Raw genomic sequence first — 288358 nt, 5'->3', positions numbered from 1 at the left:
AAAGACACATCTATTACACAAGGAGAATGAATCCTACACATCTAAGGTCTGGCCAGGGGCGTAACTAGACTTAATAGGGCCCCCTGCAAAAAGGATAGCATGGAGCCCCCTTTGTACCCGAACCCCACGGGATTGGGAACCGGTGAATGGCAGCAGAGCGTATTCTGCTGTGAAGCAGCCTCTGGAAGCAGGAAAAAATTGCACACGCTCCTGCACACGTTTTTTGTTAGTGAATGGGGGGTTTCTTTGCTAATTGGCTGCACTTGCAGTTGGGGTGAGAGGTGGAGGGCCCCCCAAACCCTCTGGGTCCACCTGCAATGGCAGGAGTCGCAGGAGTGATTGCTAAGCCCATGGGTCTGTCATAATCACTCCCATCTCAGTAACAGCACAGACCAAAGAAAGGCAGTGTTCACAATCAAACATGCAGAGCTACTGAGCAGTTATATAAGAAAGTGTTATAGTAGTCACTGGTATGCCTGTTTAATTAGATTTGTATAGATTTTGTACAATTTGAATTGTATAGATTATATAATTTTGTTAAGGTATATTATTTTTTATTTCTTTTAGGTGAGTGCACTGCAGATACTATTAGGATTTCTTGATTTTAAGATATTGTAGTCCTAAACTACACCGTTACATTTTAAATTCAGACTGTTACTGCATGTTCTGGGTAAAATAACTGACTCTCTATAGCAGAAGGTTTCCTGGGTGTGTATTCTCATTTCTTCTGGGATACTAGATATAATTATTAAAATTCATTTTAAGATGACTTTGGACAAAAGAAAGACTATCTCTGCAGGCCTGCATTGTTAATGTATCTTACTGTCTGCTGCCTGTCAGGGCACTTTTCTAGAAACAGGTTAGACTCCACTATTGTGCAGATAAAAACAATCCCTTCCAGGACAGAAATTTAGCAGCCATTGCAGGCGCTGTCAGTTGTAGCTCCTAGCAAAGTATATGATGGCTGGCCACAGTACAGCTCGACTTAGAAAGCAGAAGTGACAATAACTCTGAGAAGGTTTGCATTTTCCAGGTTATGGTATATCCAAATACTAAATAAAATACATTATATATAGCTAGTCATCTTTTTTTGGTTCTGGAAGAAGACATTTTACCACTCTTAAGGTTTCCATACACTTATCGATTTTCCAATTCGATATCTGTAAGATTCAATCTACCTGTTGGGAATCCATTCCTCCAAAATTTCTGATCTATTGATTTTTTATCGATTTTGATCAAAAATCAATTAAATGTATTGATTGGACAGCACGGAAGATTTAGATTGATTGGGGGGAAGGCAGTGGCGTAGCTAAGGAGCTGTGGGCCCCGATGCAAGTTTTACAATGGGGCCCCCCAAGCACTCTATCCATAACAATTGATACAGCGCACCAAAACCTGCCAATGGCAACTACAGTGTCAGAAGTGCAATAGGGGGATGGGGAACAGCTTGTTAATGATTACCACTATGCTAAGCATCTATAGAAGTGATTATTACCAGCACAGGACCAATCGAGAGCTAATATTTTCGCTGAGGAAGGGCCCTTCAGGGCCCCTCTGGCCCAAGGGCCCCGATGCGGTCACAACCTCTGCAACCCCTATTGCTACGCCCCTGGGGGCAGGGCAGAAGTAGCAGTAGATTGATGGCCCATAGAGTTGCACTGCATCGAACAGTGCAATGCTGCTGTTCAATTCATATTCAACAGATTACTTGCTGGAATCTATTGCAAATGAATGTGCTGTGCGTGGTAGGAATCAATTCTTCTCTGTATCAATTCCTTTCAGAAATGAATAATTTTTTCACATTGGGTGGCAATCTGTAAGTGTATGGCCAGCCATACTGTGCAATTTTCTCTATTCAAATTAAGCAAAATAAATACCTAAAACAGTTTAATATACAGGAAATCTGTTCACGCCAACAAACAGTCTAGCTAATTGATACTCATCATACAGTATATACATTAATGGTTGAAAGAACCACTATCATGAAAAACTGTACATTCTAAAATATATGTATATTTATATGTATACAGGAAAGAAGTACATTTGTCCGAGAGCAAAAGGCATTCAATGGACAATTACTTTTTTCTTTTACAGTGGCTTGCAAAAGTATTCGGCCCCCTTGAAGTTTTCCACATTTTGTCATATTACTGCTACAAACATGAATCAATTTTATTGGAATTCCACGTGAAAGACCAATACAAAGTGGTGTACACGTGAGAAGTGGAACGAAAATCATACATGATTCCAAACATTTTTTACAAATCAATAACTGCAAAGAGTGGTGTGCGTAATTATTCAGCCCCCTTTGGTCTGAGTGCAGTCAGTTGCCCATAGACATTGCCTGATGAGTGCTAATGACTAAATAGAGTGCACCTGTGTGTAATCTAATGTCAGTACAAATACAGCTGCTCTGTGACGGCCTCAGAGGTTGTCTAAGAGAATATTGGGAGCAACAACACCATGAAGTCCAAAGAACACACCAGACAGGTCAGGGATAAAGTTATTGAGAAATTTAAAGCAAGCTTAGGCTACAAAAAGATTTCCAAAGCCTTGAACATCCCACGGAGCACTGTTCAAGCGATCATTCAGAAATGGAAGGAGTATGGCACAACTGTAAACCTACCAAGACAAGCCCATCCACCTAAACTCACAGGCCGAACAAGGAGAGCGCTGATCAGAAATGCAGTCAAGAGGTCCATGGTGACTCTGGACGAGCTGCAGAGATCTACAGCTCAGGTTGGAGACTGTCCATAGGACAACTATTAGTCATGCACTGCACAAAGTTGGCCTTTATGGAAGAGTGGCAGGAAGAAAGCCATTGTTAACAGAAAAGCATAAGAAGTCCCATTTGCAGTTTGCCACAAGCCATTTGGGGACACAGCAAACATGTGGAAGAAGGTGCTCTGGTCAGATGGGACCAAAATGGAACTTTTTGGCCAAAATGCAAAACGCTATGTGTGGCGGAAAACTGACACTGCACATCACTCAGAATGCACCATCTCCACTGTCAAATATGGTGGTGGCAGCATCATGCTTGGGGGTGCTTCTCTTCAGCAGGGACAGGGAAGCTGGTCAGAGTTGATGGGAAGATGGATGGAGCCAAATACAGGGCAATCGTGGAAGAAAACCTCTTGGAGCCTGCAAAAGACTTGAGACTGGGGCGGATGTTCACCTTCCAGCAGGACAACGGCCCTAAACATAAAGCCAGGGCAACAATGGAATGGTTTAAAACAAAACATATTCATGTGTTAGAATGGCCCAGTCAAAGTCCAGATCTAAATCCAATCGAGAATTTGTGGCAAGATCTGAAAACTGCTGTTCGCAAACGCTGTCCATCTAATCTGACTGAGCTGGAGCTATTTTGCAAAGAAGAATGGGCAAGGATTTTAGTCTCTAGATGTGCAAAGCTGGTAGAGACATACCCTAAAAGACTGGCAGCTGTAATTGCAGCAAAAGGTGGTTCTACAAAGTATTGACTCAGGGGGCCGAATAATTACGCACACCCCACTTTGCAGTTATTGAGTTGTAAAAAATGTTTGGAATCATATATGATTTTCATTCCACTTCTCACGTGTACACTACTTTGTGTTGGTCTTTCACATGGAATTCCAATACAATTGATGCATGTTTGTGGCAGTAATGTGAAAAAATGTGGAAAACTTCAAGGGGGCCGAATACTTTTACAAGCCACTGTATGTAACTGGGGTGGGAAGGTGCTTACCCTGGGAGGGGGAAGCCTCTGGATCATAATGAGGCTTCCCTGGTCCTCTTCACCCTCCGGGATCCAGCGCTGGCACCCCTGAACTGTGGCCATGTAAATATTTACCTTTCGCACTCCAGTGCAGTAGCTTTCCGATGAGCAGAAATAGCTAAGCCCAATCGCGTCGGGTCTACTGCGCAGGTACAGGCAACTTGGTGCTATTTCTGCTGGAGCCCATCAGAAAGCCGCTACTGCGCCTGCGCAGGAGTGTGGTAGGTAAATATTTCAGCTGCTACTGCGCCTGCACCACAGCTGACAAGGTTGTCGGCTGATTTTTCAGGGGCTGCCACGCTGGATCCCGGAGGGTGTAGAGGATTGGGGAAGCCTCATTAGGATCCAGAGACTTACCCCTCCCGAGGTAAGTACCCCCCAAGGGCTGTTTTTTTTTTTTGCTACAGATTAACAAATTAACATTTGAAAACCACCTGGAAGCCTGAATTTGAAACAGATGTTCCTATGGATGATTGGAACAGTGCAACTCAGAGCATCGCAAGTAGTTACCGAGGTACCTTGCTTACAGAAACAGCTTTAAACTTCTATTACAGTGGCACCTTACTCCTTATAAATTGCATAAAATGTTTCCTGCAGCTTCAGGCCAATGTTTTAGGGGCTGTGGACCTGTAGAAAATTAGGCACTCTGTCTCACTTATTTTGGTCTTGCCCTAAGGCCAATGAATTTTGGAATATTAAGCAGATATTTAATATAGAAATGTGCATTAATATCCTTCAAGCTCTTTTATGCATCCCTAACCCAGATGCTCTGAGAGGCTTTAGTCAGTTGCACTATTTTATATTATTAGTTGCTAACTGGGTTATTGCATTTAATTAGAAGAGTAAAGAAATCAACTTTCAGGGCCCATTCACACTTGTGCGTTTTCAGAGCGATTTCAGCTTTGCTGAAAATTGCTAGCGATTTGAAAAACGTGTGCACAATGAAATTGTATGGAAGTGTTCTCATCTAAGCGTTTAGCGATTTGCTGAAACGCAAACGCGTTGCATGCAGCGTTTTCTGAGCGATTCTGGAGCGATAAGCGTTTCAATAAAAGTATTTGAATTGAACTAGAAATCGCAAAACGCTAATCGCTGGAAAAACGCTCTCTATACAGTGAAAAATCGCTAGGAAAAAACGCCAGAAAAACGCTCAGCGTTTTGCGTTAGCGTTTAGCGATTTCTAGTGTGAATGGGCCCTCATAGTTACATAGTTATTTTAGTTGAAAAAAGACATACGTCCATCGAGTTCAACCAGTACAAAGTACAACTCCAGCCTGCTCCCTCACATATCCCTGTTGATCCAGAGGAAGGCGAAAAAACCCTTACAAGGCATGGTCCAATTAGCCCCAAAAGGGAAAAATTCCTTCCCGACTCCAGATAGCAATCAGATAAAATCCCTGGATCAACATCATTCTGCCTTACCTAGTAATTGTAGCCATGGATGTCATTCAACTCAAGGAAAGCATCTAAGCCCCCTATAAATGCAGGTATAGAGTTTGCCATAACGACTTCCTGTGGCAATGCATTCCACATCTTAATCACTCTTACTGTAAAGAACCCTTTCCTAAATAAATGGCTAAAACGTTTTTCCTCCATGCGCAGATCATGTCCTCTAGTCCTTTGAGAAGGCCTAGGGACAAAAAGCTCATCCGCCAAGCTATTATATTGCCCTCTGATGTATTTATACATGTTAATTAGATCTCCTCTAAGGCGTCTTTTCTCTAGACTAAATAAACCCAGTTTATCTAACCTTTCTTGGTAAGTGAGACCTTCCATCCCACGTATCAATTTTGTTGCTCGTCTCTGCACCTGCTCTAAAACTGCAATATCTTTTTTGTAATGTGGTGCCCAGAACTGAATTCCATATTCCAGATGTGGCCTTACTAGAGAGTTAAACAGGGGCAATATTATGCTTGCATCTTGAGTTTTTTTTCCCTTTTAATGCATCCCAAAATTGTGTTAGTTTTAGCTGCAGCAGCTTGGCATTGAGTACGATTATTTAACTTGTCGATGAGTACTCCTAAGTCCTTCTCCAAGCTTGATGTCCCCAACTGTCTCCCATTTATTTTGTATGGAGCTAGACCATTGGTACGACCAAAATGCATGACTTTACATTTTTCAACATTGAATTTCATCTGCCATTTATGTGCCCATATAGCCATCCTATCCAGATCCTGTTGCAATATGACACTATCTTCCTGAGAGTTGATGATTCTGCACAATTTTGTATCATCTGCAAAAATGGCAACATTGCTCACTACTGCATCCACTAGGTCATTAATAAATAAATTGAAGAGCACTGGACCCAGTACAGACCCCTGTGGTACCCCACTGCTAACAGTCTCCCATTTTGAGTATGATCCATTGACCTCAACTCTTTGTTTTCTGTCCATTAGCCAGTTCCCTTTCCAAGCACACAGACTCTTCCCCAGTCCTTGCATCCCCAACTTTTGCACCAGACTTTTGTGGGGAACAGTGTCGAAGGCCTTAAAGGGGAACTTCAGCCTAAACAAACATACTGTCATCAAGTTACATTAGTTATGTGCATTAGAATAGATAGGTAATATCATCTCTTACCCACCCTGTTTTAAAAGAACAGGCAAATGTTTGTGATTCATGGGGGCTGCCATCTTTGTCATGGGGGCAGCCATCTTTTTGGTTGAAAGGAGGTGACAAGGAGCAGGAGACACAGTTCCACCTGTCTTGTGTCCTGATTACCCCTCCCAGCTGCACACGCTAGGCTTAAAATGTCAAATTCAAAAAATGTAAAAAAAAAAATTGCACCAAAACAGCAGAAAGAGAACAACAACATCAGAAATCCCATCATGCTTTGCACAGCATCAGGGGAAAAAAGCCCGGGCAGTTTTCTTCTGTGCAGCTAAAAATGAGGCTTGTATAAGAGAAACAAAGTTCTGATGTTGTGAAACTGTTAAAGAAACACCAGGCCTTTTCAGTGCTGTTGAGTCAATTTTTAGTCCGGACGTTCACTTTAAGGCCTTTCCTATACTTACAAATAGGCTTGACCATATACTGATTATTAGTTGTAATTTTTATGTGGTTATTCAAATGGGCACATTTTTTAGATACTGATTTATTTAATAAATGTCTGATGTCTTTCATGTAATATGAACGCTTCAGCCTTTACTTGTCACTAACTGCAGTTGATAAAGCTGAAAAACACAGCACAGAGTTTTTGTAGTATCTGCAGGATTCAGTTACTGTGAGCAGCTCTGTAAGAAAAGCAGTCATTATTATTATTTATTTTATCATTTTTAGTATTTATATAGCGACAACATCTTCCGCAGAGCTGTACAGAGTATATATATTGTCTTGCCATTAACTGTCCCTCAGAGGGGCTCACAATCTAATCCCTACCATAGTCTTATGTCTATGTATGTATCGTGTAGTGTATGTATCATAGTCTAGGGCCAATTTTAAGGGGAAGCCAATTAACTTATCTGTATGTTTTTGAAATGTGAGAGGAAACCGGAGTACCTACAGGAAACCCACGAAGACACGGGGAGAACATACAAATTCCTTGTAGATGTTGACCTGGCTGGGATTCAAACCGGGAACCTAGCGATGCAAGACGAGAGCGCTAACCACTACGCCACCCTGCTGTCATTACCAAAAAGATTTAAATTAATGATATGCTATATCATATCAATGTTACATAGATGACAATCCTGTGGACAAAATAGCTCTTTGAGCAATACAAAGTAGAAAAACAAGTTTTATTGTATGTAATTCTACTTTAAATGTGAGTTTTACAGGCTACTTATTTTTCTGTATCATTTTTGGAGGGTATATTGCATTTTTTAAATGGCTGAGGTAAAGGAAATTGTATGTCTGATTACCAGTTACTGTTTCTATTCAGGCATCTTGCAACCCTTTTATAAAATTATGGTTTTCTCTATCATTAGAGAGAAGATAAACAGGTGTGCTTTTTTTGAGTACCATTATAAAACAAAGAGCAGCCGCTGCTGACATCAGTCAGCCCTGAAAAACCTGCCAAAACACTAAGACTTGAATAAAAGCTGCACTGCAACTTCAAGATGCCATGACACATAAATTTGTATTGAAAAATGACATCTATAAATGTGTGCTCATCACTGCGTGCATCGTAAATTCCACTGAAATTATCCAGTCAGTTTCTACCTCCTACATTATCTGCAATGCCACATTAGCTGCTGGCAAAGGAACGCCAATGTCATAAGATCATTCCAGTGGCCCTGTCAGCAAAAGAATGGAAATTATATACACTGTACAGCCTATGTGTAAAGGACTGGTCTCTGCACACTAAGTGACTGAAAACATTTGTCAGTGAAAAGATAAAATTCTTTAGTAACTTTCAGTCACATACAGTATAAATGGTATAAATGTCTGTAAAAGGTTTTTTCCACATCAGGTAAGTCCCTTCTCTTCACTGGCATAACAAACGTCCCAGCCACCTCTGCAGTGGCGGTGGTGGGGGCAGAGCTGGAGGGGGGCTCAGGGGACAGTCCTGTACATTTTTATACAGAGCATAGCAGCACATTAGGTTATTATACATTAACTGCTCCCAGTGCACGCGTCTCCTCTACTTCCTGGTTAGTTTGCAATTGCTGTGCAGCCAGCCAGTCACCATGTGGATTAAGTCCCCATATGGCGATTGGCTGGCTGCACAGCACTTGTAAACTAACCAGGAAACAGAATCAGTTAATGTACAATGACACAATAATGCCCTGCTGCACTCTGCATAATAACGTACAGGAACGGGCCCGTCTAGCTCCAGTACCACAACACCCCCGAACCCCCCCCCCCCCCCCCCTTTCCCCGCCATAGAATTACAGGGTAAATCCTATTTCTGTGCACCACTAATTAATAGTGATGAAAATACACACACAACATTTCCACACACCACCCAAAAAAAATTTAAGGGAAGGGGGAAAACATGGGTGCTTCCTGGAGTTTTCAAATTGCTCAGAGCTAGAGACATGGAAGTTGACATTTCTATACCAAGGGAACAGCAAGCATGCTGTCCCCCTGGTGTGATAATATCAGCTCACATATCACGCATCATCGGAATGGGGAGGTTGTCTTGCAAGGGTTTCGACAGTCCACCCGTCTCCCTGAAAACCATTGGTGTCTAATGCTGAATATCATTGGGCTTTTTGGGCATTCCCTGCCCTGGCTAAGCAAGGACAATAAAGTGGTTTTCTGAGCTATCTCAGATGAGGAATGCAGGGGCAGGTTGTTTTAATACTACAAATACTGTGAATTGTGGGAGGATGATGTATGAAGGAAACCAACCTGAGGAGGGCTGTAGCCCACAACAAGGTGATATATTACCAGCAGCCAACAGGAGGAAAAGCAAACGTGAGAGTAGGTTTAAATGTAGTGGGGCTTAACCTCTTGACGACCAGCTAACGCCGATTGGCGTAAACTGGTCGTCTGCGGGTTACCATGGAAACGGCCGCTCGATCGAGCGGCCTTTCCATGTCAGTTCACGGAGGGTGTCTCCGTGAACAGCCGGAGAGCCGCCGATCGCAGCTCTCCGGCAAAATGTAAACAGGCGGGGAAGAAATCCCCGCTGTTTACATCATACGGCGCTGCTCCGCAGCAGCGCCGTAAGGCAGATCGGCGATCCCCGGCCTCTGATTGGCCGGGGATCGCCGGCATATGATAGGCTGAAGCCTATCCTTCAATGCGCAGGACGGAACTCCGTCCTGCGCATTACGGAGAGAGGGAGGCAGGGAGGTAAGGAGGAAGAGGGCGGAAATGGCTGCGGAGGGGGGCTTTGAGAAGCCCCCCCCCCCGCAAAACGCAGATGGCCGGCGGCGATCAGACCCCCCCAGCAGGACATCCCCCTAGTGGGGAAAAAAGGGGGGTAGTCTGATCGCCCTGCTGCACTCCTGATCGGTGCTGCGGGCTGTAGAGCCCCCGCAGCACCGATCAGTGAAAAATCCATTGGTCGGCAAGTGGTTAAATGTGGCTTGTGTAGACCTGGAAACTATAGACCTATAGGCTACATTCACAGAGGGACACTGCAGAGTGGCATTATAAAGTCTTATAACGCTTACCACACTGCAATGCTAATCGTATAGGATGTTTACAGTGGGACGTTAGCATTGCATTGTAACGTTTAGCGTTATGGTAATGCACTGCTTGCAGTGCGTTGCCTCTAAGCACACACGTTACCAGGTACAGGATAGAATACTTTTCATTGCCTGTATGCTTTACTGTACCTACTGTATGCGACGCTAACGCAGCATTAATGTGCGTTACTACCTTTTTTTTGCATTGCGTTGTAATGCTGAGTTGTGACTTTAATGTCGCATTACAAAACAACGTCCCACTGTGAATAAGCGTAACATCAGTTATGTGTAACTTGTTTGAAGGTATCCTAAAGGTGCCCATACATGGTACAATTTTTCTTTTTTTTTCTTTTTAATTAGTTAATTTAATTTGATTAATCCGTTAGCTCGAATATTAAGATATTTCCAACTTGTCTGATTGGATTTTTATAGAAAAGACTAGATAATCATTTGTTTTTCTTGATCGAAAAAAAAGATTCTTTTCAACTTTCATTTAATGCGTGTATGATCCGCTCAGCTGGCTGCACAGGCAGACAGCTGTTTGACCATTCCTTAAGTCTGTGGGATGCAGGTCTCTGGATAAGAGACCTGTCATTGCTTTGCAAGCTTCAGACCTGCTCTGCTGAGGAATTTGTATATACTGATTATGCAAATTGCCTAGTCGCCTCCCTTGAAGGCTTGCAGCATAAATACCATGTGATCCCACAATCCTTTGCTGGTCATCATGGTTTGTTACTGTTGAAACACTCCTGGAGTGTCAGCCTTGCTATTGTTTGCTAAAGATTATCTTAGAGTATTCCTGGGGACTGCATTAGGCATTCCTCTAGTACAGTCAGGTTGTATTATTTGTATTGCCTGTTCTGTCTTCTGTTTATCCTTGCGATTGCACTGTCACCAGCGGTGGGCGATGGTGAATCGTTTGTTCCAGAACTTGGATCACACTTGCTCTGGCGGAAAGAGCAGTGGATCCTGCTAATCTCCGTTTCTGTACTTGGATCACACTTGCTCTGGCGGAAAGAGCAGTGGATCCTGCTAGCCTGTTTCTGTACTTGGATCACACTTGCTCTGGCGGAAAAAGCAGTGGATCCTACTAGCTCTGTTTCTGTACTTGGATCACACTTGCTCTGGCGGAAAGAGCATTGGATCCTGCTAACTCTGTTCCCCTACTTGGTTCACACTCGCTCTGGCGGAAAGAGCAGTGGATCCTTCCTGTTCTGTCTCTGAACCTAGATCGTACTCGCTGTGGCGGAAGAGCGGTGGATCTTATTTGACCTATTCCTGTTTCTGTTCGTTTGTCTATCTGGATCGCACTCGCTCTAGCGGTAGCAGCGGTGGTTCCTTTTGAACTCTGTCTGGGAGTGTAGGCCAGAGCTGCGGTTGCTCCTGGCTGCTCCTTCTCTCTGTCTTTTCTGATACGAACGCTTGCTGTAGGCTCGGTGGGGTAACCGTTAAGCAAGCGTTCGCGTTCTCTGTTTCGTGTTTGTGTGGCGTTGGTTAGTTAGGGTGGCGTGCTTGTCTCTGTTGCGCTTATCGTGCGTAGACCACGCCGTACACTCGTTCACTTTCCCTCGTACAATTCCTATCTGGCATCTGTGGCTGTGCAGAGGATCTGTTCCTCGGCACTCCACGGATCCATCTGCCAGCAGGAATTCCCCTCTACAGGTGCATTGCACCTTTTGCTGGGTTCTCTCAGATTATACGCTTGTGGAGGATTTCCGCAGTGTCAGCACGCATCCTGTGCGCTGACCACAGAGAGAATTCCACAATCGTTACAGTGCGATTGTTTTAGTAGAAAAAACTGGAAAATCAAACGTTTTTATTGTACCGTGTATGGGTACCATGAGGAATGCTATACAAAATCACGGAGCACAGAATAATCTTATTTCACTTCAACAGAATTGGTTTACTAAAGGCAGGTCCTGTCTCTCCAACATGCTCAGCTTTTATGAAGTGGTGAATGAAAATTTAGATCTTGGGAAAGCTATAGCTTACTACACTTCCATGTTCCAAAGAAAGCAGCTAACTATCGAATATACTTGTAATGAACATCAGATTTACATTGCAGAGAAGTGACAGTCCCAATAAGTATGTCTGTGATAACAGTCTGTACACAAGAGTGGGTGAAATAGGGTCAGTGCCAGCTATTATTGCAGAGATAAAACTGACAGGATGAGGATATTGGAGCAATGTGATATCACTGAGACAAACCAAATGTATGCATATATAAACCTGACACTACTAAGATACGTTTATATAAACCTGGCTCAGAGATACAAATACCTTTTATGTATTAAAAGGAGAAAAAAATGTACAGGGTTCAAGTACACTTTAATTTTTCACTTCAATTTCACTGCTCCTCAACTTCAACTCACCTGGTAACTTGCAATGCTGTCCATGAGCTGATTATTGAGGACCACCAAATATCCACAAAAAAGATACTGAACATCTTGAGGGAGTGTGTTGGGTTTGTTAACACTGCTATCCTAGACATGCGCAAGCTTTCAGCGAAATGGGTGCCAAAACGTTTGATGGCTGGTGGCATGGTGTCTGACTCTCTTCACTCCCTCCTGCACATAAGCACTTTCTCCACCGGGGTTCTTTCCCTTTTTGGCACTGCTACGGCGGTTTCTCTTTATTTCTATTTGCACGTTTGTATTCACCTTTATTACCATTATTGTTCAGCCATTAGCACTTTACTTCCTGAAATCTCAGTGGTCCATATTTCTGCACCTTCTTCATTTTTCTTATATTTGTATCTTACATTATTATGAGGTTCATCTTGTCTAGTGGGGGATTTTCCGAAGGGAGTCATCTTCAATTGTCAAATTATTTTGTTATATATGGGTGCACCATCCCCTATTAACTGTCAGGTGATTTTTAATTGGTTTTATATATCTTGATCTTTTCAATAAAGACTATTTGCATTTATCATTCTATACTAGTCTAGTGCTGTCACATGGGGATTTCTTTGTTGTTTTTGTTTGTGAACAGTGATCAGTGTTTAAAGCCATTTTCCCCGATTTTGAAGCTGCATAGGAATTTTTTCTTAAGTTTGTAACTGAGGTGAGACCTGGCTCCACATCTATATGTGTGAAACCAAAAAAACAGTCAAAGGAATGGCGCTACAGTGGGTTCCTACCACCAAAGAGGTTTCACACCCAAAAATCAGTCCAAAAAATCATGGCATCTGTTTTCTGGGACAAAGACAGTATTCTGTTGGTGGACTACCTACCTCAGGGCTCTAGTATCACTGGACAGCATTATGCTAACCTTCTAGAACAGCTGAAGGAGGTAATTAAGATAAAACACTGTGGAAAGTTGACCGAAGGGATCTTTTTTTGTAGGACAATGTACCTGATCACATGGCAAATGTTGTGGCTGCCAAATTGAACACCCAGGGTTTCTAATTGATCTATCATCCCCCCTACTCACCTGACCTGGCCCCTTTAAGTCTATTATCTGTTCCCAAACTTGAAGAAACACCTGAATCGGGCAATGCTTTGAGGACATTTCTGATGTCAAACATGCTGTTTAGAGCATGCCATTGAACGTTCTAGAAAGCTGCAACTAAGCTGTACCATGTGCATCAGTCTAAGGGGATGTTGAATAAATATGTTATTTCATAACCCTGGCTCTCCTCTCTCTGGGAAAAGCCAGAAACTTATTAGCAACCCCTTACATTGATCATTTTGGCTGCCCAACTGTACTACAAGCAATGACTGCAGCAGCTGATAAACAACAGATATTTGTATTTATGTAAATTAGGAGCAGGGCCGGCGCTACCATAGGAAAAAATGGGCAATTGCCCCAGGGCCCCAGAGCCTGTAGGGGCCCCCAAGGTGTCCCTTCCCCATCTTAACTGTTGTTCCCCAGGGACTCTGCAGAGTCTGTTAAGTTGGGAGGTGATTGGGGGAGGGTCAGTAGCCAGCTCAGGGGCCTAGGAGGGAAATTTGGCTGCAACAAAGGGCCTCTAATGATGCTTTTTGGTCAGGGGGTGTCTGTTGGGGGGCCCCCAGGCTAATTTTGCCCTAGGGCCCAATTGTTACTTGAACCGGCTCTGAGTAGGAGACCAGAAAAATGTATCCTTAGTGGTGCTCCACTACACCAATTATTCACCAGTATAGATACAAGGATAAATACATAGTAAATTAATTGAAGAGACCAAAAAAGTTTTTTTTTTTAATAAAGATGAGCTTAAATATTTAATGTATCAAAAAAGTGCAAAAATTAGTTCACAAATCTTCAAAAAGGTTCATCTTTAGACATGGCATCCCATGAAAAGGTGCAACAACAAAATAGCAAGATCAATTACTTAGAAAGACGACAACATCGACTTGTTTGAATAGACCCTTCTTCAGGTCTTCACAATTGTGTACATCTAAAACATAATATACAAAATGCAACATTAAAATACAGTAACCATAGGGCAGGCTACAAGGTTCCAGCACCAAAGAAAGATAGAAGAAAAAGAGATAAATACCACCGAAATGGAGGTTGGAGCAGAAATGTGAAATAGCTATCTGCACAACAATTTGAGCTACCGTATATAAGATCCCAGAAACCCCCAAAAAGAGGCAAGACTAATCAGCAGAGTCCCTAGGGAGCCGTGATAGCCAGAAGTAGAATAACCCCCAAGTAGATACCACAAGGAAAAGATAAAGGTAAAGGTATAGATGAAAAAATATCTGCACTATATACACAACACAAGATGGAAGGACATCTGGACCAAAACTAAGCCAGGAATGTCCATCTAAAATAATATATATGATACATATCACAGAATTAGGATTACATCATATATTTTAACTGAGCCACAAGGGGAAAGAAATTACCCACAGGGATAGTTAAATACCTGGAATGTAAAGGGGGCAACAAATGGAACAGCATCTGTTCCCACCTCCATCTTGGTGGTATTTTTCTCTTTTTCTTATCTTTCTTTGCTGCTGGAACCTTGTAGCCTATGGTTACTGTATTTTAATATTGCATTTTTGTATATTATGTTTTATATGTACACAATTGTTTGTGAAGAGCTAAAGAAGGGTCTACCCGAAACAAGTTGTCATCTTTCTAAGCAATTGATCTTGCTATTTTGTTTTTGCACCTTTTCATTGGGTGTTGTGTCTAAAAATGAACCTTTTTGAAGATGTGTGAACTAATTTTTGCATTTCTTTGATAAATTAAATACTTAAGATCATCTTTATAAAAAACTTTTTGGTCTCTTCAATTGATTTACTATGTACTTATCCTTGTATCTATACTGGTAACCAAGAGATATTTGCCTGAAACTTGGTTTTGTATTGTCATATGTATATAAATATCTGCAGAAACACACCTGATGCTAAATGGAGTTTACTAGTTTTACGACACATTGCTGTTGCATAATTTACACTTTCTGCTCTGAAGCCTGCAGATGCTGCCACAGATTTGCCAGTCTCATATAAGGCAAGGGCATTTATCTAATGTTATATGATAGTGCTGCTCTGTACTACACAATGCAAGCTTTTTACCTTTTCATCTAATAAGCGTGTGTAGTCGTCAGAGGTCTGTGCATACTGGGGAATTTCCAGTATCACAAAATGTTCCTTACAAGTAGTGTGGGCTCTGTACAATTTAAATTCTCAATAATACTCATGAATATTTAAATATTACAAATGACATATAATACTGCAGATGGAAATAAAAAAGTGGTGAATAAAAAAAAGAATAAGGCTCATTTCACACTGGGGTGCACAATACATTTCTATGGGTATCTTGGAGGATGCTGTAAGTGAGCTTATAGTATAGTGAATTATCCCAGTATTGCCCTTCATCAATAATGCAGTTACATTTCCTTCTGTATCTTACTCATGTCAGACATATGAGATCCCTTGTTTGTTTACAAGTATTTGCTGCCCTTGAAAAAATATGACGCATTCTACAGCTTGAAGTAATAGGCATGCTTACAAAAGTGTGTTTCAACTTTTACTTTTTTCTTATGAGTTGTGGGGGCTGATTAACAAAGCTTTTCTGTTAAACTATCTCACCTTACTTAATAACTCACAATTTATCACTCCTTAAATGACTTAACTCACAATTTATCTCTCCTTATGTTCTACTATCCTACTTGTGATGTAAAAACGAGAGAGAACACCGAGATCCCAATATAGTGCAGTATGTACTGGATTGATGTGGGTGATGATGAGAGGCAAGTATGTAAAGTTATACTCACAAACATGGGTTACCACCAAGGCAACCACTGTAAATGCAGGTGGGGAGATTACGCCTGTCCCCACTCAGGATTATGAAGCCACTCTCTGTAGATCTGGAAACAAGGGGTTAGCACCCTTCCCCCATGGGTGGACTCGAACAATGTGGAAATGAACAGATGCACCAAAAGGATAAAAGTAGCTAAGATTTAAAAAAAAAAAAAAAAGGAAGACAGAGGCGCTAGGCTGAGACATAGACTCTTGTTGCTGTATGCTCCATCCCCTATTGCCTGATGAAGTGGGGCCACACCTGCGAAACGTGTTGCCAATGCCACGTCCCTTTGGAGTGTATATATAAATAAAGTTACTTGTTGATATAATATCAACCTGTTTTTGTGTCTGCTTGGAGGGAGTCCACCACTGCCTCCCCCATTTATTTATTTTTTTTATTTTAGCTACTTTCATCCTTTTGGTACCTCTGTTCATTTCCACATCCTTCTTGTGATGTCCGCACACTGCACAAAATCTGGCAGAATCTACTGTATTCTGTTTGCCAGTTAATTGCACAAGGGAGATAAAGTTTCATTTTTTGAGAAGATGAAATAATTGTAAACAGGAAATAGCTGTATTCCCTGAACAGGTAGTCACATGTGTAAATATATTTTTTGTCTTTTTGCAATGATAAGCTGTACATCTGTGTATTTATTCTGCTGTTTTATTTTAGAAAGTGTTATTCTTCAACCACAATGTACAGTATACGGTATATATAGAGTACACCAGTGCCGCTGTGCCTACACTGTGGTGCACTGCTCTGAATATCCATGATCCCTGCAAACTCCACAGCTCCACACATATCTGTGATCTGTAGATCAAGTCTGATTATTCATTCCTAGTTACCAGACATCCCAAAAGACCAGTGCAAAAATCTTGGAGGAAAATTGAGGAAGGCGTATACCCCAAGCAACACAAAACAAAATATTTCTATTAAAATATCATAACTTTATTCATTATATCAAAGAAGAGCTAGTAAATATTAAAACAACAGTGGTGGTTGATCAGGCCACCATTACCCCAAACTCATGCACTCCACTCACACCGCAAACTCACTGCAACTATTGTATTCAAATCCCCATATATAAAGTGCACCCTCCAGCAGTGTGCCTGTTAGTCACTAAATCTTCGACTTGGCTATTTAATGCTGAAAAAAAGGGGCGATTGCTCCCATAAGATTGTACAAGTCCATCAAATTGTGCATTCAAATAGTTCCAGATAATAGAAAGGAATCCTAACTCAGCAGTCACTAATGCCGTTCACAGTAGGGAAGCAGTATATGTAAAAACAGCAGTGTTGCCTCAAAGGTAGATCCCAGCTGATTAATATCAAGCACGTACAGGTGAGTTAGTATTAGCAGCAACATACAATGATGAGATTAGTTAAGTACTTCCTGCATGTCAAGCAAAGGAAAAGGAAGCCGACACTGTATGTAAAAAGCAATACTGGTGTAAGCAGGATCACATCCTCTCAGCAATAGTTCACAGCAAAAGACATACAGTACCGAATCCACGGCATCTGGCTTCCTTCCTTCACACTGAGTACCAAGAGAGTGTCCTTGTTGATACTAGGTCCGCCGCTGTTCGCTCATTCCCACGCTGGCCACGACATGTTTCACTGGCCACTTCCGGTTTCCTCAGGTGGGAGTGGAACGTACAGGCAACGTCACTCCCACTCAGCACAGTATAAGTGCAGTGTGTGTCCAATCACCACGCCCGGCGCCCGCCCCACCCCGACCCAACCCCAACATCCCCATCCAGCACCGAGGGAAGGACGGGCACAAAGACACGGCAAGGGGAACACTGCACTAGCTTCAAAAAGTAATTGAAAGAAAATGTCTTGGCGACCACCGGAGGCAGCGTCCGCCCCATCCCCCACCCCACCACCAATCCTGGGGCTGTGAAAGCGGTCAATCAGACTTCATCCCAGGGAGGGGCCAGGGGGGGAGGGAGGGGGTGGGCACAGCACCCGGGGGGAGCCGAATCCATAAACAAAAAATAAATAAATATATAAATGCGCAGCATTGCGCTTAATAGATTAAACAAGGCTCTAGTGTAAATCCGTATAATCTATCATGCCTCCTACCCCTCCGAGTATATCTCAGAAAGAGGGGAGGAAAACAATCCACATACTACATATTGGGTGTCATACACTTAACCCCAGCTGGATCACTACCAGAAAAGTTTGTCTATATGTTTTCATTAGAAAAACACATATCTACGGAATAATGCAAGGTGGAACGCTGCGGCAGGTATCAACCCAGGCAGAAAATCGCAGGTAAGAAGGGGGAACACAAGGTGTCCATAGACCTGCACAGAAAAATTGCAACCACCCAAAAGCAAGATCTAATATTTAACTAAATCGGTAGATACGGGCTATAACTGATGGATTCATTTAAGCCCAGTGGGTCTGTTGCTCGCAAGTCAAAGATCCATCTCTGCTCTTTCTGTAATAGGAGGCGGTCAAAATTGCCGCCTCTAATGGTTTTGTGAATGCGACCTAAACCAATAAATCACATGTTCTCATGACTGCAGCCTTTTACCAAAATTGGTAAAATCCCCCATAGGCTTTCATTGGGCCTACTATTTACCGTTCCAAAATCTCACACCATTTCAAAGGGCAATGGCTCAGCAGTGGCAAAACTCACCAGTCATGATCCCACTAAGGGTCCCTACAATGCTAGAAAATTTGGTACTGCTGAGCCATTGCCCTTTAAAAAGATGTGAGATTTTGGAAAGTGAAATAGGGAGGCAATGAAAGTCTATAGGGGGTTTTACCAATTTTGGACCCCTGTAACTCTGGTTTGCAGAGATGTAGGGACCCCATCTTTGGAATCCAAGTCTAACAATATGTCTTCTACCTGCATGAGACATTTCGTGAAATTCAGACGTTGCTAACGGCCATAGCTGAGATTTATGTACGTCACCATCACTACCATTGAAATAGCCCAAATAAACAGGTTTTTGTGACCCTAGGCTATGACCTCTTTGGCCTAGGGGCCCGAAACTCACCAGTCATGTTCCCCCTAAGGGTCCCTACAATGCTAGAAAATTTGGTACTGCTGAGCCATTGCCCTTTGAAAAGATGTGAGATTTTGGAAAGTGAAATAGGGAGGCAATGAAAGTCTATGGGGGATTTTACCAATTTTGGACCCCTGTAACTCTAGTTTGCAGAGATGTAGGGACCCCATCTTTGGAATCCAAGTCTAACAATATGTCTTCTACCTGCATGAGACATTTCGTGAAATTCAGACGTTGCTAACGGCCATAGCTGAGATTTATGTACGTCACCATCACTACCATTGAAATAGCCCAAATAAACAGGTTTTTGTGACCCTAGGCTATGACCTCTTTGGCCTAGGGGCCCGAAACTCACCAGTCATGTTCCCCCTAAGGGTCCCTACAATGCTAGAAAATTTGGTACTGCTGAGCCATTGCCCTTTGAAAAGATGTGAGATTTTGGAAAGTGAAATAGGGAGGCAATGAAAGTCTATGGGGGATTTTACCAATTTTGGACCCCTGTAACTCTGGTTTGCAGAGATGTAGGGACCCCATTTATGGAATCCAAGTCTAACAATATGTCTTCTACCTGCATGAGACATTTCGTGAAATTCAGACGTTGCTAACGGCCATAGCTGAGATTTATGTACGTCACCATCACTACCATTGAAATAGCCCAAATAAACAGGTTTTTGTGACCCTAGGCTATGACCTCTTTGGCCTAGGGGCCCGAAACTCACCAGTCATGTTCCCCCTAAGGGTCCCTACAATGCTAGAAAATTTGGTACTGCTGAGCCATTGCCCTTTGAAAAGATGTGAGATTTTGGAAAGTGAAATAGGGAGGCAATGAAAGTCTATGGGGGATTTTACCAATTTTGGACCCCTGTAACTCTAGTTTGCAGAGATGTAGGGACCCCATCTTTGGAATCCAAGTCTAACAATATGTCTTCTACCTGCATGAGACATTTCGTGAAATTCAGACGTTGCTAACGGCCATAGCTGAGATTTATGTACGTCACCATCACTACCATTGAAATCGCCCAAATAAACAGGTTTTTGTGACCCTAGGCTATGACCTCTTTGGCCTAGGGGCCCGAAACTCACCAGTCATGTTCCCCCTAAGGGTCCCTACAATGCTAGAAAATTTGGTACTGCTGAGCCATTGCCCTTTGAAAAGATGTGAGATTTTGGAAAGTGAAATAGGGAGGCAATGAAAGTCTATGGGGGATTTTACCAATTTTGGACCCCTGTAACTCTGGTTTGCAGAGATGTAGGGACCCCATCTTTGGAATCCAAGTCTAACAATATGTCTTCTACCTGCATGAGACATTTCGTGAAATTCAGACGTTGCTAACGGCCATGGCTGAGATTTATGTACGTCACCATCACTACCATTGAAATAACCCAAATAAACAGGTTTTTGTGACCCTAGGCTATGACCTCTTTGGCCTAGGGGCCCGAAACTCATCAGTCATGTTCCCCCTTAAGAGTCCCTACAATGCTAGAAAATTTGCCACTGCTGATCAATTGCCCTTTGAAAAGATGTGAGATTTTGGAACTGTAAATAGGAGGCCCAATGAAAGCCTATCAGGGATTTTACCAATTTTGGACCCCTGTAACTCTGGTTTGCAGAGATGTAGGGACCCCATCTTTGGAATCCAAGTCTAACAATATGTCTTCTACCTGCATGAGACATTTCGTGAAATTCAGACGTTGCTAGCGGCCATGGCTGAGATTTATGTACGTCACCATCACTACCATTGAAATAGCCCAAATAAACAGGTTTTTGTGACCCTAGGCTATGACCTCTTCGGCCTAGGACTGCATTGAACGCAACCCACGCATTGTGCGCATTCTGGACAACACCAATTACTGGGTTTATACCCTTCTGGATCCATGGTACAAACACAATGTTCCAAAACTGCTTGAAGAAAGAGTCCGACAGGTCAAAATGGAAGAATACCAGCAGGCCCTTGTGGAGACTTTAAAGAGGAGATTGACATCCTCCCCCTCCTCTAGCCAGTTGTTCGCCGACAGACTGACTTCCGCAAACCCAGGACGACCAGGAGGGCAGCAAACAACACAAGCCGCAGCTAGTGCCCAAAAGGGAATGGTATCGGCAGTGTCTTTGAAATGGGAAAATTTTCTGACACCCATGCAGCAGTACACAGAACAGCAAGCGTGCAGATCCACCTCCAACACCGATCGCCTGGAGAAGATGGTCAAGGACTACATGTCAGATGGCATAGCTGTGTTGAACAATCCATCTGCACCCTTCAACTATTGGGTATCGAAGCTAGACACCTGGCACAAACTGGCAATGTACGCAATAGAGGTGCTGGCTTGCCCGGCAGCCAGCTTTATGTCGGAACACTGTTTCAGTGCTGCCGGAGGCATTGTCACAGATCGGCGTATCCGCCTCTCCACAGAAAATGCAGACCGTCTGACTCAAATTAAAATGAATCAATCCTGGATTGGAAACGACTACGCAACACTCCCGGACCCCAACCAGGTAACATGAACAATGAACATCTGTGATGGGTTAGCGTTTCCGGTCCCTGTTTATTGAACCTCTCATCTGTATTACATTTATGACTGCATGGCGACAAAACGCAAATTGCTATCCGCACGCTTCTTGTCCTCATGCAAGGCCTGGGTTGTTGTGTCTCAAAGCGTGGCCTTCTCCTCCTGCGCCACCCTCCTCCTGTTCCATCACGTTTGCTGCTGCTGGGTTTGCGTTACCGGTCCCTTTTCCTGGAACCTCTTATATGTATTACATTTATGACTGCATGCCGACAAAAAGCATGTTACCTGTGCAAAGAAAACAGACATTTCCCGCATTTAAAAGACAGTTTTCCCTTTGAAACTTTAAAATCGATTTTCTCAAAAACTATAAGCTCTTTTTGCTAATTTTTTTTCCTTTTGTACCCACTCCCAAGGTGCATATAACCTGTAAATTTGGGGTATGTAGCATATAAGGAGGCTTTACAAAGCACGAAAGTTCGGGTCCCCATTGACTTCCATTATGTTCAGAGTTCGGCTCGAACACCCGAACATCGCGGCCATGTTCGGCCCGAACCCGAACATCTAGATGTTCGCCCAACACTACACGTGACCCGTTCGGCCAATCACAGCGCTAGCCGAACGTTCGGGGAACGTTCAGCCATGCGCTCTTAGTTCGGCCATATGGCCGAACAGTTTGGCCGAACACCATCAGGTGTTCGGCCGAACCCGAACATCACCCAAACAGGGTGATGTTCTGCAGAACCCGAACAGTGGCGAACACTGTTCGCCCAACACTACCATGGGCAAATATCTGTCTGGTCTCTCCCCATTGTTCTAAGGACTGCATGTGTGGATGAGGTGTTAAAAAAGTTGAAAAGTTTTTGACAGTCCCTAGACTCCAGGAGGGCTGCTTTCTGACTTGTGTGAGAGACTGGCAGCGCCTCCTGTTTCCTGCACTTCATCACAAACACCTTTGTTAGCTTAAATTAACCCCAAAGTGTTCAGTTAAATCACTGAGATATCCAGCTTTCAGTATGGGCAAAGGAATGGCAAAACGTTCAGTACAGCATGTATTCTCAGCAGTAACAGTTTTAGGTTGAACAGAAGACCTACAGCAATTCAGTTTAGCCAGAATACTAAATCATTGTGCTTAACTAGCATGGTTTTTACAGTCTTCTCTGGAGTTCTCACCATGATTGTCATTTGTCACCTGCCTGTGTGATTTTATTGCATTTTGTGGGGAAATCTTCTGCGAATCTGATTGCATTTTGTGGTCAGCCGGCCCTCCACCACCATGTGGTCTGGAAAAAAAAAACGGCCCTCCATGCCCACGAAGTTGGACAGCACACTGCTAAGGTCTTGTATATTTGGCCCCACCCATGACCATGCCCACATGCTGTTGTGATCGTCCTCTTTTTTGGAAATCAAAATATGGTCACCCTAGAATCGTTGAAACTTTTTTAGTTAAAATACTTGTAAAATGTTGGGACATACAGTACGTGTCCGTAACTCATTCTTGTCTTGCCCACATAAATTCCAAAAGACCAGGAGGTAGATTCACAAAGCTGCAGTAAGCAGAATAACTTGCATAAAGTCTTACAGCACGATGAGTAAAGCGTAATGTATTGGATGTAATATATTGCATTACGCTCTGCTCATTGTGCAGTAAGGGCCTGTTTCCACTACACTGGAATGCAGAAATTCTGATGCAGAAAACTGACTCCAATGAATGCCAATGGGAAATCTGTATCAGAAAAATCACGTTTAGTGGAAACAGGCTCATAGGCATTCATTGGAGTCCGTTTTTCTGCATCCAGAATCCGCGTGTAAGGGAAACCCTAAGATTTGACGCTCCTTATTCTGCTTACCGCAGTTTTGTAACTCTAACCCTATGCCACATAAGTACTACCAATGAGTTTTCTGTAACCTAGAATAATTCATTTCAGAGCAACGCAAGATGTTTTGAATTATAATATTATTACATACCTCCATTACATTTCAGTCTACAGCTAGCTTTAATTTTCCTACAATGGCATGTGAGATGTGACAAAAAAACATGCTTACTCGCAACTAGGACAGGAATACACTGGTGAATGACAAACACAAAACTCTACTTGCACTCAATCTTAAGGTGCCCATACATCTAGCAGTGTATGGGCAGGCTGACCAAGAGACAGCTGTCACTGATCGATCTGTTGGTTGCCCATATACAGCAGGCTGATTTCCAATCAATTTCAGCATGAAATGTCTCAGGAAACGGCTTCATCTGGTGGCGCTCGGCGGACACAGTGGAGGAGACCAGGAGTCGCTGCTGGGATGGATATTTAAATTTTTGACCTGAAATATGTGGAATCATTGATCGGGTATTCTTGTTGCAGTACCAAATTTTTATCCAATTCGATAAAATTATTGAATCAGATAGTAAATCTGGCCGCAATATCTGTAGATGTATGGCCAGCATTAGCAGTTCTTCTACAAACACCAACGTATCACTTTCTGTGCAGGTGGTTAATCAGGACACTTGCCTAACTCAGCAATTTTCTGGGACATCTACTGTATCCCAACAACAGAAAAAAATATAAAGAATATTATTATTATTATTATTATTGATTTATAAATTGCCAACATATTCTTTGGTGCTGCACAAAGTAAGAAACAAACATGGGGTACAAAGTAATACAGACAATAGTGTACACCAAATATAGACACTGATACAAAATACAGAATTGGCAATTACAATGACAAATGTAACATGATAAATAAAATGTATACCAAATTCCAAGACACAGAAGGGGGAGAGAGCCCTGCCCTTGTGAGCTTACAATCTAAAGGATTGTGCATGCAGTTAAACCTGATGTAAGGTTAATATAAGGACCTGGGAGGTGAATGGGTTTGCTGATATTACTGATTAGACATGAAGTGAAGAATACCTATCACACATAGAATGGACAGTGATGGATGCAACTTTCACAGAGGATATAGCAAAGCATCCACTTGAAAGTATAGCAGAGCTTGTGCACCTATAAAGGTTGGTAATGCTTGTAGGTACCCAGGGCTTATATCTCTTTGGGTTGGGAGCAAAATCAATAAAGCTCCATAACAGATAAGAAGCAAACTAAAGGTGGCCACACACCATACCATTTTTTAAATATCTGTTCAATTTAAGAATTGCAATACATTTTTCTGACTGATTGTAACATTTCAAAAATGTGACCAATGTACCACACGTATGTTCAATTTTTCCCCAATTATGATAAAAATGATTGGAAACTCTGACAAAATTGCTAGGGTATGTATATTAATAAATTGACAATCCAACACACACCATACAATCTTTAGAAAGATTGAAGAAAAATATTTGGCATTCCGGATCAATTAAAATCGAAGAAAACGGGAAATCTGATCTGATTTTTAAAGAGAGTCTGAAGCGAGAATAGATCTCGCTTCAGACCTCATAGCTAGCAGGGGCATGCGTGCCCCTGCTAAAACGCCGCTATAGCGCGGCTTAACGGGGGTCCCTGTCCCCCCAAACCCCCTCCGTGCAGCAGGGGAGCGCTTCCTGGTTGGGGCAGGGCTAACCGCCGCAGCCCTGCCCCATGCGCGTCTGTCAGATGCGTATCTCCGCCTCTCCCCCGCCCCTCTCAGTCTTCCTTCACTGAGAGGGGCGGGGGAGAGGCGGCGATGCGCGTCTGATAGACGCGCTGGGAGGCAGGGCTGCAGCCGTTAGCCCTGCCTCTAGGAAGACAAATCCCCACGACCAACTTGCCGACCATCTCTTGCGGGGGGGTGGGTTGGGGGTGAAGGGACCCCCGTTAAGCCGCGGGATAGCGGCGTTTTAGCAGGGGCACACGTGCCCCTGCTATATATAAGACCTGAAGCGAGATTTAGTCTCGCTTCAGTGTCTCTTTAAGTCGAATGAAAAAAAACTTTTGATTTTTGCAGGAGATGCGATCATTTTTATCGAATTAATGTAAAATCGGATCATTTTATTGTATCCTGTGTGGCCACCTTCGAGACTGATTTACTATCATTCATATTTCTACTTCATAAACTCACCTATATTTAATTTACTCCCACCGACCTTAGTTTTCATTTCATGTTATTTGTTATTTTTTTTTTTTTGGCAAATATAATTTCAGAAGTTATTTTAATCAGTACTGTAGCAATTTACATGTGGAATGTGCGGACAGCTGCACAGCACCACTTTTCTTCCTCTGTTTGCTGACTTTAATTGTTACTATCTGTTGTTGTGCGCCAAAGCTATTATTATGATTAAAGAACTAATTTAAATAATACACTCCAGTTGTCAGGCTGAAGCCAGAAGGCTGTTTTTAATGTCAAGACTGACAGTCTTCTATTAGTGTTTTACTCCACATTAAAGAACTGCTCTGCCCTGTGAGCTCCTCTCATGTTATTAGCTGGGCTGATGAATATGGAGGATCCCCCTACAATAAGTGACAGCAAAATAGGTAAAAGGTCTTTTATAGTGCATCTCAATCTGGGAGAAATGAACGTCGTAAGATGGGCACACACACCATACAATTTTTAAAATTTCAGTTCAATTCAGGAATTACAATCTACTTTTCTGATTGACTGTAACATTTGAAAAATCTGACCAATGTACCACATGCGTGTGTTAAATTTTTCCCAAATTATGAAAAAAAAAAAAAAAGATTGAAAACTCTGAAAGATTGCTTGGGTCTAAAGGTGGCCATACACTTATAAATTTGCAGCAGATTCAGATAGATTACTACCAGATGCCTGTCAAGTCGAATCTGACAGGAATCTATCTGATGTGTGCCACACACTAGGAACAGATTTTGCAAATCTAAATGCATTATTAGATCATTAAAGATTCAATGCAACTCTTTGGGCAATCGATCTGCTGCCAGCAGCAGATCAACCTAGATTTTCCATCCTGTCAGATAGATCAAATCCATCGATGGATGTCTGAAATCGACCAGTGTATGGGCCCCTTAAGAAGCTGACAATCTACCCCACACCATTCAATTTTCAGAAAATTTCATTAGAAAAATCCACCACTGCCGACTTATTATTTTTGTTTATTGGTTTCTGTATAATGGATTGAATTGCCGTGAAATTGGATAATTTTATTGTATCGTGTGTGGCCAGAGGCCACCTTAGTATGAATGTGTTTACTGAAAGTCAAAATTTTTCATCATAGTGGCCCTTTAAGTTAAGTAACCTATTACATTTAACCTCCCTGGCAGTATGATTATTTCCAGATTTTAGGGTCTTTTCTGAACGTTTCAGACCCTAGAACCAGGAAAACATCATGCTGTCAGAAAGTCAGCAGCAGCTCACTCACCTTCCTGGGCTCCAGCACTGCCATTTTCCCTCCGTCCTCGCTATAACTCTGTAGTGAGATCACTGACGGTGATTCGGTGACGAGTGATTCAGAGCCTCAGTAGAGAGGAAGTAGAATGGCTGCCTGCGTTTGGATCCCCCGGGAGGTGAGTAAAAATGCCTGCTGCGCTCTATTGCTTTGCATTGAGCTCCCAGCGGCTAGCCCGAGCTTAGCTCGGGGCTACCGCCAGGGAGGTTCACAGCAAATGTTATTTTTATTATACTAGAAATAAACCCGCCTGTTAAAAAAAAGGGTGCTAGTGCTCGGCCGCGACCCCCTCACCCCCTTCTCCCACCTTATCCATGTCACAACTGCAGCACGGCCGTGCTCCCCGACGCGCACTCCCCAACGGGCACACACGGCCGGGCTCCCCAATGCGCACGGCCACAGCCCCCGACATGCGGGCGCAGCTGCCCGCCCCCTGCACCCGTCCTCCTGCTGTCCCCAGTCCACCCGCATGCCATATATGCGCGCTGGCCCAAACGCACGGACACAGGAGAATGCAGGGACACAGGGGTTTTATTCTAAAGGATATTTATATAGTGCCGATATCTTATACAATGCTCCATAGTTGCCTTGCTGACCGTTCCTCAGATGAATCTATTCCCTATCATAATTATAGTGTATGTGTTTGTGTGGGTGGGCGGGGGTGTGAGAAAAAACATTTAACTTAGTTGCATATTTTTGGGATTTTAGAGGGAACAAGGATGCCCAGAGGAGACCCACGCAAACATGGGGAGAACATAAAGACTAATAAATGCATATTGCAATACTTGGAACGTTTAAATTACATGAAATGGTTTTCTGTGATCTCACCATTTGCATACCTAGGTATTTTAGCGTACGTACAAAAAGGGCGCCTGGACAAAAAGGGCGCGGGGTGTAAACTCTAAATAATAATTAATCATTAATAGGGTTTATAAAAATAGTGTGCTATATTTCGTTTACAAATAAAGTTTAACAAAATTATAAATCATTAAATAATGTTTATAAAATCGGAAATTGTGAAAACGTTAATCTTCCCTATTTGTAAAGTTAAACTTATAATTACGTTTATTAAAAAAACAATAATATATGTTTAATTGTTATAATTGTATATTATTGTGAATAACCTTCATTTATGATTTGTTCTTATAATAAAATCTGAAAATATTCTTTATAACGATGATATAAATATAACTACGTTCGTAATAAGTGTTGTAAAACATTAGTAATTATTACTAAAATTTTACTAAAACTATACCTAAGCCTACTCTTACACAGAACCCTCCCTGTACCTATCCCTAACCCCTAGACCCCCCTGTTGGTGCCTAAACCTAAGACCCCCCTGTTGGTGCCTAAACCTAAGACCCCCCTGTTGGTGCCTAAACCTAAGCCCCCCCCTGTTGGTGCCTAAGTAACCCTCCCTGTACCTACCCCTAACCCCTAGACCCCCCTGTTGGTGCCTAAACCTAAGACCCCCCTGTTGGTGCCTAAACCTAAGACCCCCCTGTTGGTGCCTAAACCTAAGACCCCCCTGTTGGTGCCTAAACCTAAGACCCCCCTGTTGGTGCCTAAACCTAAGACCCCCCTGTTGGTGCCTAAACCTAAGACCCCCCTGTTGGTGCCTAAACCTAAGACCCCCCTGTTGGTGCCTAAACCTAAGACCCCTCTTTATTATGTGGATAATAATGTTTTACTAATTATTGATGCAAAAAATATTGTGCAATTTACGTAACGTACTGATCGCTTTATTTTGTGAATAATAATGTTTTTTATTATGTGGATAATAATGTTTTACAAATTGTGAGTCCAAAAAATATATTCCAATTTACATTACGTACTGATCGCTTTATTTTGTGAATAATGTTTTAAAAACAGTAAGGGATAAAACTTTAAATAATGTTTTAATTATTTAAATAAGATAAATATATTTAGTATTTTCATAAACGTTATTCGGCACGGGTGCATTTTATAAACGTAAATCAACACAAGCTCAGTTATAAATCATTAAACAGCTCCGGGCGCCGTTTGTAAACTTTATTTAGCTCCGGGCGCCGTTTGTAAACTTTATTTAGCTCCGGCGCCCTTTTTTCCTGCTCGGCGCCCATTAAACGTTATTTATTATGGGAGTGAATGGCGGCGCCCTTTTTGTCCACTAGCTGCCTGCGCCCTTTTTTCCCATTGGATTTGCTACAGCTTATCAACTGGGGGGGTGATATTTGGCTCTAGAGCATCTAGACAACAAATAAGACTTCTATGAACTGAAATGTAACCTAGAAAATCAGGGATATTTCTCTGTTTAGATTTTTTTTTTTTTTGTTTTTAAGGTTTCCCTGTTGTGCAAGCATGAAATCAGGTCATTGGAATATAAAGCTTAAGTGTCACAATGGGAACTGGGTTTTAAGCCTATAATCTCAGTGTTAAATCTTATTTTGATTGCCAGACCCTCCGTTATCACAGTGAAGAGATACAGAGATACTCCCAGGCAAGAGAGTTTAATACTGATAACTACAGAAGGGGAAGCATACAATAGTTGCATACATATAAGGCCAAAGTCACATGCAGCCAGGACTTTCCGAAGCATCAGCCACTTAATCGTATCAAATCCTTTGGCTGCATCTTGAGATAGTTTAACGCTACCTCTTTTATTGTCATGGTCGGTAAGGAAGTTGTAGAACGTCTTATGTATAGTGATGGAGGTTGACATCCCAGGCGTGAAGTAAATTTGGTTGGGATGAGTAATAATTACGTTTTTGTAAGTTGAAAGCAAATGGTTTTGCCAATATTTCATAGTTGCAATCAGAGCTGAAACAAAGTCCTCCAGCACCCTAGGCTGAGACACCAAAGTGAGCCCCTCCATCCCTCCCACCCCAGCCGTCACACACTGATTGTATTAGACTAAGAGACGCCCCAGGACCCCCAACACCTTAATCTCTAGTTATCTGGCTTGCAGTCATTGCCATGTATCCCCTCTTCTTATATCCCTCTGCTTCAGACACAATAGGGGAATGATAGCTGAGTGAGTGCGCCCCCTCCTACACTGCACCTGAGGCTGGAGCCTCCCTCGCCTCTGCCTCAGCCCGGCCCTGGTTGCTATTTGCTAAGATTATTGGTCTACAGGATATAAGGCATAATCCATTGATTCCTTACCATGCATTAAGGGCCGGTTCACACTGTCACTTTCAGGAAAACAGATCCGTGAAAAAGGCTAAGATTTCCATTCAAACAGATCCATTTCCGTTCAGTTGGTTCAGTTCCATTACCCCATATCGCCCCTAGACCCCCATCACCAAAATGGATTTTTGCTGGCTAGAACAGTTCACTTTCTAGCCAGTGTGATTAAAGGATCCATTTCTCATTGTCCTCAATACAGTGTTCCAGCATCTATATCGGTTCTGCTTGGCTCTGCGGTCTGGAAAAATTGCTGCAGCACCAAACTTACAGTTCGTTCAGCGGAGGGTGCGGAACGGATCCATTTGAACGGACCAACGCAAATGGATCCATAGGTTAACATTGGATACGTTCGCATCCATTATGATCCATGACTGGACTGTTGTTTAGAGCCAGTGTGAACCAGTCTTAACACCAAGATTATAAGGGTTTCAAACAAACTCTGGGGAAGAGCAAAATACATGTTAAAAGGTTTCAAGCGGTTCTGGAAGCAGTTCATGCATATAACTCTTTATATACCTCAATAGAGATTTCATCTGTCCCAGGGGCATTGTAACTCGCCAGGGATGTCCCTGCCTCTTGGTGCTCTTCCAAAGTCACATTTCCCTCCAACATATCATGTAGTTCAGCAGATATATGAGGAAAAGTTACATTTGCTAGATTATCTGAGAAAGTAACCAAGCAACCCAAACCACTAGGAATGTATAAGGGGATAAAAGAGACAGAACAACCCTCCTACTGATAAGCAATGCTTGGTGAAAGTTTCCTTCTTACCTGCTTGGCTATTCCATTGTACTGGTCCAAGCCCTATCCCATACAGCCATATCAATCCCTGCCATGTACTGATGAGGACCAAAAGTCCGAAACAGGTTGTCTACATGTGGGGTTGATGTGGCTGTGTAATATTTAAAGCTATAGGTTTGCTATACACCAGCCGTTCTGGATGCTTGCCTGGCTTACAGGGGCGAAAAGAGATAATTTGCATATTCAGTAGTGGTGCATTGTGGGTAATCACAAATGTTCACTTATAGCTGAATTATTGCATTTTTCCTTCTGTTTTAAGAAGGCAAATTTCACCAAGCCTAGATTATCTGAGATTGCCATGTTTGATTGCTTCAGCTTGGAGTCATACAGTTTAAAGTAAATAATGAATTCATAAAACAATCACATACCCTGGTATGTATGTATGCATATTTGAGATTCCTAATTCCTTCAAGCCAGGTAAACTAACAGTTTTGTAGAGTGGTTGCCTACTTAAAAGTATGTTGTTTATGAAAAAACTGCCATTGTTTGCCTTTCCACATGAGGTTATCTTATTCCCTCTGAAATGCCAGCCATGCTTTGTCCCAAGATGAACACAGCTTTGTACGCTTGTAACAAATGCAATTATCTTCCTGCTAATTTGGAGTTCTGAGTTATGAATTACTCTTAGGTCATGTTCTCAGTGGCCATTGAGTATCAATACCTGTAACAGCAATGCAATGGATTGGGAAAGCAGCACTGCATGTTATCTGTGCGTTGCGATTCAAACAGTGAAGTACAGTGAAGTATACAGCCAATGAAGAGTATGCTTCACTGTCACTGTTAACATGTGTGTTTTGCGGTAACACACTGCATGCAGTGCGTTAACATGCCGCACACTGTTACACCAAAAGAACCCGCCGCACTGTGAATGACACAAAGATGGTGCATTTCAGTGTGGCAAGCTGCATTGCAATGCACCCCTGTGAACGTAGCCTACTGGGTCCGCCTATTTTTTTTTTATTGGCTTATTTATTTTGTCACATTAAGTATATCATTGATGACAAAATGCAGTAGTGCTTCTGCAGGTGCTGTTGACTCTGTCTCTAGTGGTTGGCATGGGCTCTCTCAGGGGGCCATATGCAATTCACTTTTCCTCTGAGTTTTCTCCTAGGAGATAATTTTTAATCTTCGATTTAAAATAACTTTCCAGCACTTTCAACTAAAAAAGTAACAAAAAGTAGGTGAAAAAGTACTGTCAAAATTATTTTGAGTATTTGTTTGCTTGCTGGGGGCTTTATTTACAAGTTGTGAATTTATCACCTAGGAGAAAACTCAGGTGAAAAAGTGAATTGCATATGGCCCAGGGTGTGGAGTTCAGGTGACTACTGGTGTTTACTACAGCAGCCCACAAGGGAAGATAGGCCGCTGCCCTAGTTGGCTAAAGGACTACTTTGCTGCTAGTAGTCATCAGGACCCAGAGATTCCCTCACCAGTGACAGGGAGATTAGGCAATGTTGCAATGAGGAAAAGGTTGCAGAGTGGCTAAAGTCAGTGCAGGCTCCCTCCCCAATAAGTTAGAAGAACTCAGCCTCCTCTGCAACAGGAGGAAGATCGGGAGCAACATCCCAGTCCTTTGCCTCATGGAGACGTGGCTGTATGAGGATATTTCAGACAACGCCCTACTCCTTCCAGGAACCCCACTCTCTTGGGGAAAAAGAGAGGTGGCAGCATCTGCTTTTTCATCAGCTCCTCATGAGGCCCCAATACGACAGTTTTAGCCAAGAAGTGCACGACTGACCAATAACTACTACTTATTCACTGTAGTTAAGCTGAGCAACATCTCCTCCAGACCAAGAGTTACCAACACTGGAGCCCTACAAGGCTGTGTCCTGTCACCGATCCTGTTCTCTCTCTACACAAATAACTGCATATCCACAGCAAACTCTAACAAAGTCATCACATTTGCTGATGATACCACCATTGTTTGCTTTCTATAATGATGATGAGCAGGCGTACCATCAAGAGGTTGATGCAAATATGGAGAGGAAAAAGCACTTGCACAAAATGCAGCAGGGGTGGATACTGCCACACTGGACTTACCTGCAGCGTGCTCCAACGGTAGTCCACGATTTCAATCAAAAGAGAAGAAGGAGATGGGCACAGCTGCTAAAATACCCTTTATTGTGGCTGGGTTGACACAAATAAGCTTACAGCAATGGGGGCCTGGGGGGAAGGACAAGTCTGACAGCTGTTTCGCAGGTACTAGCCCTGCTTAACCTGATGAAGCAGGGCTAGTCCCTGCAAAACAGCTGTCAGACTTGTCCTTCCCCCACTGTTGCAAGCTTATTTGTGTCAACCCAGCCACAATAAAGGGTATTTTAGCAGCTGTGCCCATCTCCTTCTTCTCTTCTGATTTACCATCAAGAGGTTGATAGAATCTGCCACTGGTGTAGAGAGAACAAGCTGGTCCTAAACACAAGAGATGTTGCAATGAGATGGTAATCGACTTCAGAAAGCATGTCACTAAACCATTTCCGATACATATCGATGGCACTGTAGTTGAAAGAGTATCCAGTGTCCTTCTCTTGGGCACAACCATCTCTGACACCATTTTAAACCAAACAAAGGCCCAGCAAAAGCTAGTCTTCCTTCAGCAACTGAAGAAGTTTGGCATGGCTCAGGAACTTCTTAGGTCCTTCTACTCTGCCACCATCAAATCTGTCCTCTGTTCATCCATCCTGGTCTGGTATGCCGGCTCCTACGTCAGCAACAGATACAAAATTCAAAGGGTCATCAGATAGGGGGTAATCCCTCCTTCCCCCACTTGACCTCATTCACTACACCAGACTGCACCAGAGCAGTGAGGATTGCCAACAATCCCTCACATCCAGACCATCATTTCTTATGTCAGCTACAATCACGCCATAGGTACCGGTACCGGGCCATCGCCACCAAGACATCAAGGCACAGGAACACTTTCTTTGCCACTGCTGTAAATCTCTTGAACTCCCTCCATGCCTTCCTCCCCCTGTGGCCCCCCGCGACCCTCTTCCACATTAAGGTGCATCTACTGTTGCTGCACGCCATGCTGTGGCTACTCATATATATTTTCACTATTATCCTTGTACTGCTACCCTAGCATCTTGTCATTGACAATCTGTGTTGTTTTACTTCGTCTGTGCCCTGTTGTTGCTAAAAACAGTTCCAGGCACGACCAAGTCATGCTTGGTGAATAAAAATGTATTCTGGTTCCTAGGCTGCAGACAGACGTGATCAAGGTCAGAAGCCAAGATCAGGGTAAGCAGCAGGCAAAACATAGACAAAGTTCACAAGCCTAGGTCAAAACAAGGACAACTAATCAGGGAGTAGTTGGACACGCCGAGTGCAAGCCCAAGAACAGAACTGCAACTGGAGAGCTACACAAGCACACCAAAACTGACAGGTCAATCTGCACTGGAAGCTGGTATATAAAAGCCTCTTATAAGCAGAGGTCAGTGTTTTGGTATGTAATTTGTCATGACTACCCCAGAATACAGGCATATACTCGTAAACCCTTACATCCCGATGTGCAAGCATGCACCCGATGGAAGGCATAGGAAAACTGGAGGGAGCACGCAAGTGGAGAGGGCTACAGGGACAACATGCAGGAAGAAGGAAAGTAAGGTGGAGGAGTAAGTATAACTGGAGATTTAATAGAATAATAATTTATTTGCCTACTCAAGCCTATATTTGCTATTATACTTTACCTTTTGTATATATAAAAACTGACTTATATCTACCAATGCAGTTTTAGCTATGTTTCCTTCTTTAAGGGATTTTGTTTTAAGACCATTAATATGTGCACATTAACTCTTGATATACTAATACATTGAAGTACAAATCTATTATTGTATTATGTGTATGTTAAAGGACATTTTGTCAAATGCCTTTTTATTAATATTTAAATTGTTTTTACTTTGGCACAAACTACTCATTGCTTTTTTTGTACTAATGTAACATTTTCAAGGACAGGGTTGTCCAACTACGGTTTCCTAAGTTTATGCATTACTAGTAAGATGCATTTTCTGGTATACTTCAAATAATGATGACAGTCACTTGAAAAGTACTTAAAGTGGATAGCATCTACTGCAAGCTTTCCACATACCCAGGAAGCAGTACATGCAAAAACAGACTCTGCTTCAATTGTGTCTTTGAAGGGTGTCCAACCAGACAGCTGCCTCTTTAGGTTCCTGAAAAAGTATGTTTTTGTTGTAGGGTGTCTTATGCTTTCTCATTTTCTGCTTAGCATCCATGAGTGTATCCATGTTTGTTTTGTTGCTCCCAATCATACTCCTAACAGTGCCCTCTGGTTATATTGGGGTGTATGCGTTAAGAAGAATTACAACAACAACAAAGAAATATTTGTAAAACGCTTTTCTCCTGTAGGACTCATTGTAGGACTCACTGTGTGGTAAAACTTTACGTGCATAAAGTTTTATTGCTGATGAGTAGAGCGTAATGCATCGAAGCAGGTGGTTTTGGTGCACAGCACTCAGTAACTGGGCAGCTCTATAGCACTAGTGCTATAGTACGCGCCGCGCACAAGCATAACTCAGGGACCCGGTGAATTACTTTGCCCTCCAATTTGCTACAACACAAATGGGGAATAGTATTTAAAGAGAAACTAACCAAGAATTGAAGAGGAAACCTACACCTGACTACCTATATTGGGGGCACCTATGCAGGGGTGCTCGGATACCACTTTTCACTATCTGGAACTAATTTGGATCCGGATACCCAGATACCCGATCCGGGTTGGATATGGATTGAAAACCGGAAATGATCTTTTAAAGGCCTCTTAAGCGTTTTAGAAGCTAAAAACCCACCATCTCTCTCTCTCTCTCTCTCTCTCTCTCTCTCTCTCGTCTTCCAGGGATTTGTAGAATGTCAGAAGCAAGCTCACATACATTGGCCAGGAATCGAACCCAGGTGAACTGCTTGGAGGGCAGCTATGCTCACCACTATAACACCAACCACACACACAGCAAAGGACAGCACTTTGACGTCTGGAAGATTCCAGGGCAAGGGTGGGAAGGATGAAAAGCTAGGTGGCCATGCAACCATTCCTGCTAACCTAAAGCTTACTTATAGACAGTCATACGAGACACATGCCGGGTGCAGGGCTGTGTGGTGAGTCAACACATTGGCTTAAGACTTTACCAAATCCAATGCTCCATTATGGGGAAGCTTCTCTGTTTGCTGTTTTTTTTTGTTTTTAAGTGTGGTGTCACAGTTCACTCATTTCTTTAACTACAAGAAAGGCCCAGGAGTAGTCTTAGCTACCGTTATATCTATGTTATGGCAGGGCCCTTATAACACTTTCTCTTACAGGGCTATGGAAACCATTTTGCCCATGCGATAAAGCGAGGTGCAAAAATGAAATCATACCTAGCAGAGGATGGTTTTGATCCATCAACCTCTGGGTTATGGGCCCAGCATGCTTCTGCTGCACCACTCTGCACTAGAGAGAGATGAATGTACATGATTATCTGGGGTTCTCTTCGGGCAACTGTTGAACACAAAAGGCAAGGCCATCCCTGGGTGGGCTTAAACCACCAACCTTTTGGTTAACAGCCAAATGCGCTAACCAATTGTGCCACAGAGACTAGTTGTTGCTGCTAAATGATTTTATGGGGATGTATGTGTGTCTTTTGGAGGGAGGAAGTAAGTCTGCTCCAAGAAGTTTAACGCCACTTTTTCCTACAACAAAGCATTCCCTGTGTGGCAGCAGAGTGGTGCAGTGGAAGTGTGCTGGGCCCATAACCCAGAGGTATGTGTGTCTTTTGGAGGTCCCTCCAAAAGACACAAAAGTAGGAACCACTGTCCTAGTAGAAGGTAACTCAGGAAAAAAGGTGAATTGCATATGGCCTGTGTGTGTGTGTGTGTGTGTGTACGCAGGGCCGGATTTCTGGCTAGGCCACCTAGGCCATGGCCTAGGGCGGCAGAAAAATCAACCTTGTGTAGGGCGGCTGATGGGCAGGAGGCATTTGTATACAGCAAACAAGATCACCGATCGCGCTAAATATTATGCCGATTCAGTCCTGACTCCTCCACACTGCAGATGGAAGCAGCAGCCAGCAAGAGGCAGTCAGACCTGGTCCTTCCAGAGCCGCCCTGCATAAGTTTACAGATAGCAGCGGCGGCTGCAGGAAGTGAGGCAGGCATGTGTGACTAACACGCTGACGGGGATGAAAGCACACGTGGTTGGCAGCGGCAGGGGGAAGAAGGAACTCTGCGGTGGCGAGGCAGGGAAGCTGCTAAGAGACATCGTTAGGATGCAGAGGTGCATCGGAAGCCCATGGACCAGTCCAAATGCACAGAGGCACACAACAGAGCGGGGCCTCCCTCTTCAGGATTACTTCAAGGACGCAAGCAGTCAGTAAGGATAACGCACACAGACGTGCAGAGCAGCATCCATGCATCTCCAGTTTCTGTGTTGTGGCTGGTGATTTGTAGGCTTCCCCTCCCCGCCCCCTGAAGCTTCACGTGGAGGAGAACGGAGCGTCAGGCTTATCTTCTCCACATCTCCTGCTGAGAGGGACGCTCTGCAAATGGAACTAACTGTGTGCATGTGGGTGAGTGTATGGTATTAGCAGTCTGCCTGTGCTGGAATGGTGTGGGGGGATGTGAGGGAATTGCCAGGGACTCGGGGCAGAGGTCTGTCTGTTTTTAACATGTTCCTGGCTGTTGTATTGTTTTATATCTTCCATAGATATTATGTTCAGGTATAACAAGCATGCAGACCAGGTTTTCTTACTCCCATATGCTTTCACTGGCTGCATGCTTGCTGCAGTTGTGTGACTATATACCCAGGCTAAAGCATTGCACTACTAGAAAAAAACTGATCTTTTTTAAAAGTAATGAATATGACAGATTCTACACTCCTTTCAGTTTAGGTTTCCTTTAAGGCATGTTTAATGGAGGGGGGAGGGGGGGTTCTGGCTGAAGGGGGGTCTGTGGGGAAGAAGGGTTAGGCTGCAGCGAAAGGCTCACTTTAAATGAACAATGATTTGGGCTGGTTCAGATTTACTTCCCTGGGGCTTCTTCCAGTCCCCCAGTCTATCAGGTCCCTAACTAGATGTATTTCGGACCTCCTCCAGAGTACCACTGGCCCCTCCAAAACATCTGATAGTCACCCAGTGTCGAATGCTACTGCCCATCTGGGTGCCTCCTCTATCACCCCCCATAGCCAGGAGCATTTGCAAACCGCTCCTGGCTATAAGGCGTGATCGAGTAGGTGTGCAGACAGGCCCGTACATCACATGTGCAGTAGCTGGATCTTTTGGATGTGAAAGCGGCACCATGGAGAGAATCCGAAGTAAAGCAAGGGATCTGATAGACTGCTGGGAGCTGGATCTGATCTTCCCAGGGCACTTCCCCCTCCCCAGGTATTCCTTTATAAGTAGGGCTGTGGTGGAAATAGGCCATGCAGTGGTACTGCACTAGGGCCCCATGACGCTCTGTGTGTGTGTGTAGGGAGGTGTTTGGCTGCAGCAAAGGGCAACATTTAAAGTGAGATGTCTATAGCCTCTTTCCCAGTGACATGGCTGACTCATCACATATAAATGGACCTGATCTGTGCAGCTTTCCATTGGCCTGAACATGCTCTTGTCACAGTGACTCGTCACAGACAGTCTTCAGGCCAATGGAAAACTTCAGAGACCAGATCCATTTATGTGGCTGCACTAGAAAAACTAGGTAGGAGGAGAAGGAGAAGGAGCGCTCTGCTGTAATCACACTGAGGAATCAGTCAGATAGTTATAGGATCTATGTGAAAAAACTACTCTTGAACCTGATAATGGGTACACAAGTTTTAAAAAATGAGTTCCGGTTCACTACTTCACTTCAAAGAAGGACAGGGGCAGAAATTGGCAGTGTTTGGGGGGGGGGGGGGGGGGAATTGCTGTTGGTCATGGGGCGGCTGGTGATAGTTGGCCTAGGGCGGTTAAAAGTACAAATCCGGCCCTGTGTGTACGTGCGAAGAGGATGAAAGGGGGGGGGGGGCACCAAAATCAGGTTTCGCTCAGGGCACTGTGAAACCTAGGGCTGGCCCTGCCAGGGGGTGGTCATTGCTGCACTACAAATGGAGGCAGGGGCAGGGGCCTTACATCTTGAAGCCACCAAAAGTACTCAATAAAGTTTCCATACTCTGCCCTCTCTGAGATGACTACCCCCAGTGTTTGTAACTGCCACCACTGTAAGAGCCCTTTTCCACAATGCTGCATTTTGCGATCTGATTTCGATTGCTAACAGATCACAAAATGCATGGTACAGTTTAATGGAAACAGCAGCGGCCATTTCCATTAGCGCGTAGCAATTGCGTTGCAATTGAGCGCCTACACTGAGTATTGTAGCTCAGTTGCAATCACATAAGTGGAAATTAGTGTGAAATGCAATGGCATTGCAGCGTGATTGCAATAACATTTCACAGTGGATGAATGAAAGATATAATGAAGCACTCTATAATGGGGGCATTACAATGAAGGGCACTATAATAGGGGCATTATAATGAAGGACGCTATAACATTGAATAATATATTCAATAATCGAGGGGGTGGGGGGGGGGAGGGGAGGAGATAGGCCACTGTGCTTCAAATATTTTACAGAATTCACAGATGCTATCTTCACACCTTGCCCTGGATAAATAATGGGCAGCTAGAAAGGGAGGAGCGAACATGGCCGCTCCTATAGCTATTAGAAACCAGGACAAATTGTAGAAAAAAAGTGTCAAAAAAGTTTTGCCTCTAACGGGTACCTAAAGTGAAAAAAATCTGGTCAGTTTAACTTTTCTGTAGCTTATTCAAGCCCACTTAAGTCTTCCTGGTCCCTCGCATCATTCCGTGCTGCTCTGTTCAGTCACTGTTACCATCCGAAAGAGGGTCGACTCAGCCAGTTGCAGGCCAATGCACATGTACAGCCCTGGACCTCCTCCCATCGCCAGGATTGTTCTGAGCATGTGCAGTAGCAATTTTTACTTACTATGCAAGCAAAGAATGCTCCTGGCTACGGAAGCGCATTGGAGGAGGCGTGCAGCACGTTATTATTTATTGTATTTAGAAAGCGCCAACATATTACGCAGCGCTGAACATATTACGAAGCGCTGTAATAATAGAGTGGCATGAATAAATGTTTTCAAATTGGCCTTTTGGGCAAGAAAATACAAGTTTTGTTCAGCCACATACCCTCCTGAAAACTGCCACGGAAGTTTTTCCTTTTATGCTTCGTTTTTAGCGTGCTTTTTGCAAAACAATTTTTTTTACCACTTTGCGAGTAAAGAAAACCTGTTTATAGAATTGACAACAGCACTATAAAGTAAATGTTCAAAAATCATTTTCGCTAGGTTTCAATATTCATAGGACTCTAAGACAAAATATTTAAAACTCTGTTCATTTTCCCTGGGCCTCAAATGCTATAAAATATCTGGGTGTCTGGTTAACACAGCCCACAATTAATTTCTTGGATTGGACGTATTGCGTCCTTTAAAATGATGATATTGCCTAAGCTACTGTATTTATATAGGACATTACCCATTTTAGTTCCGGAACTTTTTTTTTATAATCTCAATGACTTCTAAATCAATACATATTGGGCAACAAACGACATGGGCTCTCTTTAAAAGTTATGATCAGCCTGCAAAACAAGGGTGGACCTGGGTTACCTAATCTAAAAACGTATTATAAGTTGTGTGTACTAGAACAGATCAAATATAGGGGGTTATTATCATTTAATAAAAAAAATGGGTAGGACTTGAATCACATATAATGCAACATTATAATCCTAAAGAGCTCTTACTTCACATTCTAATGGGTAAAAAGTAAGGAACTTTCAGTTTCCAACTATACAAACAGCAGTTAAGGTGTGGAAAGACACTATTAAAACTACAAGTTTATATAGACAAAAGCATAAACTGCAGATCCCTATTTCTTTTTTGTGTACTTTCTTACAAGATATATAACTAGAAAATCGGTTTAGGGCGGGTATACATACTGTTGAGATGATATTAGAGAATGATAAGATAATGCCATTTTCACGTATCTCTGACAAATATCACCTACCTTCCTGATATAGAATGCTATACTTATTTAACCTCCCCGGCGTTCTATTGAGATCGCCAGGGAGGCTGCGGGAGGGGTTTTTTTTAATTAAAAAAAAACTATTTCATGCAGCCAACTGAAAGTTGGCTGCATGAAAGCCCACTAGAGGGCGCTCCGGAGGCGTTCTTCCGATCGCCTCCGGCGCCCATAATAAACAAGGAAGGCCGCAATGAGCGGCCTTCCTTGTTTTGCTTAGATCGTCGCCATGGCGACGAGCGGAGTGACGTCATGGACGTCAGCCGACGTCCTGACGTCAGCCGCCTCCGATCCAGCCCTTAGCGCTGGCCGGAACTTTTTGTTCCGGCTGCGCAGGGCTCAGGCGGCTAGGGGGGCCCTCTTTCGCCGCTGCTCGCGGCGAATCGCCGCAGAGCGGCGGCGATCAGGCAGCACACGCGGCTGGCAAAGTGCCGGCTGCGTGTGCTGCACTTTATTTGAAGAAAATCGACCCAGCAGGGCCTGAGCGGCAGCCTCCGGCGGTGATGGACGAGCTGAGCTCGTCCATACCGCTCAGGAGGTTAAGTACCGTATATTCCGGCGTATAAGATGACTGGGCGTATAAGACGACCCCCCAACTTTTCCAGTTAAAATATAGAGTTTGGGATATACTCGCCGTATAAGACTACCCCTCTTCCAACGCACACCAAATAAAAATAAAAAAATCATGTACTGGTGCTGTGTATGAACAGATACTGGTGCTGTACTGTATGTGTTACCCAGTATATAGCAGTATATAGTCAATTGACTTGTTGCATTGGTCAACTCTCCTTAAGTAGACTGGTCAGGTCTCCTTGTCTACCTGTTTATCAGAGCGGTATGGAAGCATAGATTGCGCTCAGCAGGGAGATCTGAGAGGGGGTAACAGGATAGGGTGTAACACCCGGCATCAATGACACCCAGCGTATAAGATGACCCCCAACTTTTCAGAAGATTTTCAAGAGCTAAAATGTAGTCTTATACGCAGGAATATACAGTATACGTAATATACTTTCTAAACACTTTACCAAACCCGATTTGCCTACCTATCGATATTTATAAAAAAAATTACAGAATATGCCAACATATAATACAGGCATCTCCAAATTTTATGAGATAATACTAGGCATTGATATAGATGTTACTACTGTTTTACTCTGGGAAAGAAATTTAAATATAAGTATTGATATGGATTCATAGGAAGATGATCTTTCCAATTTTAGGAAATTGTCTCACTGTGTTTTACACTGGGAATCTTTACAGAAAATAATTTGGGGATAGTATTTTACTCCAGAGATATGGTCACATTTTCATGACTCTCAAACAAATTTATGTTGGAGGGAATGTGAGCAAATTGGGTCTTTATAGCATATATTGTGGGCATGTCCGAAGGCACAAAAAATGTGGAATTATACCAATGTTATTCTAGCTTCTATTACCCATACTAATATGTGTGTCACACCAGAGCTTGCTTTATTACATATTGGCATTTTGGAATTTCCTCCGGTGCAAAGACTTTTAGTTACACACTGTCTAATTGCTTCTTGATATTATGTAATTGAAGGACAGAGCATATACCGTCACTTACAGAATTGACTTCATATATGACCCTTCAGTTAAGAATGGAGAGATTAAAGTCAATGGGAATTGCTCATTAAAAAAAGAAACCAGATACCTAAGGAGAGGGAAGGCTCTGGGTCCTATTGAGCCCTCCCTCTCCTCTGCCGGTGCCCTTGGTGCAGCACTGGCCCCCCGTTCAAATCCCCCACCGCGGGGGACATCAGAAGTCTTCAGGAGCCGAGTCCTCCCGAAGATAGGCGGCTCCATACTGTGCATGTGCAATTGCGCGATAGAGGGTGCCCACTTGTGCACAGTATGTAGCGGCCCATCTTTGGGAGTACTTGGGCTCCCGAAGACTTTCCGAAGTCACGGCGGATGGAGCAGTATTTAACCAATTTAGTCAAATACTGCTCCAATTTAGTCAAATACTGCTCCAGGGGACAGCGAAGCACCGCGGGCATCGGGAGAGAAAGGGGAAGTCTCATTAGGATCCAGAGCTTTCCCTCACCTTAGGTAAGTATCTGTTTTCTTTTTTTAATGAGCGGTTCCCATTGACTTTAATAGCTATTAGAGAGAATAGGAGAAATAAGTAGACAGTAGTCCAAACTCTCTAAAACCCCCAGGAAACCACCCCACCGGTGCAGGATCAGGTGAGCCAAGCCACAGGTAACATCAAACGAAGGAGGATCCGCAGTCTCAGTGAAGTGGTAAAAGCTGATATACTTTAGTGAAAAAAGCCACAAACAATGACACAGACAAGGCCACAAAAAGACTAACGCGTATCGGGCTCAAAGTCTGCCCTTAAAGTGAACCTTAAGTGAGAAAAAAAAATTGAGTTTTACTCACCTGGGGCTTACCTCAGCCCCCTGCAGCTGTCCGATGCCCACGACGAGTCGCTCTGATGCTCCGGGTCCCGCTGGCGGCCACTTCCGGTTTCGCCGTCAGGACCCGTCAGGCTGGGGCACGCGGCTGATTTTACGTGTTCCCAGCCTAAATAGCACCCCTATGCGGCCATATGTCCGCATAGGCACCCCTATGCGGACATATGGCCGCATAGGGGTGCTATTTAGGCTGGGAACACGTAGAATCAGCCGCGTGCCCCAGCCTGACGGGTCCTGACGGCGAAACCGGAAGTGGCCGCCAGCGGGACCCGGAGCATCAGAGCGACTCGTCGTGGGCATCGGACAGCTGCAGGGGGCTGAGGTAAGCCCCAGGTGAGTAAAACTCAATTTTTTTTCCTCACTTAAGTGCCTCTTTAATCATAGTCAGCTTTTACCACTTCACTGAGACTGCGGATCCTCCTTCGTTTGCATAGGAGAAATAAGTTTGATGAGGCGACATCTTTGTGGGCGCAATTTGGTTCCCTGTCTCTATTATGAGTATCTGTCTTAGTGGAACATACATAGTGTTTGATTGATGTACGTAAAACAAAAGTTTGCTTTTTTAAAACAAAGTATTTGCGATAATTCAGGTTGTAGTGAGCTCTGAGATGCCTCCCAGTGCATCACTGCTGAAATATGCAAATTATCCATTGTTGTCCCTGGAAGCTAGCCACACCTCCAAATCCACTGGAATGCAATGATGTGTCAGCTTGTTAATATTACAGAGCCACAATAATCCAACATGCATACAGACTGTTACTGATTGATTGATCCTCATCAGTGCATGGCATGGATTAATGTGGCTCTATAGGGTAGGACTTCAAACACCCAGAGGTACAGAGTACCTAGCAAGTTCATGGTGAACCAGAACTCCTAGGAGTGTGTAAGGGGCTACAATGGACCTAAAAGCCCCCTTACTAAAATGCTATGGAAAACAAAAGATTGCTTTCTTAAAACAAAGTATTTGCGATAATTCAGGTTGGAGTGAGCTCCGAGATGTCTCCCAGTGCATCACTGCTGAAATATGCAAATTATCCATTGTCGTCCCTGTGAGCTAGCCACACCTCCAGAACCACTGGAATGCAATGATGTGTCAGCTTGTTAATATTACAGAGCCACACTAATCCATCATGCATACAAACTGATTGATGTACATACTGTATATACTGATGTTAAAAACCTAATAAATAAAATTGTGATTCATAGTGACACTATTTGTTTATAAATTGACCATCCACTGTGGATTTTTTGTTTTTGTTTTGTTTTAACGTTATGTTCATATCTCTACTGGGTATTTTGTTAACAGTTAATACCTTTAATGATGTAATTAATTACCATAAGATGTTGTATTCACAAACAAAATTAACAAGTGTTCTTCAGCTGTTCAATTGTATATTTTAAATGTTAATAAACATTGATAAAAAAAATTGACAACAGCAAAAACGGTATAGAACATTTTCTCCACAATTTGCCACTACTTACTTAATTCAGGAGCTCTTTTCATCACTTTTTGGTACTTTTTAAAGAGGGATTGTCAGCCACAAAATCAAATTCCATCTACCCACTGCTCCATGTTTAATATGCAGCCTGAAACCTTACCCTACATTGCAAGCACTCAAATCTATTCAAAAATGTTTCTGCTGTAATAAATCTTATCTCAGTCAGCCTGGCTCTATTTTTGCAATTGCCAACGAGAAGGAAGCTTGTCATCATCACATTTCTTCCACATTGCTGCTCCTCACTGATTTGCTGAGGGCAGTTCAAGGCTGATGGATTGGCTGAGGGTGTAAAAGAAAAAGTAAGTGAGGAAATGACATCAGCTTTCGCTTTAGTTAGAGGGAATCAAGATGGCAAATGGCAGGAACAGAATTTTCTTTATTTACTATATAAAATCCACTGAAATCAAAACATGGACAGCAGAGCCGGGACAAGGTCCTCCAGCACCCAAGGCTGAGACAGCAAAGTGCGCCCCTCCATCCCTCCCCCCCCAGCCGCCACACACTGATTGCTACTAGACTAAGAGGCGCCACAGGGCCCCCAACCTCCCAACACCTAGTTATCCCCAATCTCTAGTTATCTGGCTTGCAGTCACTGCTATGTATGTCCTTTTCTTATTTCTTTGTGCTTCAAACACAATTGGGAATGACAGCTGAATGAATTGTGTGCCCCCTCCTACACTGCGCCCTGAGGCTGGAGCCTCTTCAGCCTCTGCCTCGGCCTGGCCCTGATGGACAGTACAATACATATGTTATGTAAGTAGAATATATATTTATCTACGTATATATGTGTTTTTTTCCTGAAATAGTATAGCTGTCCCTGCTGCTTTAAACCACATTTCCAGATACTTCTTTTTTCTTTTATAAATAATGTAAAAAAAATGGTTCAAAAAATATTGTTGGCAACACAGAGGAAAGGAAATGAAAATTCAAATGTTTCAATGTTTATAAATGGACCCATAAGATATTGTTTTTCTATTGTTGGGCTTTAATGCAGAAAAAACCCCTTTCATATGCCCTTCTCTTTCCATAGTACTACTATCTAACTTTTAGGCAGTAATACTGGCTTTGGTGAAGGCATATCTGGCATCTTGTCTATGCATATTGTAGGGATGTGTGATTGCTAACTTCCAACCTCGCTGTCTGCATCTATGTTTTGGCAGTTGTAACGATACCATCGGCTCCTCTTCTGTTTCTAACATGCGGACACAAAAGAACTGATATATGCCAATTTTCCTTCTGCCAAAAGCCATTAATCAAAACTGAATTTCACATGGGGAACCGGCTGCTGGCTCCAGAGCACCTGCGACAAAACTGTCTCGTATACAAAATTATCCAGAAGTCACCTACGAATTGTATTATCTGTACACCTCTTCTAACCCAATATGATCATCAGAGTTTCTCTCTGGGTTGGTTATTTTTGTATTTTCGACAACTTTTAATTTCTGATTTTAAGCATCTTGCTTATTTTTCTGTATGCACTACCAGCCAAAGGAAAAAGGCAAATTCAATTGGATGTTTTTTTCTTTGTGTGTGTTCTAGAGAAAACATATTTGGGATGATTAATTAAAAGTCATTGTTTTGCTAATGCCTGTTTTTTTTTCTAAAATTTTAAGGTGCTGATATGGGAGAAATGCAGCACTTAAATTAGCATATGAACAAAATTAACTCAAAGAGCTTGATTCACTAAGGCAAATAGCATGCCTTATCAAAGTTAGCACGCTTTATCAAAGTTAACACGCCTTACCAGAGTAGCATCACGAGAGCTACAAACCCGCAGCGGCTCAGGGCAGGACAAGTGGAGCTCTTGTCATTGCCAATTAGCAGGCATACGTTCACTACGCTACTCTGATAAGGCGTGTTAACTTTGATAAGGCGTGCTAACTTTGATAATGCATGCTATTTGTCTTAGTGAATCAAGCCCAAAGTGAGAAGGATATGGAGGCTGACATATTTATTAAACTTTAAACAATGTAAATAGTCTGGTGTTTCTCATGATCCTCATCCTCTAATTTATAGCCATAGACCCTGAACAAGCATGCACACTAGAGATGTTTCTGACAAAAATCTGACTAGATTTGTTGTATGCTTCTTTCGGGTGTGTGATTCAGACACTACTGATATCAGAAGGATCAGCAGCACTGCCTGGCAACTGGTATTTATTAAAAGGAAATACATATGGTAGCCTCCACATACCTTTCACTTCAGGTTCCTTTTAAAAAATATTGTGCCTGCAGTAATAGTTAATAAAATGCAAAGCATTTTTAAACTGCCAGAAGGGTGTCTATGTGGCACTCAAAGGAAACCAGAGACGATCTATAATAAAAGTTTTATACATACCTGAGGCTTCCTCCAGCCTCATGTGCATAGATCGCTCCCACGACCCTGTTCTCAGCCTTCTGTATCGCCGGTACCGGATCCCGTAACTTCAGCCAGTCGCAGCCAGTCTGCGCGCACTTCTCTTGCGCAGCCTGGCCGAAGTTACGCGACCCAGGACCGGCAATACAGAAGGCTGAGGACTACGTTTATTACATGGTGACATTTTTACTGTGGGCAGGTTATGTAGCTGCTCCTAGCTGTTTTGGCTGTTAGAGACAGCTGTAAACAGCTAATTCCTGTCTGTGAACATTGTTACATTGTGGCAGTTTGCCCAGAGTACCGCGGTACTCAGAGCTTCTTTGTTTGAGGGGTTTCAGCACAAAATCAGTCATACAGCGCCCCCTGATGGTCTGTTTGTGAAAAGCATTATATTTCTCATGTAAAAGGGGGTATCAGCTACTGATTGGGATAAAGTTCAATTCTAGGTTGGAGTTTCTCTTTTAGGTGGCCATACACTGGTCGATTTGCCATCAGATTCGACCAAAAAATAGATCCCTCTCTGATCGAATCTGATTAGAGAGGGATCGTATGGCCACCTCACTGCAAACAGATTGTGAATCGATTTCAGCCTGAAACCGATCACAATCTGTGGAGCTGCCGCTGCTGCCGCCCCCCCCCCTCCCCCTGCATACATTACCTGCTCCAGCCAGCGCGAGTCCCCCGGTCCACCGCTGTCTTCTTTTCCGCCTGGTCCCGGCATCTTCTCCGCATCGGCTCCCGGCTGGCATCTTCTCCCATCACCTTCCGCATCACACATCCGGCATCCGCGTATAACTTTCTGTCACTCCAGTGACAGCGGAAGTTCAAATAGAGCGCCCCCTATTTGTACTTCCGCTGTCACTGCAGTGACACAGGAAGTTATGCCGGATGCCAGCCGGGAGCCGGGAGGTGACAGCGGTGACAGCGGGGACTCACGCCGGCGGAGAAGATAATGTATCGACGCACTCCCGACCCGCCGGCGATCGAGAAAAATCTTCCGCACGGATGGTTCGACGGGTGTCGACGGAAACGATGGATTTCGGACGAAAAATCCATCGTTCTGTCAGCGGTGTGCGCAGCGATTTCACGGCCGTTTCGATCACTGTGATCGAAACGGCCGTATTTCGGCGGGAAAATCGTTAGGTGTATGGGCCCCTTTAGGTGTGTTTATTCCGACAGTACTGTTCTGCAGCTAAAGAGAATAGCAGGACTGCCATGCAACTGGCATTGTTTAAAAGAAAATAAATATGGCAGTCACCATATACCTCTCACTTTATGTCCACCTAAATGGAATTGCTACTTTACTTAAGAAAAAAACTATTTTTATCTAACCGGCCCTATTGAGTGTAAGTAAACAACCTGAATGATAATGATACGCCTGTGATCACTCTTATGTTTCCATTGAAACTCTTCATATTTTTATACTGCGTAAACTTGTTTCTGAAATTGGAGTGATTACTCCTAAATGAAGCAGTTGGATTCCAGTACCAACACAGATATGAGATATATATCTTCTCTGTGCAAGGAGTGCATGATTGTAGTAAGCAGCATACATAAAGTGATGTGAAGGAGCAATACATTTTTTGTATGCTTTGCAGAGTTCGCACCAAACTGAGAGAATTCTGAGTAGTTTTTACATCAAGTAAAATTTGTCTTCTTTTGTGTCATACCACTGTCTTTGATTTTTTTTTCTTAGCATCATCCAATGAAAGCTTGCCCAGATTTACCTCACAGGAGCCTAAAGGCACAGATGTCCTGGCACCTTAGACTGCGTCCTCCATGAACCTACAAGCCCCAGCAGAACCACAGCGCAAGCATGCTGGCTTTCCTAGCTGTCACTTCTCCCTTAGTTCCCTTGCCTGTCATAGGTAGGTACAGGTACCCTCAGTATTAGGTAGCCAGAAGTACCCAGAAGTATTAGGTAGCTAGAGGAACCTCAGTAGTAAGTAGCTAGAAGTGCCCTTAAGTATTGGGTAGCCAGAGGAACCTTAGTGTTAGGTAGCTAGAGGTGTCCCTTAGCATTAGGTAGCTAGAAGAATCTCAATATTAAATATCTACAGGTGCCACTAAATGAAGGGAGATCTCATCAGTGGAATGACAAGAGCAGGGTGAGTAACCTCTCATTTACACTCTCATCAGGACTCTGCATAGGGAAGAAGGCACTCGGGGAGAGGAGTGAGCCGCCTTTCCATCATCAGGCGCCTGTAGGCATATGCCTACATTGCCTTATGGTAAATTCAGCCCTTAATGAAAGGAAGTATTGCATGCAGCAAGGAGAAGGTGGAGTCAAACAGTGAAGTAGATGATCCAATGTCTGCATCTCACTACACAGACATTCCTCAGAATTTTCTGACAAGTGCCACTTTTGCATATTATGTATGCATCTGTTAGCTACAGTATGAAGTCACTTCAGTGCCATGCAGGTTTTCCAATCACAACCTTTTCCAAGTGATAAAGATTCTGTTATCGTTATGTTTATTTGCAGACTTAAACCCATATTCAATTCACTTTTTCTCCTAGGTTTTGTCTTAGTTGATATTTTGACCTCTCATCAATAAAATGCCTCTAAGTCAAAAGCAAGCAAGAAAATACTTAGAAAATGTCAACAGTACTTTTCACCTACTTTTTGGTACTTTTTCAATTGCAGAGTGCTGAAGAAAACTTCAGATTCAGACAACATTTATTACCAAATTGAAAGCCTAGTTACTTCAGGAGAAGGTTGAAATGACTGTTCACAGTAAACAAAACTCTTGCGTGATTTCAATAGTTTTCTATTGGAACTGTGGCCATGAAGAGGATGTTAATTGTCTTATCTGTTTAGCCCTCTCTATGCTGCTGTATGTTGAATGCTGGGTGAAATTATCCAAGCCAGTATGTGAAGTTTGTTAACCTCCTTGGCAGGGCCGGCCCTAGACTTTTTGCCGCCTGAGGCAAATTTTTAAAAAATTGTCACCGCCGCCCCTCCCCCCCCCCTCGGGGGGGGGGGGGGGGGGGCGCCGAGCTGGAGGGGTAGCTGGCAGGACGGGGGTATTGGGCCAGCGGCGGGGAGGGGGGTCGGACCCCCCCCTCCCTCGCCTGGGTCCCCCGTCCTCCGCTCCCCTCCAGCCTAAATAGAAGCAGCCGTATGTGTAAGAGGCACGGGCGGGGAGGACACTCACCTCTTCCCAGCGTGCGCTCCACTGACGTCACTTCCTGCAGCGTCCTGCAGGAAGTGATGTCAGTGGAACGCACGCTGGAGCGAGGAGGAGGTGAGTGTCTCCCCGCCCGTGCCTCTTACACATACGGCTGCTTCTATTTAGGCTGGAGGGGAGCGGAGGACGGGGGACCCAGGCGAGGGAGGGGGGGTCCGACCCCCCTCCCCGCCGCTGGCCCAATACCCCCATCCTGCCAGCTACCCCTCCAGCTCGGCGGGCCACTGGAAATTTGCCGCCTGAGGCAAAAGTTTCACCCCGCCTCATGAGCGGGCCGGCCCTGCTCCTTGGCGTTCGGGGTAAGCCACGCAGGAGGTGTTCTCCGGCCCTGCTGGGCCGATTTGTTTAATTTTTTTTTTGCTGCACGCAGCTAGCACTTTGCTAGCTGCGTCAGCACACCGATTGCCGCCGCCCCGCGCACGATCGCCGCTATCCGTCGCGCCGCGCCCCCCCCCCCCAGACCCCATGCGCTGCCTGGCCAATAAGTGCCAGGCAGCGCTAAGGGGGGGTTCGGGACTCCCAATGACGTCCCAACGTCGGTGACGTCGTCCCGCCCCGTCGCCATGGCGGCGGGGGAAGCCCTCCAGGAAATCCCATTCTTTGAACGGGATTTCCTGATCGGAGATCGCCGAAGGCTCGCTACATGATATAAAAAAAAAAAAAAAAACTGCTGCGCTCCCTCCTGGCGGAATTTTTTATACTGCCAGGAGGGTTAATATTGACTGGTTTTGGGCATCCAGTTATGCATCTACAAGACTTGCAGAGTACAGTGTTGATCTCCGGGCATACCGACCTCTCCATGCTAGGCAGGCATTGTCAGCTGCTAAACAGAGACTCACTAATGTTGCACATACCATGGTTGGATTAGTGCCTCATTGACTAATCGCCAAATGATACGGTATGTTGTCCTGTGTGCTGCGTTTGGCTCTTGGTTTAAAAATGTTAGTTTTGTATCAGTGATCTGTCCAGAGTAATGCCCAGGTAGCGAGATTCAGGCATGGTTTTTCTTTATTTCAGCAGATGTTAAATTATTGATCTGAGAACCAGTTTCTAAAGTGAAATAAGCTTATATGAATTTTAGCTGGATTCTTCTTTCCTCGCTTTTCTTAATGGTAGTTGTAACGATCGGTGAAGCACAGAGAGGATCTGATTACCAGTGATCTGCAGAATCACTGGGAATACAGATGTATACCAGATTATACGTGATCTGCAGTATCACTGATAATCCGATATACTAGCTAACCTCTGTTCACCTGAGTAGAGTGTAGTGTTTGGTGTAACAGTAACACTTTGAGGACTAGGCCTCAGTGCAGCAAGGAGTACGGCACAGATTCCTTCCGCAGACCTGAGCTCTCCAAGACGGGAGGAGTCAGACTGACAGTAGGAAGGACAGACTGAAAGTAACCTTCAGGAGGAAGGATCACTAACAGAGCGAGGAACCGCCTCTAACAGTAAGGTCGGTTCTCGAGGTCAGACAAGCCAGGTCGTACACACACGGACAGATAAAGTACAAGATCAGAAGCAGGGCTGGATTTACAGCTGAGGAGCCTATAGGCACAGAAGTTCTGGCGCCCTAAACTCCGCCCCTCAGTACAACAACCCCACCACCACCTAATTCTTATGAAACAAAATGCTCATGCTATAAACAACAATAATATGGTAGGACATTAGACTAGGACTATAGTAGGATTCGATTTTGAGCTCTGAGGACAGTCAGTGACATGACTCTGTACTCTGTAAAGTGCTGCAGAAGATGTCAGTGCTATATAAATGTGTAATAATAATATGGTAGGACATTAGACCATGACTATGGTAGGATTAGATAGTGAGCTCCTCTGTGGACAGTCAGTGACATGACTATGTACTCTGTAATGTGCTGCAGAAGATGTCGGTGCTATATAAATACATAATAATAATATGGTAGGACATTACACTATGACCATGGTAGGATTAGAGTGTGAGCTCCTCTGAGGACTGTCAGTGACATGACTATGTACTCTGTAATGTGCTGCAGGAGATGTCAGTGCTATATAAATACATAATAATAATATGGTAGGACATTAGACCATGACTATGGTAGGATTAGATTGTGAATTCCTCTAAGGAAAGTTAGTGACATGAATATGTACTCTGTACAGTGCTGCAGAGGATGTCAGTGCTATATAAATACATAATAATAATATGGTAGGACATAAGATTATGAATATGGTGGGTATTATAGTGTGAACTTCTCTGGGGATGGTCAGTGACATAACTATGTACTCTGTAAAGTGCTGCAGAAGGTGTCAGTAATATATACATATATTATAATATGGTAGGACATCAGACTATGACTATGTTAGACTATGGTAGGGATTTCACTGTGTGCTACCATGCGGACATTCAGTGACATGACTATGTACTCTGTAAAGTGCTGCAGAAGATGTCAGTGCTATATTAATACATAATTATATGGCAGGACTTCTATGACTACTATGGTAGGGTTAGACTGTAAGTGTCTCTGAGGCCAGTCAGTAACATGTATTCTGTAAAGTACTTGATGCCTGCTTAGTTTGTATCTTGACATGTCCTCAATAAAGGCTATCTTCAACTGATGAGTGCGGACCTTCTCCTGTGTGTTGTACAATTGGTCTTGCTCACCAGGCCGGACACTGCAGTTGGAGTGGGCGAGTGGAGCGGTGTTCACCCTGTTCCTGCATATTCTGTAAAGTGCTGTAGAAGATTTTAATGCTTCATATATAATTCTTAATAAAAATGAGCTAGGACAGTAGACTAACTACGGTAGGAACTACATGGTGGGCACACGGGCATGGGTGACACATACAAAAGGTGGGCACGGAGGGGGGATGGCATGCAGGGAAGCAGAGGGGATGGGCACTTGAGGGACACTCAGGTGTGGGAACGTGCAGGACGCACATGGGGTGGGCAATGCAGAGGACACACAGAGGGTGGACACGTGTTGAGCATGTGAGGAACGCACATGGGGTGGGCATGCAGAGGACGCACATGGGGTGGGCATGCAGAGAGGACGCACATGGGGTGGGCATGCAGAGGACGCACATGGGGTGGGCATGCAGAGGACGCACATGGGGTGGGCATGCAGAGAGGACGCACATGGGGTGGGCATGCAGAGGACGCACATGGGGTGGGCATGCAGAGAGGACGCACATGGGGTGGGCATGCAGAGAGGACGCACATGGGGTGGGCATGCAGAGGACGCACATGGGGTGGGCATGCAGAGGACGCACATGGGGTGGGCATGCAGAGGACGCACATGTGGTGGGCATGCAGAGGACGCACATGGGGTGGGCATGCAGAGGACGCACATGGGGTGGGCATGCAGAGGACGCACATGGGGTGGGCATGCAGAGGACGCACATGGGGTGGGCATGCAGAGGACGCACATGGGGTGGGCATGCAGAGGACGCACATGGGGTGGGCATGCAGAGAGGACGCACATGGGGTGGGCATGCAGAGGATGCACATGGGGTGGGCATGCAGAGGACGCACATGGGGTGGGCATGCAGAGGATGCACATGGGGTGGGCATGCAGAGGACGCACATGGGGTGGGCATGCAGAGGATGCACATGGGGTGGGAATGTAAGGGGCACAAAGATGGTGGGCAGTGGAGGACACACAGAGGGTAGGTACCAAGATTGACAGAGTGTTGGAGTATACTAGTAAAAGAGAGAGAGAGAGAGAGAGAGAGAGAGAGAGAGAAAGAAAGAAAAAGAGAGTAATGGCAAACGACAAGAGGCCATACATGATACATTACCTCCTCCCTCACTGTCATTGCTCTGGACTGGCAGCTGTCTGGCTGTCTCTGTGTGCACACTGCTGCTTCTGACTATGCTGCATCCTCTCCGTGTCTCTTTCAGGCTGGCAGGCTTCAGTTTCTGTTCACAGCGTGTGACAGGCTGCTCACTGTGCACAGCTAAGTGCCCGCCCGGGTTTCTGCTCTCCCCCTCCTTCTTGGGCTCCCTGTGCTCAGGATGTGATGCAGTGATCCTCACTCCTCTGAAGGATCAAATTCCGCGCCACAGCCGTCCATGTGGGATGCACAGCTAAGCTGTCACAGTCAGCTTCGTGTTCGTGGAGGAATGGAGAAGGCGGTGCTCTAGTACGGCTCTGCCGCTTGATTCGTCCTCCATCTCCTCTTCTCCCGATTCTCCCCCTCCTTCAGGGCTCTGGGGCTGGGCGCACCAGTGCAGGCTAATTTCGCTGTGCAACTTGCTGCCAGTGATGCTATGCCCGCCCGCCTCGCCTTGGCTGCCCACGTTGTTTCTCAAACTCCCAGCTCTCCCGGCCGCCTATGCACGCAGCTGTTTGCAGCGCTGCGTGAAGGCATGGAAACGGCGGCCGGTGGGCGGGGAGAGCGGCGTAATGAACTATTGTCATTATTACACGCCCGCTGCCCGCCCCTCACACCTCACTGTAGATGCGGCCCCGCTGTATTATCATGTAAATAAGTACATGAGCGGCTGCTATTGCATATTCACTATTTTAAATTTAAAGGGGACATCAAAGAAATGCCGCCTTTGACCAATTAGGCGCCTGTAGGCACGTGCCTAGTGTGCCTTATGGTAAATCCGGCCCTGATCAGAAGGCAAAGGCGGAGTCAAAGTACAAGCAGGGTTCAGCAACGGGGTATCAGAAATATCGGGGTACAAAATCAGGAGGCAGAAGCAGAGTCAAGGAACGAGCCGGGGTTCGGCAATAGAGTATCAGAAATATCGAGGTGCAAGATCAGAGTTCAGGAGGATAGTCAAGGCAGGCAAAAGTCATAACAGATAATCACAATCAAACTAGTACTTTAGCTATCAACAGAATCTAGCTCAGTGTAGGATTACAGCTCCAGCTGGTCCCGGCACACTTGCGGATCTGACTACGGATCTGGGTGCTCCCACATATGTGATTGCACGCCAGACAAAGAGCAAGTGAACAACCAGCAGTATATATACTCTAGGACCTTTCCAGGACCTCCCTAATTGCTGGTCCAATGAGAGCAGTGGAATTTGTCAGCTGACCCAGCTGGTCAGCCGACTCCCTTCTAACTGCTATTTAAACTCTGCCTCTGTGCTCGCCCGCGTGTAAGTCTGAATCTTGGTGGACTATCAGTCCCAGCCACACCAGTACTGTCATGCAATGTATCTAGTGCGGGGGCCGCCTCTGATGCGGATTCCGCCGTTACCAATGCGGATTCCGCCGCACTGCCTATGCGGCATGCGGCGTTTTTTCCGCGTTGTGACGCCATGCTGGACGCGGAAACGGCCGCCTCACCTCGAGAGACAGCGGCCTTTCCGCGTTTCCTTATAGTAGTCTAACAGGCTGAATGATGTTGAAGTTGTTAGGCTGGCAACCCCAAAGTCATTCTCCATGCACAAAACTCCAAACTTATGTAGTTTTGTTCAGGGAATCTATTGAAAATCAGTGCTTTGGGTCATCAATCTACCACCACTCCTGGCACATCCTAGTTGACATATATTGTTGGTCCTGTCTGATACTTACGATTGATTTTTTACAAAAATTGATTCGATCAGATCAGAGTGATCAAATTTGCCATTGTAATGATCTGGAGGTGATTTCCAGAGTCAGAGCACACCAAGTGCGCTGAAGCAGATGGAAATCCCCACAATCACAGAAACAGTACCCAGTATATATTTGTAGAGGAGAATTCCAACCAGCAGGTGGAGCTGTGGAGTACCGAGGAACAAGTCCTCTGCACATCCACAGATGCCAATTGAAATTGCACGATAAAGCAACACTGGGAAATAAACAAAGTAGCAACCCAATAGAGAGTAAGAACAGAGACAGACAATATGAATGTCCACCAATCTAGTCACCACCCGGCGACGGTAGACATATCACAACTGAACAGACCAGAGTAAGAAAGCCAACCGCAAGAGAGGCGATTGCTGTCAGAAACATAAGACTGAGCAAAGACAAAGCATGAATAAGAAATTAAAGACACAGCAAACAACCACAATCCGAACGCCAAGGAAAATAACAAATGCTCAACTAAATGCGCTCACGGCACGTTATGCGCAACAGTGACACGCGCGTTAATACCACGGTCACCGCACGTTAAGCGCAACAGTGACAAAAGCGTACCAACCCTAACTAACAAATGAACATGGAAGACAAAGACAAACAGATAGCGAGAATGCTTGCTAATCGGTTGCCTAACACCAGACAACAGCAAGTGTTTACTTTAGACAAAACAAACTAAACGATTCACTATCAGCCACCACTGGAGACAGTGTAATCGCAAGTACAGGACAAGACAAAACTAGACAGTACAAATAATATACAAATCTGACAGCACTAGTAGGAGTGCAAAGTGCAGTCCCCAATAATTAACTACACTAGAATATTCAGCAATAAGATACAAAGAGGCTGAGGCTCTAAAGTCAGTCTTCACCAAACAGAACCTATGACGAGCAAGGAATTCTGGGAGGAAGTGACATTTATACTGAAAACCTTCAAAGGAAGCAAACAAGCAGATTGCAAGATAAGTGAATGCAAATCAGTCAGCCTTGCAAACTTACAAACCAACAAACTGCCCAGGGAATAAAGGCCAGCAGAGCAGATTCTGACAGCCATGCAGTTTGGTGGGTGAACTCACGCTCAAATTGGGATTTGTGGATTTGGCAGAGGGCGGAGTCCAAGGTACCAGAACTTCTGTGTCTATAGGCTACTGAGATGTAAATCTGGCCCTGTATATATAATGGGGCTGGTCTCACTGCTCTGGTGAAGTACAGCTCAATGTAAGTGCACTGATGCACATGTCTTTTGCCATTCATAAGAAATAATGGTATGAAATCTGCACTGAAAAGGACTGTGTGCCCTGTTAAAATGCAAGGAATTCCAGGGTTTAATTTGGGGCAGAGCCGGCCTTTGGGGGGGGGCAAGTGGGGCAATAGCCCCAGGCCCCGCGCTTCAAGAGGCCCCGCGCACCGCCACTGGCTGGGCCGCCGATCGCTCACTGACCTATCACATGAAAGCCCATGGCTTCCTGTATGTGGAGGCAGTGGAGCGCACATCGGCATCCGGACGGCGCGCTGCATGACTGACTGTTCCTTCCTCTGGCTGCTGGGTGTGCGCTCTGCGAGTGACATCACGATTGACGTCATACACATGTGCCGAGAGCGCTCCCCGCGGCAGCCTGACCTGAAGAGCCGACCTGGTCCCGGAGACCCGGACTGAGAGAGTGAGAGACTCACTGACTGAGCCGCTGGACTGCCCGGCCGGACATATTGCAGAGAGAGGCAGAGCAGACAGTCAGGTAGGATCATAGCTCCCAACTTCCAAAGTCCCAACTGTCCCTCTGGGAGCCCTGTCGCTCCGTCCTCCTCATTTGTCCCTCTTTCTGCCTACATATACTGGGACATATACTCCTGCCTACATATACTGGGCACATATACCCCTGCCTACATATACTGGGACATATACCTCTGGCTACATATACTGGTACATATACCCCTGACTACATGTACTGGGCACATTTACCCCTGCCTACATATACTGGGCACATATACTGGGACATATACCGCTGACTACATATACTGGTACATATACCCCTGCCTACATATACTGGGCACATATACCCCTGACTACATATACTGGGACATATACCCCTGACTACATATACTGGGCACATATACCCCTGCCTACATATACTGGGGACATATACACCTGCCTACATATACTGGGGACATATACTCATGGCTACATATACTGGGACATATACCTCTGGCTACATATACTGGGGATATATACCCCTGGCTACATATACTGGGCACATATACCCCTGACTACATATACTGGGCACATATACCCCTGCCTACATATACTGGGCACATATACCCCTGCCTACATATACTGGGACATATACCCCTGACTACATATACTGGTACATATACCCCTGACTACATATACTGGGCACATATACCCCTGCCTACATGTACTGGGACATATACCCCTGCCTACATATACTGGGACATATACCCCTGCCTACATATACTGGGCACATATACCCCTGCCTACATATACTGGGCACATATACCCCTGCCTACAGATACTGGGCACATATATCCCTGGCTACATATACTGGGCACATATACCTGACTACATATACTTGGCACATATACCCCTGGCTACATATACTGGTCACATATACCTCTGGCTACATATACTGGGCACATATACCCCCTGCCTACATATACTGGGCACATATACCCCTGCCTACATATACTGGGCACATATACCCCCTGCCTACATATACTGGGCACATATACCCCTGCCTACATATACTGGGCACATATACCCCTGACTACATATACTGGGCACATACACCCCTGGCTACATATACTGGGACATATACCCCTGCCTACATATACTGGGCACATATACCCCTGCCTACATATACAGGGCACATATACCTCTGGCTACATATACTGGGGATATATACCTCTGGCTACATATACTGGGGATATATACCCCTGGCTACATATACTGGGCACATAAAACCCTGGCTACATATACTGGGCACATATACCCCTGGCTACATATACTGGGCACATATACCCCTGGCTACATATACTGGGCACATATACCCCTGGCTACATATACTGGGCACATATACCCCTGGCTACATATACTGGGGACATATACCCCTGACTACATATACTGGGCACATATACACCTGGCTACCTGTTCTGGGGACATCTCTACCCCTGGGTACCTGTTCTGGGGACATCTATACTGCTGGCCACCTATTCTAGGGACATCTATACCGCTGACCACCTATTCTGGGGACACCTATAGACCTGGGGCTACCTATTTTTGGGGAACCACTGCTGTCAGATTGAGTGTATTTTGGGGAACTGCTGCCAAGTGAGACGTGTCTACCATATTAAGAGGGCATTCTGCCTATTTATGTGAAATGCTATCTATTTATGTGCTTCATGACTGCTGAATTTGTCTTGTTGGGGGCCTCATGATTTGTTGGGGGCCTCAAGATCGCTGAATTTGTCTTGTTGGGGGCCTCATGATTGCTGAATTTGTCTTGTTGGGGCCTCATGATTGCTGAATTTGTCTTGTTGGGGGCCTCATGATTGCTGAGTTGGTCATTTTGGGGGCCTCATGATTGCTGAATTTGCTGAATTTTGCAAGACAAAAGTTACTACAACAATGTGAATTTTGCGAAACATGAACCTTAGAATTTCCAAATTAATTAAAGCCCCCCCCCCCCCCCCCCACTTAAACCCACCATGTAAATGTTTGTTTTTATATTGGTTGGCTTAGTGGCCTTTACCTGACACAATTGTTTTCAAACAATAATAATAAGGAATACTGCATTAAAGGCGGACAAGCCCATGAACGTGACGATACGGTATATGGCCTACACTTATGGTTCTAGGCCCCGCATGTGACACTCGCCCCAGGCCCCGCATACTCTAAGGTTGCCTCTGATTTGGGGAACATTTATTATCACTTATTATGTCTGTACATGCACAGCTTTGGTATAGATTTGCTTCAAAATTAATCAATCATGCATGTATAAAGCAGCAAAAAAAAGCCTTCATTGATACACCCAGTATTCTATCCTTTCAAATGTTCAAATGGTAATGAATCAGCACACTGTCACAAATTCAAGCAACTTCCTATTATTTTTTTTAACTGATTGGATTACTGATGTCGTCTTTTAGAATTCAAAAAGAACGTGTTCTGTGGAAACTGCCTTGTTTTCCTTTGGATATATTTTGGACAAGATAAATGAGAACCTTTAAAGGCAGCCATACACTGGTCGATGTGCCATCAGATCGACCAGCTGACAGATCCCTATCTGATCGAATCTGATCAGATAGGGATCGTATGGCTGCCTTTACTGCAAACAGATTGTGAATCGATTTCAGCCTGAAACCGATCACAATCTGTTCAGCTGCTCCTGCCGCCTGTCCTCCCCCCGCGCTGGCTCCCGGGCATCTTCTCCACGCTGCACCGCTCTGTTCTTGCTCCATCTCGGCGCTTCCTGTGTCACTCCGTGACCAGGAAGTTCAAATAGAGCGCCCTCTATTTGAACTTCCTGGGTCACTGCAGTGACCCAGGAAGCGCCGGGATGGAGCGGGTGCAGCGCTGAGAAGATGCGGAGAAGACGCCCGGGAGCCCGCATCAGGTAATGTATTTTTCATCGGATCGGCCGCCGCTAGCGACGCGCACTTTACCCGCGGGCGATCGAGGGTAATTTCCCGCACGGCGCGATCGACGGACCGATCCGATTTCGGGAGGAAATCGGATCGTCGGCGGCGTTTACCGCGAACGATTGGCAGCAGATTCGATCTCAGGATCGAATCTGCTGTCGAAACGGCCGGGTATCGGGCCAGTGTATGGCCACCTTAAGGATGGTCTGCTACTATTGTTTTCTTTTGTTAGCAAACAAGAGTTGTTACTAGAGAAGTCAGCCCTCAGGGGACTTCTTGTCTGTAAATGACATCACTCGCAGCTGACTGGATGTTGCTTTCCAGTCAATGCTACTGCCATTCTTGGAAAAGAGAAAGCACACTGAATCTCTAAGCTGGAGGGTGTTTGGAGCTATTCTGAGGGGATAGAATGTAACTGCAAATGACGGGGACTCCAGAAGCTACATGTAGCGTCCAGGAAAACTCAATTGACCATGGCGCTAGAGTAAACAACAGCAAATGATGAAAGCTTTTATTCATCTCACTTACAACATGGTGGATCCCTAGCAGTAAATGCCAGGCATAAATGATGCCAATTGTCTATCTAAACCATCCCTAAAAGTCTCCCTCAGACTTTGGGTTAGGTGCTACTAGTGTCTCTTGGCCTGCCTGCCCCTTATAATGTTCCTGTTATTCAACCTGGTTTGTCTGACCATCCTTGATCTGATCTCTTTGTTCGCCCTTAGCTTGTGACCTCCATTTTCCCAGTTATCCGCCTGTCCTGACTTTGATCTGTCTACTCAGTTCTTGTCTTTGCCAGTTTGCTACCACCCCTAACCCAGATTGTGCCTGACCAAACTACCTTGTTGCCTTTTCAGATACTGTTCCACAGTACAGTGTCCTTTCTTTCTCATCCCTGCTGAGGCAATGCCAATCTTTTGTGTCCTGTTGACTAAGAAGCAGCAAAATGTTCCTTTCTCCACTATAGGCTGTGGCCCTTGTGGAGTGTGATGGTACCACTCAGACTCTGCACTTTGGGAAAGCCATTGTCTACCACCTGTAACTAAGTCAACAGAGATTGCTCTGCATTATAAGACAGATTGCAGCTGAGTCCAACTTGAGAATAAGTTGAGCTGAACGCTTGACCATCCCAATCGCTTAATAAAGCAACTTGTCACATTAAAGAACAATTAAGGAGACTGCAAGGTCAAAGAGGAGAGACTTTCTCCTGACAGTGGAAGACTCCCTGTTTATATTCAGAGTACTTATCTGCATATCACATTTTGCCATGCAGTGTTCGTTAATAAGGTAACCTCTAATAGTGGTTTGTTCTTTTTATATTGCAACACACACAATTGCTCACTCCCAGCTAAAGCAATTTCCTACCTTTATTTGGTCAGCAGGCGCCAGTCAGCCAATCAGGTGTACTCTTATACACCCTTTCCCTGCCGTACCAAATCTAGCAGGAATTGCATAAATTAGGTAGCATTCAGGTGGGAGGCTTCCGTTGGATGTAATCATAGATTACATTGTTTGCAGGGATGCCCCGTGCAGGCAGATCTCCCACACGGTCCCCTCCCTAACCACTCACCTGTCAACCGCATCCTGGAAGCTGCAAACAAAAATTAAATCACAAACACTGGTTCGCATGACAGCCAGGGGCCTCGTGCTCTCTCACTGGCCGGGGCCCCCAAACCACTATGTGATGTCTAGAGGGAAGTGTGGGTGGGCCCTGGACCTCTCACCACCAGGAAATTCGCCCCCCCCTGCCTCTGAACTGAATGCAAACTGTAACACACACAATTGCTCACTCCCAGCTAAAGCAATTTCCTACCTTTATTTGGTCAGCAGGCACCAGTCAGCCAATCAGGTGTACTCTTATACACCCTTTCCCTGCCGTACCAAATCTAGCAGGAATTGCATAAATTAGGTAGCATTCAGGTGGGAGGCTTCGGTTGGACGTAATCGTAGATTATATCGTGTGCAGACAGATCTCCCACACGGTCCCCTCCCTAACCACTCACCTGTTAACCGCATCCTGGAAGCTGCAAAAAAGACATTTAAAATCACAAACACTGGTTCGCATGACAGCAGGGGGCCCCATGCATAATGCGAAAAGACTGTCTGTCGAAGCCCGGTGGGTGGGCAATACTAGTAAAAAAACGGAAGTGAGCCGCGTGGTGACGTCACCCGCTACACAGCACAGGAATCCGGACATCGTGGGCTCTGGCTGTGTCTGCGCGGCAGCGCGAGATGACGAAAGGAGGCAGCGATCAGCCGTGGAGTGACCAGGCTTGAGGGGAGAACTTTGAGGCGGTTGTTAGCCCTAGGGAGGTGGTGAGGGGCCTCTAGGGCACTGCACTGTTCCCACACGCTAGTCTCAAACCTTTCTATAGCTGTTGGCGCTTACCAGTACTATCAGAACTGCTTGTTGTACCTTCCCGCTGAAAGTGAATGCTTATCTATGGAGGACTTTGTTTATAACACAACTATGCAGCATATGATACACTGCTTGCTTCCATGAGGAGTCTGTGATCCAGACACAAGTGCTTACAACAACTGAGGTCCTCAACCTAAGGAGATATACTCCAGGGAGTCTATGGACAGTTGTGTGCATGCATTGTGTGTATGTGTAGTGTATATGACACAGTCGGCTGTGTATGGTACAGTCTGTAATACACCTATCGTGGCTCACCTTTTAGTGGAGGACTGGGTGTTTTTGCTGTGCAGAGGTTTAATAAAGGAATTGTGCTTTAAGCAGACCATTGTGGAATTGTGTTTTGGAGGTTGTAATTAGATACCACAATGTGGCTCCCCTTGTTCTTAATGCCCCATCTACACGATACGATTCTTTGTGCGATTCGATTACGATTCTATTTATGATCCGATTAAATCTGGCATGTCCGATCAGGATTTGATTCGATTCAATTTACTATTGCTAAACAATGGCAAATCGAATTGAATCGAATCCCGATCGGACATGTCGGATTTAATCGGATAGTAAATCGAATCGTAATCGAATCGCACAAAGAATCGTATCGTGTAGATGGGGCTTAAGGGTGTAACACTAATCAGTAATTATTACTTGGGCGCTTGATATTATTGATTTGATAATGTGAAAAGACACTAGGAAAACTGAGGAACTTTAAAGCGAATCTGTGACTTGACAAAAACTGATACTTGCCTCTGGATCCTAAAGAGGCTTCCGCCTTCCTTCTAAGCAGAACTATTCAATAGTCAGGGATAAAGTGAAAACGCAGGAAACCAAAAATTGCAAAAAGCACTTTTACTTTTAATATTCCAAAAAAGTGCGGAATTTTGTATACAAAGACTTCAATCACATAGTAAAGTGCATATAACTGGTAAAAAAAGGCAACAACATCGATTTGTTACAGGCACTTTTTTCGCTACAGGATCACTTTAAAGCGGACCCAAACCAAACATTTTTTTTTATTAAAAATATTTAGTTGCACCACTCTGACACATACAAAGATAAATAAACACGCCTTCAAACCTATGAGCATTTCAGTGCATGCTTTTCACCCTTCTCTTTTAATAACTAGGGTTATACAGGGGGCAGCCATTAGCAATTCCTCCATTGCCGGAGGCGGGGTGAGGCGGGTTCCTCAGGTAATTAAGAGGTAGTGCCTGCGCCTGGTTTTTGCCGCCTTTCCGGAGAGACTGGACTGGTCACTCACTGGAGTGTGCTACCTAACCTACCGGCTACCGCCGCCGCCCGCTTGGCCGCCCAGGGACGGCGCTTGCAGTAAGGCAAGGGGGGCACCTGCCCCCCCCCCCTAGGCCCCTGGCAGCCAAATGTCCGCGCAGGCTACCGCCCTGGCCCTGTGTCCGACTCCCACCAGGGTGAGCTGGTCTGCCTGCCTGGGTGCGGGTGTGTGGGGTGGCTGACTGTCTGTGTCTGTGTGCGGCGGCCGTGACGTCACCTGGCGGAGGGAGAGTCGGAGGGAGTGAATCGAATGATTCGAATCATATACAAGACAAGAGACAAGACAAATAACATTTATATTGCGCTTTTCTCTTTGCGGACTCAAAGCGCCAGAGCAGAGCAGCAGCCACTAGGGCGCGCTCTATTGGCAGTAGCAGTGTAAGGGAGACTTGCCAAAGGTCTCCTACTGAATTAGTGCTGGCTTACTGATCAGGCAGAGCCGAGATTCGAACCCTGGTCTCCTGCGTCAGAGACAGAGCCCTTAACCATTACACCATCAGCCACCTCCTCCTCGGCTCCTCCAAGCGCCGCGGTTCGGTTCCAGCATCTGTCTCCTCCAAGCGGTTCGGTTCCAGTGTCTAGTCTGGAACCGAATCGCTTGGAAGAGACAGATGCTGGAAGAACCGAACCACTTCGGTTCCAGCGTTGTCTGAGTCTTCTTCCAACTCCTCTCGGCTCATCTCCAGTGGTTTGGCTCCTGACTCTGCCTCCACGCAGCGTCACCGACGTAGCTGCGCAGCGCTCCCAGGATCCTTGAGGAGACTGACGTCCTCCTGGTCACATGCTGCGGCGGGCCTGGAGGTAGTAACGTGCGCCTGACCCGGAGCCTGCCTCTGCCTGACACACTGACAGCTAATGGTAAGAGAAGACATCAGTGTGACAGGCAAATAGATGGATGTCATTCTTTGGAGGGGGAGGGGGGGTCTTAGGGCGAGGTTGGGGCAGGCTGCCTTTATGTTTTTGGGGGAGATGCTGCCTGGCAGCAGCTGCCACCCATATGTCTGGGGGGAACCTAGCTGGAGAAGAGGGGGGCCACCCATATGTGTTTGGGGAGATGATGGCTGCCAGTGCCACGGTGCCACCCATGTTTGGGGGGGAAGAGGGGGCACCAATATGTTTGGGGCATGCTGGCTGCCACACATGTTTGGGGGGAAGAGGGGGGCCACCCATATGTTTGGGGGGAAGAGGGGGGCCACCCATATGTTTGGGGCATCATGCTGGCTGCCACCCATATGTTTGGAGAGAAGAGGGGGGCCACCCATATGTTTGGGGCATTTTGGCTGCCACCCATATGTTTGGGGAGAAGAGGGGGGGCACCTATATGTTTGGGGCATGCTGGCTGCCACACATATGTCTGGGGGTAAGAGGGGGGCACCCATATAATGTCAGTGTCATCTAGGCGGCCCCTTGGTTTTTTTTGCCCCAGGGCCCCATTTCACCTAGAACTGGCCCTGTGGCCACCTCAAGTGCTGCAGTGAAGTCTCCCTGCCTGGCAGTGGCAGCACGCAGCACACCGAATCGGTGAGTAACCCTGGCCTGTGTGCACAATGACCCGGCGCCAGCCCTGCCACTTGCGTGACGTGCCGCCCACGCCCACCCACCATGCCGGACTTCCGAGTCTGAGGCGAGCTCTGCCGCTTACTAGGCCTCTGTGAGGCTGTCCTGGCTGCACCGCTGCGCTGCCTCCGCTCCGCCTGCAGAATCCGGGACGGAAGTGACTGGAGGAGTCACGCTGCCTGCCGCCCGCTGCCCACCATGATATTCATGGTCACTGAGTGCTGCCGTAACCGTGACAATGATGAGCCCGCCGTTGCCCCCCGGCTTTGCCCGGCAGCGAGAGATGGAGGAGCAAGCTCGCTGCCCTCTGCCCGCCGGCACAAGATGGATGCTGGCTTGTGCCCGATGCCTGGCCTGCCCTCCGCCATCGTCGTCGCCGGACCCCACCATCCCCGGTGAGTCACTTTGCTGCGGCTGCTGCCCCAGGCTCTGGCTCTTCACGGTCGGGTCGGATTCCTTTTTTGTATTTTAATGTTATGTATGTAATGTAGTCAGACTGACTGGTGGAGGTGGTATATTTATTTGGAATGTGGTAGTGGTATGCAGGCCCAGTCCTGCATATACAGGCTGGGGTCCTGCATTGCAGGGGGGTATATATATATATATAATCCTGTTGCTGGTAGTGTGGTATTGGTATGCAGGCCCAGCCCTGCATATACAGGCTGGGGTCCTGCATTGCAGGGGGGTATATATATATATATATAATCCTGTTGCTGGTAGTGTGGTATTGGTATGCAGGCCCAGCCCTGCATATACAGGCTGGGGCCCTGCATTGCAGGGGGGTATATATAACATCCTGTTGGCGTTGCTGGTAGTGTGGTATTGGTGTGCAGGCCCAGCCCTGCATATACAGGCTGGGGCACTGCATTGCAGGGGGGTATATATCATGTTGCTGGTAGTGTGGTATTGGTATATGCAGGCCCTGCATATACAGGCTGGGGCCCTGCATTGCAGGGGGTATATATCATCCTGTTGCTGTTATTTATTTTCTCTGTCTTATTGACTCATTGATTGACTGTGTGCTATAAGGGGGTTGGGTCTGGGACATGCAGGAGGGTGGCAGCCACTTTGCAGACAAGTTTACAACAGCACCATACAACCTAGGCCTAGCTATATTGCCAGTGCAGTGACTGACTGAAGCCCTAGTGGCTTGGGCCTAAGGTAAGGCGGTAGAAAGCATGGGCTGTGTGCTGTGCTCCAAGTATTCACATCTCTCTCATGCTTGCTGAATACACACGGTGCGTTCCCGCACTTTATTTCCCGCTCGATTCCCGTCAATTCGTTTTTTTCCAACATGTCTGATTTGCATTTCGATGGATCGTTAGGTCGATTCGCATGTAAAGTATGCCAAATCGACCTAACGATCCATGGAAATGCGAATCGGACATGTTGGAAATAAACTAATCGACCGAAGCGGTCTTCTTTAATTCTTTAGGACGGCGGGCGGGGTGGTGGCCGGGGTGGGGTGGGGGGGGGGGGGGCGCCTTCACAATCTTTGCCTCAGGCAGCAGAAAGTCCAGGACCGGCCCTGATTGCCGGACACCACCTACTCCACCAGTTTGCCGGATTTTGTCCCGGCAATTTGAAAGGAAGGGAGGGGTTCCTCCAATAAGTGTAAAATATTTTATATTTGTCATCATGCAGCTGAAAAAAGGCTGCTATTTATTATTATAATTTAGAAAATAGATTTTATTTCTGAAATCTTGTATTTTTAATTTGGGTCCACTTTAAGGCAGGGGTCACGCTTACTAAAATTTGTGTGCAAATTTGCAAAAATACATTTGCAGCAGATGTAAAGTATTTCAATGGCATCACACTAGGTTCCCAATTGTGTGTGAATTTTCTGCATTTTCGGAACAGCAGGTCTGCTCTTATTCATGTGCAGTTTGTGTTTCAGGGCAAGTCAATGGGAGCACAGAAAAATCACACAAAACAAAATAGTTTTGAATGAAAAATCACATATGATTTGGAAGTTAACTTAATGTATCTTTCATGTAAATTAACTTCATTGGTACTCCTGCAGAAATCGCATTGCGATGTTTCGCATACAAATGCATTTAAATTTCACACATAAAAGCTCATACAAAACAAGACTAGAAAAATCGCTAATGCAGAATCATGCAAACGATGTCACATGACTGCACAATGCCAGTAACATGAAGGGTTCAATCCCCCCTTTTAATTCCTCCAACCCATAGGTAGATGAAGAGCATAATGCCACTACAACAAAGGGATTGAAAACCTTGTAAAAAGATATGACAAATAATGCCTAAATAAAGGAAAAGATTATGTGGAGAAATAATCAGAATATGCCGTGTCTAAAATAAAATAAATAAAATATTTTCTTAGTTTAATTGAAAATGACTGTTACTGTCCGGATGACCCCGATAATTCTGGCTTGCATGCAAACAGAATGCAGCTTGTAATTGAGCCAATGAAATACATTGTCTGCTGTTTTAGTTGAGCCCAATGCCAAGCTGCCTGAAATCTGGCATTATTTCCTCATTGGCATTTCTAGTAGCTTTCAATCCTCCACTGCTCCTTTCCCCAGCCACTTGATGAGGTTTTTCAAACACACTCTGGAGCTAATCTACTTTAGGGGACCCAGCAGGAAACCTCTTAAGGGGGCCATACACTAGGCGACCAACCAACCAATCGGCCCTCCAATTTGATTATTATAATCGAATTGGATGAAAATTAGTGCTGCCAAGTGCATGCCTGACCGACAAAGAGACCAATTTCGGGAAGAAATTGGCTGCACAGTCGATCGCGCATGTTGGAAAATTTCGGGCCGAGGTTGGTTGGTCGGGCGCGCGACGGTACGGCGGCTGAATTGCGAACGAGCAATGAGATGACGAAACCCCCGCCACAATGTATAAATGTATGCAGTGTGTAGTGCATTTATACATTACCTGTCCGGTGTCGGCCTCCATGCGGTTTCCGTCCATCTCCGGGTTCCGCATACACGCCGGCGGCACTCTGACGTCACGAAGGCGCATAGCGATTGACGTCAGTCGTTATGCGCCGCTAGCGTGTATGCGGCTTACCCGGCGAGATGGACGGATGGACCCGACGAACTGCTACAGGACAGGTAATGTATAAATGCACTACATTACATACATTTATACATTTTGGGGGCAGCGGCGGGGCGGACAGCGGCGGCTCAGCCGATTCCCTGAGGATTTCATGCTGAAATCGGACGGGAAACAACCTATAGTGTATGGGCAGATTTGATTAGAGATAAATTTATCTCTAATCAGATTCGATTAGAGATAAATTTGTCTCTTGGTCTAATCTGCCCATACTTGTTCTAATTAGTGATGGGCGAACAGTGTTCGCCACTGTTCGGGTTCGCCCGGATTTTGGCCTGTTCGGGTTTGGTTCGGCACCCCCCGAACACCTCATGGTGTTCGGGAGGGTGCTCGAGCACGCTGCCCGAACCCGATCAGGCCTTCTGTGTTCGGCCGAACACAGCCGTGTCCGGCCGAACAAAGCCCCCTATAGAGTCCCAGCATAAAGGGAGAGCATGCCCCGAGCGCGGAGGGAGGGGGGTCGGAAATGCCCCCCACCCCTCCCCGCTAAGCTCTCCCTTCTGCTGGACCCTATAAAATTAAATAGAAGTCCCCCAAAGTACCAGTAGCAGGCTGGCAGGAAGAGGACAGGAAGCGGGCAGCCGGGGATCACAGGCGCTAGTACCATCTGGTACTTCCGCCCTCTCTCTGACGCACTTCCTGTTTACATTTGTAAGTCGCGTCAAGAGAGAACAGAAGTACCGCGATGACGCGTACGAGGGTACGTGTCATCATGTAGATGACGCGTACCCTCATACACGTCATCGCGGTACTTCTGCTCTCTCTTGACGCGACTTACAAATGTAAACAGGAAGTGCATCAGAGAGAGGGCGGAAGTACCAGATGGTACTAGCGCCTATGCTCTCCGGCTGCCCGCTTGCTGTCCTCTTCCTGCCAGCCTGCTACAGGTACTTTGGGGGACTTCTATTTAATTTTATAGGGTCCAGCAGAAGGGAGAGCTTAGCGGGGAGGGGTGGGGGGCATTTCCGACCCCCCCCCGCGCTCGGGGCATGCTCTCCCTTTATGCTGGGACCCTATAGGGGCCCCAAAGGGACATGTTCGGGTTGGGTTTGGGGTTCGGGCCGAACATGCCGAATATCGGGGGCATGTTCGGCCGAACCCCCCGAACATCTGGATGTTCGCCCTTCACTAGTTCTAATGTATGGGCACCTTTAGGGAAATTCCAGTAATGTGATTAGGTGGACAGCACCCTCTCAAACTGCTAGGTTTCCAATAGGTTGTAGTAAACTATGCCCACACTATTTGGCCAGTCACAACACTTTGTGCTGTAAGAGGATAATGTGATCGAAGTACTGTGTCCTATGAGGTTTCCTCCTGGGGAATTGTGATTCCCTGCAAGCATTTTTTTAATTTTTTTTTTTTTACAGTAGCCATTGATTTCTATTGAAAGCTGCATGCATTGTGCGGGAAAGTAATTTTTTTTAAGAGCTACGCGGAATCTCAAGTTTGCTCAAGTGTGACCTCATTACATTTTAAAATATGTGGCGTTTATGGCTCTCTCAGTCTCAGCCAAAAAGGTTCCTGACCCCTGCTCTAGTGACAGATTCCCCTGGCACCAAATACCTATTTTCTTTGTAAACCTTAGGCAGCCTAAGGTATACAAAGAAAATAGGTATTTGGTGCCAGAGGAATCTGTCACTAGAGCAGGGGTCAGGAACCTTTTTGGCTGAGACTGAGAGAGCCATAAACGCCACATATTTTAAAATGTAATTCTGTGAGAGCCATACAATATGTTTCAAACTGGCACAGTGTGCACGCGCAGCAGAGGGCTCACGTCCCTGTTGCCATGGTTATGTGTATACAGTTGATCCTCCAGGCAGCGGAAGTGTCAGACACGTCTTCAGCAACATCAGCAATTTCCCCGAGAGCCAGACAGGAGGAATACAGACTAAGGCCCTGTTCACATTGTGTTCGGCTCGCGTGTCCGTCCGCATTGGGCTGTTTTTAAAGCGTCTTTTTTTTTCAGATTCTTGGCGCTTGGTCGGGCGATTCGTTTTTGTGCTTAGCGGTTTTCTAAGCGTTTTTTCCGAGCGGTTTTGTAATTCACTCCCTAACGCACGGCAGGAAGTGAACTCTTTGACCCGGAAAAGAATAAATACAATGTATTTATTCTTAAAAACGTGAACGCAGTCGCTACACAAAGCGATTTTGTGAGCGTTTTGCGTTTCTCCTATACTTTCTATTGAGGCGGAATCGCCTCAAAAATGGTACACGCACCACTTTGCTAGCCGCACAGCGCACAACCCGCGCTGATATGAACCTTCTCAGAGACATTCACTGTCCACATGGTCGGGGGGCGTTTATAAAAACCGCACACGGGACGAAAAAATGCCTGCAGTGTGAACAAGCCCTAACAGCTTGTACAATTAGCCAGCTGACTTGAGGGTTGATTCACTTTGTAAAACGAGATCCCTGCACTTTGGCCCAATAGGGTGCCAGTCAAGTGACAGGCAGCCCATTGGGCCAATCAAAGTGCAGGGATCTCGTCCTACAAAGTCACTGGACCTGACAGGATCCAGGGTGGGACAATTGGAGCGACGTTCGTTTTGGGGTAGTGTAAGTTAGTAGTGCATGCTACAGCAGTAGCAAGCTTACTTTGAAAATTTTACTTGTGCTGCCGCATTAAGCTGCGCTGCTTGAGCATTGTAGCCTTGTGAATCAACCCCTAACTGTGAGCCAGATGTAGCCATCAAAAGAGCCACATCTGGCTCCCGAGCTATAGGTTCCCTACCCCTACACTAGAAGGACAGCCGTTTCAAAATTTGATATCAAACTCCAATACTACATTCAGGGGCGTAACTAGGCCCCACCGGGCCCCCCTGCAGATTTTCTGAGCGGGCCCCCCCCCGGACGTCACTTCCGGAAGTGACGTCAGCCGCTAGAGGGAGAAGTCTCCGATGGAACGCACGGAAGCAGGTATGTATCTGCCCGCCGCCCACCACAGCCCCACAGACACTTACGAGCTGGAGGGGAGAGCCCCGAGGTGAGGGAGAGGGGGGAACTACCCCTCTCCCCGCCGACTGTGGGCAAGGCTTTCCCCTCATGCTGCCACCCCTCCAGCACCCACAAAACGGCCCCGAGCGGGCCCCAGGGGGGGGGCCTGGCCCCCCTGCGGGCGCAGGGGCTGCAGGGCCTATTCCTACGCCCCTGACTACATTGCCCCAGGAGACAAACAGGTTGGTTACAGTCACAGTAATGCTGGGAATACACCATGAGATTTTTTGGCAGATAGATGGTTCAATAGATAATTTCTGACATGTCCGATCTGATTTTCGATCGCTTTTTCTGATCGATTTCTCATAAAAGTGAGTGGAAATCGACCGGAAAATCAATTGGACAGTAAATCTGAAAAAATCTCATAGTGTATTCTCAGCATAACAGCCTTTTATCACCTTTGTTTTCTCAATTGACAACCTAGAAACAGTTCAACTGACGAGCTTGCTCAGTGCATGAATTCTATGCAGACAAGCTTCAAATGAGTGCACAGATGATGTCAGGACTAAGAACAAAGTAGAGCTACCTAATCCAGGAAATCTCAGTCAGCTACAAGCATACTGTACTGCGCTAATAGGAAAAAGACTACATAACCCAGAATGCCCTGAGGTAAGGATACATGGACCAGGGACAGGAGGAAGGCGGGGCCGGGAAAGCTCTGAGGCGGGGCCGGGAGAGCTGTGGAATGGGGGCTTGGCATTGAAGGATAGAGGAGGGACGTAGTCTGCAGAAAGATGGGTGGAGCAGCGCTAGGGGTGAGGACGAGGAGGCGTGGACTAGGAGACAGGGCGTGAACCTGCCTGTGACAGAGCCGGTGGGGATGACGTCTACTGACTGGAGGATTCTCCGGGAATGCGCGTGCCCGTGGCGGTGTGCGCGGTTCTTGCATCGGGCTGGAGTGCGCTGAGTGCAAGGCGCGTACCCCGAGCCGCCGCCATTACTGAATTGAGGAGAAGCTGTAGGAAGAGAGCTGAGGCTAGTGAAGAGACGAGGGGAGCGAGCCCCGGGTGAGGGAGGATACCGGGATTGAGTGGAGGCGGCATTTGGATGTGCGGAGAGCCGTAAAGCAGGATGTGGCCCAGAGACAGGTGAGGACTAAACGGGGCCCGGAGGGGGGTGGAGGGGTCCGGAGGAGGCAGGCCGAGATTGTCAGCACTCATCAGCAGAGGAGAGGCTTCCTTCATCCTGGAGGAGTCGCAGCGAGCTGCTCAAGTGGTCCCGAGCTGTGGCTGGCGAAGTGGCTTCCTCCTCCTCTTCTGTGACCTGCCTGGACTCATTACTAGCTGCACTCTACACTTCCAGCCACACAGCACATCTCTGCCTGGAAGGGTCATTAGTGTCCAACTAAAGCCTGGATATCCCTTCTACACAGCCTGCTCAGATAGTCACTGATCATTGTCTAGCCCCAGCCCAGAGAGCCCTACCGTACTTCTTTCTCACCCTAGAGAGAACCCTCACCTCACCAACCAGCAGTGCATAGTGCAATCCTTTCCCAAACAGTATCAGCGTAGAAAGAGATGTATCATCGTCCAGCACTAGCCCAGTAAGCCACTGCCCTTCCCAACTAGCAGTAGCTCTGGAAAAAAAACTGTTCTTCTAGAGCAGATTGGAGAACCTTCCATTTCTCTAACCAGCAGCAGCTTATCGATTCCTCCTCCTTTCCAGCCACTGGTACCCTATAGATATAGAGCCACTGTTCTTTACAGCCAGTGTCACCTAGGGAGACACTGTTCTTTGCAATTAGGGTGAACATAGTGAGCCACTGTTCTTCACAGCCAGTGTCACTCGAGGGAGCCACTGGATTTCTTACCTAGCGCCATCCTAGAGGGTCACTTTGCTTTTCAGTCTGCATAAACCTAGGGAGCCACCGTTGTTCTCTGTCATTCTTCTAGGCCGAAATCAACCTAGAGAACCGCTGTTCTTCCCATCCCATTCTTCCCACTTTTATTATTTAGCTTCATTCTAGAGAGCCACTGTTCTTCGTGGTGTTCGCCATCCCAGAGATCCACTATTTTTCTTCATCAGCCACTGTTCTTCCTGGTCTTCGCCATCCCAGAGATCCACTACTGTATTTTTCTTCATCAGAACCATGCTGGAGAGCCACTTTATTTACCAATAAGTACCAGCTCAGAAAGACACTGCCCTCCACCACCACCAACCTAGAGACTCACACTGCTTCTCAGCCAACTTTGCTGACCTGCTTAGGTTGGAGACATTGGTGCCTTTTCCATATTGTCACCGCAGACAAGAATCTTTCTTCTGACTTGATAGATGGCTCCTATATTTAGATATACTGTAGAAGATTTTCTTCACCACGTGTGAAGATTTCTGTGAAGCTTTTGTCAGACTAAAATAATAAAAATTTACAGTTAACCCATACGTTTTATTAAGTGTTTATAGTTGAGGAAATGGCCAACATATTAATTATGGTAGTATAGTGCTAGTCATTGCATCCCTTTCATTCCCATCTCAAGTGTTCTGGTAGTTCCATTTTGAAATATGCCATTGGTTCCTTTTGTTGCATTTTGTGTTTTGGGTGTATTGCCTCATTTTGGGGAACACTATTGATGGTGAAATGCTCAAATACTAAAGAATGGAGAAAGGTGGAGTTAACACATAAGCCATCCCTTGATGCTTGCAGAAAAGTGCAAAGTGAAAGAGCTCAGTGCACTGTACTAAATCTATCTATTCTTCATAGAGGAAGTGAGTGCACCCTAAGGGTACGTGGCTACTGGATATGTTTCTGGCTGCACCAAGCTTTATTCTAGCTCAAACAATAAAGTACCGTATGTGAAATATCACCCATTACATGGTCACAGATGTATATGCTGGTGTCTGGCAACTGCAAAACAATTGCTGCAGCAACGACAGAAATAACACACACCTTGGAGGGCATCAGTTTTAGGCATGAGACTAAACGGCTTGCTAATCCCCTTTGCTGCCAGATGGCTCTGCAACTCATTGTACTGCAATTCATTGCAGGTCTGTCTGACAGTAAAGGAATTAAGCAGAATTTAACCTTTGTGGGACATAAACCTTTTCTTGGTTGTGTTGTATAACTGCTTTTATAGAGACTGCAGAATATCTTTAACATGTATGCTTTATCAGCCGGAACAATACAGAAATGCCCAAGTATTGCATGATGGGCATTTTAATGGAATGCCCTAAAAGAATAAAACTGCATCTCCAGGGAAGAGAAAGTAGATTTATTTTTTTCCTATATTTTAAACGCAGAAGGATCAGGTTTTCTTTTTTGTCACATGGCTAGGTTAGTTTACCTAATACTGACTGAATGATTTTCTATTTAATGCCCAGGAGAATATAACAGTTGCTTGAACCTCTTGAATTTGCTTGAACTTCTTAAAATGTGCTTGAACTCTAGTTTGCATACCTGCTTGTTTAGAACACACACACACACACACACACACACACACACACACACACACACACACACACACACACACACACACACACACACACACACACACACACACACACACACACACACACACACACACACACGAAAATGTTTTTTTCTTTTTTTTTCTCTCTCTAAGAAATCAGTGTAACATTGCTTCATAAGTCAGGTATTTTATACATTGATAAAATGTACATTTTTGTTTTAATTTGCAGTAATTGTTTTTATCTTGTCAAGAAGGTAAAATTTCAATTGAAGTGAAACCTTGAAAACTTTACACTAACGTACAGCAGGTTATCAATTGGTCAAAGTTGTGCCAAGAGGGGATTTGTTAATTGAAGTTTCACATGAACTAAACCATGTTTCCCTATGGAAACCTTAGTAACTGCCATATGCCTATTTTGACTATAGGAGTGGGCGGAAAATGAACCTTTCTGTGCTTTTGTCAGTACAGGGCAATGTTCTGTGGGAATGTAACTGAAATTTGGCATAATTCGGAACCAGGGCTGTGGAGTCGGAGTCGGGGCAATTTTGGGTACCCGGAGTCGGAGTTGTTGATTTCATAAACGTCGGAGTCGGATGATTTTTGTACAAAATCCACAGCCCTGTTAAGTATTAGACTGAGTTGGAGTCAAGGAGTCGGGGCAATTTTGGGTACCCGGAGTCGGAGTTGTGGTTTCAGAAACTGAGTCGGAGTCAGAAGATTTTTGTACCGACTCCACAGCCCTGTTCGGAACAATAATTTCCTATTTACATTTTATGAGAACTTCTTCTTTCACTAGGTTACACGTGACTAAATATTTGTATAAATATGCATTTATGTTTCTGCTAACAGTTTATGTAGCGCTTTATGTGCTTATTGAACTTGGATATACCACATAGCCCTGTGCATGCAAGATCTAGGCTGGGAAATAAGATCATCCATGCTTTATTGGTACTTGCGTTGACTGAATTGTGTCTACCAATATAGGTTACGTTGCAGATCGGATTGTACCAAGTAGTCTTGTAATTTGCAGCCAGCAGAGGTCCTAACTGCTGATCAGATCTCTTTAGGGTACCAAATCTCGGTGATTCTTCACAAAAAAAAGTAAATCTTTGTGCAACCCAAAAAGATGGAAGGCTATGCAACATTTAAAAATTAAAAATAAAACCTAATTTGACACCTTACAGCTGCTAAGGTTTATGGGCAACAGATCAGTAAATATTTGGGTATAAGTAGGGTATACCAAACACATGCAGAGAAATCCTCTTTCAAACTTAAATTTTTTACTTTCACGTTTTTCCTGTGACGTTGAAGCGCATTAGAACTTGCAGAACTGACACGTATTGTGTTTTCGGTGGTCTTTCTGGGAGCAGCCGAGCACTATAGTCGGTGGCCTGATCGCACCTGGGGCTGACCCACCACCCCACTTTGTATTTGGACGTATTGTATTGGACACTGTTTAACGCACTGTCACTTGGTGTGTTTAATAGTCTATGAAAAATTCACACCTCATTAGTTGCGATGCAACTGATTCTGTTGTTACAATGCAGAACATGCAGTGTTGTAGAATTACACAAGTTGGCACATACAATGTTTGTCAATGAAGTGCACATTGGTCATTTGCTTTTATTTTGCCTCCTTTTATCACATGCTTATGTTATTTTTGGTTGTTAAATGCAGGATTATAACGCAATGCAAGTCAATGAACTTCCTCATATCTAATACATTTTCCTGCCAGCCCATCTGCAGGTGGGGGGTTCAGGGTGACAGACTGTGAGCAGGGCTGATGAGGGTCCAGAGTGATGGGGTGAGGGTGATAATGCACAGGGCTGATGTCAGACTGCCGGTAGGACTGATGTGGGACAGAGTGACAGACTGCTGATGGGACCAGGGCAAAAGACTGCAGACAGGGCTGAGGGAAGCCAAGGTGATAGATGGACTGGTGGGTTGGATCAGGACTGGTAGAGGACAGGTCTTACGGCAGGGCTGAACTAAGTACCGAGGAGGAAACAAATCGGAGTTATACCTTTCCAAGGTTTAAATAAACACAAACAACTGGATCCGTATGAGTGCTTTCCAGGCATGTGCCCAGCAGCACGTATAATATTGAGACCTGAGGACTCATGCACGCTATTTACATCCTTAAATGCATGCGATATGCCCAAAAATGCACACGGCCATAAGTTAAAATAGTTCAAATTAGTCCCATATAAAAAAATGAATAGGTTAGAGTATGGGCACCTTTAGACTAAAGAGTTTAAGTGCATCCCCGGGATCCCTTTAGATGTGCATACATGCTCACTAGAGGGAATAGATATGCACATCTAGAGAGATGAAGAAAAACCTTTTTAAATGTCTCTCTTTTTCCTGCTCCGTCCTTCCCAAATCCATACTGCCAGTGCATCGGATCAAATGGGGTGAGAAGCAGTACCGTATGGCTCTTCCTATTGGCTGTCTGCTACATCTTTCAACTGATCTGCATAAAGATTGCAAGTTACCAACTGATCAGATCTGTAAATATCGAAACTTTTACTTGTATTGCTGAATGCTTTAATCTCTGTGAATTGACATTGAGGCATTTACAGCCCCCCCCCCCCCCCTGTCAGTAATTTACCTTGTGCCACTTCCACAGCCAGCAGCGATCTGCACCTGCGCAATAGTGCTGCGCAGGTGTAGTACGCTCGCGGCGGCGGAGTGTGTGCATGCACACTACGCCCAACTGGCTCAAATACCTGGACCCATAGCAGAAGATCTAGGTGGCGGAGGAGGACAGCGAGGGACTGATTAGCCTGAAGGGGGCTGGAGGAAGCCCCAGGTATGTATAAAACTTTAATTTCATCTGTCTCAGGTTTACTTTAAATTACACAGTAGTACTATACTCTACATATGCTCTCCCCACAGAGCTGCAGGGAATCCACTGAGAATGTTGTGCACATTGAACACAGAGGTGTTGTCTATCACCCATAAACCTGGTTCAGATTGTACATGAAGAATGTGTAATAGAGGAAGAATCGCCTCATTCTCCTGCAGAGTACCTGCACATCACTCTTACATTGAGGCATCCAAACTATGAATTAACACACGTGAAAGTATAGTACATAACCAAAAAGTGTGAAACAACTGAAAATTTCATATTCTAGGTTCTTCAAAGTAGCCACCTTTAGCTTTGATTACTGCTTTGCACACGTTTGGCATTCTCTTGATGAGCTTCAAGAGGTAGTCACCTGAAATGGTTTTCACTTCACAGGTGTGCCCTGTCAGTTTTAATAAGTGGGATTCCTTGCCTTTTATAAATGGGGTTGGGACCATCAGTTGCGTTGTGGAGAAGTCAGGTGGATACACAGCTGATAGTCTACTGAATAGACTGTTAGAATTTTGTATTATGGCAAGAAAAAAGCAGCTAAGTAAAGAAAAACGAGTGACCATCATTACTTTAAGAAATGAAGGTCAGTCAGTCTGAAAAATTGGGAAAACTTTAAAAGTGTCCCCAAGTGCAGTCTTAAAAACCATCAAACGCTAAAAAGAAACTGGCTCACATGCAGACCGCCCCAGGAAAGGAAGACCAAGAGTCACCTCTGCTGCGGAGGATAAGTTCATCTGAGTCGCCAGCCTCAGAAATTACAGGTTAACAGCTCAGGTTAGAGACCAGGTCAATGCCACACAGAGTTCTAGCAGCAGACACCTCTCTAGAACAACTGTTAAGAGGAGACTGTGTGAATCAGGCTTTCATGGTAGAATATCTGCTAGGAAACCACTGCTAAGGACAGGCAACAAGCAGAAGAGACTTGTTTGGGCTAAAGAGCACAAGGAATGGACATTACACCAGTGGAAATCTGTGCTTTGGTCTGATGAGTCCAAATTTGAGATTTTTGGTTCCAACCACTGTCTTTGTGCGATGCAGAAAAGGTGAACTGATGGACTCTACATGCCTGGTTCCCACCATGAAGCATGGAGGAGGAGGTGGGGTGGTGCTTTGCTGGTGACACTGTTAGGGATTTATTCAAAATTGAAGGCATACTGAACCAGCATTGCTACCACAGCATCTTGCAGCGGCATGCTATTCCATCCGGTTTGCGTTTAGTTGGACCATCATTTATTTTTCAACAGAACAATGACTCTAAGCACACCTCCAGGCTGTGTCGCTTTACATTCACTTTAATATACTTTCAGTTACTGTATTTCAACATTTAATACAGAGTTAATGGTATGTATATACAGTAGAGTGATGTATAGTTCTGTATTAGCAAGGCCTGTTTTTAACATTGTCTCAAGCAACCAGAAAGCACACTTATCCAGCTATATCCCTGTCTGTGCTGGATAACAGAGACTCTACTCACTGTTTAGAGACTCTGTAACATGAAAAAGATCCCCTGGGGGGTACTCACCTCGGGTGGGGGAAGCCTCCGGATCCTAATGAGGCTTCCCACGCCGTCCTCTGTCCCACGGGGGTCTCGCTGCAGCCCTCTAAACAGCCGGAGACAGGCCCGACTGTAATTTCAATATTTACCTTTGCTGGCTCCAGCGGGGGCACTGTGGCTGCTTTCCTCTCCGAACTACACGGAAATACCCGATCTCAGTCGGGTCCGCTCTACTGCGCAGGCGCCGGAAACTTGCGCCTGCGCAGTAGAGCAGACCCGACGGCGATCGGGTATTTTCGTGTAGTTCGGAGCCGTCAGAGCGCCTGCGCAGGAGCCAGGAAGGTAAATATTACGTCACGGCTGCACGGAGGGCTGCAGCGAGACCCCCGTGGGACAGAGGACGGCGTGGGAAGCCTCATTAGGATCCGGAGGCTTCCCCCACCCGAGGTGAGTACCCCCCAGGGGATTTTTTGAGGTTACAGATCCTCTTTAAAGTAAACCTTAAGCCTAAAAAAAGAGTTTTACTCACCTGGGGCTTCCCTCAGCCCCCTGCAGCTGATCTGTGCCCACGTAGAGTCGCTCCGATCCGCCTGTCCCAGCCGGCGGCTACTTCTGGTTTCGCTGTCACCGGCCGTCAGGCTGAGAACGCGAGTGATTCTTCTGGACCCGCCGGCGGCTATTTCCGGTTTCGTCGCCGGCGGGTCGGGAGTGATTCTTCGCGTTCCCAGCCACAATATCGCCCCCTATGCTGCTATTGCGGCAAGGTGTTGCTGGATGAATTAAGAGACAACCTGCTTGAGCTGCTCTGAGTAGTTGTAAGTTCAGTAGCATAATACTGATAATTAGGCATTAAGGTTAAACCATTTGCAATTAGCAGCTATATTTTTTTTTTACACATTGTCACTTCCACTTCCTCAGCTTTGACAACATAATAAACTACTGATGTAAAATGGTGATGGATAGGAAAGTAAACAGTGCGGGGGGGGGGGGGGGGGGGGTGATTCCAGGGAGACGTGACTTTCTGCAAAGGTGCACTGAGGGAAATAAGGGCATTCATGCCTTTTCGATCTTTGTATCTGTAGGCAGAAAGCTGGTTATCTGTAACACTGTCCTAATGTTTCATTTTGGAGATCCCATGCCTGCTGGCTATCCAGTAACGAGCCTTTTTGTTTTGCGTAATGTATTGACCAGCTTAGCTTCCTATTCTTCACATTGATTACCATACTTAGAGTAATACAAATTTTATAAATTGTTTAATCAAAAACTACAGGCCCTTCTCTCCCTTGTAATAAACTGCCAGTTGCTGTTTATTGCAGATCTCTTGTGCGTTTTCTAGACATTAACCACTTTACCCCCAGCCGTACGGATTTCTTAGTCCCTTTTTCCACCGTTACCACCAAGGGACGGAGAAATCCGTACCTGACGCCGCTCCCGCCGCTGTCTGCGCGCCCGCTCGCCTGGAGATCAATGAACGGGAAAAACCTTTCCTGTTCATTGATCTAAGCACCCGGCAATGATCAGCTGCTTCTACGAGAAGCAGCGCGATCATTGTGAAAAAAAAAGTTGCCCAGCCTCCCTGAACTTCCTGCAAGCGTACTTCCTGTACGCTTGCAGGTCGCCTAAACAAAAACTCACTGTGGCCAAATAGTAAAACTACACCCTAAAGCATTTTTCGTATACAAATACATTAGCTATATATTAAAAATTAACTCATTACCTCCCACACTCCCCAATTTATTTTTTTTTGTAATTAAAAAAAAATTCAAATAGTTTACCTTAGGGACTGAACTTTTTAAATATTTGTCAAGAGGGTATATCACTGTTTATAAACTATGGGCTTGTAATTAGGGATGGACGCAAAACTGAAAAAAATGCACCTTTATTTCCAAATAAAATATTGGCGCCAAACATTGTGATAGGGACATAATTTAAACGGTTTTATAACCAGGACAAATGGGCAAATTTCATGGGTTTTAATTACAGTAGCATGCATTATTTAAAAACTATAAAGACCGAAAACTGAAAAATAATTTTTTCCCACAGTTTTTCCTATTTTCCCCATTAAAACACATTTAGAATAAAATAATTCTTGGCATAATGTCCCACCTAAAGAAAGCCTAATTGGTGGCGAAAAAAACAAGATATAGTTCATTTCATTGTGATAAGTAATGATAAAGTTATAGACGAATGAATGGAAGGAGCGCTGAAAGGTGAAAATTGCTCTGGTGCTCAAGGGTTAAAACCCCTCAGTGGTGAAGTGGAAAAATACTGTCAGTAAATAGTCTGTATACAGGTCAGAGGTTACTTCTTATGATAGGTACACACGATACAATTTTCTTGCATATTTACCTGCCAGATCAATTTTTTCCAACATGTCCACTCTGAATTTCGATCGATTTTCATAGTGAATGGAAATCATTAGGAAAATATATCTAATTCAGATCGGACATGTTGGAAAAAAAATCGATCTGGCAGGTAAATCTGCCAGAAAATTTTATCGCATGTACCTAGTATTACCCTTTCACTCTCTTTTTTACGGTAGACAAGCATGTTTTAACAACAACAACAACAACAAATAACATTTGTAAAGCGCTTTTCTCCCATGGGACTCAAAGCGCATAAGCATGGCTCCGACCATCGTGGTACAGAGGAAGAATTTTGTAAGTCTGGAAATGCCAGGCTAAACAGGTGGCTTTTCAGTCTGGATTTGAATAGCTCCAGGGATGGTGCTGTCTAACTGGGTGTGGCAGGGAGTTCCAAAGAGTAGGGGCAGCATGACAGAAGGCTCTATCTCCAGATTTTGAGGTGCACTCTGGGAGTGACCAAGTTTATAGAACTTGCTGATCTGAGGTTGTGAGGTGTGGTGCAGCTTCAGCAGGTCCTTCATGTATCCAGGGCCCAGATTGTGCAGGGATTTGAATGTCAGCAGTCCAATCTTGAAGAGTATTCTCCATTCTACTGGTAGCCAGTGCAGTGAGTGTAGGATCGGTGTAATGTGACAGTGGCGAGGCTGGTTTGTTAGCAATCTGGCAGCAGCATTCTGCACTAATTGCCGGAAACGCAGGCCCTTTTTGGGGAGGCCAGCATAAAGGGCATTGCAGTAGTCCAGCCGTGATGTGATGAAGGCATGGACTAGGGTTGGAAGATCCTCTGGGGGAATCGGATGTTTAATCTTTGCAACGTTCTTCAGATGAAAGTAGGAAGATTTAACTACAGATGAAATTTGGTTTCTGAAACTTAATTCACCATCGATTAGTACGCCAAGGCTGCGCACAAGGTTGGAGCTGTTTATGTCTGAATTCCCAATCCTGATTGGTGTTGCTTTAGGATAGAGCTGTTTTGATGGCGAGTGCTGGCTTTGGACAAACAGGACCTCAGTTTTGTCAGCATTCAGTTTCAACCAGTTATCATTCATCCATGCCTGTAGCTCAGCTAAGCAAGAGTTTATTTTTGGGGTAGGGTCTGTTCCTCCAGGTTTGAAGGACAGGTATAGCTGTGTGTCATCGGCGTAGCAATGGTAGGTCAGGCCATGACGTAGGCTCAGTGTACCGAGTGGCAACATGTAGATTGCAAACAGCAGAGGGGATAGGATTGATCCTTGTGGCACTCCAAATTGTAGAGGTGCAGGTTTGGACATTATAGGACCTAGGGATACTCTCTGTGTTCTGTCAGTCAGGAATGATCTGAACCACTGGAGTATTGATCCACTGATGCCACAGTACTCCTGCAGTCTGTTAAGCAGGATTTTGTGGTTAACTGTATCAAAAGCCGCTGAGAGATCCAACAGTATTATGATGGAGCATTCCCCTCTGTCCCTTGCCATGAGCAGATCATTGCATACTTGGATGAGGGCTGTTTCACAGCTGTGGTGTTTCTTAAAGCCAGACTGTAGAGGGTCCAGGATGTTGTTTACTGACAGCCTGGTTTCAAGTTGCAGATAGACAGCCTTTTCAATAACTTTACCCAAGAAGGGGAGGTTGGAGACAGGTCTGTAGCTACACTCTGCAATGCCAGATCGATAAATAAGACTGCAACTATGTTTTAAGGTTTTGGATATTTTTGTTTTGGCATGTGGCAAGAAAATACATAAACATTCAAAACCCCCAAGCAATGTATTTTCTGAAGTCAATGAGCCTGTAGATGTAAAATTTGGTGTAGTCAATCTTGTGTCAGAACATCACTGTGTCAAGATTTCTTGAATTATTATTACTAAAAATACACTTACAATACTATAAACTCTCCCGTCTTCCCAAAAAAATATAAAATGAGACTGTGCATAGTTAAAGAATAACAAATTTGTGCACTTTCATAATTATAAAAAGGGGGAATATGCAGAACCGTAAGCAGAAATTAACAAGAGGACATTTGCTTAAAGGGGAACTGAAGAGAGAGGTATATGGAGGCTGTCATGTTTATTTCCTTTTAATCAATACCAGTTGCCTGGCAGCCCTGCTGGTCTATTTCTCTGCAGTAGTATCTGATTAAAACCAGAAACAAGCATGCAGCTAGTCTTGTCAGATCAGACTTATAAGTCTGAACCACTGAAACACCTGATCTGCTGCATGCTTGTTCAGGGGCTATGGCTAATAGTATTAGAGGCAGAGGATGAGCAGGGCTGCCAGGCAACTGGTATTGTCTAAAAGGAAATAAACATGACAGCCTCCATATACCTCTCTCTTCAGTTCCCCTTTAAAGAATATCTGAGCCAAAGCTTGGGTACAAAATTAGATACTTAAAGAGAGAGAAAACTCGGGATCCTATTGAGGCCTCCCTCACTACTCCGTTGTCCCCTGTAAGCCAGAGCCGCAGGCCCGCCTGGCTACTGCGCAGCTACGCTAAAGGAAGAGGAGCTGCGGGGCCTCAATGTGAAGGGGAGCTGTGCTCAGCGATGAGGGACAACGGAGTAGTGAGGGAAGCTTCAGTAAATCTTGAGGTAAGGATCTGAATTTGATCCAGAGCTTCGGCTCGGGATTGCTTTAACTGGGACTTCTTCCTACCTCAAGTAGCACCACCTGTGTCGTCCAGGTCCCCTCTGTGCTGCTGTCAGCTACATGAAAGCATGGAAAGTTTATATGAACTGCGCATGTGCATACTGCTCCTAGCCATGGGAGCATTGTTGGGACCCACAATACAGTAATTGGGGTGACAGCAGCACAACAGAGGAGACCTGACAGGGCTATGCAGCTACGGACACTGGATATGTTGCTATGGCAATGCATGGCATGCACACTTGCTATTGTAGTGTCTGTGGCTGTCCGGGTACTGCCTGATTCCATCTGCAGGATTTCGTGCAGTTAACTTGCTGTAAAGGAAGCCGCTTCCCAAAAGTGACAAGTGCTCCTGCTCTTGCAGCTAATTACTTATGCATTGAGATAGGAATCTCTTGGCAGTATGTTTCCAGAGTTTTGTAACCGTGGTTGTAAGGAAGTGGCACTTTTGAGCTTCCTGTCAGTGTTTACGGTAATTGGTTACAGTTTGAGGTGCAAGAACAACTTTTAATGTCATATAAAAGATCCACTGACCTATATTCAGAGGCATTTGTGTTTTCACTTTTGTAAAAAAAAAAAAAAAAAAAAAAAAAAAAAAAAAAAATCTAATTTTATATTGTCCAGTGTTCTCCCCAGAATTTTTTTCCAGCCGGGTGGCATGAAAAAGTAGCCGGGTGGGAAATTAAAGTGAACCAGAGACATTGGGGGAAAGGTTTTATACATACCTGGGGCTTCCTCCAGCCCCATAAGCCTGGATCGCTCCCACGCCGCTGCCTGGATCTGCCGGTACCGGGTCCCGTCATTTCCGCAAGTCGGCCAGCGGACGCGGCCAATTGTCCACATCACAGGGGCTCTCCTCCATATACCTACGCGTGCAGCTGCAAACTGAGCAGCTGCATGCGTAAGGGTATGGCGGTAGCCCCTGTGCATGCAGACAATTGGTCGCGTCCGCCAGAAGTGACGGGGCCCGGTACCAGCGATACAAGAAGCGGAGGATTGCGGCGTGGGAGCGATCCAGGCTTATGGGGCTGGAGGAGGCCCCAGGTATGTATAAAACCTTTTTTCCTATTTTTCCCTATCCTTCCTCTCTGGTTCCCTTTACGGTCACCATGGGTGGGGAAGGAGGGTGATGTTGTCTGCTACTACTAGGTGAGAATGGAGAGGGAGGATCATGCTGGATGCTGCTTGCTGGGGAGAAGAGTAGGTGGAGCACGCTGGTTGTTACCTAGTGAGGTAGTCATGCTAAGCCACTGCTGACAGGGGTAGAGGATTACACTAAATGATGCTAATGGAGAAAGAGGCATCTTGCACTGAGTGGTGCTGTTTTGATGGGCAATCAGATAAAGTGCTGCCAAAAGCCGGATTAATACCAGAAAGGGGCTGTGGACAGGGTGACTAATTTAGGGCCAAAACCACACATCCCCACAGACTGTTTTATCTCCTTCAAAAAGTCTCACAATAATTTTGGCTGACATAGTAGTAGTAAACCCAGTGTAGACATGCGTGTTGCTTGTCTATGCTAAACAGCATGCACTACAAAGAAACATGAAAGTGCTTGGGGGTTTCTGCTGTGGCTTCTACCCTTAAACAAAATCAAGTACTGGTAAGCAGACATACATACTGTATACAGGAAATACAGTATATAGAGGACAGAGGGGGATTGAGTAGAAAAAGGTGAATACAAAACTGAAGGGAAGAGGAATAGGTGTGAGTCTGGGAGGGAGATAGATTGTCTTTGTGTGAAAAGAACTGGGAAAGGGGAAAGAAAAAAAGAGGGAGAAAGTGTGTGAGGGAGACAGAGGGAAATGTGTAAGAGGGAGAGGGAGAAACAGACTAAGGGCTGGTTCAGATGGACGTTTGGAGGCGTTGCGTTCGTTGGCGTCGCGTTTAGCAGCGTTCGTGTGCGTTTGGATGCGGTCGCGTTTTTTCTTCCCCTAGGGGGACATTAGCCGTCGCGGTTAACCTCCCCTGAAAGCTACATGTAGCTTCCAGGGGCTCCTTGAACGCCAGGGAAAATCGGGACCCAAACGCCGCGTTTGTGTAAACGCGCTTGAAAGCTTGGTACAAACGCTCCCATTCACTTGAATGGGAGCGTTTAACACCAAGCCCTGAACGCTGGCTGTAAACGCTCTGCAAACGTCCGTCTGAACCAGCCCTTATGCAGGAAGTCTGCAGACTGATGTTCAGGACAGCTAGCTATGTAAAGTGTCCGGCAGAGCAGTGGGGGAAGGGAAGCAGTAGTGGCTGTAAAGTTTTCTAATACCTGTCTTGAGAGACGGCAGCTGAGTCACAAGGATTCCTTTGCTGGGGACCATTACTGATTTCAGATAACCATCTGCCCTGCTGTTGCTCTCCCCGGCATGAACGAGCGCTGCTCCACGCTGGACTCTATGTGCTCTGAGCTCTGATCGGGGGAGGCTGGAGCACGTGCTGAGAAAATTCCTGCATGATGGGAAGACAGGAGAGCTCGTACTCTGCACTAGTACTCGGGCAGATCAGTGACTCAGAGGGAATACAGTAAGCCCACGTTCTCTCGGCTCTTTCTCTGTGTGCCCCGACCTCTTCAAAGCTCCCGCGGTCTGGCTTGTAATGTTAGGAGCTGAGGAGGAGGGCGGAGATTGTGTCAGAGTGACAGCGGCCAGCTCCAATGCCACAGCCACTGCGCACTTGTGCTGGATGAGTGTGGAGGACTCAGAGGACGGCAAATATGATTAGTGATCACAGCAGCCGGGCGGGGCCTGACCACCAGCCGGGCGCTCCGCCCAGTTAAAAGGCTCTGGGGAGAACACTGTTGTCAATATTTTATTTATTTTGTATGCTACATAAGAATGGATAGGTCAACATAATTAAACTTTTTCAAATAAATATTTTTGTAGTGGCCTAGAGAGAGAGTGAGCTTGGTTTAAGGTAATTCTTGTGGTAAATAACATAGCTCTCACTGTAATATATAAAAAGAAAATTACTTCATACTGTTTCATTTAGACGTCTCCAACGTTTTGCAGTTCTGTGTATTTGGTGATAAGGGGTTATGTGGTTTCTAAGCAAATTGCCCATAAGATTGCTATATTAAGCTGCAATATGTTGAGTAAATTCTATACTTCATAACTGCACAGTAGAACTGAACTGGTATCTGTAGTCATCAGGCATATAAACACACAGGCTAAGTAAGCATAGCTGCAGTAGGCTAGTATGAGATAGTATGCAGAAAACATGACTCGTTTCTGCACATGGATTTCATTCCCAAAGTATGTGTGAGGGCTTATGTGTTTGTAGGTAGTAAAAATTCATGTGCTTGGAACCCACAAATTCGTGCATTTTCAGTCATGTAAATGTGTACATTGAGAATTAAGGGTTTGTTTTTTTAACACTGATGGGTTGCAGGTGTCTAAATAAAATTGTATTATGAAAGAAAACATGAATAAACACACATCTTAGGACTGGGCCCGTTTCCACTTGTGACGCAAGCGTCTGCAAGACGCACGGCGTCACTTCCTGGTGTGCGGATACTGAGACAAATCCCATCAGCTGTGCTATGGGATTTGCGCCTTCCGCACCATTTTGGCTTAAAGGTCAGCCAAATCTTCGGCCAGCGTTGCCATTATACCCTTTGGCAGAGTTTCTCAGCGAGACTGCCTGCGGGGAAACTCTGCGGATTCAGTGGAAACGGGCTCTAAAGTGGAATGAAATTCAGCCTTTCCTTCTCACTCTAAATAAGTATTTACAGCATAAAATCTATTGCCACCTACCCCCCCCCCCCCCCCAAAAAAAAAAAAAAATAATTGTAGCAGCATTCAAATAGTTAGGCACAGCACTTTGTTCTTCCTTATGGTGCCCATACTCGATTTCAATAAAAACGTTAGATTTTCCAGTTTATTTGATCTAAATGGTCGGATCAAATGAAAATTTCTCAAGAATTTGAACGATTATACCGTTTTCAGAAGAATCTGATCGAACCTGCTGGAAAAATCTTTATATTCGATCCAACAGAATAATCGAACTAATGATCTAAACAGAAAAAAATGAAAAATTGTACCATGTATGGCCATCTTTAGTCAGATACATTTTAGTATACAGCCAGGTGAGAAATGATCACTAGATAGATATGCAAGGGCAGCTTGCAGGACAAATAAACTGTACTTTGGGAACTTGTAGTTGTAAATAGTATTACCCAGGGTTGAGGAGTCGGGGCAATTTTTGGGTACTCTGGGTCGGGAGAAAATGCTCCGACTCCTAATGAATTTAAACTGTATTAAAATAGAAAATATGATAAAATGTTCTATTTCTCATATAATGGTCATCATAAATAATTTACATATACAGTAATAGCTGTGCTTAGTCCACAAAAATGAAATAAACCAATCAAAAAATAGTTACTTGTGCTGCTTCAATAAAGCAGTCCCCGTGTTTTAAAAGCCCTGATGTATAGCTGTGTCACTAATAGTGATGGTCAATGAGATGGAAATTAATTTTGCGTTTATGCAAATGTATGCACTTCCTTTGCTTATGACATTAAATTGATATGTTAAAATTTGGTTTGGTGACAACGAATTAAAGGGTACCTGAGATGGATGAAAAGGTGTGTGTGTGTTTTTTTTTTTCTTATACCTACCTGGGGCTTCTCCAGCCCCCTTCAGGCTAATCCAGTTGCTGTCCTCCCTCTGCCACCTGGACCTTCTGCTATGAGTCCCAGTAATTCAGCCAGTCAGCGCAGTCGGGCCGCATGCTGCTCCCACAGCCAGGAACATTCTGCACCTGCGCAATAGTGTTGCGCAGGTGTAGTACGGTCTCAGCGGCGGAGTGTGTGTCTGCGCACTACGCCCGACTGGCTCAAGTACTTGGACCCATAACAGAAGATCCAGGTGACGGAGGAGGACAGCAAGGGACTGATTAGCCTAAAGGGGGCTGGAGGAAGCCTCGTATGTATACAATTTTAATTTAATTTGTGTCGGGTTTACTTTTACACAGTAATACTATACTTTACATAGGCACTCCCCACAGAGCTGCATGGAATCCACTGAGAATGTTGTGCACATAGACAACACCTCTGTGTTCAATCACTCATAAACCTGGTTCAGATTGTACAGCCAGTTCAAAATATACCTTGTCTCCCAGAATGCTTGGGGGGGGGGGGTATTCCACACAATAGCGTAGGCTAATCCTCAGTGGGAGGACAGTGCTACATACCAATATATAACTATAGGAGGTGTTTCTGATACTGAAGCCAGGATATTTAACATAAGTGGGTATCCCGAGTTCATTTTACAAAAAATGGTCTGAAAAACAGTATCTAGTGAGCTGCAGATGTGTGGATGAAAACACATTGAGGCCTCTTGCACACTGCATGCATTTCAGATTCCGATTCCGCTTTTTAATCTGTTTTTACATCCGATTCCGATTCAGATTTTTAATCTTAACTGCATGCTGCGTTTTTTGATCCGTTTTTCTGTTGAATGTATTCAAGGAAAATCGGAATCGGAAACGGAATCGGAATCGGAAAACGGATTTGCAGTGTGCAGGGAGCCTGAGAGAGTGAACAGACTGGCTCAAGAAGATTGAAAATGGCTAAAAAAAAAAAATGTTATAACCGAGGTATGCAGAATACCATGACTGAACACACATGTTGAAGCTTGAAGCAAATTGCTACAGCAACAGACCACACCAGGTACCTTTCTTGTAAGCTTACAAGAGGAAGCGGAGGTTATAATTTGCACAAGTTTACTAAAATTGGACAATACTGATAGAAAAACGTTGCCTGCTCTAGTAAGTCTCAAATTCAGATAGTAGGGTGTAAACAACATGAAAGCATGGATCTATCCTGCGTTAACAGTTTTAGGATGGTGGTGGTGTAATAATGAGTGGGACTTTTTTTATGTTTGCATTTCTATGGTACCAATTGAGCATTCTTTACATGCCACAACAATAGATAAAGAATCCTGCACTTCAACTATGGCGATGGTTATTGCTGTCAGTGCTGCTCCAAATACTGGGTGGTGTCAGTGTCCTAAGTAAAAAATTAGAAGAGCAGCACTCCAATGGTGCATTAATCAAATGAATTGCTGTTAAGTTACACTTAGTGTGTAGAACAATCGCTTGTCAGGCCTGCCAGCGGGACCTTTCTCAGCCCCTGAGCTTGACCAGAGCTGCAGGAGTGATGGTTGTGTGGAGGGGCGTTCAGTGAGCGGAGCCTAGCAACGTTGATGCAGTCTGACGTCACTACGTGTTTTGGCACTAAACCGCACCTTCGTCAGAGGACCTTTTGCGGCAAAATACACAGTGACGTTGTGTGGCTTCCACGTCACCAGGCTCCGCCCACCGAAAGTCTCTCCACGCGTCCATAACTCCTCAGGGGCTGAGCGAGGACCCGCTGGCAGGCCTGACAAGTGATTTTTCTACACACTGATTGTAATGCAACTTAACACCAATTTCTTTACAGGCCACAGCCTACCTGAGTGGTGTTGTGGACCATGTACATCCCTTTCTGGATGGTCTAGACTGTAGAGGGCTTCCTGCTCCTCTTCTAACCTCCATTGCTGCCTGGGACCCTGTTCTTCCTGTGGCTGTACTCCGTCCAAGTTTCTCTGTACTGGGCATGCACGAATAAGCTCTGCGTGTACTGAGTAGAACGTAGTGCTCATGATTTCAAAGACTATATTTACTTCACGTGCGCTTTCATTGTTCAAGATACTTCCAGTATCTTGTTTTGTGGGTGAGTGTGCAGTGTGTCTGCTGATTTGGGTTGAATGATCCTGATATTAGAAAAGCTCTGTTTCCTGAAAGCCTACATTTCAAGTAGGGGGGAGAGAGTAATACAGGTAAATGAAAACCGGGTCTCTGAGAACTGTGACTTTTAAGTGTTGCTTTTCATAATGGCTATGGCTTTGACTGTTATTGGTAAAAAAAAATGCAACTACTATTACCTGTATATCCCTCACTGACAAAATCCAGGACAGATGATTACCTCACAGACAGAATGGCAAGTCCAGCTAATCGAAATAATCATTGAGATGTGTACTTGTACCTGAAGGCAAGTAAGGATAAAATTCCCCTGTAGAGGAAGCGCTCTGGATAATGCTCCCCCCCCCCACCACCACCCGCAAGCGTTTCAGCGCTGGGACCTTATTAACCCTTTTAGACCAGGGCTTGTCAAATATGTTAACATGGCCACGATACCTTCCGTGTATGAGCGCAAGTGCAAGGCAGCTTCTTCAGTAGCATAAAATGCTCGTCCATTTTTCCTTTCAAGCAAAGGGCTTTCACAGTAGCATGAGCAGCTCTGTGCTTCTGTTCAGATGGGCCCATCAGTGCACCTGTGCTCATTCATGAATAGTAGCGTGGCCACGAATAAGAGGATCCCCAGAGGCTTACCTCCACTGTGGTATCTACCTACTTTTTTTTTTTTTTTTTTCACAGATTTGCTTAATAATCTTAACTTGCATGCAGATAGTATGCAGCTTCGAACATGGCAGAACAAACAAGATGGTCATAAAATGCATTAGATTGACTTATTTCCAAGCTGCATGTAATGAGTATTAACATTTTCATGGAAAAATTGACTCTCTCTACCAGTCATAGCCAGTGTTAATTATATGTGACTCTATGATGTATACTAGTTAAACCTATTTCAAAAACAGCTGGCACTTAAATCAGTTTAAGGCCTCTTCCACATCATGAGGTGCTGATGGCCGTGCAGCCACAACGCGTACGATCGCATGTCATCTGCACCGCTACGTGCTGCACTGCTGATCCCATTCACTACAGTGAATGGGTCCGCTGCGCTTGCTGACAGAATGCATGCAGCTGTACGATAGCGCACTGCTGCGCAGCACATATGATGTAAATGTTAGGAGGGCTGTCTATGCCCTTCTGCCGTTCTTGCGTGTCGCACGTCATACACGCTTCCAAATTCACATGGAAGCGCGTCATGATGTGAACAAGGTCTCATTCTTGGTGATCTTAGTTTGCAGCCATTTTAAGTCAATGCCTAAGTTGCACTTTTGCGTTTCTTTCAAGTAAACTAACACTGCATACACATGTCAAATTACTGTTGCCCGCTGGGTCAGGGAATTCTGTACAGATGCATCACTAGCCTAGAGGCTAGCAAAACTTTTGTTCCTATCAGGGCTGTGGAGTCGGAGTTGGGGCAATTTTGGGTACCTGGAGTCGGTGGTTTCCTAAACTGAGGCGTCTGAATTGGAGTAAGTTGATTTTTGTACCGACTGCACAGCCCTGGTTTCTATGGAGCAAGGAGGAGGGATGATTTACGATGCACACCAGAGCAGCTAGCGGCAGGCACATGAGTAGGAGAACAATGTGCTTGGAGGCCGTTAAGGAGTTGGGCATCACCAAACATCCCCCACTCCTTGCCAATAACATAGCTGAAACTTGATGCCCTAATTAGTCAGTTGGCTCCACCATAGCAAAAAAAATTACATTGTGGTCTATGATGGTGCCTGATTTACAGGGTATTTTTTTTTACTTTTTAAATTTACTGAAGCAAGTAATTTGACTTGGTCACACGTTTGTCAGATTTAGAACCAGGGCTGTGGATTCAGAATTGGATTCGGAGTCGAGGAGTGGGAGTCGGGGCAATTTTGGGCACCCGGAGTCGGAGTCATTGATTTCATAAACTGAGGAGTCGGATGATTTTTGTACAAAATCCAAAGCCCTGTTAAGTATTAGACTAAGGAGTTGGGAGTCGAGGAGTCTGAATCGGGGCCATTTTGGGTACCCGGAGTTGGAGTCGGAGTTGTGGTTTCATGAACTCAGGAGTCTGAGTTGGAGTCGGAAGATTTTTGTACCGACTCCACAGCCCTGTTTAGAACCTTGTCTCTGTCAATATGTAACCTAATTGCTGCAGCAATTTTATCACTTTTTTTTTTTTTTTTAAATACAAAGCGAGTATATTAGTCCCTTTGTGTTGCTGTGCACATACTATGTCATCCGTTGGTTGCTCTTATTTGTGCATTTTCCCCTTTTTTTTTTTTTTTTTTTGCCTTTTAATAACCGTGCTGACTTTAAGTGTACATTAAAGTGAACCTGAGGTGAAAATAAACTAAGATAAACAATTGGACCTTTCCTCCTACTTCTAAAAAGGTTTTTTTTTTCCTTTTGTAAAATATGCTATGTTATTTTTCTATTTAAACATTTACAAAGTAGATTGAGTGTTTTGTTTCTGCTCAATTGCTGTCTATTAATAGTACCAGAGTTAAAATACAAAAAAATATACTCACTGATTTTCTTTCCTGTTTTTTCTCTAGACACCATATATGTTATGCTTTGTTTGGGCTCACTGTTACTGTTTACTGCCTCCTTTGTTTTTGGTGACTTACATTTTAAAGAATTATTCATTCTTTAAATCTTCTTTTTCTTCTCCCATCCCCCGAACTCTTTCTCTCCTATCCTTGACATTGCTTCCCCGCCTCCCCCCTTATCCTTTGCTGTTACCTTTTCCTCTTCATGATCTCCTACTGCCTTCAACACCCCTTACCGTTCATTCCCCACACTCTCTCTCTGCCTCAGACCTTCATGGATCTTTTATTTGAAAAGTTATTTTCATACATTTCAACATAACACAGTTCCAAGTAATGAGCTTGGCTGTTTTGGACATTTACCAGATTGGGTGTATGTGGGCTTTAATACTGATGAACAGGAAACTAGATCATGTGACCTTGTGTTTTTTTTTTCTTGGGGGGGGGGGGGGTAATTTTAATTTTGTAAAGGAGCACGGTTTCGGCAAACTTAGTGGATTTTTCAGTGGAGTAATCTGCTTGTATACTTATTTGCAACACCTTTAGTAAATGTAATTGCTTCCAAACACTTTGCTATCAGTCTTTCACTTGCGTACAAGAGAAATCGCCGCCGGGTGACTTGGGTGCAGTATGCAGCCAAAATATGGCTTATCCTGCTCCTGCACAAGTCCCGGTGGCTTTAATTACTATTCCCCCTCCAGGTCCATGTGGATGGTGGGGAATGATGTAATTCGACTTCCAGCTATTGCTGGATTTTGCATCAACTCGTAAATATTTGCATTTCATTGATCATCCCTAGTGTGCAGTTTGCAATTTTTTTTGATGTGAAGATTCCCTGACTCCATCTTTGCCACTCTGTTGTGCTTTCTCCTCTCTCGTTTCTTCTGTTTCACCAACAGGGTCAGGCTCAAACTTGGCGGGTGACGCAAATTGTGCTTGTGCAGGCAATTTAAGGAGTTCAAGTCAGCTAAATTGAAGAAATTTTAAAACTTTGCAATCTATAGCTCTTTACTGAAAACATTGAATTGTCTCAACTAAACATGGAGTTTCTCTTTAAAGCAGTAAGCTTCACTCTGACTGAGAGACAGGTGACCATAATAATTGCCTGAGAGGAAGTGGTAGCTGGGTGTGTAAGCCCATGACACATGCCAGTGCTATGAAATGAGACTTATGGGTGTGCTGCTTACCGTATGGTTTACTGTTGTCATGGTTGCAGGGAAGCCTAGTCTGAATCATTTGGTATGTCTAGAAAATCGTAATTGGCTGCATATTGAAATGAAAACAGTTAATAAAAACTGATCACAAAATGACTTGTATTAATTATGTGTTTTTGCTAATGTTTAGTTGTCACTGCCTTGTTTAACTGCCGTAGTGTGCAGTGCTTCATTTGCTTTACACCAGACATAATAGAAGTAGTGTTGTCTGAAGGCTTCCACTTTTGACTCATCAGTCTATAAACATTATCCCAAAAGGCTTGACGTGAGGCAGGGTTTTTACAAATTCCTCAATCGTGTGATCACAGTAAATATACTACATTAGTATCCTCGAACAGCCAATCAGATTTGTTTATTTGATTTGAATGGAAAAATGTAAACTGCTTCCATTCTCACGTTGTTGATGCCAAGCTCGCAAACTTGGTCATTGAGACCAGCCAGACTCTGCAGTGACTGTAAGGGTGCATACTCTTCTCCAGGGCTGTGGAACTGAGGAGTCGGAGCAATTTTGGGTACCTGAAGTCGGATGATTTTTGTACCGACTCCACAACCCTGCACACCTCTTGACTTTAGTTGCCTTGGGCATCAGGACCTGGGCCCCTTGGGCGACATGGCTGGCCGGCTCGACGTGTGTCAGCTGTGTAGCTGACATGGTCTGTAGCAAAGGGTTGGTGGAGGGAGGGGGAGGGGGGTTATGGAGAGGAATGATTGAGCGACTCGTGCATGATGTCACACGGGGGAGCGGTGCAGACAATGCAGTTGGCTGTTTTTTTTTGGGGGGGGGGGGGGGATTATGTCCGGCGGATCGCTCATGTAATGGAAGCCCGTGGGGGGGGGGGGGTTGGCGCTGCAGTACACATGCCTTACTGTCGGCATAGACAGTAATTATTGGCCTTAAAGGTACATACACTCGTTCAGCGAAGTGCAGAACCAACACCAACTGAACGACCAACTCAATAACCTAATGTGCGCACAAGCGAACTGACTGGCAGCATGACATTGCCACATATAATATATGTTGTACACACATGGCCAACTGCACCATATGTCGATCTACCGGATTGATCGGGCAAACTGCCTGTTATCAGTCACTTGTCTAGTCGTTTGCCACGTGTACACACGCCTGATTGTCATCCAACAGACCGAAATCGCACAACAATCAGGTGGTTGAGTTGAGCGTGTGAACAGGCCTTAAGCTAATAAGATTTTGTATAGCGCCTCCTCTGTTGTGTATGAGATATTGAGGCCGTGATCTCACTGTCTGTGTTAACTTTAAAGAATACCTAACTTAACAAATTCTGCTAGCACTGCACACCCTTCACAGTAGATGTATTCATAGGTCAGGAATGTGAAGTGTCTCCTGTCACGACTTCGACCATGGCGCTTCTTTAATATTATGTACACTTTCTGATATTAAAGGTAGCCATACACTGGTCGATTTGCCGAGAGGGATCGTATGGCTACCTTTACTGCAAACAGATTGTGAACCGATTTCAGCCTGAAACCGTTCACAATCTGTTGTGGTGGTGGTGCTGCCGCCCCTCCCCCGCCCACATGCCCGCATACATTACCTGCTCCGCCGACGCGACTCCAGCCCCCAGGTCTCCGCTGTCTTCTCCGCTCTGGTCCCTGGGTCCAGCATGCTTTACTTCTTCCTGCCCGGCAGGAAGTTTAAACAGTAGAGCGCCCTCTACTGTTTAAACTTCCTGCCGGGCAGGAGGAACTGAAGCATGCCGGAGACCAGCGCGGACACGGAGCAGCGGTGACCGGGGGTAGTCGTGCCGGCGGAGCAGGTAATGTATGTGGCTCTATTGCGTCAGTCGTCGGGTACTCGAACGCCGCTAGCGACGCGCTCCCTACCTGCAGGCGATCGACGGTAATTTTCCGCACGGAGCGATCGACGGGATCGGACGAAATGGATCGAAATTCGGCGTGTAACACGAACGATTGGCAGCAGATTCGATCCCAGCGATCGAATCTGCTGTCGAAAGGGCGGCGAAGCGGGCCAGTGTATGGCCAGCTTAACAGTTATACACTTTTGGTACAGTTTTCCATGAATTATTTGGTGGCAGCCTGGGAATTTAAGGTTGCATCACATTTGTGTTCAATAGGCTATAAAAATGTTAAATTGCATATGAAGAGCAGTGCGTTCCAGACCTTATCCAAAACCTTGTTTGGTCCAGTGGTGAAGGGTTTTCAGTTTTTTTGTTTTTTTTCTCATTCTTATACAAACCAAATAGATTTTTGGTCTTTGTCCTCCATAATGTGTTACCAAATTTTTAGCGCTGAACAGTCTGTACAATGATACTGATTACGTGGTCTAACTAAGAGCTTCCTCTATAGCTGGAGGGTGTTTGAGAAGTGGATGTGCATACCAAGTGCTGAACAGTGAAATTCAGACAGAAGCAGTCTGTAGCTTTTGTTTTGTGTTAAGTTGGCTGAAGGTGACACAGCTAAGGCCTCTTTTAGCATAGGAAAGCTTAGTAAGTTGTTAAAAAGGTACGGTTAAGCAATAGACTTACCCCCTTGCAGAGCAGTGAGGTATTCATACTGAAGGAACTATAAATCATTGTAGCTTGTTGAAAAGTATACATTTTGGTAACTTTTGTAGTCAGAATCCAGGCCTGATTAGAGCGAATGTACTCATGGGCCCATATGCAATTCACTTTTCTCCTGAGTTTTTCGCCAGGCCTATAAAGCCAGCAGCAAGCAAGACAATATTGAAAATACATTTGATAGTACATTTTCAACAACTTTCGGGTACTTTTTCAATTGTAAAATGCGGAAGTTAGTTTAAAGAGAAGATGAAAAGTATCCTAGGAGATAACTCAGTTGGAAAAGTTAATTGCATATGGGCCAAGGTATCCATAAACTTTAAGTTTAGTCTACAGATACAGCTGACCTACCATATGCAGACTGTTCCTGATGTCCCTGTTTTAGATCAACTTATGGAGAAAATAGTCGCCAAAAGAGTAAAAATTGCTAAAATGGTTAAAAATTGCATCTCCTTGACCATCCCTAGCGACCATCCTATAACGCCTGGCGTTATTGTGAATTATTGCTGTTATTTGCTCATTTTGATTGCCTGATTTTGCTTGTGAAACACGTTGCACTGTTTTTGGAGTAGATCGATACATTTTCTGTGATATCGAATTTGCACAGTGATTGTGTGTCTTAAAGGAGGTAAGTCCACCACTACCTCCTCAGCAATTTTTAACCATTTTGCTATTTTTACTCTTTTGGTGCATCTATTTTGTTTATAAGTTATCAGAGTCCACCCTTGGTGGAGGGTAGTGGTGTTACCCTCTATTCTTCTCATCTATGGAGAGTGACCTCTTAATCCTGAGTGGAGACAGGTCTAATCTCCCCACCTGCATTGACAGTGGTTGCCTATTGGTAAGCCTGGTTTGTGAGTATAAATTTACTTACCTTACATTATCCATCCTTATACCAGTACATACTATAGTGGGCTCTCGGTGTCCCTCCCTTTCTGTTTCAGATCAAGAACTTTGGCTGGTAGTTGACAAAATTGTGGTTTCAAAAAAAATGCACTACTGCCCTTATGGATCATCTCTTTACCAGGTAGAGTAATTCTAATTTACGGGGTCCATAATCCCCCGGGAAATAAAGTGTGAAGCCAGCACAGACTTCATCATGAGTGAGAACATACCACCCGAAGCTGCAGAAATATTTCAACCTGCCATTAGGGATGGTCAGTTAGATGCAAATAATTCTGACCTAATGCAGGATTATGCTAGTTTTGTATGCAAATATATGCTGCTTGAAAATGGACCACTTTAACCCTTGTGGGTACTTGATTGGTATATTTTCAGGGCTCGTTTCCACTATCGCGAATCTGCATGCGTCCAACGCATGCAGATCCGCACATGTAATACAAGTGGATGGGCCTGTTTCCACTGTAGCGTTGTTGAGGTGCGGTTTTTTCAGCGTGAAAAAAACGCACAAAAGAGCCAACGATTTCGCCTGCGTCGGGAATCCGTGCGAATCGCCGCTAATGTATTTAATAGTAAAAACGCATGCGTTTGTTACATGCGTTTTTACCCGCGATTTCGCGTGCGATTTCGCACCTTTTTCAATTTTATTTAGCCCTGGCAGTGTCATGGTTAATTTCGCATGGCACCCTGCCATGCGAAATCGCAGGCGAAATCGCGGGTAAAAACGCATGTGGAAACGCATCCGCATGCGTTTTTACAAGCGTCGGAATGCGGCCGAAATCGCGTCGCAACAGTGGAAACAAGCCCTCAAGCTGCATAAATGTGAAAACATTTACATAATCCTGTATCAACTCAGAATTATTTGCATCTCATTGACTATCCCTACCTGCCATATATGATAAAGGAAGTTTTCTGCTGTTAAATGAAACTTGCAGTCCTGGCCAAAAGTTTTGAGACTATCAAAAATATTAGAAATTAGAAGCGTTGGTGCTTAAGTTTTCATAATAGCAATTTGCATATACTCCAGAATGTTATGAGGAGTGTTCAGATGAATTGCATAGTCCTTCTCTGCCATGAAAATTAACTGAATCCCAAAAAAACCTTCCCACTGTATTTCATTGCTGTCATTAAAGGACCTGCTGAGATCATTTCAGTAATTGTCTTGTTAACTCAGGTGAGAATGTTGACAAGAACAAGGCTGGAGATCATTATGGCCTGGTGCACACCAGAGGAGTTTTTCTGAGCGTTTTGAGTTTTTAAATCTGCTGCTAATGTTATCCTATGTGTCTGTGCACACTGGAGCAATGAGGTTTTGTAAAAAAAACCTCATAGCATTACATTGGGAAGAGCTTTTGAAACCTCTAAAAGCTCTTCCCAATGTAATGCTATGTTGTTTTTTTTTTACAAAACCTCATTGCTCCAGTGTGCACAGACACATAGGATAACATTAGCAGCAGATTTAAAAACTCAAAACGCTCAGAAAAACTCCTCTGGTGTGCACCAGGCCTTAGTCAGGCTGATTGGGTTAGAATGGCAGACTTGACATGTTAAAAAGAGGGTGATGCTTGAAATCTTTGATCTTCCATTGTTAACTATGGTAACCAGCAAAGAAACGCATGCAGCCATCATTGCGTTGCATAAAAATGGCTTCGCAGGCAAGGATATTGTGGCTACTAAGATTGCACGTAAATCAACAATTTATAGGATCATCAAAAACTTCAAGGAAAGAGGTTCAGTTCTTGTTGAGAAGGTTTCAGGGCGTCCAAGAAAGTCCAGCAAGCACCAGGACTGTCTCCTATAGAGGATTCGACTGCGGGATCGGAGTGCAACCAGTGCAGAGGCTGCTCAGGAATGGCAGCAGGCAGGTGTGAGCGCATCTACACACACAGTGAGGCTAAGACTTTTGGAAGCTGGCCTGGTTTCAAGAAGGGCAGCAAAGAAGCCACTTCTCTCACCCCCACCCCCCCCTCCCCCCCCAAAAAAAATCAGGGATAAATTGATCTTCTGCAGAAAGTATGGTAAATAGACTGTTGAGCACTGGGACAAAGTCAAATTCTCTGATGAAGCCCCTTTCCGATTGTTTGGGGCATCTGGAAAAAGGCTTGTCAGGAGAAGAAAAGGTGAGCGCTACCATCAGTCCTGTGTCATGCCGACAGTCCTGAGACCATTCATGTGTGGGGTTGCTTCTCATCCAAGGGAGTGGGCTCACTCACAATTTTGCCAAAAAACACAGTCCTGAATAAAGAATGGTACCAAAACACCCTCCAACAGCAACTTCTTCCAACAATCCAACAACAGTTTGGTGAATAACAATGCATTTTCCTGCACAATGGAGCACCCTGTCATAAGGCAAAAGTGATAGCTAAGTGGCTCGGGGACCAAAACGTTGAAATTTTGGGTCCATGGCCTGGAAACTCCCCAGATCTTAATCCCATTGAGAATTTGTGGTTATTCCTCAAGAGGCGGTGGACAAACAAAAACCAGCTAATTCTGAGAAATTCAAAGAAGTGATTATGAAAGAATGGGTTGCTATAAATCAGGATTTGGCCCAGAAGTTGATTGAGAGCATGCCCAGTCGAAATTGCAGAGGTCCTGAAAAGGAAGGGCCAACACTGAAAATACTGACTCTTTGTATAAATCTCATGTAATTGTCAATAAAAGCCTTTGAAACGCATGAAGTGCTTATAATTACTGAAACAAAGATCTAAAAGCAGTTTAGCAGCAAACTTTGTGAAAAATAATATTTTTGACAGTCTCAAAACTTTTGGCGAGGACTGTACATGAGTAAATGTCTAGTAGGGTACAAGTGCACTATAGAAGTGGTATGGAGATCAGACCAATTGTTGGAACCTGTTCTCCTTATAGCATACCTTCAAGAGCGGGTGCAAATAAGAGACCTTGCGTTTGACACTGATCAATTTCCATCATGCCCACTACAACTTCCTACTTCTTCCTTTAGAAGTGAAATTCAAAGCTGTCAAAATGTTGATGTCTTTGTAGATAGACACCCCCCCCCCCATCCCAAATAATGAGCTGCATAGCTCCCCAGCACTGAGTGCTGCTGAAAATTGTGAAAATAAAAGAAAGTGAACTACTTAGCTGTATACAATAAAAACTGCACGCTGTTTGCATTTGTTATACTGTGTTATATTGCCTTTATGGGTCAGGAAATTCCAAAGCAAATTCTTAGTAAACATGAAGTTCCATGGCCATGGATGCCCATGGTTATGCAACCTCCTGTGATGCTTTGGCAGAAAATATCCTTTCCTAGTACATTGTTTCATGCCACACATGGTCAGCCGAAGCATCTGATATTGGCCAGCCAACCATAACATTTTGTTTATGGATACCTTAATGTAATTTATGCTAGGAGCACTTTAAATGTGATTAACAATTGATGTTTTAACATCGATCATTTATCAGAATCTGATACTTGCCTCTCTCTGCCATTGTACACAGCTATGGAGCTACACACGCAAGAACAATGTCGCCTGGCGGGGATCAGTACCCATCCCTTGGATTGCATTGCAGGGCCTAGACCAGTGATCTGCAAACTTGGCTCTCCAGCTGTTGGGAACTACAAGTCCCACAATGCATTGCAGGAGTCTGACATCCATAGTCATGATTCATAAAGGCAAATGCATTGTGGGACTTGTAGTTCCTTAACAGCTGGAGAGCCAAGTTTGCAGATCACTGGCCTAGACTGACGGCCGGCCAGTGACGTCTGTTGCATGCTGTGTAAACATTACAATCTTTCCAACGTTCTCAACAGATGGTACACTTGCCCCTTGGGATTCTTGGGATGGGTTTAGGGGGTATTTCCACATGTCATAAGCAATTTATTCCAGTGAGTTTGGAGAGTCAACAAAATAATCATCATTATGCCTGAATAAGTATTTTTAGTTAATTAAAAGCATAAAGGAATATTTAAAAAACATTTATGGATGAATGTTGAGCAATTCTGTTAAAGACCCTTAAAGAGGAGCTGTTAGGTATAGGGTCTCAGAGAAAATAAACACATATATCAGTAGCTAAACATTGGCTGTACTTACATTACATATGCATTTCACTGTCCACGTTTGGATTTCACAGAAGTTTTATATAGTATTTGCAGAGAATGATGCTCCTGACAGCTTATGGCAGGTTCCATGTTTGTCTGTCTCCTATGAAGCCAAATGTGTGGTCATGTCCTGCCTGCTTCCTGATGATTAGACTCACACAAAAGATCGGTAATGTAAAACACTACTGTGCAGTGAATATTAATTAGCCATGTGGCTAGGAACAATAGCGGACTCCTGCAGTGTACTCTGCCAGGAGTTTTTTCAATGTTGTGAGCTGCTGCTTTTGTAACATGAGCCCTGTAACTTATCAATAGCAGCCGAGGGAAGGGCCCCAGAATGCTTTGCTGTATGGTATGGGGCTCTCGGCTTCTTAAGAGCTTGGGTCTAACAGCTTTGCTGATAAGCACACATCAAAACTAAGAGAGATTTTTATCTTCAGTATTGCCTTTTTGGCTTCCTTCTAAACTGTTTAACACAGGAGAATAGAGGTTTAAATTAGCTTTTGCAGCCTGACAGTTACTCTTTAAGTCAGAAAAAAAGTTTTACTCACCTGGGGCTTCTACCAGCCCCCCGCAGCAGTCCTGTACCCTCGCAGCCACTCACTAATCCTCTGCCCCCCCCCCCCCCCCGCTGCCAGCTAGTTTCATTTTTGCCGACAGGCCCGTAAGGACTGGCCACGCGTAGCTTTTTCCGCATTCCCGACTGTAATTAGCGCTATTGCGGGCCACAACGCGTACAAAAATATGCCTTGCCGCATATCTATGCGTTCGTAATGCGGGGAGCGTGTATTTTTGTACGCGTTGTGGCCCGCAATAGTGCTAATTACAGTCGGGAATGTGGAAAAAGCTACGCGTGGCCAGTCCTGACGGGCCTGTCGGCAAAAGCGAAACTAGCTGGCAGCGTGGGGACCAGAGAATTAGTGAGTGGCTGCGAGGGCACAGGACTGCTGCAGGGGGCTGGTAGAAGCCCCAGGTGAGTAAAACTTTTTTTTTTTTTTCCTAACTAATGCTTCATACACACTTGAGATAAAAGTCTTTGGAAAATGCAAGATCACGGACCAATTTTACCCCCCTTCCATGTAGTATGAGAGCCATACTCTACACAGTCTATTCTATGGAGCTGAACTCCCCATCAGATAAAATCTTTGCAAGATGCTGCACACAAAGATGCCCATACACACTCAAAAGATCATTATCTGCAAAAGATCTGTTCCTGCATAAAATCCATTCCTGCAAAATGCATTCATAGTCTATGAGATCTGCAGATCCTCATACACACCTGGTTTAACAGACAATCATCTGCAGATCAGATCCACCAGGATGGATTTTCAGATCTGCAGATGATTGCCAGATATGCAGATGAAGTCTGTTAAACCAGGTGTGTATGAGGATCTGCAGATCTCATAGACTATGAATGCATTTTGCAGGAACAGATCTTTTGCAGATAATGATCTTTTGAGTGTGTATGGGCATCTTTGTGTGCAGCATCTTGCAAAGATTTTATCTGATGGGGAGTGCAGCTCCATAGAATAGACTGTGTAGAGTATGGCTCTCATACTACATGGAAGGGGGTAAAATTGGTCTGTGATCTTGCATTTTCCAAAGACTTTTTTATCTCAAGTGTGTATGAAGCATTAAGGTTCACCTTAAAACGCACGCACACACACACCGACTCTCTCTCACTGACTCTCTCTCACTGTCTCACTGACTCTCTCTCACTGTCTCACTGACTCTCTCTCACTGTCTCACTGACTCTCTCTCACTGTCTCACTGACTCTCTCTCACTGTCTCACTGACTCTCTCTCACTGTCTCACTGACTCTCTCTCACTGTCTCACTGACTCTCTCTCACTGTCTCACTGACTCTCTCTCACTGTCTCACTGACTCTCTCTCACTGACTCTCTCTCACTGTCTCACTGACTCTCTCTCACTGTCTCACTGACTCTCTCTCTCTCTCCCTCACACACTCTCGCACACTGACCATTTTTTGGGATTGCAGACATGAGATGACTAAAACATTTGAACCGGTGCTCTTTAGTGGACATAGATGCCCCTACTAAGAGTGTCTCCTTATGTAGTGCCATCCCCTCTTCTCTACAGATCGGCATAGGAAGCAGTTTTATGATTTTATATTCACCTCTCTCATTTCCTGAAATGTCTTCATCTGCTGACCATGCTGTTCCCATCTCCAGTCCTTCTTGGTGCCCTCTCTACCATGTCTCAATAGGCTGGGACACAAAAAGAGGAGGTTGTGGAGGACAACTGGGGACAGGAGCACCACAATCACTACTACAATAAAGACATTGCAATGATGGGGCGAAGTAGATGTAATTCTTCAGCATTGCTTCCGGCTGCCAATACTTGCTGAGGGGGAGGGGGATTGGCCTTCAGGGAGCGCTTCCGTGACAAGTCCTATTTTGATCCCTGGAGTAATGAGCTCAGGCTCATGCTCGCACACCCCCTGTACTTATTGACAGCCACAGATTTGTATTTATGTGCTATTGCCATTTCTGATGGCGCAGCACAAAAATATCTGTGTTGCTGTCATCAACTGGTTAAATATACAGGTCCAGTTACTGAACAGATTACACTACAATAATGCAGCCTGTGAAGCTGTTTGAGCAGACTGGGAGCTGCCGAATAGGAAGAATAGTGCCTTGTGTAGTTACTGTGCAGATTTTGGCAGGCTTAGTCTTGCCAACAGCAGTAGTGCATTGTTTTTACCATAATGGGAAAGTGTAGCGAGAGCACTAAATCTAATAAGAATTTATATCTACCATTTTTAAATTATCTATATGCATGGCAATCTGAAATGCTTTAAATGTTATGTTTGTTTTTGTTTTTTTTTTGTTTTGTTTTAGAGCTCAAGTTGCTGGTTTTACTTTCAGGTTTTGCATCTATCTAGAGAACCACCTAATCTTAAGCTGTGTATGGACACTCAATTGTTTTTTAGGGGGTTTCTGTGCTAACTTGGCTGTTCAGCTCTATGCAGAGGAAAGGGGTAGCCCCTAACTTAAACATCCACTTTGTGTGCTGCCATGAATGAGGATTTCATGAGTGTGTAAGAACTTTAAAAAAGAGCAGCATTTAACCACTTAAAGGGACACTGTAGGGGGGTCGGGGGAAAATAAGTTGAACTTACCCTGGGCTTCTAATGGTCCCCCACATTCAGCGGCCTGGGATTGCCGCCATGTGACAGAGGACAGCCTGTCACAGGCTGCTCAGGACGAATAGCGTCCTGTGCAGCCCCGATCACCAGGGATGAGAGGAAGGAGAGGGATGGGGGGAGTTTCGCCGCGGAGGGGGGCTTTGAGGTGCCCCCCGCAACATGCCAGCCGCAGGAGCGATCAGACCCCCCCCCCCCCTGCACATCATCCCCATAGGGGGAAAAAAAGGGGGGCGATCTGATCGCTCTGCCAGCAACCTGATCTGTGCTGGGGGCTGCAGAGCCCACCCAGCACAGATCATAAAAAACAGACAGACCCGACTGTCAATTCAATATTTACCTTTGCTGGCTCCAGCGGAAGCGCTGTGGCTGCTTTCGGCTCCGAAGTAGGCGGAAATACCCGATCTCAGTCGGGTCCGCTGTAGTGCACAGGCGCCGGAAACTTGCGCCTGCGCAGTAGAGCAGACCCGACGGCGATCGGGTATTTCCGCCTACTTCGGAGCCGACAGCCGTCAGAGCGCCTGCGGGCTGCAGCGAGACCCCTGAGGGAAGGAGGACGGCGTGGGAAGCCTCATTAGGATCCTGAGACCCCCCCCCCCCCAACCCCACCCGAGGTGAGTACCCCCCAGGGGACGTTTTGACGTTACAGATTCTCTTTAAGGGGGGGGGGGGGGGGTAAAAGTCCTCAAGTGGTTAAAGGACACCTGAAGTGAGAGGGATATGAAGGCTGCCGTATTAATTTCCTTTTAAACCATATCAGTTGTCTGCAAGTCCTACTGATCTATGTGGTTGCAGTAGTGTCTAAATAACACCAGAAACCAGCATGAAGCTAATGCTGTCAGTTCTGACAATGTCAGAAACACCTGATCTGCTGCATGCTGCTTCAAGTCCAACAAGATGCATGCCGGTTACAGGGGGAAACTGGACCTAAAAAAACAGAAAAAAATACTTTAGGCCAAACAGTGTACTGTTTTGAGCATAAGCATTCCCTTCAAGATTTTGTTGAAACCAAGAACATTTTACCCAGTTTAGAGAGAGAGTTAAGTGCTTGGATACTGCAGCTGGTATGCAAATGAGTTGTATTTTATATTGAGGGCTAAGCCTGGCAGACAAGAACTCATCATAAAGCAAGATGTCATTCTTATACACAAATATCCAGGAGGCAGCCTTTGCGTCATACATAGAAGGAAAATTATGTGTTCTGAATTATTTTTAACTGAACTTGGTGACGGCAAAGGTCTCTTGAATTAAACACAGAAATGGATATCATCTCCATGATGACTTTCAGAGAGCTTCAAGGAATGCTTCTTGTTGACAGTCATTATGGACCATAAGAGAGAATGTATAATGAAAATTTTGATTAGGCATTTTCAAAGATTAGAACAGCCACCACCTTCTGTAGCTTTCTTGAATACAAGGTAACCACATTTATTTGTTTATGCACCTGTACTGAAAAGAGAGGGTCACTTAAGACCACTGTCCACCAGTGTTGTAACTAATATGGCTTAAAGGGAAGGTCCAAGCAAAAAAAAAAATGAGATTCACTTACCTGGGGCTTCTACCAGCCCCATGTAGCCATCCTGTGCCCTTGTAGTCACTCACTGCTGCTCCAGTCCCCCGCTGGCAGCTTTCTGACCTCGGAGGTCAGGGACACATTGCATACATTTTTACGCATTCCAGCTAGTGCAGGAACAAAACTTTACGCGTTTCACCACTAACGCGTAAAAATGTATGTGTTAATGTTCCTGCACTAGCGGGAATGTGTAAAAATGTACGCAATTCCGCCCTGACCTCCGAGGTCAGAAAGCTGCCAGCGGGGGACTGGAGCAGCAGTGAGTGACTACGAGGGCACAGGATGGCTGCATGGGGCTGGTAGAAGCCCCAGGTAAGTGAATCTCAATTTTTTTTTTTGCTTGGACCTTCCCTTTAAGTAGATTCTGCTGATCACTGACCCAGGACAAAAAACAACCTGGAACTAGAAAGTGACCTTTTTTTTTTTTTTTTATGATAAAAACAATACCACATCCTCTAATTTTCTCTCAGTATGCTTACATTTTTACCTTTATAACTACAGTGGCATTTTACATTTGTGACAAAGCAATGTTTGTTGCAGGGCTGTGGAGTCGGAGCAATTTTCTGGTACCTGGAGTCGGAGTTGGTGGATGATTTTTGGACCAAATCCATAGCTTTTGCAAGAATTAGTTTGAGTCGCAGTAATTTTGGGCACCTGAAGTCGGTGGTTTCATAAAATGAGTCGGAGTTGAAGTTGGGTTATTTTTGTACCAACCCCCACAGCCCTGGTTTGTTGGCCACCTGATTGTCCAGAAGAATTCCTGAGGAGTGATTTACCTGGCAAAGTGCAAGGAAAACTGCATATAAAGTCAAGCAAAATGAATGCTGGTTTCTCTTATAGACTGGACCCTAATTAGTCGCTTTGTGCAAGAGCACCACTTACTCCAGCATTTGAATCAGTACAGCTGCTGCATCAGTTTCCAAAATGGATAAGCAGCCCAGTGGACATGCAGCCTTAAAGGAATGGTCCAAGCAAAAAATACAATCAAAATCCACTTGCCTGGGGCTTCCTCCAGCCCCTGGCAACCATCCTGTGCCCTTGCCACAGCTCCGGTGGCTCCCGGTGTCCTTCGCTGCAGAAGACGACCTCGCCAGGTCGGCTTCCAGGTCTGCTTCTTGTGCGCTTCACAGCATGTCACGTGGCCCTGCCGACGTCATCAGGTCTGTACTACGCAGGCACAGTATTTCTGCACCTGCGCAGTAGAGACCTGACGACGTCGGTGGGTGCCACTGGAGCTGCGGCGAAGGCACAAGACGTCTGCCAGGGGCTGGAGGGAAGCTCCAGGTAAGTGGGTTTTGATTGTATTTTTTGCTTGGAAGTTTCCTTTAACCACTTAATGACCGCCTAACGCCTATAGGCGACGGCAGGTCGGAAGTGGTATTACATGGAAACTGCCGCTCGTACGAGCGGCCTTTCCATGTCAGTTCACGGAGGGTGTCTCCGTGAACAGCCTGCAAGCCTCCGGTCGCGGCTCGCAGGCTAATTGTAAACACGCGGGGAAGAAATCCCCGCTGTTTACATCATACGGCGCAGCAGCGCCGTAAAGGAGATCGGCGATCCCCGGCCTCTGATTGGCCGGGGATCGCCACAGTCTGATAGGCTGTAGCCTATTAGAGGCGGTGCAGGACGGATCTCCGTCCTGCGCCGCCCAGGGGAAGGAGGGGAGGGAGAGAAGCACAGGGAGGGCGGAAATAGATGCGGAGGGGGGCTTTGAGTCGCCCCCCGCAAAATGCAGATAGACGGCGGCGATCAGACCCCCCCAGCAGGACATCCCCCTAGTGGGGAAAAAGGGGGGGGGGGGGGGGAGTCTGGTCGCCCTGGCTGCAAAGTGATCTGTGCTGTGGGCTGGACAGCACAGATCAAAGAAAACATGCCTGGTCCTCACGTTGTTAAAGTGGATCCGAGATAAACTTTTACTCATTGCATAATTTTGTTCCTTTCATATAGTTTATAGGGCATTCCTCAAGCCAAATACTTGTTTTATTTTAATACTCTAATTTCCTATAAAGTAAACAAGCCTCACCCACAGCACCTTTTGTGCCTTGGCACTGTAGCAAGGTCTAATGGGAGCTCAGTCTGTGCAGGAGGAGGAGGTTACTAGCCATTTATTTCAGAGACGGAAGGAGGAGAGGGGACTGAATTTACACACAGGCAAGCTGATAGCATCTCCAGTCATCAGCCTGTGACAGTGTGACAAACAGAACATGGCTGCCCTCATTGTATCACAGGAATAAATAATCATAAACTTTTGAAGATTTTTGCAGCTAGATATGCTGTGTAAACTATCTAAACTTTAGATACGATATATAGACAAGTTACTTGTTATAGTTAGTTTTCCATCTTGGATCCCCTTTAAGGAGGCCACTTAGCATACAATTTGCTGAACACTTGTTTGCGAACAATTGTTCTTATGAACGATTGGAAATTATCGTTTGTAACCACTAATGGAAAAAAAATCTCCCAATCAATCTGATCAGAATAATGAAATCAATCCAATTTTCGGATTGATCCCATCGATGTGATCGTATTGGCTAGGACATTTTTGTCCATTAGTGGTCCCAAAGGATATTGCTGATTGTTCATATAAAGAATGGTTTGTAAACAATTGTTAGGCAAATTGTATCACCTTTAATCAAGTCCAACACAACAAATTAAACCAAAAAACATTTTTTGTCTTTGTCTCTGCAAGCACATTCATTCATTTTCAGCAACCCCAACTACGGTATGTTCAGGTGATGTTTGTAAGCTTCTGCAGCCTAATAGCCAATCCAAGTTTTCACTCCAAAAATAGACTTTTATCCCCTAAATATGCATGAGTGGGACAACAGCTAAAAACAACAGGCAACACGAACCACACAAATGTGTACTACTGCGCCAGTGCACCAATCAGTACAAAGCTAAACGGGACAAAGTTCCCATGAGTTTTCAAATATGTTTGCTGAAATCCAGTAGGAATTGACTGATGCATGTTAGAGGACTTGATCTAACAAAAGATTGACATTGTACACCAGAGAGGTATCTCTTTTGAGATCAAGTGTATGCCATGACACATATGTATGGGCAGCATTAGGAAGTCTGAACCTGCGCATAAGCACCCACAGCCGAACTCTGGTCCCCTACCTCTCGTGTCCCTACCTCTCCCTCTAGATTGTGAGCCTTTGGGCAGGGTCCTCCTCCTTTTGTGTCCTACCTGATCATGCACCTCTATTACTGTGCACCCATGCTATGCATTTGAGTGAACCTAACTTGCCTAACTCCATGCTCCCATCCAGTGACTGACTAAGCATTACCTTGTACTCATACTGTGCTGTGTGATCTGGTTTTCTTGTATTCCTGTGTTGTCATATTGCTGTATGTCACCCCTAAATATTGTCTGTAACCTAAATTAATGTCCAGCGCTGCGTAATATGTTGGCGCTTTATAAATACAACAAATAAATAAATAAGCAGCTACTTTTTAAACACAAGAAAAGGTGTACTCTAATTCAGGCTTGTGCAGCCAGCCAATAAAATCCACATTACAAAAGAGTACAGGGGCAGGCAGGGAGCACACCCATATAAAAAAAAAAATCTATCGATATATCCTATACAATAATTTGCAAGTGTCCCTGTGTGCTGTCTGCGGGTCAGTGCTTTTGCGCTACTGCGCATGTCAAGCACTGACAGCGGTTGGGACAGGACGCAGGACAGGGCCAGGTGTGTGTGTGTGCACGCTATGATGCTGCGGCGAGGACTGACCTAGTGCCCGTTTTCAAGCGGGCTTAAGTCGCCTAGTATATACTGTATATAATGAAAAAATGTATTTAGTGGTCATCTTTAGACGTACTAGTATGGGGGGTTATCGGCCTGAGAGCAGAAAGGAGTTTGCTGGAATTAAAGTTTTTTTTTTTTGGGGGGGGGGGTTGCTTTGTTTTTTGATTCTCATGACAGTGGCATGATTCCATTTCTCTGTGTGTTGCATGATGTCAGGTTAGGCTATGCTTATAAGTCCATAAATGACACTTCCTAATATCCTCCTCCGGTAAAGCAAGCAGCAGCCCCAGGCTATTAGTGTGGATAATGTTTAATTACACTGGACTATGTGAGCATTTGAGATGTTTCACAAGCTTTACATTGCAAGTCAGATGCTATTGGCAGACATGTAATGTGTATGGTGGACAGGCACAGCAAATAAGAGACTACAATGCAGAGGTGAAGCTAGCCCGTGCGTTCCTCTGACTCAGAGACTTTCAGCAGGCTGAGGGATCCACAGAGCCATCTGAGGATCAGCCATTCAGAATACAGTATAATCAAAACCATCTCTGTTAACAGGCTAAGGGATTTCAGTCTGGCCACATACTAAGAAATATAGCAATCCAGGTTGCTCCCTAGTGCTGCTGAAACTACACTCAGATCGTTCCCCATTCCCACCCCCATGTTAAGTTCCACGATTGGTTTATCTCAAACCACACCTACAGCACATGCTTCCTTTGCTCCAGGCATTCTTCTCAATGTTCAATGTGTGCTTTACTATCTGCTGCATGATGCACGCCCAGCAGCAGACCAAGCTTCAGATTTCTGTTTATGCCTTCTACTCAGTCGGGTCAGTTTATATGACCAAATCTTGGGTTACTCACAGTTAGGTACTAACTTATTCACTACCGTATTACAAAATTGGCAATCTTTTACTCCAGGCTCTGTATTTTAATCTCATCTGCATGTGAGAGCTTCTTCTAGTTGAAAAAAAAACATAAAACCTCTCCACCTTATTTACCCCATCCCACTGCACAACTATGCGAGTCACATGACCATGCTGCTTACTGTCAGAAATAATGTATTTTCAGACACCACTCTTTAAGTATGGTATTATTGAAGTGTTTAGGCCCATTTCCACTGGTAAGAATTTGTTTTTTGGCATACAACATTTTTATTAAGACAGTAATGGAGTACATGTAAATACAGAAATATATATTAATATATAAAGAGGTACAACAATTCCACCGTTCCACCATGCTGGTACAAAAATAAAAAAAGGTAAGGAAAAAGTCACCCAAACCCTTTATAGCGCCCCATACCTAATTGACCCCCTCTCTCCTAAAGGGCCCCCAGCATTGATGTAATACCCACTACCGACCTACTTAAGAGAAAAAAAAAAAAAGGGAAGAGAAAAAAAGGAAATGCATACCAATATTATCTTAGTTTGCTATTTAGGGCCCAGAAGACCACCTCCATCTACGTCTTGTTCCTGATATTAGTCACTCCTGAGTTTCTCCCTAAACTTCACCCATACTGCCCATTGGCTGTGGAACTTCGCCATCTGATCCTTTGCAGACAGAACCAATTCCTCCATCCTCATTTTATCATTCATGGCTTCAACAAGATCTGGAGCCCCCAGTTTGACATCTATTTTTCAATTTTTAGCTATCAGGTACCTAACGGAGCAAATTAAATGACCCAAAAGGGATCCCTTTGTGTGTTTTAATGTCCCAGGGTACATGGAGAGTAACGCAAAAGTAAGGCATACAAAAATTCACACACACAATTTCCTTTGGGCTTGTTTCTACTAAATGCGAAATTTATAACAAGAAGACACAGTGAAAAGCTCGGCACTGCTAACATTGATTTATTGCTGATACACTTGCATTCAATTCTTATCAATAAAGTTCATCTTGTGTAATACAAACAATATTCTAATTGATACTTATCGTGTGCAAAGTAGAGGGGATGTGGGACGAGCAGTGGGTGCTGTCTGGTGCACGGCCTGATGACCGTTTCGTTTGAATAGCTTCTTCTGAGGTTTGGATGTGCACATATCCAGGAAAAAACAAAACCTGACAACCATATTTGTATTTTTCGGACGTTGTATGCATAAAAATCCAATGCAATACGATGTTGCATATGCAATCAATGGTGTCCGAACTTCCTCCTTTTAATAATCACACCTGGAATTTTTGTGCCTGCAAATTTGCATGTAAAAATGGCATACTTATGCTCTTTCGCTTTTGCGTCTGGAAATTTGCATGCAATGTGCATGCTTCTAGTGAAAACCTAGCCTTCTGGGAGAGAATAAAATAAGGGTAATTTTTATTTAGAAAAGGGCTTTATCTGTAACATTCACTGTGAAAGTTAATTGTAACACTGACAATCTTATGTCTGGTACACCCCATGCACTTTCCCATGAGATTTCATGTCAAATCAATAATCTACGACAGGTCTTATCTAATTACCGATCGATTTTCTGATAGATTTTGTACAGAAGTGATCAGAAAATTGATCAAACTATCGGAGATAAGATTGGACCTGTCGGAAATTAGTGATTTGACCTAAAATCTGACGGGAAATTGCATGGAGTGTACCATGCATTAGTAATGCCTGGGAAAGCATTATGGCTTTCTCATGTACAATTTGTCGTTCCCTGTTCATACTGTTTCACTTTCTCTGTGGTCATAACGTTTGCAAATACGACTTTTTTTTTTTTTTTTTTCCCCTAAGAAACTGAAGCACTTGCTCCTTCTTGCTGATAATCATCTGTGCATTCCACAAAGTGTCAGTTTGAAAATGAATTACTGTGGAATTTTATACCTTAATTATTATTTTTTCTTCAAAAGTTATGAGAAGCAAAACTTCTTTACAGTATTGAGACTAGTCAGAAATATGATTATCTGCAGATTACTCAGAGAGATAAAGAGACCTGAGGCTTGACTAAAGTATCCAAAAAGATAACAAAATAGCATCTACTGATAAAGTGGATGCAAGATAAACTTTTACTCATTGCATAATTGGGCCCCTTACATATAGTTTATTGGGCATTCTTGGAGCTAAATACTTTTTTTTTGTTGTTTTTTTTGTTTTTGTTTTAATACCCTATAAACTAAACAAGCCTCGTCCAGAGCTCCTCCAGCGCCTAAGCATTACACCAAAAAAAAAAAAAAAAAAAAAAAAAAGGAATTATTATGAGTCCCATGTAGCAAGTGCTAGGGCTACACTAGATCGGGACGATCAGCTGATCCCAGAGTGGCAGGAGATTGGCTGAAGGGAACTGGGCGGCGCTGAGGAGCGCTTTGCTATATATACTCCTTACCTGTCAGTTGCTGGTTGTCTGACGTTGCGAATGCTTATATGTTAGCACTCAGACCTTAGTCAGATCTTTCAGTGTGGTTGAACCAGGAGGACCTTGGAATCCACACTTAGCCAGATTACTGAGTTACTATTGTGTTATACTTCAGACTAGTTCCAGGGTGTTGAGACCACGGACCTCACACCCAAGACTAGGCCTTGTTTGATATCTGTTATGACCCATTGCTTTCCTGACTCTGCTTCTGCTTTCTGATTCGGTACCTACGCATATCTGATTACCTGTTGCCAACCCTGCCTGTCCCTGGTTACCGAATCAGCCTTCTGTCTCTGTACCTTATCTGCTCGTGTGTTGCCGACCCGATCTGGCCGACCCTTCGGGCTGTCACACGCTCCCTGGGTGTTCAGTCCATCTGCAGGGACCCCTGTCTCTCAGAGGGACCTCTCTGCAAACCAGTCAGGGACTCATCCTCTAGGAGTCCTTTGACTGCAGTAGAGTCCGACTCTCTTTGGTTAGTCACCTGCTCCTCAGGTGATTCTACTCATTACTGTTGCACCAAACACTTACACGTTTTCAGGTGTCCAGAGGTTAGCTATACTTGTATTATCGGTGATTCTGCAGACCATCAATAATCAGGTATATATCTGTATTGTTGGTGATACTGCAGATCACCAATAATCAGATTCTCTCTGTGTGCTGACACCGATCGTTACAGAACGCCAGACCAAAAAACAAAATGGATGCACTTAACAGTCGTCTTGATACACTCAACACCTCGGTGGAAAATCTCATCAGAGTGATGGACGGTCAGCAGGCCCAGATCTCTGCTTTATCTGGGTCTCTACAGGTCCTTCAGACGACTGTATATTTAGTGCGATCTCCTCCAGTTACAAACCTGCGGATGTCTGTACCCGAAAGGTTTTCTGGTCATAGATCTGACTTTCAGAATTTTAAGAATCGTGTAATGTCATATTTTGAACTAAGGCCTAACTTGTCAGGAACAGTGGCACAGAGGATTACATTTATTAAGACCCTACTATCAGGAGATGCTCAAACCTGGGCATATAGCCTGCAGACAGGGCACGAAGCGCTAACATCAGTAGAGGAATTTTTTAAGTCCATGGCCATAATTTATGATGATCCGGACATTGCCTCTACTGCTGAGCGGAAGTTAAAGACCTTGCGTCAAGGCAAGGATCCAGTAGAAGTCTATGCAGCTGAATTCAGAAAGTGGTCAGTGTCAGCTAGGTGGGGGGCTTTTGCATTACTAGATTGTTTATCAGGGCTTTCAGACGCAGTTTCAGAATTGATGTTGGGACACCCTGAACCTAAAACCATTGATGAGGCAATCCCATTAGCAGTACGGGTTGATCGCTGGTTGCGGTATTAAAAACAAACCCGTGGTAGAAACGTGGTCAGATATGTCTTGTATGCCTCTCCTCCACCCGCCTCGCCTCCGCCAGAACCAATGCAAATTGGTCAGTCCAAGTTGACGTGGATAGAGAGGAATCGCAGGAAAACAGAACTGCTCTGTTTGTACTGTGCAGAGAAGGGCCATAGAGTGCAGAATTGCCCCAGGAAGTCGGGAAACGCTGCCGCCTAGGTGTAGTCAGAGGTAATACCCTAGGCGCGCAGTCTTTACCTCTAGATAACGATCGTCTGCTCCTTCCCTGTTCTGTCACATGGGAGGGTCAGACTGTTACCACTGAAGCTTTTATTGACTCTGGTTCAGCGGCTAATTTTATAGATTACGAGTTTGCTAAGAGATTGGGAATTCCCATGCTCCCATTGAATCAACCGATTTTGCAGGGCTGTGGAGTCTGAGTCGGGCAATTTTGGGTGCCTGGAGTCGGAGTCGGGGAAAAAATGCACCGACTCAGACTCCGACTCCTAATGAATTTGTAACTGTAATTAAAATAGAAAATATGATAAAATGTTCTATTTCTCAGATAATAGTCATTAAAAATAATGTATATATACAGTATATATACAGTAATAGCTGTGCTTAGTCCACAAAAATGAAATAAACCAATCAAAATTAGTTACTTGTGCTGCTTAAATAAAGCAGTCCCCGTATTTTTAAGGTCAGATATACATATCTGATTGTGACTGTACATATGATGTGTACACAGGAATCTCTTATATATACTAAATAACATCTATGCTGTAAATATAAAGCCTGATGTGTAGCTGTGTCACTAATAGAGATGGTCAACGAGATGGAAATAATTCTGCATTGATGCTGATTTATGCAAATGTATGCACTCCCTTTGCTGATGAAATAAAATAATTTGATATGTTATTAAAATTTGGTTTGGTGACTACAAATTAAAGGGTAACTGAGACGGATGAAAAGTAAAGTTTTATACATACCTGGGGCTTCCTCCAGCCCCCTTCAGGCTAATCAGTCCCTCACTGTCCTCCACCACCCGGATCTTCTGCTATGAGTCCTGGTAATTCAGCCAGTCAGCGCTGTCCGGCCGCATGCCGCTCCCACAGCCAGGAACATTCTGCACCTGCGCAATAGTGCTGCACAGGTGTAGTATGCTCCTGGCGGCGGAGTGTGTGCATGCGCACTACGCCTGACTGGCTCAAGTACCTGGACTCATAGCAGAAGATCCAGGTGGTGGAGGAGGACAACGAGGGACTGATTATCCTGAAGGCGGCTGGAGCCTTGGAGGAAGCCCCAGGTATGTATAAAACTTTAATTTCATCTGTCTCAGGTTTACTTTGTTATACAGTAGTACTATACTCTACATATGCACTCTCCACAGAGCTGCAGGGGATCCACTGAGAATGCTGTGCACATTGAACACAGAGGTGTTGTCTGTTTACAATCTCCTCATTCCCCTGCAGAGTACCTGGACATCATTCTTACATGTACCCACACTTACATTGCCTAGGGCCTGATAGATGTTCTTTGTTCCGGTTTGTACCTTTTACAAGTACTCTTACCAAGGACTAGTTTTAGTCTAAAGGGAATAAATATAGTAGTCTACATATCCTTCTCACTTCAGTTGTCTTGTAAAATTCCTAAGCGTTGGCAGTTAAGAGACGAATTTCATGTTACATACTTTTAATCAACAAAATTGTAATATGCAAATTAGAGGAGTCGGAGTCGTGGAGTCGGAGTCGGTGGAATCCTAAACTGAGGAGTCGGAGTCGGTTAATTTTTGGACCGACTCCACAGCCCTGCGATTTTGGTCACTGCTGTAGATGACTCTCCTCTGCAGAGTAGACATCCCTTGTCCCGTACTCCAAATTTGAGATTGTGTTGGGGTACTGCATGGGGAAGATCTGCAATTTCTGGTCTTGCGTATGGCAACCTCTACCATCGTTCTTGGCATGCCCTGGTTACAACTCCACTCCCTTCAGATAGACTGGGTTTCAGGTCAGCTAACGAGCTGGTCGTCCCATTGTTATCATCATTGTTTGGCGAAGGTAACCATTGGTCATACCAACATTCAGGTAGGTGTGCCAAGACAATACGGAGAATTTGCTGACGTTTTCTGTCCCAAGTCAGCAGATAAACGTCCCCCCCCCACCGTGCCTTCGATTGTCCCATCGATTTGAGATCTGGTTGTATGCCACCCAGGGGTCACCTTTATAACCTGTCTGGCCCTGAGAAACTAGCTATGCAGGAATACATCAGAGAAAACTTGGCTAAAGGGTTCATCCGTTCCTCCCGTTCACCAGCAGGGGCAGTATTCTTTTTTGTAAAGAAAAAAGACTGAGGCCTCCGTGCTTGCAGCGATTATCGAGGCCTAAATAAGATCACAGTGAAAATTCGTTACCCTTTACCCTTGATTGACGATTTGTTCACACAGGTGACTAAAGCCAAGATTTTCTCAAAGTTAGATCTAAGAGGGGCATACAACCTAGTGCGTTTTAGGGATGGCGACGAATGGAAGACGGCCTTCAACACGCACGACGGGCATTACGAGTACCTGGTGATGCCCTTCGGGTTGTGTAAGGCTCCTGCCGTCTTCCAGGAGTTAATTAACGAGGTGTTCAGGGAAGTGTTGGGGAAGTTTGTCCTGGTCTATTTGGACGATATATTGATATTTTCGTCCAATCTCACTGAACATCGCAGGCATGTCAGGTTTGTGCTAGAAAAGCTAAGACAGAATCAGCTTTATGCCAAACTGGAGAAATGCCTCTTCGAAGTAACCTCGGTTGCCTTCTTGGGGTACATCATCTCCACCTCTGGTCTTTCAATGGACCCAGGGAAGGTTTCTGCTGTCCTGGAGTGGCCTCAGCCTGTTGGACTGAAAGCACTCCAGAGATTTCTGGGGTTTGCCAACTATTACAGAAGGTTCATTCAGGGGTACTCTACCATCATCTCTCCCCTCACCAGTTTCACCAAGAAAGGGGCTGACACTCATCACTGGTCAGCAGAGGCTCATGCGGCCTTTTCCACCCTAAAGAAACTGTTCTGTTCCGCACCTATACTGAGACATGTTGATGTCACCTTTCCCTTCATTGTAGAAGTTGATGCTTCAGAGGTGGGGGTGGGAGCTGTATTGTCTCAGAGATCAGGCTTGCAGGGCAAGCTCCACCCATGTGCCTACTTTTCTCGTAGTTTTTCACCCGCAGAGAAAAACTACGACATAGGCAACCGGGAGCTCTTGGCCATTAAGTTAGCTTTTGAGGAATGGTGACACTGGCTAGAGGGTGCAGAAGACACTATCACAGTTTATACAGATCATAAGAATTTGGAGTATATAGAGGGTGCTAAGAGACTTAACCCTCGCCAGGCCCGGTGGTCCCTGTTCTTTGCGAGATTTAGATTAATAATTACATATACTCCTGGTAGTAAGAACATCAAGGCCGACGCCTTATCCAGGTGTTTCGAACCTGAGACAGTGCAGCCTGCAGCCCCTGAGACCATCATACCTCAGAAGGTAGTTCTGGCAGCCAATGAGACCTGGAAGGATTGGACAGTCACTTTGAGTCCTTACCAACAAGATATCCCAGAGGGGAAGCCTGATGGGGTCATGTTTGTGCCACTGCCTTTCCGTTTGCAACTCCTACAACTGTTTCATTCACACAAGAATGATGGTCATCCTAGGGCCACCAGAACTCAGGATCTACTGGCTAGATGTGCCTGGTGGCCTACATTTGCAACAGATTGTAAGGAGTTTGTAAGAGTGTGTGCCGTGTGTGCAAGGAGTAAACCCTCTCGTCAGGCCCCCGTTGGCACTTTACAGTCCTTGCCAGTTCCCAGTGAACCATGGACCCATATCTCCATGGATTTCTTGGGTGAGCTCCCTCGGTCTGAGGGCAAGTCGGTGGTAGTAGACAGATTCAATAAGATGGCTCATTTTGTCCCTCCCCTCGGCCCAGGAATTGGCTGATCTCTTCATCCAGCACATTTTCCGGCTGCATGGCATTCCGGAGAATGTAGTGTCAGATCGGGGAGTCCAATTTGTTTCAAAGTTTTGGAGGGCTTTCTGCCATCAATTAGACATGGATCTCGCATTTTCATCAGGCTACCACCCACAGACCAACGGCCAGACCAAGAGAGTTAACCAATCCCTGGAACAGTTCCTTATGTTGCAGATGCGCAATCCGAATGGGTAAAATTTTTGCCGTTTGCGGAATTTGCGCACAACAACCTAAAAAGCTCCTCTTCTGGGTTTTCCCCATTTCAGGTGGTGTCGAGAAGATCACCCAAGTTTGCTCCCTTGCCGGTCGCATCAACACCCTTTCCGCCTCTGGAGGATTGGCAAAGGGCCCTGAGGGAGATTTGGGGAATGGTCAAGAGGAACCTGGGGAAAGCTTTTCAAACCCAGAAAAGACAGGCAGATAAAAGACGGTCTGTAGAGTGGAAATTCTCTCCAGGAGATTTGGTGTGGGTGTCCACTCGTCATTTGGCCCTGAAGCAACTGTCACCCAAGCTGGGCCCTAGATTTATAGGACCTTTTCCAGTGGCCAAGAAAATCAATAATGTCACTTATGCGATTGATCTCCCAGCCAGTATGAGAGGTGTGAGATCATTCCATGTGTCTCTTTTAAAACCAGCAGTGCACGTGGATTCCTCCCTTCCCTGTGTTGGTGGATGACCAACCAGAGTATGAGATTGAAAAGATCCTGGATTCTCGTCTGGTGCAGAATTTTGTGCAATATCTGGTCCACTGGAAGGGATATGGCATAGAGGAGAGATCTTGGGTGCCAGATTGTCGCATGCATGCGGAGGAATTAAAGAGGGAGTTTCATGACTTACATCCTGGGAAACCTGGTGGAAAGTGTCCGGAGTCCACTCCTCGGGGGGGGGGGGGGGGGGGGGGGTACTGTAATGGATGGCGGAGACACCGCCGAGCGGTCTGACAGTGAGGCGGCTGTTTCCGCGTTCAGACCGGCGGTTTCTTCGCAGCAACATGCGCCTGGTTTGTCTGAACCTAGTAGTGCACACAGATGGAGAGCGCGCTGCAAGACAGGCTCTTTATGCCAATAGGAGAGGGGTCAGCTGATGATCAGCTGATCCCAGAGTGGCAGAAGATTGGCTGAAGGGAACTGGGCGGCGCTGAGGAGCGCTTTGCTATATATACTCCTTGCCTGTCAGTTGCTGGTTGTCTGTCGTTGCGAATGCTTATGTGTTAGCACTCAGACCTTAGTCAGATCTTTCAGTGTGGTTGAACCAGGAGGACCTGGGAATCCACACTTAGCCAGATTACTGAGTTACTATTGTGTTATACTTCAGACTAGTTCCAGGGTGTTGAGACCACGGACCTCACACCCAAGACTAGGCCTTGTTTGATATCTGTTATGACCCATTGCTTTCCTGACTCGCCTTCTGCTTTCTGATTCGGTACCTACGCATATCTGATTACCTGTTGCCAACCCTGCCTGTCCCTGGTTACCGAATCAGCCTTCTGTCTCTGTACCTTATCTGCTCGTGTGTTGCCGACCCGATCTGGCCGACCTTTCTGGCTGTTACCCGCTCCCTGGGTGTTCAGTCCATCTGCAGGGACCCAACAAGTCAGGGACTCATCCTCTAGGAGTCCTTTGACTGCAGTAGAGTCCGACTCTTTGGTTAGAGTCACCTGCTCCTCAGGTGATTCTACTTATTACTGTTGCACCAAACACTTACACGTTTTCAGGTGTCCAGAGGTTAGCTATACTTGTATTATCGGTGATTCTGCAGATCATCAATAATCAGGTATATATCTGTATTGTTGGTGATACTGCAGATCACCAATAATCAGATTCTCTCTGTGTGCTGACACCGATCTTTACACTGACATACCACTGCTATGCAGACAACACCCAACTATATCTTTCCTTCAAGCCTGGTGTGACAGACCCAACTCTAACTATAAACGCCTGCTTACGTGAACTACAGCAATGGATGAATGACAACTGGCTGAAACTAAATGCAGACAAAACTGAAGTCCTTCTGATTGGAGGGCAGAGCATGATAACAAAACAACTTAACTTGCAGTCTTAATCACTGGGAATAGGAGGCACGGATCTAAGCTCTGACCATGTGCATAGCCTGGGAGTTCTAATTGATGGGAATTTAAACTTCAGAACTCAAATCTCTGCTGTGGTGAAATAATCCTATTTTCACCTGAAAAAACATTGCAAAAATCAAGCACCTCATCCCCCCCCAGAAGATCTGCCAACCTTAGTCCATGCCTTCATCACATCCCGACTGGACTACTGTTGCTCTCTACACTGGCCTTCCAAAAAAGGTCTTGTACCGCCTACAGCTGATACAGAATACTGCTGCCAGACTGCTAACCAACCAACCCCGTCACTGCCACATACCAGTCCTGCACTCCCTTCACTGGCTACCTATAGACTGGAGGGTCCTATTCAAGATCGGCCTACTGACATTTAAATCCCTGAATAATCTGGGCCCTGGATACATGAAAGATATGTTGCAGCTGCGTAGCAATCCCCGCATTCTAAGATCCACAAGTTCTTATAATCTAGTCATACCCAGAGTCCACTTGGAAACTTTTGGTCCTAGAGCCTTCTGTCATGCTGCCCCTACGTTTTGGAACGCCTTACCTCAACAGATCAGGACAGCTCCATCCCTGGCCGTGTTTAAATCCAGACTGAAAACCCACCTGTTCAGTTTGGCATTTGCAGAATTATAACTTTTGTTGTGTGAATACTTCATCCAACTACCAAATACTGAATCTGAGAGAGCCTAAGCACTTTGAGTCCTATGGGAGAAAAGCGCTATAGAAATGTTATTGTATTATTGTATTGTTAATGGAACATAGCCCAATTCAACACAAACTAGAGATGAACAATACATTGGAGTATGTTATGAATTGATGCAAATTTGGTTGTAATTTTTATGCAGATTGAAATAGAGCTGTCAAATGCAGCCAGAGTTTATTAGTCTAGTGTAATTCTGCATACAAATAACAAATACCATCAACTTGGAAAAACTAGCATTGCCTTTATCTCTAATGCTAATATTGTATTTGCACTCCACAATTCATGCCCACAACAACCTGGTACACAGACAGTAACCAATGTTAAAGAGGAGCTGTTAGGTATAGGGTCTCAGAGAAAAAAACCACATATATCAGTAGCTAAATATTGGCTGTACTTACTTACATTACATATGCATTTCACTGTCCACGTTTGGATTTCACAGAATTTTGATATAGTGTTTGCAGAGATTGATGCTCCTGACAGCTCATGGCAGGTTCCATGTTTGACTGTCTTGTATGAAGCCAATTGTGATGTAATATCCTCCCTTACCCTGCTTCCTGATGATTCGACTCTCAAAAAAGATCTGGATCAAAGATCCTAATGGTTCATGATCCGGACAACAGTACTGTGCAGTGAATATTAATTAGTCATGTGGCTAGGAACCATAGCGGACTCGTGCAGTATACTCTAACGGAACATGTGCCTTGTAAACAGCACATTGATTTTTCAGTGCTGTGAGCTGGGCTGCAAGATACAAGCCGCTGTAACATGAGCCTGTAACTTCTCACTGTGAAAGCAGCCTTAGGGCGGGATAGGGAAATGAAGGGGAGGACCAAGGGAGTGCAGTAGGGAGAAGCAGCAGCCCCAGCATGCTTTGCAGTATCTCTTATGCGGCCTGCCGGCCTCCTTAGGAGCTTGGGAATAAAGAGGCTTGCTATTCAGCAGAAATCAAAGTAAGAGAGATTTTTAACTTCAGTATTGCCTTTTTGGCTTCCATCTAAACTGTTTAACACAGGAGAATAGAGGTTTAAATTAGCTTTTGCAGCCTGACAGTTATTCTTTAAATGGAGGAAGGAACGTTTTTACACAAGCCAGTTAATTTATTCTATTTAAGTATTTATATAGCACTGGCATATTACGCAGCACTGTACATTGTATATTGTCTTGTCACTAACTATCCCTCAGAGGGGCTCTCAATCTAGTCCCTACCATATCATATTTGTGTATGTATTTTGTAGTGTATGTATTGTAGTCTAAGTCTAGGACCAATTTAGGAGGAAGCCAATTCACTTATCTGTATGTTTTTGGCATGTGGGAGGAAACTGGAGTGCCCGGAGGAAACCCATGCAGACACAGGGACCATGCAGACACCGTGCTGCCCTAATTGTGATAAGGTGCTCTCTGCTGAAACTCTCACCATTCACAGCACAGTAAGCAAACCACGCATGCTTTAAACCAAATTGGAAGCATTTTGGGTTCATAACCACGCACAAACTTATACCGGGGTTCCCGTGTTTTGGGCCCCGTATATACCGTATATTCCGGTGTATAAGACGAACCCACAACTTTTCAAGTTAATATATAGTTTTGGGATATACTCACTGTATAAGACTACCCCTCTTCCAACGCACACCAAATAAAAAATAAACATAAATTGGTGCTATGTATGAACAGATACTGGTGCTGTACTGTATGTGGTACCCAGTATATAACCGTATATAGGTGATTGACTTGTTGGATTGGTCAACTCTTTGCCTCCCTGTTTATCAGAGCGGTATGGAAGAATAGATTGCGCTGTGCCCATAAAACACGCCTCTTTCACCCTTCTGGCCCAACCTTCTATCCTATTTACCTCCTCTGCCTCTCAGATCTCGCGCATGTGCGCCTGCGCCGCTTCACTACAGTCCTCCGCAGCGAGATCTGAGAGGCGGTAACAGGATAGGGCGTATCACCAGGCATCAATGACCCCCGACTTTTCAGAAGATTTTCAAGGGTTAAAAAGTAGTCAGAATATGCTGTAAGTCTTTTAATCTTTTTACATGTTTTATTCGCTTTTGGCATTTTAAAGTAAGCGGTTTACAAGTAAAATTGCTGTTTGCTTACATTTTCCACGCTAATACCCTGGATACCGTACTTGTTTGGATTGTGGGATTGGAGTGCATGTAGACCTCTGGCAGACTGTTGTTTGGTCCTCTTACTGATGAATGCGGTATGTACAACCTTATGTGGATTGTCTACAGCTGGTAAGCCTCTCCTATCTTTTGGTGATGGTGACCACAGGAATGTATAAAGCCAGAATACCACTACGGTGACGTTTTTAAGGATTGTGTGCTACACCATACTGACTCTTGTGACCTGCACTGATTCCTTGTGGACTTTGGACACTGTCTTTTCTCAGCAGCAGTCAACTGCCTAACCCGCTATTGGTGCCGATTGTAACGATCGGTGAAGCACAGAGGATCTGATTACCGGTGATCTGCAGTATCACTGGGAATACAGATATATACCAGATTATAAATGATCTGCAGTATCACCGATAATCCGATATACTAGCTAACCTCTGTTCACCTGAGTAGAGTGTAGTGTTTGGTGTAACAGTAACACTTCAAGGACTAGGCCTCCGTGCAGCAAGGAGTACTGCACAGCTTCCTTCCGCAGACCTGAGCTCTCCAAGACGGGAGGAGTCAGACTGACAGTAGGAAGGATTGTCTGAAAGCAACCCTCAGGACGAAGGGTCGCTAACAGAGCGAGGAACCGCCTCTAATGGTAAGGTCGGTTCTCGAGGTCAGACAAGCCAGGTCGTACACACATGGACAGATACAGTACAAGATCAGAAGACAAAGGCGGAGTCTAAGTACAGGCAGGGTTCGGCAACGGGGTATCAGATATATCGAGGTACAGAATCAGGAGGCTGAGGCGGAGTCTAGGAACGAGCCGGGGTTCGGCAACAGAGTATCAGAAATATCGAGGTGCAAGATCAGCGTTCAGGAGGATAGTCAGGCAAGCAAGAAGTCATAACAGATAATCACAATGAAACTAGTACTTTAAGCTATCAACAGAATCTAGCTAAGTGTAGGATTACAGCTCCAGCTGGTCCCGGCACACTTGCGAATCTGACTACGGATCTGGGTGCTCCCACATATGTGATCGCAACGCCAGACACCAGGGGAATGACCAGCTAGCAGTATATATGCACCTGTACCTCTCCAGCACCTCCCACGGTGCTGGACCAATGAGTGGTGGAGCCAGAGTCAGCTGACCAGCCTGGTCAGCTGACTACTTCTGGCTGTCATATAAATCCTGCCTGAGTGCGCGCGCGTCACTCTAAATCTAGAGGGACTACGTGTCCCAGCCACACCAGCCCCGCTCTGCGGTACCTCCGCAGCGGGGGCATGCGCGCTAACCGCCGCGTCTGACGCGGCGGTTTCTCCGCGCTCCGTTGAGCCCTGCACGGAGACAGCCGCCTCATACTGAGAGGAGGCGGCTGCTTCTCCGTGTGTGGCGCCATTATGCGCGGAAAGAGCCGCCTGCCGCTGGCTCATGGCGGCGGCTCTTCCGCGTTTTCTCACACCGATAAAGCCTGTTCTAAAGGGAAAACATTCACTGATCTAAACCAGTTTTCAGGGAGTAATTGGCTCATATTTTTTCATGAATGGGCTGTGAATACACTTGAATATGAGGGCAAAAGCATCTACTCAGATATCTTTTTCAAGCAAATGTTCATGCACAAATAGAACCGTGCCCATCACCCAGGGAATTTACCTTAGTCCAGCTTAAAGTTAACCTGTGATAAGTGGAAAAATTAGATTCTTACCTCAGGAGGGGGAAGCCTCTGGATTCTAAAGTGGCTTCCCCCCGTCCTCGTACATCATCACGTTCCAGCGCCTGGACTCACAAAGGGTGGCGTGGGCATTCGCACTGTCCAGCTCAGGATCCGGCAGAAACGGCCGAGCCTGGTCGAGTCTATGCTACTGCAGCTTGCACATGCTCATGTTATGTTTGGTAACACAGCAAGGTATAGAATAGAAATTACTTTTCAGAGGCAGAAAACAGCCTTTTCATTTTCAGGTGGTCTTCAAAAGCAGATTGTAATTGTGAATTGAAAATATTTCTGAAATTGAATTGCAGTAACAGACAAACTTTCAATGCTGTTTTTAATGTTTCATGGATTTCTTTAAAGTTACATCTGTTTTCTTTTTGTACATAACTATATTAGGGTCAATTCATAAAAGGCTGTTTGAGAAAAAAATCTGGTCAGGAAAATACCGCATTCGGTATTTTAGACTTTTGATATTTTAGACTATGCGAATGCATAAAAATGTTCACAGGTGCAGTAGAAGTGCGGTAAATTACTGAAACCCATTGACAAATACATTTGCGGTAACAGCAGAGCAGTGTGCCGTGTCTGTGTTGTTACATGCTGTTCCTTGCAGTGAAGGCATCCCGACATCCCTTTAGCTATACATGTTTTTGTTATACTGCATCTGCTTGCTCTGAATCTGCTTTGAATCTATCTATTAGTCTTTCTTAACACTGTATTTAATTGCCGCAGCTTAGATTAACTTCCAAGAAACTTTACACATGCCATGCTAGGTAATTTTCCCCAGTAGCTGAGGTTAAACAGGCACACAGCCTAAGGTATTCAGGGGATGCCTGTTTGGTTCCGTTCTCGCTCTGCTGCTGCCTGGGGGGGGGGGGGGGGGGGTTGTGTTTGAGAACCTTGTCCCGCCAGAGAAGGCTGCAGGTCCTATCAGATTCCAACATTAAGAATTGCAGAAGACGAGCTGTTTCTATTGGCTCCCTGCTCCTGTCATTCACAGCTGCCTCTGCTTCTGCTTGTGAGTCACGGCTCCCAGCACAGTCTCCTTGCACAGGTACCGCATTCTTTTCACCACTTCAAAGCAGACAGTATTGCTTTGTGGCTTTACTCTTATTGTAGGCTTTATAAATTGACATATACTGACGTGTTGAGGTAATTACCGCACAAGTCGGTAATTTACCTCACTGCTCTGTAATTTCAGCTTTTCATGCGGTAACAGCTTTTATGAATTGACATTTTCCTAAGTGCTCGATAAAGTCAGCTTTTTTCTGCATTACCCTAATACGGTAATGCTTTATGAATCACATCCAATGTGTAAAACAATACACTTCCATGCATTGTGACCACATTTTGGTAGTTGTGTTCTAAAACATCTATGCATTTGTCTCAGAGAGTAAGACTGCGTTAATGTTCAGAGTAGTCTTTATACTAGCAGCTCAGCTTAAATTTTAATGTAGTACAGCATTCTATGACTGAACAATTACATGGTTTTTTGCAGTGTTCTGATTTTTTTTTTTTTTTCTCTTTTCTTAGGCATGCCATCTGCAGACATGTTTGAGGACACACTATGTTGATGGAGAACAAGAGTACAGCAAGTCCTTACTACTGTCTTTGACCATATTGGAAGCTCTCATGTGAAAGTTAAGAATGAGAAGTATGCCCAGCTCTCTAATTTTACTCAGAAGGATGAGAGGGGAGTGATGATGGCAAAGAATAAGGAGCCGCGCCCCCCATCATATACTATTAGCGTTATAGGATTGTCTGGAACAGAAAAGGATAAAGGCAACTGTGGTGTTGGGAAGTCGTGCTTATGTAACAGATATGTCCGGCCAAAGGCTGATGAATATTATCATGAACATACCTCTGTCCTTAGCACAATTGACTTTGGAGGACGTGTTGTCAACAATGACCACTTTTTGTATTGGGGTGACGTAACGCAGTTAGGTGAAGATGGGATTGATTGCAAACATCACATTATTGAACAGACTGAGTTCATAGATGATCAGACTTTTCTTCCACATCGAAGTACAAACCTTCAGCCCTATATAAAGAGAGCAGCAGCTTCAAAAATTCAGTCAGCTGAGAAGCTTATGTATATTTGCACAGACCAGCTTGGCCTGGAGCAGGACTTTGAACAAAAGCAAATGCCAGAAGGAAAGCTAACCATAGATGGCTTTGTACTATGCATAGATGTTAGCCAAGGATGCAATCGAAAATTTGATGATCAGTTAAAGTTTATTAATAACCTTTATGCGCAAGTAGTAAAAGCAAAGAAACCGGTTGTTATTGCAGCAACAAAGTGTGATGAGTGTGTTGACCACTATCTGAGAGAAGTTCAGGGCTTTGCTTCTAACAAGAAAAACCTACTTGTTGTAGAAACTTCAGCTAGATATAATATCAATGTTGAAACGTGTTTCACAGCACTAGTTCAAATGTTGGACAAAACACGAGGTAAACCCAAGATAATTCCTTACCTGGAGGCATTCAAAACACACCGGCAAATTGTAGCTTCTGCGACTGATAAATTTGAGAAGCTTATTGTACAAACAGTGCGGGATTATCATGCAACTTGGAAAACTGTCAGTAATAAATTAAAAAACCACTCAGATTATGAAAATTATATTAATTTAGAGGGAACCATGAAAGCTAAAAATACATTCTCCAAGCACATAGAACAGCTCAAACAGGAGCACATCAGAAAAAGAAAAGAGGAATATTTAAGGACGCTCCCAAGAACACTCAATACATTGCTGCCAAAACTTGAAGAAATAGAAAATTTAAACTGGGCAGAAGCTCTTAGGCTTCTTGAGAAGAGGCATGACTTCGGCCTTTGGTTTGTAATGCTGGAAAAGACTCCATGGGATCAGTCTGATCACATAGATGATGTAAATGATCGAAGAGTTCCATTTGATCTTCTCTGCACTTTAGAGGCTGAAAAAATATATCAAAGCCATGTCCAAAATTTGGTTTCTGAGAAGAGAAGAATAGAAATGAAAGAAAAATTCAAGAAAACCCTTGAAAAGATACCATTTATTTCCCCTGGCCAACCATGGGAAGAGGTTATGTGTTTTGTTTTAGATGATGAAGCTTATAAGTTCATCAGTGAGACAGATCGTACAGAGGTATACCGTAAACACCAGCGGGAAATCATTGATAAAGCCAAAGAAGAATTTCAGGAGATGCTTTTTGAGCACTCTGAGCTCTTTTATGACCTAGATCTTAATGCTACGCCAAGCACTGATAAAATGACTGAAATTAATGCAGTCCTTGGGGAGGAACCAAGGTATAAAGCTTTGCAGAAGCTTGCAACTGAAAGAGAATCTCTTCTCCTGAAACACATTGGATTTGTGTATCACCCTACCAAGGAAACCTGTCTCAGTGTCCAAAGTTGCACGGACATTAAAGTGGAACAAGTTATTGCCAACAGTCTCCTGCAATCAAATCTTGGCCGTCTGAACTTGTACCAAGATGGAACAAACCTTGACAAAGTGAATCTTCTTATTCTTGGAAAAGACAGTTTGCCACAAGAGATGACCAATGAAATAAGGACCCAGTCAACAGATGATGAGTTTGCTTTAGATGGAAAAATTTATGAATTAGACTTGAGGCCCATGGATGCTAATTCTCCCAACCTTCTGAGCCAGTTATGGACTCCTCGATTTAAACCTCATGGCTGTTTCTGTGTATTCAGTTCGATTGAATCACTTAATTTCCTAGGTGATTGCATTGGCAAAATAAGATGTGAATCCCTAGCAAGAAGAGATAAGGAAATAGCAAACCTTCCCTTTACTTTAATTTTGGCTAACCAGAGAGAGAGTGGGAGCAAGAATCTGCCAATTTTGAGACATCAAGGGCAGCAGTTGGCAAACAAACTCCAGTGCCATTTTGTGGATATACCTACTGGAACCTTCCCTCGAAAATTTAATGAGGCTCAAATAAAACAAGCTCTGAGGGGAGTATTGGAATCTGTAAAGCACAATTCTGATATTGCCAGCCCCGTTCCTACTATTAAAGATCTTTCAGAAGCTGATTTACGGATTGTCATGTGTGCCATGTGTGGAGATCCTTTTAGTGTGGATCTAATTCTTTCCCCTTTCTTAGAGTCCCGTACTTGTAGTGCTGCTCAACCTGGCCAAAACAACTCCCTGATGCTCGATAAAATCATTGGTGAAAAGCGAAGACGGATACAGATAACCATACTGTCATACCATTCATCTATTGGGGTTAGAAAAGATGAGCTGGTCCATGGGTACATTCTAATTTATTCAGCAAAAAGAAAAGCCTCTATGGGAATGCTACGGGCTTTTCTGTCAGAAATTCAGGACACTATCCCTGTTCAGCTGGTTGCTGTAACTGACAGCCAAGCTGATTTCTTTGAGAATGAAGCCATTAAAGAATTGATGACTGAAGGAGAGCACATTGCCACTGAAATTTCAGCTAAATTCACAGCTCTATATTCACTCTCTCAATATCATCGTCAGACAGAGGTTTTTACACCATTCTTCAGCGATGTTTTGGAAAAGAAGACTTCCATTGAAAATTCTTATTTGGCAGAGAGCAGTAGGGAGGCAAGTCAACCTTGTGAAGATGTATTTCTTCATTCACCCCGAGGAAACTCGCCAGCGTACAGTTGCTACCCAGATTCAGAGGATGACTCAGAAGCCCCACCTCCTTATAGCCCTATTGGGGATGATGTACAGCTGCTTCCAAAGTGTAATTTGGATAATGAAGGGAATGAGTATCCCACACACAGTACTCCGTTAAATTGCCATGACCATGAGCGCAACCACAAAGTGCCTCCTCCAATAAGACCCAAACCTGCTGGACCTAAGTCAAAGGTAAACAGATTAGATCCAAACCTTGTGAGAACTATTGAAGCTGGTATTGGCAAAAACCCAAGAAAGCAGACTTCTCGCTTCCCTTTGGTACACCCAGAAGATGCAGATTCATCTGATAACTACTCAGATCCTGTGGACACAATACACAGATCCAAAGATTTCATTAATGATATTTATGACTTACCTGAAGACAGTCAAAACCATCTTCACAGAAGGCACCATTTATTCCCCAATGCAAAAGGCGAAGAAGAAAATGGCATCTCTGATAGACTTTCAAGGGGTCAAGGAGAGAGGAGGCCTTCAAAATATAAGTATAGGTCAAAGACTTTGTTCAGTAAGACGAAATCATACACTTATCGACGAACCCACTCTGATGCCAGTGATGAGGAGGCTCTTACCATCAGTGGAAGAGACAAAAGAAAGAAACCAAAGCACAGACCAAGTGAAGAAGACCCTCTTCTTTCACCAGTTGACACCTGGAAGGGAGGTATAGATAATCCAGCAATTACTTCTGACCAGGAGCAGGAAGAAAGAAAAACAAAGAAAAAAACACCTAAAACAAAAGACGACAAGAAGGTAGGTGTCATTCCAATTACGATTTAGTTTATTCATCTCATATTGTGTATTATCTTAATGTGTTATATTTAGAAGTCTATCTTGGCAGATTCTTTTGAATCTGCAACTGGATTTGTTGTGGAATGACAGTACTTAACACTCTTATTACTTGAAGCAAGCGACAAATTCTAAGTTCATGTACATATTTTACTATTCATTTCTGTAGCTCGGTGTAATGTTGATGTTTAAACACTCTGTAACTTCAAAAAGTTCACCTTGGGGGTACTTACCTCGGCAGGGGAAGCTTCTGGATCCTATTGAGGCTTCCCCAGTCATCCTCAGTCCCACGGTAGCAGTGCTGGGCCCCTGAAACCACAGCCGACAAGGAAAGTTGGCTGTGGCACAGGCGCAGTAGTACCTGCAATATTTACCTTCTCCAGTGCAGGAACAGTAGTGGCTCTCCGCTTGGGGTCAGGCAGAAATAGTGGATCGGGTCTGTTCTACTGTGCAGGCAAATTGCGCCTGCGCAGTAGAGTGCATCCAATCGGGATCAGCTGTTTCCACCTGACCGTAAGTGGAGAGCTGCTACTGTGCCTGCACTGGAGCTGAGAAAGGTTAATATTTACATGGCAGTCGTTCGAGGACCGCTAGCACTGCCACCGTGGGACGGAGGAGGACAGGGGAAGCCTCGATAGGATTCAGAGGCTTCCCCCTCCTGAGGTAAGTACCCCCAGGGGACATATTGAAAGTTACAGGTTCCGTTTAACATTAAAGCATAATAAAGACATTTTCCCTACCACAAGGAATTTCATGTCTTACTATTTCATACAGCCCCAGAAGTACAGAAAGGAAGTTTATAGGACTTTTTATTAAAAAAAAAAAATCAGTTGTGATTAGAATGAAACATTTTCTTCACCTTCTATAAATTTACACATTCAGGTAGAGATAAGTAGGAATTACTTTTAATACCAGATGCCAAGGTATCCAGTCTCTCTTCTTTGAGATTTTTTTTTCTTGTGGTCAGCACTACAGCTTTAGCAGATTCTTATTATGAGGCCATTGACCTGCACTTGAGATGTAAAAGGCAACTGAGCACTAGGAATTTAAAATACTAAAATGTACCTCCCCATAACGGAGGTTCATAATGGGGTTGGCCATTGGGGGGGAACATCAGTACTTGCCTACGGGTTGCTGCTACACTTGGTCTCACGGCCTTATGGGATACGCCATCTTCACCAGGGAAGACTGTAGCTGTGCCAGGAACTTCAAAATTTGGCACAGCTGTGTTCTCACCTAGGGAAGATGGCGGATCCCATACGGATGAGAGCATTAGTTTTATATATTTTTAGTTCCAGGTGCTCAATTGCCTGTAGATTCCTATGGTGGTCACTAATGATCCAATCTTACCATATTACTATGTAATATAAGAGAACTACCTAAATTATCCTTTAAATATATTCACTCAATTACCCTAATACTACATAGATGTGTTAAAATAGGATGAAAAATTTTGGATCAGTAGTGGCCACCTTTACTGGTTCAGGGTGGAGATTAGCTGGGCGGTGATCTCTGTGGACAGGGAAAGGCTGGTTTGTGTCAGCTCCTCCCTGATTGTTTTACGTAGCTGATGATGTGATAAGGGGAGTACTCTAAACAGCTTTGTGTCCAGTAACATAGCTGTGATGTCCCAACAGAAGGTAGGAGTATAGGAGCCAATTAATGTATGTATTGCAAAACAATTGTGCAATCTACAAAATGTTGTATATTGCCATGTTGTGCAAATTTACTGTTCTATGCATTAAGAAAGCAGTCTATGCTACAAACTATGGCTTCAATGATTTTTTTGTCTCTTGTGATGAGATATTAGAACCTCATGGCTGACTGTTGTTTACAAACCCTTCTCCACAACAGCCTCAGGTGAAATTGAATTTTGTTCTTGTTCACTCCTCCCTAGTAGCTGGTGCCCTTGGTTTGTGTCTGTTATTAGTAGTAGAGTAGATTTCCCCTGACTTGAAAATGAGCCGATTGAGCCCAGTAGTCGCTGATCATTGAATCAGCAGCTGGTTAATTAACCAATTGAACCTAGACCCAACTGGCTTAGTTTCAAATTAGTGTGGAGGTTCTCATTTAAATGTTCACACCTAAAATGCAAGTCTGTGGTGGAAATGTGGCCTTAGGGATTGAATACCAATATTCTGTCCCCAAAGAACCCTTGTTACTCCTCGCTATACCATCTCCCTAGTACTGTACCTGCAGCTGTAACTGTCACAGGTTGCCAGCCTGACTGTCAGCTGAAATGTTCATGGAAGATCATGCACTTTTGGTTCACAAACTTGTATGTATGGGTCTTAAAATGTACCTGTAGGGGAAAAATGCCCAAGTTAGATACTTGCCTCAGTAGAGGGTTGCTGGATTATTGCTGGATAATTCAGAGGCTTTCCCCATCTGCCTCACCCTCATTGATCCAGTGCTGGGATACTCTCAACTTATTAGACAAGGGCTTGTCAAATATGTTTACATGGCTACAATCACGACTGCACTGCACTGCACTGCACTAGTACAAGACGGCCCACACCTGCACAGTAGCACAGTACCACTTGTGCACACCTTTTTTCACCATACAAGAGCAGCTCCATGCCACTGTGTAGGTGCTAATCATCAGTGCATCTGTGCAATGTGGCCATCCTCGTTCAGATGGGAGCATAGTTGCAAAGATAAGAGGGTTTAGCTGTGGAGAACAGGAGGATCGGAGAAGCCTCTGGAAGCAAGCTCAGTGACTGACATAATTAAATCGAGATGTTCAGCATAATAGCTAGGATACTTATCATTTCAGGACCTTAGCAACAGCAGTTTGTGTTTTTCTTTTAAGAAGTTGGTACACAATGCTACTGCATTGTCTGAAAAGACAAATTTTCAGACGTACCACTACTGTATAAAGTGTGTTTTTCAAAGTGTTGTATGGCAGTGCATTGCATAGAAGACTTGTCAAGAGAATATCACTGCTTAAAGTGGATCCAAGGTGAACTTTTACTCATTGCATAATTGTGTTCTTTTCCTATTGTTTATAGGACATTCCTCAAGCCAAATAATTTTTTGTTTTAATACTTAATAATTTCCTATAAACTAAATAAACCACGCCCACAGGTTTTCAGAGAGCCTTGGCAGTAGCAAGGGCTCATGGGAGCTCAGTCTGGGCAGGAGGAGGGGGAGGTGTTACTAGCCATTGATTTCAGAGGGAGGAGGAGGGGGGATTAGGTTTTTTTGCTGAAGATACAGATAAGCCTACCTCTGCGTAATGTTTACAAACATGGCTGCTGTCGTAGCACAGGAAGAAATAGTAATTTTCTATTAAAGCTGTTTGATGCTAGATTTGCTGTAAACTTTAGATAAGATATATAGACAAGTTACTTGTTATAGTTAGTTTTTCATCTCGGATCCGTTTTAACTCTTCTTTTCTGAACAATGTAAATGAAATCACTAAAATAATGCATTGTGTCAGCATAACTTTCTCGAACATGTGGAGTCATGCTCCCGCATACAGTATTCTTCTTCCTCGTTTTCCAGTAGAGACAGTGCTGTGACACAGTTTTCCCACAGTAAGCTTAGAAAGTTGAAATGCCTCTTACCAGCAACAAATTCTAAAATGTATATTTAGTATCAGCCCTGACTAAATATAGAAGCAGCAACAAAATACAGAATCTGAATTTGGGAACGTGTATATTTTCACAGCTATGGCTAAGTGATTGACTGTGCTTCAAAGAACTGCATTTTTCTTATTGTACTTTCATGTGAAATAAAACTGGCTCATGTTGCACTTTCAGAGAAAGGTCCCACAGGGCACACCAGTTTCCTCTGTTAGTTCTGCTTGTTTTAAACAAGCCTAGAGGGTTTTCTTTGTCTCTCTTGTAAACTTCTTTAATGTGCCCCTGAAGCAGTTTTAAAAACTAAAAATTAGGTACTTACCTCAGTAATGGGAAGCCTCTGGTCTACCCAGAGGCTCACCACTACTGAGGTAAGTATCTCATTTTCATTTTTAAAACCACTTCAGGGGGTTGTTTATTATTGGCATAATTAAATAGTTTCATTGAAATTTTTAACTCTTGATATCTACCAGGGCTGAAGATAGCAGTATATTTTCTGCTTAGGTTTGAACAGTTACACCAAAGTCAGTCTCCTGTGTGTATTTCCAGGACGCCTTACAATGTATATTGTATATCTTGTAGGACAGTACTTTATAGATGTGTATGGTTTAACATAGTTCTAGGTAAAATGTAAAGAATGCATTCCTTCCCTTAAAGAGACACTGAAGCGAAAAAAAATATATATGATATAGTGAATTGGTTGTGTACTATGAATAATTACTAGAAGATTAGCAGCAAAGAAAATATTCTCATATTTTTATTTTTAGGTATATAGTGTTTTTTCTAACATTGCATCATTCTATAATATGTGCAGATTACACAACACTCGGCATTCAAAATGATTCTTTCAGAGCAGTCTGTGAACTAATGACCTCTCCTCTGCCAGAGGAAAAGTAAACAGTTGAGATAATAAAAGTCAGATAACAGCCCTCTCCACGACTTTGAAAGTCGTAGAGCTTAGGCCTCGTTCACATCATTTAGCGCAGATGGCTGTGCGATTGGAACGCAACGCGTCCGATCGCACGTCATCTGCCCTCCTATGCGCTGCGCTGCAGATCCCATTCATTACAATGAATGGGATCTGCGCTGCGATTCCCAAAAATGCGTGCAGTACGCGATAGCGCAATCGCGCTGCCACGCAGCGCATATGATGGGAACGGTAGAAGGGCTGTCTATGCCCTTCTACCGTTCTTGCGCGTCGCACACTATACGCGCTGCCAAAATGCGCACAGCAGCGCGTATAGTCTGAACGAGGCCTTAATGGGTTTTTTGCATAGAGATAACAACTGGAGTTTCTTAACTCTTCCTGTACTGGAAACAATTAGACTGATGTATCTGATCTTAATGTTTTATTTCTTAGCTGTACTACACATACAAATCATAATATCATAATTTTTTTTTCGCTTCAGTGTCTCTTTAAGGCAGACCTAGCATGCTAGATCTGCATGTACAGATAGCGTTTATATACAAACAGGATGCTTTAGTCAAAAAACATGTCTTCATTGTGGAGGACTGACCCAGTCAGATCAGTCAGGATCATGTAAACTAGTCCTGCAACGTCTGCCACACCACAGTTGGAAAGATCTGTCCAAGGCAAAGAAAACAACATAACTTAATAAAAGTAGGAGTCAGCTCAGTAATGATCCCTTGGAGAGAATGGTGGATTTTTCAGACCAATGGTTGAGCTGCACACTTGTTGAGCATTTCATCCTCCCATCTGCTGGCTGCAATTTAACCTAGCCGAACGGCAGTATTTGTAACCCCATGCATGTTGACAGATGTGGAAGGGCACAGGGCATATGCTGCAGATTCAGATTGTCCATGCTACTGGAGTGTCAATTCTAAACCTATACCAACAGAATTTTTATCAGAATTGATGGTGCCTACTACGGAGTATGATTTTACACCATTTCATGCAGTGCTGTTGGTCATCTATGTGACGATCTGTTTTGTCCTTGAAAAATAACTGAACATTATCCATCAGCTTCAGGCAGACTCAGGCTAAATCTGCCAGTGCTTTAAAGGGAACCTAAACTGAAAGGGATATGGATGTTTCCTTTTAAACAATACCAGTTGTCTGGCTGTCCTGCTGATCTCTTTGTATGCAGTTGTGGGTAAATCACACACCTGAAATAAGCATGCAGCTAACCCAGTCTGACTTCTGTCAGAGCATCTGATCTGCATGCTTGTTGAGGAGCTGTGGCTAAAAGTACCAGAGATGCAGGATCCGCAGGAGAGTCAGGCAACTGGTTTTATTTTAAAAGGAAACATCCATATCCTTCTCAGTTTATGTTCCCTTTAAACAATAACATTTGTAAAGCACTTTTCTCCCACAGGACATTACTGTATCCAGAGAGAGAGTGTCTCACTAAAGTACTGTCTGGTGCATCAATCTGTCTTCGGTTTTGAATGCCATAAGACTGCTATTGCTGCATTCAGCTAACTTTTGGCTGAAGTCTAATGCTGGGCATAGACGGTTCGTTTTATATTATCAGTCCGATCACCGCGGCGGGTCGATACTGCGCTCGATCCCCGCGGGCGGACAATGGCAGAAACAAAACAGTGTTAAGGAAGTGCCCATGGGGACGAGTGGGGATCGATCCGAGCGGACGAGCGGTGACGCGCCGGCATCGTGCCGCTGGCTCGAAACCGGCGCATAGACGAACCGTCTATGCCCAGAATCATGGGCAAGATCTCACTTGGTTACAGGATTACCAGTGGGAAATTGCCTAAATGAACTCTCCAAGTCTAATGCTGGGCATACACGGCGCGATAGTTCTTATCAGTCAAGCCGCTGATGGCTCGATTGATAATATCCAACCTGTCCGATCACCGTGGCGGATCGATACTGCGCTCTATCCCCGCGGGCGGACAATGAACAGAAATGAAGCGCTGATAAGGAATGCCCGCGGGGATGAGCGAGAATCGATCCACGCGCTGGGATCGAGCCAGTGGCTCGATTCCGGCGCATGCCCAGCACAAAGGTGCGTAAACACGTCTGATTTTATGCCCGATTGTCGTTCAAACGTCTGGTTTGAACGACTTGTCATTCAGACTCCTTTTACGCACAGATGACAAAATGTTTGAAATGCTAATTACAGCTAATTGAAATGTCGTTTGACTGGTAAATGGACCAGATAAAAAGGCTGATCAAACGACTTGTTTGAATGTCTATTGGTGTCAAAGTGAAAGACTTTCAAACCACTCGTTTGTACACATGTACGGACCTAACTGTCGTTTTGAACGACAGTTAGTATACGGATCCGCTGAGCGGATCAGTCAAAACTGAATTATCAGAATTGATGGCGCCTACTACGGAGTATGATTTTACACCATTTCATGCAGTGCTGTTGGTCATCTATGTGACTATCTGTTTTGTCCTTGAAAAATAACTGAACATTATCCATCAGCTTCAGGCAGACTCAGGCTAAATCTGCCAGTGCTTTAAAGTAAAAGACTTTCAAACAACTCGTTTGTACACATGTACGGACCTAACTGTCGTTTTGAACGACAGTTAGTATACGGATCCGCTGAGCGGATCAGTCAAAACTGCTGCTATCAGTCTAACGATGGAACGTACACAAGTCCAACTGTCATTCAAATGACCAGTTTGAACGACAAGTGTAGGTACCTTAACCACTTGAGGACCGCCCCCAGCCGATGGGCGGCGGCAAAGTCCGGGCCCAAACGACCGCAATACGCCCATCGGCGGGGGCGGCTGCGGGAGTGGCTATGCGGCGATCGCGTCATTCGTGACGCGATCAGCCGCCGGGGACTGGCTCCGCCCACCGCTCGTAGTAACCCGCCGGCCGTTCGGAAGCGCCGGCGGGTTACTAGCACCCGGATCGCCGCTGCACATATGTATAATAGGCTTTGTAATGTATACAAAGCCTATTATACTGGCTGCCTCCTGCCCTGGTGGTCCCAGTGTCCGAGGGACCACCAGGGCAGGCTGCAGCCACCCTAGTCTGCACCCAAGCACACTGATTTCCCCCCCCCCCCCCTGCCCCCTGATCGCCCACAGCACCCCTCAGACCCCCCCCTGCCCACCCCCCAGACCACTGTTTGCACCCAGTCACCCCCCTAATCACCCATCAATCACTATCTGTCAACGCTATTTTTTTTTTATTCCCCCCCCCCCCCCTGCCCACTGCCCCCTCCTGATCACCCCCCACCCCTCAGATTCTCCCCAGACCCCCCCCCCCCCCCCCGTGTACTATATGCATCTATCCCCCCTGATCACCTGTCAATCACCTGTCAATCACCCGTCAATCACCCGTCAATCACCCCCTGTCACTGCCACCCATCAATCAGCCCCTAACCTGCCCCTTGCGGGCAATCTGATCACCCCCCCCCACACCAATAGATCGCCCGCAGATCCGACATCAGATCACCTCCCAAATCCATTGTTTACATCTATTCTCTCCTCTAAACACCCACTAATTACCCATCAATCACCCCCTATCACCACCTGTCACTGTTACCCATCAGATTAGACCCTAATCTGCCCCTTGCGGGCACCCAATCACCCGCCCACACGCTCAGATTGCCCTCAGACCCCCCCCCCCCCCCCTTATCAATTCGCCAGTGCAATATTTACATCTGTTATTCCCTGTAATAACCCACTGATCACCTGTCAATCACCTATCAATCACCCCCTGTCACTGCCACCCATCAATCACCCCCTGTCACTGCCACCCATCAATCAGCCCCTAACCTGCCCCTTGCGGGCAATCTGATCACCCACCCACACCAATAGATCGCCCGCAGATCCGACATCAGATCACCTCCCAAGTGCAGTGTTTACCTCTCTTCTCTCCTCTAAACACCCACTAATTACCCATCAATCACCCCCTATCACCACCTGTCACTGTTACCCATCAGATTAGACCCTAATCTGCCCCTTGCGGGCACCCAATCACCCGCCCACACGCTCAGATTGCCCTCAGACCCCCCCTTATCAATTCGCCAGTGCAATATTTACATCTGTTATTCCCTGTAATAACCCACTGATCACCTGTCAATCACCTATCAATCACCCCCTGTCACTGCCACCCATCAATCACCCCCTGTCACTGCCACCCATCAATCACCCCCTGTCACTGCCACCCATCAATCAGCCCCTAACCTGCCCCTTGCGGGCAATCTGATCACCCACCCACACCAATAGATCGCCCGCAGATCCGACATCAGATCACCTCCCAAGTGCAGTGTTTACATCTCTTCTCTCCTCTAAACACCCACTAATTACCCATCAATCACCCCCTATCACCACCTGTCACGGTTACCCATCAGATTAGACCCTAATCTGCCCCTTGCGGGCACCCAATCACCCGCCCACACCTCAGAACGTCCTCAGACCCCAGCCCTGATCACCTCGCTAGTGCATTGCTTGCATCTATTTCCCCCCTCTAATCACACCTTGAGACACCCATCAATCACCTCCTGTCACCCCCTAGCACACCTACCCATCAGATCAGGCCCTAATTTGCCCTGTGTGGGCTCCTGATCACTCGGCCAAACCCTCAGATCCCCCTCAGACCCCCTTCCGATCACCTCCCCAGTGCATTGATTGCATCTATTTTACCCTCTAACCGCCCCCTGAGACACCCATCAATCACCTCCTGTCACCCCCCTAGCACTCCTATCCATCAGATCAGGCCCAAAACATCCTGTCATCTAAGAGGCCACCCTGCTTATGAAAGGTTCCACAAAATTTGCCCCCTCATAGACCACCTGTCATCAAAATTTGCAGATGCTTATACCCCTGAACAGTCATTTTGAGAAATTTGGTTTCCAGACTACTCACAGTTTTGGGCCCGTAAAATGCCAGGGCAGTATAGGAACCCCACAAGTGACCCCATTTTAGAAAGAAGACACCCCAAGGTATTCTGTTAGGTGTATGATGAGTTCATAGAAGATTTTATTTTTTGTCAAGTTAGCGGAAATTGGATTTTTATTGTTTTTTTCACAAAGTGTCATTTTTCACTAACTTGTGACAAAAAATAAAATCTTCTATGAACTCACCATACCCCTAACGGAATACCTTGGGGTGTCTTCTTTCTAAAATGGGGTCACTTGTGGGGTTCCTATACTGCCCTGGCATTTTAGGGGCCCTAAACCGTGAGGAGTAGTCTAGAAAACAAATGCCTCAAAATGACCTGTGAATAGGACGTTGGGCCCCTTAGCGCACCTAGGCTGCAAAAAAGTGTCACACATGTGGTATCGCCATACTCAGGAGAAGTAGTATAATGTGTTTTGTGGTGTATTTTTACACATACCCATGCTGGGTGGGAGAAATCTCTCTGTAAATGGACAATTGTGTGTAAAAAAAATCAAAAATGTGTCATTTACAGAGATATTTCTCCCACCCAGCATGGTTATATGTAAAAATACACCACAAAACACATTATACTACTTCTTCTGAGTACGGCGATACCACATGTGTGACACTTTTTTGCAGCCTAACTGTGCTAAGGGGCCCAAAGTCCAATGAGTACCTTTAGGATTTCACAGGTCATTTTGAGACATTTGGGTTCAAGACTACTCCTCACGGTTTAGGGCCCCTAAAATGCCAGGGCAGTATAGGAACCAAACAAGTGACCCCATTTTAGAAAGAAGACACCCAAGGTATTCTGTTAGGTGTATGATGAGTTCATAGAAGATTTTATTTTTTGTCACAAGTTAGCGGAAATTGATATGTATTGTTTTTTTTTTTTCACAAAGTGTCATTTTCCGCTAACTTGTGACAAAAAAAAAAATCTTCTATGAACTCACCATACCCCTAACGGAATACCTTGGGGTGTCTTCTTTCTAAAATGGGGTCACTTGTGGGGTTCCTATACTGCCCTGGCATTTTAGGGGCCCTAAACCGTGAGCAGTAGTCTAGAATCCAAATGCCTCAAAATGACCTGTGAATAGGACGTTAGGCCCCTTAGCGCACCTAGGTTGCAAAAAAGTGTCACACGTGGTATCGCCGTACTCAGAAGAAGTAGTATATTGTGTTTTGGGGTGTATTTTTACACATACCCATGCTGGGTGGGAGAAATCTCTCTGTAAATGGACAATTGTGTGTAAAAAAAATCAAACAATTGTCATTTACAGAGATATTTCTCCCACCCAGCATGGGTATGTGTAAAAATACACCCCAAAACACATTATACTACTTCTCCTGAGTACGGCGGTACCACATGTGTGGCACTTTTTTGCACCCTAAGTGCGCTAAGAGGCCCAAAGTCCAATGAGTACCTTTAGGATTTCACAGGTCATTTTGCGACATTTGGTTTCAAGACTACTCCTCACGGTTTAGGGCCCCTAAAATGCCAGGGCAGTATAGGAACCCCACAAATGACCCCATTTTAGAAAGAAGACACCCCAAGGTATTCCGTTAGGAGTATGGTGAGTTCATAGAAGATTTTATTTTTTTTGTCACAAGTTAGCGGAAAATGACACTTTGTGAAAAAAAACAATTAAAATCAATTTCCGCTAACTTGTGACCAAAAAAAAAAATCTTCTATGAACTCACCATCCTCCTAACGGAATACCTTGGGGTGTCTTCTTTCTAAAATGGGGTAATTTGTGGGGTTCCTATACTGTCCTGGCATTTTAGGGGCCCTAAACCGTGAGGAGTAGTCTTGAAACGAAATTTCTCAAAATGACCTGTGAAATCCTAAAGGTACTCATTGAACTTTGGGCCCCTTAGCGCAGTTAGGGTGCAAAAAAGTGCCACACATGTGGTATCGCCGTACTCAGGAGAAGTAGTATAATGTGTTTTGGGGTGTATTTTTACACATACCCATGCTGAGTGGGAGAAATATCTCTATAAATAGACAATTGTGTGTAAAAAAAATTAAACAATTGTCATTTACGGAGATATTTCTCCCACCCAGCATGGGTATGTGTAAAAATACACCCCAAAACACATTATACTACTTCTCCTGAGTACGGCAATACCACATGTGTGGCACTTTTTTGCAGCCTAACTGCGCTAAGGGGCCAAAAGTCCAATGAGCATCTTTAGGCTTTACAGGGGTGCTTACAATTAGGCACCCCCCAAAATGCCAGGACAGTGAACACACCCCACAAATGACCCCATTTTGGAAAGTAGACACTTCAAGGTATTCAGAGAGGAGCATAGTGAGTCTGTGGCAGATTTCATTTTTTTTGTCGCAAGTTAGAAGAAATGGAAACTTTTTTTTTTTCTTTTTTTTGTCAGAAAGTGTCATTTTCCGCTAACTTGTGACAAAAAATAAAATCTTCTATGAACTCACCATGCCTCTCACTGAATACTTTGGGATGTCTTCTTTCCAAAATGGGGTCATTTGGGGGGTATTTGTACTATCCTGGAATTTTAGCCCCTCATGAAACCTGACAGGTGCGCAGAAAAGTCAGAGATGCTTGAAAATGGGAAAATTAACTTTTGGCACCATAGTTTGTAAACGCTATAACTTTTACCCAATCCAATAAATATACACTGAATGGTTTTTTTTTAATCAAAGACATGTAGCAGAATAACTTTCGCGCTCAAATGTATAGGAAATTTTACTTTATTTGAAAAATGTCAGCACAGCAAGTTAAAAAAGTCATTTTTTTGCCAAAATTCATGTCTTTTTTGATGAATATAATAAAAACTAAAACTCGCAGCAGCAATCAAATAGCAGCAAAAGAAAGCTGTATTAGTGACAAGAAAAGGAGGTAAAATTCATTTAGGTGGTAGGTTGTATGACCGAGCAATAAACCGTGAAAGCTGCAGTGGTCTGAATGGAGAAAAAGGCTCTGGTCCTTAAGGGGCGAAAAGACTGTGGTCCTGAAGTGGTTAAAGTGAACCTAAAGGCAACAAAAAAAAATGAGATTAACTCACCTGGGGCTTCCCTCAGCCCGCTGCAGACGATCGGTGCCCTCGCAGCTCCGGTCTGATGCTTCTGGACCCGCCGGCGACGACTTCCGGTTTCGCTGTCACCGGCCGACAGGCATGGGAACGCGAGGGATTGTTCGCGTTCCCAGCCTGTATATCGCCCCCTATGCTGCTATTGCGGCCTCCCTGGACCCGCTGATGAACACTTCCGGTGTCACCGGCCGACAGGCATGGGAACGTGAGTGATTCTTCGCGTTCCCAGCCTGTATATCGCCCCCTATGCTGCTATTGCGGCCTCCTGGCCGCAATAGCAGCATAGGGGGCGATATACAGGCTGGGAACGCGAAGAATCACTCACGTTCCCATGCCTGTCGGCCGGTGACGGCCAAACCGGAACTGTTCGCCGGCGGGTCCTGGGCCATCGGAGTGGAGCTGCGAGGGCACTGATCGTCTGCAGGGGGCTGAGGGAAGCCCCAGGTGAGTTAATCTCTTTTTTTTTTTTTTTTTTTTTTGACTTTAGGTTATCTTTAAGGCGCTGCCTATTTATGTGCAGTGTATTATATTTAGTAGGGTGCAGTGCTTTGTACGATTCAATGCAGCAGAAATGTTGTCTGATATGATTGCATTGCCACCTGCTCTGTATTGCATGATGCAGTATAAGCTATAAGAAACTAGCTCAATTAGGACCGTTGATCCCTCCCTCCGTCACTTGGACAAAGTTGGGATGTTTTAGATTAATGCAATTCATTATTGATCAGATCTAGTTTAACCCATTCAGGTTCCGTGGTTTTCACGTGAGAAATGTTCACCTCCCATTCATTAGCCTATAACTTTATCACTACTTATCACAATGAACTGATCTATATCTTGTTTTTTCCGCCACCAATTAGGCTTTCTTTGGGGGGTACATTTTGCTAAGAGCCACTTTACTGTAAATGCATTTTAACAGGAAGAATAAGAAAAAAATGGAAAAATTCATTCTTTCTCAGTTTTCAGCCATTATAGTTTTAAAATAATACATGCCTCCATAATTAAAACTCACGTATTGTTTTTGCCCATATGTCCCGGTTATTACACCGTTAAAATTATGTCCCTATCACAATGTATGGCGACAATATTTTATTTGGAAATAAAGGTGCATTTTTTCCATTTTGCATCTATCACTATTAACAAGTTTAAAATTAAAAAAAATATAGAAATATTTCATCTTTACATTGATATTTAAAAAGTTTAGACCCTTAGGTAAATATTTACATGTTTTTTTTTTTGTTTTGTTTTGTAATTGTAATGTTTTTTGTTTTTTTTTTATAGTAAACATTTTATTTGGGTAGTTTTGGGAGGGTGGGGGGTAAACAATAGATTTATAATGTAAATGTGTGTTCATTTTAATTTATTTTTATTTTCAGGTGTAGTATTACTTTTTGGCCACAAGATGGCCATGAGTTTGTTTACATGACGTCACTCTAAGCGTAACACACGCTTAGAGTGGCGCATCAGGAAGGGAATGGCCAGAAAAGGTGCAGCTTCCGAGAGAAGCGGTCGCTTTTTCAGCGGGGGAGAGGAATCAGTGATCGGGCACCATAGCCCGATACATTGATTCCCTGGCTACCGAATCCGCGGCCGGGAGTGCGCGTGCACGGCCGCGGGGCGCACGGTAGCGCGCATGGTTCCTGGACGTAGTTTCTACGTCCAGGAACCAAAATAGGTTAAGAAAGCCTACAATAGTTCTAAATATAACATCCAGTCTTTGTACCACACATGCCTGGCTTTACTACAGCGAACAGACTAACAGAGGCTCAAACCATTTAGTTGTTTCCAAAATCAAGGAAATGTGTCTACTGGAGTTAAAGTTTAACTTTAAAAAGCTTATACGTAAATAAAAAAACGGTACAATCAAAAATCAAGCAAGTGAACCTTTTCATGACTGCCAAAAGCGTGCATTTTGACATTGTATTTATAATGACTGTTCTGCATACACCATAGTGGTATTCAGCCTGTCTAATTTTATATACTATGCTTATATGTTAATAGCATGTCGAACAAGAAAACTGTGCAGGCTAATATTCCCATTGATGCTTACATCTCGGATAAATAATGGCAAGCGTGCATGCTGTTAGAACTGATCTGATGGCTTCCTCCTGACATCAGTGATTTTCATTAGTGTAATATGCCATGTGTTTCATATTTACTCCAGGCTGCATATGCATAGCACATGAAAGTTGCCAGTCAGTTCACTGCTGGACTGTGACGGGAAGAAGCTCAGTGTAGTGTATCAAATTTCTTTTGCTATTGAGTTCTGCATCAAAGAAATTTCGGAGGTAGTTATTTAAAAACGGACTATAAACTAGGTGTACAGGTATTGAATTTTCAAGCCCAATCGTTCTCTTTAATCAAATCTAATGGACATACAGTGGGATGTGAACGTTTGGGCAACCTTGTTAATCATCATGATTTTCCTGTATAAATCGTTGATTGTTACGATAAAAAAATGTCAGTTAAATATATCATTTAGGAGACACACACAGTGATATTTGAGAACTGAAATGAAGTTTATTGGATTTACATAAATTTAGGCAGTTGCATAAATGTGGGCACTGTTGTCATGTTCTTGATTCCAAAACCTTTAGAACTAATTATTGGAACTCAATTTGGCTTGGTAAGCTCCGTGACCTCTGACCTACATACACAGGTGACTCCAATTAATAGAAAGAGTATTTAAGGGGGTAAATTGTAAGTTTCCATCCTCTTTACATTTTCTCTGAAGAGTAGCAACATGGGGGTCTCAAAACAAATCTCAAATGACCTGAAGACAAAGATTGTTCACCATCAAGGATACAGAAAGGTGTCTCAGAAATTTCAGCTGTCTGTTTCCACAGTTATGAACATATTAAGGAAATGGAAGACCACAGGCTCAGTTCAAGTTAAGGCTCAAAGTGGCAGACCAAGAAAATTCTCGAATAAACAGAAGCGACAAATGGTGAGAACAGTCAGTCAACCCACAGACCAGCAACAAAGACCTACAACATCATCTTGCTGCAGATGGAGTTACTGTGCATCGTTCAACCATTCGGCGCACTTTACACAAGGAGATGCTGTATGCGAGAGTGATGCAGAAGAAGCCTTTTCTCTGCCCACAGCTCAAACAGAGCCGCTTGAGGTAGGCTAAAGCACATTTGGACAAGCCAGCTACATTTTGGAATAAGATGCTGTGGACTGATGAAGTGTTATTTGGGCATAACAAGGGGTGTTATGCATGGAGGAAAAAGAACACAGCATTCCAAGAAAAACACCTGCTACCTACAGTAAAATATGGAGGTGGTTCCATCATGCTGTGGGACTGTGTGGCCAGTGCAGGGACTGGGAATCTTGTTAAAGTTGAGGGACGCATGGATTCCACTCAGTATCAACAGATTCTGGAGACCAGTGTCCAGGAATCGGTGACAAAGCTGAAGCTGCGCCAGGGCAAGATCTTTCAACAAGACGACAATCCTAAACACTGCTCAAAATTCACTAAGGCATTTATGCAGAGGAACAAGTACAACGTTCTGGAGTGGCCATCACAGTCCCCAGACCTGAATATAATTGAAAATCTATGGTGTAAGTGAAAGAGAGCTGTCCATGCTCGGAAGCCATCAAACCTGAATGTAAAAAGAGGAATGGTCCAAAATACCTTCAACCAGAATCCAGACTCTCATTGGAACCTACAGGAAGTGTTTAGAGACTGTAATTTCGGCAAAAGGATAATCTACTAAATATTGATTTCCAGAGCAGGGACAAGGTCCTCCAGCACCCAAGGCTGAGACACCAAAGTGCGCCCCTCCATCCCTCCCACCCCAGCTGTCACACACTTATTGCTATTAGACTAAGAGGGCCACAGGGCCCACAACCTCCCCAACACCTTAATATCTAGTTATCTGGCTTGCAGTCACTGCTATGTATCCCCTTTTCTTATTTCTTTCTGCTTCATACACAATTAGGAATGACAGCTGAATGAATTGTGCGCCCCCTCCTACACTGCGCCCTGAGGCTGGAGCCTCTCCAGCCTCTGCCTCGGCCCGGCCCTGTTGATTTCATTTCTTTTTTGTGGTGCCCAAATTTATGCGCCTGCCTAATTTTGTTTAAACAATTATTGTGCACTTTCTGTAAATCCAATAAACGTCATTTCACGTCTCAAATATCGCTGTGTGTCTCCTATATGATATATTTAACTGACATTTTTGATCGTAACAACCAATGATTTATACAGGAAAATCATGACGATTAACCAGGTTGCCCAAACTTTCGCACCCACTGTATGTTGCCCCCAACATTCCTGATATATTCACTTTCTATTGATTTTGGTTAGTTAAATAGAAATGTGATTGGATAGTTTGGAGAGTTTCTTTGTGAGCAGGTGGGTGAGGCGTAGCGGAGGACAGTGGCTGTATAGTGTTGCACGGCTTTGCGAAGGAGAATGCTTGTAGTTCAACAGATGCTTGATAGTTATATTTTGAAACCTATTAGAACATGCAGTGTGGTATACGAATCAGTGCAATCGATTTTCAGTTGTAGAGCGATTGGTTGCCTTGGCATAGTGGGCAGTAATCAACCTGCATATGCCTTTATCTATCATTATAATTTAGTATTTGCATTGTGTCTGCATCTTCCACAGCGCTTTACAGAGTATATAGTGGCTCACAATCTAATCCCTACCATAGTCATCTATCCATTGTAGTCTAGAGCCATACTTATCTGTAGGTTTTTGGGGTTGAGGGAGGAAACAGGAGTGCCCGGAGGAAATCCATGCAGACACAGGGAGAACATACAAACATCGTGCACATCGTGCAGATATGCCCAGGCTAGGATTTGAACCAGAGACCCAGGGCTGCAAGAAGAGTGCTATCCACAGTGTTGCCCAGATAGAAAGCTGGAAATTAACTGAGCACTGACCATGAAGGCCATTCCTTGATTGCTCTGCTCTGTCCCCTTTCTACAGTGTTCACCCCTAAATTACCTTGTATTATGCACTATAGTTGAATTCTGCCTCTAGTGGATGTGAGTAATGTGTGGTTTACTGTGTAGTCTGTCCCACACCACGTTCCCTTCAGATGTGGTTCTGTCTGCCTTCTAAGCTATGCACAGCTTGACAGTAACAAAACATCTCACTGAATTGGGGAAGGGTAAAACATCTGTTAGGTTTCTGTGGCTATTTGTATCCCTGCTGAGATTTTCTCGTTTCTGTTCTGTCATTCCCTCACTAAAGGGGCCCATACACCTAACTATTTTCCCGCCGATATACAGCAGATTCTATCACTGTGATCAAATCTGCTGTGAAATCGTTGCGCAAACGCTGACTGAACGATCAATTTCCAACCGAAATTGTTCCTGTCGATCCGTCCGTGCGGAAGATTTCGCTCGATCGCCGCCAGGTCGGGAGTGCGTCGAAATGTCAGACGCTAGCAGCAATACATTACCTGCGCCGCCGGTGCGTGTCCCCGCTGCTCCTTCCCCGCTGGGTTCTGGCAGGCTTCACTTCTTCCTGTCCGGACAGGAAGTTTAAACTGTAGAGCGCCCTCTACTGTTTAAACTTACCCAGACAGGAAGTACAGTGAAGCTGGAGCCCAGAGCGGAGAAGAGACAGCGGAGACCGGTGGAACTCGCGCCGGCCTGATCAGGTAATGTATTTTGCGGGGGGGGGGGGGGGGGGGGGGGGGCTTGGGGGACATTGGCAGCTCCACAGATGGTGAATCGTTTCATGCTGAGATCGATTCACAATCTGTTTGCAGTAAAGGCAGCCATACGATCCCTCTCTGATCACATTCGATCAGAGAGGGATCTATCTGTTGGCTGATCTGACGGCAAATCGACCAGTGTATGGCCACCTTAATATAGGAAGAGAGGCGAATCTAAATGGGATGCTGACCGCAATATTGCCTCACAGAACCTGTTTTACTTTTTTTTATTTTGGAAGGAGTGGTAGCTGCCTAAAATGTTTAAAGTTGGTTTATGTGAGTACTTGCATTAGTCTGTGTCTTTAGGATTTTATCATACAACATTGGCCAAACATTTTACTTTCTGTAGTTCTCCATCCACCCACGCAAACTCTGTGAGGAAAAAGTCTAAGGGCTCGTTCACATCATACGCGCTTCTGTGCGCATTTGGAAGTGCGTATGATGCGCTGAAACGCAAGAACGGCAGAAGGTCATAGACGGCCCTTCTACCGTTCACATCTATTGCACTGCGCAGCAGTACGATGTGCTAGGAAGTGCTTGCATACTGCTGTCTGCATTTTGCCCAGAAGCACAGAGCTTATCCCATCACTGTCAATGGATGGGATCAGCGGCGCAGATGGCTTGCGATCGTATGAGTTGCGTTCGGATTGCACGACCATCTGCGCTAGCTAGATGTAAATGAGGCCTAAGCACTTTAATATGAAAATAAATTTTCCCTACAAACAAAACAGCACAATGGCCTCCCCTCCATTTAGTTTAAAAATGCCAATACAGTTGAGTCCCGGTTTTCCAGAACTCAACTAACCAGCAGTACTCACAGTGGTGAAGGCCAACTTCTTAAGCCCCTTTTACACTTACCGCGTCACGGAAGTCTGCCCCGCCACAGCTCCTCATGGCATTCCTTTGTGGCCACTAAAATGTCTATGCTGCATGCCTCACTGTTTTGTGTCGAAATACGACGGAAGTACTTGGGCCGCCGTGGAAGTAATGCTCAGGCTGCAGTGCTTTACCCTGCAACTCCCAGAAGTGTACTGAAAGTCACGTTTATTTTTTTCAGTCGCACCTCGTTCTACATTGCACCACTACTGCAGCATTGTAATATAAAAGGGCCGTTAGACTGTTTGTGGGCTCTGCTGCTGTGCTTAGACTGGGTTCCATGGCTCCCCAAAGTTAATATACTTTCAAATACTGTATTTTAACATTTGGTACAGAGTTCATGGTATGCATATTGAGTGGGGGATAGTACTGTATTAGCAAGACCTGTTTTTACCATTGAGTCTCAAGCAAATAGAAAGCACACTTATCCTGCATCGGGTGCCGGATAATCGACTCTACTGTACATATACTGTATTTTGTCGTGAGGCTAGCTCTGTTACATTTGCCATGGCGATCATGTAGATTTCTGAAGGAAGGGGGTTTTCAGACATGAACTGTATTATTCCTGCTTTGGGAGGTCACTCCTCTATCTCTCGCCACTCACCGTCATAATGTCCATTTGACTATTTAAACAAGCAAAATGGGCTTTTGTGTCCCCATCTATGATGGTCATCCACTCATCTGAGATTCAGGACTATGGGAGATTTTTGGTAGCTAGAAATCTCCAGCTGCAGTTTCTGCTTATGTTGTCCAGTGGATCTGCTATTAACTATTACACCTGTAGCATTTTTGCACACACACTTATAATGGTTCTTGACTGAGGTGGCTGATAATCTAGCTTGTGTTCGATGGCCCCAGACCCCCCTAGGCTAGTGAAGTGCCTATACAGAGCTTTGCCGTGAGCTGAGGTATTGTCCTCAATTCACCAGTGGTTAGCAACCTATTTATCTCGTGGGGGGTAATTTACCTCCTGTGATATCTCCAAATAGCAATTCTCTAGAAGTATAGGGTGAAATATCGACAGAGAGAAATCCATGCGATAAATAGGCGATAGTTATTCGTTATTGTTTTCTCAAAATCACAGTTCACCAGGGAAAAAAAGGGGGTGTGGCCATTCGTTATTTTTTCATCTATTGATCTCCTGCATGTACCTGGAGATATCTGTTTTTTCTCACAGCTGCTGCAGCTCACTCTGCAGCTAGTTTACTAGCAGCACACAGTAACAGCCTCTATACTGTACATATTTCAGGCACCAGAGAGCAGCCCATTTACACTATTTAGCATATAGCATTTACAATATTAAGTGGATGGGTGAAACAAAGGAGGAATCTGGATACATTTTTCATCGGGAGGGAGTGTGAAAATGTATCCAAATACCGCCTCCATTTCACCCATCCACTTAATATTGTAAATACTTAATATTGCTTAGTGTGCTTAATATGCAAAACAGAGGGAGGGATTTGTAATGGAAGGAGAGGGTCCAAAAAACAAGGAGGAAAACCCTCTGCGGTCACATGCTGATAATATCCTCCTCCTACCCACAAATCCTTTACTTCCAGCATCCAGAGAGGCAGTATCGCATGCAAATCACTAACACCGCAAAACTATCGACCGTTTATCGCACGGTTTTCGCATCCATATTGCTCCATTATCGCCTACTACCGAACACGCTTCTCTCTATCCTCTCACAGTGGTGAATTGCAAACAAAGGCCTCAATTCACCAGAGGTTACCGACCTATTTATCTCATGGGAGCTAATTTACCTCCTGTGATATCTCCAAATAGCAATTATACAGTATAGGGTGAAATATCGACAGAGAGAAATCCATGAGATAAATGTGTGATAAATGTGTGATAAATGTGTGATAAATAGGCAATAGTTAGTCGTTATTCTTTCTCAAAATCACAATTCACTAGGGAAAAAAGGGGGTGTGGCCATTAGTTATTTTTTCATCTATTTATCACTTGAATGTACCTGAAGATATGTGGTTTTTCTCACAGCTGCTGCAGCTCACTCTACAGCTAGTTTACTAGCAGCACACAGTAACAGCCTATACTGTACATATTAAAGGCACCAGAGAGCAGCCCATTTGCACGATTACATATTAAGTAATATTAAGCATTTACAGTATTAAGTGGATGTCTGAAACAAAGGAGGAATTTGGATACATTTTTCATCGGGAGGGAGTGTGAGAATGTATCCAAATACCTCCTCCGTTTCACCCATCCACTTAATATTGTAAATGCTTAATATTGCTTTATATGCAGAACAGAGGGAGGGATTTGTAATGGAAGGAGAAGGTCAAAAAACAGGGAGGAAAACCCTCTGTGGTCACGTGCTGGTAATAACCTCCTCCTCCTACCCACAATCCTTTACTTGCAGCATCCAGAGAGGCTAAGTATCGCATGCAAACCACTAACACCGCATAACTACCGACCGTTTATCGCTCGGTTTTCGCATCCATATCGCTCCATTATCGCACCATTATCGTCTGCTACCGAACACTCCTCTCTCTATACTCGCACAGTGGTGAATTGCAAACAAAGTGTTAAAATACCGCATGAGATAAAATACCGACCTTTTATCTCTTACTATCTCTTCTCTGGTGAATTGAGGCCATTGTGTTCTGATTAGTAACTGTGTGTGCTCCCATTATGGCTAGGCAAGCAGAGGGAGTTGCGTTCCCCATAACAGAAAAGCAGGGGCGCACATTACCTGCACGTCTATTAGAGCAGAAAGGAAGTTCTGAGTTCAGGTCCGCTGTAACTTTTTTTCCGTGGTCATTTTTCTCATTTATCTTGTCTGTTATCTCCTGTTTTTAGTCAGGAGGTAATTGGCACAAGACCAGTCCAATGACCAAAAATAAGATAGCTTAAAGGGAACCTTAACTGAATGGGGGGTAAAGAGCGGCTCCGAGGGCACAGGACTGCTGCAGGGGGCTGGTAATAGCCCCAGGTAAGTGAATTACCTGGGGCGATTACCAGCCCCCTGCAGCAGTCCTGTGCGCTCTGAGCCGCTCTGGAATCCTCCGGTCCCCCGCTGTCACTTAGTTTCGTTTTTGACGACTCACCAATCGGCCGGCCGCCATGCGTATTATTGGACGCATTCCCTACTGCAATTAGCGCTGTACAAAAGTACACGTTGCCACATCCCGCACGGGTAGATATGCAGCAACGCGTATTTTTGTACGCGTTGCGGTCCGCAACAGCGCTAATTGCAGTAGGGAATGCGTCCAATAATACGCATGGCGGCCGGCCGACTGGTGAGTCGTCAAAAACGAAACTAAGTGACAGCGGGGGACCGGAGGATTCCAGAGCGGCTCTGAGGGCACAGGACTGCTGCAGGGGTAATTGAAACTCTTTACCCCCGTTCAGTTAAAGTTCCCTTTTAAACCCAACACTTTTTTTTTTTTTTTTTTTTTGTTCCTGCAGTGTTTTAATCTGTTATTTCTACTTTAGCTAGACCATGACCTGGATAAATAAGAGCTTTCACAGCTACAGTTTGTGCATGCAGCAGCACTGCAATTTGAGTGCACAACCTGGACTTTTCTTGAATTTTTTTTTTAGCTGCATCCAGAAACAGCTATTCAGTGAATGTGCTTGCTTGGAACAATGGCTTTCTGATTGAAATTGTTTCTGACATCATTGCTGTGGTTTTCCGCAGTTTAGAGAAGCTTTTGATTTGACCTAAATTTCTATTCAGTTTTTTGGACCAAAGAAGTTACTTATTTTTTCTTCTTGGAGTAGCAGCTTATATGACTCATCTTCTAGGTACACAGCAAGTGTTTACTTGTACGTTCATGCTTGTCCTCCAAGTTAATGGATGTTGTTTTACTTTAGGGGTTCTAAAAATAGGGCATTTATAGGAGCGTGGAATAATTTTGGTCACAGGATGTAAACATTTCCAGAATAATGCCAGAAACCTTCATTTCTGTAATAGACATTGAATGTTATACAATACATGATGAGTGAATATAAGAAAACAGTGTTCCAGTAACATGCTTAAAGAGGATCTGTAATGTCAAAACGTCCCCTGGGAGGTACTCACCTCGGGTGGGGGAAGGCTCCGGATCCTAATGAGGCTTCCCACGCCGTCCTCCGTCCCTCAGGGGTCTCGCTGCAGCCCTCCATGCAAGATGACGTCTATATTTACCTTCCCGGCTCCTGCGCAGGTGCTCTGACGGCTGTTGGCTTCGAAGTAGGCGGAAATACCCGATCGCCGTCGGGTCTGCTCTACTGCGCAGGTGCAAGTTTCCGTCGCCTGCGCAGTAGAGCGGACCCGACTGAGATCGGGTATTTCCGTCTACTTCGGAGCTGAAAGCAGCCACAGCGCCCCCGCTGGAGCCAGCAAAGGTAAATATTGAATTCACAGTCGGGTCTGTCGCCGGCTGTTCGGAGGGCTGCAGTGAGACCCCCGTGGGACAGATTACGGCGTGGGAAGCCTTATTAGGATCCGGAGGCTTCCCCCACCCGTGGCGAGTACCCCCCCAGGGGATGTTTTTGATGTTACAGAGTATTTAAAGCTTAACTAAATCTAAAATTAAACAACGCAAAAATCAAGCAGTGTATAAAAGCAAAATGGTGGACAGAACACTGGTTCTGGTTTCAGGTGTGATCATGTGACACCAAAAGAGAGCACTATGTAAAGCCCCATCTATGCGATACGATTCGTATTACGATTCTATTTACGATCCGATTAAATCCGACATGTCCGATCAGTATTTGATTCGGTTTGTCATTGTTTTGCAATGGCAAATCGAATTCAATAGAATCTAATCAGGATCGGACATGTCGGAATTAATCGAATCGTACAAAGAATTGTATCGTGTAGATTGGGCTTAAGACTGTTTCCTGGCACTCTTACATTCCAGTAGTCACACACATAAAGTGTAAGGTAGACAGCTGCAAGACCTCAGTCTCCTAGCTGGATATAGGCCAGACAGAGTACTGGAGTTCCTATGGATAGATGCACAGCTACGTATTAGATTGCTGAATTTAAAACCATTAGTTCCACTGGTAATACTTATATATTACATTAACATTATTATAATGAATGTTTGTCATGTCTTGTTTTAGGTTTAAAAAGGATCTTAACCACTTGACGACCGCCCACTACCGATGGGCGTCGACAAAGTGGCACCCCCAGGACCGCCTAACGCCGATCAGAGGCACCTGGGGGACTTATTAGCCGGGGATCGCACGCTTACATGCGAGCGCATCCGCCGACATTAGGCTCCGCTTACCCGCGACGTTGTTAACCCCCGATCTGTCGCGTAGTGAGCGTATAATACGCTTTGTAATGTATACAAAGCGTATTATACAGGCTGCCTCCTGCCCTGGTGGTCCCAGTGATCGAGGGACCACCAGGGCAGGAGGACGCCCCCCTAGTAAGCACAACAGAACACTGATCCTGCCCCCCCGCCCCCTGATCGCTTACAGCACCCTCCTGACCCCCCCCCCCCCCTGATCACCCCCTCAGACCTCTGTTTGCACCCAATCACCCCGTAATCACCCTCTGTCACTACCTGTCAACGCCGCTATTTTTTAGATTAGGCCTTAAACTGCCCCCTGAGGGTTCCTGATCACCCCCCCACACACCCTCAGATCCTTCCCAGACCCCCCCCCCCCCCGTGTACTGTATGCATCTATTCTCCCCTGTAATCACCCACTGATCACCTGTCAATCATCACCTGTCACTGCCAACCATCAGATCAGACCCTAATCTGCCCCTTGTGGGAACCTGATCACCTGCCCACACCCTCAGATCGCCCGCAGACCCACCCTCAGATCACCTCCCAAGTGCATTGTTTACATCTGTTTTCCCCACTGATCACCCATCAATCACCCCCTGTCACCACCTGTCATTGCTACCCATCAGATCAGACCCTAATCTGACCCTTGCAGGCACCCAAACACCCGCTTACACCCTCAGATTGCCCTCAACCCCCCCTCCCCCGATCACCTCCACAGTGCATTATTTACATCTGTTCTCTCCTCTAATCACCCAACAATCACCCCCTGTCACTGCTACCCATCAGATCAGACCCTCATCTGCCCCTTGCGGGCACCCAGTCACCCACCCACACCCTCAGATCGCCCTCAGAACAAGCTCCCCCACGCCCCCCCCCCCCCCATGATCTGCCTTGCCGAAGCATTGCTTGCATCTATCTCCACCCCCCCCCCTCCCCAATCACACCCTACCATGCCCAGCCTTTTCAGTGGAAACCACTCCCAAGTTTCCGAACTTAACATTTTTTGGGGCCTTCTCCTTAACATGGGTCTAGTAAAAAAGAATGTATTGCGGTCCTATTGGTCTACGCACCCAATACATCACATGCCCATGTTCTCTGCTGCCATGTCCAGGTCACGATTTGAGAACATACTGCGTTTCCTGCACTTCAGTGCCAATACAACCTGTCATCTAAGAGGCCACCCTGCTTATGACTGGTTCCACAAAATTCGGCCCCTCATAGACCACCTGTCATTAAAACTTGCAGATGCTTATACCCCTGAACAGTCATTTTGAGGCCTTGGTTTCCAGACTACTCCTCACGGTTTTGGGCCCCTAAAATGCCAGGGCAGTATAGGAACCCCACAAGTGACCCCATTGTAGGAAAAAAACCCATAAAAATCAATTTCCGCTAACTTGCACCATAGTTTGTAAACGCTATAACTTTTACCCAAACCAATAAATATACACTTATTGGATTTTTTTTTTATCAAAGACATGTAGCACAATAAATGTGGACAAAAATGTATATAGAAATTTTACTTTATTTGAAAAATGTCAGCACAGAATTTTTTTTTTGTTTTGTTACAAAATTCAGGTCTTTTTTGTTGAATATAGTAAAAACTAGAAATCACAGCAGCAATCAAATTGCACCAAAAGAAAGCTGTATTAGTGACAAAAAAAGGAGGTAAAATTATTTTAGGAGGTAGGTTGTATGACCGAGCAATAAACTATTAAAGCTGCAGTGGTCTGAATGGAAAACGTGTCTAGTCCTTAAGGGATTTTATGACTGCAGTCCTTAAGTGGTTAAAGCGGACCCAAACTAAACATTTTTTTAATTCAAAATATTTAGTTGCACCACTCTGACACGTACAAAGATAAATAAACACTCCTTCAAGTCTATGAGCATTTCAGTGAATACTTTTCACCCTTCTCTATTCATAAGTAGGGTTATACAGGTGGCAGCCATTAGCAATTCCTCCATTGCCGGACACCACCTACTCCACCAGTTTGCCGGATTTTGTCCCGGCAATTTGAAAGGAAGGGAGGGGTTCCTCCAATAAATGTAAAATATTTTATATTTGTCATCATGCAGCTGAAAAAAGGCTGCTATTTATTATTATAATTTAGAAAATAGATTTTATTTCTGAAATCTTGTATTTTTAATTTGGGTCCACTTTAAGGCAGGGGTCACGCTTACTAAAATTTGTGTGCAAATTTGCAAAATCGGCAGCGATCAGAGTGCACACGCAGCTAGCAAAGTGCTAGCTGCGTGTAGCAAAAAAGATAATATACAAATCGGCCCAGCAGGGCCTGAGAAATCCTCCTGCGCGGCTTACCTCGAACTACCTTCGGGGTTACCGCCAGGAAGGTTCAACTAAGAGGAATATTGAGACTGCAGTCTTTATTCCCCTGAAAAATAAATACCAATGCTGGTCTGTCAGGCTTATCTTTTGGTTTTTGCAGTCCCACATTAGGAATGTGATCTGGATACTTGTTCTGGGTCAGTGAAATCATTATAAACTGGTGTTATCCACAAGTTGCGTTACCGTATATAAGTCGACTTGAAAACTTGATCCTCTTAAAGAGGATCTGTAACGTCAAAAGATCCCCTGGGGGGTACTCACCTCGGGTGGGGGAAGCCTCCGGATCCTAATGAGGCTTCCCACGCCGTCCTCTGTCCCACGGGGGTCTCGCTGCAGCCCTCCGTACAAGATGACGTCATTATTTACCTTCCCGGCTCCTGCGCAGGCGCTCTGACTGCTGTCGGCTCCGAACTACACGGAAATACCTGATCGCCGTCGGGTCTGCTCTACGGGCAATCTGAGGGTGTAGAGCGGACCCGACTGAGATCGGGTATTTCCGTGTAGTTCGGAGCGGAAAGCAGCCACAGCGCCCCCGCTGAAGCCAGCAAAGGTAAATATTGATTTTACAGTCGGGTCTGTCGCCGGCTGTTCGGAGGGCCGCAGCGAGACCCCCGTGGGACAGAGGACGACGTGGGAAGCTTCATTAAGATCCGGAGGCTTCCCCCACCCGAGGTGAGTACCCCCCAGGGGATGTTTTTGAGGTTACAGAGTCTCTTTAAGCTGGATGTTTGTTTCTAAGACTCCATTATAAGTTGGTTCCAGAAAGTTGATGACTGCGAAGGATGAGGGTTACTACCTGCGCTTGGGAAATGGGAGGGATTAATGTCTACAATTGGGAACCAGGAGCAGTTAATGGCTGCATTTGGGGACCAGGAGGGACTAATTGCTACACTTGGGGACAAGAGTGCCTTAATATCTGCACTGAACAAAGTATTGCAGCCAGTAACCCCTCCTGATCCTTACTGTTCCCCAAGTGCAGCACTCCCCTTGGAAATCAGTGCAGCCAGCATATCCCCCCCCACCCCACAATTAATAATCAGCGAGGCTGGTATCTGTCACCCCCCCCCCCCCCCCCCCTTCCTTAGTGCTCATTGTGCCTGATGTAAACATTATAGCGATTTCCCTAAACTGTCATTTTGACTGATCGTGTCTACTTTAAAGAGTGGAACTGCAAAACATTCATAAGTATGCTGTTCACAGTAAGTAATCTAATTCTAGAATTTTACATTACATACTCCGTAATCTAAAAGACCGCTTTAAACACCATTCTCTTTCCCTGCTCCTTCACTTATGTCCTTGCTGTTGTAGAATGGTTTGTTTTCCCTACACCATATGCTCTATTTTAATGTCATCTGTTTGATTGAAATCTCCTCGGCACATCAACATCAACAATGCATTTCCCTTTTTGTATTTGTTTTTATTTAAACATGAAGCAGACAGTAACAGTCCTCTTGCTGGGGAGCACGATAATGCTGTTAAATGTTATAGTTCCATGTGCTACTTCATCACTTTATTGGGAAACAGCGGCTGTTAGTATATGCTGCTCATTTAATCCCATGTATGAAAGCTGGACATACACCAAATAACCTTTTCAATGCCTAGGATGTTACATTTGCTTAAAACATTGAATCTAGCAGAAATATGTGAAAAGTAGGCCCTCCCTCTGTCAATGTTCGTTCATTTTGTGGATGGAGCATTGATCAGAAAAGGCTGAAGATCGGATGGGCTGGAGTGCAGGAGGGGCTGTGGGCAGCACAGGGGTGATGCACGGTAGTATTTTACTGCAGTGAGGAGAGGAATATTACCAGATCTCCACTGAGACAGATAATTAGCTGTGAGTTTAATGGTGGCTATTCACCAAAACAATTGATTTGAGCAATCTGTAAACAGATTTCATTGGCACAAACCTAATAGCACCTGTTCTCTGTTACGGTTACATACATTGAAAAAAGGCATGTGTCCATAAAGTTCAACCTCTAGAGGAAAGAAAAGCTGCAAGCGCATAAACTATCTCCCTGACTGGATCCTTTTATAACCTTCGTACATCTGTCCCTCATAGTTGCAGATGCTCTTGAAAGTTCAGAAAGCATCCAAACCATTTTAATCACTTCAGGACCACAGTGCTAAACCACCCTAAAGACCAGGCTACTTTTTTTTTCAAAATAGGCCACTGCAGCTTTAAGGCCAAGCTGCAGGGCCGCACAGCACACTAGTGATCCCCCCCCTTTCTCTGTTGGTGGGGTCTGTTCGCCCCCCTAGTGTATATATATTTTTTTAAATAAATATTTGTCATTATTTTCTTATTTACTTATTTGTTACTGTTTATTTTTTTCCAAACCCCTCCCTCCCCCCAGCCAGCCAATCCTGGCGATCAGCTTTCATAGACTTCTGCCTATGAGAGCCAATCGCTCTCTAGTGTTCCAGGGGGTCAGCCGTGTCACATATGCCCTTGGCCATGACTCTGTGAACCGATTTGGCAGGTGATTCACTCGCTGTCGCACCCGACGCAGTGTGCACAAAGCTTTATGTACATGCTTGAGCCAAAAGGGGGCACTTATTTGTCTGTTTCATGGATCAGCAGATGTCGACAGGTTCTTTGTTAAATTAGCCTTTCCATAGCAACAGCATCTATACATACGTCTGCCACGAACAGTCGTCCAGGGGGTGTTGAATCCTGAGCCCTGCTGGTGACAATAATTGTACATGTGTATACATCATGATACCGTATGCTTACCATTAAACAGTTGTTTCTTTGAATACTGCCTTTCACATGCTCAGAGAAATATGATTGAATAAAAGAACCTTTGCTATTGAAAAAGGACCTTTTTTAAAACTTTTTTTTCCATGTTTAGACTGATGAGCCAAGTCTCTCGGACTTCCTTATGTGTTTTTAGATTACTGTGAAACAGATTGGTAAAAACAACCTTTCAATTATGACACTGTGTACATCTTGAAGTAACAGACATGTTTACCACTGTTGAGGTGCCCATATGCTAATTGATTTTCTCTGGCAGATTATATCACTGTGATCAAATATGCCGGAGATTTATGTCCCAACATGGCCGTCCAATTGTATTTTTGATCGATTTACAGATTTAATTGTTCAGCGCTATTGATCTTACCAGAAGATCAAGCTTGAAATTGGTGAGACACTGCATTAGGCTATAGCCCAGGGCTCTGCAGCTACTGATGGGCCCCACATGTCTCCTTCCCACTAATAAGTCTCCCCTGGAGCACCTGCAGAGTACTTGCGTCAGTTAAATGAACGCACCTGTACATCCTCCATGCTCCCTCCAGTCTGTGTCCATCTTCACCATGGCATGGTGGAATGTTGTGAAAGTATGTACATGCTGCCGGGTCACTGAAAACAGGTGCCGGGGAAAAGGGAGGTGGAATGGTGATGGAAGCAAACAGACTGGGAGGAAGCTTGCCAACCAGACAACAGAATTTGCTCCACTGCCATGTGTACTCAGCAGGGGCCTTGGGGGAGCGCTATTAGTTTCCGGGGAGAACTGAAGGGAGCCATCAGCCAGTTCTGGGGCCCCGTGGGGACAATACGATTTACAATGGTTCCATAGATTTCATGCTGAGCACTAATAAAAATATATATGTAGTTTGCAACATGAATAGATTGCTCTGTGATCTGAAAAGGATCTATCTTTTGGCCAAATCTGGTGCCCATCTATAAGTTTAGGGAGCACCTTTGTGCTGGGGTCACACTTGATATTGCACGCAACTTCACCTCATGCAGTTTTCAGCCCAGGGACTGCTATGCAGAACGAACTTTTTTCTGGGGAACAGGGGGAAGGGGGGATGGGGGTTGGGCAGCAAACCCCCCGATTTGCCCAGTATAGGGAGTAGTTACCCCAGTATAGCTAGTATAGTTTCCCCAGTATAGGTAGTATAGTTACCCTGGTATAGCTAGTATATTTGCCCCAGAATAGGTAGCTAGTATAGTTGCCCCAGTAGAGATAGTATAGTTGTCCCTGTATAGTTAGCATAGGTGCCCCCGGTATAACTAGTTAGCATAGGTGCCTCCAGTATAGCTAGCATAGCTGCCACTGTATAGTTAGCATGGTTTCCCCCAGTATAACTAGCATAGTTGCCCCCGAATAGTTAGCATAGTTGCCCCTGTATAGAAAGTATAGGTGCCCCCAGTATAGCTAGCATAGTTGCCTCTGTATAGAAAGTATAGGTGCCCCGCAGTATAGCTAGTATAGTTGCCCCTGAATAATTAGCTGGCATAGTTGTCCCAGTGCCTACTCCCCCCTCCATCCCGAGGCCGCCCACTCCTGTGACCGTATGAGCTGGCGGCCGCTTCCTCCATAGTCCGTGTGTCATAATCTAACAGCAGCGCATCTCGCGGCTGCTGTATAGAGTCAGGAAGCAGGAGAGAGGCTCCCTGTAGCGGCAATGTATATCGCCGTTACTATGGAAACCGCTGCCCTGCTTCCTGACTCCACACAGCAGCCATGGGATGCGCCCACGCTGCTGTGAGAAGAGTTCTGCGCAGCGCAAAACGTCTCGCGGCCTGGTAGTATGCCGCCGCCCGAGGGTTGGGGACCCCTGCAGTATGATTATATGCATTTGATTTGCCAGCCCATGTTAATCAATGGACCAGATTTAAATGCAGTTCTCGCATGTGGGGGAAAAATTTGTGACCTGCAGCAAAATGTTACGCACTGTGTGCTACTCCCATAGCTGACCTCAGCTGCCATAGGCTTTCCGTGGGTGACACGTGACTTAAAATGCGCACATTACTAGTGCAAAGAAAAATAGTCCTCTTCCATAATTCCATAATAACTTCCATAATTTTCTGCAGATGTGTATTTTCCCTTACTCCATTCCAAAATCCTGTTGTCTTTCCTTTTCACATTTTTTTTTTAAATTTAAACAAAAAGTTAATTAGATGCAGAAACAGAAAAAATAACAGAAAAAAAGTTGTACTCAATATCAGGTAGAAAGAACAAAAGAAAAAGGTACCCCCCAATCCCTCCCCCCCCCCCCCCCCACCCCGCCCAAAAAAAATAAATAAAAATAAAACACATGATCAAGAATCTTACCCAGGCCTACAGTCAAGACAACTCTGATGAATATGACGCAGCAGATATTTTTATTCAGGGACTAAACACTACTGGGCAGGGTGGCTAGGTTAACTCATGCATTCTTTGCATTTCCCCATAGTAATCTCACTGTATTATCTGTTGTATTCCTTGTGGTGAGCATGCTTTGGTCTTTTTATACGTACATTCAGTTATTCCCCAGTAAGCAATCAATTGCTTCACATTCCAAAATTCTTTCTCAATCAGGTTTCAATGAAAGAAATTAGTCTGATCAATTGCATGTCTGTTCAGCTAGTTTTCTTTTCTCTATGCGGCTGTGAGTCGGTTGCTGCTGCTTGGTCAGAAATTTACAGCCCCTTCCAATCAATAACCTTCATTCATAGCTACCTCTATTTACAGATAAGTGCTTTGTTAGTTCAATGTGTGCAGAAGGGGAATTGATTTTTTTTTTTTTCCTCTGAAGAGGATGAAAATCTTTTAAATATAAAACGTCTGTATATTCTTATTGTGGTCCCACTTAAATACTAGATACTTTGGTATGAAGTATTTCTTTTTATTAGCATATGTCCAAATGAAATTATTTCCACCTTACAACTTCCAATACCGAATAGACTGTACGTTATAAACAAGCTTGCCATGGCTAATGTTGGCAACAGCTTGTTTCAACTCTTTTGACTGCCATAATGAGTGTGTTGTCAGTGGCTGCTAATGACTGGCTAATTCCTGGTGAGATAAGAGATTGTAGCCCTCCGTAGTGTGAGTTGGCACAACAGTTACATGTGGAATTTAAGGATATGTGTGTACACACACACACACACCACCACATCCACCACCAATTGGGACTCTCTACCTTAGGCAACAGTTTGCGGCCTGGTGCTGTACAAACGTGTTGCTAGGCTGCAGGTTAGTGTTGTGTAGTGTTGCACCAGGGCATGGAGGAGGGGTGTGACCTGCAACGCACAACAGAGAAGAAAGGGTAAGGAGGAAAGCAATGCCAGCAGCCATGATAATCGGGCACTTCACATCTCACAGCAACGCAACCTAGATTTTCTGCAGTATAGGCTATAGGCTAAGCACATAACTGAATGGTTTAAAGGGTGTCCGAGGTAAAAAAAAAAAAAAAAAGCAAAATAAAACCGTAGGCACTTGCTTACAGGTTATCTCCTGCTGTACTGCTTAGTCCCCATATAAGACTCTGTTTGCCCGGCATTCCTCTGATACTAGGTGCTGAACTGGATACAACCTGTGCATGTGCAGTAGCTACTTTGTTTTGGTCTCTCTGTCCGCACGCCAACTGCACTCCCAGCGACTTTTATTTCTGCATGCTCGCTCACAGCACTCTCAGCAGTGCAGAGTGGCCACAAAGTAGTTACTGCACATTCGCGGGGCATATCAGTTCCGGGTCAAAGGTCCTCTAGTGCTAGTCAGGGCCTTGCCTTGTATTTTTTCCACACCTCTGAAGTCAGGCATGCATGCCTGGCCGCACGCGCATCCCAGTTGTGCTCCCTTGGCTGGGAGTGGTCTGCGCCTGCGTAGTTCTACTGCACAGGGTCTTGGTACTTCTGGCCGCTAGTTTACCAGGGCGGCCAGTAGAGGATCGGAGCGGCCTGGCAAGATGGCTTTTATTTGTCTCTGGTTTCTTTTTAAGGAGGAAAACTATGTGCTTGGCCAAGATGATCTGGTGCTCCTGATTTTTTTCGGCAGCACTGTAGGGTGGCTGTACACACATTAGATTCCTGGCAGAGGTGCCTAGTTTGGGCCACCTCAGCCAAGTTTTTAGACTACTTGAGATTACTTATTGATGACCACCATATACTGCTAGATAAGGTAAATTATTCATATCTATTGGGTGCCAATCGTTTACCTGCTTGTCTCCTTGCCCCACTCAGTGGTGGATGAGATCTCTGCAAAGATCTGATCTAATACTCGCACCGTTGCTGCCGCTGGCTTAGCATTGTCTGATGCAATACTAACCTAATAAAGCCTTTGTTGATTCTTAAAACCTTATTACAGTAGTACCTTACTGGTACAAAAATCTTATAACCACTTCTACAAACCATCTTTTACATATTTAGCTTTTTCTTTCTGTGTGCAGAAACTCAACTATACTCCACAAATAATCTGAATTATTGTAAACTAAGAATTTGGTGGCCAGTGTTTATCGTAGTAGGCAACCTTTAGCCTTGGAATGACTCGTCCTAAAATAAATGTAAATTACATTTACCATATATGGTATATACTTTCATTTAAACCAATTTGTGCTTAAACTGAGCCCCCATTTTTACCTAGACAAAAATTGTCCTTTTCTTAATCTGGATGTTTATTAAATGTTTGTGATTTTTTTTTCCTAATTAATGAAAAAAACAAGTTCTAAGGCCCAGCTCCCACTGCACGTGATTTGATCCACTTTTCCATATCACATGTCATCAAGGAATTGCTGTGACATGGGCTCTCTTATAGGCCATGTTGCTATTCCCATTCTTATGATGCACGACATGCTGCTCTTCTTCTTTTTTTTTTTTTTTTTTTTTTTGTATGGTTGCTTTTCTGTCACATGCAGTACAGGAAAATGGGACTTTGCAAGCGCATGCAAAATCCATAGCTAGTGCACAGGAAAAATGTCTCGACAGGTTAAGATTCTTCAAAGTATTCTGACTATGGTATTCATATTGTCATGCCTTGCATGTTGCATGCTTGCTTTCAAAATTGGAAATACATCATTAGTATACTACGTACTTCTTATATCAATATGCAGTTAGGGGAGTTGGAATTGTAAGTTTATGCGCTGCCTCCAGAGTCTCTGCTCGTTTCTTGGCTGAATTTCTTTTCATAAAAATAGGAAGTGCAAAGTTCCTTTCTGCTTCTTCATGGCTGTATGAAATGTGGGTAGACAGAGTTTGATTGTTACAGGGAATAGAAACCTGCAGAGAGGCAATTTGGGTACAAGAAAGAGGAAGGGAGTGGAGGAATAGTTCAGCCTTAAGGCTGTTCTCAGTGAAATCCCAAAATACCAGGCATCCTGGCCAAGGAACCAGACACTGTTTAGTTAAAAACTTTTTCTTAAAATATTAGGCTCGGTTCACATTGAGCAATTAAGCCAAATGTATCTGGTAAAACTGATCCGGTTTCCGCTTCACCGGATGTGTAAGGCTAGGTTCACACTGGCAAACGGATCCGTGAAAATGGATCTGATCACCGGTCGATCGGATCCGTTTTCACTTTGTTGCCACTCTTGTTGCAGCAGCCGGGCAGGTGAGAAAAGTTTCAGCAGCTGGGCGGATGAGGTAGGATTAAAACTTACCCAGGGTTCCGTCTTCAATTGCTGCCGGGCAGTTTCTTCCAGGCTTCAGTCTTCTTCCTCCTTCAATTGCGTCCCACCTCGCGTCATGTGACTACCACGCTTCCTCCCTCCGGGTTGAAGGAGGAAACGTACTCACGTGACGCGAGGTAGGTTAACAATGGATCTGTTTGTACGGTATCCATTCCAATCCGCGAACGGACTGTTTTTTTAACACAGGTGTGAACCGGGCCTTAGGGAGCAAGGAATTTAATATCATTGCACCTTTCAGAAGTGCTGCAAATAAACAAGAATGTAAACTTTCATGACAAGAACTGTTTGAGTCAGCCGTTATATTATGTCTAGTGGTCTAAGCTTCTATAAACTTGTGCAGGAGATCACAATTAGTACAAAATCTGTTAATACTTATTTATTTTCTCTGTGGTAGAAAAAGAAGACAAAGTCTTTTAATCCACCTACAAGACGGAACTGGGAGAGCAATTACTTCGGCAAGCCACTTCAAGAGTTGGTGACCCCAGACAGGCCTATTCCAGTCTTTGTGAAGAAGTGTGTGGAGTTCATAGAGGACGCAGGTATGGAAATGCAGCACTGCCTCTTTTCAAAGTGGACCTGTCACATACACTCCAGTCTGGCATGCGTTCACAAGTTGCTCTCATTTTACACTGTATGAAGTATTACTTTGCCAAGAAAAGTGTCTTTTATTAGTGAAAAGTGGCCCTTCATCAGGTAACTTTGCCTAGGCAGTGAATCTCAAGGTCTGCCCCACAGGAGCTATGAGAAGGGTGATGGAACCTTTATTGAGCATGTTAAGCGGTTGCGTGGGTGTAAACATGGCACATATTACCCAAAGGAAGATGTAATCTTAGTCCTGGGAGGTACAGTTGTGGGTATAGTTGTGCTCATAAGTGTGCACACCCTGGCAGGTTTTGTAAAATGTGTACCATTCTTTGGAGTGTACGCGAGATGAATGAATGCAAACGTTTTATACGTACTCGGGGCTTCCTCCAGCCACCTTCGGCCTGATCGCTCCCTCGCCATCCTCCTCAGTCATTACTTAGCTATGGTCCTGGCAACTTCAGCCAGTCGGCGCAGTGTGACCGCACACTCTCCCCATCGCGCTCCCATGAACGGGAGTGTTTGCGCCTGTGCAGTAGTACTGCGCAGGCGCAGAATGCCCCCAGCGACGGGGGTGTGGCGCACGTGGCTGCGCTGCGCATGCGCAGTAAGTCCCAACTCCCTAAGTTACTGGGAGCCATAATGGAAGATGGCAGCGAGGGACGAAGCAGACCGAAGGGGGCTGGAAGAAGCCCCAGGCATGTCTAAAACGTTTGCATCCATTCATCTCAGGTTAACTTCAATGAAAACATGAGTAATTTGCCAAAACACATCTTTTATTACTCATTGGATTTTAATTTAAAAACTGAGATGGTTCAAAAGTTTGGAGGACCTTAATTCCTAATGCTGTGTATTCCCCTTTTTAGCATAAATGAGGGCTTGTAGTCTTTTGTGATGTTTGTGGATGGGGAACTTAATTTTTTAGATGGTAAAGCTGTCCATTCATATTGTCAAAAAGCCTCCAGTTCTTGTAGATTCTTGGGCTTTCTTGCATGAACTTTACATTTCAGATCTCCCTAAATTGGCTCAATGATAGGTCAGTAGACTGTAATGGCCACTCCAGAACCTTTACGGTTTTCTGATGGATGGATTTGGCTTTGTTTGGGATTGCCATGTTGGAATGTCCAAGTGTGTCTTATGCACAGTTTCTGGGCTGATGAGTGATAATTCTCAGTAATTATAATTCCAATATTTTCTGACAACTTTCTGAATTCTTCTTGCCATTAACTCTGACCAAATTTCCTATGCAGCTGTAGCTCATGGACATCCAAAACATCAGATATTCAACTTCATTTTTCTCACTGCTCCAAAATTATCCCCCCACCCCTGTAAATCCCTGCACTGGCTCTCTATCCGGTTCAGGATAAGTTTCAAGATTCTATGCCTGGTCTATAAATCTGTGCACAAATCCTGCCCTACATACATATTGGAGCTTGTTGACAGATATACACCAGGCAATACACTCCGGTCCTCCAATGACATTCGCCTAACTGCCCTGTGCATTTCCCACTCCCATGCACACCAGCAGAATTTCTCAAGAGCTGCCCTGACCCTTTTAAGGCCAATATTTCACAAATTCTGCTAGGGTAAATAAATGTACGAGTACCACTATGAAAAGAATGGGTGTCCGTTACAATGGAGCCACAAAAACGAAGCTCACACACGCACTCTTAGTTAATGTAATTCTTGGTGATCGTTGATTGGTGGTTAGGGTGGCATTTTGGAGAACTAGTTCTGTACTGACATGTTTCATGGCTGTTGCTGAGAGCATGTATTGTTCAGTGGAAAGGAGAGAAGGGATGTTGGGCTGATGGGGATCCTGCAGTACAGGGCAACCTTCAGTAAGGGGCATCCTGCAGTATAGGTAACAAATAGACAGTGCGCTCATTCACCATTTAGCGATTCACTGTGTTTGACAGGGCTGTGGAGTCGGAGTCGAGGAGTCAGAGTACTTTTGCGTACCTGGAGTCGGAGTCGGTGGTTTCTGTAAACTGAGGAGTCTGAGTCGGAGTCTGATGATTTTTGTACCAAATCCCCATAGCCTTTGTAAAAATTAGACTGAGTCGGAGTCATTTTGGGTACCTGGAGTCTGAGTCGCTGGTTTCATAAAATGAGGAGTTGGAGTCGGATGATTTTTGTACCAACTCCACAGTCCTGGTGGTGGATCACTAAACGACAATGTGGCGTACCTTTGCTATATTCATGACCAAGATCATGCAGAACTTATCTGAATATTCTCTAGTATGTGCTTGAACTTAAAAGCTCAACTCTGGTGTACTGACATGCTAATCCTGAATAAATATAATGCCCTGGCACGTCGTCTGTATTAAGTCACTGGAATGCCAGATATCAGATATAGAAAGGCAGAGGCCCTTTTTCATCAAGGGTGTGGCGCTACCTGCTGGAATCCAGAGATACAGGGCTCCAGTGACTCTTATTACAGACAACATGCTGGGACAATATAACTTTTTAGCATTAGCATAACTCATTTTTTTATAGACCAGAGATATGCTTTAAGCTGTTTTGCATTTGTACTCTGAGGTTATACTTTGAATATTTAGGCTTCCTTCTTTGTCTTCGGCTTTTGAGTGTGATGTTTACTTGAAGTGTATTATGAGACTACATTAACAAATTAGAAGAATGCTCAGAATTTTCCAGACCAGCTTTTTAAATCTGCCAGCATGTGTGGATCACTGGCATTGCATATTTCACACCATCTGTAAAACGTTAATACTGATGGAAAACTATTTTGCAACTTTATGTACAGTTTGAGGTCTAGTTCACATGGATGATTGAACCTCATGGTTTCTGTGTGGTTCAGCCACCATTCAGCTAGGACTCCACTCAGGGCCGGCGCTACTATTAAGGCAAAGGAGGCAGCTGCCCCAGGGCCCTAGAGCTTGTAGGGGCCCCCAGTGGCTACAAGAGGAAAAAAAATTTTCAAATCGGCCTTATAGTTTTTGAGAAAATCGATTTTAAAGTTTCAAAGGAAAAAAAAACACATTTAAAAACCTGCCGACTTTAATGGTTAACAGCAAATCCACCTTAAATGCTAGAAACCCTACATTTGCAGGATATGTTAAGGAGATCATTAGGAATAAGAGGAAAAAACAATTTTTCAAAAAGACCTTATAGTTTTTGAGAAAATCGATTTTAAAGTTTAGAAGGGAAAAAGTATAGTTTTAAATGCGGTAAATGTCACTTTTAGTAGCAAACCTAACGGTAGTGTAATTTTACATGCATCAAACGAAAGCGGAATTTCCTGACGGGGTTTCCAGGGGGTCTATACGCAGCCACAGCGCTTTGGCCAGGGATCGCTATACAGCCGCAATATGGCATTTTTTCCTTTTTTCCCAATTTTTTTTTATGTTTAGAGTGTGGGAATTTTTTAAAAAAAAATTATGTGGGGTCCCCCCCCCTGAAACTTTTTAACCCCTTGTCCCCCATGCAGGCTGGGATAGCAACTTTTTTTTTTTTTCTCACTTTGGTTTAGGTACATTTTAAGTTTCACTCTAATAAAAACAATATTGGTAGCTGTGCACCATTCAGAATAACCACCACGATGGCTGTATTTGACTCATGCTTTCTGTACTGCATTAGTGCTTGCAGCATTTTGAAACATTGACCATGGTTTAGGTTAATCCTGTAGGCCTATGGCTCTCAAACTCTCACCTAGTGGGCCACAGCATTACAAATCTGGTAGTACCTCTGTAAAAAATAACTTTCCATAAATGTCAAAGCTTTTTGCTTTTGAAGAATATATGTATTTGTGTGCGTGAATTACTCTTCTGTTAATGGCTCCTTCGTGTTCAACGGATGGGATTATAGAGGTAGGAAGTATTGTAGTGTTTATGTAAGATTTGCAGTCCTATGCAGAGATTTTTTTTGTGTCGTCCTCTTTCCTGACTGCTTGACAATTGACATAAAGATTACTGCTGCTTACTGCACTTTTACTGTTGTACTAAAAAGTGTTGTTGCACAATTTTTCTGAAAGGTTTCAAAAGTGACATCTCCTACTGTGATGTTCTTCAGACATGACAGGCTAAGTATTCCAAAAGGAGGATTTGAGAATTAGGTCCTAATACTGTGTTTTGCTTTCAGCTGCGGTGCTGAATATTTACGAAGTCTGATTTTCTAACCACCTGCTGTGTAGGTCAGGTTTTCTCAACCAGGGTTCCTTGAGGACATTGCAGGGGTTCCCTGGCATTTCTCCCTCCGGTGAGACTGGCCTCAGTTGGCAGGGTGAAAAAGTACCTTCTTGGCTCCTCTAAAAAGGAGGGGCTACATTGGGGATCAGTATAGGAGCACAGTAGAAAAAAGCAGTATAGTGAGGAAGTATAGTAAAGAGCCCTAGGGCACACTATAATTGTGGGAGCTAGAATACAAACTACCACAGGTTACTGTAATAGGGAGCTAAAAAGGAACATGGAATGGGGACTAAACAGAAGGCTGCTACAGTTAATAACGTTTTTAGCCGCACCTTCTTTTAAAGACCATGCCACCTGAAAGATAAATCCACACACTCTCCACTAATGCAGGGGGTCCCGGAGATCCAAAAATTATTTGAAGGGTACCCCAGGTACAAAGGTTAAAGACTGGTGTAGGTAAACTACTAGAAAGTACAGTAAGGGCCGGTTGAGACGGACAACTGCTAACATTTATCCCCAGCGTTTACTGCTAGGGATCTACTGTGTTGTAACTGAGGTGATTGCTCATCTCACAGTTTACCAGCATTTGCCTTAGATTGCTCAAGTGCTGCATTCGATAGTTTTCCAAGAAGCTGCATGAAGCAGGTGGCGTCCACAGAGACAAAGGATGTCAAGTGCTTTTTCGTGGCGGTGACAAAACGAGCCGCTGGGAGCCGTCCATCCGGACTGGCCCAATTTCTTCAAACCTGACATTGAATTAAAAACTATTAAAATTTTAGCTGGGGCAATTTTAAAAGCCCTTTCTAGTCTGTTGGACCATGACAAGTTTTGCAGAAAGATCGTGAATAAATAGCAGTTGTGCATCTGAAAGCACGAGTAATGCAACTGCTGTGAGCATACTTTTTAACTATCACAGGATGACCTTTGCCTCTTTAGAAACAGAAAAGTTCTTGCTGCAGGTGCTTGCACAAAACTGCCACTTCCAGCCACCAACTTGCACCTTCAGGTTTGTGGAAACATTTTAAAGTGGAACTGAACTCAAAACTTGCTCTCTGCTCTACAAGATAAGCAACAGCATAATAACCTTAAAAGTAAAACATTTTTGTTACAGCTAATACAAATCCTGCAATAAATGTGCAGTTTGTCTACTTCCTGCTTTCATGGAAGCAGACATATTGTTAACATCCAGTGTTTACAAATTAGATCTCTGTCATGGCAGTCAACTGACACAGCTGAGGGATCAAATTAAAATTTGTGCTTAGGCACAGATAAGGGGGTATTAGACAGGCTAGACTCTAAATCAGAATCAGAATCATTTATTTCGCCAAGCATGACATAATCGTGCCTGGAATTGGGTTTGGCAACAGAGCTCAACATCTACAAGGACATGAAGAATAGTGCACTAAACAAGAGACATACATGATAAAGCATTTAAGGAAGAAAAAAAAAAGATACAATATACAAATGGTGGTGACAGGCTAGTGGGGGCTGGGCCCCTTAAGGGCAGCCAGTGTTATAAGTTCCAGGTACACAATGACTGTGACAGGACCACGTCTGTGAACCTAAGATGGATGGGGTGTAGGTATGACGTGGGTGGAGTTCAGGAGATTGACTGCAGAGGGGAAAAAAAGAGTTCCTTGTGGGGATGACCCGGAATCTACGGCCTGAACGCAGGCGGCTGAAGTAGCAGTGGCCAGGATGAGAGGGGTCCATGGCTATCTTCAGCGCCCTAGTGCGTAGTCTCGAATTGTAAAATAGGTCAAGTGGTGGAAGGGGTTCCCGATGATTCGCTCTGCCGATCTAATGACCCTCTGGAGTTTTTGTCGGAGGAACCAGAGTATCAGACCAGGATGGAAGAGCAGAGGATAGATTCTGTGGTGGCGGAGTAGAATCTTGTGAGGACCTGAGGGGGCATGCCAAACTTTTTCAGCTGTCGGAGGAAGAAGAGCCTTTTCTGGGCCTTTGCCAAGGTGGAGCTGGTGTTAGCCTTCCATCTCAAGTTGTTTGAGATGGTGGTGCCCAGGAGGCGGACGCAGGGAACTATCGCCACTTCAGTGTCGTCAATGTGGATTGGTGGTGGTGAGGGGGCATGCTTCCGGAAGTCTATAATCTCCACAGTTTTTGCTGCCTTAAGGACCAGCCTGTTCTCCCTGCACCAGTGGCAGATTCTGTCTACCTGCTGACGATAGGCACTCTCGTCGTTATTGGTGATAAGGCCAACGATAGTGGTATCTGCAAATTTGATCACCTTGACAGAGTCCGCTGTGGATCTGCAGTTGTTGGTGTAGAGGGAGAACAGCATTGGAGACAGGACGCAGCCTTGTGGAGCCCCCATGTTCGTGGACTGTGGTTGGGAGGAAATGTCACCCAGCTTGACAGATTGTGACCTGTGGGATAGGAAGTCCGTGATCCAAAGGCATAGGCTGGGATGGACACCAAGGGCACCTGAAGTGTGCGTGGACAGATGGTGTTAAATGCTGAACTAAAGTCCAGGAGGAGGATTCTGGCATACGAGTTTGGCCTATCCAAGTGGTTGCTGATGAGCTCCAGGCAGATATTGATGGCATCATCAGTGGACCTATTTTCCCTGTACGCAAATTACATACAGGGTGCATTTCTCAATGTCTTCCTTCCATCCTGTGCAAGAGTTCAGGTCCATGTGAAAGCCTCCAGGAGAGCCTTAGTAAATTCAGGTTCTGAAAGTCAATCACGTTGTTGTGTTGCTCTTCTGTTTTAAACCGAGGGGGAACCACAGTGTTTGCTGGACTTATGGGTGTAAAAAGGCAGCACTTAGGGCTGGTTCAAACTGTGAGCGATTGCACTCAATTTTCTGATTGCCAGTGATCGGCTAAGCGCTACAGCAGTGTCACTCTGAGGGTGTTCTCACTGCAGCGTTTCGTTCTTGAGAAAATCTAAACACGTGCTGCCTGTACCATTTTTAGAATGATTTTTCTTTAAAGGGGTTTTGTGGATCAGAAAAAAAACACAAAAACTGACACTTACCTGGGGCTTCTATCAGCCCCCTGCAGCTGTCATGTCCCGCGCCGTCCTCCTACGATCCTCCGTTCCCCGCCACCGTTCTATTATTCGCCTAACAAAACAAATAATGCTCACTCCCGCTTGTGTCTCCGGGAACTTACTGCGCAGGTGCAGCACACGCACGCAGCCGCAGTTAAACTTGATCAATTGTGCCAGGACCGGCGGTGGGGACATGGCAGCTGCAGGGGGGCCTTTTTTAGGATCCACAGAACCTTTTTAAGGAAAGTGACAAAATGCACATTACTTCAGTGTTCTCCCCAGAATTATTTTCCAGCCGGGTGGCATGAAATAGTAGCCGGATGGCATGAAAAAGCAGCTGGGTGGGGAGAGATGAAAATGCAGGGCAACTCTGCTTACAGCATAGGAGGTGGTGAGGAGGTGAGCCAATGCCAGCCGGGTGGTCACCAAATCTAGCCGGGTGGAGCACCCGGCTAAAAGAGCCTTGGGAGAACACTTTAAAAAATCACTTTGCAAAATCGCAGTCACTAAGAGCTTAAAGGGAACCTGAACTGAGTAAAATGATGTAAAATAAGCACACAAGGTAATTTCAAATGAACATTACAGTTACCTTGCCATCATTTCCTCTCAGATGCTCACCATTTTCTTCCAACAGTGTTCCTTTCCAGTTCTGACAACATTTTGTCAGAACTGAAATCTATCAGTTGCTGTCAGTTATAGCTGAGAGGACAACTGATGTACCAGGTAATGTCCATGTTGCTCTATGGCTCAAGTGGGCGATGTTACAGTTTAACAGTGTGCTGACCAGAAAGCTGTTATGGGGTAATGGTCATTTTCAAAATGGAGGACGAAGAATTCCCTTGATCACAGAGGACGAACGGGATGCAGGAGAGGAGAGAGATTGAGGAGCAGACTACACGGGAAGTAGGTATGACTTGTGTATGCTTATTTTGACTTTTTACTTTCAGTTCAGGTTCTCTTTAACGATTATGATTTACTGTGTGAACTAGGCCTTACCAATGCTACAACAAACTTCAATCTGTATAAATACACGGAGACTGAATGATCATGTGTGTCCCATTTGGATCAGACATCTCTGTAGTCACTAATGATACAATCTTTTTTTATCCAATTTTACCAAATGTATGTAGTAAAAGGGTAAATTGAGTTAATATATTGAATGGTTAATTTAGACTGTTTCCTTATTACATAGAAATGGTAAGAATGGATGAAAAAGATTGGATAATTAATGGCCACCACAAGGCTCACAATAACCGAATTTGCCAAAAACAGCAGCACAGTGCAATTTGTAAGTCTGCCTGCCTTACACAGCAATTCTATAATCATAACCAGAACTGATTAATTTCCGTGAAAGTATCTTTGAATATACGGTAGACTTTTTTTGTATCAAATAAAATAATATAGAACGCCAGGGTATTCATTGGTTGGTGTCCGCTTCTGTCATTGATTGTGCAAACTTTGCCATACGAGCCAGGAAAGCTGATGTGACACAAACTGCTCAATATACTTTTTCATATGTGCTGGTCTGCTATGAATCTATTTTCTGTAGGCATGATCTGTTTATGTAAACTGCTCAAAGTATGATGGTGGAAGCCCAAACTTGTTCTCTGGGTCGTTTTCTGCTTGAGCCATAGAACTCTGCATAGCCATATTTTGTTTATATTTTTCATGCTGTTCTGGATACCTAGATTTTAATAAGGTTTTTCTTATATTCAAGTGTTGCATGGAAGTTTTGAGAATGTCTGTGAAGGGAATTGTAGCTGCATAAAGGAAATTATAGTTATATTGGAAATGTGCCCTCCAGTGGTTAGAAGTTGAAGCATTGTTAAAGCTAGCTGTCAGGTGTGCGCATTTGTGAAATAAAGTTTTTCAACCTCTGCAAATTGCAGTGGTTTTGTGACCCAAGAGTTGGAATATTGTACTCTGTGCTGCTGTAGGGCCATGCTCTTGGGCCATCTGTTTGCAAGCTTTGTTTGTGAATAGAGTAAACAAACATGCCTGCTTTATGTAAGTGGTTTCAATGAAGTAGCTTTCCACCCCCATTCCTTTCAACTTGCTATAGCAAACTACCCACCTACTATTTAGTGCTAAAAGCAGACCATCTGTCGTCAGCACACTGGAGGTGATGTAGCAGTTGCACTGCGTTGGCGATTTCTTACAGCAGATGAGGTGTTTGATCTGATCATTTTTGAGCTTGTGGTTTGGAGTAAAACATTCCTGTCTGGGCTTATGTACCTTACACCATTTTCAGCCGAGAGGAACGTGTTAAGGAGCTGTTGGTTCTGTGCGAAGTATGGTAGGCAACACAAGCTGTGTGCTTGAAGCCCAGGCACATGCTGCTCCACACAAGCAAGAAAGGAAGCAGATGCTGTCACAAACACACAAGCTAAATAAACAGAAGGTTCAGCTATAACAAATACTCTTTTCATTTTATGCCTAGGGCTACTAATAGAAAATGCGGTTTGGTATTTTTATAACTTTCAATACAGCTTTCAGTGTTTTGTTATGAAGTGCATTAAGCAGGACATGTTTTTGTATTTGGAGTCTTTCTACAATTCTTTTTCTAGAACTGGTGAAGTCAGGATTTGCAGATGTTGAACTGTTCAAGGTATCTAAAGCTAAGAATACACAAAAAGGACCCTTCTACACTGCATGCGCTTCAATACGATTTTCGAAACACATGCGTTTTGCCAATCGCAAGGGCACCATGGTTAACAGTAATCACAGTGCCCTGTAAATAATAATACTATAATATTTAGAACATTTGTAAAGCACTCTTCTCCTGTCAGACTCAAAGCGCTTAAGAGCTGCAGCCACTGGGACACTCTCAAGAGGCCACTTTATAGAGTTAGGGAGTCTTGCCTTGAACTCTTTACTGAATAGGTACTGCCCCTAGCCAGAATTTGAACCCTGGTTTCCCATGTCAAAGGTACAGCCCTTAATCCGTACACTAGGGAGCGCATGCAAATCTCGTTGCAAGGCTGGTACTATGCAATCTGCTATTTGAAGAAAATTTCTCACAGCTTTTCTTTCACTGATCTTTGTGCATTTTTGGCTTTAGAGAGAATGTTGACACTACATAATGCTGAATAATAGGGAAAGCAGTACTTTAGGGTGATACGTTTTATTAGGTTTAATGTCAGGTGCCTCCTCATCTACAGTCACGTTGACCTGTTTATAACGTATATTGCATTGATGCTAACAAATGGCTGTGAGGACGCAATATACTAACAAGATTGTTAGATTTGTAAGCCATAACAAAATAAAAATCTTCAGGAATAAGGGGAGTAGATCTGAGCAAGTTCCATGCCAGACCACCCTGTAGGTCGGCCCGCCGATGCAGAAGCCCAGGAGGCAACCTTTTTTACACAAGCTGCCAAGTGCAGCACAGCAAGCCGAAATGCACGGAATGGACCCTTGGACTACTTTTTCAATGCAAGTCACAAACTCACTGAGATGCTTTTATTTTATTTTTCTCTATTTGTGACAAATCATTTTTTGTCCTGTATTTTGACATGATTTTCATGCAATCATTAGCTTTGATGGTGCGAATGCATTTTCGCAACAATTTGTTAGGAAAAAGTAAAAAAATAAATAAATAGAAGTCACAAGAAACCCTAGCTTTGCATCTGGCATGCAGTGTTTTTTGTGCTCCCACTGCCTTTAAAGAGACTCCGTAACAAAAATTGCATCCTGTATTTTTATCATCCTACAAGTTCCAAAAGCTATTCTAATGTGTTCTGGCTTACTGCAGCACTTTGTACTATCACAGTCTCTGTAATAAATCAACTTATCTCTCTCTTGTCAGACTTGTCAGGCTGTGTCTGGAAGGCTGCCAAGTTCTTCAGTGTTGTGGTTCTGTGATGCATCTCCCTCCTCCAGGCCCCTCTCTGCACACTGCCTGTGTATTATTTAGATTAGTGCAGCTTCTCTCTGCTCTATTATCTTTTACAAGCTGGATAAATCGTCCTCTGAGCTGGCCGGGCTTTCACATACTGAGGAATTACATACAGGCACAGCTGTCTGCACTCTGCAGGAAGAAACAGCCTGACACTTTAGTGGAAGATAGCTGCAGAGGGAAAGAAACACACAAATGATCTCTTGAGATTAAAAAGGAAGGGTGTATACAGCCTGCTTGTGTATGAATGTATTTTCTATGTGTGGACATACTGTACATCAACCTACTTCCTGTTTTGGTGGCCATTTTGTTTGTTTATAAACAAACTTTTTAAAACTGTTTTTAACCACTTTTAATGCGGCGGGGAGCGGCGAAAATGTGACAGAGGGTAATAGGAGATGTCCCCTAACGCACTGGTATGTTTACTTTTGTGCGATTTTAACAATACAGATTCTCTTTAATGCAAACGCAGGGAACGTTTTTAAAGGCCCTGTATTTGCGTTTGGGGTAAAATTAAATTGTATTACTAGAAACGTTCCCATAATTTACATTGTTGGTTGTGTCTTAGCCTTTTTCAGATTGCAAACAATTGGCGTTCCGTTCAAAGCATGTACAGTCCAAAATGTTTTTATTTATTGTATTTATAAAGCACCAGCATATTACGCAGAGCTGAAATGAGCCTTAAAGCGCACTACAAATAAACAAGATTAAAAGTTTTCGACATACCTGGGGCTTCCTCCAGCCCCATCGGCACAGATCTCTCCCACGCCGCCGTCCTCAGTCTTTTGTACCGGGTCCCATAACTTCGGCCAGTTGAAGCCAATCTGAGCAAGCGCAGTGTGCGCACTTTCCATCTCTTTGGTGGAGAATAGTACTGCGCATGCTCAGTACTATTCACCGCCGGAGAGAGTGCACTGTGCTTGTGCACACAGGCCGCGGCTGGCCAAAGTTACGGGACCCAGTACAGAAGAGGAAGAAGACTGAGGACAGTGGCATGGGAGCAATCCATGCGGATGGGGCTGGAGGAAGCCCCAGGTATGTATAAATCTTTAAATATTTGTTTATCTCTGGTTTTCTTTGAAGTGTACCAAAGGTGTCAAAAATAAGAAATACTTAAGAAGAGGGAGGCCTCTGGATTCTATAGAGAATAACTATCTCCACATGTGTACAGGGTCCACCACTACTCTCTTAGGAAAAACAGTCCGGAAGCTGGCAAGCGGCCAGCAACACAACGGGAGAAAGAGGTGCCCAGAAAAGATGAAATACAGGTGGCTTACCTACCTCAGAGATGACACGGATATAAATACTTTTATTTGCAATAGGCAATGCTTTTCTTGAGTGTGCACAACTAATTTCATCAGTGACTAGAAAACTCTGAATTGTTAAGATACAAATTTAATTATATCTTGTCAAAACTAGGATTTTGGCTTTTCGTCCTTCTCACCAGTATTTGACATCCCATTACCATTAACTTAGCACACCATTTTAGTGCTAGCCCGTGTGCAAATTCCAAAGCAACCTATTGATTTCAATAGGCTGCGATTACTTGTTCAAATTTGCATGCAGGGAAACTGACAGGAATTGCAGAAGTGGAGCCTCAGTGTTTTGATGATTGACAGTGATGCAACCCATGGTTGCTATGTCATTCTAGTTTGATATCCTTATGCGGATTCATTTCTGTGTTAGTTTTGTTTGTTAGCAGAGGAAAATGTACCCATCGTAGACCTGGGTAATGCAGACTACTCCTCTGGCTTTTTAGTATGAGTAAAATATCTATGCTGCCTGCGCAGTGCAAATTTACAGAAAGTTATTGCATCAGGCGCTTTGTGATTTACAGTGATGGTTGTCAATAGCTCTAGCTGCCCTCTGATATGTTGTGATATTGCAGTTCTGCATACAGAAATAAAGATAATTTTACCTCAGGAAATGCAGTATATCTGTGAGGTTAAATTATGTAAATAAACCCATTTCAACGTGGCCCCTGTTACTGACAGCTCACTATCATTGTGGCTTCTTTCTCAGCTGATTCTTCATTCTTCTTCTTTTTGCTGAGACTTCACTTGCTAGTGCTCTACATTTGCATGTTAAATTAATAGTGGTTAATGTGGTGTTTTATACGATGGCAGCCTACATGTTGTCAGTGAACCCTCACAGTGCGTATTTCTCCATAGTCCTAGATCACACTGTGTAATTGGTGTGTTAAAAGGGAAACCGCTGATTGTTTATGGTAAAGGATAATTAGCTGCAGTGCTCTTACTGTTTTACTGCAAACTAACACTCGAATATCTCTTGATTCTGGTTATTATGAGCAGTGTATATGGTAGTTATAGTTGATATGCCTTTTATTAAAAGTGTGGTTTTTAAAAAGTGTTTTAGAAGCAAAACAAAGTGTGCATAGGAGGGCTTCAAAAGAGCTCTCCGGGGAAAGCACAAATTAAATATCAAATATGTAACATTAAAGTGCAGTTCACCATCCAGCAACTGCTGATCTGCCGCACCCTCGATTACTGCCCATGCATTGGAGTGTGGACATCGACACCCACATTAGCGGCTTGTATATCACATGATAAATAATTCAAAACAGCCACATGTAATATTTCACAAGTTTTACCAGCGTAGATTGGTATAATTTACTACACTGTCACCTCCAGCTGCCTGCCAAGTGCTGCACATACAAGGAAGCAGCAAAAATCAGTGCTCAGCCAGTAGATTCATGTGGTTAGCCTTCCATTGGCCCATACACAGGGGGAGTAAATATTGTTCAAAACGATCGATGGACATTGGATAATGTAAAGGTTAAAAGAAACATGAGCGGAAAGGAGGGGCGTACTGCCCATTCCTGGCTGCAGTCCTGTCGCCAGGAGCACCCTGCGCACATAATCGGGAGAGAACACAGCCAGACTGTGCCTGTGCTGACTGGAGTAATTACTGGGCCACCTAGCAGAGGATCAAGGTGGCCTGGGAAGACTGCGTGGGAGCAAACAGCCTGAAGGGGGATCTAGGAAGCTGCAGGTGTATGTGAGTGTGTATATATATGTGTGTGTGTGTGTGTGTGTGTGTGTGTGTGTGTGTGTATATATATATATATATATATATATATATATATATATATATATATATATATATATGTATATATGTATGTGTATATATATATATATATATATATATATAGGACAAAAAAGAGCACCAGTCACCGCTCACTCAGACTGGGACAGTGCTGGAACCAGGAAGGCCAAATCCGAGGTCAATACAAAGAGAAGGGGGTCCGCACATGCCCTTAAATGAGTCCTTTATTTAACGTATCCAAACACCAAGTCACGCATCAGCAGCTGACATGTTTCAGACCTACTGGTCCTTAATCATAGCTAGAGTTAAAATGACACACAATATCTATATATATCTCACCACACCCTGTGTAGGGGGCGGCCCCGAGTATCAGGGATACGCCCTCAAACTTCACAGAGGGAGGGGATATTCACAAAATCCATGGATAAGAGGTTACTGAGTGTACGAGATCTGAAAGGATCAACACAATGATTGATAATACAAAACTCTCAAGTAACATCCCCAATCAGATATTGTATAAAGTAAAAAAAAAATAAACAACAAGTGTATATAGAATAAAAAGAGAGAAAAAAAAAAGAGAAAGAGGTGGGCTCATTAGCAAGATTATGTAATTAAAGTTAAATCCCATCGAGAATTCAGACCCTGAGGGAGCCTGGTCCCCAACCTAAAGATCCACAAAGCCTCTCGGCTCTTTAACCGCTTAGATGCGTCACCGCCCCTCACACTCATAGAAATCCTTTCTAGGCCATGGAAAGAAAAAGAGGACATGTCGCCCTGATGTACTAGGCGAAAATGCTTCGCCACATGCGACACATTTGAGCTCAACCACCCGGGGCCGCAATAGTGCTCTCCAATTCTGGCACGCAAAGGTCTAGTAGTGCATCCAACATATTGCAGGGCACAAGCGCTACACGTGATCAGATAGATAACGTGATGGGTGCCACAGTTAATGTACTGTTTAATAGGAAACCTGCGACCATTAGAGGCAGAAATAGCCTCCTGAGTCCGGGTATGGACATTACAATAACGGCAAGTCCCAATACCACAACGATACGAGCCTGTGGTATTAAGCCAAGTGGGAACCCTCGACCTAGAGTTATAGAGACTTGGGGATAAGGATTGGGCCAGGGTGGGTGCACGCCTACTCGCAAATCTAACCCCCTGCTGTAAAACACCACGTAGATCCTCATCCCCCTCCAAAATTGGAAGGTACTTTTTCAGGATCGAAACGATCATGTTAAATTCCACACTGTATGTTGTCACAAACGTGGGTTTGGGATTGTTTTCTATGTCGCTCTGGCTAGCACCCTCCAAAAGTTGGCCTCTATCCCTAGAACTAGCCCGCATTTTGCCCCTCCTAATCATCCATTCTGGGTACCCCCTCTCACGTAGTCTCATCTCCACCTTCTTAAACTCCTCTCCGAGCCAGGCTGCCTCCGAACAGTTACGGCGGGCCCTAATGAATTCCCCAACGGGGACCCCGCGAATGGTATGTGTTGGGTGACAGCTAGTGGCTCGGAGGGTGGTATTCCCACTGCAAGGTTTTCGATATGTTTTTGTCTGTATTATTCCTCTAATGGGGTCACCCACCAAAGTAATGTCCAAGTAATCTATGGAGGTGGCGTGCCAATTGGAGGTGAATTGTAAATTGAGAGCATTCGAGTTAAGGTAACTCAGAAAAACGGGGATATCACCAGAATCCCCTCTCCACACCAGGAGGAGGTCATCGATGTACCTCCCGTACCACGCAACACTCCCCAGAAGGCGGCCCCCACCCCCAAAGACGTAGCGCTCCTCCCACCACCCCATGTAGAGGTTGGCGAGGGACGGGGAAAACTTGGCCCCCATGGAAGCGCCACACCTCTGGAGGTAGAAGCCGCCATCGAACATGAAGTAATTGCGGGCCAGGAGGTACTCGACAGCCAAACAGATGAAGGCCCGGAGATCTTCAGAGTAGGTAGAGTATCTGTTTAGATGGTATTTAATGGCTTCCACAGCGGGACCATGAGGTATACATGAGTAAAGGGCCTTAACATCAATGGTGATCCAGATATAATTTTCCTTCCAAGTGAACCCCTCCAAACTTGAGAGGAGATGCTTGGTATCCCTAATATGACCCGGGAGACGTCTCACCAATGGCTGGAGCAAAGAGTCAACCCACTCACTCAGGCGCTCCCCCAGGGATCCAATTCCGGCCACAATGGGCCTGCCCTCTGGGGGAACGCCTGGTTTGTGGATTTTAGGGAGATGGTGAAAAATAGGGGTGACCGGATAGGCCACATTCAAGTAATCCACCATCTTCTGGTCCAGTACACCCAAACTATGACCAAAGGATAGCAAATTCGTCAGCTCCCTCTGAAATGGCACCCGGGGATCCCCACCCAGTTTCTGATACACAGTAGGGTCATCTAATTGTCTTAATGCCTCGGTCCTATAACCGTCACTATCGAGGACGACAACAGCCCCCCCCCTTATCCGCATTCCGAATAACGATATTCGAGTTATTTTTAAGTTCAGAAAGGGCCTGCCGCTCACGATGCGACAGGTTGGACCCACCAGGTAGTCGACTACTCTCCAGTGCAACTAAATCCCTCTCCACCAACTCCTGAAAGGTCTCCACATGGTGGGTTCTGCTAGTTAGAGGGTAGAAATCTGGATTGCGGGTCCGGATTGGCCTAACATCATCAAGGGAGACTATTCCAGTGTTTTCAGACGCCAGATGATCCAAAGCCCATCTAGCACTTGTCTCATCAAAGTCCCCAATATCAGTAGTGCCAATCATAGTCCCCTGTTCACCAGTTCTACCTGTGTTCTGATCTAAAAAATGTTTCCGTAGTAAAAGACTCCGCACAAACCTATTCACATCTATAATTGTGTCAAATACATCCATGTGATTGGTCGGTGCAAACGAAAGACCCCTACTCAAAACTCGCTCTTCCACCTCAGAAAGCACATGGCGGGAGAGATTGACTACACTGCACACCCCATGACCCCCCAATGTGGATCCACCAGATCTGTGTTTTAAACCTGCCCGTCTGGTCTTCCTTCTCCTCCCCTCCTGCCCTTCCTGCGACCCTTCCTCTGTCTCCTGTAATAGGTGGCCTGGCCTAAGGCGTTTTTTGTAGGCCCAGATGCAGCAGCAGCCTGTGTGGAGGAACTTTCTCCTACTGATTCAGGGGTGTCTGAATACTCAGAGGCCTCAGGTGAACTGAAACTTACTCGTCTATTCTGCTGTCTATAGGGTCTGCGTAAGATGGGTCTAGGCGATTTGGGGGACCTCGCCACAGACTCCCACCTTCCCCATTCATAGACAACATTGGACTTGTAATCACCCACATCCCTTAAATATTTAGATCCTTTTTATTTCCGTAATGATAGATTCTAATTTAGTGATGTTATCCTGCATCCTTTTGTTCAGGACATCAAACTGTTCCATGCTTCTAAATTTCACAATATTTGTTTTCAAATCCGTGATTTTAATATTTAGATCAATGAGTTTTTCTTCCTCATAGGAAATAATAAGTCTCATCAGGGCCAGGGAGCAGTCTGTTAGGATAACATTCCATTCCATGATAAATTGATCGGAATAGACTGTAGTCGGCACTTTCCTGATACGCAGTCCCCTAGGTATAATATTTTCGGCCACATACTGCTTTAAAGTAGTAAGATCCCACCAAACCTTCGTTTCTTTCTCTACAAGAGATTCCAGCTGTGAAAAGGAGGTTCTCAGGCCAATCTCTGGCTCAACCTCCCCCACATAGGGCTTTCTTGAAAAAACAGCAGCAAATTTCTGGCATCTGTTGGAATCGTAGGCTAAATCCCCCAAACCTATAAGATGTCCATCTGTGGGCCCCTCCACCGGCCGCTGGGAAGAATCTATACTGGATTGAGACACAGGGATAGAGTTAGTGGCTGTCTGTATCCTTTTCATAATTTCTGCATTAGTGGGCCACTGCCATGCGGGGTCTGATCCGAGGGACCCCTCCTTAGAATGGGATGCTTGATTACTGATAGTCTGGGGACCCAGCGGCTGGGCTTGCATGCCTTTTCCCTGCAATTCATGTTCAGAGGTATATATAGGCGGGTCAATGGCAGGTACACTAGGGGCAACAGTTTTTTCAGGTAAAGAAGAAAGATCATCAGAGGCATTGATAGATGTGGTCATTACCTGCTGGCCGCCAGCTCTCTCATGATCCCAGTCTTTCAGCAGACCCTCCATCAGACGCTTGCAGTGTGGACGGGACTGCAAGCAGGCCTGCTCTGTGACAAGGCTTCCACCCGGCTCCCCTATCGATTGCTTCGGTCCGGCTCCCAAAGATGACATCACCAGAGTAGCATCCAATGACGGCACTCCGGATCCGAGTGAGTGACGTCTGCCTCGTTCTGTGAGGCCCCGAATACGGATCCCCGCACGCTCCAAAGCAACAACATGCGGAGCGACAACGGAATCCCCAAGAAGCTGCAGGCGCACACCATCTCCAGCCAGACCAGCCCCAGGAGACCGAGAGGAGCCCAGATCCTCAGCGCCGGCGCTCCCCAAGGTAAGAGCCGGCTCAGAAGGACAATCCTTGTCAGATAGAGCCACATTGCACAGCGGGGTGTTAGATGTAGATGGTACAGCACCAGGCTGAGTGTTCATAGCAGCCGTAGGTTTATTCTTGGATGTCTGTAAAGGTTTGGAGGCTCTGAAGTAAAGGTCCAATTTCGATTTGGAGACATTGCTGGCGCTATCCTGCGCACCTGTATTGCTCCTCAGAGCCCGCTGTTCTCTCTGTGCCATAAAAACACGATGATGCGTGTGGTGTGAGGCAAAAATCGTTTGCTTCGTATGGGTGGATGCTCACGTCTGGGAGCTGGTGTAGAAAGCCAAGCAATAGGACAAAAAAGAGCACCAGTCACCGCTCACTCAGACTGGGACAGTGCTGGAACCAGGAAGGCCAAATCCGAGGTCAATACAAAGAGAAGGGGGTCCGCACATGCCCTTAAATGAGTCCTTTATTTAACGTATCCAAACAACACCAAGTCACGCATCAGCAGCTGACATGTTTCAGACCTACTGGTCCTTAATCATAGCTAGAGTTAAAATGACACACAATATCTATATATATCTAACCACACCCTGTGTAGGGGGCGGCCCCGAGTATCAGGGATACGCCCTCAAACTTCACAGAGGGAGGGGATATTCACAAAATCCATGGATAAGAGGTTACTGAGTGTACGAGATCTGAAAGGATCAACACAATGATTGATAATACAAAACTCTCAAGTAACATCCCCAATCAGATATTGTATAAAGTAAAAAAAAAATAAAAACAAGTGTATATAGAATAAAAAGAGAGAAAAAAAAAAGAAAGAGGCGGGCTCATTAGCAAGAGGTGGTGGGAGGAGCGCTACGTCTTTGGGGGTGGGGGCCGCCTTCTGGGGAGTGTTGCGTGGTACGGGAGGTACATCGATGACCTCCTCCTGGTGTGGAGAGGGGATTCTGGTGATATCCCCGTTTTTCTGAGTTACCTTAACTCGAATGCTCTCAATTTACAATTCACCTCCAATTGGCACGCCACCTCTATAGATTACTTGGACATTACTTTGGTGGGTGACCCTATTAGAGGAATAATACAGACAAAAACATATCGAAAACCTTGCAGTGGGAATACCACCCTCCGAGCCACTAGCTGTCACCCAACACATACCATTCGCGGGGTCCCCGTTGGGGAATTCATTAGGGCCCGTCGTAACTGTTCGGAGGCAGCCTGGCTCGGAGAGGAGTTTAAGAAGGTGGAGATGAGACTACGTGAGAGGGGGTACCCAGAATGGATGATTAGGAGGGGCAAAATGCGGGCTAGTTCTAGGGATAGAGGCCAACTTTTGGAGGGTGCTAGCCAGAGCGACATAGAAAACAATCCCAAACCCACGTTTGTGACAACATACAGTGTGGAATTTAACATGATCGTTTCGATCCTGAAAAAGTACCTTCCAATTTTGGAGGGGGATGAGGATCTACGTGGTGTTTTACAGCAGGGGGTTAGATTTGCGAGTAGGCGTGCACCCACCCTGGCCCAATCCTTATCCCCAAGTCTCTATAACTCTAGGTCGAGGGTTCCCACTTGGCTTAATACCACAGGCTCGTATCGTTGTGGTATTGGGACTTGCCGTTATTGTAATGTCCATACCCGGACTCAGGAGGCTATTTCTGCCTCTAATGGTCGCAGGTTTCCTATTAAACAGTACATTAACTGTGGCACCCATCACGTTATCTATCTGATCACGTGTAGCGCTTGTGCCCTGCAATATGTTGGATGCACTACTAGACCTTTGCGTGCCAGAATTGGAGAGCACTATTGCGGCCCCGGGTGGTTGAGCTCAAATGTGTCGCATGTGGCGAAGCATTTTCGCCTAGTACATCAGGGCGACATGTCCTCTTTTTCTTTCCATGGCCTAGAAAGGATTTCTATGAGTGTGAGGGGCGGTGACGCATCTAAGCGGTTAAAGAGCCGAGAGGCTTTGTGGATCTTTAGGTTGGGGACCAGGCTCCCTCAGGGTCTGAATTCTCGATGGGATTTAACTTTAATTACATAATCTTGCTAATGAGCCCGCCTCTTTCTCCTTTTTTTTTTTCTCTCTTTTTATTCTATATACACTTGTTGTTTTTTTTTTTTTTTTTACTTTATACAATATCTGATTGGGGATGTTACTTGAGAGTTTTGTATTATCAATCATTGTGTTGATCCTTTCAGATCTCGTACACTCAGTAACCTCTTATCCATGGATTTTGTGAATATCCCCTCCCTCTGTGAAGTTTGAGGGCGTATCCCTGATACTCGGGGCCGCCCCCTACACAGGGTGTGGTGAGATATATATAGATATTGTGTGTCATTTTAACTCTAGCTATGATTAAGGACCAGTAGGTCTGAAACATGTCAGCTGCTGATGCGTGACTTGGTGTTGTTTGGATACGTTAAATAAAGGACTCATTTAAGGGCATGTGCGGACCCCCTTCTCTTTGTATATGTGTGTGTGTATGTGTGTGTGTGTGTGTGTGTGTGTATATATATATATATATATATATATATATATATATATATATATTATATATATATTATATGTGTATGTGTATATATTTATGTATGTGTATATATGTGTATATATTTGTTATTTTTTTTTTTTGTCTCAGTTACCACTTTAACCCTCCTGGCGGTATGAAAAATTCCACCAGGAGGCAGCACAGCGTTTTGTTTTTTTTGTTTTTTTTTTTTGTTTTTTTTAAATCATGTAGCGAGCCCAGGCCGCTTCGATCGCCTTCAGCGTTCTCCGATCAGGAAATCCCGCCCATGGCGACGGGGCGGGATGACGTCAGCGACGTCAGCGACGTTGGGACGTCATTGGGAGTCCCAATCTACCCCTTCGGCGCTGCCTGGCACTAATTGGCCAGGCAGCGCACGGTGTCTGGGGGGGGGGGGGGGGGCGCCGCGACGGATAGCGCCGATCGGGCGCGGGTCGGCGAGATCAGTGTGCTGGCGCAGCTAGCAAAGTGCTAGCTGCGTCCAGCAAAAAAAAAAAGTAAGCAAATCGGCCTAGCAGGGCCGGAGAAAACCTCCTGCGCGGCTTACCGCCAGGAAGGTTAAAGAACAACTGAAGGGGGAGGGGTAAGGAGACTGCCATATTTATTTCCTTTTAACCACATAAGGACCACGCTATTTTGTGCTGATCTGTGCTGCGTGGGCTCTCCAGCCCACAGCACAGATCAAGTTGCAGCCAGGGCAACCAGACTTCCCCCCCCTCCTTTTTCCCCCACTAGGGGGATGTCTTGCTGGGGAGGGGGGGGGGTCTGATCGCCGCCTGCTATCTGCGTGTTGCAGGGGGGGGGGCTCCTCAAAGCCCCCTCCGCAGCGATATTGGGCCTCCCTCTCTTTCCCTCCCTCCCCTGGGCGGCTTCAGCCTATCAGACTGCGGCGATCCCCGGCCAATCAGAGGCCGGGGATCGCCGATCTCCTTTATGACGTCGTATGATGTAAACACCGGAGATTTCTTCCCCGTGTGTTTACATTTCGCCTGCGAGCCGCAATCGGAGGCTTGCAAGCTGTTCACAAAGACGCCCTCCGTGAACTGACATGGAAAGGCCGTTCGAACGAGCTGCCGTTTCCATGCAAAACCACTTACGACCTGCCGCCGCCTATTGGCATTAAGTCGTTAAACAATACCAGTTGCCTGTCAGCCCTGATGATCTATGTGGCTGCAGTAGTGTCTGAATCATACCAGAACCAGGCATGCATGCAGATCTGACAATAATGTCAGAAACACCTGATCTGCTGCATGCTTGTTCAGGGTCTATGGCTAAAAGTATTAGAGGCAGAGGATCAGCAGGACAGCCAGGCAACTGGTATTGCTTAAAAGGGAGTAAATATGACAGCCTCCATATCCCCCTCACTTCAGTTGTCCTTTAAGGGCATTGCCTCTGAACTAGGACACTTCGGTTCAAATATTGGTTCTTCCTATTCAGTAAGCCTCTTCAGTAAGGAGTTCTTGGGCACGAATCCCTATCACTGCTACTGAGTGCGCCCTAGTGACTTTGAGCTGACAGGAGAAGCGCACTATACAAATTTTGAAATAACTCTTCTTTCAGATATCGTTTAAAAATCGGAAGCACAAACGACTGCTTCAGTGACGTGCCACTATTATAAACTTGTGCTAAAGTCTATAATGCAAGTCTGTGTTACAGATCCATTTTAAGCGCACTGCAGTAAAACTTTTAACACCTTCAGTGAAGTGTACATGTCCTTATGTATTTATATTACAAATACAGAAGTGAAACGACTGACTGCTGCTACCGGTTGCTTCCTTTTTCTTGTTCCTTGTCTTTTTTTTGTTTGGTTTTGTTATATTTGAGAATATTCTGTCACGATTCTAGCAATATCCTGCCTTTCACTTCCCCCTGCTGGGAAATGGAGAGCCCTAGAGGACATGGAATCCTTTCCACAGGTTTAGTAAATGCTCTGCAGTGATGTGCTGACTGACTTGCCTGCCGTACTTCCAGCTATCCTTCTTTATATGTCTTTAATTGGAGTCTTCCTCTGCATCCCTTTCTTGCCATATAGCTTGTGGCACTGACCATTATCTGCCTTGTTTGTCCCTGCTTTGAAGAGTCTTGTCTTCTACGTTTCACAATGCATCGGAATTCATTTCCTTACTGTACATTGCAGTAGTCTATAGGACAAAATCCACTTATACCTTGTCTAGCCTTTGGACATTTTAGTTGTGTGGCTTTAGGACACTTGTAAAAGCATTTTCTTAATCTACAGTCCTTCAGCTATTTGCACATCTATGAATACATTTCTGTATTTTTTATCCAGGATAAAAGTTGTTATCCTCTCTAAATAATAATGCATTGTTGTTTATGTGCTGTTTTGAATTTGATATCAACTATTGGTAATCTGTAAGTGGATCTCCAATACGCATTTTATGCACACACAGCTTTGATGTGTGCCAAAGCCAGCAGCACTCTATAGAGAAGCATGGGGTATAGTAGTTAGACTTCCTGTTAGCGGACTGTAGGAACTCTTTGGAGACTTATTGATTTATAAAGCACCAACATAATTCGTAGTGCTTTTTAAAGTAAGGAACAAACGTGATACATTGTACAGACATATATAGTGGTATACACCAAATATAAACACTGGTACAAAATACATAATTGGTAATTACAGGGACAAATTAAATTCTGAAGAGGCAGTTCCCTGCATTGAATGGTATGGATGTTTGGCAGTTGAGACACTTATCTTGTCAATCTCTGAACAAATACTGCTAGTTGTTGAATTTTCAGGCTGGTATTGGGGTGGAGTTTTGGAATAGATTTCCAGGAGTCTTTTAGGTATACTTAAAGAGGAGCTGTTAGGTATACGGTCTCAGAGAAAAAAAACCACATAGATCAGTAGCTAAATATTGGCTGTACTTACATTACATATGCATTTCTCTGTCCACGTTTGGATTTCACAGAATTTTTATATAGTATTTGCAGAGAATGATGCTCCTGACAGCTCATGGCAGGTTCCATGTTTGTCCGTCTCCTATGAAGCCAAGTGTGTCGTCATGTCCTCCCTGCTTCCTGATGATTCAAAGATCCTAATAGACAATTAATTAGTCATGTGGCTAGGAACAATAGCGGGCTCATGCAGTATACTCTAACGGAACATATGCCATGATTTTTCAGTGCTGTGAACTGGACTGCGTTACAAGCTGCTGTAACTTGAGCCTGTAACTTCTCACTAGCAGCCGAGGGGAGGACCCAAGGTGGGAAGAAGCAGCCCCAGAATGCTTTGCAGTATGGTATGCGGCCTCTCGTACTTTTAAGAGCTTGGGAATAACAGCCTTGCTGTTCAGCACACATCAAAAGTAAGAGAGATTTTTAACTTCAGTATTGCCTTTTTGGCTTCCTTCTAAACTGTTTAACACAGGAGAATAGAGGTTTAAATTAGCTTTTGCAGCCTGACAGTTACTCTTTAATGGAAACATCGGGGAAAAGTAATAAAATGAGCTTTACTTACCCGGGGCTTCCTCCAGCCCCTGGTAGCCGATATGTCCCTTGCTGCAGCTCCAGTAGCTCCCGGTCCCTTCCATTGTGGATGCCGACCTTGCCAGATCAGCATCCACTGTGCCTGCGCGAGTGCCGCTGTCAATAACACTCACATGATCTGGAGCACTACTGCGCCTGCAGAAGTAGTAGTGACGAAAACCTTTATAAAGCACTTTACTCCCGTAGGACCCATGCAATAAATATTTGACATTGGCACAGGAAAATGGATTTGCAAACCTAGCTAGGTGGTAATATCAAAAATGATGAAAAAGTGTTTTGTGTGAAATTTGCAAATATTTGTGAATTGTTCCGCACTAAATGCATAAAAAAGAACCCAAACCTGAACTAGTTCTTTAAGGGCCACCTCACACAGTGCTAATCATGCTCCCTGTTCCAGACACTTGTCGCTAGTGCTGATTGCTATTGCTGGTATCTCAATAAACTGTTTAATTGCAGCTACCAGTTGCTGTAACTCAGTCACAGCAGCTAGTATGTTCGACTAGATATTACTGGCACATTCTGTTCGTCAATGGAGTTACCATGGCAGTAATTAGTTGCCATCACTAGTAACAGGAACTAGTTGCTATAATTGGCAACATACTGCAACCAGTTACTAACTACTTCTGTCACCCGTGTGACTTGGCCATAACAGATATAAGCATTTGTGAATAAGCTTTGATAACCCTTCTGGAGTGGTCTCTGTAGCTTGTCCAGGCAGTAATATTACCATGGCAACTAACTGGTTGGTGTAAAATCATCTAAATGCAGGGGTGTTTTTTTTTTTTTTTTTTTTTTTTTTTTTTGCTTCATCTGTTAATGGAGCATACAGCAACAGCAATTTATTAATCAGAGTAACCCTCCACAACCGGTTTAGTTAACCATCTGGGCGTTACGGACGAGCTCACAGGTTAAATTGAAGTCCTGGCTGCTAAGAAGTGAGCACTTTGCTTAAAGGGAAGGTCCAAGCAAAATAAAAAAATGAGTTTCACTTACCTGGGGCTTCTACCAGCCCCATGCAGCCATCCTGTGCCCTCGTAGTCACTCACTGCTGCTCCAGTCCCCCGCTGGCAGCTTTACGACCTCGGAGGTCGGCGGGCCGCATTGCGTACGTTTTTACGCATTCCCGCTAGTGCAGGAACATTAACACATACATTTTTACGCATTACTGATTCAATGCGTAAAAATGTACGCATTGAACCAGTAACGCGTAAAAATGTATGTGTTAATGTTCTTGCAGTAGCGGGAATGCGTTAAAACGTACGCAATGCGGCCCGCCGACCTCCGAGGTCGGCAAGCTGCCAGCGGGGGACTGGAGCAGCAGTGAGTGACTACGAGGGCACAGGATGGCTGCATGGGGCTGGTAGAAGCCCCAGGTAAGTGAAACTCATTTTTTTATTTTGCTTGAACCTTCCCTTTAAAAGGACAACTGAAGCGAAAGGGATATGGCTGCCATATTTATTTCCTTTTAGGCCTCTTTCACACCAAGACGTTACGTTTTAGGGGACGTTTAGGTCGCATAACGTGCTCCTAACACAACGCATGGTGGTGTTGAAGATGGACGTCAGATTGAGCGCGTTATGCGGCTCTTGGTGCGCTGGTTTCTTTCTATACTGGAAAGTCCAGATCTTTTCAATGATTCTGATGATTCGAATCGGATCATTGAACCAAATCTTTGAATCATTTTACTAGGGAAGCAGGATGCAGAGGTGCAGGAGAATGAAGGCACATTGAGGGTGCTAATGGGGAAGGGAGAGATGCAGCAGGAAGATTGTGCTTGTGCACAGAAGCTGCAGTTCCTGTTTCGACATCCACTGTGAACCGAATCGTTCATTGTGGTGAATATTAATTAGCCATGTGGCTAGACACAATAGCGGACTCTCCCCTCCTCCTCTCCTGACATACATTACTGAGCATGTGCAAACAGGCGAATGCAGCCACATAGGAGGATAGCGCACAGCATGCTGCACTTTCATTTAACGTGCAGCTTTATACTCTTATGCGGCGTTGGCACTGTGAACAGCCCATTGATTAATTGCTGTGAGTTGGGCTGCGTTACAGGCTGCTGTAACGTAGGACTTTAACGTCTCACTGTGAAAGCAGCCTTAAAGGACAACTGTAACTAGCGGGATATGCAGGCTGCCATATTTATTTCTTTGTAAGCAATAGCAGTTGCCTGGCTATCCTGCTTATCCTCTGCCTAATACTTTTAGCCATAGACCATGAACAAGCATATGCAGATCAGGTGTTTTCTGACATTGTCCGATCTGACAAGATTAGCTGCCTGCTTGTTCTGGTATTATTCAGACACTTCTGCAGCCAACTAAATTAGCAGGTCTGCCAGGCAACTGGTATTGTTTAAATGGAAATAAATATGGCAGCCTCCATATTCCTCTCACTACAGTTGCCCTTTACTTTGGAAGTGTAAAGTAATAATGTGCAAAGTTGTGTCAGTCTTAACATTGTGCCAACTTAAAGCTGAACTACAGCTCAATACTGAATGAGGAAGAGCTTAATACCAGTCGGAGTATAAACAGTAAAAGTGGTGAACTGAATGTTTGTGGACCAAATATGCTTTCTAAAGTCCACCACTGCCTCCTTCTGACACTACACTAGGAAGCAAAACAGATGTCAGACTAAATTTCCCATGATCCCTACGATAGTTCAAAGCATATCCGCTCTGTGGGTGATTTGTGTGTAGGTTCACAGCTACAAGCCAGAACACTTGAAGACGAAACTGGTCCGCACAATGCTCCTAAGATCCTATATTTTATTTGTGGACGTATCCAAAGGTCAACACATATCACCAGCTGGTGATATGTGTTGACCTTTGGATACGTCCACAAATAAAATATAGGATCTTAGGAGCATTGTGCGGACCATTTTCGTCTTCAAGTATTTTCTAGGATCAGCTATCCTGGTCTGGCACTGCTCTTTCTGGGGTGAGAAAATTCATCAACAAAGGGAATCCTTATCCCTGACTAACATGTTTGGTTAGGTGAAGTCCAAAAAATTAGAATATCGTGCAAAAGTTAATTTATTTCAGCAATGCAACTTAAAAAGCGAACTATATGAAAGAGACTCGTTACATGCAAAGTGAGCTATTGCAAGCCTTTATTTGTCCAAATTTTGATTATGGCTTACAACTTATGAAAATCCGAAATTGCAGAAAATTTGAATATTGTGAAAAGGTTTAATATTCTAGATTCAACGTGTCAGACTCCAGTGTTCTCCCCAGAATGTTTTTTTCAGCCGGGTGGCATGAAATAGTAGCCGGGTGGCATGAAAAAGTAGCCGGGTGGGTTGAGATGAAAACGCAGGTCAACTCTGCTTACAGCATAGGAGGAGGTAAGGAGGTGAGCCAATGACAGCTGGGTGGTCACCAAATCTAGCTGGGTGGAGTACCCGGCTAAAAGAGCCTGGGGAGAACACTGGACTCTAATTGGCTATTTAAAGGGACTTCGAGCAGTGCAGAAACTATGGAAAGATGCATATCATTTTAAAGCTCTTTCTTCTCTTTCCAATGATATATAAACCGCCGCCCTACGCCTTTTAGTTTTCGCTATGTTCTCGATTGAAATTGCTGCGGCCGCGATTTCGATCGCGAAAATAGAGAAAACTAAAAGGCGTAGGGCGACGATTTAGGTGTCGTCAGAAAGAGGAGAAAGAGAGCTTTAAAATGATATCCATCTTTCCATAGTTACATTGTATTACACAGAGCGACTTTTTCTGCTGAATGGAGCTGCTGACTTTGAGAAAAAGTCGCCCTGTGTAATACAATGTAACTATGGAAAGATGGATATCATTTTAAAGCTCTCTTTCGCCTCTTTCTGACGACACCTAAATCGTCGCCCTACGCCTTTTAGTTTTCTCTATTTTCGTGATCGAAATCGCGGCCACGACAATTTCAATAGCGAAAACTAAAAGGCGTAGGGCGGCGGTTTATATATCATTGGAAAGAGGAGAAAAAGCACTTTAAAATGATATGCATCTTCCCATAGTTTCTGCACTGCTCGGAGTCCCTTTAATCCAAAACACCTGCAAAGGGTTCCTGGGCCTTTAAATGGTATCTCAGTCTGGTTCAATCATGGGAAAGGCTGCTGACCTTACAGTTGTGCAGAAAATCCTTAAAAGACAACTGAAGCAAGAGGGATATGGAACCTGCCTTTTTTATTTCCTTATAATTAATACCAGTTGCCTGGCAGTCCTGCTTGTCATCTGCCTCTAATACTTCTAGCCATAGACCCTGAACAAGCATGCAGCATATCAGGTGTTTTCTGACATTATTGTCAGATATGACAAGATTAGCTGCATGCATGTTTCTGGTGTGATTCAGACACTACTACAACCAAATAGATCAGCAGGGCTGCCAGGCAACTGGTATTTAAAAGGAAATAAATATGGCAGCCTCCATATTCTTCTCAGTTCAGTTGTCCTTTAATTCACACCCTCCATGAGGGCTGGAACCCACTACAGTGATTTTTTTTTTTTGTTTGAGCATTTAGGGAGCAATTCAAAACGCTAGCGATTTCCCTAAATGCTCAGCTAATGTTAATGGATGGGCCAAATTCCATTGGAGCAATTGTGATTACCAAAATCGCAAATACAGGACATGCAGCATTTTTGAGCGTTAGCATTTTGCCTTAGCGTTTCTGCAATGTAAAGTATATAAACGCTGGTGTAATCGCTCATGAATCGCTATACAGTGCGATTTGCTAGTGTTTTTAAATTACTGCACACTGTAAAATTAATTGAAAGTACCAATCAGAATGAAAAACGCTAATCACAAATTACTACACAATCCCTGGCAAAACGCTTTTTAAAATCGCTACCAAAATCACCAGAAAACACTCATGAAATCGCTTACAAAACGCTCATTAAAAGCGCTAGCGATTTGCGGTTTGTAGTGGGTTCCAGGCCTAAGGAGGGAAAGCCTAAAAAGGTAATTGCAAAAGAAGTTGGACATTCCCAAAGTGCTGTATCAAAACACATTCAAGGTGCACAAGCAAGAAGGCACCCGGTAAAACGGGTGCTGAAGGTAGGCACTAGTAGAATACCAGTAAAATTATAGATATTTTACTCAGTGGCGTTTTGTCAATTGGGCGCTAGGGGGCGCCACACACCGGGTGACACGCCTAAATGGGGGTGTCAGAAAGGCCAGCCAACACCCGCACATTTACATGATATTCCTGGCACCTGCTGAGAGCAGACAGATCGTAAGTCAGACTATGATGTTGTGCTGTGTGAGATGAGATGAGATGAGGAGGCTCGCAGAACTCAGGCTTTCTCTAGCAAATATTGAGCAGGGAATGAATGAAAACGAGGCTGGACTTCTGGCTGCTCTGTGTACAGGTTGTTGTGTCACTCGGAGGGGAGGAGTTCAGGCACCTTGTGGTCTCCTTTCAGGCAGTCAGCTGCAGCCCCTGCTGGATGATAGAAGCGCTGGGCAGCCCAGCCCCCATCCAGCCCGCTGATCTGTAACCCCTGCCAGACTCCATGCAGACCCTCTTAACTGGATAACTTAACTCTTCTCTGTCAGCCCAGCCCCCCACGCCTTATGCTGCTGGTATGGGAAACTATCCCCACTCAGTGTGCTCACATCCTCACATGCACGAAATTCTGCCAGTCTCCACCCCTCTCACCATACACTAGCAGAGCTTCCATCCATCCAATCTGCTGCTGAAAGCAGCTTGTCCTGAGAGAGAGTGCCACTTATTGTTATCAGGTAAAAATCACTGTTACACAGGCACATGTGTACTGGATGCATGGCAGGTCTTACCATTTATCATTCCTCTTATCACACATGTAATTACTATAGCTTGAAAAGGCTGCACCACGTTAAAATGAAAATGTCTGTAGTTTGGCTACTGTCATAGACCAGGAAATGAGGATTCTGTGTTCTACCTGGTACACACCATTATTATGTATTTATATAGCACTGACATCTCCTGCAGCACATTACAGAGTACATAGTCCTGTCACTGACTGTCCTCAGAGGAGCTCACAATCTAATCCTACCATAGTCATAGTGTAATGTCCTACCATATTATTATTATGTATTTATATAGCACTGACATTTTCTGCAGCACATTACAGAGTACATAGTCATGTCACTGACTGTTCTCAGAGGAGCTCACAATCTAATCCTACCATAGTCATAGTGTAATGTCCTACCATATTATTATTATGTATTTATATAGCACTGACATTTTCTGCAGCACATTACAGAGTACATAGTCCTGTCACTGACTGTCCTCAGAGGAGCTCACACTCTAATCCTACCATAGTCGTATGTCTATGGATGTATCAATGTAGTGTATTTTTCATAGTCTAGGGACAATTTAGAGGGAAGCCAATTAACTTATCTGTATGTTTTTGGGATGTGGGAGGAAACCAGAGTGCCTGGAGGAAACCCACACAGACACGTGGAGATTATATAAACTACTTGCAGATAATGCTCTGGCTGGGATTTGAACCATGGACCCAGTACTACAAGGCAAGCGCTAACCACTGCGCCACCAAGCTGCAAACTAAGCAATTTTTTAGTCAGATTGACAATCGACTTGATTATTTCTTTTTTTTCATCAAACTTTATTGATCAAAAAGTCAGAAAAATATAAACATGAACTTTGTATCATAACCAACGTGGTTGTTGAATATGCAAGCATAGTGACTTGATTATTTCTGACAGGTCAGATCGTTTTTGTATAGAAGTGATTGGAAAGTTGATCAAAAAAAGATTGGAAATCAGATCAGGCCTGTCAGAAATAATTGATGCGACTGTCAATCTGACCAAAAATGTCAGCATGTGTACCAGGCATCAGCATAAAATAGTGACTTTTATTGACTAGTCAAAAAACAGGAGTCACTAGAAAAAAACAGTATATGTACATGTTTTTCCATGGGCATACAATACACTATCTGAATATACGATCAGACAGAAAGGTGTTCAAACTTAAAGGACTCCTGAACTGAGAAGTATATGGAGGCTGCCACATTTATTTCCTTTTAAACAATACCAGTTATCTGGCAGTCCTGCTGATCTTTCTGGCTGCAGTATTGTCTTTATCACGCACCTCAAACAAGCATGCTGCTAATCCAGTCTGACTTCAGACAGAAACATCTGATCTGCATGCTTGTTCAGGGTCTGTGGCTAAAAGTATTAGAGGCAGGGAATTGGCAGGACAGCCAGGCAATGTATTGTTTAAAAGGAAACACATATGTCAGCTTTCATATCCCTTTTAGTTCAGGTCTAAACTCACTTGTTACATTGGTCATCTGGCTCTCCACAATAGAATAGAGCTCGCAGCAAAACACTTTAATTAATTGGGCACCTATACCTGGCTAACTTATGCTGGGGTAAACTATTCCAGGCTACATATACCTGGAATTACCCACCGTGGCATACTTAGTATGCCGCACTTGCTTCATTACCTTTTTTGGGGGGCGGGGAGGGGGGGTGCCACTTAATACCCAGCACCGGGTGTCAAATGCCCTAGGTACGCCACTGATTTTACTACTTAATTATGATAGTAAAATATCTGTAATCTTTACCAGTATTTTACTATGACCTAACCCTACTCTTACACAGAACCCTCCCTCTACCGATGCCTGACCCGAAGACCATATAACCACACCCCACCCCGATGCTGCCTAAACTTAACAACCCTGCTACCTATACTTGGGCACCTATACCTGCTACCTATACTGAGGCACCTATACCTGGCTAGCTATACTGGCTACTCCTATATCTAGCTACCTGTATTGGCGGCACCTACATCTGGCTACCTGTAATTGGGGCATCTATTCCTGGCTACCTGTACTGGCGCACCTATTCCAGGACAGGAAAAGTGGGATGCCAATACATATCTGGTATAGTCGGATTCAGCAGAATCAGGTCTTTTACCAACAGTTAGGCCTCGTTCGCATTACAAAATGCGGTCGGCCATGCGTGCGGGACGCAACGCATGCGAACGCACGCCATCCGCGTTCGTATGCGTTGCGTGGCTGATCCCATCCCAAAAGTGAATTGGACAGCCATGCATTTTTGCAAAAAATGCATGCAGCATGCGTTCCCGGACCGCACAGGTCCGGAACGCATGCAGTGTGAACTTCAGACAGTGTACTCTATGCGTGCGTGTCTGCCTCCTGCACGCGTTTCCAAAACGCGGCTGGAAACGCGTGCAGTGTGAACGAGGCCTAACAGTTTGAATCGGGGCTTTTACCAACAGTAACTTTGTTGTCAGTAAATGTAATTCTTCTTCATTTTTTTTAAACATATTTCACTCAAATGTCATCTCCAGAAAAAGTAAAAAATGTTTGTGTTCAAGCCCAATTCATTAAGGAAAAAACAATATAGAATATGTCCTATTTCATGTAAGTTTTCTTGTAAAAAATCCTAAGTAAACCTAATGAGTGCAAAATGTCTAAAAACTGATTGGAAGTAGATGTTAGAGTTTAGGACAAATCTGCTGGCAGGGAGAGGGTCAAGCGACCCTAAGGTTGCTCCATTATTATGACCGATACATTTATATGTAAATACAGATGTGTGGTCATGTAGTTTTGTTTCTAGATCACAGAGCAGAGTTGCCATTAGGAAAGTATTGGCACAAAGCTTAACATTGCAGATATTTGCTATTGCAACTGCTTCAAGTGACAATGTAAAGTGACAGGGTGCCCTACTAATTAGTTTTTATTTACATGTCTCATTATCTCTGCATGCTCATTAGCAGCTTTTCTGCTTGGGGCAGTTGCATAGGTGATGGGTTAACAAGCATGGCTAGGGATGTCTTGCTTTTCTGTAATTTATAGTCTCTGTAAATCCGCTCTGCAGCAGAACAGGCTGCATGCATCATTTGCACAGGGAGTGACAGTGTGGATTCTGGCCTCCTTGTGAAACCGCATCATCCAGGATCAATTTCTGCACTGTCAGATTTAAGGGGAGGAGGCATTTTAGTGACAAATTTAACTAGTTGTGGCTGCATTGCCTTTTATACTATTTGAGTGATAAAATGTAGAAGCTTTACTGCGTTCTAGTATTCGTCCTGTCATATGTATCCCCAGGGTCCAATTAGTTAAGAACATTTGTCCAATAAAATGTTTCCCATTCCCAGTGCATTTACCATGGTTACCTCTGTCTGCCAGCAAAGCACCTCATTAAATTCTCACCTTCTTTTAAGGTCTTGGTATTCTCTTACTTCCAATTTGTTATAGGATAGTTAATCATAATACTTTTTGGCAAGTGAAATAACGTATGTGTTGCTGAGAGACGGATAAGCCATTGTTTTAGGCTTGGGCTTTTCTGGCTGAACTGAGCCACACGTGTCTTCTGTAAGTGGAATTAGAAGTAAGAAGTTTGAACACTCAACATATCATTAGTGGGCACCAAAGGTACAATTTTCAGTGAAGAAACGCCCAAGAGATCAGATAAATGCAATCTTGACTGTGAACAATTCTAATGGTAATCGTTTGACAATTTAGTATGTCGGAAAAAGAGTTTGTGATAGGTTGTGATTGATAGGAAGTACAGATTCGAATGGTGATTGTGAAATTGGTGTATTACAACATATTCTTTCCAATCCTATTTTTCTTATTGCTCAGGCAATACTATGCTGAAAATGGTACCATTAGTCAGACCGAATTCAACTAGCGATCTGGCCCAGTCTACATACACCCATCATTTACCACCACATCATTTTCAGATGATTGTTGCTATGTCTGTGGGTATCATCTGTTAGTGTTACCACATCTTCGCTTGTGGCTAGATAAGCCGATAGCAGCACGGCATTTCTTACCATATTCGTCACGAGGAGATCCTGTACCAGACTCCTCAGACCCTTATACCAGTTCCTCTCAGGAGGGTTTTTCGGATCAGGCCACAATTTAGGAAGGACACGGAGGGGGGGGGGGGGCATAAAGAGGAGAAGGAGGAGGGATCAGAGAACGCCTACGATACCGACGACTGAGACAGCCCAGAAGGTGACCGTTGTCAACATCTCCTCTGTTACCCTGACTCCACCACAGCTGTCAGCACTCAATTATGGCTTATCATTTTCTCCTACCAATTTCCCTGATCCATTGGAAGTTGACATAGAACTACAGCGTTTTTTTCAGACGATCAAATTGGAACATTTCTTCTCTGTCCCACGACCCTTTGGAGATGAACAAACTACAGATTCAGAGGCCCTTACACTAAGGGACACTGGGTTACGATTGAAAAGCCAGTTTCAACCAACATGTCAGATTATTGACACTTTCATCAAAAAAGTTCAAAATGAAGTGGACTCATTAATTCGTAAATCAAATCTCACAGGCTGGAGGATACGACCCAATATCAGCAGAGCCGAAAGATCTGCAATTAAGGAATTGTCATCTAATTCGAAGATCACAATTAAACCAGCCGATAAAGGCGGAGCAGCAGTTGTCATGGACACTGAGAAATACCGTAATGAGATCTTACGTCAATTATCAGATACGTCGACTTATTTACCCATTCCCTCTGACCCTGTTGGTAATATTCAGACCAAGATTGAACAGATTTTATCAGAGGCAAGATCATAATGATTTGATTGATGACAAACTTGCAGAATATCTAGTTCAACCATTTCCCATGACTCCTGTCATCTACATTTGCCCAAAGATACACAAACGTTTAAGTGACCCACCGGGCCAGCCGATCGTGGCAGGCATGGACTCTGTACTGGCCCCTATAGCCAAATACCTAGATTAGATTCTTAGACCTTATGTGATCTCCTTAGTCATACCTGAGGGATACGCAAATGTTCCTCAGCATCTTGCAAAATATGCCTCCAATTACTGATGAATGTTTACTTGTGACAATGGATGTTGAGAATTTATACACCTCCATCCCACATGATGGTGGGATGGAGGCTGTACGGTATATGCTAGAAACAGCGTCTGATATGTCTAGACAACAGGTCCAGTTTATATGTAGATTGTTGGAGGTGGTGTTGAAGAGCAATTATTTTAGATTTGAGGATTAATTTTACTTACAGATACGGAGTACAGCCATGGGGTCGAATGTGGCCCCGTCCTACGCAAATATCTATATGGGTGTTTATGAAGAAATGTTTGTTTATTCTAATTCTTTGTTCAGACAACATGCCCAACAATGGTTTTGATTTATTGATGATATATTTTGCGTGTGGGCAGGGCCACATTTGACCCTTCTTAAGTTTACTGATCAATTGATGACCAGATGCACAGATATTAAGCTTACAGTTCATGCCTCCATGGAACAGGTCAGCTTCTTGGATACACTTGTTATGTTTCGGGGTGACAGACTGGTGACTGATCTCTATGTAAAGCCCACGGATGTGAACTCCCTTTTACATTTTGGGAGTTTCCATCCGTGGGCTACTAGGAGGTCCGTGCCAGTAGGGCAATTCCAGAGGGTGCATAGGATAGTTGGGGATAGTGAGGTCAGGACACAGAGGTTAGACGAGATGCAGAATACATTTACTGACAGAGGTTACCCAGATGAAATGGTGACGGCCGCAAGAGACCGGGTTCAGCATGGTGATGGCAGGAATGTGAGACGTAGAGATATTAGTCAGAGATTGCCTTTTGTTAGCAGATTCAATACTCAAAGTGATAACATAGCTAAAATAATTGAATGACATTGGTATTTGCTTGCCAATAGTTTTCCAGAAATAGAGCAATTTAAAAATCCTCCTATTTTTTCCTATAAAAGGGCGCCTAATTTGAGAGACCGGCTGGTCCGCGCCGATAGGGAAGTTAGCTCGGTTGGTCGGTTAAGGTCTAATTGCAGAGGTACGTTCCCGTGCATGAACTGCGTACATTGCAGTTCTGTTATTAGGGGTGACTATGTTACACATCCCCATAAGGGTACTAAATTTCAGATACATGACTGCTTTACATGTGATTCAGCATATGTAGTATATGCACTAAAATGCCCCTGTGGCTTGTTATATATTGGTCAGACAACTCAGAAGATATAAAAAAAGTCTTTCTTCGCATAAACATGCGATTAGAGAATCCTTGACCGACCAAGCCGTTGCTTTTCATTTTAAAGAGGCCAATCATCAGGCTAATCAGCTTAGATATTTGAAGTAGGTACACACAGGAGAGGAGGTGATAGGGTGAAGAGATTGTTATATAGGGAGGCATATTGGATCAAAAGACTAGATACTATGGAACCTCGCGGATTGAACCGTGAATTAGATCTGATACCATTTATTTAAATAATTAATTTTGTGTCTTTTGTTCCTTCTGTGCCTCCTTCTGTGACAATCTATAAAGATATGTTATTAATTTTTTAATTTTTAGTATTTTCTTTTCATTTTTGAAGAGGTCTCTCAATATTCCTGTGGTCTCCATCGTGTTCCCTGTCTTTTGTGGCTGTTATATTATTGGTCATAATATATTGGGCATTGTTATGTATTAGGAGAATGCTTAGTATCAATATACAGCTTTGCGCTGTATAGGTCTTCCCCTCTGTGACATCTATTGGTGTCTAATGTATTGTTTACTAAGTTGCCTAGGAGACTCGAGTGCTGCCTTCTCCCATTGGCAGAGATGCGGAGGACACGCCCCCTGTATCTGCAGAGCGGCGATACGTCGCCGCTTCTGCCTGCTGTTTTCCTGGGAACGTGCATAGCGGCGCTTAGCGCCGCCCAGTGCACGTCACGTCGGCATGTTTCCCATCAGGTCCGCTGGAGGTGCGGCGGCTGACTGGGAGTTGCAGAATGACGTGCCAGGACCAAGGAGCGTTCCTCCTCACTGCGGTCATTGGTAAGTGGGGAGATTGGGAGGAGACATATTCAAATGGTCCTATTGGAAGCAACCATGTTAGTTTCCCAACAGGTCCGCTCAGACGACGGACCATATGATTGGTGATAATGTATGTATATTTTGATTGGTTGCTTTTTGATGCATGCTGAGTATATAAACCTGTTTCATGTCAGTATTCTTTGACAACAGACAGCTAAGCTTGATAAAGGGGTGGTTACCCTGAAACGTCGCGTTATGACAGCTGTCCATCTACAATAAAGAGCTTATATTTAGACAAGACAAGACAAATAACATTTATATTGCGCTTTTCTCCTTGCGGACTCAAAGCGCCAGAGCAGAGCAGCAGCCACTAGGGCGCGCTCTATTGGCAGTAGCAGTGTAAGGGAGGCTTGCCAAAGGTCTCCTACTGAATTAGTGCTGGCTTACTGATGGTGCCAGTACGTCCTTTCCATTACCATATTCGTCACAGATGAAATGTGAATCAGCCGGTGCGGACGGAGTGATGCAAAGTCTTTTCTGGTTTAAATTTTCAAGCCAGACTTTGTGTCTTTTAGTGCAGGTACTTACTGTAGGCATTGATGCCATAAGGATTTAATTTCAGCGTGTTTCTCCCAGCCTCCACAGTATTAATCCCAAGGCAATCCATATCATTTTTGCAAGAGTCTTTGAATCGAAGCACAGGTTGTCCCACTGTTCTTTTTGCATGTGCAATTTGACCCAACAGAACCTGTCGAGGTAATCTTTCTGGGTCCATTCTATATAGGTGACGCAGTTTGTCTGTTTGATGATTGCCATGATTACTGGTACAGTGTGTCTTCGAGAGAACAGCCTCATTGCTCAGTTTGTCCTCCACATGACTACCAAAATAGATCTTAGACAGCGCATGTGAAAAGCATTCAGTTGGTGTTCTTGTTTGGCATGTGTTGTCCACATCTCCAATGTGCACAAAAGAGTGCTCAGGACGCAAGTCTGATACACGAGGACTTTGGAGAAATGAAAAACTTTCCATTGCCACCAAATGCGAGCATGAAGCTTCCCATAAGTTGTTGATGCCTTGCCGATGCAAGAGTCTATTTCTTTGCTATTGGATAGTGCAGATGTTGTTGTGGAGCCAAGATAACAAAATTGATCAACAACTTCAAGAGTAGCACTGTCCAGCATGGTCTGTTCCTTGAACCATAATTGTCTTTCTGGTGTTGACAATCATAGAAAATAGTTGACAGGCACGACCAAATCTTGTAATAAGTTCCTGCAGCTTCTCCACTGAGTTTGCGACAAGGGCATTGTCATCTGCATATAAGCTTTCTCTGGTGATTATATCCTGATGTTTGGTCATTGACTTTAGGAGGCTGATATTGGAGTGCTTTACGTCTTTTCTGGAGTGCATATGGACTCCAACATAGCAATTTTTGAAGGCTACCGGTAGCAGTGCCAAGAAAAAAAATTCCAAAGAGACTGGGCGTTAGCACGCAACCTTGCCTAACACCACAATTTGCATTGGGATCAGATGTTTCGCCATCAAATATTACAGAACCTCTGATGTTGTTGTGGAAAGCTTTTGTCAAAGACAGCAGAATTGGTGAGCAACCGATTTTATCCAGCACATCATAAAGCCCTTAGATTGGGTATTCTTAATTCTCCATTTATGAGAAGTTTTTGTTCTTTAATTTTGGGGTTTTTTTTAAGGGGGGAGGGGAGGGGGGTTGATGAACAACAAAACTAGTGCCTGTCAAAGCGTTAAGGTGGCCATACACTTATAGATTTGCAGCAGATTCGACCATCAGATACATTTGCCAGATGCCTGTCAAGTCGAATCTGCCAGGAATCTATCTGATGTGTGCCACACACTAGGAACAGATTTCCAATATATTTCAGGATGAAATCTATTGGAAATCGATCTAAATGCATTATTGGACCATTAAGGGGCCCATACACTGGTCTATTTCAGCCATCGATCGATTCTATGGAATCGATCAATTGATTGGAAATCTATTCTATCAAATCTATCGATCAATTAGAGGTTGATTTCGATCGATTTGATCTATCTGACAGGATGGAAAATCTAGGTCGATCTGCTGCTGGCAGCAGATCGATGGCCCACAGAGTTGCATTGGATCTAATGGTCCAATAATGCATTTAGATCGATTTCAAAATCTGTTCCTCGTATGTGGCACACATTAGATTTCTGTTATTTTCGACTTGACAGGCATCTGACAGAAATCTGTCTGATGGTCAAATCTGCTGCAAATCTATAGGTGTATGGCCACCTTTAGATCCAATGCAATCAAATGGATCGAAAACAGCCACAAATCGATTAGGGAATCCGATAGAATCGATTTCTAATTGATTCTAAAGGATCGATCGATGGCTGAAATCGACCAGTGTATGGGCCCCTTTAACCTGTACTAGGCAAAATTAGGAATTATCTGTGGTTTATCTTGAACGAACAAACTTTGTCAGTTTGAGGTATAACTGAAAACGTGATTGCTGCCAGTCATTGGAATGTTTATGTAAAAATAATTTAGAATCTTTATTAATGAATAAAAGGCATCTATATTTCACTGGTTAAAGTGCGCCGGAGACATTATATGCTGCATAATTTATACTTACCTTCCGGCTTTCTCCAGCCCCATGTGGACTGTGGTCTCCATCTCCATCCTCCCGGCCAATCCATTCTCCCGTTCTCGGCTCTTTTTATTCGGCCAGTCGTTCTCTCCTGCACACACGGGAGAATGGAGCTGTCGGGGAGAAGGGCAATGGAGCCCATGGTCCACATGGGGCTGGAGGAAGCTCCAGGTAAGTATAAATCATGCAGCATATAATGTCTCAGGTTTCCTTTAAAGAGACACTGAAGCAAACTTATTTTCCCCATTTTACCTTATAAGTCGCTTCAGTGCTTTCAAGCCAAGTAATCCGCCGCGTCCCCGCAGCTAAACGAGCACTGCAGAGCCCACACATCCATCCGCAAATATCCACGACCAACTTGGTCGTGGATTTTGCTGCACTGAGGGGCAGAGCTTCCAGCTGTAGCTCTGCCCCTCCTGACGTCAATTGCCGCATGGATCGCCGCCTCTCCCCGCCCCTCTCTATGAAGGAAGAGTGAGAGGGACAGGGAGAGGCGGCGATGCGCTGCGATTGACGTCAGGAGGGTTAGAGCTGAAGCTGAAAGCTCTGCCCCTTCCAGGAAATGCCTGCCAGCTTGTCCCCCGGGGATTTGGGGGGTCTAAAGCGCTCGTTTTGCGGCGGGGACGCGGCTGATTACTTGTCTTGAGAGCACTGAAGCGAATTATAAGGTAAAATGGGGAAAATTAGTTCGCTTCAGTGTCTCTTTAAATGTGTTTTGTTTTCTAGGTTGGAGGATTAAGGACATTAGTCTGTAGCAAATCATTAGGAAAGTCCTCTACTCCATGGATTGCATTAATTCTTCTTAGCTTGGAAGACAATTTTTTTCTTATAGAGTATTATAAATCCATTGGGGCAAGAAGTAGCAGAGAATTTTGTTTACAAATTGAATTGGTGCATTTATTTCCTCATCGGTGATGGGGGCTTTTAAATAGTTGAGAAAATGTGTGAATGCCTGTTTGTGGAGGTCAGGAGTAGACCACTGGCAGATTCGCAGTGATGATTCTGTTAACCTATAAAAAAAGAACCTATTTTTGTCACCTATGCAAGCTTAATTTCCTTATACATACATAGAGTAGCAAATGAACAACATGAAGAGGTGTACTTTTCACAAAAATCTGCTCGTACTATTTCATAGTGTAGATAAAGCAGTGCTCAGCTCACAGCTGTCTAATCACGTCTGTTTGTGTTTGCTCCGATACTTGGCAATAAAGCGGTTACACCAAATCTGACACTTTGGCAGGTGTTAGTGATGGCTGTGTTGGCAGCATGTTGATTTGTTTGCTGGATTACCTTGAACTAGCCCAAATCTCGTTCTTTGGAGCTCTGAAATCTGTGTTCACTTAGCCGGCCATCTGCAATGAAAAGGAAGTGCTGGAAGTGATCCCCAGTGCATAGCTTCATCTAGAAGTTAAATCCTCCCTGTGACATCTGGTTAGATGCAGGAAATAACTAATATGATGATCCATACCAACCAAGAATTCAACACAAGAGTGCTGCAGACCCAAAAAGAATTGTTTATTTTGACCCATTGTACGTTATTGCTGCTGGAGATTCAAAACAAGCACTGGACTAATAAAGCATGAGTTTAGTTACTTACATTGGTGCTTGCTCAGTTTTCTGCTGATATTTCTGCACAGTGAGCGCCACCATGGGAATCAAAACAGTATTGCTTTTTCATTGCTTTGCCTGCAATAACATTGATTCTTCAGTTTGCAGTCACATCTAATTCTGGAATGCCAACCCACAGAGCTTGTGCATGCTTGTTTTGACTTGCCTGAAGAGATTTTCTAAACAAGTCTGTTACATTTTTTCCTCCACGAATAAAATCCGTAGCTATTTCAAGATGGAGCCTTTTCTAGCGATTCAAATATGTGTATAGTGCATACAAAAAATCACACAGATTTGACAGATTTTCTTTATTGCGCAGTAGAGCATGTTCTATCGTACATGGTGGAAAGGTGTAATGCCAGCCAGAACTTTCCAGCCCAATGCAAGGAAAGTTATTTAATTTTAGTTTCAGGTAGTGTGGAAAAAGGGGTTGGAGTGTCACTGAACCTCTTCATCCTTGCTATAGAGATTTATCCACGTCAGGGCTGATGAGGAAAATTCACCTAGGACATGAAGACATGGCAGATAACAGTTCTATGCTATCCAAAACATTTCTTGGTGATCACTTTTACTTGAATATAAAGTTTTGAACCTTTTTTTTTTTTTTTCCTCTTCTAACTTTAAAGGAATACTTAGTGCATGGCGTCTCTGTGCTGCTCAGTTCGGTGTTCGGAGAGAAAAATGATGGCTCTCTCTGCTGGCGCTAAACTCCTTGGTGGTGTTAAAAACAATCCCCCCTCGGAGGGAGATGTAATTTGGGGTCTGGCCACTGCCGGAGCCTCGAATTACCGCGATGCGGGGTGCGCAGCATAACATTGCTGCTATGACGGCGCTCAGCGCCGCCCGCCCAAAATAACCTGCTTCGGGAATACTGAGGTGAATATTAATTGAGAAAATAAGGCAATATATAGCTTCTGGCAGGTTTGTATAAGTCAGTTGTCCTCTGATAACCTCCTGATGTTCATAAATCATACTGTTATTTGCTGCCACTAGGAAGTGTCGCCGACCTCTGACCTGGAGGTAGTTGTAGTTGATAACAGAATGATTTACAAACAGCAGCAGAAGTCTGTACAAACATGCCAGAAGCTATTTATTGCCACATTTTCTTTTTTAACCTCCCTGGCGTTATGATGATTTCCAGGGATGCTCCTGCATATAACTCAACCGGGCACGTGATTGCTGCTCTGAGCTGTGGATTTCCATCCTGAGCTTGACTCGGGACTACCGCCAAGGAGGTTGAAGTCTACCCCCGGCGAGAGGAATGGGAAGGCTGTCATCTTTATTTCATTTTAAACAATAAGTTGCCTGGCAGTCCTGTTGATCTTCTGCCATCAGTAATGTAAGAGTTGCAGACCTGAAACAAGCATATGGCTAAGCCAGTCAGACTGGAATCAGAGCCCCTGATCTGCATATACTTGTTCAGAACATATGGCTAAAGATTTTAGAGGCACCGGACAAGGGGGACCACCAAGCAACTTGCACTGTTTTACTTTAAAAACCTCATTAACATTATTGCCCCTCTTAAATCGCCACATCCCCACGGCTGAAAACACCCTAAATCAACCCTAACTCACCCCGGCAAAATCCACGACTTTCTTGGTCATGGATTTTGCTGCCGCCTCTATGCGCATCAATCAGCGCTGATCTCCGCCACTCCCCTGCCCCTCTCAGTGAAGGAAGACTGAGAGGGGCAGGGAGAGGCGGCGATCCGAACTGATTGACGTGCAAAGCGCTCTGCCAAATGCTCTGCCTCTATGCGGAAGGAGCCTGCGATGTACCTCAGAGTTTAGGGTGATTTAGGGTGTTTTAAGAGGGGCAATAATGTTAATAGGGTTTTTAAAGTAAAATCTCATTTTTTGGAGACTTCAGAGCCTCTTTAAAAGGAAATAAATATAGCAGCCTCCAGATCACTCTAACCCAGCTATTCTCAACCGGGGTTCCTTCAGGGGTTCCGTGTTAATTTGACACTTCCGCGGGACAATATAGTCCTGCTTCTGTCTACAGCAGCAGAAGGATTCCTTCATGCTGGTGCGAGTGATGTGGCGGATGGATCTGTAAAGAAGCCGCATCACCCGAAGCCAGCTCTTTAGTTCCGGCACGCGCGGGAGTTCAAGAAGAATCCCAGCTTCAAGGAGGAGGAAAGGATGTCAGATGGTAAGTATGGGGGGAGGTTTTTCCTGCACTGACACCAATGAACTAAGCAGCACACAAACTGCAAAGCAGCCACATTAAAGGGGACAAAGCAGCACACAAACGGGGGACAAAGTAGCCACAGAGAGGGGGAACAAAACAGCCACAGAAACGGGGGAGAAAGCAGCCACAGAAACGGGGGACAAAGCAGCCACAGCAATGGGGGACACATCAGCACACAAACAGACAAAGCAGCCACAGCAATGGGGGACAAATCAGCACACAAACAGACAAAGCAGCCACAGCAATGGGGGACAAATCAGCACACAAACAGACAAAGCAGCCACAGCAATGGGGGACAAATCAGCACACAAACAGACAAAGCAGCCACAGCAATGGGAGGCAAAGCAGCCACAGCAATGGGGGACAAATCGGCACACAAACAGACAAAGCAGCCACAGCAATGGGAGGCAAAGCAGCCACAGCAATGGGGGACAAATCAGCACACAAACAGACAAAGCAGCCACAGAAAGGGGGGACAAAGCAGTCCCACAACAAGGGAGACATCGCAGCCAAACAAACAGGGGGGACCAAGCAGCTACATAAATGGGAGCCACACTTGTTAATAAGGGCACATGGGAGTTAACAAGTGGGATAAAGGGGGCCAAGCCTGTTAAGGGGGACGTAGCGTACCACACTAATAAAGAGGGCACAGGTGCCATAATATAGAGAGAACAAGGGTTTAATTTTAATATAGGGAAGTGTGTGTGTGTGACACACGCACGCACGCGTCAGGGGTTCCCCGAGATTTGAACATTTTCCGAAGGGTTCCTCGGGTCAAAAAAGGTTGAGAAAGGCTGCTCTAACCTCAGGTTCCATATTGATTTCCTTTTAAGCAGTGCCAGTTTCTTGGCTGTCCTTCTGATCATTCTGGTATCCGTAGTGTCAAGCAGAAAGCTTATCTTGTCAGATTTTTGTTAAAAATGTGATTTGGCATGCTTGTTCAGGGTCTATGGCTAAAGGTATTAGAAGCAGAGGAACAGCAAGACTGCCAGGCAACTTATATTGTTTAAAATTAAATAATAATGTCAGGCTCCATATCCCTCTCACTTCAGGTTCCCTTTAAACTAGAAAACGCTTCACAAACTTTCTCCTTCTTGTATCTCTTTACTACTCTTAATCGTTTATTCAGTGACTTAATATTGCTATATAAGGGACTCTACAGCACCATGAGCAAGGCCCTACATTTTAACAAGCTGCAATTTTTCCCCAAATCTTGTTGATCATTTGAGTTGTTTGCATGAAGTTCCTTTTTTGCAAAGTGCTTTTTTTTCGAGTTTACATAGCTTTACTGAAATATTTGGATATGTTCCATAGTTCTGCAGAGACCCTATATGGTCCAAAGTCGGGCTTTATTGCAGGTGTGGAATCTGTACATATCGCATAAGACTTCACAGCATGATGGGCAGAGTGGTGCGCTGAAAGGCTTCTGGGTGCAAGGAGAAGAAACAGACAGGCGCTGTCTCCACCCCTGTAATAAAGCCTGACTTTGGACCAGTGCCTGAACCCTGGTTTTTACTTGGTCCATTGGATTACTACATGTTGCTGTTCCATGAGTATGTCTTTTCAATTCTGAGGTAACTCAGAACCAAGGAGTGATTTATATGGTGAGATTTGCCACATCCCCTCCCTCTGAGTGCCATGTTTCTTTCTTTGCTTTTGAACCCCTACATAGTGGTAGTCTTAACCAGCCACTGAGCCACCCATGGTGCTATGAGCCAGGAAACTTCATCAATAAGGAGGATTTACTTACCTAAGACATGTCTAGGCCTGCTTTACAGCTACGATATGTTTCTTTATATGTATTATTGTCTCCTGAACCTGCAGTGCCAAATGCTTGTACTTAAAATATCAGAACTGTAACATTTTTTTTTTCCTTTTTCATGTAATTTTAGGTCTGGGTACAGAAGGACTGTATCGTGTAAGTGGCTACAAGACAGACCAAGACAATATTCAGAAACAGTTTGACCAAGGTCAGTACATTTTGCATGTTATGGGAAAAAAAACACACTTTCCTTTGTGTGTTTTTTTTTTTTTTACATGTGGGACGTGGATTTACCTGTAGTGATAATATGAAGGCTGACATCCTCACCCCCCCCCCCCCCTTAAATTAATTGCCAGTCTGTTTTTTATCTTTTGGCCCGGAATAGATATATAAGCGTGTGGTAGATAGGCAGAAAGTAGAGAAACCGGCACTGCTTCTTAGGGTCATTTATTCAAATACTTGGTGTATTTGCCTTCTTAAAACAGAAGGACATCTGCAATAATTCAGCTACAAGAGAACATTTGTGGTTACCCAGAATGCACTACTACTGAATATGCAAATTATCCCTTTTCGCCCTTGGTAAGCCAAGCAAGCATTCAGAACCGCTGGTGTATAGCAAGCCTATAGCTTTAAAGGGAACTAAGCACATTCTCTTTCACTGGAATCTCTCCTGGCATAGAAGCTGCCTTGTTCCCCCCTCCCCTTCTCACATTCCTTATTTACAGAAGACAGAGATGCTATCTTGACACATTGACACACACAATGTCTTTGAAGAAACAGTCCTAATTACTCACCCCCTTTGTTGATGAAAAGGCATTGTTTACCTCTTGGTAATCGGCTCAATAAAACAATTAGGTTCCTGAAAGCTCTGCGGATGGGGACGGTCGGGCAGGCCTGCTGAAACAGGCTAATAAAAGTACTTTGAATGTAAAATACAAGGTAAAATGAAAGTTTATTTTAATAATGAAACAGATTGTCGGCATGCATTTTTCATGTGCTATAGAAATGTCCTGAGTGATAAAAAAGGTGCTTGGTTCACTTTAAATTTTACACAGCCATATCAAACCCACATGTAGACAGCCTGTTTTGGACTTTTGGTCCTAATCAGTACATGGCAGGGATTGATAAGGCTGTACGAGATAGGGCTTGGACCAGTACAACAGAGTAACTAAGCAGCTCAGGGTGACCCAAACTACTAGGAATGTATAGGGGGATTAAAGAGACCAAAAAGCCCTCCTGCTTTTTTTAGTAGGAGTGGGATTTGTCCCTCTTTTTTCCCCCTATACATTCCTAGTAGTTTGGGTCACCCTGTGCTGCTTGGTTACTCTGTTATTCAAAAACGTAGAAAAATTAGAAAAATCTTGCAAACATGCATAAAAGCATACAAAGGCAGCCTCTGTAGAAGCGCATGATTGCGTGCACCCTACACCCACCGCTCAGCAACCACCAATCAACGTCCCCTTCCCTGAAAGGGTAGGTCTCTTAACATTTGTATGCATGTTTGCAACATTTTTCTAATTTTTCTACATATTTGAATAAATGAGGCTAAGAAGCAGTGACGGTTTCTCTACTTTCTGCCTATCTACCACGCAATTGAATACTGCCTACCAGAGCACACTTCGCATTGGCTGGAAATATTTAAGTGAAGGAACACTGACTGTACCACCATGCTACACTAGCTCAGCCTTAGGACCAACACTGTAGTGCCAGCCTGCTATCGATCCTCTTTATCTAGTTGATAGCTATATAAGCCATTTCATGGTTTTCAAATTGATATACAAGTGAATTAACCTCCCTGGCGGTATATTAAAAACCGCCAGGGGGGCAGTGCTGCCTTTTTTTTGCTTTTTTTTTTTTTTTTTTTTTTTTTTTTTTAAATCATGTAGCGAGCCTAGGGCTCGCTACATGATAGCCGCTGCTCAGCGGCATCCCCCCAGCCCCTCCGATCGCCCCCGACGATAGGCGATCAGGAATCAGGATCAGGATTTCCTGGAGGGCTTCCCCCGTCGCCATGGCGACGGGGCGGGATGACATCGTGACGTCTAAGGGAGTCCCGATGGCCAGGCCAGGCAGCACAGGGGTCTGGGGGGGGGCTCTACGGCGGCGTGGATAGCGGCGATCGAGCGCGGGGCGGCGGCGATCGGTGTGCTGGCGCAGCTAGCAAAGTGCTAGCTGCGTCCAGCAAAAAAAAAAATTACGCAAATCGGCCCAGCAGGGCCTGAGAAAACCACCTGCGTGGCTTACCCCGAACTACGTTCGGGGTTACCGCCAGGAAGGTTGAGTAGTCATGTTTATGTTAGTCAAAAGTAATTGTAGATTCTTACCTATAGAAAAACAGTAGTGTTAAAGTGACTTCAATAACACTGAATTATACAATGTCTCGGTATGAATGTATCATTTTGACACCGCGAAGTGCCTACCGTACCCAGGCTTGTCAACTTGTATTCTAATAACCATGAACTTCTTTTGTTTCATAAACCGCAATCGTAAATTATGGCCACATTCAACAAGCTTTTAATGAAACCAGATTGGCTGAACTTTCATATTTATGACAATGGATTGGTGTGACAGGAGGGCAGTTCTGTTTATGTACCGTATATACTCGCATATAAGCCGACCCGCATATAAGCCAACCCCCCAACTTTTCCCTGAAAAACCAGGGGAAAATGATTGACCCCCATATAAGCCGGGGGTAGGAAATGCTGGCCGCCTTATTCCCCGAGTGTGTCCCAGTATAGCTAGTAAAGTGTCCAGTATGGGTAGGTAGTGCCCCACTATAGCTAGTATAGTGCCCAGTATAGCTAGTATAGTGCTCAGTATAGCTAGTATAGTGCTCAGTATAGCTAGTATAGTGCTCAGTATAGCTAGTATAGTGCTCAGTATAGCTAGTATAGTGCTCAGTATAGCTAGTATAGTGCTCAGTATAGCTAGTATAGTGCCCCAGTATAGCTAGTATAGTGCTCAGTATAGCTAGTATAGTGCCCCAGTTTAGCTAGTATAGTGCTCAGTATAGCTAGTATAGTGCCCCAGTATAGCTAGTATAGTGCCCCAGTATAGCTAGTATAGTGCTCAGTATAGCTAGTATAGTGCCCACGTATAGCTAGTATAGTGCTCAGTATAGCTAGTATAGTGCCCCAGTTTAGCTAGTATAGTGCTCAGTATAGCTAGTATAGTGCCCCAGTTTAGCTAGTATAGTGCTCAGTATAGCTAGGATAGAGCCCCAGTTTAGCTAGTATAGTGCTCAGTATAGCTAGTATAGTGCCCCAGTTTAGCTAGTATAGTGCTCAGTATAGCTAGTATAGTGCCCCAGTTTAGCTAGTATAGTGCTCAGTATAGCTAGTATAGTACCCCAGTTTAGCTAGTATAGTGCTCAGTATAGCTAGTATAGTGCCCCAGTTTAGCTAGTATAGTGCTCAGTATAGCTAGTATAGTGTCCCAGTTTAGCTAGTATAGTGCTCAGTATAGCTAGTATAGTGCCCCAGTTTAGCTAGTATAGTGCTCAGTATAGCTAGTATAGTGTCCCAGTTTAGCTAGTATAGTGCTCAGTATAGCTAGTATAGTGCCCCAGTTTAGCTAGTATAGTGCTCAGTATAGCTAGTATAGTGTCCCAGTTTAGCTAGTATAGTGCTCAGTATAGCTAGTATAGTGCCCCAGTTTAGCTAGTATAGTGCCCCAGTTTAGCTAGTATAGTGCTCAGTATAGCGCTCAGTATAGCTAGTATAGCGCTCAGTAAAGCTAGTTAAGTGCCCCAGTTTAGCCAGTACAGTCCCCGCTCCCCATGGCCGCCGCCGCTATTACCTGGCTGCATCTTCTATTTCAGTCTCCGTAAACATTCAGAGCAGCGCGCCCGGCGCTGCTACTGTGACAAGCGGCGAGCCAGGAAAGAGCGGTTCCCATAGTAACAGGAAGCCGCACTCTTTCCTGCCTCCTGCCTCGTCACAGTAGCAGCGCCGGGCGCGCTGCTCTGAATGTTTACAAGCACGGAGACTGAAATAGAAGATGCGGACAGGTAATAGCAGTGGCGGCGGCCATGGGGGGAGCGGGGGACCCGCGGACCAGCGGAGGGGGGGACCCGCGGACCACCATGACTCGCATACAAGCCGAACCCCGAACTTTTGGCCCCCTTTTTGGGGGTCAAAAATTCGGCTTGTATGCGAGTATATACGGTATGTTTTCCTGGAGTAGGGTCTATTGCAAATGAAATGGGCTTTCTGACTTGTCACTTTGACTATTCCATGAGAAAGATATAAATGTTGACTTTGGGGTGGGAAGCAATCTGTGTCTTTTGCTGGGCATACACGGGTTGATCCGGTGGCCGATTAGCCGCCGGATTGACCCCCGCTCGTCCGCGCGGATCGAATACCGCTCGTCTCCAACGGCGCTCCTTATCAGCCGCTCTATTCCCCGCTATTGTCCGCCGGCGGGGATTGAGCGGGGAATCTAACCGGCAGGTCATCGGACCTGTCGGATATTATCAATCGAGCCATCAGTGGCTCGATTGATAAGGAGAAGGAGACTCCGTGTATGCCCAGCATTAAAGGGGCTCAGAGCTGAATCTATTAAGGTTTTATACATACCTGGGGCTTCCTCCAGCCCCATCCGCACAGATCGCTCCCACGCTGCCATCCTTCGTTGCCCGCAGCTTCGGTACCGGGTCCTGTCACTTCCATCAGTCGGAGCCAGTCTGACGTAAGTGAAGTGCGCTGCTGGGTAAATATGTAGAGGGCGCACTTCTCCTGCGTAGCTGGCCCCGAATGACTTAAGTCACGGGACCCGGTTCCCTAAGCTGCGGGCAGCGGAGGACAGTGGCGTGGGAGCAATCCGAGCGGATGGGGCTGGAGGAAGCCCCAGGTATGTATAAAACTTTTGTAATAGATTCAGCTCTTGTACACTTTAAGACTGATTTGAATGTGGAATGCCTCTCTGCTATTGCTTGACTTGTTAGAAGCAGCCATCATGAGTAATAAGCTGGCGAATTTTACCAGAGATGCAACCAAGCTTGGCTCAGTTTAAGATGAGCGGTTTTATTTTACTCATTTTGATTGACTATCTAATGTAGCAATCATTTCTTATTTCTATATTGCAGAGATTTATTGATGCCATTACAAAAGTAGACCATTTTTCCTCCCTTTTAATAGAAAACAGAGATTGCAGGTCAACGCAGGTCCTTTTTGGGGAGGCCAGCATAAAGGGCATTGCAGTAGTCCAGCCGTGATGTGATGAAGGCGTGAATTAGGGTTGGAAGATCCTCTGGGGGAATCAGATGTTTAATCTTTGCAATGTTCTTCAGATGAAAGTAGGAAGATTTAAAGCGGAATATAACCCTGCATTTCAACTTTGCTCTAAAACATTATTTACAGTATATTATATGCAACCAGTACATTAGAGATTAGGGGAAGGGAAATTGATTGACCATAACACACCCATTACATTATCCATCACTGAGTAATTTTTACCCAACCGCCACAATTGTAATCAGACAATTAAACGTGACAGGATTGACGTGAAAAAATGTGAGGGCTTTTATTGGTTACTTAGTGACTTAGCCAAGGCATAAAAGCTGTGTTGAAGCACAACAAGTTTAAAAAACAGCGCTGTTAAACAATAGCTGCATCGCACCACCAGCCAGACACACCACCAAGCATACCACATGCACACGGGCCCACAGAGACTGTAAAAAAGAGTCTCCAAAAGAATTCCAAAAAGCTGCAGTCCACAGATCCAAGAATTGATGAATACAGTTCTCCCTATTGGCGTAGCAAAGCAAGCGGAAGCACAGCAAAGCAGAGCAGTCCGCAGGACAAGGATACAGTCTTGAAGGGCTAGCCTATACTCACACCTCTGGCAGCTTAAAATTGAAGTTCAGGATTCCGGTACCTCTCTGCAGGGGCCCCTGCACACGCGCATATGTTCTCCACCCACCGGCAGGCCTCTTATCCGAGCCTACATGCCCTCCAGGACAGAGGCTGTGAAATTCCGCCAATGCTCCTTACACCAACACTTTTCCGTGCGCTGCGGTCACTTTCCGCCTCTGCACTACTATAAACTACTCGAGTTCCGTCTTGACTTGGTGGGGCCTTGTGGTTCCAGCCAAACTTTCCTTCCTGGTAAGGCCGTCAGCACGACACTTGAGCCCGCCAGAGCATAAAGGGTGCTCGGTGGTGCGCCAGGCCGGCGGTGCAGCCGCAGCACAAGCCGCCTACTAGTTTCGACCGGCGCTTCCGGTCTTCCTCAGGGCGTGGCTTATCGTCTGGGGGCCAATCCTTTAAACAGGGATCCCTTGGCTCCTCCTCTACTGCACTGATCATCCAGGTGCGGCCGCTAAACTCATCCTACCAAGAACATACATTTGTTCTAAAGTTCCGTCGCAATTCTTTGCACATTTTTCTGCCATTCAAAAAATATGGGTCTCACTACACAGTGATTCTCTCATAAATAGGAAAAAGCCGAGGAAGAGAGGAGGCAATAGGCAAAGGAAGGAGGGGAAGGAGAGGAGGGAAAGGGAGGAATATGGATACAGAGAGTGAAGACAAGAAAATCTTCCCCCTCCTTCCTTCAGAGAAGAATAAGAGAAGAGAACCATCCATCCCAATCCATGCCATTCAGATACCCCTCCACGATGTGTGTAAAGGATGAATATTATACCGTTATCCTCTACCATTCCCCAATAGGTCATAGTAAATAGAAAGGCAGAATAGATCACTCGACATTATTAGGTATATGACCACTCAGAACATTTTCACATACAAGGGGGATCCCCTCTGGCACCCCATAATCACCCAAGCCCACCATTCACTAGATTGTAGCCCAAAGTGATAAGAGTATCTCTCGCCACCCCGATGTCTCAGAGGAAACTTCTAAGGGAAAAATCCACATTTAGGCCCTGTGGATGCCTCGACCTTAGTCGGTACATCCACATCGCCTCCCGTCGCAACAACATTGCTTCCGTTCTCTCCGTGCGCATAGAAGCCTCCAAGGTATCGATGCACATAGCACGGATACCGACAATAGAGCCATTATGTACATCTTGGAAATGTTCTGCAATGGGGGATTTTCTTTCCCCACTAGCAATATTTCCAAGATGCTCCAATAGTCTTGTTTTAAATGCGCGTGTCGTCATGCCTACGTAGTATTTGTTGCACGGGCATATAATCAAATAAACAATCCACGTCGAGTTACAATTAAAAAACGCCTTTAGTTTATATTCCATTGAGTGATCTTGGGAGAAGAAACTGTTAGCTCTCAGGACAAAGGGGCAGGCCTTGCATGATCCACATCAAAACATACCAGACGGAGGGGGTATACGGTCAAGCCAAGTCCCTCCCTCCTTTTTGGATAGTTCCGAATGAACCAGGACATCTCGTAGATTCCTGGCACGACGGGCCGTTACCAATGGTCTAGGCCCCACTATTTCCCTAATCCGAGAGTCCAGCTGCAATACTCTCCAACAGTCCTTCAAGGCTTTATTCAGTTCATCCCAGTGTGTGTTAAATTGGGTTACTATTCTAGTGCAACCTTTGCTCATACCATCAGCTGCGGGACGAGCACGGGGGCGGAGCAATGATTCACGTTCGGTGCGAAGTGCTCGATTGAAGCTCCGGCGCAGTGCTCTGTGTGAGTAACCTCTTTCACGGAAACGCTTGTACATTTCCCTAGCCTCACGTCTGAACTGCTCAATATCAGAGCAGTTCCGACGAATTCTTAGGAACTGTCCCGTGGGGATCCTACCGATCACAGACCCCGGATGATGGCTCGCCACGTGGAGGAGTTAATTGCCCGCAGTGGGCTTCCAGAATGTCCTAGTTGTCAACTTATTGTTCACCCTCACTATCTCAAGGTCCAGAAAAGTAATCCTTTCCGGATCCACCGAGAACGTGAGGCGTATATTGCGTCTATTGCAATTTGAAGCCGATACAAATTCCTTGAATCCCTCCGCAGACCCCCTCCACACGACGAGCACATCATCAATGTACCGCAGCCACAAGGCCACGCCCCCACGAAACAGATCGTTTCGATACACGTCCTGTTCCTCCCACACTCCTAGATGGAGACACGCATACGCCGGAGCACACGCCGCCCCCATGCTTGTCCCCCTCAGCTGATGGTAGTACCTTCCTTCAAACACAAAAAAGTTGTTATGTAATACAAAGGACATAAGGTCTACAATGTAGGAGTTATGTGTATCGTGTACGGGGAAAGTCTCAAACAGCACATATTCGAGGGCTTCCAGTCCTATGGTATGGGGAATTGATGTATAGAGCCCTTCGACATCTATTGATGCCAAAATGCAATTGTCATCCATTGTGAAGCCATCCAACCTGTTCAGAACTTCCATCGAGTCCCTTACGTAAGAGGGCAACCTCCTTACCAAGGGCTGTAATTTCTGATCCAAATATCTTCCCACTGCCTCACAAGGTCCTGCTACTGCTGACGCAATCGGGCGACCCGGCGGAGGCATGGCACCCTTATGTATCTTTGGGAGAATATACATAGTTGGCCTAGTGAATTCCTCGACCTTCATGTAACTGTATTCTTCAGCATTAAGGATGCCATGCCTCAAACCCAGGAGCAACCGATAGTTCAGCTCATCAGCAACATGCCAGAAGGGGTCACATTCTATCCTAGTATATGTCGATGTGTCGCCAAGTTGCCTATAGATCTCTTTAGTATACATACATCTGTCCATCAAGACTGTGTTGCCCCCTTTATCACTAGGCTTGATTATCAGATCTTCATGATTTTTCAAGTCATCCAGTGCCCACCTCTCACCCGGAGTGAGATTGTCCCGCCCACCCGGAGCATCCCACCTAAAAGCCTGAATTTTTTGCTCGAAGAGTTCCAAGAAAATGCTCAGATGTCGGTTTGTAACCAAAGAGGGCATATATTTAGATTTTGGACGTAATTTTACGTGTTCTGGAGATTCTACCACAGACAACCAGTCATCATCTATTCCACCAACTTGACCAGGTGAGGAACTCCTCTCACACTGATCAACATTGGAACCCTCAAATTCCAGTCTGAGCTGAACCCTTCTAAGGAACATTGATACATCCTTAAAGATAGTAAATTCATCAGCTTTACCAGTGGGTGAGAAGGACAACCCCTTTTCCAATAGCGAGAGGTGGTCACTGGTGGGGACAACACTGGACAGATTAATTACTGATTTTGACTCGACAACACCTCCACACTTGCGATCTTTCCACTCCTCAACTCCATTTTGGGCTGACTCTCCGCCTGTTTTGCAACTTTCTTGACCTCCTCTCCCAACTTTGTCCCCGTCCCTCCGCCATCTACCACCCTTTGACTTGCAGGAGACCCTTGCCCTGCCTCCTTGGTCGGGGGATGCTCTTTCAACTCCACATTTTTCAGGATACCCTTTGGCTGTACCGGGGTCTCTAAAAAAGTTACTGATCTACCCAATTCCTCTCCATCTGAGAAATCGGCCTCTGATCCCGAGGTTTCTCCCGGACGATGTGGTGGATTTTTCCCTTTTCTACGTCGCTTCCGACTCAACTTGGCAGTCAGAGGGAATTTTTCTTTAGTCAACCAATCTAGTCTGTCTTGCTCAAACTTTTTCTGTTTTGTCCTTCTTAGGTATGCATTATATTTCTTAACTTCCTTTTTAACCTGATCATTAAACTTATCAAACATGGCGGCATCTTTTTTCTGGTCTAGGACCAGTCTCTTCTCCTCAATCTCTAAGCTCAACTCCTCCAACTGGATCCTCTCCTCCTCAACAATCATCTGCATAACCCCAATACCACGCCCAATGCAGCTCTCCTCCCACTTAGGCAGAAATCTATCATTATGTAGATGTGGGGCTGGGATAGTCTTCTCACGCAGACCTGGGGGTACTATTCCCGCTCCAATATAGCCCTCAAGGGAAGAGACATTCCATTTTCTCTGCAAAAATTTATTCATTACATTCCGATACCCTCTAAACGTGGATTTCAATTCTTTACTAGTTAATTCTGATTGAGCAGAGGTACCGGGGACTTGGGTCTCACTACCAACCCCTAAATCCCTAAAAGCCTCCTGTATCTCTAACTGCATCTCATCACTCAATTTGAAGGCCATAATATGCGATGTTTCTAACTGCAACAGAAATGAGGAGATAAAAGAGGTAAAACAGCCACACCAATGATGCGCTCAACACAGCCTACAAACTCATGGACAAGTCACTGGTCATATCTGAGGTAACTCAGTGTAGCAGTACATTAGGGATTAGGGGAAGGGAAATTGATTGACCATAACACACCCATTACATTATCCATCACTGAGTAATTTTTACCCAACCGCCACAATTGTAATTGTATTATATGCAACCAGCATTTTTTTTTTTTACTAGACCAGCATTGGAAGGGTTACACACAGCAGTTCCTGCAGAGAACTGCAGACGCATCCGAAGCTTACATAGATACATTTTGTTTAATTAAATGTATCTAAGTGTGGAATGTGACTCTCTCTCTGACTGTGCAGGAGCTGGAGGACAGCCAAAGAGTGTGTAACATTTCTCACTTGTTACATTCTATTTAGTTAAATGTATCTATCTGAACTTCTGCATATCTCTCCACGGAACTTTAAACCTCTGTGTGTAACCCTTCCAATGCTGGTCTAGTAAAAAAAAAAAATGCTGGTTGCATATAATATGCTGTAAATAATGTTTTAGAGCAAAGTTGAAATGCAGGGTTATATTCCGCTTTAACTACAGATGAAATTTGGTTTCTGAAACTCAATTCCCCATCAATTAGTACACCAAGGCTGCGCACAAGGTTGGAGCTGTTTGTCTGAATTCCCAATCCTGATTGGTGTTGCTTTAGGATAGAGCTGTTTTGATGGCGAGCACTGGCCGTTCTCCTGCACGCGTTTTCTGCTTGCGGCGTGTTTTCTGGTATCTGCAGTGCGACGCAATCAGCAGCGGTAGCTGGTAATTAAACCCGACGAAAATGCCGGCTCGCGGGTGCGTTGGACGAAAAACTGCGCCCGGTTGCGTCGGAACCGCAACGCATTGAAACGCAGCGTCGGATGTGAAAGGTAAAATTTAAGTCTATGGACTTTAATTTCACCTTGGTTAACGCAAACGTTAGCTGTTTGCGTTAACGCACAAAATCGCGGCAAGTGTCAAAGAGCCCTAAGCAATAGTTTATTTTTGGAGTAGGGTCTGTTCCACCAAGTTTGAAGGACAGGTATGGCTGTGTGTCATCGGCGTAGCAGTGGTACATCAGCCCATGTCGTTGGATAAGTGTACCAAGTGGCAACATGTAGATTGCAAACAGCACAGGGGATAGGATTGATCCTTGTGGCACTCCGATTTGTAGAGGTGCAGGTTTGGACATTATAGGTCCTAGGGAAACTCTCTGTGTTCTGTCAGTCAGGAATGATCTGAACCACTGGAGGACTGATCCACTGATGCCACAGTACTCCTGCAGTCTGTTAAGCAGGATTTCATGTTCAACTGTATCAAAAGCCGCTGAGAAATCCAATAGGATTAGGATGGAGCATTCCCCTCTGTCCCTTGCCATGAGCAGATCGTTGCAGACTTGGATGAGGGCTGTTTCACAGCTGTGGTGTTTCTTAAAGCCAGATTGTAGAGGGTCCAAGATGTTGTTCACTGACAGCCTGGTTTCAAGTTGCAAATAGACAGCCTTTTCAATAACTTTACCTAAGAAGGGGAGGTTGGAGACAGGTCTGTAGCTGCTCATTGCATCTGGATCCATGGAAGGTTTTTTTAAGAAGGGGCTTGATGTCCGTCTGCACCCGTACTTCCTGCGTACGCTAACGGGAGCAGATCTCGACGGGATCGCGGGGCTGGAGTGTCACATTGGTGGTTGTTGTTGCATACCTCAGCAATAAAACCTCAATATATGATTTAAAAAAAAAAAATACATAAACACAGGTTACCCTTAAAGGGACCCTGCACAGGACCCTAAAATTGGCAAATGAACTTACCCGGGGGTTCCTCCAGCGCCTCGTAGTCTGTGACGTCGCTCTGGCGTCCTCAGTGCTCCCTCCGTTCTGCCCTGACGAATCCATTAGACTTCAGCCAGAAGGCACACGCAACTGCACATGCGTGGCCCTTCCGCACGGCTGTCTGTCGTGTGCCCGTCGCCATAAGTGTTCTTCGCACATGCGGTTCATACGTTTTAAGAACACGCATGCGCAGTATGCTTACAGTGGTGGTTAAGCAGGGCATGCAGAGGGTGAAGTCACCAAGGGGCAGAACGGAGGGAACCCATAGGACGCAGAGGTACATTGCTGACTATGAGGGTCTTTCTCCAGCCCTTCATAGTCAGTGAAGTCCCTCAGCGTCCTCCAGGCTCAGGGTCCCTTTAAAGAAATCTTCATTTTTATACCTATTTAAGATATGCCAGACACGTACTTTCTGAAGTTACTGAGCCAGATTGAGTAAGGAGATCAGATGTTCTGAATAAATATGCATGTTGAGTAATAGGACTCAACTACTGAAGACAAAGTATTGGCAGAAATAAAGATTACTTATGTACTTAATCCTGTGTCTTCCACTGGAACAAAGGGCCTCAACAAATGTATGCCATCGGTTTCTGTCCTGAGCGATTTTTTTTCTATTTCAGTCCATGGGGATTGTAATCTTTATTTCTCAGAGAAATAAAGATTACAATCTCCATATTCCATCCAATCCTGGTAATTTTTTATTTTTCTGTCCGCTCCCTCCCCTAGTTCATTTACTCATCACTCACAATACACCCCTCCAGGGCACCCCTCTAAGTACCCGAAAATTGATCAAACTCCAACCCTGTATTAGTAGAAGACAGACTACATTTCTCAGCATGATCATAGAAAGCATGTCGTGACTGATGAGGGACCAGGGCAGTGAAAATTTGGAGTTTGAAAATCGATTGAAATGTTTTTCTTTTTTGCGTACTGCCCACTTCCCTCATATTCTGTTTTATGCAGAAGAGATGGAGGGACCTTGTGTTAGTCACTGTGCTGGCATGCCCAGCTTCAGACTTTTAGTTCACAGGAAGTAAGGATAATACAGATTAATGAAGATAGTACAAGGTAAAGGGAAACCAAGCTAAAAAACAGCTTTGAATATATTGTAATTTAAAAAATAGAACAAGGTAACATATTGGGGGGGGATAAAAAAAACACATGGGGGAAGGGAGAGGGGGGCTATATAATATATGTATACCTGTGATCACCCCACATTATCCACTTTCTATCTTTAAGGTCATCGCAAAGGGTTTTTTTCAGTTGTTGAGGATTTTGATTTTAGTTTCCTAGGTTTGTCAGATGTCCTCAGTGAAATGACTTTTCTGTATATACGTATAGAGCAGTATGCTTTTTTTCCCAGAACTATCACGGTGTTGGAGTTTTCTATGCTGTAATAGGGCATTTTTGTGTTTCAGATAACAATTTGAGCTTGGCATCAATGGATGTTAATGTGAATGCAGTGGCTGGTGCTCTGAAGGCATTTTTCGCTGACCTGCCAGCACCTCTTATTCCATATGCCCATCACCCAGATCTGTTGGAAGCTTCAAGTAAGTGACGACTGCATCTATTATGTGACGACTTGCAAAACTATACTTAAGTTGACACATCTGCTTATTGAATAAATCCTTCAAATGAATCAAAGTAAACTTATTAGGTTGTTTGTCTGGTCATGTAGCCTTGTTAGGCTTGCTGCCACGTGACCAGTCATGGTCTGACTATGTAAATGAGCACTTGCTTCCTAAATACTTTACAAGCGAACATATTGTTTAGACTCTTGGCTTTCCCCATCAAATTGTTGGGTCCTAATATCTGTGCTTGAAAATGATTACTGTTGCTCATTCTTGACATGCGGTTCTGTGGGCTATCCAACATATCAGAGTGCATCAGTTCACCTCCCTGGCAGTGCATTTCTGTCTGGAATTATGAGTCTAAAATCCAGGCAGAGGTCAGTGAAGGTGGCAGGCAGAAAGTAGTCTAAAATCCAGGCAGAGGTCTGTGCAGGTAGCTGGCAGAGAGTAGTCAAAATCAGGGCTGTGGAGTTGGAGTAGGAATCGGAACAATTTTGGGTGCCCCCCAGTCGGAGTTGGTGATTTCGTAAACTGAGTCGGGAGTCAGATGATTGTTGTACCAAATCCACAGCCCTGGTAAGTATTAGAATATGGAGTCTGAGTCATTTTGGGAAGTCGGAGTTGGTAGTTTCATAAACTGAGGAGTTGGAGTCAGATGATTTTTGTACCGACTCCACAGCCCTGGTCAAAATCCAGGCAGACATCGGTGCAGGCAGAGAGTAGTCAAAATCCAGGCAAAAATCGGTAACAGTAAGGCAGAAGCACTTAACTCAGAAGCAGATGGGAACCAAATGGCTATATTGTTAACATCCTGTGCTTTCAAATGAGCTTTTCTGCCATGGCAGTCAGGTGACACAGGGCAGAGATCCAATTACACATTGTGATTAGAGACAAATGAGGAGGATATATATATCCACACAGGGCGCAGTTCTCTGTTTCCCTTCTACCCTGTGCAAAAGTTTGGGTCCACTTCCCCAAGAAAACAAAGCGCGCAGCGGTTTTGGCTAGCCCGAGCTGTGCTCAGGCTTACCTGCTCTCAGCACCTTAAAGAGAACCCGAGGTGGGATTTACTTATGCTAGTGGGGCACAGAGGCTGGTTGTGCAAACTAACACCAGCCTCTGTTGCCCCATGGTGTGCCTCTAAGACCCCCCTCCGTGCCGCTATACCCCCCGCAGTGCTGGCGAGACGCAGCATGTCGCCAGCACAATGTTTACCTCTCGCCTGTCAGCGCTGCTCCCCCGCCTCCTCTGTATTGGCGCTACCCACCCGCGTCACTTCCCTCCAATCAGCGGGAGGGAAGGGACGCGGGCGGGTAGCGCCGATACGGAGGAGGCGGGGGAGCGGCGCTAACACAGGCGAGAGGTAAACATTGTGCTGGCAACACGCTGCGTGTCGCCAGCACTGCGGGTGGTATAGCGGCGCGCAGGGGGGTCTTGGAGGCACACCATGGGGCAACAGAGACTGGTGTTAGTGTGCACAACCAGCCTCTGTGCCCCACTAGCATAAGTAAATCCCACCTCGGGTTCTCTTTAATTTCAGCCCGAGCTCAGCTCGGGATTACCACCAAGGGGGTTAAATGCCAAATTCAAACACAGGCATTTAAATACACTTAATAGACATTATTTAAAATTATGCATAGAAAGAGTTTGTGAAATTTTGCAGTTTCTTGCAAAATAAAATTATTTCTCTTCCTAAGGTTTACACACTAGGTGGCTCTGAACCAAGGCAGGCAATCAGGGCTGCCTCTGATGAGAATCTAGCTTGTGTAAAGCAGCCACCATATTGCTGAGAAAACTGCCAGATCATTTTCTCCGATCACAGGCTGAGATCATTGTTCTCCCATTTACCCTTTATCCTTCAGCACCCCCCATAGCAACAGAGGGCATTGTAGCAACACATCTCTATAGCACTCAGCCCGAATAGTTGCCCAAGGGATCGAGGCCTTGTAAAAGTCATTGTACCTGTGTGTGTAAGGCTTACAAAGTTGACAAAAAATTAAAGACAAAATCCGGCAAACTGGTGAAGTAGGTGGTGTCCGGCAATGGAGGAATTGCTAATGGCTGCCCCCAGTATAATCCTAGCTATGAAAAGAGAAGGGTGAAAAGCATACACTGAAATTATCATAGGTTTGAAGGAGTGTTTATTTATCTTTGTATGTGTCAGAGTGGTGCAACTAAATATTTTTAATTAAAAAAAAAATGTTTGGTTTGGGTCCGCTTTAACAACCTGCTTCAGTTAAGGACATCTGAGGTGAGAACAAACTGATGAGAAAAACAATTGTATCTATCCTTATTCTCATAAAAAAGACTTTTTAATATGTCCCACAGTTTTATTTTATATTTTAATCTAGTTTTTAAGTTTTTACTGTTTCATTGTCTTTGCTCAAAGACGCCTTCATTCAAGTATGCCAGAGCTCAAATCTTTGAATTATTGACCCTTTTTATCTCTTTTCTGCTCTCAGAAGCCATTTACTGACAGGAAAGTGTTCTATGGCAGTAATTACTTGTTAGTGAGGGCACTGTAACATATACAGTACATGTCTATCTCATCATGTCACTTGTCACCTCGGTTGTCCTTTAATCTGATGCTATGCAAGGCAGGCAATCAATTATTGCAGCTTAGGTCTGAGTGGCTCAGTTATTGCACACATGCAAAAAAAGGCTGGTACAAATATGCAACTTGTTTCCTGGGCAACAGAATTCAGCTGTTGATTAATTAGAAACGGTAGGCCCTGTAAAACATTCGATTTTATTCAACTTGTGATCTGTTTTCACAAATCTCCCTATTTTATTTTATACAAAGCCAGCTGAGCACTCAATGACAGACCTTGTTTGTTTATATTTTTATTGATTTGTGTATAAGTTCAATGATTAGCAGATGTCAAATTACTTTGGAAGAACCTTTTTTTTTAGGACCAGCTACATAAGACATTTGTGCACTGCAGCCCTCCATTGCTTCAGGCTGCATTCTTCTCTGAAAACTCCTACCCCTCGGTTTGAACAGTATGAAAACGTTGAGCGTAACAGCCTGGCCTCTGAGTCTGATGAGCTTAATCATTTCACTTGACTAAATGTTTGAACACTCTAAGGCCCAGTGCACACCAAAACCGCTAGCAGATCGTCAAAACGCTAGTGGTTTTGGGAGCAGAGAGCCGATATTTGCCGGGTGCACACCGAGCGGATTTTGTATGAGATCCGCCAGCCGCATCAGCATCCGCGTGGCTAATGTATTTCTATGGGCCGGTGCACACCGGCGGTTTGAGGTTTTAAGCAAACCACAAACGTGCAGCAAGAGGCTTGCTAAAAACCTCAAACCGCCGGTGTGCACCAGCCCATAGAGATACATTAGCCATGCGGATTCGGCCGGCGGATCCGCCCGGTGTGCACTGGGCCTAAGGGCTGGTTCACATTCGGATCACAATCACTTTGCAGTTTTTGCAGCGTTTTTTTCAGCAAATGCACTTTGCGATTTCCGTTCTGGGAATAAGAATTGTATCACGATTGCTTCAAAAATGCTACATGCAGCGCGAATCTCAAGCACTGCAGTGAGAATGGTCCTATAATGATGCATTGTACACAGCACTTTGCTGACCGCCAGTGATCCACAAAGTGCTGTAATGCTGCAGAGAAGCGCCCCAGTATTAATGTGACCTAAAGGTGTATACACACAACAAAATCCTGTCACCCGCTGCTTTCGGAACTCCGTTGTTTGGAGCCAAATGTTGTACAGACACGACACTACCCCTGGGCTATCGACACATTATTTTGCTATGGAGGGGAACTGAATGCCCTTGGCCGAATCGATTGGCTAGGCAGATCACACACCAATGCATCGTGGGGGGATTGGGAGCCGCTGTACACGCTGGACTCTCTGCAAATGTAACCCCTTGGCTGAGAACCATCCAGAATGTGTAGACAAGCAGCTTTACCTTACAGGAAAAATTAGAATATTGTGCAAAAGTACATTTATTTCAGTAATTCAACTTACAAGGTAAAACTTAATAAATAAAATACTCATTACATGCAAAGCGAGATCTTTTAAGCCTTAGTTATAATTCTGATGATTATGGCTTACAGCTTATGAAAACACCAAAATCTCTGAAATTTGAATATTGTGAAAAGGTTCAATATTCTAGGCTCAACGTGTCAGATTCTGATCAGCTAATTGATCAAAAACGCCTGCAAAGGGTTCATGACCCTTTAAATGGTCTCTGTCTGGTTCAGTAGGAATCACAATCATAGGTAAGACTGCTGACCTGACAGTTGTGCAGAAAACCATAATTGACACCCTCCATAAGGAGGGAAAGCCTCAAAAGGTAATTACAAAATGAGTTAGATGTTCCCAAACTGCTGTATCAAAGCAAATTAATAGACAATTATGTGGAATGGAAAAGTGTGGAAATAAAAGGTGCAGGAGCTGCAAGGATGACCGCAGCCTGGAGAGGATTGTCAGGAAAGGGCCATTCAAAAGTGTTCGGGACTTTCACAAGGAGTGGACTGAGGCTGGAGTTAGTGCATCAAGTGCCACCACACACAGGCTGATCCTGGGCATGGGCTTAAAATGTTGTATTCCTCTTCTCTAGCGGCTCCTGAACAACTGACTACTGCTCAGTGAATGGGAACGTGTTCCCTAAAGCCAATCAGAATGCCTGTAGTGAATATTCATCTGGCATCAATGAGTCAGATTGATGCTGGGGATGTTGCGGGCGTGAGCTTGCGTATGTGCCACTGTGAACAGAGAGATGTGTACATCTACGCCCATGTTGCTGAAATTGCTATAGAGACATGAGCTTCCGGGTTGAGAGAGAGCTTAGGCCTCATCTTGCACAACAGTGCAATCAACTGGAAAGTCCAGACATCAGCATGTGGTTCACGATCCAATATGTGTTGCCAAGGACGCAGCTCTATCTGGTATAACCGACCTGATTGTTTGCCGGTGCCAAGTCTCAAACGTACTGCTCACATGGTTTCGGTCAACTCCAAAGAAGAAAAAGAGACTGCACACCACTGGCTGCAATAACTTGCTGTGTATTCATGGAACAAGAAAATTGTTCTTGTTCAGTGAATACACAACAAGTTATTGCTGCCAGTGGTGTGCCGTCTCTTTTCTTCATCAGCATGTAGTTATGTAGTGTGAGCAGAGATCCAGAGAGCTTACGATTTGCATGTAAGTTGCAGGAGCACAGTTCAGACCTGCAGACTGATATACTAAGCTTTTTAAGGATTGGGAATCCTGGATCTTAAATGGATACAGAGATTTTTAAATAAGTTGCAGGATTTAATGAAGACCATCTAAAAATAAGCTATTTTGTTGCAGCCTGGTTAAATTAAAAGCCATGCTGACCCAATGTTACTGGTATAGCACAGTGGCATAATGGGATAGCACTCTTGACTTACAGCGCTGGGCCACCAGTTCAAATCCCAGCCAGGGAGGGCACTATCTGCACAGAGTTTGTATGCTCTCCCACTGTTTGCATGAGTTTCCTCCGAGTACACCAGTTTCCTCCTACATCCCAAAAACATACAGATAAGCTAATTAGTGACAAGATTTTATTTATCTATCTATACATATGTACTCTCTGTAAAGTGCTGCAGAAGATGTCTACACTATATTCATACTAAATAACCGAATCCCAGGCAGAAGTTTCAAAGCAGATGGCCGGAATTATTTGTCCATACCACCCTCTCATAGTTCCTCTTACATTATCAAAGGGACACACACCTCTCTCTCTCTCTCTCTCTCTCTCTCTCTCTCTCTCTCTCATAATGAAGATAGAAAATCAGGTCTGCATGTTCATGTGGTTAAATTGGTAGAGGTCAAACTGACTGGGAGAGGGTGGGCAGATGAGTATACACCAGGTCGTCCCTTCCAGTCCTCCAACGACCTTCGCCTCACTGCCCCACGCATTTCCCACTCCCATGCATGCCTGCAGGATTTTTCAAGAGTCACCCCCACTCTCTGGAACTGCCTTCCACCACCCATCTGACTTGCTCCATCCAACACATTCAAACAAGCCTTCAAAACCCACCTCTTTAAAATGGCCTACCCACCCCTTACCACACAGTAACGCTCTACTCCGCCCCGGATTGTAAGCCTTTGGCAGGGTCCGCCCTTCCCTAGTGTAGTCTACATGATCGTGTGCTCCTTTCCTATGACAGCCTCGTGTTTGTATTACTGGGCCTACCTAACCAGCCCGAAATAGCATGATCATGTATCTTGTACCCTGTTTGCCTTGTATAACTTGTTATATGTTGTTGCAACCTTGTTATGTCGTTCATCCTTGTATCATTGTATATATTTATTGTCCAGCATGGCGTAATATGTTGGCGCGTTATAAATACGATAAATAATAATGTGTTTACGCATATAGATTCCTGAACATGGCTGCTTCAATTGGCAACTGGATTTACATGTGCCAGGTGCTGCCATTTGCTGGAATTTTTTTTTAGAGCACATTCAGAAAAATTGGTGAAATAATCACCGCTTTGACCTCTGGGGATATGAGAATCTTCATGACTAAGAAAGTAATAATTCCTCATAGGCTTTATTTTCATTTTTTTCTGCTGTTTCTTTCTGCAGAAATCCAAGACAAGATGGAGAGGCTTCATACGTTGAAGGATATTTTGCGCATGTTTCCTATTGCCAACTATGAGGTCTTAAAATACATTTTCTCTCATCTACATAGGTGAGAGTCCAATTGTCAAATGTATCTGATTCCGATACAGTATACTATGCGTATTGACGTTTGCATGTGCTTCCTGTGTTTGTGTGGGTTTCCTTTAGGCGATCCAGTTTCATCATACATCCAAAAACATACTGCTAAGTTAATTGGCTTTACTAAAAATTTGCCTTAGACTTGAGCCCTCATAAGGGACAAGTAAAGATGTGATGTGTTCAATGTATTCTGCATAGCTGTATTTTTCATTGACAGTCATCCGCTGCTGTGGATATAAGGTGTTTGTTCAAACCCGACCATGTTTAGTATCTGAAGTATTGTGCGTGTGGAAAAACGCATGCATTTTTTCCACATTGACAAGTGCGAACCCTTGCTTAACCACTTAAGGACCACGGGCTTAAACTCCTTTAAAGACCAGGCCATTTTTAACAAAATAGGCCACTTCAGCTTTAAAACCTCGCTGCAGGGCAGTAAAACTCAGCACACAAGTGATTCCCCCCCCCCCTTTTCTGCCCACCAACAGAGCTCTCTGTTGGTGGGCAGTAGTTGCTCCCAGGATGTTTATTTTTTTTATACAAATATTTATTGTATTTTTTTAAATAAATGTGTAATTTTATTTTTTTCTTCCCTCCCCCTGCCAGCCAATCAGCGCGATCGGCTTTCATAGGCTTCAGCCTTTGACAGCGGATCGCTTCCCTGCCTCTAGAGGGGACAGCTGTGTCACACGGCTGTCTCCAGTACAGCGCTGCCATCGCTGCTGAGAGACTGATAGCGGAGCTCTGTAATTCAAGCGGAGATGCGTGCGCAATCTCCTGCAAAACACGCCCCCAGGACTGCACACTGATCGGCGTTAGGCGGTCCTGGGGCTGCCACTCCATCCACACCAATTAGTGTAGAGTGGTCCTAAAGAGCTTAAAGTTGATAAATATGGAGGGAAATATGTTTGTGTATTTTTTCATAATAAATATGATGGCAAAGTTTTGAACATTGTAAAATGTCTTTTCTTATGAAAACTGTCCTCACTTAGATTTCCCCACGTTTCCTGTCCAGACTAAGATTATCTTATCTAGAAAGTGAGAGGTTACATTCACACTGGGGACCAACCAGCAAAAAAGCACCTTTTCCAATGAGCTGGGGTAGAGCTTTGTTTGGGAAATTCTATTCTGTGTTATGCATTATTTCTTGTAACATTGTAATGAGCAGTGCAGCCATTCACTAAAATTATTTTCTTCTTTTAGGGTCAGTCAGCACAACAAGACCAACCTAATGACTGCAGACAACCTTTCCATCTGCTTCTGGCCTACACTAATGCGTCCAGATTTTGAAAACAAAGAGTTCTTCTCAACCACTAAGAACCACCAATCCGTCATAGAAACATTTATTAATCAGTGCCAGTTTTTCTTTTATGACGGCGATGTAGTCGACTCTCCAAGCGTCACCAGTTCTCCTTCGGCGCAGCATGGCAGTCCTGGGCAGCTAGCACCGCCTCTTGTCCCTTTGCAGTTACCTCCTCCACTTCAGCCCCAGCTGCTACAGTCCACACTGCAGGCTGACCCTTTGGGCATCATATAACTGGCAACGACTGTACTGTTTTATTTAATATCCCCAGGTCCTTACTGACAGACCACAATACAGGAGAAAACCAGAAAACAGACTGCTCACCTGTAATAAAATCTTAATGACACAGATGGATCTAATTATTTTTAGTTCTTGTTATTTTTTGTTTGTATTTTTTTAAACCCTTTTTTTCGACCGTCTAGATAAAGATCGATCTGTGGCAGGCCTTGTTTGTGAAATGTTGCTGCTGCATGGAACTTATAAATACTATACACTTCTCCAAGTGTCATGAAGATGCTTATCAGAAGAGGATAGAACACACAGAAGAAAGAAAATGGTTCTTTTCTATAGAAAATCTAATTAAATTTACGGAAATAAATCATTTATGAAGCATTAGTGCTTTCCCAGCCCGTCTAAAGGCTGAGATTTATTTTGGTGTCAAAGCATCCGTGGTGTGCATCCGTGGGTATGTGTGGGTGCGTGTGGGAAGCCTGGCAGTGGGGTGGGTTATGGATTACTTGTTGGCGGTGCTTGGTTCGGAGCTTACCTTGTAAATGATACAAAGTAATAATTGTATGTACATATATAAATGTTTACATATTTCAGGAATAAACATCCATCCATTGAATCAATGTTTTGTTCTGCATGAGGTAATGGGTCTACACGATGGCTATGTCGAGTAACTGACTACTTCTAATCTTTTACACTCGTATAACAGGATTAATGCTAAGTGTTGGTATATGTGGAAGCCAAAATTAGGACTTCAACAACCTCAATGCAAGCAGAAGATCATGGGTCACATGATTGACTGTTGTGTGATATGATAAAGCAGTTTCTCTATTTTATGAAAATTACTGTACTTGTGCTACAATGTAAGCATTTCCTTGAAGGCAACCTGAAGTGAGAGGGATATGGTTGTTGCCATATTTATTTTCTTTAGAATAATTTGCTTCCTGGCAGTCCTGCTTCTTTTTTCGGCATCAAGTAGTCTGAATCACACACCTGAAACAGGCATAGGGCTAATCCTGTCAGACTTTAGCCAGAAACATCCGCGGAAAAAAACGTATGATACTGTATAATAAGTTGTGTAGCACAGCTAAGAAATACACAATAAATACAATAACACAGTAGTAATAAAGAAAAGTCTCATATTTTCCCGTACAGGAAGAGTTAAAAAAAACTTCAGTTGTTATCTATGCAAAGGAGGGTCTTTGAGCTCTTTGACCTAACTTGGGTGGAATACAATCTTGTTTTTTCTAAACACTTCAACAGCAAAGATACAGCGAGAGACAGCTTGGGATAAGGTTTTACTGTAGGAAAATTCAAAGGGTCCTAATTTTTTGTTTTGATTTATAGTTGAAAAGACTGTGCTTTTAAAACCGCAACTGTGACAGAATGTGTTATTTAAAAAAAAAAAAAAAAAAGCTATATCCCGGCGTATAAGACGACCCCCTAACTTTTCCAGTTCAAATCGCCGTATAATGCTGGGTACACACGTTGCGATTTCCCGCTCGACCCGTGGGATCAATCAGGATCAATTTGATTATTTCCGACATGATCGATTCGGTTACCATTGGTACAGCCGTCGATTTTTGCATACTTATCATGCAAAATAGACAGCTGTATCGAACGAAACCGAATCGAACATGCCGGAAATGATCGAGCAGGAAATTGCAACATGTGAACCCAGCATATAAGACTACCCCTCTTCCAACGCACACCAAATAAAAATGTTAAAATCATATACTGATGCTATGTATGAACAGATACTGGTGCTGTACTGTATGTGGTACCCAGTATATAACACTATATAGGTGATTTACTTGATTAGTCAACTCTCCCTAAGTGGATTGGTCTGCTCTCCTTGTCCACCTGTTTATCAGAGCGGTATGGAAGAATAGATTGCGCTGTGCCCATAAAACACTCCTCTTTCACCCTTCTGGCCCACCCTTGTATCCTGTTTATCTCCTTCTCTGCCTCTCAGATCTCGCACATGTGCGCCTGCGCTGCTTCACTACAGTCCTCAGCAGAGAGATCTGAGAGTCGGTAACAGGATAAGGAGTATCACCCGGCATCAATGAGACCCAGCGTAAAAGACTCATCTTTTCAGAAGATTTTCAAGGGTTAAGAGGTAGTCTTATACATCAGAATATACAGTAACTGAAAATAAAAATGACTTTTCTTTGCTACTAATGTTTTATTCCTTAACCGTACTACATGTACAATTCATTATAGCATAAGCTTGCTTTAAAGTGTACCTGAGGCGTTTTTTTGTAATACAAATGGGAGACACAGGCCTGATGTTTGCTTTAAGTGGAATAAAACACTGACATAACATTCAATAAAATTTTTCTTCCTACTTTTTATCACCTATACAGTTATCATATTTGCTTTTGTGCACAAGTAATATTGTCCATTTACAAATTACAAGTTCCGAAAGTACAGTTTATCTGCTCTGAAAGCTGCCATTGCATTTTTTTAAGTTGCTGTAATTCTATTTTAAAATCTTCTAGTGAGCTCTTCTGAACTGTGTGCATGCTTGAAGCAGAGAGAGAGCTCCTTTCCAGCTAACAGGAATGTAAACAAAAGTTAATGTTGTGTCCTCTTCGGATGTGGATCATAAGCTGAAGGTGCTTTCCACTGCAGAGCAAAGTGCTGTTTGAATGCTGTTCTGCTCCAATTTTGTTGTTGTCATACTAGGTTTAATGCTGTAAGCAATCTTTTAGAGCAAAGAAGAAATGCTGCGTTTCAGACCACGTTTCTTTGAGTTCTCTGTGTGCCGCTCTCTGCCCCCCTTCTGTTGACCCCTGAAAATGCTGACAATGGGATTGTCAATAAATAACTAGGGGAAAGGGGCATCCCCAGCAGGAGAGGCACTCCTGTAAAATCCCTCTTCCCCCTCTTCTGTGCGTTTCTCCCCCACCTCTATCCCTCCACTCCGAGCCTCTCCCCGCCTCTATCCCGTCCCTTTGAGCCTCTCCCCCCACCTCTCAGAGCTGTGAGGAGAAGCAGAGGGGCAAACTGCAGCTTCATGACCCTGGGGTCACTAAAAATGAAATTGACTGATTACGGGCCACAGGAGTGGCGGTAAGAGGCTCTACCTGAGCCGGCTAGCCCTCTGGATCAGGTAGTAGTTTTTTTTCTTTACCGTTATTGTGCTCTGAATTACTAAAAGTAGTAGAGGCATAGGATCAACAGGACAGCCAGGCAATTGACATTGTTTAAAAGAAAGTATGTCAGCCTTCGTATCCCTCTCACTTCAGTTGTGCTTTGTTATTATTGTTATTCAGGTTTACACATAACAGTATCATTATGGCTGGTGACTGGCGTCTGCTTTTGCCAGCCTTTAAACGTCATGTAGAAGCAACATGCAGCTTCCGGAATGAAGGGAGCTGTCTGGATCAACTGTAGTGTTTACATGAAAGCCCCTAAAAGCTGCTAAAGGCTACAACCAGCTTTTAAAAAACATTTCCATTCATTTGACTGGAGTGGCGGTAGATCCCCTCAACAGTGCTTTCAAAATTTGCCGAAAGCACTACATTTAGAGCCATGTGAACCAGTGCTAAGGCCTCATAAAGACAAGCAGGGGAAACGGTTGCAGAAGAACCTTGCTAGATTGTAGTTGTCTAGCAGTGATGCTTAGCTTCTTCCATAAAACTGATGATTAAAACCCTAGTTCAGCCACCAAATATATATATCTCCCTGCTTGACTGGGTCCTATAGCTCTTTTTCGTGTTTAGAGTGTGAAGGTTGTGGATGGGCACACCAATCTCTTCAAAGTCGGGTGCTTGGTATTATGGCATAGGCATACCACAATTGCAAAGTCAATCTTCAAATATACCAGCCCTCCATAGTTGCAAATAATTAGGTTCTTTTATTGAGCATTCATATCCACCAAAATAGCTGACAATTGTTTCGGGGGCCTCGCAGGGTCCCCTTTTATCAAGCACATGCCTTGATAAAGGGGGACCCTGCGAGGCCCCCGAAACAATTGATGGATATGATTGCTCAATAAAAGAACGTGATTATTTGCAACTACGGAGTGCTGGTATATTTGAAGATTTACTTTTTCCTGTTTAGACATTGCAAATCTGTTGGACAGACTAGGTCTCTGGTTGCTGTACAAAATCATCCTCCTGTTCATCACCCACATGAGGTATTCTGAGAGGAGCTGTGAGGGAACACCAGTCAGTCCTTCTTTATTATCTAAGGTCAGCTGTCATCACCGTCCTCTCACTGCTCCTAGGCGACTAACTCATTTTGGTCATCACTGCTACACTCAAGCGCTCAACAAAGACTTATTTTCCTGGCCCTGTACAGGGTGTAATAAAACAAACAAAACCGCTACATCAACTATGACATTTTAGAGATCAATGGCTTAGTCTCCTTTATTCACCTTTACTAACCATGAATAATCTGGGGGGGTGAACAAAGGCTTTAAAGGACATCCAAGGTGAAAATAAACTGATGAGAAAAACAATTGCATCTATCCTCCTCCTCCTAAAAATGACTTTTTTTTTTTATAGATATCCCAGAGTTTTATTTTATATTTAAATCTAGTTTTTACGTTTTTACTGTTTCATTCACGCTGCTCAATGAAACCTTTACTGAAGTACGCTAGAGCTCAAATCCCTGAATTATTGATCCTTTTTATCTCTTTCCTGCTCTCAGAAGCCACCTACTGACAGGAAAGTATTTTATGGCTGTAATTACTTATCAGTGAGGGTTATGCTATAGTGTGACCCAGTCCGACCCGGACAGAAACTGTCACTTGCATACCTGATTAACTCAGGCAGAGAAAGAAAAAAAAAAGGAACACAGCCTAGTTATTTGTGTGCTTGGCACTGTACATATACATGTCTATCTCATCATGTCACATGTCACTTCGGTTGTCCTTTAACCATTTCAGCCCGCCGGGATTTTTTACCTTATGCATAAGAGCAATTTTCACCTCCCATTCATTCACTAATAACTTTATCACTTCTTAGCACAATATATTGATCTATATCTTGTTTTTCCACCACTAATTAGGCTTTCATTGGGTGGTACATTTTGCTAAGAATTATTTTTTTATAAATGCATTTTAACAGGATTAATAAGAAAATTAATTACTTCTCAGTTTTCGTCCATTATAGCTTTAAAATAATCCACGCTACCATAATTAAAACCTAGGTATTTTATTTGCTCGTTTGTCTTGGTTATGACACCATTTAAATGTTGTCCCTATCACGATTTATGGCACCAATATTCTATTTGGAAATAAATGTACATTTTTTTCCGTTTTGTCTATCACTATTTACAAGCTTATAATTTAAAAAATGTTCGTAGTACACCCCCTTCAAATGCATATTTAAAAAGTTCAGACTCTTAGGTAACTATTTGTTGTTTTTTTTCAATTGTAATTTTTTTTTTCCATTAAACATTTTATTTGGGTAATATTTTGGTGTGGGAAATAAACAGTTAATTTTTAATGTTATATGTGTAAATTGTAATGTAAAAAATATGTAGATGTAGTTTTACTATTTGGCCACCTTGAGTTTTTTTTCTCCTTGTGCTTCTCGCTAACCGGAAGCACAAGGGGGGCGCGGAAAATTTTATTTGCAGAAAGACTGAAGCCTCTAGTAAGAGCGCTTCAGGTTTTTTTTTACTGGGGACACGGATCGTGACCACACGATTGCTCGTGGCCACATGCCAGTCAATTCCATCAATACTGGCTCGTAGCCACACACTGCCCCTCCCATCCTCACAACTCTGCACCCCTCCCCACTTCATTAAATCGCTGGTTCAGCCAATAGAATAGGGGTTGTCATCACAACCCCACCACTCTGAACAACCCACTTCATTAATATTTAAATCCAAACCAATACCATTAACCCTAAAGCCCACTAATAGATGAATAAAGTGGTTAACTTGATCCTCTCTCCCTCCTATAATGCACTATATAGGGTAACTACATCCCATCCACACGGTCCATCTATTTTTACAGCTACATTCATACTACATATACAGGTGGCTCCCAATATATTTGATCCATCGGAATGTTACCTTTGATGAGTGTCAGAGGAAGAAAAACGAGGGATAGGGGGGATTGTACAGATGGGTGAAGGAAAGGACCTCACTTCTTGTAATTAGGAGGGGAGGGAAAGGGTCACAGGATCCCCCAAAACGGCACTCTTTTTTTTTAACGATCAATTTAGGATTTAGCAATAAAGCTGTTCACATCTATATTTAACCTTAGTGGTTTGTAAGGTGTTTAACCACTTAAGCCCAACTGGACGAGATTTCTCGTCCAGTTGGGCTGCGCGCACTCCCGCGGGCCCCCCCGTGCGCGCCCCCGCTGCTGGCTGCTAGATTACCGATCAGTGAAAGGGATTATAAATCCCTTTCGCTGATCGGACCCCCCCCGGAGAAAAGCCGACAGCGTCTCTTCAGATGCTGCGGCTTTTCTGAGCTCTGGGCTCCTTTCTTCTGCCTGGGAGCGAGATCGATCGCTCCCAGGACTTTTTGATTCTGGCCATCTTGTGGCCAAATAGCAAATTACACCTGTAAAAAAAAAAAATTCAAATTAAACATATACATATATTAAAAAAAAACCTGTTTACCTCCCACACCAAAAAATACCCACATACAAGTTTAAATTAAAAAAAAAAAAAAAAATTACAATAATAAAAAAAAAAAAAAGCATAAATAGTTACCTAAGGGTCTGAACTTTTTAAATATGCATGTCAAAGGAGTATATCAATATGATTTAATAAATTATGGGCTTCTAAACAGTGATGGATGCAAAACGGAAAAAATGCACCTTTATTTCCAAATAAAATATTGTCGCCATACATTGTGATAGGGACATAATTTTAACGGTGAAATACCCGGGGCATATGGGCAAATACAATACGTGACTTTTAATTATGGAGGCATGTATTATTTTAAAACTATAATGGCTGAAAACTGAGAATAATGAATTTTTTCCATTTTTTTCTTATTCTTCCTGTTAAAATGCATTTACAGTAAAGTGGCTCTTAGCAAAATGTACCACCCACAGAAAGCCTAATTGGTGGCGGAAAAAACAAGATATAGATCAATTAATTGTGATGAGTAGTGATAAAGTTATTGGCAAATGAATGGAGGGTGAAAGTTGCTCGGATGTAAAAAAATGTCAACCCTTCGGGCTTAAGTGGTTAAATATCCATTCCCTTTCTAATCTGGAAACTTCCCTAACTTTAGTTGCAACTAAATTTGGAATATCATTAACCAATCCACCATAGAGGAGGATCGTGATGGAGGAGCTGGAGTGTACTGCAGATCATGAGATTGGGATTGTTTTCAACATGCTTTGGTGACAACCTTATTATGTGGGTTATCAGCTGGTAAGCCTGTTTACATTTTCAATTTATCACTCGTAGTAATAAATTGTCATGGGATTGTGGGAAAGAAGCCAGCGCTGAAATTGACTGTGTATGCTTATTTGGACATTGCAGCTCACTAGTACTGTTTAACTTTGGTACTAATTCATTGCTTATCCCATTCGCGTTCCATCATTTTTACTTGAGCAATGTTCACCTCCCATTGATTAGCTTATAACTTTATCACTACTTATCACAATGAACTGATCTATATCTTGTTTTTTCCGCCACCAATTAGGCTTTCTTTGGGGGGGTACATTTTGCTAAGAGCCACTTTACTGTGAATGCATTTTAACAGGAAGAAGAAGAAAAAACGGAAAAAATTCATTATTTCTCAGTTTTCAGCCATTATAGTTTTAAAATACATGCCTCCATAATTAAAACTCACGTATTGTATTTGCCCATATGTCCCGGTTATTACACCGTTAAAATTATGTCCCTATCACAATGTATGGCGACAATATTTTATTTGGAAATAAAGGTGCATTTTTTTTCCGTTTTGCATCTATCACTATTTACAAGTTTAAAATTAAAAAAATATAGAAATATTTCATCTTTGCATTAATATTTAAAAAGTTTAGACCCTTAGGTAAATATTTACATGTTGTTGTTTTTTTTTATTTTAATTTTTTTTTTTTTTATATTAAACCTTTTATTTGGGTATTTTTGGGAGGGTGGGATGTAAACAATAGTTTTATAATGTAAATGTGTCTTGAGTTTTATTTTTTTTTACTTTTAGTTGTAGTTTTACTTTTTGGCCACAAGATGGCGGCCATGAGTTTGTTTACATGACGTCACTCTAAGCGTAACATACGCATAGAGAGACGCATGGGGGAGGCAACAGCCAGAAAAAGCGCAGCTTCCGAGAGAAGCTGTCGCTTTTTCATCGGGGGAGAGGAATCGGTGATCGGGCACCATAGCCCGATTCACTGATTGCCTGGCTAACGAACCGCGGGCATCGGCCGCGGGAGCGCGCATGGTTCCTGGACGTAGTTTCTACGTCCAGGAACTAAAATAGGTTAAAGTGTTCCAGAACAGCTGTCTTTCTTTTAGATTGTCCCAGCTTAGTGTGAAAATGACTGACAATCCTCTATAATAAAACCCGTGTCCATGCGCTGTCCCTGTGTAGCGCTGTCCCTGTGTAGCGTTGTCCGTGCTGAAACGTTGTTTGTGCGGGATAGCCTGGGAGCCGAGGCCGGGCGTGCGGCAGTTCAGCATTCCGGCTGGGTGTGGGGCGGTTCAGCAGTGCGGCGGGTCTGCGGCGGGCGGAATGCGCGGTGACGCTGCGGCGGAGGGTGGGGTGGGAGGATAGGGGAGGGGAGTGGAGGAGAGGGGATGGGGATTCTACACAGACCTAGAGCCCGTTTTTAACCACTTAACGACCGTCTGCAGGTCGAAGTGGTGTTTGTCAGTTCACGGAGGGTGCCTCCGTGAACAGCCTACGAGCCTCTGATCGCGGCTCGCAGGCTAAATGTAAACACGCGGGGAAGAAATCCCCGCTGTTTACATCATACGGCACTGCTGCGCAGCAGCGTCGTAAAGGAGATCGGCGATCCCCGGCCTCTGATTGGCCGGGGATCGCCGGCATCTGATATGCTGAAGCCTATCAGAGGTGGTGCAGGACAGATCGCCGTCCTGTGCTGCAAGGAGGGAAGCAGAGGGAGAGCGAAAATCGCTGCAGAGGGGGGCTTTATTGATCCCCCTAGTGGGGAAAAAATGGGAGGGAAGTCTGGTCGCCCTGCCTCATTCCAGATCTGTGCTGTGTGCTGGAGAGCCCACGCAGCACAGATCTGCGCATAATGGCCTGGTCCTTAAGTGGTTTCTAAACGTGCTTAGGTCACCTAGTTATAATATAAAGCCAGAAGTGCAAGAGTACAATTACAGGCTTTTTAGAATGTATAACGGTTCAAAAACAGAACAGCATAGGAAATGTAATTTTAAAAAAAACTAAAGGCTAAACAACAAAACATACATGGTACATGCATCTAATCGGTATTAGAGCTGAACTAACATTTGGATCAGATACATCAGTACAGGTGTATTAAAAGTGGTTAAAAACTAGTGTAAGGCCACTTTCATATACATTGCATTGCGTGCCTAGAAAAATAGGATCTTGTCATAGCCTACTGCTGTTATGCAACCCATTCAGTGCAGCATACAGTCCATAAATCTTATGCTTCATTGCCTGTTAATGCACTGCATGCTGCATGTTATTCTGTTAGAAATGTCGCACTGCAAAAGTACCAGTTTGAAAGGCCCGTTGAAATATGATGACATTGTGTTGTGATGCAATTAAGTTGTCTGTTGCACCTCAACACAACAGATATAGGGCCTGATGCTATTCCAGGTGATAAGTAGCTTGCAGATGCGAGCTACTTATCACCTTGCCATCGCACGAGGATTACCGGCAAATCCTATTGCCAGTTTCACTCGTGCGATGGCCAATCGTTAGGGAGCATTACTCAGGCGAAAGCCTGAGCGATGCTCCCTATTACTGGGCGATGGGGAGCGAGGTTTACCCTGTGGTGCTGTCCATCAGCACCACGGCCTCGCTCCCCACACATGCGCACAACCCGCCGAACATCCACCGCCATCTTCCGCCACTGCATCTGGGGGTCTCCTTTAATAAGGAGACCCCCAGAGCTCCCTGCCGCTCGTCTCCGCAACCCCCCACAAAGCTACAAAGTTAATTGCTTAAGTTTCTTACCGCCGCTTTACACCCGTCGGCCGCCGCATTTTGCAGCAAGTCCCCGCTGTGTAATTACAGTGTACGAGTTACTGTAATTACACTCGCTAATAACAGAGTCCCGGCAAAGCATCTTTGAATCAGCCGCTGGGGTTCCCCATTGGTTCACAGGCTGAGCCACTTTCATTGGTACAGCCTGTGAACCAATGGGGAGCCCCGGCGGCTGATTCAAAGATGCTTTGCCGGGACTCTGTTATTAGCGAGTGTAATTATAGTAACTCGTACACTGTAATTACACAGCGGGGATTTGCGGCGAGATGCGGCAGTCGACGGGTGCAAAGTGGCGGTAAGAAATTTAACTTTGTAGCTTTGTGGGGGGTTGCGGAGACGAGTGGCGGCCGGTGGGGAGCTCTGGGGGTCTCTTTATTAAAGGAGACCCCCAGATGCAGCAGCGATGTCGTGCGTTAGCATGTTTAGACCTGCTTTTTGCAGGTCTAAGCTAACGCCGATGTCTGCCGGGAAGCATCGCTTCCCGGAGGCATGCAAAGTGCAATAGGATAGGGTGTAAGGAACTTGCTGGGCGATATCATCGCCCAAGCGAGTTCTTTTAGCACCCTGCCTAGGGCTAAATGCATTGGATCAGGCGACTTTAGTCGCCTGATTATCGGACTTACCAGCGTTTAACACTGGCGAGTCTGACAATTGCATCAGGCCTATAGTGTGAAACGAGCCTAAAACTAGTGGTGGTCTACTGGTGCATGCGGTTGTGCTGATAGATCAGCCTTAGGCCACATACACACATCAGACCATAGTCTTTTGAAAATGAAAGATCACAGACCAATCTTACCACCCTTCATGTAGTATGAGAGCCATACTCTACACAGTATTTTCTATGGAGCTGAACTCCACATCAGAAAAAAATCTTTGCAAGATGCTGCACACACAGATGCTGTACAGACACAAAAGATCAGTATCTGCAAAAGATCTGTTCCTGCCAAGAATCCATTCCTGCAAATTGCAATGATAGTCTGAGATCTGCAGATCATCATACACACATGATTTAACTGACATTCATCTGCAGATCAGATCCACCAGGATGGATTTTCAGATCTGCGGATGATTGCTTGATCTGCAGATGAATGTCAGTTAAATCATGTGTGTATGATGATTTGCAGATCTTATAGACTATCATTGCAATTTGCAGGAATGGATTTTTGTCAAGAACAGATCTTTTGCAGATACTGATCTTTTGTGTCTGTACAGCATCTGTGTGTGCAGCATCTTACAAAGATTTTTTTCTGATGGGGAGTTCAGCTCCATAGAAAAGACTGTGTAGAGTATGGCTCTCATACTACATGAAGGGTGGTAAGATTGGTCTGATCTTTTATTTTTCAAAGACCATAGTCTGATGTGTGTATGAGCCTTTAGACCTGGAACCCACTAGCAGTATATTACTAAGCTATTTCTAAGCACTTGTGATTTGAAAAGCTCTTGCTAATGTAAAGCTATGGGTGTGATCCCACTGGAGCGATGTGATTTTATAAAAATACCCCATAGCATTGCATTAGCAAGAGCTTTTCAGATCACTAGCACTTAAGGCTGCTAGTGGGTTTCAGCCCTTATTGTCTTGTACATGACTTTCTTGAAATAGTTCTGTCACGTGTAATATACACGTCCTGTACATATGTGGTTCACTAAATGCTGATAAATAGGCAACGCCAGTGAGAAGCAATTAATGGCGAGTTGATGCAAAGTTATACAAAAAAAAAAAAAAACACAAATCCTGGTGTGCAAAGCTTGCTGCATCATATCCAAGAAGAATCCAGGATATAATCTCTTCTCTGTAAAAACTATACATGAATGTCTAACCTCTGTGAATTTATATGCATAGATGGTTTCAATTTCACACAAAACCAAAAAGCATTTTATCTGCATATTCTAGTTACCATATTTTTCAGACTATCAGAATGGGGGGGGGGGGGGGAAGTCAGTGCGTCTTATAGTGCGAATGCCATAATTTCTGATTGGCGGTGTTCCCGTACTCTGCCTGCCTATCCCCTCCAGGTGCTCTCTGGCGTGCTGTCCCCCTACCTCTTGTTCCTTCCAGTGTGCTGTCCCACTTCTACATACGCTGCTTGCTGCAGATATGTTGCTGGTTACCATGAAGTACGGTATCTTCAGGGCTAGCACAGCTTAATGCATCTATGAATCACACAGGGCGCTGCTTCAGCCTGCCAATCAGGGTAACCCGCAGCTCCCTCTTCTTACCGGAGCTGATGGTCTTGAGGGCGGGACCACGGCTTCATCATTGGGACCAATCACTGCACTCCCTCGGCAGGGAATGAAGTTGCGTGTGCCCGCTACTGCTGCTAAACTCAGCTGAGTCAATTTCATTGGCTTCTGACCCAGTAATCACTGTGAGCTAAAGTGGTCCCCAAGGAGTTGACATGCTAAATTAACCATTCCAGCCTATTCAATCCAAAATTCTTTTTTTGGAGGGGGGATCATTCTGGTAGTCCTTCTGGTCCCTCACTGTTTTTCCACTCAGCAGCCCCCCCCCCGTTTTCAAAGAACAGGCAAATGTTTGTAATTTCATGGGGGCAGCCATCTTTTTGGTTGAAAGGAGGTGAAGGGAGCATGAGACACAGTTCCAACTGTCCTGTGTCCTGATCATCCCTCCCAGTTGCTAGGCAACAAGAACATCAGAAATCCCATCATGCTTTGCACAGCATCAGGGGAAAAATGCCCGGGCAGATTTATTTGATGGGTCAGAGCTTAGCTTCTGTGCAGCTAAAAATGAGGCTTGGGTAAGAAAAACAATGTTCTGATCCTGTGAAACTATTAAAGAAATACCAAGCCTTTTCAGTGCTGCTGAGTAGATTTTTAGTCTGGAGGTTCACTTTAAAGAGAGGTATAAAAGCCTTCTTTATTTCCTTGTAAACAATACCAGTTCCCTGGATGTCCTGCTAATCATCTGCACTTTTAGCCATAGACCCTGAACAAGCATACAGATCAGGTGTTTCAGATCAGATGACAAATATCGGTGGATTTAGCCACGTTTGTTTCATGTGTGTGATTCCAATATTACTAATGCTAGAATGATCAGCAGGACAGCCAGGCAATTAGCATCGTGTGAAAGAAAATAAATATGGCAGCCCCCTTATCCCTCTCACTTCACATGTCCTTTAAGTGTGTTTTGTATCCCACAGTAAATATCTCCAGCTGACCCTGCTTTCAGGGAGGATGACCAGCTTTGCTTTGGAAGCTTAACTCTTCCCCTCCCATACTCACCTCCCTAGGGACGTAGCTCAGTTCCCTACCACCTTCCACTGAGAGAGTATGGGAAGGTGGGTGGGAAGTCATGATAGTGGGGGTGTGGAAGGAAGGGATATATTTAGCTTCCAGGGCAAAGCCAAACTTTCTCCCTAAAGGCTCGTACCCATCTTGTGATTTTCCCAACGACCGCTGATTTTTTTGAGTGACGAGCGGTCGTTTCCACCATATCACAACGTGGGTACAGGCGGGCAATCACGCAACATCATTGAGCATCGCACGGCGATAACAACCACCAAGGCCGATCAGATCTTTAAGACCCCCCACGACTCCCGAACAAAGTACCTTGATTGAAGTCTCGTTTGTCCCTGTCTTGTGCAGTCGCGTGACGTCAAGCATACCAGGCGGGAAGATGTATCGGGGTGCGCTTGTCATCATGGGACGTCGCTGGGATTCATCTTCCTGGGTTGTGAGTTGAATATGTAGCTTTAAAGTGGCGTCAGTTGGAGATTTTTATGATGGGCTCCTGGAAAAGTGCTAATACATGAAGCAATAAGAATTTGTTTTGGAGAGCTTTTAATTAGCACTGCAGAGCAGGGAACATCTTAACATATTAAAATTCAAGTAGGAAATTTTTGTTTAAACTTTTTTCCCTCTAAGAAAATTTAGATCTACTTTATTAAAATTGCCACTTGTATGTTCCTGATTATGGACAGAACTGACCATCTCACACATGAAAATAGAATTTCTAGCATGCTTCACTGCTGAAAACTGCATTTCGAGACAATGTACAATACCCCTAATTGTTGGGCAGATTTTATTACAATCCAGCAATGTGGAGTCAATACACCGAATAACCCGTTACAGTGACTAATCCTGCTATTCATATCTCCAGTCAGCTATTATATCCATTCACATCTAAGTCTGAGAAAGCACGGATGCACCTCAAATGACTGCTATTGATGTAATATGGTGATGTGCAGACAATACAGCGAGTGACACATTACACTGAATAAGACTGTTTATTTCCTGTTCATTCCCACAGTCATTATTGCCATGGATGTGATGAAGCTACAGAGAAGCAATCTTGTGTATTCAGTGAGTAATCACTTGACGTTATTGTAATGTTTACATGAAGGTACTATAACTTTTACAAGTACCTAATTTGCTATTTGCCATACATGATCAAATAAATGGCCTTTATTCACTAAGCTGCGCAACTTAAATTTAGCAGCGCAAGTTAAAATTATAGTGCTGTGTAGCATGCGCTGCTATCTTACGCCCGCTCCTTTCTAAGTACCGTTTTGCTCCTTTAATTCCACCCTGAGCCCGTCGGGTTCAATGTCTTTGTAGGATGAGATCCCCGCACTTTGATTGGCTCAATAGGCTGCCTGTCACGTGATCGACCAGCAAAAAAACTTTGGCCCAGTAGGCTGACTTTTACGTGACAGGCATCTTATTGGGCCAATCAGTGCAGGGATCACACCCTACAAAGACACTGGACCCGACGAAGCCAGGGTGGGAATAAAGGAGTGGCTGGTACTTAGAAAGTAACAGGCATAAGTTAGCAGCGCACGCTATGCAGCACTACAGCGCGTAGCTTGCGCACAGGATTTTTAACTTGCGCTGCTCAATTTAAGTTGCGCTGCTTTAGCAGTGCAACTTAGTGAATCAAAGCCAATATCTGTTTTTGATAAAGCGCTAACATATTACACAGTACAGTACTGTATTATACATTCGAAAACTAGATTACACATAATGAACAATCTTACAAACATAACACATAAGGGTAAGAATAACGCTTACCTGTTGCCTTATCAGACTTACAATCTCATAAGCCTCACGCACATGCTAACTTCTTGGCTAAGCAGCTGATAATGACTGCCTCTGCCAAGCATCTAGTGTGTATACAGCAGCCCCTGTGCCACCTGACACCTCAGCCAGCCATCTGCCCAGTAAATTGCCTTGGCTCAGTGCTGGTGCGCATTGCTCTCCCCGCTCACCCTGACACCGTGACACACTCAATTCATCTGATGTTTTTCCCCCAATCTGTTGGGGTCATAATTTACACACTCCTTTTCTCATTTTTAATTTCCAGACATGTTTCCGATCCACAAATTAAACCTTCAGCTAGCTCTTGGTTATTCCTCAGCTTTTTGCTTGATATTTTCACACTGAGTATCTGATACAAATACTCGATTGGGTTCAGAACAGGCGATTGGGTAGGTCAGCCCAGGCAAGTAACACATCTGGCGCCATTATAGTCCTGCGAGGCGCGTTGTCATTCTTGTATGAAAAGTCATGACTTGGGAAGTCGGCAGGATTAGTCATTTTATAAGATGAAACATCAATATGCATTTGTGAGTTCCTTGTTCCATTAATAATGTAGAGTTTTCCCGCTTCAAATGCAGCCATACAAAACCCATGATTTACTGATGCTGGTTACATTATTGTTCTCACCAGCTTACCCTTTACATATGTAGAATTCACTTTTTGCAGCAACGGAGGTGATAGATTTATCACTTAACACTATTTTCCAGTAAAAAATGGTCCATTGTCGATGTTAAGGTCCCCATACACGATTGCTTGGCAGATTCAATCACTGTGATCGAATCTGCTGAATATTGCTGCCCCAAACAGTAGAAATCGAGTGAGAGTACTCATCAAACAGGAGGGTTTTTTTGTTGGTCGATTGGGGGCAGGGGTGTAGTGGTATCTGGGAGAGGGGGCCTACAGCCCAAGACACACCCGCTGATCCACCTTTTTGCGCAATTTTCGATTTTACTTGGTAGCACACCCAGGCTATGCATATGCATAGGTTAGGATTTAGTTAGTGTTAGGTCCCCTCCCATAGGGGGATGACTTCTCCGCAATGGGAGGGACGAGTACTTAACAAGTTGCATGCAAGCTGTTACAGGAAACCAACATCCTCCAGTGTTAGACAGGTTATGTGTATGCTGGGTGTGTATTTTATCCCACAAGTGGGGCTTGCACTCTCTTGCAGGTAGGCACTTATCTGTTTTTAAGTAGCGCTGTTCATTTCTTTGCTATGTACACTGTCAGGAACCGGCCCGCGGCATGCCTGCGTATACGGTTCCCGACTGCGGGTTTGACCAGACTGAGAGGGGAAGCAGCCTTAGTCAAGCTAAAACAAGGCTGGGACCCCTCAGAACACCTCTCACTGCCACCACTAGCGGTTCGCTAGACACTTCCACTCTGCTGTCGAGTCCTCAGCGCGCACTCCGCGTTTTCGTATTTGGGTCAGCTTTGCGCTTAGGTCAAATACGGGAACGCCACGCACCCACACACACACACACAGTTGCAATCTTACACTGTCGTGAAGCAAAGACCCACTAACAGTCGTTCCGAACGATACTGTTAGCCACTCTGCTGTCGCTACTCGCACTGGCGTTGTTCGTACGTTGGGTCAGCTGCGCGCTTAGGCCAACGTATGACAAACGCCCCCACACACAATGCAATTACAATTTCATACGGTAGTGTTGCTCAAACATACAACTAGGCATGAACTTATACACGGTTACACTTCAGTCTCTTCTAGGCTATGAGTGTTAGTTTAGTACAGCAGAAGTCAAGCTTATTAAATAATAATTTAATATTCCAGAAAAACATAGAACAGTGCAGAACTTAATATATACAAAAAGATTACAAAAAACAAAGTAAAAATAGTTACAAGATAAAAGTTACAAAGATAACACACACGGATATTTGCGTAAAAATAAACGGGGGAAAAAAGAACGTTACCAGCTTAGGTTAGAACGTTGTTTGACGGGAGGACGCCGTTTCGACCAGGAGTCGCGATCCTCCCTAGCTATTCGCTACCTCCGAGAGAAGATACCGGTGGCTGTCCTGGGCCAGCTTAAATAGTCCGAAGTGTCCCCTGGGGCATTTAATGTCCAGCCCCCAGGAACTAATGCAGTTTCCCCGTTTGTGACATCACCGACCGCTTGTCATAATCTTTCTTGTGATATGCAAACTTCAAAGGGGGTTCCTGTTTTAGCTTCTTGAAGTTTGGCACGATACAATCTCACCCATTGAACTCTGCAGACATCAAAAAGCTTCCTCCACTTTATTTCCTTGGTTAAAGTGTATTTTAGCACATCCATGAAAAGATTGAATTTTGGTTACAGGTAGCAGTTTGCCTGTAATCCTGTTTACACTTACAGATTTCAAAGCAATTCCACTTCCGTTTTTAAAGTCTGTAGAAATTTCCAACCCCTTCCATGTAAATTTCCAACCTTCAGGTGTCAGCTTCCCATCCCCAACACTCTGGTAGGCTTGCTTTGTATGATGGGACAATGACTGATTCCAGTTCAAAAGCCATGCTGACCAGCCTATTCTTCCTCAATTGGCCGCTAATTAGCAGTACACACAGTTTCCCCGGCTGGACAATGAGGGCAGAGGTAATGTACATTTACATGCAGACTTACATTATCCTTCAGATTACTCTGGCCAGGTGACCAATTACTACCAAGCACAATACACGTCTGAGGTTTTACCCAGTAGACAGAAAAAAGACAGAAATATGTTCTGTTATTATCCTTAACATTATCAGCACCCCAATATATCACCACACCTCCCCTCTTTAGAATGGGGCAAGGCAGATGATCTTCCCAGATTATCCTGCCTGCGCCTACATTGTTGGTTCTGCTTGACGGGACAACCCATCAGCATTCCCATGATTGCTCCCCTTCCGGATAGCGCTGGCAGGTGATTCTAACGAATCATCCTGCCAAAGCCTACATTGACGGCCTGGCCGGGTGGGGTAACCCTTTAGCATCCTCAGGAGGGTTCCCCACCTGTCAGTTAGCTCCAAGCTACACGACTGGAAAGCTAGGTCAGGTTGCTGCAATGTGTCATTGCCCTTGGCAACCTGACGTAACCAACCAGGGGAATGTGGGTCAGTGACGACCGTGAATTCGCGACCATAGAGACAGTGCTGCAGCTGGGGGAGGGTTCCAACCGTCGCTACACGCACTTTCTCTATAGTGGCAGGAGCTATCTCTCGGTCCCTTTGGGGAATGATTCTCTGCCGGGCTGCCTCCTCCACTTCGGACAGCTCCGAGGGAATAACTTCCCAGAACCCTCTCAGCCCGCCCCTCCCAGCTGGTGACCTGCTGGCTAGCCCCCTGAGCTCTTCCAGGCTGCTGTCAAATCGAACAGCCCCAGAGAGCTCAGGGCTGCCTGTCACACATTCTAGGAAGGCTGCAGACGGAGAGGCTCCTGGGCCCTCAGAGCCAGGTTCCGAAGTCGATGTTGCTGACCCAGCAACATTTGTCACTTTAGTGGACAGTCCCTCTGCTGTAGACTCGCTAGCGCTGCGGGTTACCACGGCAGCCGAGGGAGCGCCCACCTGACCCATATCATAAACCACATCACCTTTGGTCTTGAAACCATCTGAAGGGGAAGGATCTGGCCTGGTGCCATCTGCCCCTTCAGTGGACAGTCCACCTGCTGCAGCCCAGCGAGCGCCGCTGGTTACTCCTGCAGCTGATGGAGTGTCCACATGACACCCCGCATTTTGTAGCACAACACATATGACATCAGCATTATCAGCCCTACATATATTGTCATTTGGGACATCACATAAAACATCAACATTATCTGCAGCATTACACCCATTGCTACTCAGCACTTCACAAGTATCATCAACAGTTCCTGCCTCGATAGTCCGTGCGTCATAAATGACCTCATCAGTTTCTGCATTCTTGGTATCAACAGGTTCCACTCCAGGCCTAGGCACTGGAGACTCACTAGGGCTGGCTCCTAGTACAAAGTCCATAGCCCCTGGGGCCTCGCCAGCATTCCCCACTTGCACAGCATTATCAAACAGTACCTTGCAAGAGTCCTGAACTGCTGCTGGGGGTGCAGGCCCCACAGGGTTTGGGGTAGGCTCATACCGGGCCACTAACCGTCCCAGGTCAGTACCCAGCAAAACGTTGGTGGGGATTTTGTCAGTTACCCCAACTTCTTTCAGTCCACTGCCGGCCCCCCAATCCAGGTGGACCAAGGCGGTGGGTATGGCTGGGGTGACACCCCTAATTCCTCTGACAGCAATCATTTTCCCAGGTAGGTACTGCTCTGGGTTCACAAGCTGGGGATGTATGAGAGTCACTTCTGCTCCAGTGTCTCTCAGCCCAGTGGCAACTGTACCCCCAACCGTGACAAGCTGCAGATTCTCTGCATAGCCAGTGGCATTCCTGGTAGCACACAAAGCCGTTGGGACTTCACTGGGGTTTGAGGCCTCACTGGATTTTGGGGCCTCCCTCTTCCTCTCTGGGCAAGTCGTGCTGATATGACCCACCCTGTCACATACAAAGCATTTCCGAGTGTCAGGTTGCTTGAATCCAGGAGACAGCGGTGCTTGCCTCCTCTGGGTGCTGGGTGAAACAGGTTTAGCCATCTGTTCTCCTCTCCAGCTGGGCGTAGTAGTCCTCTGGGACTCAGGTGCTCTATGGGCGGTATAGGCATCGGCCATTTCCGCAGCCTCATCCACTGTCTTTGGTTCTCGATCCAGCACAAACAGCCGGACCTCAACAGGACAGGTGTGTAGGAACTGGTCTTTTATCATCAGCTCCTGCAGGGCATCCAAGGTTTTAACTGACAGTCCTTTTAGCCACTGCTGGAAGGCAGTGCGCAGGTTGCAAGCATGATCCAGGTAGCTGTCATTAGGACCTCGCTGCACTGTCCTGAAACGTTTTCGATACACCTCTGGCGTAAGGTGGTATCGTGCAATGATGGCTTTCTTAATTGCCTCAAAGTCTGTTTCTTCCTCCTGGGGGAGACTCACAAACGCCTCCAGGGCCTTGCCTCTCAGCCCTGGTGTGAGGTATCTTGCCCACTGCTCACGGGGCACCCCATACTGCCGACAAGTCCTTTCAAACCCCTGTAGGAAAGTGTCTATGTCAGAGTCCTTGTCCATAGCGGGGAACTTATCCAGGGGGATTCTGTGGACTCGCTCACCTTCGCGTTCTGCGGGTCCAGCAGACCGGTTCTGTTGCTGAAGTTTAGCCAGCTCCAGCTGGTGTTGCCGTTCAGCTCTTTCCCTCTCGGCCTGGTGTCTTTGTGCAGCTTGTTCCTTCTCTGCCTGTCGGTGCAGTAGGATCAGCTTTAGGCGCAGTTCAGGATCAGCCGAGTTCAGTAGCTGTAGATCAGCTTCCAGAGATGGCATCTCCCTGCTCGGTGGATCGTCCAGGACATCGTCTCCACTCGCATTCTGTGGCGGGAGCGATTCCTCCTCTGGCGTGTCGTGAGCTGCATCCGCTGACGTTGAAGCACGGGCTTGCTCTGCCTCATACTCCTCGAGGGCACGAACCAACTGCTCCTTCGTCTGGCCGCTCACCGTCTCGATGCCTCTGTGCTCACACAGGTTGAGTAGCATCTCTTTGTTTTGCCTTGCATAGCTGGATGCTTTCTGAGCCATCGTGTTGCAAAAAATAAAAACAAAAAAGAGGGGGAAAGGGAAAGCAAAATACCAAGTGTGTATCTTTGAACAAAAAAAAAACGTATATAGATTCTGCACTGAGTAGACTTCTGTAGGCTAGTTGCTTCTAGCAAGCTTCCAGCCTTTAGTACTCAGAATAGCGAGCTAAACTGCGTACTAATGTACTAAACGATCCCACCACTGCCAGCCAATTATGTCAGGAACCGGCCCGCGGCACGCCTGCGTATACGGTTCCTGACTGCGGGTTTGACCAGACTGAGAGAGGAAGCAGCCTTAGTCAAGCTAAAACAAGGCTGGGACCCCTCAGAACACCTCTCACTGCCACCACTAGCGGTTCGCTAGACACTTCCACTCTGCTGTCGAGTCCTCAGCGCGCACTCCGTGTTTTCGTATTTGGGTCAGCTTTGCGCTTAGGTCAAATACGGGAACGCCACGCACCCACACACACACACACAGTTGCAATCTTACACTGTCGTGAAGCAAAGACCCACTAACAGTCGTTCCGAACGATACTGTTAGCCACTCTGCTGTCGCTACTCGCACTGGCGTTGTTCGTACGTTGGGTCAGCTGCGCGCTTAGGCCAACGTATGACAAACGCCCCCACACACAATGCAATTACAATTTCATACGGTAGTGTTGCTCAAACATACAACTAGGCATGAACTTATACACGGTTACACTTCAGTCTCTTCTAGGCTATGAGTGTTAGTTTAGTACAGCAGAAGTCAAGCTTATTAAATAATAATTTAATATTCCAGAAAAACATAGAACAGTGCAGAACTTAATATATACAAAAAGATTACAAAAAACAAAGTAAAAATAGTTACAAGATAAAAGTTACAAAGATAACACACACGGATATTTGCGTAAAAATAAACGGGGGAAAAAAGAACGTTACCAGCTTAGGTTAGAACGTTGTTTGACGGGAGGACGCCGTTTCGACCATGAGTCGCGATCCTCCCTAGCTATTCGCTACCTCCGAGAGAAGATACCGGTGGCTGTCCTGGGCCAGCTTAAATAGTCCGAAGTGTCCCCTGGGGCATTTAATGTCCAGCCCCCAGGAACTAATGCAGTTTCCCCGTTTGTGACATCACCGACCGCTTGTCATAATCTTTCTTGTGATATGCAAACTTCAAAGGGGGTTCCTGTTTTAGCTTCTTGAATTTGGCAGGATACAATCTCACCCATTGAACTCTGCAGACATCAAAAAGCTTCCTCCACATTATTTCCTTGGTTAAAGTGTATTTTAGCACATCCATGAAAAGATTGAATTTTGGTTACAGGTAGCAGTTTGCCTGTAATCCTGTTTACACTTACAGATTTCAAAGCAATTCCACTTCCGTTTTTAAAGTCTGTAGAAATTTCCAACCCCTTCTATGTAAATTTCCAACCTTCAGGTGTCAGCTTCCCATCCCCAACACTCTGGTAGGCTTGCTTTGTATGATGGGACAATGGCTGATTCCAGTTCAAAAGCCATGCCGACCAGCCTATTCTTCCTCAATTGGCCGCTAATTAGCAGTACACACAGTTTCCCCGGCTGGACAATGAGGGCAGAGGTAATGTACATTTACATGCAGACTTACATTATCCTTCAGATTACTCTGGCCAGGTGACCAATTACTACCAAGCACAATACACATCTGAGGTTTTACCCAGTAGACAGAAAAAAGACAGAAATATGTTCTGTTATTATCCTTAACATTATCAGCACCCCAATATATCACCACATACACCCCTGATAATGCTGCTCTCCCTGGGGCCTTGTGCAGAGTATTAGAGCAGTAAAGGGCTTTGACACTCATCTCTCCAGCCGCGTGGTGACCCGGCAACATGTACACACTCATGTACACCACAGGTTCACACAGTCACTGTGGGAACCAGGAGATGTCGATCAGGGAGGAATCCCATCTTTTGGGGACATCAGGAGAATGTCTGTCAATGCATGGCAGGCTTTACTTGGGGGTGGACAATGAAATGCTGGTAATTCTACATTGATGTACGGTAAATTTGTGCAGATGCATACATTTGCATCTTATTAAGTCTTTATGGTCATCCTTAAAGGACACCTGAAGTGAGTGGGATATGGGCCTGCCATATTTATTTATTTTTAAATAATACCAGGTGCCTGGCAGTCTTGTTTATCTATTTGGTTGCAGTATTGTCAAATATATTCATCCAGCAGGAGCCACTTAGCGGCAATAATCCATCCAGCAGTGTTGCGGCGCGTGCATGCGGCTCAGAGCCAGCGGCTATTACAGGGGATCAATTAGGGAAGTGTTGCCCCAAGCCAACCAATCCCCTGTGAAGGAATCAACATGACTCGAATCATGAGGCACGTTGATTCATAAAACCAAAAGTAGGAAAATGTAAAAAAAAAACCCGATTGAGCACCTCCTGGTAACTAGCAGGAGAGTGCTTAGTGCCACCTAGTGGCCAAAAAGGAAAATGAAAGAAAAAAAATACACTATACATTTAATAAAGCTTTATTATCCCCCACCCTCCTCTGTAGCTCCAAAATAGGTTACAGTTAAAAAAAAAAAATCATAGTAAATAGTGACCTTAGGGACTGAACTTTTTTTCATTTGTATGTTGTGAGAGTATATTACTGTTATCTTTTGCCTATATGGGCTTTTAATTAGAGATGGACGCAAAACTGAAAAAAAATGTATTTCCAAATAAATTACTGGCGTCATACATAGTACTAGGGAAGTATTTTAAACATTGTAATAACGGGGACAAATGGGCAGATACAATGTGTGTGTTTTATGCACAGTAGAACACTTTCATTCATTATAGTTTTAAAATAAAACTTTAAAATAATTTTTTTTCCATTTTTTTCTTATTATTCCCATTAAAGGAGTTATTCGGGCTAAATAAAGAAAATAAACGCTACTTACCGGGGGCTTCCTCCAGCCCCAAGCTCCCAGGACCTCCCTCGCCGCACCTCTGCGCACAGCCGTTCACCTGGGGGTCGCTCTGACGTCATCGCCGGGGACGGGGACGGAGCTCCGGCGAACGGCTGCGCGCAGAGGTGCAGCAAGGGAGGTCCTGGGAGCTTGGGGCTGGAGGAAGCCCCCGGTAAGTAGCGTTTATTTTCTTAATTTAGCCCAGATAACTCCTTTAAAATGCATTTAGAATAAAATGATTCTTAGCAAAATGTAGCACCCAAAGAAAGCCTAATTGGTGACAAAAAAAAGATAAAGATCATTTAGGTGTGATAAATATTGATACATTTATTGGCGAATGAATGGGAGGGGCGATGACTCTGTCCTAGAAGTGAAAACACCTGCAGGCTGAAGTGGTTAACAACACCAGAAACAAGCATGCAGCTAATCTTGTCAGATTTGACAATAATGTCAGAAACACCTCATCTGCTGCACGCTTGTTCAGGGTCTATGGCTAAAAGTATTAGAGGAAGAGGATCAACAGGACAGCCAGGCAATAGGTATTGCTTAAAAGGAAATAAATAGTGAAGCTTCCATATCCCTCTCGCTTCAGTTGTCCTCTAATTATTTCACTACCGATAAGTTTTTCCTCTTATGGACCAGAGCAATTTTCACCTTTCAGCACTCCCCCCCTTTCATTCGCCAATAGCTCTATCACTACTTATCACAACAAAATGATCTATATCTAGTTTTTTAGCAACCAATCAGGCTTTCTTTGGATAGTACATTTTACTAAGAAGTATTTTATTCTAAAAGCATTTTAAAGGGACTCTGAGCAGTGCCTGTGGGTATGCCTTTAAGCATACCCACAATTAATTAATTATATCCTCACACCTAGTTCCTTGTATTTCATTGCATTGTGCTGAATGGAGCTGCCGACTTTGGGGAAAAGTCATCCTGTGTAATAAAATGCTGGACTCCAAAAAGGGCAGAAACTATGGAAAGATGCATATCATTTTGAAGCTCTCTTTATCCTCTTTCCAATGATATATAAACCGCCACCCTAGTTTTCGCTATTTTCGCGATCGAAATTGTCGCGGTCGTGATTTCGATTGTGAAAATAGCGAAAACTAAAAGGCATAGGGTGGCGGTTTATATATCATTGGAAAGAGGAGAAACAGATCTTCAGAATTATATGCATCTTTCCATAGTTTCTGCACTGCTCGGAGTCCCTTTAACCGTAATAATACAAAAAAAAATAATTTTCTCAGTTTCAGCCATTATAGTTTTAAAATAATACATGCCACCATAATTAAAACCCACATATTTTATTTGCCAATTTTTCCTGGTTATTACGCTTTAAATTATGTCCCTATCATAATGTATGGCGACAATATTTAATATTTAAGGTGTATTTTTGCATTTGTCACTAATTACAAGCCCATTTTTGCAAAACTAACAGTAATATACCCTCATGACATACATAGTAAAAGATGTTCAGTCCCTAAGGTAACTATTTTTTTTTTTTTTTTAATGTCATATTTTTTTTCATAAAAAAATGTTTTATTTTGGTAACTATGGGAGGGGAGGTAAAGGGTTAATTAATGATTATTTTATGTATTTTCATTTAATGGGATGTGTATTTAGGTGTAATTTTACTATTCTGGGTATTTTATATATTTTTATTTAATGGGGTGTGTGTTTAGGTGTAATTTTACTATTCGGCCACTAGATGCCCCCCCCCCCCCCCCCACAGACCACATCTATATGTAATACATTTTGTGTATGGGGGGGGCGGTAAAAAAGCCTCAGGGGGCCGCATTCGACCCGCGGGCCTTAGTTTGAGGACCACTGATCTAAATGATTTAAATAATTTGCATAGTCTGCACAATTATTATTATTATTTATTGAATTTATAAAGCGCCAACATATTACACAGCGCTGGACAATAAATATGTACAAGGATGACAGACATAACAAGGTTATACAACATAGAGCAAAGTTATACATGCAAATTGTACAAAATACATGATCATGCGATATGGGCTGGTTAGGTAGTCCCAGTAATACAAGTACAGTCTGTCATAGGACAGGAGCACATGATCCTGTAGATTACACTAGGGAATGGAGGACCCTGCCAGAGGCTTACAATCTAAAGGGTGGGGTGGAAACACTAGGTGGGGCTGTGAAATATTCAGTAGAGAGTTACTGTGTGGTAGGAGGTGGGTAGGCCATCATAAAGAGGTGGGTTTTGAGGGCTTGCTAGAATGTGTTGAAAGAGGGAGCAAGTCTGATGGGTGGTGGAAGGGCGTTCCAGAGGGTGGGGGCGGCTCTTGAGTAATCCTACAGGCGGGCATGGGAGTGGGAGATGCGTGGGGTGGTGAGACGAAGGTTGTTGGAGGGGGCGACCTGGTGTATACCTGTGAACAAGCTCCGAGATGTAGGTAGGGCAGGTTTTGGGCACAGATTTATACGCCAGGCATAGAATCTTGAAACTTATCCTGAAACGGTTAGGAAGCCAGTGCAGGGATTCACAAAGGGGAGATGTGGATGCGGAGCGGTGCAAAGAATGGAGTCTTGCAGCGTTCATCACTGATTGAAGGAGGGCAGTACGTTTCAAGGGGAGGCCAGAAAGGAGGGAGTTACAGTAATCAAGACGGTAGATGATGAGGGCATGGTTGAGCAGTTTGGTTGTGTCCTGGGTTAAGAAGGGGCGGATCTTGGAGATATTACGGAGGTGGAAATTGCAGGCTCTGGTGATGATTTGGATGTGTGGGATGAAGGAGAGGTCAGAGTCCAAGGTGACACCTAGACAGCGGGCCTGGGAGGTAGGGCGAATGGTTGTGTTGTCGATTGTGAGGTGGAAATCTGGGAGGGGTGCAGCAGCAAGGGGTGGTAAGATCAGGAGCTCAGTTTTGTCTAGGTTAAGCTTCAGGAACCTAGCAGACATCCAGGAGGAAATTGTTGAGAGACACAAGGAGACCTTGTTTATGGTGGTGGATGAGAGATTGGGGGTATGGAGGTAAATCTGAGTGTCATCGGCATAAAGGTGGTAATTGAAGCCCAGGGGGGAGATAAGCTTGCTAATTGAGGAAGTGTATATGGAGAAAAGAAGGGGGCCCAGAACAGAGCCCTGGGGGACCCCAACTGAGAGGGGGGCAGGGGTTGAGGAGGAGCCATTGAAGGAAGTTGTGAAGGAGCGATTGGATAGGTAGGAGGAGAGGAGATCCAGGCCAAGGCATGGCCATGGATGCCCATGAACTGTAGTGTTTGGAGGAGGAGGGGGTGGTCAACAGTGTCAAATACTGCAGAGAGGTCAAGGAGGAGCAGGATGGAATAACTGCCTTTGGCCCTGGCAAGGGTAAGGTCGTTGACCACCTTGGCGAGGGCTGTTTCAGTTGAGTGTGCAGGTCGAAATCCAGACTGTAGGGGGTCAAGTAGGGTATTGGTGTTGATGTATTGGGTAATGCGTTGGTGGGCTAGGCGTTCGAGGAGTTTAGAAGCATAGGGAAGGAGGGAGATTGGGCGGTAGTTTGAGGGTAGGGATGGGTCAAGTGAGAGTTTTTTCAGCAGGGGAAGTACAGTGGCCTGTTTAAACGCTTTGGGGAAGGTGCCTACTCCAAATCCTCAGTTTATGAAACTACCAATTCCAACTCCAGGTACCTAAAACATTGCTCTGACTCCTCAGACTAATACAGTACTTACCAGGGCAGTGGAGTTAATACAGAAATCATCCAACTCCGACTCCTCACTGACTCCAGGTACCCAAAAATTGCTCCAGCTCAGATACCTAGACTGCCCACTCCACAGTCCTGGTAGTAGGTAAGGGAGATACCAGTGCCTGAGTGTGTTGGCAGTTTTGGGGAGGTAGGTGTTGAAGGACCACTTTTGATGATAGCTTTTCTACTTTCATTTGTGAGCAGAAAAAAGGCATCCATACTGCTGCTAATGACCAAAAGCATATTGGGTGTATCAGTTTACTAATTAGTGCAGATGATGACACTAGAGTTGCGATGCTTCCTGTTTTGTGCAGTTAATTACTCATGCAAGAAGAGAGGCATTACTTTGCAGGACAAACTTCAAAGAGACACCAAAATGTACTGGTTTCATGGTTGGAGAAAACTGCTGTTTGAACTCGCATGCTCCTTATGCATTCATAGCAGGCTGAAAATTGAAATGGAAATATCATTTTTAATAACACTAACTGCATATGTAGGGCTAAAATATGTAAAAAAAACAACTATTTTTAACGGACCTTGGATTTCACTTTAAGGGGGAACTCCAGACCAAGTGTGAACATTTTTTATTTAAAAAGACACCGTAACCAGCAACCATACATGGGTATTGTTAAATAAATGTTTTGTATTTTTGGTTATCTGCCATATTTTTAAAAGGCAATAAATATGGCAGCCTCCATATTGCTCTCACTTCATGTGTCCTCTAATCACTCTGCGACTGCCTATCACAGGATAGCGGCTGCAGATTGTCTCTCTCGTTCCTCAGTCATGCCATGTGGCGTGATCTCACGAGAAGTTACAATGTAAATCACAAAAGTTTAAAAAAACGCGCTAAACGTTTTGACACAGTGCATACGGTTTCACCTATATAATTTGGTGGAGCGCTACAGTACAACAATATTTTAGTGATCTCACGAGAGCAGAGATTTGCAGGGAATACGCGCGTGTTCCCTGCAATAAACAGAGCAGGGCCGCCGCAATCAGCCTGCCAGCCACGATCAGAGCTGGCAGGCTGAAATTATTTGAAAAAAAGGAAATATGTATGTGCACAGTGCTGCGATCTAGAGCAGTGCTGTATATAGGACATCCCTGTTACTTAACTGTCCCTCCCAACAGCTCACAATCTAATCCCTATCATAGGCTGATGCCTATGTATGTGTAGTGTAGTAGTGTATGTATCACAGTCTAGGGCTAATTTAGGGAGGAGAAGAGGGAATAAAAGAAATAGGGTTTTTTTTTTTAATTTATTTATTTAAATGATCATCTTTTATTAATAATAAAGAAAAGAAACCTAAAGAAAGCTCTATTAATGGGAAGAAAAGGAGGTAAAATTCATTTGGGTGTTAAGTTGTGTGACTGAACAATAAACCATTAAAGCTGTGAAGTGCTGAATTGTAACGTCTGGTCACTAGGGGAGTATAAACCTGTGGTCCTCATCAAGAAGTTAGGCCTTGTTCACATTGCAATCCGTTCGCGTGTCCGCCTGCGTTGTTTTTCTTTTTTTTTTTTCAGGCGTCTTCTTTTTTCCGATTCCCTGTGCTTGGGTGGGCGATTCATTTTTGTGCCTAGCGGTTTTCTAAGCATTTTTTCAGAGCGGTTTTTTTAATTCACTACCTGACGCAAGTCAGGATGTGAACTCTTTGACCCAGAAAAGAATAAATACAATATATTTATTCTTAAACACGCGAACGCAATCGCACCACAAAGCGATTTTGTGAGCGTTTTGCGTTTCTCCTATACTTTCCATTGAGGCGGAATCGCCTTAAACATGGTACACGCACCGCTTTACTAAACGGACAGCGCACGACACACACTGATATGAACCTTCTCATAGACATTCATTGGCCACACGGTCGGGGGGCGTTTTTAAAAAACGCACGCGGACGAAAAAAACCCGGAAAATGCCTGCACTGGTAACAAACCCTTAAGGTATATTTTGAAGCAGACCTGAACTCAGAACGTCCTCTCTGCTCTAAAAGATACTCAACAGCATAATAACCTTTAAACAAAAACATTTCTTTGTTACAGCTGATACAAATCCTAAAATAAATATGCATTGTTTCTACTTCCTGATGCTGTGCTGATGCCTGTGCTTTCAAATGAGCTTATCTGCCATCTGTGCCATTGCAATCAGGTAACCAGGGGATAAATCAAATTACAACTTGTGATTCAGCACAGATGAGGGGGAATTAGACAGGCCAAGCTCTCTAAATACATACAGGGTACGTTTCTCTATGATTTCTTTCTGTCCTCTGCAAGAGTTCAGGTCCACTTTAATATGAAATGTAACACTTTATTATTTAGGAAAGTGCTCTGTTTTAAAAGGAACATGAAAGTATTTTGCAGGTTTAATAATAAACACTTATTATGTGAAACATAGATTGCAAGGAAAGTCAAGTGAATTCTGATTATTTATTTTTTTACTACCTGATGGGTAGCTATAAGATCATAGTCCAACAGAGTTTATGGTGCGAGTTACGTAGAGAAACCTGTCCCTGCATTGATTTACTGCTTACTGTTGCTGGGAGTCAGGTTGTAAAATTGATCACAAAATATGACACACAGCAACGACACACAACTAGTAAACAGGAAGTTACGGTCTGGGTGAGCTTTGCTTTTCATGAAATCATTTCTGGATGTTGTGAATGGCACTGTTGGATGACTCAGGCATATTCTGGGCAATGACAGGCCTCACAGCACAGAAGAGAATCTAATCATGAGTGAGGAGAATGGAGATACCCCTCCCTGCTGTGCTTCCCAGAGAGATCTGCTTATGACCGCATACTGTAGAATTTAGTAACTTCCCACTCTTATAGATCATAGTGGTTCATATCATACGGAACACAAATAGCACAATTTTAAGCAAGTCCCAAAAAAGTAATGAAATTAAATATTTCAATTACAGTTACAGCCCCACCTCCAAAAATGTTGACATATTGAGTGAATGTAAGTTAAAAACTGTGATGATTTTTAATCATGTAATCCACATATTTATCTGCCAGTAGTACAAGAACAACATATCAGATGTTAAAAACGGAAATATATTATTGATTTTTGTAATATATATGCATATTCTGATGTCTGTAAAATGTTTCAGAAAAGTTAGAACATGGCTATGTTTACCATGGTGTTGCATCATCTCTTTTAACCCTTTATTTATTATATTTTTAAAGCGACAACATATTACGCAGCGCTGAACTGTCCTCAAAGAAGCTCACAATCCAATTCCTCGTTGTGTGTATCTGTAGCACCGTCAATGGAATTAACAGAGAGGCCCGGCAGGCCTCCAGCAACAAGAACACCAAGCCTCCAGCCAGCCAGAGACCACCATCAGACCTCTAGAAGCCCTGCAGCCAGCCACAAGTGAGCTCTGCACTGTTTGGGTAAGTACAGAGCTTACAATCTAATCCCTGTCCTAGTCATAGTCTAATGTCCTACCAGGGCCGGGCCGACACATAGGCAGAAGAGGCCCCGGTCTCTGAGCGCCAGGTCATCAGGTCAGCATGGGGCACTTTCAAAGGCATTTCAATCCACAGGCAGTCCAGAAAAAAAGTTTTTTTTTCCCACTGTCCTGAGAGAGACAGCCAAGGGAGCGAAGATAAACAGCTCTTTGCACAGTTGTTCTAAAGACTGTGTAACGATCGGTGTAACACAGAGAGGGTCTGATTATTGATGATCTGCAGTATCACCAAGAATACAGATATATACCTGATTATTGACGATCTGCAGTATCACCAATAATCAGATATATTACTAACCTCTGGACACCTGAGAGATATGAGTGTTTGGTGCAACAGTAATACTTTGAGAACAATATCAGGAGGACAGGTACAAGGCAGTAAGGAATACTGCTAGAGTAAGAGTACCTTTCAGCAGCCTGAGAACCTCCCGCAGGGAGGAGTCAGACTGGGAGAGGAAGGACCAGAGCGTGAGTGACACCAATAGGAGGATGTCACTGACTGGTCTGTGAACTATCTCTTAACTGAGGAGATAGCTCTCAAGGTCGGACAAGCCAGGTCGGCAACACACGGACATACAAAGTACAAAGACAGGAGGCTGATTCGGTAATCCTAAGGCAAGCAGGGTTTGGCAACAGAGTATCAGATATAGCGAAGTACCAAATCAGTGAACAGAAGAGTGGTCAGGAAAGCAGAAGGTCATAACAGATAATAAACAATGCCTAGTCTTGGGTGTGAGCTCCGTGATCATCAACACCCTCTGAAGTATAACAGAATGGTAACACAAGTCCCTAATCTTTGGGTGTGAGGTCCTTGATCATCAACACCCTGGAACTAGTCTGAGGTATAACAGAATGATAACACAGATTCCTAATCTTTGGTGTGAGGTCCTTGATCATCAACACCCTGGAACTAGTCTGAGGTATAACAGAATGATAACACAGATTCCTAATCTTTGGGTGTGAGGTCCTTGATCATCAACACCCTGGAACTAGTCTGAAGTATAACAGAATGATAACACAGATTCTGACAATAAGGTCTGAGTGCTTCCACGTAGTGATCGCAACGGCAGACAACCAGAGAATGACCAGCACCCAGTATATATGCCCAGCGCTCTCCAGCGCCTCCCCTAAGTGCTGGACCAATGGGAACTGGTACAATCGTCAGCTGACCGGCTTGGTCAGCTGACTCCCTTCTGGCTGTCATAAAAGTTCTGCCTCTCAACGCGCGCGCGCCCTTCTGAACCTGTGTGGACTATCAGTCCCAGCCACACCAGACATGTCTTGCGTACCACCCGCCGCGCTGGACGCGGAAACCGCCGCACCGCTATCAAGGCATGCGGCGGTTTCTCCGCGTTCGGCCATACTAGCAGGTGCAGACCGCCGCGTTGGACGCGGAAACAGCCGCCTTACTCTGAGCGCACGCGGCGGCTTTTCCGCGTTTTCTCCCAGACTGCACCTGATAAGGAGTCATACATAGTTTAGATTAGTAAGATCGGTAGACAGTTCCTAGCACACCAGTAAGGGCGCTCAGCTGGTCTGCAAGTTTTTTTTTTTTTTTTTAACTCTTCTTCACTGATTTCTGTCAGTGATGTCATCCAGCTGCTCCTCCAGGAAGCCGCCCAGTCACGCATGGCTGGCTGATGGAGCATGGAATTCTAACGGGGAAGGTGAAAGGTATATGTGGTGTGTGAGTATGAGAGAGAACGCAGCCCTGCGCCCCATCCTCCATCCTGAACCTGTACTCTGGAAGTCAGGGAAACAGGCTGTAAAGGCTTCTGTACTTCCCCCTACCCCCCTTCACTCCTAGAACTGATAAGGACCTGGACTTACAGAAATGACACTGCAGTGTCCTAATGCTGCCATGCTAGAGTAAAGGCAGCCATACATCTAGCGATGATGGGCAGATTTCACCAAGAGACAAATCTCTCTCTAATCCAATCTGATTAGAGAGAGATCTGCAGGGGCCCATACAGCTCAGACCCCATCGATTTTAGCATGACATCTCTTGGGAATCAGTCGAGTCCCCAGCTTCTGCTGCATCCGCCGCAACCCCCTAGTGTATAAATGTGCCCCCCCCCAGTGTGTATTTATACATAACCTGTCCTGTGTTGCCCGTCGTGCGGTACCCATCTGTCATCCGCTCCTCCATTTGCACTTCACACGCCACTGGCATTTAGCACGCGTGACATCACACATGAGTCACACACTATATGCTGGTGGCATGTGAGGCCACAAATGGAACAGGAAGAAGCTGAAGGTGGATGGGTACCGTCTGGTAAACGACACAGGACAGGTAATGTATAAATACACACATGGGGGCCCATTTAAAGTATACACTTGGGGGAACAGCGCCATGGGTTTTGTCGCATCCATCACTCACACCACTTTACAAAGTACATAGTCATGTCACTGACTGCCCTCTGATGAGCTCACTTTCTAATCTCTGCCATAGTCATAATGTAATCTCCTACCATATTATTATTGTGTATTTATATAGTACTGACATCTTCTGCAGCACTTTACAGAGTACATAGTCATGTCACTGACTGTCCTCAGAGGAGCTCACACTCTAATCCTACCATAGTCCTAGTCTAATGTCCTACCATATTATTATTATTATGTATTTATATAGCAGTGACATCTTCTGCAGCACTTTACACAGTACATAGTCATGTCACTGACTGTCCTCAGAGGAGCTCACAATCTAATCCTACCATAGTCATAGTCTAATGCCCTACCATATTATTATTATGCATTTATATAGCACTGACATCTTCTGCAGCATTATACGGCGTACATAGTCACTTCCCTCTGAGCAGCTCAGTCTGAATTCGAGCAAAAACAAATAGATGTACCCTTTCGTCAGCAAGAAATAGAGGAGGCCATTAGAGATTTAAAGAAGGATAAGGCACCAGGAGCGGATGGATTTGTAAATGAGTATTATAAGAAATTCAGCTCTATATTGATAAAACCATTAACTGAGATGTTCAATGAAGTTGCAGCTCTTGGTGCCTTCCCCAAAGAAGCATTATCAGCTATCATAACTACCATCCCAAAAGAGGGTAAGGATTTGGCAGATCCTGGAAATTATAGACCAATATCCTTGCTGAATTCAGACATAAAAATATATGCTAGAATTATTGCAAAAAGGTTAGCCCCACTAATACCCCAATTGATCCATCAAGATCAAGTGGGATTTATTAAAAAGAGGACCACAAGTGATGGAACAAGGAAAGTGTTGGCTCTGTCGCATAGGATCAAGCTCTGTTGGACGCCTACTCTCTTTGTCTCTTTGGACGCTGAGAAGGCGTTCGACAGAGTTAATTGGACATATATGGCTAAGGTGTTGAATAGATTAGGTATCTCTGGTTTTTTGTTTAAAGCTATCCTGGCCTTGTACTCCCAACCTTCTGCTAGAGTACTATCATCTGGTTCACTGATTTCTCATTTCTTAATTAGTAATGGTACTAGGCAGGGCTGCCCCCTTTCTCCTCTAATATTTATATTATCCCTGGAACCTCTGGCCCAAAAGATTAGAGAAAATCCGCAAATTCATGGAATAAAAACAGGAGCATCCTATACCAAACTGGGACTCTATGCGGATGATATCCTACTCTATTTACAGAAACCCACTATATCCTTGCCAAGTTTCAGTTCGGAGCTTGATCTTTTCTCGGAGGTCTCATATTATAAACTAAATCAAACCAAAACAGTTATACTTCCTTGTTGTGTACCAGTAATCACTATCAATGCTTTAAAAAATTCTTGCCAATATACATGGACAGACAAATCTATTAAATATTTAGGTATTCTCATAACCCCAACAATAGCACAGTTATATAGAGAAAACTATGACCCCTGGTTAATTAAATTAAAATCTAAATTAGATTCTCTAGCAAAATTGGAATTTTCATGGTTAGGTAGGTCAGCAGCATTTAAAATGATGTTATTACCACAATTACTATATTTATTTAGAAATCTCCCAATTAATATCCCCCAGAAATTTTTCACCTCATTGCAACAACTTTTAAACAAATTTATTTTAATGAATAAAAAGTCTAGATTCTCTAATAAAATCCTTACCACTCAAACTAACAGTTTAGGCCTGGGAGTGCCTGACATAGAGAAGTATTATAAGGCCACTGTACTTGAACAATCCAGACCCCTTTGGACAAACGATAAAACTAAACAGTGGATTGCTATAGAAGAAGAACAACTTCCTTCGGGTACTCTCAGGTCTTACTTAGAATCTAGAATGTCATGGAAAATTCAACAACATGTTAAAAACCCAGTTACAATTAATACTTTCAAAGTATGGAAGGACCTGTTGAAGTCATGTAGAGATGATGTTCTAGCAGTTGAAATACCCACACAGCTGTCAGCATTGCAGAATGTAATCAAAAATATAGATTTGGAACACTGGCAGATGTGTGGGATAACCACTTGCCGACCAGTGGATTTTACACTGATCGGTGCTGCGTGGGCTCTACAGCCCGCAGCACCGATCAGGAGTCCAGCAGGGCGATCAGACTACCCCCCTTTTTTCCCCACTAGGGGGATGTCCTGCTGGGGGGGTCTGATCGCCGCCGGCCATCTGCGTTTTGCGGGGGGGGGCTTCTCAAAGCCCCCCTCCGCAGCCATTTCTGCCCTCCCGCTCCTTACCTCCCTCCCTCCCTCTCTCCGTAATGCGCAGGACGGAGTTCCGTCCTGCGCATTGAAGGATAGGCTTCAGCCTATCATATGCCGGCGATCCCCGGCCAATCAGAGGCCAGGGATCGCCGATCTGCCTTACGGCGCTGCTGCGCAGCAGCGCCGTATGATGTAAACAGCGGGGATTTCTTCCCCGCCTGTTTACATTTTGCCGGAGAGCTGCGATCGGCGGCTCTCCGGCTGTTCACGGAGACACCCTCCGTGAACTGACATGGAAAGGCCGCTCGATCGAGCGGCCGTTTCCATGGTAACCCGCAGACGACCAGTTTACGCCAATCGGCGTTAGCTGGTCGTCAAGAGGTTAACGACTATAGAGGATCTTCTGGTTGATTCTCAAATTAGACCCTTTGAGGACTTAGTAAATAACTTTCATATCCCTATATCTGACAGACCTATATATGAAAAAATTCAAAAAAATTTAACCAAACACTCTTTTAACCCTATCCTTTTCCCCCTATAATCAATACAATTATTAGCCCAGAAGGTAAAGACAAAAAAGGCACATCTATTTTATATAAAACACTTTTGGGACTATCGAAAGATCCCCCAAGGTGGCAACTGCATAATTGGCAAGACAAATTAGAAATTGACATAACAGAGGAAGACTGGGAATCCGCTTATAGATCTTTAAGAAAAGAATCTCACTGTGTTTCTCATAGTGAAGGTTTTATCAAAATCCTCTGGCAATGGTACATGACCCCTGAGAGGATATCGAGATTTGATCCAAACTCATCCCCTTTGTGTTGGAGAGGTTGTAACCAATCAGGATCCTTGATCCATATATTTTGGAAATGTTAAAAACTTAAAAAAATATGGGAAGATGTAGAAAGATTTCTTAAAAAAACTACCAATGTCACTTGAGACTATTCCCCCCAGTATGGCCTTGTTAAATATAGGCACCATGGATCTGCCAACCCAGGAGAGACTCATTTAGAATCATGTTTTTATTGCCATTAAAAATCTCATAGCAGCTAATTGGAAATCCCCAATTATTCCTAAGATAGAAGATATTCTGAAAACAGTAGATTCCAATTTAATAGCTGAAAAAACTTGGGCAATAAGAAATGGTAACCTCCAACCTTTCCTGGGGAAGGCAGATCTGTGGCCTAAAATATATACACAATCAACATTGCTGGACTTATAAATGAAAAAGCAATTCTCATGATCCTTTAGTAAGAAAAATGCTTATACTCTCATTTCCACCCAGTCAATGCCTAAATATGTCAACACTTGATATATTGGACCCATAAGACACAGGACACCCATGGATATGTTCTTTGACATTAGAGAAGGATGTACTTTCAATACTGTTTTAACACTTATGAAGGGAAATATGATAAAACTAGACATTGGGAATGTATCATGTAGATTAGTTGGTTAGTTAGTTAGATTAGTCTGTAGTTTGTAGTTTTAGGTTTATTATTATAAATTATGTTTTTTCTTGGATACATACAATATTTGATCAGACCATACCAAGACAACATTATTTGAAGTCTTTCTAGACAACTGTGCTATATATATTACAGGGAGGAGTCCCTGGAATCTCAGTGGGAAGGTTTAGTCCTCCCATTTTCCAGGTTGACACTTCCCTTAACACTTCTGATGTTAGGTAATAGAAATTAGTACTGCTGTATTAGATCAGGTATTAGATTAGCGATTAGATATAGCTTAACTCACTATATAGTGTTTTATAACCAGCAGTTTGGTTGTCTTCACTATTAATAATTATTATATTACACAACACACATCTTAACTAGAGGCAACTCATGTCCCCTAACTCAACTTTAAGTTAACAATTGAAGAATATAGTAATAGGGGAGGGCCCCTGGAATCTCAGTGGGGAGGTTAAATCCTCCCATTTTCCAGGTTGACCCCCCCAGTTCAGAATTCTTGGTCAAATCTAACAAAACTATGAACACATTATAAGGAGCAATATTTACCTTTAAGCTACAACTTGACTTGGATATACCAAGACAACCATAATATACACAAATGTGTAAATTTTAGTTCTCAGGTGACTTTTTCCGCATTGACTGTTTAAATCTACCCCATCTCCGCAAATTATGCGGTTTTCCGCATCCTTAGGTGCATTCAGTGCATTGACTACACTTCCGCAATTTTATATGGATTTCCGCTTTGTTCCTATAAATCTCCGCTAAAATATACGGAAATCCGGAATTTTGAAAACAATACGGAAAACTCTGTGTATAAACTCTAACTAATAATTTTGTTCAAAAATCCTTACTTGATCCTAATTTGATGACTGTCACTGCTGTTATAAGCTATTGTGTTAAACTCACAACAAATGTTATTCACAAAAACTGTTTATGTATAAACCTGACAAATGTTATTTAATACATTTTATTTGAAATGTTGTTAAAATTCTTTTTGAAAAATTTCCAATAAAAAACTTTGAAACCGACTTTCTTTTCACCTGTGCTGCTGCACTAAGCTTGCAGCAAATGTGGCAGTTTCAGTGGCGTAGCAATAGGGGAGGCAGAGGTTGCGACCACACCAGGGCCCCTGGACCAGACAGGCCCCCTAGGAGCCCTCCTCCATCCATATTATTAGCTTTTCATTGATGCTATGCTGGTTATAAACACCTCTATATGAGCTTTGCATGGCGGATAGCCGTAACAATCTGTTTCCTTACTCTAAGTACACCTCTCTGACACTGCAGCTATCCTTGGTAGGGTTTGGTGCTCCACATTAATAGAGTGCTGGGGCCCCATGTAAAACTCGCACTGGGGCCCCAAGCTCCTTAGTTATGCCACTGGGCAGTTTGGCCATGTAGGTACTATTTTGGCTTTCTAATGATATGGACATTCAAATGGCTTATCTACCAGTATTAGCTACCATAGGCCTAAATCAGCACCAGGCCTTTAATGCAGCTTTTATAAAAAAGGCTGTAGAAGAGGGTGGTGCGGCATTCAGTAGTAGTAAAGAATACAGAATGACATTGAAGCGTTCCAAACCTAACACTTCCAAAATCCATCCTTGTGTTACCATGGAAACACTCAAACAGGATGGAGCTACTCTGAATGAGCACTTGCCTCTAACATGCCGCTAGCAAAATCAGTATCGATCAGCTGCATGGGGGGGGGGGGGGGGGGATGGGTGTTATTGGCCTCACAGAGGTGCTGGGTATTCAGCTGCACTCTGATTGGATGAGTTTTCTTCATCTTATCTACAAAAAAAATGTTTCAGTGAATAGCAAGTGAGCAATACTAAAAAGTAGATAAAAAAGTAAAATCAATTTTTTATGTAATTTGGGACAACCTATAGACCTCTGAAATCCTTCCCCCTTTCCCATTCCCTCTTCTTACCCATGACAACATTGGCCACCAAGTCACCCTTCCCAAGTGCAGTTACCGGACCTGCCTCCCCACTATATAGATTGCCTACCATGATACATTGCCGCATCCCCCAAAACAATGTAAAAACACCATGTTAATCACTTCTCCCACACCATATCTAATATATCCACCATCTCACACTCTCTCAATACCAGTGTGACAATCATTTCACCCTGCTCCCCCTCATAAGCAGTGTAGTCACCACATCATGTTAAGCCCTCGCACCCACCACATAACTACATGGCCATATGTCACCCTTACTTCACCTAGGGCAATTATTAGGTCACTCTTCTCTTCTTACCCATAGCAGCACAGCCACCTTGGTCCTTCCTGCCCTATATGCATACTGGCACATTGTTGGGGTGAGGAATTACATACACAGTATATGAGGAGACCAGGAAGGAAGTGAGTCAGAATGGTGGTTGTAATGAATATGAAGACTATCTAGGCCTGACACCAGAGAAGATAATATGCTATTCAAGAACCTGTTAATGTGTCACTTTACATATTGGGGGAGGGAGAAGCAGTAGCTACTGGAGGACTGCAGGCGGGGGATGCCCTACCATTCATGGGGACCCTAAACAAAATCACCTTTCCCTGCACAACAAGTGCTGCCATTCATTCAGTCTGCCCCCTGCAATAAGTGTGGTCAGTGTGGTCACCATACAACTCACCCATAACAAGTGCTGCCACACCTCCCAATCCTTTGGCAAGTTGTGCCTCTTTCCTTCTCAGATGTCAAAGGCATGAACTGTGAAGGTGACCATACAACTAAGGGGTTAAGCCAGCATTAGATTTTTTGTATTGCAAATTATTGTTGGAATTGGCCTTGCTTCTTTTTTAACATTTTGCATGCTGATGAACTACCATGGGCTTGATTCACAAAAGGGTGCTAATTTAGTTAGCTCGCCTAAAAACCCCTTAGCATGCCTAAAGCCCTGTAGGACGCGCAAAGGCAAAGTTAAGCGCTTATAACATCGCACCAGGTGCCCCTAAACCGTTGTACCGGGTGTGCCCGAAACGTCGCACTGTGCGCAGTTTCGGGCGCACCGGGTGTGCCATTTTAGGGGCACCCGGTGCAATGATATAGTCGCACCCGGTGCGACGTTTCGCACGCACTGCACAGCGCTAAACTTTGCGAGCGATCAATAAAAGTTTTGGGCATGCTAACTGCTTAGCACCCTAGTTAGCACGCCTAAAGCTTTTAGGCGTGCTAACTGAGTTAGCACCCTTTTGTGAATTGAGCCCAATGAGTTAAAGTGTACCTGAGATGTGTGTAATCGGGGTACTTGGAGCTTCCTCCAGCCCCATGAGGTCCGTGGGCTCCCTCGCCATCCTCTCCAGCCACTCCATTGGCTTATGATCCCCCCCCCCACCCGTTAATCTGGGCAGTCGTGCACGAGCGCAGAACACTTCCAGCCACGGGAGCACGACGGGGGATGTGTGTATGGCCACGCATGCATAGTAGAGCGCAGCTGGCCGAGAGGGGGGGGGGAGGAATTATAAAACAACTGAACAGCTGGAAAGGACTGCGAGGGAGCCCACGCACCTCATGGAACTGGAGAACCCCCAGGTAAGTATAAATACCCCCATTATACACGTCTCAGGTTACGTTTAACACTTTAGCAGTGGAGCTATTGGTTGGTGGGGTGGTGTTCTCATTTAGCCGCAGAGGCACAGGTTGTTTGCACATAACCCCCCTAATCACCCCCCCCCCCCCAGTCCATTATCAGTACTTTATACTTGACCCTAAGGCCTGGTTCCACTCTGCACGGCGTGGGTCTTGTGAGAAGCAATGCTGGCTGAAAAATGCATGTGAATCACTCTAGCCATGCCATGCACAACTATAGGGATTTGCATGCATTCTCTGATGTCAATGTGAATCAGATGGCAGGCTATTGATTTCAATAGGCTGGGTTTTCCCGTTCAGCAGCAATTCGCTTGTAATGGAAATGGGCCCTTTAGCTAGCCATACATGGATCGACTATGAGCCAATGTGTCTATCCAATCGATCACACCCTGATTAGAACCTGATCAGTTAATGATCGAATTCTTTTCACAACAATTCCCAATAAGGTTGACCAGAAAAGCTATTGAAAATCCTTGAACAGGAATTTGATCTATCGGATATGTTGGCAATAGATTCCCAACAGATTCAATCAGAGTCTTCAAATTGGTTGAGAATCGAATTAGAAAATTGATGTGTATAGGGCCTGTTTACAGGTCCACGCCTTACCTCATGTTAATGCACTGCTCATAAAATTGTACACCTCTGCTTTGTAACGGATCACGTTGATAGTGTGTATCCTAATGGAGAAGGTGTTGACTATGCTATGAAATAATGTAGAGGGTTTTTATATGTGTTCAGCATGCGTTGCATGTCATGGGTCATAGCCCATACATTACTTAATGCACATAGTATAAACAGATCATACCCAAAGGGTGCCCCCCCCCCCCCAACAGACCAGATGCCGTGGAGGCATTGCCACCACAGTGGCTAAGGTTTATGTGCAACCTATTCTCCCCCAAATAGGAGCAAGAAGTGAGGGAAGAGTGAAGGTGAACTCTGTCCTGGTGAATAAGTGGAAGGATTTTTTCCATGGGGTTACAAGTGGATTGCACACTCTGCCTCCCATAAACACACATTACTAACATGCCTTCATGTGTACCATGGGTGCCAAAAATTGGGACATTTCTACCAAAACAATAGCACCTGATTTTGTTTTTTGTGAAATGGTTGGTAGTTTTAGTAGCGTGAAAGGGCAGCTATGATGGAAGGGTTTCAGTGCAACCTGCCTGTCTAACTCACGGTGAGCTCAGTCCTTCAATATCAGCTTACAGTGGTGGCTGGATTGTGTACTGGCTCTGCCTCTGACACAGGAGAGGTTTTCAAATCTCAGCTCTTCCTGTTAAGTAAGCCAGCACATGTTCAGTAAGGAGTCATTGGGCAAGACACCATATAACATTGTATTTAGATTGTATGCTCGCAAGAGCAGGGTTCTCACCCTATTGTGTCTTGGAATGTTATTTATTTAATAGCTTTTACTCTGTTATACATTTAAGTCATCATGTTAAATCTGTTATTGTAATCAACAGTTCTGTATTTTGTACCAGTGTCCATATTTGATGTATCATTGTCTGTATCACTATGTACCCCTTGTTTCTTTTCTTTCTGGGAAGCTGCTATGACTATTAATATTAACAAAGCCTTTAAAGTGCAGTATTGACAGCAACACAATCTTGTTTTTTTTTTTATTTTGTTGTTTTTTTTTTGTTTTTTTTTGAGGGGGGGGGGGGGGAGGTAACTTTGAAAAATGAAGTGAAGAGACATTTGTGTGTTTTGCTAGACACCACTTCTCATTGCCCAGCTTCACAATTAGGTAAATGACAGGGAATACTAACTGCTTATGTTTACTACTGTAGGACATATAGGACTGTTTACATCCTTCACTCATAAAGAGAATAACATTCAAACAGCAGATATTCATTTGAGGTAGCAGCCACCCATGTGTCACATGCACTTATATAAGACCTGGAATACAGATGCTGTCACACAGAACATCTTTCACTAAACAGCCTATGATGCTCAGCTTCATGGTGAGTGACTACAGATTACAGTGTAACTGATATACTTAGTCTCCTCCCTCTCTTACGAAGGGTTAAGCCTCAGTCTCAAGGTACATCCCATCATTTCTGTAATAACCATCTTCCCACCCTCCCTCTATCACATCCCTGGTTACTACGGCAACTGCAACCTTAATGAGCAGCATCATCTGAGTTGATGTCACAGCATCATACAGCAGGTCACAGTACCAGTCGCTCTCCGCCCAGAGCCATAGACGCAGCGTGCGCAGTCCAAGAGGAGGTGAGTGTTCCCCCAGACTCTTGCTTGGCCTCTCTGAAGATGCTGCTAGGGACAGTGGACACTGTGAGCATCTGATGGAGCTATGAGACAAGTGGTACCCACCCTTCTAGCCTGAGGAGGAGAGAAGGGGAGGGATGGTGCAGATGCACAAGGCCATGATATGCACACACAGACAAAAGGCCTCAATGAAGACAGATAGTATATACAAGCAGCATACAGTACATTCAGAGCAAAGTGTTCTATATAGAACTGTCAGATACATTGTCCATTTCTAAGCATGTTTGCATGTATTAAAAGATATTTGGTTAGCTGCTGTGAATTGCATGTGAACAACATCAACATATCTATTAGTAAAGCTTAAACCTACATATGACAACGCACAGATCTGCTACAGATAAATGATTAGAGTCAGATTGGTATCTGGTATATACGTGTTTGTTTGTGTGTATGTGTGTGTATTCATATTCTTGTTTGTTATACCGTTGTTTGCTGGAATCAATGCTGATCTGCTCTGAAATATACATGTAAATGTAAATCCCTGGCTTATCTATTATATACATTGATTTACAAGCACTCAGGTACCTGCTGTATATAATCAATAAATATGTCCTGTCTTGGGTACTGTGCACAGTCTGCTGTATTACTGCCTGTATTCTAATCTGCTATGTGATACAGCGTTTGTGGGGTTGCTGATTTATCATTTCAGCAGAATCCTGGGCCTAGCAATGCAGGCTAATAAAGCTGGCCTTGTAGTGTGCGTGTAGTGCATTGTGGTCTTTGTAGTCCATTTGTCTTTAGGGCGTTCACCCATAGAGATGTTTGAAAGGACAGGCTTATTTTGGTTTACACTGAATATTGATTTTTCCCTGCTGCACCCTTCCCACGCTGTTTCAGAGCATAGAAACGTTTCCTTATGGAGATGAATGCAAAGAATAGAAGCTAACCCCAGGGGTCTCCCCTCCCTACGCCCAGCTGGGTTTTACATCTCCACATTACTGGCCACTTTTATACAAAAGGAGAGGAAGTGAAATTGTGTCTGCAAGCAGCTGTCCACAGAAGCAGTGTCTCATCAGCTGCTGTGGAACTACAAGTCTCATTATGTGTCAGCAGCAGTGACAGCAGTCCTGCTGCTGAAACCTTCTGGCACTGTGTGATGAAAGGGTTATTTTGGGCCTCCCACCTACATAGTTTATGTTACCCCTCCTGACTGGAAAGAGGAGGCAGGATATAGTTTAGTGACCTTGGGGACATTAATTACTGCCAGACTTTTGTGTTATGCTCTAGGCCAGAAACATATTCATTGTTTATTTATAAGTGTGTACAGATTTCAGGCCTGTGGCAGGCGGGGCGAGGGGCCACATCAGGAAAACGATTGGATGGAGCAAGTGCGGAATAGTTCAGGTTCTGGTTCAGTATCTTAAGACCCCACATATTTACTTGTGATAACTTCTGTTACTGCTTTGTGAATAACTCACTAACATAATTACTGGTAAAGAAAACATTTTAACAAAGAGTTAACTACAATTGTTTGTGTGTGTTCTTTCAATAGTGATAATACTGCTAATAATAACCAGCACTGTGTGTATACTTTTAGTACTGATAATTTTCAGTGTGGTTGTTATCAATCCTGGAGTGATTTCATGCACTGTTAAGAAACAGTAAGTATTGCAGTGCCACCATTTGAGTTGGATGGCAGGTGATGGCGCTACTAATTAAATATTGTTAGTTTCAATTACTGATATTGTACTATGCACTACCTGGCACCTATTCCAACATGAAACCCCCCCCCCCCCTTTATTCCTTAAAAGACACACACACACGCGCACGCACGCACGCACGCACACACACACACACACACACACACACGTGGCAGGATAGTGTCATTGGTAAGGGCTCTGCCTCTGACATGGGAGACCAGAGTTTCAATCTCGGCTCTGCCTGTTCAGTAAGCCAGCACCTATTCAGTCGAAGACCTTGGGCAAGTCTCCCTAACACTGCTACTGCCTATAGAGCACTGCAGCTCTGGCACTTTGAGTCCGTCAGGAGAAAAGCGCAATATAAATGTTCTGTGTTTGTTTGTGTTTGTTAATGCCTACCCCCTATTGTAAGTGCCTAAAAAGGACCCCGTCACCTAATGCCTAACACTCCCCCTCCCCCTGTATGTGTCTAAAACAAAGCTCCTAGTCCTAACCCCTGGTACCCAAACTACCGCTACTTGTAGCCGATAGGCTACAACCATTAATTCCTATGTAGTATCTGACTGGCTATTTGCCGCATCAGGCACCCACAGATGGATAAAGATGTGATGGGGTCCTAGGCAATGGAGTAGATTTGGGACCCCCTTCTAGTCCTTTTGGTAAGCTAAAAGAAGGTGGGAGATGGGCAGTACAAGTCATAACAAGTTGGTCATTAAACAATGCACTCTTCCAAATGATCAAGTTAGCAAATCAGCCTGGACAGATAAATTAGGATTTTTTTCCATCCTGTTTGGGCACAGGGATGCTCGGGTAGTGCTTTTTATTACCCGCCCGGATCCGGGTACCCAGATATCCGGATCCGGGTATCCGGATCCGACCTTGCGGATATCCGGATCCGATCCAGATATCCGACCAAATTACCCGCGGGTACCCGACCTATTCGGGTATCCGGATAGAAAACCCGGAAGTGCCCTTTAAATAGCTTTAAAATGGTTTTTAGGGTAAATGATGCATTTAGCATCATGTTTTTTAAAAGGGAAATACTAATTAATTATTTGGTGGACATAAAATGGAAAAAAAAAAAAAAGCTGTCAGTTAACATCAGGACTAGGTTCCAGACAGCAGTCGTGCAGCCCACATTGTGTCCAAAGTCCAATCGCACAACTGGGACATGACAGTTTTCAGCCCAGACTCCAAAAAAATGACACCGCAATTGTGTTTTGGGTTGAATATAGGTGGCGGTATCAGCAGCAGTGGCCTGTGGCACCGTGGCGGCCAGATTGGGGAGGTGAAGATTCTCCTGCGGCCTGAATGGGATGCTGCGGCTTTTCTCCCTGTGGCGGTTGGGGGTTGAGTGGTGCGGCTGGTGGTAGCGGCAGAAGGATGTGGTGGGTCCTGCATTCCACAGCCACTGTCTGCAATGCTGATCCTATGTGCCAAACCCACTGACGCATCCTCCTCCTCAGAGTCAGAGCTGACATCCCCATCCTGTGGATGGTAGTCACGGTCCTTCATCCCATCATCAACATCATACCCCCCCTCCTCAAAACCCAGAACATCTTCCTCAAACTCCTTGCGGCTAACAGCCCTGAGTTCAATCGCGGCGCCTGGAGCAAAAAGCTCGCTGACTGAGGGTAGGCTGCCCGCTGGGGTCGACACTGACACGGCAGACCTTCTGAGGGTGGCTGTAATGTTGCTCTCTGTCCTCTTGCCCTTGCTGCCCCTCCCCCAGCTGCCGGTGCCAGCAGACATAGTACAACTTATACGTGATGATGTCACCAGATGATGTGGGGTACTCTTACTTTAATAAAATCGGGGTTGGACTTTACATCAAATCAGCACGGAGTGACAGACCGCAGAGTAGAGGACAGACAGTGCACACTGTGCTATGGTGGCGGCCTGGCGGGTACACGCGGTGCGTTCCTGCACTCGATTTCCCGCTCGATTCCTGTCGACTCGATTATTTCCGACATGTCCGATTTGCGTTTCGATGGATCGTTAGGTCGATTTGGCATACTTTACATGCAAATCGACCTAACGATCCATCGAAACGCAAATCGGACATTTCGGAAATAATCGAGTCGACGGGAATTGAGCAGGAAATCGAGTGCGGGAACGCACCGTGTGTACCCAAAAGGCCGCCGCCATAACAACTAACTGCAGTACTAACTACAATACAATAACACAGTAACCCTCTATTCCCTATACTGTCCTGCTGGCCGACACAGACACAGACAGGACCTAACTGAGTGAATGAAAGCAAACAATTACAAGCTAGCTAGCTAAAAACACAATAGAACAATAGTGTAGTGAAGGTGTTTAGCACTAACAGCTTTAGGTTTATCACTGTATACAGCACTTGCTAAACCAGCACTGGAGCAAGTCTGTCAGTGACCAGCCAGCCACACAAGCAAGGACGATCTGTCTCATCATGCCAGCCCTCCTTGCTATACAGGGGGGCTGGCCAGGGTTCCCCTCTGTGATTGGTTGCTAGGGCTTCTGCTGGGAGCCCTCTGATTGGCTGAATGAAATCATCTCCTTACTAGTTACACTATCCGAATCCGGATATCTGGACGGATACCCGCGGGTATCCGGATTATGCAGCTAGCTATCCGGATAGTGCTATCCGGATAGTAGCCCAGGTATCCAGATCCGGATCCGACCCGGATAGCGGAAAAATGGTCGGATACCCGGGTACCCGGATCCGGATGAGCATCCCTGCTTGGGCATTATTCTGATGAGAAAAATCAATGTAACATTTTTTTTTTATCATTGAAGGCAACATTTTTGTTACACTTGAACCTATCAGTATATAGAATGATCAAACTGTATGCAACTGGCAAGCTTTAAAGCAAGTAGTGTAGTGTAGTAAAAAACATTCTTTCATCGTTGTCCCCCGATGCACCGTTGTGCACTGTTAAGACTCCTCGAAAGGCCGGGGCGCAACCATACTGCGCATGCACAAGCCTAGACTCACATGAGCAGAACGGATCTATCAGTCTTCAGTAGAACTTGAGGATGCAAGTACTCCTGTCCTGAAGCCTTTCTGAGGAGTCCTGAAGAGGTATTCGACCTGCAGTTGGAATGCGAGGGAACAGCGGTGCAGCGAGGGCACAGAGAGATGATAGAGAAGGCTCTATGGGATCAAGATCATTCCCTCTATATAGGTTTTATTTCTCACTTCAGGCTTGCTTTAAGGCCTGCTGTATGCCACACCAACAGCTTTGCAGCAGAAGTTTGTGGCTGGCTTCAGTACAAGTCTATGCAGCAACAAGTGCTGCTAATATGGCATAGTTGATGGCATCTCTACTGGATAATATAAGCAACAGCTGCCGATGGAAGTGTATAGTTCGTATTATAGCCAGTATTAATCTTTGTGTGGGACAGTGTCCTTGAAGCAGGAGGATTAGCCATACTATGCCAGGGAAAAAAACACATATATAAGTAGATAAATACTTGATCTACTTATATAACACATGTATTGTACGGTCCACGTTTTGATTTCAGTGAATGTTATATAGCAAATGAAGAGAATTCTGTTCCTGGTGGGAACCATGTCTTTTGACCACAGTTTAGGCTAAATCCTGATGTCATTTCTGCCCTTTACTTTTTTCTTTTACTTTTCTCCTCCAATCGCTGAGTCACCTCAGCCTTGCTTGTAAGCACAAGTGAGCAGGGGATTGTTTCAGATAAGCAGCTAGGCAGGGAAATAAATGGAAGAGGAGGAATATATTATAGATAAAAAGAACCTCTAGCATGCAACTGTTTGGCACTGACTACTAAAGGGCCAGTGCTCCTAAAGTATGTGATAACTCCAAATCATAACAGCAGAAAACGTTTTGAAAGTTCTGAATGCAGGATTAGCATCTTTGTCACTTAATACACTTAGACCAGCTGTTGTTGAAATTTGACTTTTATGGTGGCAATTCCGTTTTAAATTAAGCTCTTTGCAGGAGTCGACTGTCTGATTCCTTTACAGGGTAACACCCCCCACCCCCATATCTTCGGTGCCAAGCATAATTTAGGTGAGCAGCTACCAGCTGTGGTGAATTTTTTTTCCATTTGTTTACTATTGCAGTGTCCTCTCACTTGGCTGTAGAGCTGCAGAGTATGTTATTCAGGGCTCTTTCACACCAGAACCCTTTTCGTGCATTTCAACGCAAAGGCAATTCTTTGCATTAACCAAGGTAAAATGAAAGTGTGTGAAAGGTAAAATGAAAGTCTATGGACTTTCATTTTACCTTTCACACCCGACGCTGCGGTTCGGGGCGTTGCGGTTGGATGCACCCAGGAGCGTCGATCCGCCGGGAGCTGGCGTTTTCCGTCGTATTCAATTAATAGCTACCGCCGCTGATTGCATCGCACCGCTAATTCCCGACGACACGGCGCAGGGCATACAACGCGTGCAGGAAACGGCTCCTGCACGTGTTGATGATAGATGTGAAAGAGGCCTTATGTCATGGGGCAACCATCTTCCTTACCAAATATTCTGTAAATGCTATTACCTGTATCTTTCCTGTTCGTAGTATTGAAAATCTGCTGGCCCTCATACTACATGAAGTAGTAAAACTGGTCAATCAATGGCCAACCAAAATTAGGCGTGTACACACCCTTACCCTTCATCAGCTTTTTATTGAGGGCCCGCTTCCACTGCTTGGGGAATCGGGCCAAATCCGCAGAATTTCCCCGGGAAGCAAATCGCACAGGGAAACTCTGCCATAGGAGATAATGCTGCCACCATCAAATCTCTTGCCATTGCGATTTGGCTGACATTGCAGCATTTTTTCGTGCGGGCGGCAGCAAATCCCATAGCCATGCATGGCACAGCTTTTGGGACTTGTCTGCGTAATTGCAGACCCGGAAGCGTCGCCGTGCGTCTCGCAGCCGCGCATGGTGGCTGGTGGAAACGGGCCCTAAATAATGGTTTCTCCCTAGAAGTTTTTGTGGTGTGGCTAGTGTGTAGGAGCACGGAAAAATCTGACTACAGTTCCACTTTAACGTTTTTTAAGAACTGATTCTTTTGGCTTTGTTGCTGGCTTTTTTCACGTCATAAAGCGTAGTTCCCTTTTTCTTATATATGAGGAATATAGTTCACTACCATATTTCTTTTTTTTATAGTTTTACAAGTAGACCAAATCCCAGTTCCCTTTTCTGTTAGTTTTCATGCCAACATGGTTTCTGTGAATTATATAGGACACTTTATTTACAATTTTGTGTAGGTGAATGTGGCATTAATACCGATATAGAACATGCATCTTCACCTGTTTCCTATGTGATAGTGTTTTACTAACATTTTAATACAAAGACAAATCAACTGAGCATTGTGCATCATTACCACACGTATAGTACTAGTGCTATAACTCCACACATTACACCAGCACTGTGACCACACACTTTGGGCCTGATTCACAAAGCGGTGCTAACAGTTAGCACCGTGGTGAAAAGCCCTTTATCACGCCTAAACTCTGTTTAGGCATGATAAGTTTAGGTGTGATAAGTTTAGGTGTGATAAGTTTTTTAGGCGTGATAAGTTTAAGCACCAACTGGCTTAGCACCGCAGTGCACAGCTGATCAAAAGTTTTGCGCTAGCAAAGTCTGGTGCACTTTGCATAGAGTTTAATGGAGCTGCTTTGCGTGCGGGACTTTGCACGCGTAATAAACTTATCTAAACTTAGCATGCCTAAACTTATCACACCTAAACTTATCATGCCTAAACTTATCATACCTAAACTAAGTTTAGGCATGATAAAAATGGTTATCACGCCATGGCCTCGATTCACAAAGCGGTGATAACCCAGTTATCACGCCTAAAAGACTTTAGGCGTGATGACCTTTTCACCACTGAGTTATCACCGATTTTTCCTGCTCTTCGCGCGAAGTTACCGCGCGTAAGCGCGTGAGTGCGCGCGCAAAGTCCCATAGGGCTTAATGGGAGCTTCGCGCGAAGCGTCGGGTGTTGCGCGCGCACTTACGCGCGTACGTGCGGCAACTTCGCGCGAGTTTCTTCTTATCATGCCTAAAGTGACTTTAGGCGTGATAAGGGCCTTTTCACCATGGTGCTAACACTTTGCACCGCTTGGTGAATCGAGCCCCTAAAGTCTTTAACTGGGTTATCACCGCTTTGTGAATCGAGCCCCAGGAGTGTGACTACACACATAACACCAGGGGCTTGATTCACAAAGCGGTGCAAACACTTTGCACGCCTGTGAAAACCCCTTTATCACGCCTAAACTCAGTTTAGGCATGATAAGAAGAAACTCGCGCGAAGCTCCTATTAAGCCCTATGGGACTTTGCGCGCGGAAACTTCGCGCGAGTTAGAGCACAAAGCGGTGATAACTTTGCTGGTGCAAAGGTTATCACGCCTAAAGTCTTTTAGGCGTGATAACTGAGTTATCACCGCTTTGTGAATCGAGCCCCAGGAGTGTGACTACACACATAACACCAGGGCCTCGATTCACAAAGCGGTGATAACCCAGTTATCACGCCTAAAAGACTTTAGGCGTGATGACCTTTTCACCACTGAGTTATCACCGATTTTTCCTGCTCTTCGCGCGAAGTTACCGCGCGTACGCGCGTGAGTGCGTGCGCAAAGTCCCATAGGGCTTAATGGGAGCTTCGCGCGAAGCGTCGGGTGTTGCGCGCGCACTTACGCGCGTACGCGCGGCAACTTCGCGCGAGTTTCTTCTTATCATGCCTAAAGTGACTTTAGGCGTGATAAGGGCCTTTTCACCACGGTGCTAACACTTTGCACCGCTTTGTGAATCGAGCCCCAGGAGTGTGACTACACACATAACACCAGGAGTGTGACTACACACATAACACCAGGGCCTCGATTCACAAAGCGGTGATAACCCAGTTATCACGCCTAAAAGACTTTAGGCGTGATGACCTTTTCACCACTGAGTTATCACCGATTTTTCCTGCTCTTCGCGCGAAGTTACCGCGCGTAAGCGCGTTCGCGCGTACGCGCGTAAGAGCGCGCGCAAAGTCCCATAGGGCTTAATGGGAGCTTCGCGCGAAGCGGCGGGTGTTGCGCGCGCACTTACGCGCGTACGCGTGTACGCGCGGCAACTTCGCGCGAGTTTCTTCTTATCATGCCTAAAGTGACTTTAGGCGTGATAAGGGCCTTTTCACCATGGTGCTAACACTTTGCACCGCTTTGTGAATCGAGCCCCTGGAGTGTTACTCCTGTAACTTAACACCATACACTAGTACCGTGACCTTATGTATTACACCAGAACTGTCACCTCACACATTATACCAGAACTGTAACCTTACACATTACACCATCACTCTGACTTTACACCAGCACTGTGACCACACACTTTGGGCCTGATTCACAAAGCGGTGCAAACACTTTGCACGCCTGTGAAAAGCCCTTTATTACGCCTAAACTTTGTTTAGGCGTGATGTGAAGAAACTCGCGTGAAGCTCCCGCGCGCAAGCGCAACGCACCGTTGATCAGCTGTGCACTGCGGTGCTAACGCAGTTGGTGCTTAAACTTATCATGCCTAAACTTATCACACCTAAACTTATCATGCCTAAACTTATCACACCTAAACTTATCACACCTAAACTTATCATGCCTAAACTGAGTTTAGGTGTGATAAAGGGCTTTTCACCAGCGTGCTAACTGTTAGCACCGCTTTGTGAATCATTAAACTTTATACAAAGTGCACCAGTCTTTGCTAGCGTAAAACCTTTGATCAGCTGTGCACTGCGGTGCTAACGCAGTTGGCGCTTAAACTTAGCATGCCTAAACTTATCACACCTAAAGTTATCATGCCTAAACTTATCACACCTAAACTTATCACACCTAAACTGGCTTTTCACCAGCGTGGTGCAATGGTTATCACGCCTGGGGCTCGATTCACAAAGCGGTGCTAACCCAGTTAGCACGCCTAAAAGACTTTAGGCATGATAACCATTGCACCATGCTGGTGAAAAGCCAGTTTAGGCGTGATAAGTTTAGGCGTGATAAGTTTAGGTGTGATAAGTTTAGGCATGCTAAGTTTAGATAAGTTTAGATCGCTTGCAAAGTCCCGCACGCAAAGCAGCGCCATTAAACTTTATACAAAGTGCACCAGTCTTTGCTAGCGTAAAACCTTTGATCAGCTGTGCACTGCGGTGCTAACGCAGTTGGCGCTTAAACTTATCATGCCTAAACTTATCACACCTAAACTTATCATGCCTAAACTTATCACACCTAAACTTATCATACCTAAACTTATCATGCCTAAACTGAGTTTAGGCATGATAAAGGGCTTTTCACCAGCGTGCTAACTGTTAGCACCGCTTTGTGAATCAGGCCCCTAAAGTCTCTAACTGGGTTAGCACAGCTTTGTGAATCGAGCCCCAGGAGTGTGACTACACACATAACACCAGGGGCCTGATTCACAAAGCTAACAGTTAGCACGCTGGTGAAAAGCCCTTTATCATGCCTAAACTCAGTTTAGGCATGATAAGTTTAGGTGTGATAAGTTTAGGCATGATAAGTTTAAGCACCAACTGCGTTAGCATCGCAGTGCACAGCTGATCAAAAGTTTTGTGCTAGCAAAGTCTGGTGCACTTCGCATAGAGTTTAATAGTGCTGCTTTGCGTGCGGAACTTTGCACGCTATCTACACTTATCTAAACTTAGCATGCCTAAACTTATCACACCTAAACTTATCACACCTAAACTGGCTTTTCACCAGCGTGGTGCAATGGTTATCATGCCTAAAGTCTCTAATTCGGTTATCACCGCTTTGTGAATCGAGCCCCAGGAGTGTGACTACACACATAACACCAGGAGTGTGACTACTATTGCTGAGCCATTCATGTTTGAATAAAGAGCTTTAATACATTCTACTGG

At 44.4% G+C, this 288358-nt stretch overlaps 2 protein-coding genes across 2 annotated transcripts in view; both read left to right on the top strand.

Annotated features, from left to right (window-relative positions):
• Positions 1-72765: 72765 nt before the first annotated feature.
• On the top strand, positions 72766-235597 carry ARHGAP5 (Rho GTPase activating protein 5). Its single transcript, XM_068253457.1, has 7 exons — positions 72766-73065; positions 128025-131905; positions 167351-167495; positions 213325-213402; positions 226583-226714; positions 233316-233421; positions 234651-235597. The coding sequence occupies exons 2-7, from the start codon at positions 128192-128194 to the stop codon at positions 234982-234984; spliced, it is 4509 nt and encodes a 1502-aa protein (XP_068109558.1). The 5' UTR covers positions 72766-73065; positions 128025-128191; the 3' UTR covers positions 234985-235597.
• Positions 235598-277731: 42134 nt separating this feature from the next.
• Positions 277732-288358, top strand: part of AKAP6 (A-kinase anchoring protein 6) — a 357905-nt gene continuing 347278 nt past the window's right edge. Inside the window, exon 1 of the mRNA XM_068253456.1 lies at positions 277732-277807. The gene's annotated coding sequence lies outside the window, so the exon portion shown is untranslated. The remainder of the gene's footprint in view (positions 277808-288358) is intronic.

The sequence above is a fragment of the Hyperolius riggenbachi genome, chromosome 9, assembly GCF_040937935.1.
Source record: "Hyperolius riggenbachi isolate aHypRig1 chromosome 9, aHypRig1.pri, whole genome shotgun sequence".
NCBI classification, from domain to species: domain Eukaryota; kingdom Metazoa; phylum Chordata; class Amphibia; order Anura; family Hyperoliidae; genus Hyperolius; species Hyperolius riggenbachi.
This window is presented reverse-complemented; position numbering and strand designations above follow the sequence as displayed.

Excerpts from the sequence above, each read along its gene's own strand:
- ARHGAP5 (XM_068253457.1), top strand. The coding sequence starts at position 128,192 with ATGATGGCAAAGAATAAGGAGCCGCGCCCCCCATCATATACTATTAGC. Across the intron at positions 167,496-213,324 it reads GGAGTTCATAGAGGACGCAG|GTCTGGGTACAGAAGGACTG; the intron begins GTATGGAAATGC and ends ATGTAATTTTAG. Across the intron at positions 213,403-226,582 it reads TCAGAAACAGTTTGACCAAG|ATAACAATTTGAGCTTGGCA; the intron begins GTCAGTACATTT and ends TTTGTGTTTCAG.